Source organism: Triplophysa dalaica, chromosome 3, assembly GCF_015846415.1.
Source record: "Triplophysa dalaica isolate WHDGS20190420 chromosome 3, ASM1584641v1, whole genome shotgun sequence".
Classification (NCBI taxonomy): domain Eukaryota; kingdom Metazoa; phylum Chordata; class Actinopteri; order Cypriniformes; family Nemacheilidae; genus Triplophysa; species Triplophysa dalaica.
The window spans coordinates 27,830,436-28,103,358 of record NC_079544.1 but is presented as its reverse complement, the minus strand read 5'-3'; the positions used below and the strand labels follow the sequence as shown (position 1 = coordinate 28,103,358).

The 272,923-nt window shown below is 40.3% G+C and overlaps 3 protein-coding genes across 3 annotated transcripts; 2 read left to right on the top strand and 1 right to left on the bottom strand.

The window, feature by feature from the left end:
* Window positions 1–14,999: 14,999 nt before the first annotated feature.
* abcf3 (ATP-binding cassette, sub-family F (GCN20), member 3) lies at window positions 15,000–52,252 on the bottom strand. The gene is made up of 21 exons (XM_056743421.1): window positions 52,101–52,252; window positions 50,857–50,998; window positions 47,350–47,426; window positions 42,207–42,262; window positions 35,807–35,904; window positions 34,035–34,157; window positions 31,806–32,072; window positions 29,527–29,607; window positions 29,260–29,319; window positions 23,319–23,375; window positions 23,140–23,162; window positions 22,993–23,048; window positions 22,354–22,554; window positions 22,156–22,232; window positions 22,032–22,076; window positions 18,626–18,758; window positions 16,735–16,823; window positions 16,565–16,656; window positions 15,811–15,943; window positions 15,634–15,721; window positions 15,000–15,428 (listed from the first exon to the last, which is right to left on the bottom strand). Exons 1-21 carry the CDS (start codon window positions 52,198–52,200, stop codon window positions 15,270–15,272), a joined length of 2,157 nt encoding a protein of 718 aa, XP_056599399.1. The 5' UTR covers window positions 52,201–52,252; the 3' UTR covers window positions 15,000–15,269.
* Window positions 52,253–76,120: 23,868 nt separating this feature from the next.
* On the top strand, window positions 76,121–253,984 carry cacna1eb (calcium channel, voltage-dependent, R type, alpha 1E subunit b). Its single transcript, XM_056742725.1, has 46 exons — window positions 76,121–76,741; window positions 94,972–95,077; window positions 95,393–95,532; window positions 117,995–118,098; window positions 118,203–118,361; window positions 122,681–122,871; window positions 131,806–131,909; window positions 132,085–132,200; window positions 137,860–137,913; window positions 138,029–138,097; window positions 152,511–152,720; window positions 155,179–155,291; window positions 160,138–160,250; window positions 160,335–160,466; window positions 165,367–165,436; window positions 175,817–175,934; window positions 176,100–176,167; window positions 176,256–176,323; window positions 178,517–179,239; window positions 179,720–179,955; window positions 182,245–182,356; window positions 182,529–182,658; window positions 182,848–182,907; window positions 189,743–189,849; window positions 194,496–194,507; window positions 194,754–194,850; window positions 196,283–196,443; window positions 197,722–197,859; window positions 202,402–202,603; window positions 202,828–202,992; window positions 203,154–203,264; window positions 203,370–203,450; window positions 205,499–205,618; window positions 219,374–219,439; window positions 221,454–221,545; window positions 222,842–223,016; window positions 230,981–231,108; window positions 235,681–235,777; window positions 236,256–236,361; window positions 242,166–242,273; window positions 244,820–244,920; window positions 245,098–245,144; window positions 245,329–245,434; window positions 251,470–251,551; window positions 252,066–252,205; window positions 252,795–253,984. The coding sequence occupies exons 1-46, from the start codon at window positions 76,503–76,505 to the stop codon at window positions 253,314–253,316; spliced, it is 6,399 nt and encodes a 2,132-aa protein (XP_056598703.1). The 5' UTR covers window positions 76,121–76,502; the 3' UTR covers window positions 253,317–253,984.
* Window positions 253,985–256,470: 2,486 nt separating this feature from the next.
* On the top strand, window positions 256,471–262,011 carry polr2d (RNA polymerase II subunit D). Its single transcript, XM_056743677.1, has 4 exons — window positions 256,471–256,665; window positions 257,641–257,821; window positions 260,645–260,740; window positions 261,745–262,011. The coding sequence occupies exons 1-4, from the start codon at window positions 256,596–256,598 to the stop codon at window positions 261,821–261,823; spliced, it is 426 nt and encodes a 141-aa protein (XP_056599655.1). The 5' UTR covers window positions 256,471–256,595; the 3' UTR covers window positions 261,824–262,011.
* Window positions 262,012–272,923: the final 10,912 nt, after the last annotated feature.

Sequence of the window (272,923 nt, the reverse complement as noted above, 5' to 3'; positions counted from 1 at the left end):
AACACAAAGAATGGCCTTCTCAGCTGCCGTAGTTCAACGCTTGCGTCACCACAGGAGGGTGTTCAACCGCACCACCGTTTCCATTAAAAAAACGGTGCTAAAAAAATTTTCCGGGGCTAAACGCAGCTCTGGTGTTATGGCATAAAATGCTTCTTAAGAGTTAATCATCTTTTTTTTTCTTCAAGACTGGTCATACCTTTTTTAAATCAGTTACATAAAAGGTAGATTGGGCTAATTGAAATATGAAAAGTAAGACTAATAAGTCCTTATTGCTAGTCAACGAGACTAGACTTAGCAGCTACATTCATTCAACTGGGCCCAGAATGTCATCCATCATGTTAACAACTCCTTCCATTCCTTCCAGATGTTGAGACAAACACATTGGAACACTTCTGGAGCCGAAGATAAACCGTAAAACCTCCCTAAAGGTGTTTTAAAGGAACAAAGTTTAGAGCTGTTATCATCCAATCATCAGCCAGGATCCTTGATTGGCATTCACCACTAGGGCCGGCCCAGCCTCTGTTGGTGCCCTAGGCAAGATTTTAGATTGCGCCCCTGCTATGCAAAATAAATAAATTAAAATATCAGAAAACTAACTTTAAAAAAAAGAGCAAAAGTAATTTTTATTTTAATGTAACATGAATTGTGATCAACATAAATAGGAAGTAAATAAATAACAAAAAATATTTGTAATAATGTTTTTCTAATTATCAAATCTCTTTATTGTCGCTCAACCATATACACAGGTGCAACAGTAGGTGAAAAACTTGGGTGCAGTTCCGACCAACATGGCAGTATGACAGACGTTTCTTGTACACATTTACACAGTGAACATTTCTGTACAAGTTTTACACCAGACATGTGTCAGTCTTACCAGTACAATGGTTGTAAATAAGCAAGCGGCTCCGAGCGGGATTCAAAGTTAAAAGAGGCTGCCTTTTATCTCACAAGTCCTCTTAATTATTCCCAGAGCGGTGCATGATTCTTTTCCTAGAATTGCACTTGCATTTTTCTGTCTGAGTGGAAAGTCTAGAGGACTGTATAGCGCTTATCTTTGTGCTGGCATTTAATTCGTTGCTGACCCAGGAGTAACATCTTGTGGCCTGAATAAGTTTTCAGTTTGGAACGTTAATTTGTCCTTTGTGTCGATTTTTAGCTCTTCTAGATCTCTCACTGATATGTCATCACAGTAAGCACCTGTGTCCATATTTACTATCAGTTTGTTCTTGTTCATTTTCAGAGTTTCCGTTCGATTCCTTTTACACTTCTTCTTCCCTCCTCTTCCATTTCAATTGTGCCAAGGAAAAATTCAACTCAATGTATTCGGCGTTGTATCTCTGTTTGTGCACAACTTTCTTTTTCGTGTTTGTATCCACATCTTGTGCATTCAGTCTGGAACGTTTCTTTCTTTGGCTGAACATACTCTTTCGCTTTTTTCCAGTTCTTTTGCTTGTTGATTTTGTGAACAGGGATTTCTGTTTCTTCATGCAGTGATTTTAACTGGTTCTGACTCCCTTCACTAGCCCGGCAGATATCCACTGCTCTCTGTAATGTCAGATCATGTTCCTGCAGCAGCCTGCCTCTTATCTGGTCGTTTGTAATACCACAAACAGAGCAGTGCCTTATCAGTGACTTGTGAGTTTTTTAAATTCACAATCCTTACCTTCATTCTTTAAGTCTGTCACATAAGCATCAATAGACTCTGAATGGCCTTTTGCTCGAGTAAGAAAGAAAAGATGTCTCAGGTACGTCAGGTTTTTTCGTGGTTTGCAGTATCGGGCAAACAGTTCTTTTAACGTCTCCTAGTTGTCGTCAACATCATCATCAAATGTAAACGTGTTGAATACCTTGATTGCATCGTCTCCCACAACATGCAGAAAGCAGTTGCACACTTTATTTTGTGGGATTTCTCCAAGATCGCTAAATCCATCCTCTCCAGCATCCGGCTAGGTTTCCTTCCAAGCTCAGAGCTCCCGGAGGTTTGAACTGTTCCATTTTATACTTTGTTCATCACGTCTGACACCATGTAATGTATTGATGACAGGAGACAGCATGTGGAGGAACTGTCTTGTCTGTTTTACTTCTGTAACAACAACATTGGAGTCACATCACCACCCTGTTGGTACTCCAACACAGTATATACATACATGACAGATATGACAGAAGCAAAACTCTGGTGCTTGGGTAACAGCCACTAGGTGGTGTTTCGGTAGCGTGGCCGCCATTTTGGGGGGGAAATGCCAACTAGACAATGGGCCCATTTCAATGAGGAGGTCTGACCAACACACCGAGTTAAAATGTGAAGTAGATTAACACAGAGATGCGAAACTTGAGTTTTTGGTTTCAGAACAGCTGATTTGAGCTAGTTCTATCAACTCTGGGCAGTGCTTCGGTAGACTTACCACGATGACGCAAAGCCATGATCAATGGAGCTGCGATATTACGATTCACCATGGCAACCAGGGTTGTACAAAATTCAGAATTTATCAGTTCTTGAATTTGAATTGAGAAAAAATTCAAAACAATGTAAGATACGTAATTTAGGTGTTTTAACAATGAAGCTTTACAGTATTGATAGATCTGGATAGAAACATACATTGTTTCTTGTTTAATTCATTTTATTATTCTATTTCATTTATCACATTTATTACAATATTCATCATATGTATTCATTCATTTATTTTATTATTCACTTCTATTCATATTATTTGTTCCTTACTTTCCTGTTGTTTAACCTCATTGGGAGTTGTATAGTGTCTTATGCTGATATGAGTATCCGTTGGTCTCCATCTCAAGGTCCATAATAATGTCATGAGACAATGTTTTGATACTGTAATCTTGAATGTTAAAAACACATATTGAATCTGTTTCTAGTCAGATGAAGTTTGGCAGAGCTTGACTGAGCATCAACACACAACTGAGATTATTCAATAAATCATTTGTCTGTCTATTTAACATCACTTCGTCTCCTGCCTGCTGTTCTTCCCTTCAGCTCTATATCTCCCTGTTGTTTGGGTTAAAGGATTGACTCACAACGGAGTTGATACCTCCATGTGTAATTTGTTCCTGACGGAGAGAGATCTAGTGAACCTGGACTCAAAGTTTAGATCTATAAGATCTACAAGCCATATCTCATAGTTGGATCTATCAGTATACATTGCTTATGATTACATACAGATATTATTTTATGTACGCAATACTTTATTATAGTAAATAGGCCTTTATTACCACAAATTAACATTAAAAACTATAAAACCGATTTTTTAAATTTTAATAACTTTCATATCGTGGATAATGATAGGACAGTACTTCATTTCCCAGAATACCTTGCTGTATCCAAGTCTTCAAAATGGTTGACCAAACATTTAGGACATTTTGTTTGGAATTCACTCTAGTGAAATAAGCTAGTTGAGGGCCAGAGCTGGTTAGTACTTTTGTTTGTGTAATTACAGTAATATGCCAATGATAACACACGTAAAAGGACATCTGTGTTCGTTCATATTGTTGAGCCAATTCCCACAACACGTGGAAACCACAGAGCAATGTGCAATTACTGCAATGCTCCAGTCTGTGGTTCCATAAATGCTTCTTCAAATTTCAAACGGCACCTCCAGGTAAATTTGCAGATTTGTAATCTGTCTTTCATTTTGATGACCATGGCATGTATTTGAATTTGGAACTGTGAATCAATCAGTAATACATTACACTTTACTCACCACTTGAAACATGTAATGTATTAGCTAATATCCTACTCTCTTTGAAATACAATGACTATCTAATCACACTAATATTTAATGTCCAAATCATGAATCTTGGCATATCATGTGAAAGCAATGTAGCCTTGGAGCTAGGGGTCTGGCCACAGCATTATAGGGAGGCAGGGAATCCAATTATCAAACTTGCTGGCACTTTTATCCAAAGCATGAAGAGCATTGGCGGCTGCTGGTCTTTCAAAGAAGGGAAGCTCATTTTCGGCCTTTGAATGAATGAATTAAAAACGATCTAAAAGAAGATATTAAACTCGACGGAGGAAATGTGGGAATAAGGTCAAACTGAAACAAGGAATGTGGTGTATAATTGTGTGAAGTGTATGATGAAAATTGGCTAGCTACTTCGCCAAGTACATTTACATTTACATTTAGGCATTTGGCAGATGCTTTTATCCAAAGCGACTTACATTGCTTTATCCTATACATTTTACATAGGTATTTGCAATCCCCTGGGATCGAACCCACAACCTCTTACCACTGAGCTACAGGAAAGCTAAGTAAATACCAAGAAATAGGTTGCAGGAGTTTGCCTTAAACTGTCTTTAGACTAAACTTGCAAAATCCGTGATTGGACTGAGAACAAATAGCTTCAGCGTCAGCAACTTTTTATAGTACAAAATCGCTGTCAATCAAAAGGAGAAGCAGTCTTTCGACAGACCCTCCAATGGAGTCCAGGCCAGCCCTCTCCTTCATTCACCTCAAGAGATGCTGAGCATCTGTGGGCGGGACATAATCGCAGCATTTATCCAATGACCGTCTAGTTTCCAAGCACTGAAAAAAAAAAGTTCAATCGGCCCCATTGAAGTCAATGGTTGTAGGATTCAACAGGGAAATGCACTGTGACGCTACGGGAATGGCTGAGACGGAAATTGAGTCCGCTGACTGCTTTATGTAGTTGATTCTGAATGAACTCATCTGCAAGATGAACGTGTTCTAACGCATTTTTATTCAGTAAAATGTTAACACAATAGTACATATTTGACCATTAATTTTTTGACATTGTAGGGAAAACCGAGCCTAACTAAATTCCAACTGATGAAGAGTCTTTAGACTGGGAGAATATTGTTTGGCGTTTCTGCTTACGGAAGAAACACCCTGAAATCTTGATGGAGTCTGCATCCAGCAGTGGCATGAGCCAACCAAATCAATTTGAAGACGGCCATCCTCCAACTTCAACTCCTAAGCGGTCATCAACCAATACACATCAAGTGTCTCTGACAGTTCCATTCCATTCCATTTTCTACCGCTTATCCGAACTGTGCGCCTATCTCAGGAGTCATCGGGCATCAAGGGCACACACACTCACTCACTCACTCATTCACTCACGCACTCACACCCTAAGGACAATTTTTCCAGAATGCCAATCAACCTACCATGCATGTCTTTCGACCAGGGGAGGAAACCGGAGTACCCGGAGGAAGCCCCCGAGGCACGGGGAGAACATGCAAACTCCACACACACAAGTCGGAAGCGGGAATCGAACCCCCAACCCTGGAGGTGTGAGGCGAACGTGCTAACCACTAAGCCACCGTGCCCCCCCTCTCTGACAGTTGTTACATAGAATTCAAATGGTCTCCTCCCCCTCTCTACTGTTGAAAATAGCATTTCATTAATGTCTTGCAACTGGTCCAACCCTCATCCACAATGCCTACCCGAAGAGCTCTCAGAGAGATTCCTCAATGCTCGGATTCTGTGAAAGCACATCAAGCTAATCTGATGGCAAAAGATGGCCATATTTGCATGACCATCAATTTATGGTCAAATCGATCAATGAGGTCTCTTTTTGGGATGACAGGCCACTTCCTGGTTAATTGGCAGAGCATAATGATGAGCTGTCAGTGTTTTAAAGGGAGACACACAGCTGAAAATAGTTGCCTGGTCTATGATGATGTTCTGGCCAATTACAATATTCAGAACAAGGTGTCATTCATTGTAACTGAGAATGCATCCAATATGATAAAGGCATTCCCTCTGTTTCCATCAGTTCGCGTTAACATTGAGAGAGAAGATGAGACCTGTGATATAGAAGTGGCTCATGTAGAAGAGGAGATTATGTACTTTCCATCAGAGAGACTATCTTGCTTTGCTCATAATCTCCAACTTGTAGTGCGTGATGCCTTAGATGACGCAAGGTCCAGAAACTTGTTGACACAGCCTCACATGAGCTCCCAGTTTACCTGAGGACACCATGTCTGGCGGAGGATGCGATCCTTTATTGTTCTGGAAAGAAACCCGATACATTTTCCCAAACCTAGCTCTACTTGCATTTAAACATCTAGCCATACTCTTAAAGGGGGAGGAGATGGAAAGAAACTCTGGGTTTGCCAAAGAAACCAGGTTAGGTTCACAGAGTAAGTTACTATGGTTACGGTCTCTAAGTATAAGTGACCTCTCTTTTAGAAATGGGCTTGATAAAGTGTTAATTGTGCTATCCAATTAAACTCCAGAAGTCAGATTTGTAGCATTCGTCTTCACATTATGACAGATTTCATTCTGATCATACATCTTTCCATATAATAAAATATTAAATAAAAAAATCGCTCACTACATCCAAGATCAAATGAACTAGCGCAGCTTCTGTTAGTTTACTGGCATAGAGCTGGCAAAGTTGAATGATGAGCTTGGTCATCAGCAATTTCTGGATTATATTCGGCCTTGAACGCACACGGTACCAATGACATGATCATCTGTCAACAAAGGGGCTTTTCCACTGTGTAGTAATGCACGGTACGGCGTGATACAGCTCACTTTTGGCGGGTTTTGCACTGGGCACAATATCTAGATACTTTATTTAGTACCACCTCGATTGAGATTCCAAACATACCATACTTATACTAATATGTGATGTTTGCAATGCAATGATGCTACGGCAGTAGAGGTGGCGCAACCATGAGGATACGTTTATAATCCTCACCACTTTGAAGTGCTACTAAACTGCTGTGGAAAAGCAAAGTGAGCCGAAGTGAAATGAGCTGTACTAAGCCGAGTCGTACTAAACCTGAAGGTGCCATGATGTGGAAAAGCGCTATATTCTTTGGAAGCTGTTGTTCTGAATATGGTAAGGAGAGTTACATTTCCGCCACATGCTTGAGATATTAATGTATGGGACTTGAAACGTTTTTTTTTTTACACCAAATAAACACAATCCATCCATCCATCCATCCATTTTCTACCGCTTATCCGGGGCCGGGTCGCGGGGGCAGCAGTCTAAGCAGGGATGCCCAGACTTCCCTCTCCCTAGACACTTCCTCCAGCTCTTCCGGGGGGACACCGAGGCGTTCCGAGGCCAGCCGGGAGACATAGTCCCTCCAGCGTGTCCTAGATCTTCCCCGGGGTCTTCTCCCGGTGGGACATACCGGGAAGGCGTCCAGGGGGCATCCGGAAAAGATGCCCGAGCCACCTCAGCTGGCCCCTCTCGATGTGGAGGAGCAGCGGATCTACTCTGAGCTCCTCCCGAGTGACCGAGCTTCTCACTCTATCTCTAAGGGATCGCCCGGCCACCCTGCGGAGAAAGCTCATTTCGGCCGCCTGTATCCGGGATCTTGTCCTTTCGGTCATGACCCACAGCTCATGACCATAGGTGAGAGTAGGAACGTAGATTGACCGGTAAATCGAGAGCTTCGCCTTGCGGCTCAGCTCCTTCTTCACCACGACAGACCGGTACAGCGACTGCATTACTGCAGAAGCTGCGCCGATCCGTCTGTCAATCTCCCGCTCTATCCTTCCCTCACTCGTGAACAAGACCCCCAGATACTTGAACTCCTCCACTTGAGGCAGGAACTCTCCACCTACCTGCAGTGAGCAAGCCACCCTTTTCCGGCTGAGAACCATGGCCTCAGATTTGGAGGTGCTGATTCTCATCCCAGCCGCTTCACACTCGGCTGCAAACCGTCCCAGTGCATGCTGAAGGTCCTGGTCTGATGGGGCCAGCACGATGACATCATCCGCAAAGAGCAGAGATGCAATCGTGTGGTCACCAAACCCGACGCCCTCCGGCCCCTGGCTGCGCCTAGAAATTCTGTCCATAAAAATTATGAACAGAACCGGCGACAAAGGGCAGCCCTGCCGGAGTCCAACATGCACCGGGAACAAGTCTGACTTACTGCCGGCAATGCGAACCAAGCTCCTGCTCCGGTCGTACAGGGACCGGATGGCCCTTAGCAAAGGGTCCCGAATCCCATACTCCCGGAGCACCCTCCACAAGATGTCGCGAGGGACACAGTAGAATGCCTTCTCCAAATCCACAAAACACATGTGGATTGGTTGGGCAAACTCCCATGAACCCTCCAGCACCCTGGAGAGGGTATAGAGCTGGTCCAGTGTTCCACGACCGGGACGGAAACCACACTGTTCCTCCTGAATCCGAGGTTCTACCATCGGCCGGATTCTCCTCTCCAGTACCCTGGCATAGACTTTCCCGGGGAGGCTGAGAAGTGTGATCCCGGTTGTTGGAGCACACCCTCCGGTCCCCCTTCTTAAAAAGAGGGACCACCACCCCGGTCTGCCATGCTGCAGAGGCGTGTCAGCCAAGACAGCCCCACAACATCCAGAGACTTGAGGTACTCAGGACGGATCTCATCCACCCCCGGTGCCCTGCCACCGAGGAGTTTCTTGACTACCTCGGTGACTTCATCCCGGGTGATGGGTGAGTCCGCCTCCGAGCCATCGGCCTCTGCTTCCTCAATGGAAGACGTGACGGCGGGATTGAGGAGATCCTTGAAGTATTCCTTCCACCGCCCGATGATATCCCCGGTCGAGGTCAACAGCTGCCCCCCTCCACTGTAAACAGCGTTGGTGGGGCACTGCTTCCCCCTCCTGAGGCGTCGGACGGTTTGCCAGAATCTCTTCGAGGCCGACCGATAGTCTTTCTCCATGGCCTCGCCGAACTCCTCCCAGGCCCGAGTTTTTGCCTCCCCAACCACCCGGGCTGCAGTCCACTTGGCCTGTCGGTACCTGTCAGCTGCCTCTGGAGTCCCACAAGCCAGCCAGGCCCGATAGGACTCCTTCTTCAGCTTGACGGCATCCCTTACTTCCGGTGTCCACCACCGGGTTCGGGGATTGCCGCCTCGACAGGCACCGGAGACCTTACGGCCACAGCTCCGAGTGGCTGAGTTGACAATGGACGTGGAGAACATGGTCCACTCGGACTCAATATCTCCAGACTCCCTCCGGATCTGGTCGAAGCTCTGCCGGAGGTGGAAGTTGAAGATCTCTGACAGGCGATTCGGCCAAACGTTCCCAACAGACCCTCACAGTACGTTTGGGTCTGCCGAGTCTGTCCAGCTTCCTCCCCCGCCATCGGATCCAACTCACCACCAGGTGGTGATCGGTTGACAGCTCCGCCCCTCTCTTCACCCGAGTGTCCAAGACATACGGCCGTAGGTCAGATGAAACAACAACAAAGTCGATCATTGACCTCCGGCCAAGGGTGTCCTGGTGCCATGTGCACTGATGGACACCCTTATGCTAGAACATGGTGTTCGTTATGGCCAAACTGTAACTATCACAGAAGTCCAATTACAGAACACCACTCGGGTTCAGATCAGTGGGGCCGTTCCTCCCAATCACGCCCCTCCAGGTGTCACTGTCGCCTGCACACGTGGGCGTTGAAGTCACCCAGCAGAACGACGGAATCCCCAGTCGGGGCGCTTTCCAGCACCCCTCCCAGAGACTCCAAGAAGGCCGGGTACTCTACACTGCCATTTGGCCCATAGGCGCAAACGACAGTGAGAGACCTATCCCAGACCCGGAGGCGCAGGGAAGCGACCTTCTCGTTCACCGGGGTAAACTCCAACACATGGCGGCTGAGCTGGGGGGCTATAAGCAAACCCACACCAGCCCGCCGCCTCTCACCCTTGGCAACTCCAGAGTTGTAAAGAGTCCATCCTCCCTCGAGGAGTGTGGTTCCAGAGCCCAAGCTGTGCGTAGAGGTGATCCCGACTATATCTAGTCGGAATCTCTGAACCTCACGCACAAGCTCCGGCTCCTTCCCCGTCAGAGAGGTGACGTTCCATGTCCCTAGAGCTATGTTCCGCGTCCAGGGATCGGGTTGTCGAGGCCCCCGCCTTCGACTACCACCCGATCCACTTTGCACAGGCCCCTTACGGTCCCTCCTGCAGGTGGTGAATCCACGGGAGGGTGGCCCCACGTCGCTCCTTCGGGCTGAGCCCGGCCGGACCCCATGGGGGAAGGTCCGACCACCAGGCGCTCGCATACGAGCCCCAACCCCGGGCCATATATAAACACAATGTGACCCCTTTAATCTTCATTTTAGATGCAACACCTTGCAATCTGACTGGACGGAGTTCAGACTTCTGAAGGGTTTCCACACACAGGCACCAGTTTGCAGGGTGGTAGACTGTAGGTTCTGGCCAGGTTATAGTGGGGCACAGGCTGGTTGATGGTGGCGGTGCCTTCACAGAAATGATGTTTATGGGTACAGGTGACGCGGTGGAGGGACACGCAGTAGGAGGCTGGAGGAGCACTGCAGCACAAGCTGGGCCGCTGATGGAAGCTGTTTGAAGAGAATTTAGTTGTTACTTATGAAATCTACCCAGAATATGTTTGTTCGTCACAAGTGTGTCCTTGGAAACCATTAGTGAAAACTTTACATTTGCTGCCCTCACGTTAATTGCTACGTTGTTCATTTTGTTTTGTGTTGCACTTCATGTTCTTTATATGTCCAAAGGGACCATACCCCACACCTGTGTGACTTGTTATTTCAAATACTTACCAATCAATGTAAATGTGAATGTCAACGCAATTACAACAATTTTCCAATTATTTAATGACTGTCTTTTTTATTTTCTTATTATGTTAGTTTATGTTTAAACAAACATTAAAGATTTTTGTGATAATTTGAAAGGGTGTCAGCACGAAAGAAACAAGTTTTATTAAATTTACTGAGAACATATTGAACACATCTGTAGGATGAATTATTTGTGTTTTTGTTACTTAATAAAACCTAATAAAAGTAAGGTATGAAGCTAATTATTGAGTGTATTGTATTTGTTTTTTATTTGAGATAAAAGGATTAAGATGTTATGTTTTTTTATTACTTAACTACTTCCTCCAGTTAATTAAGCGCATTTTAGTAAGACAAAACACCACAAAGTTTATATACAAACAAGCACAATTTATTTGCCATTCTACACTAAAAAAAGGATTATGTGCCTCAGTAGATTTTATGAAAAGAAATTAGTAAAATATACTTATTTAAATGATACATTTTTAACAAAATATGAGTTAAAATAACGTAAAAATATTGTGAATGAAATCTACTAATTTGTTTGTTAAAAGTTGAATTATTTAGTTTCTGATATTTAAATTGAGCAAATTATAAGGGTAAATCCAACTAAACATATTTATGTTAACCTGTATACGGTCTTCGTTTGGGGTGTCATGGATCCCAGGCAACAAAATTTAATTTTTTAACAAAATAATTGTTTTATTATACAAATGTTTATTAACATTTTTACTCCACATTTGTGCAGTTGTTGGAGGATTTATAATATTTTTGACATTTTTATAAATAAATAAATATTTTTATAAATAGATTTTTATACCAAAACAAATTAAAAAAATCTAAAATTCCCTTTATAGAAAAATGCATTTGTAACTTTCATTCAGGGGGATAACATGGATAATTTGACATGGTGTGGTGTTGAATTTTGTCCATTTTTAAAGCGGGGTCCCGAAGACCATGGGTGTGACTTTTTTCCACACCAACATAAAATTAAGATACAATTCCAAATTTTTTATTTGTAGATCTAGAAAGTGTTGCGCATTTTACAAAGTATTATGCCATTTGGACAAAAATAAAAAAAAATCATTTGCGAGTCAAAAAGACCCCGAAGACCGCATAAGGGTTAAACCCATTTAAATTGGTTAAATGATGATTAATTATTTATTTTGTGTTGAGACTACCTTGTACATTTATTGTATTGTAGATTTAACTACCTTGGCAGTTGATCTCTAGTTCCCAGCATGCTTTGCTTCCGACTGCATTAGGAGATCAATTTTCCAGATTAACTGTCATTTTTAGTGTCATTTAAAAAGAAAAAAGAATCAGGTTTTTTCATTTATCTTTGAGATTTTTAAGTGGTTACTGTTGTGCCTAGGCTAAGGGAGGCACAATGAAGTGAGTTATTTCTAGGGTAGGGGATCGTTTGAATTTGATCAATTCCGATTCTGCTTATCGATTTTGATTCTTATCGATTCCAAGTCTCAATGCCAGTTGAAGTAAAACATTTAGATATCAACGTGTGTTGTCATTCAGCCAGCCTTTTGACTTGTTTGCAAAACAGATATATATTTATGAGAACCGTTTTGTATATATATACAAATAGAACCATGCTCTTTTTCTTTATTACAATTTGTATTACCATAGCTGGATCGGGTACTAGACTAATGAAACTATGGTTAATTTGTGGTTCCTGTGGTTTTTAATACTAACGCTGTAGTTAAACTATGCCTTAAAAATATTATTCATTTTCATAAGGGCTTTTATTGAGATATCAGCAGATCACACAACGCATGTAGTTTTCTGAAATATGCACACAGGAATTGATAAGAGGAATTCAAATTTTAATTTCAAGTATATGATTCCTATTGTTTCCGATCTGATTCAAAGCCTTTCGATTCCGCTTCCAAGTTAGAATTGATTGATTTTACTCCGCTGCGAGGCAGAGGGTTTAAGAAAACTGGAAGGACAGACAGACTGCAATGGACCACCAGTCTCTTCTCACTTGACCATCTATGTTGTAAAACTAGTCTATTTCAATATGAAAGTAAGTGAGCCGTAAAGTTTGAGTTAGACACGTTCTTGTTCAACATCTTTCTTGTTTCCCTTAAGTAATATTTACTTGATATTATAAGAAATACTCAATGTATTTAATAAGTAGAATTTACTTTATTGGGATTAATTATTGCAGCATATTTTACATAAAAATATTGTTTTTACGAGGTAAATTCTACAAGTTCTATTTTCAGTGCATTGTGATTTATAGCAGCTTATGAAAGTGTTCTTAATGTTGTCTTGTTACGTGAAGGATGAACCCAGCAACTAGAGAATTAGGTCCTGTCCACACGAACACGGCTATATTCAAAACTGCATTTCTCTATGTGGTTTGGCCGTCTGTCCACACGCAAACGCTGTACTCGGTCACTGAAACCAGAGTGAAGATTTTTTTGAAGCTCTGGTTTCAGTGTTGTCGTGTAGACGGTAAAACCGGAGATTTTATGATTGACGTTGGAATGTGTGCCCCTATCTCCTTTGTTTGACGTCAGATTCCAGGCTTCAGATTGGTCGACCCGGCGATATGGTTAGGGTTATATCGTCACCTGTTGGTTTAGCATGCTTTTATAAGCGCTGTACAACGTGTTTTGAGTTGTAGTGTGGACACGGTTTCTTTTGTAACGCAGAAGGAAAAACTCTATTTATAAAATGACCCGTGTACATGTGGACTAAGCTTTAGGATCAATCAAAATCTGTAGTCTGACATTTCTATAAATCAGTTATTCCATTGTGATATTTGTCATAAATTGTAGTATCTTTTGAAGTGAATAACATGTCATCACCAAATTTGGTACAGATTATTATTGAATTACTGTCTTAAATGTACATGTCAACTCTGAAGAAAGCGCCACCTAGCGTCAATAAGATACAATGCTTTTTATAAAATTGCTAATAACTCTGTATGAAATTCATTATTTCTCATGGTCTGGCTCTATATAACAGGCAGTACATTAATATACAAAATCTTCATCATGAGTTCATTCTCACTGCAGACATGTTTCTCTCGTATATTGTATTTCTATTATTTTTGCTGTGTGCTCTCATTTCAGCACCTTCAGGGATTGGCACATATCAATAATTGCAGCTTTAAAAGCTCTTTTATGATTATTATGGAGATGAAATGCTCCACCGCTGTTGCTACGCAATGCATATCGGGAAATCTAGAGACATAAAGTCACCTCCCTATGCATCCTCGATAAAAGGGGCGGATTGAGGACACATCCAGGTATTTTAACTGTTCATATCTAGATGTGAACTTTGAATTGGAACAGTACTCGACCTGCTACTGATAACGTTTCACAAGAACACAAGTACTGAACATACAATTCAAATTCTTTGTCATGTTGTGTCGTGTCTTGTTTGACACACTACACTACAAAACTTTTTCTATCCATTCTCAGATTGATTGTTTGCAAGAAGTCCTGGTACCTGTGTGAAGGGTGCAGCAGTGCGGGCTTGGCACCATAGGGGGCACCCGTGACCACACTTCTAAATGCTACGGTAACAAATGGGTGACAAGTATTTAGGACTAATTGAAAATGATGACCAGGTGTGTTGGATTTGTGTTGGCACTAAACTTGCTCAGATCACTGGCCCTCCAGGAATTGACTAGCCTTGCACTAGGCAGACTAGAACAGGTGTGTTGAGGCAAGTTGGAGCCAAACTCTGCAGGACACTGGACCTCCAGGAGCGACTTTAAACACCCCTGCCCTGTTGACTAGAAGACTTGGTAAGCGCAATGTATGGTCGCGAGACCGCAAGTCCACATGAAGAACACCATTTGGGACATGGCCATGGACATTAGGCGAGTTCAACCTCACACAGTGCTGCACAGACTGATCGGCTAGATTTGTCACATTCAAACGGGGAAACATTACACCCCGTTCAGACCCCCAGTGTCTCTAGATACTGGATGGCCACTGTCCTGCAGAGTTTAGCGCCAGACACAAACCTGCCTCGATGTTTCTAGTAATCGTGAAGACATCAAATAGATGGTTCAGGTGTGTTTGATTAGGGTCAGAGATAAATGCTGACGTTCTAAAGGTCTGGTACACATGCTGGGGCATATCAATTCAACTCACAACTTCAAGACGCCAATGTTACGTCATTCACAGGCTCTACAGAGATAAAAAGCACTACTGTAGATGTTTGGTTTGACGATTTGGCTTTTGAAACCGCACCTTCAGGCATCCAATAACTTACAACAGTCACGTGACACATATGCAAGATGCTTTGTGTTGGGGTCATAGCAAAACCCTGAAGGACAGTGAGTGGTCCTCCATCCATGGGCAGAGACCATCATTTGCTGTCATTTAGAACATCATTGGGAAGTGTATTGTTGTGAGCAACTACTTCACTTTAATCAGATTATGCAGTAAAAAAACAGCAACATCATTTGTGTTTGTGAAACAAATACAACGAGAACATTTAAAATGGTTGGAGAGTTAATTTATTTTAGCATTTTGAGTGATCTATTCAAAGTGGTGCCAAGTACAACATTAGTTTGTACATATATCCACTTTCCTTTATGTGATCTTCAATTTGTTGGCTTGCGCAAGAGTATGCGAGGTACGTGAATTGGGAACTTTGAAGTGAAATGGCCTGGAGTAAGAACATCCAAACAGCCTACTGGCCCTTGCGACTGCAGACGCTCTCTGGTAAGATGGCAGTTTTGGTGTTTGTAATGAAATGACAGGCATCAATCACAAGTATCCCTCTCGTCGAAACTGTTCCTGCAAGATGTCCTTGTACTCATCGAAGCCTCCATCCACACGATTGACTCGTCCCGCCTCACATACCCAAAGCTCTTTGCAGACCAGCCTGATCAGTCGCTCATCATGGGACACCAGAACCACACCGCCCTGACAGAGACACACACATTGTCTTATCACAGTGTTCTAGCTGACATCAGTTTTACGTTTATCGATTCCATGACACTGTTGAATATATCAACCGCTAAAATAGCTGTCGAGTAGCTCCACGTTTACTCGTCCTTATGACTTAATCTCAGAATAGCATTTCATGATCTGTGGAAACTCTGCATGAGGAAGCAGATCCCACTCTTACTTTGAACGTGTTGAGGGCTTTTGAAAGGGCCTCAATCGACTCCATGTCCAGATGATTTGTCGGTTCATCCAGAATGTAGAAGTTGGGGCTGTCAATGAGAATTCAGGGTCAGACAGATAAATGGCGTAAATGAAGTACCGGTCATGTGAGACGAGGAGAAACGCATGAACACCTTACCACGGCATGGTCATCTGTGCAAAGGCCACACGGCTTTTCTGTCCTCCTGAAAGACTCGCCACCGGCCGGGTGGCCAGCTCTCCTGTGATGCCATATCGGCCCAGCTGGTGACGGTACTCTTCCTCTATATGACCTGATACACACAAAAGTAAGCGGGTGCATCCAAACTCATCCACTTATGCACTTTTCTACGCCATGTTATAGTATAAACAGTGTTAGTGGTGCGTTCACATTGAAAAGTGTCAAAAAGGAACGGATGATGCACTCAACGAAAGTATGAAGTGTGAAAATTCTCACACTGCAGCTACGCTTGCATAACAGAAGGGAGGCGGGGCTATCAGACACTGCTCACGCGAAGTTTTCCTGTGGAAGGATTATGCTTAAATCTGATGGTGACTGAAGTAATGCCGGGCAAAAATGTACAAATAGATTTTTTTGCCACACATCGTGTTGTGCAACTGACATCATTTGTCCTCGTCTGGGAAACCGCATATACTCCGGTTGGTGTTAAACCCTTTAGTATTCCTTTTGGGACAATACTTCCCTTCTTTCGTTCATAAGCCAGATGGTTGAGTGCATAGCGTGTAGCATGTAATTTGGAACACAACTAATGTTTCAGACAAATGATTGCTCGATTATGACTTCGTATGACATGAATCCGGAAACTCAAAGCAGGGTAAACAGAAGGATTGCGACAGTAAAATGTCATGCGATGATGCTATTGGGTGGGACTGAGTGTTTTTTTGAGGCGTACCAGGAAATCTCTTTAGTAGCAGCTCAATGGAACAGACGTTGAGGTCCAGCTGATCTACGTGATGTTGACTGAAGTAACCGATCTTTAAGTTTCTGTGTAAACAGACATAAGATATCAGACAGAAAGGCAGGCTGGATTTATAATTTCCCATGCATCTCAAGGAATCTTACCTGTGGGCGTATCTGCTACCGTTGATGGGCGTCAGTTCTCCCATTAGCAGCTTCAGTATGGTGGATTTACCAGCTCCGTTCTCACCAACCTACACAACAGATTAAACAAGCCATCGTAACCTTTCATTCAGTCTGACCTATGACTGCACATGATATTCTGTTACGCTGTGCTGAAGCCGTTCACCACCATATACAATATAAAATCCAAGTTTTTAAACTAGTTATTGATCCTTACTAATTCTGATACTAGCACTGCGGAACATTTCATTGTGATTCTTCAGTTCAATTTTGTGATCTAAAAGCTTTGTTGTGGTGTGGAAACCCCCTGCAATATTTTTTGCCTATTTAGTCAAGAATGCATTGAATGTGCATAGAGAAGAAAACATGTATAACAGTGGCACGCTGGCTTACAGATCTCAAGGATGACTCTCACTGGCTCTCAGAAGCCGAATCGCCCTTGAGATACGTGAAGCTGATTACGTAAGCCAGGACATTTTTTAAAAAGACTCAAAAAAGAAAGAATGGTTCACATCCACCTGGGATAGCAAGTTATGGATTAACATTCATTTTTGTGTAGACTATTCTATTAAGAAGCTATCTTGAGAGTAGACATTAATATACACAAATGAAATAAAGCGGAGCACACTGGACTTTTCAGAGCGAGTTTGGGGGGTTAGAGGAGCTACAATATTGCCCAGCCTTTGAAAAATTTCAATCTTAAAACGTATAAACACATTGTATTGCATCAAACACACAATAGAATGTTTTCAATCATGTCAGATCAGCCCTTCAATATGATTCTTTGTTTTTATGCATCGTTGATGTAATTGTTCACATCAGCATCACAATGCATTGCAAAATGACTATATTAATTATCACTAATGCTTGAGTCGTTTATTTATTTAAGACTTAAGCTTCGTTCATATTCCAAGCAACAAAGCGACATGATCCCATTCATTTCAATGGAGAGCCGGCGACACAAGCAGTCGTAATTATTATGAGATAAATCTTTAGAGTTCTTAGTGTTGAAATGGATTTGCTAGATCTAGTTTATTGGTGATCCGTATGGATCATACCCCATGATTCAATATGCATGTGACCCGGGGATGAACTGCCAGTTTTACTATGGTAAAGTGAAAGTGTACGGCCGCACTGTGCAGTACACATGAAAGCACATTCTCCTTTCATTTATTAAACAGTTGCCTATAAGGCAAGTTTTAAGTTAAGTGTACTGTGGAGTTCAGTTGTTAGGCGCTAATCAACACACAAGTGACGCAGACATACTGTATTCATGACAAAGAAACAGCCGCTGCTGGAGCGATGTAGTGACGGGCCGCCGCTCGCTCATCAACGTGTAAGATGAGAAAGAACCATAAACAAACACGTGTGTGATAGAAACTGAAGAATCTTACAGCACCCGTCACATTTATAATCTTATATCTAGAAATCTGACGTCATCTGTTTCACTTCAACTGTATTGAACTGAAACCTTTTGCTGATGTTTATGCATACATTCATATTTACTCGACATCTATTTCTTACTGTAAATCTGTAGAGTTTTGTAATCCAACACAGTAAACTGATCATGTTGTTGAGGTCTTCGAATATCAAAAACACAGTTTTCAATTATTATTCAATGCACAATAAACACATCATATTGTTACTAAATTCTGATGAAAATTAAGCGTCATTAAAAATGGAGCCGCATGCTGATATGCATCATATCTCCGCTGAGGTCACATACGTCTGCCTGTATACTGTGGATGTTATTCATCTCCCCCTTGTGTTATATGTTGATATATGGATAACGACTGCTCATATGTAAAATGAGTTATGAGCTTACGCTACCATGACAAGAACACACGTGAGATGTACTATGAAAGACACGTACGATGCAGATGCGAGACTCTAGATCAGCTGACACGTTGAGCTGCGTGAAGAGCCTCATGTCGGCCGTGTAGCCGAACTCCACCTCATCCAGCTGCAAGATTGGCGGAGATAGCTTCTCAAAGTTATCCGGAAACCTGTCGAGAAAAGCACACGTGTGAGCCTGCTGACGTTTCAACGTAACGCACCGTGTACACCCCGTCAGATTTCTTATTTTAAAGCCGGAAGGATGTTTTTTTCTGTGGCATCCCACAAAATGAAAGATCTGGTTTCAAATGAGCTTGGTCAATACCAAAATGAGATCACTCCCATATGAATGTGTTGACAGGACTTGAGCAGCAGACGAGTCTGATCAATCATCACACAGGTGGTCGATGAGTAACAGGCATACATGACGTGCTCCTGGTAAGATCTCAGCCAGCTCAGCCATGTCCGCTCTCATGGAGATGAGGTCATTTTTCACCAAGTTATAAAGATGCGATAAGTGCGAAAAAAACATTTGAACCGACAACACTAGTGTGTGCCTCTGTGATTACACCTTGAGTACATGCTAAAGATTATTGCGCTTTTATCCTATCTGTGAACATAGCTTGAAAAGGACAACCTGAAGCACTTCTGTTTGGTTGTGGCTGTATGACAGAAATATACGCAGGTATTTTTGGTGCAAAACAACCGAGCGCCTGTGAGAGTGGAACTTGTGGTAGAGGTCGGCCACACATGTAGATCAGTATTAGGGATGCACTGAAATTTCCTAACATTTTCAGGCGAAAATGACATTATCGGTTTCGGGTGAAAGAAAAAAACTTGCCGAAATAAAAGCCGAAATATCCTCATTAGCTGTTATCAAAGGACGATGATTTAAACGCGTCATAAAGTCTAAAACAAATACATGTAACAATAAAAGTTAAGAAACCGGCGAACAGAAAATGACACACAAGCTCTGTGTGATGCGCGACTGCATGATGCGTTGACTCGTGCTCGTTTCAAAGCCCAACTTTACATTTACATATTTGACAGACGCTTTATCCTATACATACAGTTGAAAGAAAAAGTATGTGAACCCTTCGGGCTTACTTGGATTTCTTCATAAATTGGTCATAAAATGTGTTCTGATCTTCATCTAAGTCACAACAATAGAGAAACACAGTCTGCTTAAACTAATACCACACAAACATTATACGTTTTCATGTTTTTATTGAACACAACATGTAAACATTCATAGTGCAGGGTGGAAAAAGTATGTGAACCTTTGGGTTTAATAACTGGTTGACCCTCCTTTGGCAGCAATAACCTCAACCAAACGTTTCCTATAGTTGCAGATCAGACCTGCACAACGGTCAGGAGAAATTTTGGACCGTTCCTCTTTACAAAAGTGTTTCAGTTCAGCAATATTCTTGGGATGTCTGGTGTGAATCGCTCTCTTGAGGTCATGCCACAGCATCTCAATCGGATTGAGGTCAGGACTCTGACTGGGCCACTCCAGAAGGCGTATTTTCTTCTGTTGAAGCCATTCTGTTGTTGATTTACTTCTATGCTTTGGGTCGTTGTCCTGTTGCATCGTCCATCCTCTGTTAAGCTTCAGTTGGCGGACAGATGGTCTTAAGTTTTCCTGCAAAATGTCTTGATAAACTTTGGAATTCATTTTTCCATCGATGACAGTAATCCGTCCAGGGCCTGAGGCAGCAAAGCAGCCCCAAACCATGATGCCCCCTCCACCATATTTCACAGTTGGGATGAGGTTTTGATGTTGGTGTGCTGTGCCTTTTGTTCTCCACACATAGCGTTGTGTGTTCTTTCCAAACAACTCAATTTTGGTTTCATCTGTCCACAGAATGTTTTGCCAGTAGTGCTGTGGAACATCCAGGTGATCTTTGGAAAACTTCAAACGTGCTGCAATGTTTTTTTTGGACAGCAGTGGCTTCCTCCGTGGTGTCCTCCCATGAAGTCCATTCTTGTTTAATGTTTTCCTTATTGTAGATTTGTCAACAAAAATGTTAGCATGTGCCAGAGATTTCTGTAAGTGTTTAGCTGACACTCTAGGATTCTTCTTCACCTCATTGAGCATTCTGCGCTGTGCTCTTGCAGTCATCTTTACAGGACGACCACGCCTAGGGAGTGTAGCAACAGTGTTGAACTTTCTCCATTTGTAGACAATCTGTCTTACCGTGGACACATGGACATCAAGGCTTTTAGATATACTTTTGTAGCCCTTTCCAGCTTTATGTAAGTCAACAATTCTTGATCGTAGGTCTTCTGAGAGCTCTTTTGTGCGAGGCATGGTTCACATCAGACAACGCTTCTTCAGAACAGCAAACTCAAATCTGGTGTGTGTTTTTTATTGGACAGGCCAGCTTTAATCAACACATCCAATCTCATCACATTGATTGGACCCCAGGTTGGCTGACTCCTGGCTCCAATTAGCTCTTGGAGAAGTCATTAGTCTAGGGTTTCACATACTTTTTTCACCATGCACTATGAATGTTTACATGTTGTGTTCAATAAAAACATGAAAACGTATAATGTTTGTGCGGTATTAGTTTAAGCAGACTGTGTTTCTCTATTGTTGTGACTTAGATGAAGATCAGAACTCATTTTATGACCAATTTATGAAGAAATCCAAGTAAGCCCAAAGGGTTCACATACTTTTTCTTTTAACTGTAGATTTGCAATCCCCTGGGATCGAACCCACAACCTTGCGTTGTTAATGCAATGCTCTTACCACTGAGCTACAGGAAAGCTTTAAACACAACAGACTCTTCACAGACGTGAATTGATCAGCGGAACGAACTGTCAGTAACTGATGATGAAGCTCACGTGGACCGTCATCCGGCAGGTGCTGATATCACTGAAGCCCATGTTTACATGAACAGATTCACTGCCCCTCTGTGTTCTGTCAGTTGTTTTCATTAAATGATTGTGAACCGTATATAAACTTCTTATATGAGCTTAAGTTTGACTAGAATTTGACTACTCTTCTGCATATAGGCCTAATAATTCTAGATGTTTAGATGATTGATAAAAATGACAAGGAAAATTATATTTGTTGTGTTGTTTTAAAATATGTTCTCCATCATTTTTGTGGTGTTTGTGTGTGTGTTATTAATAGAATTCAATAAAAAGTATTTCAAAGTTTTTTAATCTAATCTTCGGTATCAGTTTCTGTTGCGCTTGTGGGAAGCTCGCTGAGACGTCCAGGTCATCCACGGAAGTTCACACCTCGTCAAAAGCGTTTTGTGAAAAGAGATGTCAGCTTGCAAAAGTTGGCTAAATAATGTTATTAAAAATAAAATGTAAATAAGAATAGATGTTTAATAAATATCTCATATTCACTTACAGCTGGATAAAATCGTATCTTTCAAGGGGGCGTTCTCATTCATGCTAAACACTTTAGAAGTAAATGAAAAACTGACCGCAATATGACTTCAGTCTCCTTCTCAATGGGCTTCAGTTCAGGGCTGTAACACATACAGACTGTGAGAATCCATCATGAGCATGTCTGACCAATGAGAGATCAGCGTGTGATGCAACACTTACAGTTTCTCCAACAGCTTGAGTTTACTCTGCACCTGAGTGGCTCTGTTGGCGTTATACCGGAAGCGATCGATGAAAACCTGACAGAAATAGTTATGTTACGTACACCGAAATAACATTCATAACACTGAATGTACATTTGATGAATTTTTTTTGATGAAAGCAACTCTCAGTATGTTCTCTGTGCTGTTTCTGCTTTACCTGTATGTGTTCTCTGTACTGTAACTGCGCCTCATATTCTCTTTGCTGGTTCTTCAGCCGGTCCTCCTTTGTTTTGATGAAGTTTTCATAATCGCCACGGTAACTCTCCAACCGCTGGGAGTGCAGGTGTGTGATGTCTGTCACTACGGCATTCAGGAAGTTACGATCATGAGACACCACAAGGATGGTGGAGACCCACGTCTAGGACAAAGGATCGCAACATCATTTAGCCATAAAAGCAAACAATATTTCTATATACTTAAACCCAGGTTTGAACAAATCATTTCTCCACTGAATTCAAGTTTTAAAAGCATTTTTTTTCAACTGCAAACGATAAACTTAAAAATACCGTAAAACAGATTTTGGATCTAAAATACATGCTTGTTATTTCTTATAGTGCATTTTTTGGTTCAGTTTAAGCTAGTTTTTATGCAGAAATGTTCATGAATAACAAAGTAAAGGATAATAACAAATGGTGTCAAATGTGCATTGTATCAATGTTTGGTCTTTCTTCAATGCTCAGCAAACCACCGCAACAAACCTGCAAAAACTACTCATTTAAAATGCGACTTTAATCAGGAAAAAATGCAGTTTGATTTTAGCAACCTTATTTAACACCACCAAGCAGCAGAAACCCACCTGTAAATAGTTTTCCAGCCACAAAATGGCTCGGACATCCAGCATGTTTGTGGGCTCTGATGGAAATAAACAGATATATGAATCTTAATAATTCTTTTTTTTAAAGAACACAAATGTTCAAATTTTGCTTTTGTTTGTGTAACTCACCATCAAGTAGCAATAGATCAGGCCTGTAACAGAAAGAGAGAAAAAAGGTTAAATAAAGCAACACCAAAATATCTAAAAATGTAATATATTATTTTCAAACATTTCAAAACATATTGATTTCTAATGTAGAGGCATTATAGTAATATTAAAAGATCATTATTCATTAGGGTCAAACGCACCGTGCAAAGAGAGCTTGTGCTAGCGCTACCCTCATCCTCCATCCTCCAGAAAACTCCCTATAGCAAAAGACAAGCATTAATAAACAATGCGGCAGAATGTCACATCATATAACTCAACGTATGATTTTTATTTATTACACGGCACTCTGGGATACTTTTGGATTCTGATTGGCCAATTGCGACATTCCAAGGGGCAATATTGCCAGATAACAACTGCTCAAAACTAACACAACATGGTAACCCTGATGTTGCAAAACATGGCAGTTTAATGTTAAACAAAAATGAAACTCAAATATGTGTTTTAATAACAGATGACCAAAATGCCTGTTCCTAGCATTTGAACATCGTGTCTTATCTTAGAAGTAACCGAAGAGTAAACAGGTTTTCCTCGGGGAAGGTCTGCTTCCGTTAAAAATGAGCTAATGTGCATCAAATAAATATTTATTGTTCAATAATTTCCTGCGGAAGGATCACCCCTCCTTGAACTGCCACCTTACCGTGGTGGAGGGGTTTGAGTAACCGAAAGACCCTAGGAGCTATGTTGTCTGGGGCTATATGCCCCTGGTAGGGTCTCCCAAGGCAAACAGGTCCTAGGCGACGGGTCAGACCAAGAGCGGTTAAAAAAAAAACTTATGATGACAAAAAAATCGAGGACCGTGACGTCGCCCGGCATGGCGCAGCCGGGGCCCCACCCTGGAGCCAGGCCCGGGGTTGGGGCTCGTATGCGAGCGCCTGGTGGTCGGGCCTTCCCCCATGGGGTCTGGCCGGGCTCAGCCCGAAGGAGCGACATGGGGCCACCCTCCCGTGGACCCACCACCTACAGGAGGGACTGTAAGGGGCCGGTGCAATGTGGATCGGGTGGTAGTCGAAGGCAGGGGCCTCGACAACCCGATCCCTGGACGCGGAATCTAGCTCTAGGGACATGGAATGTCACCTCTCTGAGGGGGAAGGAGCAGGAGATTGTGTGTGAGGTTCAGAGATTCCGACTAGAGATAGTCGGGATCACCCCTACGCACAGGTTGGGCTCTGGAACCACACTCCTCAAGGGAGGATGGACTCTTCACTACTCTGGAGTTGCCCAGGGTGAGAGGCGGCGGGCTGGTGTGGGTTTGCTTATAGCCTCCCAGCTCAGCCGCCATGTGTTGGAGTTTACCCCGGTGAACGAGAGGGTCGCTTCCCTGCGCCTCCGGGTCGGGGATAGGTCTCTCACTGTCGTGTGTGCCTACGGGCCAAATGGCAGTGTAGAGTACCCGGCCTTCTTGGAGACTCTGGGAGGGGTGCTGGAAAGTGCCCCGAATGGGGACTCCGTCGTTCTGCTGGGGGACTTTAACGCCCATGTGGGCAACGACAGTGACACCTGGAGGGGCATGATTGGGAGGAACGGCCCCCCTGATCTGAACCCGAGTGGTGTTCTGTTATTGGACTTCTGTGCTAGTTACAGTTTGGCCATAACACAATGTTCAAGCATAAGGGTGTCCATCAGTGCATATGGCACCAGGACACCCTTGGCCGGAGGTCGATGATAGACTTTGTGGTTGTTTCATCTGACCTACGGCCGTATGTCTTGGACACTCGGGTGAAGAGAGGGGCGGAGCTGTCAACCGATCACCACCTGGTGGTGAGTTGGATCCGATGGCGGGGGAGGAAGCTGGACAGACTCGGCAGACCCAAACGTACTGTGAGGGTCTGTTGGGAACGTTTGGCCGAATCGCCTGTCAGAGAGATCTTCAACTTCCACCTCCGGCAGAGCTTCGACCAGATCCGAGGGAGTCTGGAGATATTGAGTCCGAGTGGACCATGTTCTCCACCTCCATTGTCAACGCAGCCACTTAGAGCTGTGGCCGTAAGGTCTCCGGTGCCTGTCGAGGCGGCAATCCCCCAACCCGGTGGTGGACACCGGAAGTAAGGGATGCCGTAAAGCTGAAGAAGGAGTCCTATCGGGACTGGCTGGCTTGTGGGACTCCAGAGGCAGCTGACAGGTACCGACAGGCCAAGCGGACTGCAGCCCGGGTGGTTGGGGAGGCAAAAACTAGGGCCTGGGAGGAGTTCGGTGAGGCCATGGAGAAAGACTATCGGTCGGCCTCGAAGAGATTCTGGCAAACCGTCCAGCGCCTCAGGAGGGGGAAGCAGTGCCCTACCAATGCTGTTTAGAGTGGTGGGGGCAGCTGTTGACCTCGACCGGGGATATCATCAGGCGGTGGAAGGAATACTTCGAGGATCTCCTCAATCCCGCAGACACGTCTACCATTGAGGAAGCAGAGGCTGAGGGCTCAGAGGCGGACTCGCCCATCACCCGGGATGAAGTCACCGAGGAAGTCAAGAAACTCCTCGGTGGCAGGGCACCGGGGGTGGATGAGATCCGCCCTGAGTACCTCAAGTCTCTGGATGTTGTGGGGCTGTCTTGGCTGACACGCCTCTGCAGCATTGCGTGGCTGTCGGGGACAGTGCCCTTGGACTGGCAGACCGGGGTGGTGGTCCCTCTTTTTAAGAAGGGGGACCAGAGGGTGTGCTCCAACTATCAGGGATCACACTTCTCAGCCTCCCCGGGAAAGTTTATGCCAGGGTACTGGAGAGGAGAATCCGGCCGATGGTAGAACCTCGGATTCAGGAGGAACAGTGTGGTTTTCTTCCCGGTCGTGGAACACTGGACCAGCTCTATACCCTCTCCAGGGTGCTGGAGGGTTCATGGGAGTTTGCCCAACCAATCCACATGTGTTTTGTGGATTTGGAGAAGGCATTCGACTGTGTCCCTCGCGGCATCTTGTGGAGGGTGCTCCGGGAGTATGGGATTCGGGACCCTTTGCTAAGGGCCATGCAGTCCCTGTACGACCGGAGCAGGAGCTTGGTTCGCATTGCCGGCAGTAAGTCAGACTTGTTCCCGGTGCATGCTGGACTCCGGCAGGGCTGCCCTTTGTCGCCGGTTCTGTTCATAATTTTTATGGACAGAATTTCTAGGCGCAGCCAGGGGCCGGAGGGCGTCGGGTTTGGGGACCACACGATTTCATCTCTGCTCTTTGCGGATGATGTCATCGTGCTGGCCCCATCAGACCAGGACCTCCAGCATGCACTGGGACGGTTTGCAGCGGAGTGTGAAGCGGCTGGGATGAGAATCAGCACCTCCAAATCTGAGGCCATGGTTCTCAGTCGGAAAAGGGCGGCTTGCCCACTTCAGGTAGGTGGAGAGTTCCTGCCTCAAGTGGAGGAGTTCAAGTATCTGGGGGTCTTTTTCACGAGTGAGGGAAGGATGGAACGGGAGATTGACAGACGGATCGGGCAGCTTCTGCAGTAATGCAGTCGCTGTACCGGTCTGTCGTGGTGAAGAAGGAGCTGAGCCGCAAGGCGAAGCTCTCGATTTACCGGTCAATCTACGTTCCTACTCTCACCTATGGTCATGAGCTGTGGGTCATGACCGAAAGGACAAGATCACGGATACAGGCGGCCGAAATGAGCTTTCTCCGCAGGGTGGCCGGGCGATCCCTTAGAGATAGGGTGGGAAGCTCGGTCACTCGGGAGGAGCTCAGAATAGAGCCGCTGCTCCTCCACATCGAGAGGGGCCAGCTGAGGTGGCTCGGCCATCTTTTCCGGATGCCCCCTGGACGCCTTCCCGGGAAGGTGTTCCGGGCATGTCCCACCGGGAGAGACCCCGGGGAAGACCTAGGACACGCTGGAGGGACTATGTCTCCCGGCTGCAATGGGAAGGCCTCGGTGTCCCCCCGGAAGAGCTGGAGGAAGTGTCTAGGGAGAGGGAAGTCTGGGCATCCCTGCTTAGACTGCTGTCCCCGCGACCCGGCCCCGGATAAGCGGAAGAAGATGGATGGATGGATGGAATAATTTACTTCTGAGGCAAGTAGCCATGTAATAAGCAGGATAATGAACAGCACATATACAATGCCGGAAGAGGTGAAAAAGTGGACCAAGGCGGCCCCCCAGCATGGATGAGAAGTTTACATTTAGAAATGATATGAAAAGTCTGTTAAATTTCACAAGGAAAGCCATAAAAGCATCAGAATCCTTTTTTTCTTCACACAAACACATAGGGAATGTGTTGTGGTTACAGTACTAACATGCATACAAGAGCATTTTAAAACGTAGACTGAAATGGATAAAAAGCTACACATAATAATATACAACAGTGTAGTGTTCTTATATAATATGCTTTGTGTAAGATATGTCACTTAAACAGATAGGTAGTGGTGGATCCCTAACTGTCAAAGATGGAGATGTCTAGCGTGCAGAAGACTTTGTGTCTAGGGTGGGAGGGGTCTTTGATGATGTTCTTCAAGTCTTGGCGATTGGGCAGATTCTTTCAGCTCTGTTAACAGTCCCATATGTATTATTTGGTGGCTAAAGCAAACTAGAGCGTAATAGATGTACAGACCCGAAAAACTCCCATGCTGTAACAATGCTATCAAGAATGGTGAGGGTCAATGTTTTTGAACTTAGACTTCTTGCTCAGGTAAAGGGTTTTTAACGTGTGCTGAGTCGGAAAGAGTTATACATGCTTTATTCTTTTCTCAACTAGACTAATTTAATTTAATTTTAATTTAATTAATTTAATTTAGACTACTGCAATTTAAGGCATTGGTATAAGCCAATCACACATGAACCATCCACAAACAATACAAAATGAAGCTGCTCGACTTGCACTCACAAATACGTGGATATTACCCTTGTCCTACTCTCTTTTAATTGGTTTTGTGTCCATTTCAAAATAGTGTTTACATTTGACTTTTTAAAGGTTTTAAATGGAATGGCACCTTTATATATTTCTGACCGTTTAGGTTTTACACACCCCAGCTGGATGTCCTTAGGTCATTGAATCAAATACTCTTATTGGTTGCAGAAAAAGGGGGACTGGGCTTTTGCAAAAGCAGACTGAATCACTTTTTAAAGTAAAGCCTGTTTGAGCCAAAAGGCTTTTCCTCATCATGATTATTTGTTTGCATTGTCCTACTGTTTAAATGATATTGTCCAGCACAATGGTCAAGCACTGTTGTCTTATTAAAAAAACTGAATGTCAGGGAAGGGACTGAAGTCTACTGTCATCCTCAGTTTCGAGATCAAGGTTGTTTTGCTGCACCAGCCAGCTAGCAGTTGAACCTTTTCTTCTGTATGCATATTCATCCCCAACCTGGATAAGGCCAATGACACCTGCGAATTTCAGGAGCTTGACAGAGGGGTCCTTCAAAATGCAGATGTGGTGTATGGGGAGAAGAGAAGGGGGGAGAACACAGCCCTGTGGAGCACCACCGCTGATGGTGCAGATGCTGGATGTGAATTCTCCAGCCTCACTAGCTGTTGTCTGTCTCTCAGGAAGTTGGTAATCCAGAAGCATTTAAGGCATTGATTTAAATTTATATTATTATTATTTAAAATCTCACGGCTGCAATTAAATCTTAAAGATATTTGTTTAACATTCCATCATTTTGTTCAAACGTTTGTATATTGTTAACTCTCAGGGGTCAATCAAACTACTTTTTCTCTTATAACTGAGGAAAGAGACTTAAAATACCCCAGTTATTCTGGTCATAAAAATAAGAGTAAAACATCTTTAAAAACTGGGAAAAGGCCTCTTTGTAGTGTAAAATGAAAATAATAAACAGGGTGCGCTTTCAGCAGACACATAAGATAGATCCTTACGATGTGTCTAGTTGTAAATGATCCAATTCTAACAAATATTCTGTAATTGGCATGAAAATAAAGACAGGCTCATTATCTCTAATGTGTCCACACGCTCATACGCTAATGATCTGCTGGAGCCACGTGAACATGGTCAACCCCTCCAAACAATAACACAACAAAGCATTGAGATTCATCGTCAACATATCTTCTGTTGTGTTGTGCGGAGGAAAGAAAGAAAGTCATGCAGGTTTCGAAATGACAAGAGTCAATGTTTTTTCATTTTTGGGTGAACTATCAATTTAAGCCCTTTCATACTCACTTGGTTGTTTGCTGTTGCATTTTGGGTGAAAAGCCTAAACCAGCTAGAATGACTGATGCCCTGAAAGAGTGAAAAAGATTGCTTATAATTTAGGATGATTTTTTTTGACAATACTTAAATGACCAAACTTCACACACGATATTAACAATGTTACAGATTGGCGATTCTACAACAGCTGATGGAAACTCTACCAATACAAGACGACTTGAGACATGGTCTGAAAAATATGTACAGTAAAAACAATGTTTTCAATAACATGTGACTCACCTGGCTGGTGCTTTATCTGCTTCTATTTCTTCAAGTCGGGCATAAATCTCAGAGAGACGAACACTTTCTAAACCATCAGCGCTAAAATGCAGACCAAATAAGGAAATCAATTCAAAAGATGACATATTTCGGCCTTTTACAAAGTCTTGATTCTGTATTTTGGGTGCATTATAGACTGTTTCAGCAGCAAAAACATAAACAAACATGTGTCCCAAAACTAACTTCCTGTAGACCTCTGCAAAGAATCTATAACATGAGTAATTTTGATGCAGTTTAATAAAATTGATAAAAAATAAAATGAATTTGTATTAATATAAATTAAATATAAAACATATTTTATGTTAAGGGCTGTCAAACGGTTAATCGCATCCAGAATAAAGTTTACATACATAATATATGTCTGTTTACGGTGCATATTCATTTTGTTTTTATAAAATGATACACTTACAAGCACATATTTAAGAATATTAAAATATAACAATTATTAAACATTTATATATAATTAAATGATGGGTAAATATAAATAAATAAATCAATGAAAAAGTTTTCTGTTTAATTCCATTGGATTTTTGTTCTTCATTTAATGAGCATAAAATAAATATCATAAATATTTCCTTGATTTACTGAAGACACCCACTAAAATGTCATTGAGTGTAACAATCTTGTCAGGCATATTTACATCAAAAATCAATTTATGACATATTAAAGAAATTACTTTCACCCCAAATGTAAGTTAGATGTATTTTTTTTATTTGCCACTGTCCTCGGTTTTGCCCATTTGACAATATAATTAGTTACTCATCTAAAGCACAATAAAATGTAATATGCTCCCTTATGCTTTGAAAAATGTAATATGTACAAGTCAGAATTTGTACATGGATATTGTGATACTATGAATGACAATGTAACACTATTTCAACCAGATTTTGACTTTTTATTTTCCAGAAACTTACCATAAAGTATACATTTTACTTACATTTGATGTGCTTTCTATGGGCATAAAATCACTTTTGTCGTTTCCTTTTGATGGGGACATCTTAACTCTGTCAGCGCCATTGACAAGTTATCTCGTCATTTAAAAAAAACGGTTAAAGACGAGTTTTTACGGCAACAGTGTTTGTACTGTTGTACAGCAGGTGGCGCTATTACACACCTTTGGGAAAAAGTACAGAATCCCAGAACCTAGAACGTATATTTTTTATCAGTTTTTAATGATTGTTCTGAGTGCAATCTGGGCGGAATCTTTGACAAAAAACATTAATTATCTCCGCTGTATAATCAACGAGATGCATTTTTTAATCAACGAGATGCATTTGTTCGTTTGATAAAAAACGAACAAATGAAGATAGAAGAATACGGTTTCTTTTGTTTACAAGCTGAGACTCTGTTCTTTCATTTGACATATTGGTTGTCTATATATTCTTTACAGAAAATTTACTGCGAGCCATTAAAGTTGGGTGAAAATATTAAAAACGCTGGCGGGGAATGAGTTAACATGATTATTCGTTTGACATGCCTAGTTATATTGTAACCAAACACAGACCGGAATTTACCTTCGGGCCACGCGCGTATGTCTGTTTCAACCGTTTTCATCCTTGATTGTTGAATTTTTTTTTTTGTACATATTTGACATTATTGCAGCATGTGCCTTCACCCCTTGATTTAGTTCCGAGTCCCCCGTCCTTTCAAAACGTTCTGGGGCCATTTAGAAAAGCCGAGGCCTTTAGATGACTAACAAGAAAAGATGTTGACCTGGGGCTGGTTACATAAATCTGCTTCAGACAAGTCTTCCATATTTTCTGATCGCAAACATCGACTAGTTGAAAAAATGATTGCACTGTTAAAAAAATTAAAGGCTGTTTATCCAGTGACGATGCATGGGCTGTTTATACAACCTAAATTGATTTCTTTAGCATTGCATCGAACATTTTCTCAATATCAGGATGATTTTATCATCCAGCCCTACAAGTATGATGCCTAAAAATGACCAGAGAGGCAAAGGAGACTCGAAATGAAAACGTCTAGATTGGTTAAGGGCATGGCTCTAAAGCTTTTTTGGAGGTGTTGGGGTGATACATGAACCATTTATTTTCTTATTCCAGCGAGGTCCTTGCACAAAAATACATTTTAATTTGAGGCAAAGGTAACATCAATTCACCACAGTCAAATAAGAACAGATGTTTAGATGAAGTTCATGAACAATGAAAAATTCGTAATGTAGCTTGAACTATGCCTGACCACAGATCCTATTCAGATTTATATAAATGTAGGTGACTTACGTTCCATTGGCGATGTTCGCATTGAGCAAGCGCTCTTCCTTGAGCAACTTCTCTCGGACTATGTCACTCTCTAGAACGCTCTGTAGAGCAGTGGTTTCGTCGCCAGCCACTTCCTGCTCCACATGCAGAATAGAAATATGCGAGGGGACGTGCAGACTCCGGCTAGCCAACATCTTCAACAGAGTGGTCTTACCGAGCCCGTTACGGCCCACCAGACCGTAGCGCCTGCCGCTGGCCAATGACAGCTCAGCACCCTGCAGCAAACACCTGCACACAAGAACACACTGCTTTAGGAAAACACAAACAGTAGACTAATCTTCACTTGAGGAATGCCCTTTAAATATTCACCCAAGCAAAGGTGGAGAGTACCATAGTGGGTTTTCTTGAGTACTGTACTTAACAACACATTTTGGTATTTGTACTGATGTATTGTTTGGGTTTTGAAAGCCAGAGGGTGCTCTCACGCAGAAACTCTGGATGTGTGACACAGAAGAAGAAGGATTCACTCATACATGCTTCCAGGAAATGCCAATTGTCATATTCTATCACTGTTCTTCCAATCTTTTCTGGTATTTACATGATAATAAAGAATATTTATAATGATGATGTTTGACGATTTTGACTCTACATATGAAGAGTTTGGTTCCAAAATGAGATAACTCATTTTTTTTTGTGCATTACAATGAATATCATTTAAACTGCAGTTTATTTATTTTACCCATTATAACTCCAAGAACATTACGGAGTCATCTCATTTTGGAAGCAAACTCTTCATATGGTTATAATATTTATTTCACTTGTTCTTGTTTAGAGAAATAAGCATACGTTAACACACACACACACAACAAACTTGATCGTTCAGCACAGTGTTACAAGGAGCTTTGTGTTTCTGTCCACCGATGAATAAAATCATCTCATGAAGTCATTAAAGTCAAGAAAGTTATGAGTAACAGATGCATTAGAGCCGCCGAAACATGATAAAAACAAACGATGAGAGAGGCGAGTGAGGCAGTCGAGGTGCAGTTTGAGGCTGTGAACAGCGCAGCATGTGACTGATGCACATCTACACTATTTATATATATATATTGTTAATCATACAATATGTCATTCTTTCTGTAACTCTATTAAAACTGTAAATTAAAAATCTATCTGTTCATTTCAGAACTGATGCTGTTAAAATGAGTTTTTGTGGACTATATAAGTTTTGATAAACGTATACTGCTCTCCTGAATAATAAAGCCGTTGTGTGCACTATGCAGCAGTCCATCGCTTTCTTAAACTGTGTTAGTCTCATGAAAGATTACAATACAACAATAAAATGACACCTTACAATAATTGTGGATTTTAAATGAATCAGATGTTCATTCACATTGGAAAATATAAAAAATCGTAGTATTTTAAAATAGCAATGTGCAGAAAGCGGATCACAGTTACATATTTGTTAACCCAAACCCTTACACTAAAACTAGTAAAATACGTATTAAAAATAACTTAATAAATAACGTTTGTCTTCAGCAAGTTTTTTCCCATCAAATGAATAACTTGACTTAAGAGTCAATGCAGAAATGGTAGAGAAACATCACGAGTATGATGTGTATTGTTGCTGCAGAAATCTGTCGACCAATCACAACGCAATGGGAGGAGTCTGTATCTGGATCCAGCCGTGCCCCCTGGATGTCACGTTCTGCAGTGAGGAGCTACTGAGCATTTATCCTTATCGTTATAACTACACTTTCTACTCAGGCCTATAATTATTGACCAGAATTTTTAAATACGGTCCATTGTTAATACATTTAACCTGAACCTAGTGAGCCGTGCGATTTCAAGTCAGAAGTACGTCACAAAGCTACGTGCAGGTCGACCCCTCTTACACTGGATAAATGAGTGATATTGTGTGTGATGAGGAAATAGAATAAACTGGTAGTGATGATAATGCTTTAGTTGTTTCTAGAGTCTTTATTTCTTTTGTTCAAAATGTTGAGATTGAGAGGTACCAGTACCCAACCCAATGCACATCTCCTGAAAGGGTTTCCATCTCAAACCAGTCTCACTTTCTTTTATCATATGTGGACAGAAGTGTTACAGACATATTGATGATCAATCACATTGATTTCTAAAGCGCTTTTCACAATACTGCCTGGCTGTCTTTGGAAACGTGTCTAGATGACTACTGTTGTGCCATGTTTGATGAATGTTGATGTTCTTGATGATCGAAAAAAAGTTTCTTACCTCTCCCCAAAAGACACGTCAAAGTTCTCAATGCGAATGTCATAACTACGATTCTTCCCAGAGGAGTCGGCGCGAGTTTCCTTCTTACTACTGGCCTGACTGGCCGATGCCTCCTCCAAAACTCTTAAAAAAAGAAAATATCAAGACATCAAGTCAGTGGCTAATATCAGTCCATCATAGATAGTGTCAAATGAAAAAGGGATTTTATTTGATAAAACAGATGCTAATAGTCTTTAATAACAAACTCTTTACCAACAGGCATGAATGCTGTGCTCGGACTCATATATCTGATCTGAAACACAGTACACGCCAGCTAAGGGCCGTTCACATTATAACTTTAACCTTAACTGTAACTATATTTCTAAAACACTCAGTTCTGGTCCTTGGTTCTGAGTGGCCAAGTTCTAAGCCAATATAAATTTATAACGGCTGACCGCATTACATAACCTAAATATTATTTGATTTACTTTATTTTATGAATATTAGTTTTATAAGAGCAATAATCCGTGTGAAGCAGTGGGTTACAGAGCATTTTATAACAGCTGAGAGGTTTGCCACAACACCCTCTGCTGTTATAAAATGAACTGTACCCACTGCATCACATGCCTTATTGCTTTAACTTGTGTCCACACCAGCGGACGATACCCATTTTAAGCTTGCATTGCATTGTTCCCATTCACGAAAATGAATAGAATTGTAAACTAAACTAGAATTGTACTGTACATGACCAGCTGCTAATGCTATCATTGTCATTCCCGAACATCTCTTCTGTATGACAGGCCAGATGCTCTCTCTGAAGGATGAAGATGCGCTCGTGTCTGGTATGTAAAGAATTTATTTGACTTATTTTGACTTCTATAAGTTTTACATCAGTATATAATATCCAGCTACTGCTACAGTCTTTAATTCAGACATAAAACCAACAATAGACAAACATTAGAGATCCACCAGAGACTGTTTGACAGAATGTTTTATCGTTTCTCAGCTGAAACAAAAATGGTTCTGAAAGTGATCCCGATGGCATCGTTGTGATGTGAATCCCACTTTTCTCCTAAATTAAGAAGGATTTTTGAAACTATTTTTAGGGATGCTCCGAAATTAAAATTCTTGGCCGAAACCAAGTAAAAATGAAACACTTTGCCGAATATCGAATACTAAACATGTTTTATTGCATTTCTTTAGCCAATTTTTTCCACTTTTCCATAAACCGAAGGGTCAGAATGTGCAAAAAAAATGTGTTTTTTTGTCTTGATTTTCAATTGAATACAATGTAACTTAAAATAAAATTAAAGGAAAGAAGTAAATTTAAATCAAAATTGAGCCCTCTCCTTTATTCAATGGCCAAACTTTTTATGAGGCTCCCATCTGAAGTACACCAAAGTTTAACAGACTGGTTCAAATGCTTTCATTTGACAATATACTGTGGCGTAGTGTGTTTCTCTAACACTTTAAATTATTCTTTCTCTATTCTTTTGTTTTCATTTACTTGTTTTGCTGAATTTTATTTTAAGTTATACTGTCTTATATTGAAAATAAAGACAAAATATAAAAATCCCATTTTGACCATTCAGTTTATGCAAAAGTGAAAATAAAGTCTTAAAAAATAGTAGAAATGCAAAAACCATGTTGGGTATTTGATTGTTGGCCAAGTATCTCAGTCTTTATTCCGCTTCGGCCAAGAAATTTCTCTAATCTCTGTGCATCCCTATTTTTGACCTGAAGGCGGCGTTCAATCAGACCAATCACAGCTCAGAGCAGACATCAGTACTCACAGCGGAGAGGAGGTTTTCTGTGAGTCTTTCTCATTTCTGCGCTCATGTTTGGCCTTTAGTTTGGCTTCTGCTTTCTCCAGTTTCTTGGCATCCACAGTCTAGAAGAACATTTTAAAGCAGAAAACAGGGAATATGTATGGTTATGAAACAACAAAACGGGTTTCATTTTTTTCCTGTGGGATATAAAAGTAGAGATGAATTAAATGTCATTATTTATACAGCGCTTTTTACAGCGCAGCAGTCTTTTAGGTTAAGGTTCTTTGATAGTTGGTGAAACACACCGACGCTTCTTTTCTTTGATCAGACACTATTATGGTAGTCAAGGGTGGCCAATAACGCTTTGGTTCCAAGGATTTTTCCAAATATCTTTCTCTGTGTCTATCAGAAAAGAAAAATTCATACAGATTTAGAACAAGTGGATGGTGAGTAAATGATGAAAGAATTTTCTTCTTTGGGCGAACGTTCCTTTAACAATATATTATAAGAGAGAAACTTATTTTATTCCTTTAATATTCTTTTATTATAAATCCATGTTACTTAATATTTTATTTGTGCCTTAATTATGTTGTAATTGGAATAGACTAAATCACAATGAATTTTATGAGCTGAAAGGTAAAACAACATATAAAACATGTTTCCATAATGTTATTATGTTTAAGGGCTGTGCTACAAAAATGGGAAAAGATCATAAACCCATCATCATCCATCCATCCATCCATCCATTTTCTTCCGCTTATCCGGGGCCGGGTCGCAGGGGCAGCAGTCTAAGCAGGGATGCCCAGACTTCTCTCTCCCTAGACACTTCCTCCAGCTCTTCCGGGGGGACACTGAGGCGTTCCCAGGTCAGCCGGGAGACATAGTCCCTCCAGCGTGTCCTAGGTCTTCCCCCGGGGTCTCCTCCCGGTGGGACATGCCCGGAACACCTTCCCTGGAAGGCATCCAGGGGGCATCCGGAAAAGATGCCCGAGCCACCTCAGCTGGCCCCTCTCGATGTGGAGGAGCAGCGGCTCTACTCTGAGCTCCTCCCGCGTGACCGAGCTTCTCACTCTATCTCTAAGGGATCGCCCAGCCACCCTGCAGAGAAAGCTCATTTCCGGCCTGTATCAGGGATTTTGTCCTTTCGGTCAAGACCCACAGCTCATGACCATAGGGGAGAGTAGGAACGTAGATTGACCGGTAAATCGAGTGCTTCGCCTTGCGGCTCAGCTCCTTCTTCACCACGACAGACCGGTACAGCGATCGCATTACTGCAGAAGCTGCACCGATCCGTCTGTAAATCTCCCATTCCATCCTTCCCTCACTCGTGAACAAGACCCCAAGATACTTGAACTCCTCCACTTGAGGCAGGAACTCTCCACCAACCTGAAATGGGCAAGCCACCCTTTTCCGACTGAGAACCATGGCCTCGGATTTGGAGGTGCTGATTCTCGAATCCCATACTCCCGGAGCACCCTCCACAAGACGCCGCGAGGGACACAGTCCAATGCCTTCTCCAAATCCACAAAACACATGTGGATTTGTTGGGCAAACTCCCATGCACACTCTAGCACCCTGGAGAGGGTATAGAGCTGGTCCGGTGTTTCACGACCGGGACGAAAACCACACTGTTCCTCCTGAATCCGAGGTTCTACCATCGGCCGGATTCTCCTCTCCAGTACCCTTGCGTAGACTTTCCCGGGAAGGCTGAGAAGTGTGATCCCCGATAGTTGGAGCACACCCTCAGGTCCCCCTTCTTAAAAAGAGACCGGGGTGGTGGTCCCTCTTTTTTTAAGATCATAAACGGCTTAAGCAAAAACCCATCAGCTCAGGGAGTTTTTCGCCTGTTTCGTGTTGCATGTAAAATCCTTTAGCGCTTTCTCTCAGTTTTGTTCATGTGTGCATGTCTGACAATGTAATGGTAAAAGTCTCAAACGGAAGTAACATTAAATATAAAAAAACTGATATGCATCTAAACAGTTTTATTTTATAATCCAATTTAAATCATCTTATGCTGTGAATGAAAACGCACTCTGTGAAGTATCTCTTGGTTTCCCTAGACGGTTTGTCTTCTTCCACCTGTGCCTTGAAGTTTGGAGTTCTGTAAGACTCCATTTTGGCCCCAGTTTTGTTCACGTTATATATGCTCCCTTTGATGCTGTTCTTACCAAGCATCTCGTGTCCTTTACTTTCTATGCGTGTCTGTCTGACAAAGTCTTGGTTTTCATTGAATTTGTACATCTTAATGAGAACAAACCAGAGGTAGTTTTGGAGCCTTCAGGCACCTTTAATTATAATTTGGCAGATTTGGTGTCTAATTTGGTCAGATCCTAGTTTACTCGTTTGGCTCTCAATGGAGGCGGTCGCATTTTTCACTCCCCATCCTTGCCCATATTTTCCCTGCTTTGTCTCCTGTCTCGTCTCGTCTCATCTATTGAGAGACTCTCTCAGCACTGCTCTCCAAACTTGTAAAATTTTGGATCTGATCAACTGGTCTCTCAACGCAATTCACACCATTTTCTCCACGAGAAGCTTGGGTTTCGGGGAACCTGTCTGCCCTGACGGAAAGTTCGCAGCTGGCTACACGATGGACGCGTGAGAGAGATGGCGGATCGTGTGTCTGGAGGCTCTTTCTGTGGAGGACATCGAAGACTTCTATCTATTCGGAACCATGATAACAGGTCTTGTGCTGATTGGATTAGGCTTTGAAATGGGTTATCGAAAAATTCATAAAACGGGAACAGCTGTCCAAAGCCTCACAAGGCTGCCCGTATCGATTGAAGATGTCAGCATTGAGACTGAGACTATTAACCGCAATATGGTTTCTATCATGGAGAACCTCACGGCTTTGCATAGAAAAAATTATGGTATTGGAGACCAAAATGGACAAAGAGAGTAGCCACGGAATTGGATTGTGGTTATTAGCCCCAAGACTCGCAATCTTATCTTTTTCGGCTCCCCGGAACCAGCACTGGCCTCGGCCAAGGCTGCTGCTGGATATCAACCCTGTGAAGAGCACTGCAGTGTAATGACAATAAATTGAATCTCATCTCATCTAATGTAAAAACTTGTGTGAAAAATCAGGGTGTCAATTTTGACAGATTCTGTTGTCAAATCTAGTTTTTCAAATTACGATTGGTACAGTTGGGGACAAAAATATTAGCCCCTTTGTTACTACAACTGAACGTGAGTTGGGGGAAATCACATGATGAAATAAAAATGAATAGTGATTTTACTCTCTAATGCACACTGGCCACAATTATCCCCCCTTCTATCAGAAAACCAGCTCTGAGTCTTCTCTTATAATGTCTGATGAGGTTGAAGAACATGACCAGTGATCTTGGACTATTCCTCCATACAGAAGTTCTCCAGATCCTTCAAATGTTGGCGCTCTCTCTCACTCATTCTCTTTAGAGTTCAGATCAGGGGACTGGGATGGTTTTGGCAGGATCTTGATTAGATCGATCAATAAGTCATTCTGTATTCTCCAACCGATTTGTGTTTACTTCGATTATGACTTTAGACGGATTAAGGTCACCAAAAAGCTCCATTTACATGGTCCATTCTTAATCAGAGTATAGTCTTAATCGTGTTAATGTTGGAATATTGTTATCCATGTAAATGTGGTCAATGTCTGAACAAGATGTCCAGAACCTCTGGAGTAAAAGTATGTCCACAACGATAAAGATCTGGCGGTATATTAAACTCTGGACATGGGGCATTTTTTATCCCCGTGTCCAGCAAACCTATCTTGTGTTATTGCTGCCGAATATTTCTCTTTTGACATGGCCATAGAACCCAGTCCTGGTTGAAGTTTCAGTATGGCACAGTAATATGGTGGAGTTTGTTTTTGAATGAGAGAAAAATATTTGTTTGTTGAAGTGTCCCAAACAACCTGTCGAGTTCTCCTCAAGTTCTTTCAATCCTTCCTGACCCCAAAATTCAACTGATCTCTGCAATTCCTTATCTGTGATCCTTGAAGAGTCTTTCAATATCAAGGGGAATAGACTTGAGATCTATTTTGCTCTTAAGAATTTCTGCGGGGGGTAATAATTGTGGCCATTGTGTATTAGAGAAAAACATTTATTTACTAGTGTGCTACGATTGGCCAACTGGCCCAATTAGTTGTGATGGGTCTTTCTTCATACACTGCGTATCAGAAACGAAATACCCATTACCACAGTTCTTATCTCAGGAAGGTTTTCGTAAACAAAGACGCTGTAAGTGTAAAAAAATGGCATCAGTATTACCATATCACTAGTACTCCATCTATCTTCATAAACCATACAGACTATTGTTTTCTATTGATCACACTATTAGGTAAGAGTTGGATTATTAAAACTCTAACACTGTTTAACATTCTTTACCTGGAAACCTACAGCTGTACTACATATGCAAAAGGGATTAGCACAATTACTTGTATATATTATAAGCACTCAATTCAACATGTACACATAACGTATTTATCATACTACTTACAGACGCTTGTTGGTCCAAATAAAGTTGCTATTAACTTGTATTTCAGGCTCAAGCTGCTGGCAAATCCCGTGTGAACTCGCCAAAATTTGAGAAGCAATTGTCAGTAAAATGACGAGCACATAACAAAAGGTTAGAATTGTACTGCAGTCTTATCGTGAAAAAAATAAATTGAGCCACTGATCCTTACATATCGTCATCCTTTGGCAGCGAAAAGAAAGTACATTTGTGTTCAAGGCACAAAACACAGTGTCTCCTCGACATGTTGTATTCGCAATACTAACTGAAGGGCTAGTGGGCAGGTCAGAGTGTTCCTGTTTCGCTGGAAGGCGGGGATTGTGCTGATACATTTACATTTACATTTAGACATTTAGCAGACGCTTTTATCCAAAGCGACTTACAAAGAGTTTAGGAGCAATAAGCGATAGTTCATACAGGAGCCATAATACATTAGGTGCCAATACAAAGTAACTGTTTTCAACAAAAGCTAGACCACTACCTGTTGAGAGAAAGAGTTAGTGTTTTTTATTTTCCTCATTTGTCTGTCAAGTATTCACAGAAGAGATGGGTTTTAAGTAGTTTTTTAAATGTTGTGAGAGATGTGGTTGAACAGACAGAGATAGGAAGAATGTTCCACCAGGAAGGAGTTGTGAATGAGAAAGAGCGGGAGAGCGATTTACTGCCCTTATGAAAAAGCAATACAAGACGCCGCTGGTTAGCTGAACGCAGGGATCTTGATGGGGTGTAGAAGTGCTTGAGAGTGTGGAAGTAAGCCGGTGCAGATCCAGTGATAGTCCTGTAGGCAAGCATTAGTGACTTGAATCTGATACGGGCTGCAACCGGTAGCCAGTGGAGAGAGATGAAAAGGGGAGTCACGTGAGCCCTTTTGGGCTGTTGGAAGGCGAGGCGTGCTGCTGCGTTCTGAACCAGCTGAAGTGGTTTGATAGCCTTTGCAGGAAGACCAGCAAGGAGAGCATTGCAGTAGTCCAACCTTGAGATTACCAGGGCCTGGACAAGGAGTTGTTGTGTTACGGACAAGAAGTGATAGGTTACACTGTGACGTGTCGATGTTACACTCGAAGATTTGAAAACCTAACGATTTGTTTGGGCGGTTCAGAGTCGAATCCCTACTTTGGAAGCCGATATCTTAATTTATCATGGACTTTTTGGATTAACAATTTTGCAGATTGTTAAAATTGAAAGAAAGCTACATTACACACTGCGATGATGGTAATTTTATTGGATTCATGAAACCTGGTCTTTAAAATGTCATATCTTGTTTTAAATGAATATTAAAGGCATTCCTTTCAAATCTTAAACCGTAATTAAAAGTACTTTGTTAACTTGTTAGCCATTAAGGTACTAGTAGTTGTGTTTCTTCACATAAAATCTAAGTTAATGTAAACATCTTTGTGTGTTTTTAAACAGTCTTTAAAAACGTTTTGAAGGATGGGAATATCAGTCCTGGACACTTCTTCATTACACTATATCTTCATTTACATGAATATTGTTCAGATTAGTAGAGTTGTAAGACCTTATTGTTGTTTTGATATACTCCTCTTTTCACTGCTTGCCATCTTTTTGATTGTATATGGTTTTATAAATGTGTTCATTTAAATGAACCTTGAAGCATTGTGTGATAACAACATTTATTTGATTGTAAAAAAATATTCAAATGTATACCATAGCTGATCAAAGTACGTTTAAAATGACCAGCAGACAATAGGAGCAATACTAACATTAAAGTCAATCAAAACTTCCTGACATGAAATCGTCTTCTATTGTGTTATGCCGGAGTAAATGTCATAGAGGTTTGGAAGAACATACGGTGCTACTGAAAGCATTTATTCATTGCATTAGAGAAATTTTGGAAATCCATTTGTGTGCATGCTGGATTTCATTTGTTGTCATGTATAGATGTATGTGTCATGTATGTAAATGGCCTTACTGAATTTTGGTTCCTCTTTATCATCCATATACCATGAACGTCCTCAGCAGGTGCGGCTGATGAAGAAAAGAGAGAAATGGATGATTCATTTTGAGTCTTGCACAATTATTCTTAACCCATAGTTGAAACATACTAGCAACTAAAAAGCTAGCAACTAGGCTCACTTTTCACGGTCTTCAAAATTTGATCCAGGGCTGTACAGTGCCTGTATGTCGAACATGCTACCCAAAAATCGGTCTGTGCTACGAATAAATGTAATAGTGTAGCACTCGTGCGATAATGTTTGGCAGAGCGCAGTTGACTATCACACACTACAGCGATCTACTCATCTTTCCACATGAAATAACTACTAGAAGAAATTTCAAATTTGCAGATCACACATGCTTGAGTACTTGTAAAACATGCTCGCGCTGTCTCGAAAACTGGTCGCCCTAATTTATTCACTTGTATGTTAATGTCTTTTTTCAGTTGCCTGTCTATTTATGTCATGACATGCACTTGTGTTTTTTTAAAGATGATAACAGACGAATACTTGTGCTACAATTGTTTGGCCTATGCTACAAAACTTTAAACTTTTGTAGCACCTGTGCTATGTGCAAGAAACGTTAATGCTACATTTGAACTGTAACATGTGTGATGTTACCAGTGAGCATGAACTGTGTTAATGCCAGTTCTGAGATCAGTCTCTTCTTGCTCATTTTGGAATGAGTAAATCAAGGTGTTTGATTTATGCAGATTAAGAAATATGTAAAATAAAAAGTTCTATCTACTTACATTTACGCATTAAGCAGACGCTTTAACCCAAAATGATTTACATTGCATTATCCTATACATTTATACATGGTATTTGCTATCCCCTGAGATCAAACCCACAACCGTGCGTTGAAAACGCAATGCTCTTACCGCTGAGCTACAGGAAAGCTGTACTTAATTATATAATTTATCCATTTTATCAAATTAAGTTGCACTTGCTAAGATTTGGTAAGAACTTTAACTTAAAAGTAATCAAAATGTTAAAATTATGCTTACTTCAACCAAGGACCTCTAAAACTCAAAATGTTTGAGTATTGCCAACTTATCCGGGTTTACAGTGTACAAGACATTAACAGTAAGCATTAATTTGTATCAAGCCATTTAAACATTTATGTACTTAAGAGTATTTTATAGTATATAATATTGGTGTGACAATATGGATATGGCGATGTATCATCGTCCTTCTCTGTGCGATACCAGAGTCCATACACTGCAACAAATATAGATTTTTAATTAATTAATAAAAAAATTATAAATTTTCAAGCGTTATTACACCATGGCTCCACTGGGTGACGCTTAACACACAAGTGAGGGAAACGTGATAAAACTAGTCTGAGCAAGAGTTTAGGACTGCATGTTAACTCTTTCCCCGCCAGCCACTTTAAAAAAAAGTTGCCAGACTACGCCAGCGTTTTTTAACATTTTCACCCAAATTTAATGGCTCACAGTAAATTTTCTGTAAAGAATATATGGACAAACAATATGTCAAATGAAAGAACAGAGTCTCAGCTTTTAAACAAAAGAAACCGTATTCTTCTATCTTCATTTGTTCGTTTTTTATCACTCCGTAGATGTGGGTAGGATTCTTCAAAAATGCATCTCGTTGATTAAACAGCTGAGAAAATTAACATTTTCGTCAAAGATTCCACTCAGAACAATCATTAAAAACCGATAAAACATACGTTCTAGGTTCTGGGATTCTGTACTTTTCCCCAAAGTTGTGTAACAGCGCCACCTGCTGTACAACAGTACAAACACTGTTGCCGTAAAAACTCGTCTTTGGCGGGGAAGCGTTTTTTATAAATGACGAGATAACTCTTCAAGATTTTAATTTAAGCATAAAATGTTAAATTACTTGAAATGTCACACGCACACGATCCAAAGCGCACGGGGCAGACAGCGGCAGGTGAAAAGACTCAAGGAGTTTTACTGTGTTATCGTGGGGCCGGATTCACAAAACATTCTTAAGAATAATTTTTTTCTTAACTTCCATGTTTTCTCTTAGATTCTAATTTAAGAAAAAGTTAGGAATGTTATGTATTCCCGGAAAAACTTCTTAAGACCGTTCTTAAATTTTTTCAAAAGATTGTTCTTTTGAAAAAAATTAAGAAGAATCTGAATTCTCGAAACAAAAGCTGTCATAAATATCATCTTAAAATGAAGACAGCCTCACAGTTATCTTCAAAAGGTAAAATGTTAAATAGGTGTATTTGGTTGTTTCACATGTGACATTTATTGTATTGAGCCAGAATCATCATTTTGACGTTTACTTCCCATTAAGGAATATTTATTTTGATATAATAAGCTCTAGCTCACTTTAGCTTTCATTATTACAGTGCTTTTTACATTATTCTGGGACAAAGTGACTCGAAACGTAGAAGGTTACGATATTGATAAATATTATATATAATTATATTTTTTAACACTTGCTAACATGCTATCGTAAATAACGTTTAATACATCACATGCTAATATATGTAGGCCAAATAAGAATGCGATATGCTTGTTACACACGTTAAGTTTTTTGTATAGATAAACATATACAGTTACCATAGGAGCGAGCCAGTTAAATCATATTTTATTCTTACGACAAAAATTAAAATGTTCTTTATAACATGTTTGAGAATGTTTTAAGAAATGTCTGAGAATTGCACTTACGAACATTCTTACGAACTTCCTATAATTTATTTTACTAAAGTTCTTATATTTTGTCTTAAGAACATTTTTGTTAACCTGGCACCTGATGAAAAAGCCAGTTCAGAATAGTACTCGACTGGTGTCAAATCCGCAAACATCCCACTCCGATATGAAAACAAAGAAGCGCTTGAACAAGACGCTCTACTCTTTAAATATGGTGGGAACGAATACAGCAACACAAGGGATTAAAACAAAAGCCGTATTTGGAGCTCTAGAGAGGTCTTAAACACAGCCATGTTAAATATGACATGTCACATGTATGAATACACCGTAGACGAATTTCATGCACCGTTTTTGTTAGGGATACACCGATACTACGTTTTCCTTGCCGATCAGATTCTGATAACTGAATTCTGCGTATTGGCTAGGGATGAGTCAAGATTTTCGAATATTCTATAAGTTTATTTAATTATAGAATTTCGAATAGTGTGTGCGATCTTAAAAAAAAAAAATCGCCGTGTTTTCATATGTAACGCGTCATGTAACCAAAGGGTGGCGAAATGAGAATAAAGTGCAGTGCAAACTCTGGAATCCAAAGCTGGTTTATCATGGATCAACAACTATGATGCACAATCATCTGAGGGCGAAGAACCAAGCAGGTCCATCCACAGGTCAGCAATCAGTTGCAAGTTTATGGTCAGACCAACCAATCTGGATGCCAGACGGGCGGAGCAAATAACGGCTTTAATTACTAAGATGATCGCTAAGGATATGCTTCTGATCGGCTTTGTCAGAGGAGAGGGTTTTAAAAACCTTATGGTGTTTGTTCAGCCTGAGTTTACTGTTCGTCTAGACCCTAACCCTAACCCTAAAACCATCACTGCCAGACTGGAGAAACTTTTTCATGACAATAGAAACTGAAGCCTTTTGAGCTGATAATTCATGAAATCGCTCCGAACTGTTAATAAATGCAGTCATGCGGTTAAAATGTTTTAAAGCGTTATAAGTCTGGTCTAGAATCTTTATGGCTTTATTATATTTTCTTTGATTAATCACACTGTTTTTTAGTTGGTATAAATGTGCATGCTCATATTTTACAAGGAAATGTTCTAGCATTAAGAGCGGTTGATGCTGATCGACGTACTGTTAATAAGTGCCGTCATTCGGTTGTTAATATATTCATGTTTCAGCACGTTACTTTAGCTTGATGTAAGATTGCCAACTTCATATTACATAAAGCAGTGTGTCGTCATATGTATTTAAAGTGTAAATGTTCTCTCTTCTCTCTGTTTGTGTGTGTGTAATACTGTAAATGCCTCCATGTGGGGGAGGGGTGCGAATTTCGAATAATTTTCAAATAGTTCTCATCGATCTTCTAACATTATTTTTGCCGATCCTGATCCGATCTGATACTAGCACTGTTTTTCTTGATCAAAGTAGAGTTGCAAATTTGATCTGTTATTGCCAGAGGTGGATAGTTCTTAAACATGTTTACTTTCAAGTAGATTTTTAAATATCTGTACTATATCAGAGTGGTTTGGACAAAAAATACTTCCTTACAGTATGAAGCACATAATACTCACTCCACTACAGTCCAGAAATAAATGATGTTATTAAACTTTTAAACCATGAGTACATTAAAATCTACCACTTTCCTTTACTTCAATATTTTTACTTTTAAAAGTAGAAAAGTATGATTTTAAGTGCTGTATTAAACTTAACAAAAATGTGGTCTCATAAAGCACAGATACTTACAAAATGTTTAACAAATAAATCTGTGTTTATTACACAAAACTATCACATTATAAAAGTCTCCAAACTCGCTCATGCACATCCTGGACATAAAATGATGCGCTTAATACATTTGCTTCTACCTTATTTAAAGTCATGCGCATTGAACCCATAATGATGTGCTTAATGCACCCGCTTCACTCATGAGTTTCCCGGATGATCCTGGTGTCGCGGGGATCTAAAATGATGTGTTTATGTTATGTGTTTAAATATGTGTTTATGTGTTTAAATCATATACATATTGCATCCATCCTAAAGTAAAAAAAAAAAGAGTTATTGTGTATGAACGACGCATAACATAGACCGCTTCCAGTGCTTGAATCTAATAACGTTACACTCAGCGAGTATCGTCTCTGGCTATAAAGAGACATTGTTTTTCATTGCTCATTTGGTCAAGTGGATTTTAAACGGCCACATTATGACATACAATAGTGCTGCCCTCTCCAGAGTTAACACATCAAGGACTCTAAAAAACGACTCAAATCATTCAAATAATAGAAGCTATAGCTACAGTCTGTTGCGATCTCCCAGACATTTCCCTCTCTGCTTCTTTCTCCTCCACCACAGAGAAGCACAAATGGGCAATTACTAAATAAAAGCGGCCAGAACGTTTAGTACCATCTATTCCTAGATTAATAGTGTATTTCAAATCTGTCTATCTATGTATTTCAAGTCATCTCACCTGCATCTGCAGACACCTGGGATAGCTGTACTGGAGCCTCCAACAACACCTGCTGCCGACCAGAGTTACATTTCGTCCTATGAAGAAAAAAACATAATGACCAGCCATTAATAATCGACATTAATCCAGATATGGTTTAACCTATAGCCAATTCAGAAAAATGTCACAATCTCACTTGTATTAGTTTCCACGGAATTTGTTAAAAGACACATCGATACTTTTAAAGGATTTTTAAACTACTTTGATAAAGGGCTTCTAGCTGTGCAGCGCGGCTTCCTTTTACAGTGAGCTTCTTCTGCGGTGAGTCTCTGTGTGACAGCACACCAGTATCAAGTTCTCACGTGCTTGAATAAACATCAAAAAATAAAAACTAAGCCATAAAACACATTTGTCGAGTATCTTCATAAGCAAGACTTCTAAGATTTAAAAAAAAGGGGCCGGATTCTGAAATCTGCAGCTGTGACTCCTGTCACGAAAGAAGAACGACAGAAAAGAAGAATCCACTGCATTTTGTAGCTTTATTGAGATTTCTACTGAATTTCACGTAGAAATTAGCGACCTAATAAAACACGGATGGAAATATCTTTCACAGTGATCAGCCCTATTTTAACGACTAAAAAATGCATCAATTCTACATTGTAGTATATTACGTCACGGAATCTCCGTGAGATGTGGGCGAATTCTGGAATTCACAGAACCACAGTTACATGCGTGACTAGCATTCTGTTTCATTCCTCCTGACCGCCGGAGGCAGTGCTTAAGCACTAAAGGATGACTCCTATCAACATGTCATGAGTTCTGTTTTTGCATATAAACTCTTCACATTTACATCAGGGTGCTCTCTTCACACAACAGCTTATAGTCACAGCTCTAGTCAAATGAACTGTCAAACTCGCAACGTTACACTATTTGCACAGCATGCCTGTAACCATAGTGACAGATTTCAATTAGATTTGTACACAAGACGTTGCATTGCAACAACAACGTTAGGTGTGATACTATCAGCAATGTTGTAGTAAAAACCAAATACAAACCCTCGCATGAGTAACATCACAGTATGTTGTACAAGAAATCTGGACTTGCATTACGGTGTATATGAACGCTTGTAGACTATCACATTATACTGTAGCACATCTGTAGATAGATCGGCTGTGCAAAACATTACGAAGCAGTTTGACATCAGCTCCGTGCTTTTATTAGCACATTTAACGTTACGGCGAGTGATGGGTGACGTGACAGACAACTAGTTGTCCAGTACCATTGCTTAAACACATCAGGGCTTCTCTGTAAATGCGCTGATAGCGGTCGTCACAGTGTGTTAACGCACTTAACCCATATTATGTTTTTTGGGTCTGCTCCATTCCTTTCAAGGAAAACAAACCAGAGCGCCTTTACCTGTTGCTTAGTGACTGTTGTGTTGAAGTAAGACAGAAATGTGCAGTCGAGTTGCTGCGACTACATCTAATATTGATTCATGAGTTGAGTGTGTGCGACCAATCTGCGCAGCATTCAAAACATTACCCGCAAACTGGCTAATGATTTAACATCGTTATCACAACACCTGGACATGATCCTCATAATTTCATGCGACCCTGTCCAAAGACTCACAGACCCCCTCACCCCCATTTTCAAAAACACATCAGATCTACACGAATCACAATAATGACCCATTTTGGATCCAAAATAGCAAATTTCGCACAAAAGGTGACGAGACGACATCCCTGACGCACGCACAGATTCCAGAAAATCACTGGCAGTGAGAATAAACAAAACTGATTCCAAGAGAAAATCGTTTTCCGTGTATTTTTCAGGATCTCTGTGTGAAAAGGACTTGATGACATCATTGACATTTACGCATTTGGCAGACTTCCAATACATTATCCTATACATTTATACATAGGTATTAGGGATGCTCCGATCCACCTTTTTTGCTTCCGATACCGATTCCGATACCTGAGATTCAGTATTGGCCGATACCGAGTACCGATCCGATACTAAGGTAACATTTTTAAAGTGCACAATTACTTAATAAACTGTGTGCATTGCTGTGCAAGACATCAAGCTCGACTTAACATTAATTTCCTGACCCCGTAAAACAAAATAACAAACAAATGATTCACAAATTTTGTGAATTATTTATTAAACCAGCAAAATAAAACAAAATGTTCACTATCTTAAACTTGAAATTCAAAATTAAAGTGCAAATTAAGCAGCTGAATAAAACAACAACTTCACTAGCTTGATAGACAAGTATTAATAAATGGAAACAAAATCTCTTAATAACTGTTATGTGCAAATACAATTTAAAAAATCAATGCACAATAAACAATAAAGCAGCTGAAATTGAGCAAAAAAGCAATAGCTTCACTGCTTTAGATATTCAAACAGGAATCAGCTCTTTTTAATGCTTTAGTCATTAAAGCAAAGTCCACTAAACTAAGCTAAAGTTTAGTGGAAATCAAATTTAACATCCAACACCGAAAGATAAACAAAACACTAGCTTCCCTAGCTTGTGCTGCACATGTAAAAATAAACGGAAAAAGATATAATAGTTTAGTCGGTGCAAATAGAAATTCAAAGTCAAATTATCCACAAAACTCAGCGCATTGACATCTTTATTTTTTTCGTATACATGTTTGCAGACTTTTTGGTACAGTTCAGGTCTCAGTTACGCTTCACAATGTCGTACCGCGGCTCCAGGTGGTTTATAAGGAGTCTGAAGACATTGTTCGCAACGACGGACAGCGGTTGCAAATCCATTACCATGAAATTCAAAATGCTTTCAATGATTTTCGCTGCTTTCACACTACTAGATGGAAATTTCTGAATTATTTTCGTTGTCTCCTCCAAAGTTAGCTGCTTCGTACCGTCTCGTTTTAGTTTCTTCAGCTTATTGAACTCGGCGTGCTTAAATTAGTAGTATTATAATGAACAGCTTTATCACAACCCCTCGGAACATTTACTTCTCATGTATTGCAAACAGCGGTGTAACTTGTTGGCGAAGCTGTTCTAAAGTAAATCTAAATGGCAGATATTTTTTGTCGCTCCATGCTGTTCGCTGCTCAATGTAAGCTATGTTCGCTTGTTCACGCACACTACGTAAAGAGCACGTTGCTAGCGTATGATGTCACACGCTTCGCAAAGCACAGCCACGAGAGAGTTTAAGCGCCGGTGTCTCCAGGAACTTTTACATCGCCTAGCAGAAATTTTATGTAAGCTAGATCGGGTATCGGTGCAATTTTTTCACCGATACCCGATCTAGAATTTTATTCAGTATCGACGCCGATTTCCGATACAAATATCGGATCGGAGCATCCCTAATAGGTATCTGCAATCCCCTGGGATCCAACCCACAACCTTGCGTTGTTAACACAATGCTCTTACCACTGAGCTACAGGAAAGGCATGTGGCAACACTGGTCTGGATGCACGTAGCCGATGACAAATATGCAGGACACAGTCTCACAAAACCCTGTGGGAAACACCATGTTGGACCATTGTTACTTACAGATGAAGTGTGCTGAACATCTGGAAGCATATCTCCCGTATGTCATCTTCATTTTTATCACCGACCTCTTGAAGAACGCCACCGATGGCATCAAATACTTCCTCGGCATCCTCAAAATCAGAGCCGCCACAGTCTAACACACCTGCAGAAGAACACACAACATTTGTAGAACAGTTATGTATCTATGAGGACACATTTAGGGCTGCGCAAAAAACATGCGGTAAATTCAATATCGATTCTCAAAAGTTGTGAATAGATTTTTCGGGTTTTGGCAAGCACTAAACATTCATTAAAGTGAGGGTTATTGCTACTACTATCCACTAGATGTCACTTTTCTTTTTACAACACACAGCACGTCATTCATTCATTGCTTAATTAACATGGCGGATTCGGGCGTGTCGTGGAATTCAACGTCACAATGACATAAAAGCAGCCGCTCTTTACAGCGTATTGAGTTTATAATGACCTGTCCTGTTTCAATAAGTGTGTTTAAAGTTTAATATACAGGTTTGTGGCTCTTCATTTCATTATTTAATTCACCATTGTAACGTTAATATATTTACTGATCTTATTTTTAAAGAATCTATAGGATTTGTATTTAATCTATAACCATTGACTCCAATCGAGAGCTTGTCAATCGGAACCGAATCGGAACATCAGAATCGATAGACAGCCTAAAAGACAATTTCATAATCTTAAAGACAACTTGAAATAAAAGTGCATACATTTCTGGGGTTTACTCTATTCATCAAGAATGCAGCTTGTAAAAGCACGTTTACTCCAGTTTTAAAAAGAGGATGTTCATTTATTCTAAGGGAAATATCACATGAATAATCTATAAGTTTACTGTCATATCTCTCACAGATCTCATCAGTCACGCGACCTGCTGTATATTGTAACAGAATGTGTGGTGTTACACATCATCATATGCTTTCACTGAGGTCGCAGTAAATTATCTGCTGGATTGGAAACACGAGACGACAGAATTTATCGTTTTGTATCTTCATGTCACATGTATGAACAAAAGCAATATTTGTACTTGTATGATCTGAAATGGTTGTTCTCGCTGGTGTTAATTAAAAGTAATGTGAGAAACTCATTCAACTGTATTCGTGTTAGCATGCTTCACACATCAGCAGTGTTCATGTGAAATATGTCTGTCACACGCGCACGACTTTACATGAACACTGCACATCATGTCGAGTATTGAGTGTTAGCACATGTGAGGTGTAACTGTACCGTACCGGTGATATAATCGAAGACTTCGCAGTCGATCTGCGGAAACTCGCTCTTCAGTATGTCCACATACGCCGCCATGACACACAATCCGGAAACAAAGCGCATGCGCACTGACGCACCGGCGCCAACACGTGCAAATCATAGACATAAATAACTAGTTGCCGCATTATCCTGTGTTTCCAGAGGCCGTGCTACGTAGGTCGTCCACTGCATAGAACTAAAGAACCTAGACGCGCCATATTGTGCTGGATCGCATGTTAACGCCACCGCCATACTGACCGGGGCAAAAACTGACTATAAAAACATACAGGTGAATGGTGGACCTGCTGTTTTCTGCATATAAACACAATGACGGTTTCATTTATCAGCTAATTCCAAAGTTTTATTATTTATACGTGGAGAACACAAACGTTAGGGCTTCTAAGAAATATTTATTGTCATACGGTACTGTTAAAACACAAGCTGGTCAAGCATTTATTGAGGCTTTATAATTGTGTACACATCGCATGTGTATACATGTGATGTGATTGAAGGTAGATGAAATGCACAGGAATAGAACTCAGCTCGTTCACTTTAAAATCTCGGGAAAACCCGGTTATATATTAATCTAGGGTCTTTTTACCATATTTCATACTATTTATAATGCACGACAAAGTTATTTGTTTTACTGTCTCACATAAATGTTTTACTACTGTAATTGTTTTACCGAATTTTTAAAAGAACATCTTTTATTATTGAAATTGTTTCAAATGTTGACAGTAAAAGCAGTTTCAAGTTGAAATCTTTTGGAAAATATGTAAATGAAATCATTTTGATCGATGAATGAAATAAAACTATTCTCAACCTGATATGTTTTATTCTCGACCAATACTTCGTGTGGTTATTTTATTCTGTTGCGTGACTTGCATATATCCCCAACATATCAAATGTGGTGCCATCTAGTGGATTATCCTGAATAACATGCTTAATTCATGTATATTTCGCAATTCCTTATGACAACAATTTTAAAGTATAACTAGATATTAAGTACCTGGGGACTTGATGCATTTTTTACTCTATATCGTAAACCATTGCAATGTGTTAAGAAATGTAAACGTGATTTACTTTATTGTAAAAAAGCTCCGATCTTTCATTCACCTCTTTGAGTTTACTGAGCTTTTGCCCTTTCTAAAATGGCGGCGCCGTTGACGTATGGCAGCATCAGAGCAGAGAGGCGTTAGGCTCGATCGAGATGGCCAAATTCTGCGCGGGACCGTTCACCGGCGATCAGCGCGAGATGCATGCCGGTAAAAAATGTGTCCGAGCTACGTCCGCCTTGCTCTGATGTCATGCTGACGTGTGTCAAAAAACTCTCGCGACCGCCATGCGGCTGTATCGGATTCTTCAGTCGGCTGATCAAAAGCATGATGAGAAACGACTTGCTGACGACACAGCTTAATACTCATTGGCTAAGAATGGTTTTGAAGTTCACAATTTATAGTAGTTTATTTTTATTTATTTATATGTGATAATGAAAACACCTAATCGTATACTATAAAGGGATGTTTTAAAGAAGTAGCATGTGCTTTATTTGATTTGTTATGTTTAAATTATTACTTGTTTAAATCCTATTTTTTGTCATTTTTACTTTATTATATTTTATGTTGATGTATTTTTTTATTCAACAACATTATTCCATGAAATAAATAAGCCAATCCATCAAAACAAATTCTACATGCAGACATATAGTTACATTATATTACACTGTACAGCAACTTAACATGATGTGTTGCTTCCTTCTAACACCATGTAGGGTACATACCTCCACAAGCCTTTTAGAAAGTCTGAAATGACTTTAAAAGTCAGAAGGACTGTACAAATTGACCACTTATTCAACAAAATTACGAATTCTAGGGATGTTCCTAGCAAAAAGACAAACTTTTGTTATTAGGGCCACTGTGCCTTAAACCCAACTTTTAATGTGGGCTGTGGTCATTTCCCTGAAGAAAAAAATTAACAATAATAAGCAAAACTTACACAAAATGAGTTAACTCAAAGATTTTACTGCCATCTGTGTTTCCACTTCTATGCAGTTGGTGGCGCTGTCACCCATCTTGAGATTCCTTTGGGTGATAAAGAAATAACAAATAAAACTGTTTAAAAGATGCTGGGCGTGACGTTGATGAACAAGCTCTATATTGTGTTTTTTATATTTTAAATAGAAAATACTCTGTGAAAATGTGTGAAATTCCTTAGATGCTGGCGCTGTCTGCAAACCTTAAAACATCACACAGCCTGGGCTCACTTCTACTGCCTGTACCTGAACCAGATTGACTTCACCGTAGTAAAGGGCAGTAGACCTTCACTATAAATTCAGTGACCACCCCATGACATTCTGCTGTTTTCTCAGGAGTCATCTTCCAACGCATCGCTATTGTGAATGGAGTGCTTCTGATGGGTGTCTGAGATTGTGTCTCAGTCTTATTTCTCCTCTCTGACGGTGAAACCCTTTTAGCCTAGCGTTTCCTGTGGGGTTGATCATACTTAGATTTACATTTAAAACAGATGTGGTCCCCAAAGACTCCTATTGCTGAGTAAAGAATGAATGTTACCTTGCTTGAGGCTGAGGAGGAATTGCAGCTAACGTTAGAGCAGGAACCGGGAGACATATTAAATATAGCTCATTGTTTAACGTTGATAGCGTGTCCTATTTGTAAGTGTTTTATAACATTACTGGTGTCGCCTCCTTTTGTTTCCTATTACACTACTGCATATATTACATTTGACACTGGTGTCGCTTAGTTTAGTTATGTGAGTCCAAACTTCCAAACGTTTCAACCTTTCCACCATGAAGATGACCCATCGTCTGTCAGCACACAAACACACACTGCACATGCGAAAAGATACCCAGCGTACATCAATCAAACGTCAGCCACGATGACATCATTTAGGGACAGACAAACAGCAGCTTATAATTCGCATTAATGCAGAAGTGTAAGGAGATAAAAACAAAACAAGTATCAATAACAGTATCATTTGTCCAGAAGCTTATCGATACTCTGGTATCGTTCCAATAACGCACCGGTCCAAAAAAATACCGGTTCTCGGTACCAATGCCTAGATGTGTCACGAATGACTTTATTGATGAATGAGTGAGTTTCACCACTTGCTCTTTAAAAAGGGGAGGAGATGGAAAGGAGCTGCTCCTGACCAGGTTAAGTTCACAGAGTAAGTTACTATGGTTACTGACTCTTTAGAAATGGGCTTGAGTTACCGTGCTTTCTCGGGTTTGACAAAGCTCACATTCTGAAACTGAAAACCCAGAGTTTCCCTCGTTTCAGGGTAGATATAGTTTTCATTAAACCTCCTTTCTGAAACGGCCCCAGATGTTTTGGCTACACCTATGCTCAATAAATGAAGGTGGTAGGACTGCGGTACTTCAACATTGATAAGGTGTTCGCAGTTATGATTCACCATCACACACCTCACAAGCAGGGGCGAACTAGCCATCTGGGGTTCCGCCAATTTTCCCGTTGGGCCGCTAATGTTTGGGGCCAAAACGGACGCTTTGGCCGCTCAGACGGATGTAATGCTTATAAATGCATGCAACATGAATGCAGAAGAGACGTATGCATGTCGACCCCCGGTCGACAGACCCGACCATGGATCCCCCAAGGGGTGCACAAGATGGCTCCATTGAGCTTTTGGCATGGTAGAGTAGGCAAGTTAGGTAAAAATGAAGGTCGGAGCAAGATGCAGATGGGGGGGTCGCAGAACTCTGGTCTGTTAATAGTACCCAGAATATCCAAAATGTTCTAAAGGTATCGATCCTTTTCATACTTGGCTCCTAAACTTTGGAATAGCCTCCCCACCCAGGTTCAGGATCCAGACATACTCAATCAGTTTAAAACTACACTCATCTCTTTAATATAACTCACTGATGACACTGTATCACCGTTAGCAGTCTATGCTGCAATATAGTTAGCTTGTCAGAACCAAACTCACACACATCCATCATAATGTGTCACATACTTACACTGTCTGTGAGCGGCCTCTAAGCTGATATCAGTTTTTGCATTTCATGTCCCGTCTGAGGACACCAGAGGTAGTCAGTCAAAGCTCCGGTATAATCTATTGTGGACTTTTGGTTCCTTGCCACCGTTACTCACTGGGAGACTGCCGATTTAGTTTAATCCATAAATATAAACAATTTGCGTTTCACATCACGCATGGACGTTAACATATTTTAACAAATATATTCTCTCCGCACGTTTTGGTATTATTGCAAATTGTTCACGTATATTAACATTTTAGGCTCCCAGTCCAGATAACAATATTTAAAATGATATAATACCTACATTAAATATACTTCGATTGAATCATTTATAGTCTCTGACTTTCCACTGACATCAGTATACATTGCATAGAGAAACATTGATTAATGCCATGTATCTTAATACCGTATATTCTCTTTCATTTTCCCCCTATTCATTTTCCTACATTTTTATTATGATGTCCTGTATGTAAAGCTGTATTGCAACGTGAAAAAATGTGAAAAGCGCTATATAAATAAAATAAAATTGAATTAATTAAAACGTGCTTTGGTCATGTTTGGTTTTTAATTTTATTGTATATTCATTTGATGCATTTGTGTTAAAACAAATCTTTAAACTACGATGAAAATGTCATTTTTTATTGTTTTTATTACTGTCTCTACCTCCTGCGGAGAGGTTCGGAGAGAATTAAGGAGAGTAAACAGCAGGAAAGCCGCGGGACCTGATGGGATTACCGGTCGTGTTCTGAGATCGTGCGCCGATCAGCTTGCTGGTTTGTTTACTTCCATCTTTAATGAGTCCCTTGCTACCTCTGTGATTCCCACCTCATTTAAGAAATCTGTCATCATCCCTGTGCCTAAGAACAGTAAACCCTCTTGCCTGAATGACTACCGTCCAGTTGCCCTCACATCAACAGTCATGAAGGTTTTTGAGAGACTTTTAAAGAAACACATATGCTCCTCCATCCCTGCTACCTTGGACCCTCTTCAGTTTGCCTATCGCCCAAATAGGTCTACTGATGATGCCATCTCTCAGGTACTGCACTCCTCCCTCACACATATTGACAGCAAAAATGTCAACTATGTCAGACTGCTATTCATTGACTATAGCTCAGCTTTCAACACTATAGTCCCCTCCAAGCTAGCTGTCAAACTCTCAGACCTCGGCCTAAACACTACACTCTGTGACTGGATCCAAGACTTCCTCACCGGCAGACCACAAGTGGTGAAAATGGGCCAGTTCACCTCCAACTCCATCACCCTGAATGTAGGAGCCCCGTAGGGCTGCGTTCTGAGTCCCCTGCTCTATTCTCTGTACACACATGACTGTGTGTCCTCTCACAGCTCCACTTCTATCGTCAAATTTGCTGATGATACTGTGGTTCTGGGCCTCATTTCCAACAACGATGAGACTGCATACTTGGGTGAGGTAGAGAGACTAACATCATGGTGCCAGGACAACTGTCTCTCTCTGAACGTGAGCAAAACTAAAGAGCTGATTGTAGACTTCCGCAAGAGACAGCAGCGGCCCTACACTCCTCTTATGATCAGCGGGACCCCTGTGGAGAGGGTGAGCAGCTTCAAGTACCTCGGTGTAAACATCCCCGAGGACCTGACTTGGACTGCACACATTTCAACACAGGTTAAGAAAGCCAGGCAAAGACTGTATCATTCAGGGTCTCTCCAGCAATCCTGAAAACCTTCTATTCAGGGGCCATAGAAAGTGTATTGACTCAGTACATCTCAGTGTGGTACAGTAATGCCACAAATCAGGACTGCAAAGCTCTGCAGAGAGTCGTGCGCCTAGCTGAGCGCATTTCTGGGTCTGCCCTCCCCTCTCTGCAGGACATCTACCTCAAACGCTGCAGAAGCAGAGCTGTAAAAATAATCAAGGACTCAAACACCCCGGTAACCGTCTCTTCATCAAATTGCCATCGGGCAAGCGCTTTTGAAGCGTGATGGCAAAAACTGAGAGACTGAGGAGGAGCTTCTATCCTCAGGCCATCAGGCTCCTAAACTCAGTCTCATAACATCATCAGGACTCATTTAATTAACTGTAACACCCATCATTATCCATCTTTCGCATTGCTGCTATGTGTACATACCCAGTACAACCTGTTTGCACATTACTCTTGCACATCCCTGTTTATATTGATATTTATTAAATCCACAGTGGACTGTTTTGCACATTCTAGTTTACTGCACATTTTACTCCTTATTTTATTGTTTTTACTTAGTATTATTATTATTATTTTAATCTTATTCCTACCTATATTTAAATATATGCTCGTTATCCTTTATTTGCACTGTCCATTGAGCGGACCTGTCCTGACCTCCATTTCACTGCTGATTATACCCTGTATGATTGTGTATGTGACAAATAATAAACTTGAACTTGAACTTGAACTTGCCATCCTTGATCACCGCATGAAAATCCAGCCCACTTGCTGCCTAAGCTCCTCCCACTTGCAGTTTGTGGCATTACTTCCTCCCACCTGAGGATTTTGGGCCGCAAATATGGATGTTTTTTAAATTTCAAAGTAGAATGTAACATATAAGCTATATGAGATATGACAGATGCTTTTTACATTGCTGAGCACTTTGTATACTCAATAGTGTTCTATGACCGCCCGGAAATTAGTCTGCAGACTCTGGCATCACAAAAGCTCATCGGCACCACCTTGTGTAACTAGCCCAGTCGACAGAATGTGCGTTTGTAACAACTATAGCTATATGCAGGGTCAGCCCAAGCCTTTACAGGGCCCTTATACAATCAGCTATTGTCAATGTTTGATTATGTGCACGCACACATTAAAACTATCACACTCAATTCTATTTGTTGTAGTTGTTTTTGGGATGTAGGAATGTCATTAAAACGAAACACATAAACTTTGGATTACAAGTATATTGTGATTGTCAAAACATTTGATAATTTCATTTAATTGATTTTATGAACACGTTTATGATTATGAAAACTCATATTTACCTTATTACTTGTGTAAACTAAAACATTTTATTGGCGGAAACAGCACATGACAACAACTAAAGGGTTTCCAGTTTTTTGGGAATTTTAATTCCAGTGGTTTTCACAGCCATGGCTGTGCAGTGTTGTGGCATTCTAGCAAACTGAGGGAAGTCAGTGGACCATTCCAAGATGGCGGACACGTTTACGTGTCTGGAGCGCTTAAATGAGGCATCTAGTTATAGAGGATATGCACATGTCGTCACTTTCCCACGTGAGCACGCCCAGATGTGGCCAAAACACAAATACAATATATTAAAAAGTATTTAGTTACAAATTACAAATACTTACTCATAAATTGTATTTAAATAAAGTTCACAATACTGCTGTGTAAAAATAATTAAAATACAAGCAAGAGTAACAATGGAGTTAGATACACAGAAGAAAGAGAGAAAAGTTTGCTAAACAGCAGTCCATCAAACATTGGATTTTAGCAACACCTTACCATACACATGTCTTCACGTCATTTGGATATTATCATCAATATTGATTAATCTCATTCTCCTGTGACCCACCCGTAATAAATCAGAATGTTGTTTTTATTACTTGAACCACCTGCCTGCGAGTATAACTGCAATCCGGCATCAACACAAGTCACTCTTTAGCTAGCAGATAAATTCCAGATATTTGTGCTAATCTTTTGTCCTGTGACTTTCAGTGAATGATATCTGATAGTAGATTTTACTAGATCCTTTACCTTAAAGCACTTTGTGAACAAAATCAGTTTCTTTACTTTCTTTACTTACAGTAAATCAAAGTACCGCAACAGAGTTTGGAAGTTGCTTTTGAAAAACCCTTGCGACACGTAAATGTCATACGTCGATCGGTCTGCGTGTGCAGTCTGTGAATAAGTGAAACACACCCGATAACAGACAGGTTTGACTCGGTTGAAAAAACAATCAATATAATTCAGCTAGTGGGTGGGTTACCCGCGCTTTGACACTCATCCTAATGCGCTATACGTCTTTTCATTATTTCTAGCATTTACAGGAACAATATTGATGTGTTGTCCTTAAATGAAGACACGATGTCTTGCGTATAGCGTTAAAAGCAAACTGCATATTATGTTTTATAGAGAAATGTAGCTGTAAATCTACATCTTCTGTCAGACAAAGAGATGATTAAACTGATTTCCCTGGGCATAGTCAGGGATGCATGTAGAATTACTGTAAATCTAGAAAGTAATGTCTATCTGTTTTTCTACAGCACATCAATAACTTCACATTTTTTGAAAGGTATTAAATACATACTTAAAGATGCCTTAAAATATTATCTTCTGAAATATTTTCAGCAATATAAAAGATATACTTCAACCAATAATGAAAGTTCTGTCATCATTTACTCACCCTCAGATTGTTCCAAACCTGTAAACATTTCTTTGTTCTGCTGAACACACAGGGACATATTTGCAAAAATGTCAGATCTCTTTCCTTCCATAGTATTATTTTTCCAATCTGTTTTTTCAACAAAAGATCACCAGTCTAGAACAGTGTTTCCCAATCCAAAATCCTGAGGGTTCTTCACTGTACAGTACAATTCATTTGATTATATTTTGTATTTGTGTTCCACTTGCATTTGATGTGCCACAAGCTGTTTGTGTTTAGTTCAAATCATTATTGTTAGCTCAAATTTTATTACCTATTTAAGTATCAAAATTTTTAAGTACCCTGCCTGGTGATTAAAGTTATTGTACGCAATAATAAAATGACATATTTGAAAAAGTATTTAAGTATTTTAAAATATAAAATACAGTAAAATACAAATGACAAAATACTCAAAAGTAATAAAATACTGCCCATCTCCGAGCACGCCAGAACACGCCCGCTTGAGTGGTCAAACAATGAATGGTTACAATATCAGGTAAAGCAATTCCGCACAACATCTGATTTCTTTGTAGATCGTAAAGTAGTCGAGTCCAGATGCTTGTAATTTCAGTAAATTGTGTTTTAGTCCCGGTTTCTTTGTTTCTCCTTTTGACATGATTAGGGTCGTTTAGATTTTTCTCAGAAGACATCTTGAGGTGTAAGATTTGATCTGTGAATGCCTCACATTACGTGATTGTCAGGACCGAACATCTGACCCTATCGAGGCTATGGATACGATTTTTTCAAACATTCCCGGGAGTGGAAAATCGGGGAAAAATCTGGCTGAGAATCCTGTAGTCCTGTAGAATTTACAAATTAAGCACTTAGTGAAAGTCTCCCATCCTTTTGTTGTTGTGTGTGACAAACGGGTTGGGGAAGGCAGGGTCGGATCAAAAAGCAGCTTTATTAAAAGGAGTATTCCATGTCAAAACCCATAAAATTGGCTATAGGTCGAGACAGGAGACAACAATCATAAAACAAATGCGCAGGTATACGTGAAACAAGGAAAACGTCTGGTAATGCTGTGGGACAAACAATACTTAGCAGTGTGTAATGGAGTGATTCTGGCTTATATGGTGAAGGTGTAATCGGAGCGGATCTTTGGAAATGGTCCGTTGTGTGTGTGAGTCCGGTGTGAATTTGTGTCTAGGAGATGGTGGTCTAGTGGGTTAAACCACTGAACTGGTAAATCGAAGGTTGCTGGTTCCATCCCAGCAGCCACCACCAGTGTGTCCTTGAGTAAGACACTTTACTCCATGTTGCTCCAGGGGGATTGTCCCTGTAATAAGTGCACTGTAAGTCGCTTTGGATAAAAGCGTCTGCTAAATGTAAATGTGTTTTTCTTGTGCGCACAGCCCTAATTGGTTTGCTGAGCAGCTGTAGGCCTTCTCTTGATTTATTGGTTTATATGACTTTTGTAGTCTGTTTATGAATTTATAGCCTTTACATTAGGCTGTACGTTCAGTTACTATATTCTTTTTTTTAAGCATTTTCATTATCACTGATAGTCAGTGAATTGAAAATTCTGTCAGAAATTACTCGTCCTTAATTTGTTGCAACCTGTATAAAGTATGTGTTCTGTTGAACACAAAGAAAGATATTTGTAAAAAATCTGAAAAAACAGATATTTGATAAAGCCAAAACCTCAAAGCCCTTTACTGATAGAAACCTCAGTTGACACCCTGGTATGGAATTTATTCGTTACATCAATTCTCATTCCATTATCTAAATGGTCACATCTAAACAACGAGAAGCCACGTAAATAGAGGGTATACACATTAAAACATTTTCTGAATTGGGACTTGGTAGATTTGCTTGAAATCAAATATTTTTAATAATAAAGGACGAATCATCGCCATGTAAGTTGTAATGATTAAGGAAATTTGGTAACTGAGAAAAGTCTGATTTCAACACACTGAGTTTTCAACTGTATTCAAGATTGTGTGATGTATCCCCAACACACTGAAGCGTCTGTACTATATCAATATGCAAAGATCATCACAGAAGTTTAGATCCAAAAATAAAAAGAGCAGGACTAGAAGATGTGGCTTTTACCTGCTTTGCTGATGGGCAGTCAGAGGCACTCAGATTCAACCACTTCTAAAGAAATGTTGTCTGGCATCACAATGTAAACCAGGACCTGCGACATCTGCACCAACTTCCGTGTCCCACATTAAAACAAGAATGCTGATTGGAAGTCAATACACAATTGCACTCGGGTTTGGACCACAGCAAACGTGCCCAGTCTGAAAATGTCTGAAAAGTGTCAAATAAGCACTTTCCTTCACAAGACTCAGTTGGCCTGCTGCATCTTCCCTTTGTGTGTGTATGACTGTTGATATGTCACTGGAGGCACTCTAAGTTTGATGTATTTCTATTATGCCTGTTTTTTATGTAAAAGTATTTAATATTCAACAGATTTAGGCAGATTTTCTTCTGTTTGTGTCTTCACTTTGACAAGATGAAAAACAACTCTATAGCCTACATGTTGCCCACACTGAAGTTTCTGAAAAATATAGTGTAGGCGACAAACGTTCAGGGACTCTTTGGTAAAGCAAGGTCAGTCTTCAAGGTCTTTTGAAAGTCTTGAGTGATGATTCAGAGGAAACTTATAAATGACTGGCCCACATATTGGGTGAGCATAATAGAACAAATCATATGAGAAAGAGCTTTCCCAATCCTAATGGTGGGTATAGGTTCTGTCTGTAAAAAGTGACACAATTTCCTACCACCTGATCTAAAATCATTTTCACTAATGTTGCTTCAATACAGTTATTTTAATGCAGACTGATGTTAAAACTCAACCTGGAGGTTGTAAAATCTTACGAAGGTGATGGAAGTAATCCAGGATCAGCCCTGCAAAAATGCGTCATGTGTGAGAGGCCACGGATGATTCCACAGCTCTGGTGGAGTGAGCTCGAACACAGGTGGTACGGAACAACCTCCACAAAAATATCCACAATCCAATGCACCAAGTTCTTTTTGGAAACAGCCTTTTCCTTCTGCTGACCTCCAAAGCAGACAGAACTGCTGTGATCACCTAAAACTCAACATGTCCATTACCTGATCCCTAAAGGCAGTGGTAGGAACTTTGGGCACATAGCCAGGCCAGGGGCTCAGGATCCCAGCCCAAACTCTGCGGCACTCATCGATGACAGATTATGCCCAGAGGTCCCCCTTCCTGAAGTAAGGACAGCAATGACCCAATCACGCCCCTTTGAGGATCTCCCCATGGGAAGCACATCTATCTATAAAGAGACACAACTTCAAAGCGTAGAGCCATCTCGTGAAGGGGGCTCTGTCTTTCTTTAATATAGGTTTTTTTGCAAGTCCCCACAAAGTTAATAAATCCCCCATAAGAATCATTTACAGAGCCCTGTTTACAGTGTCCGCTATTAATACTGACTAAATTGAAAAAACTAAACAAAAGAACATGTTGTTTATTTTGAGTCGGGCTTGTGACCAGAAGGTTACTGGTTTGATTCCCAGGGCCAGCGGGTAACAACTGAGGTAACCTTGAGCAATGAATCTTACCCATACTTGCTCCCTGAGCACTCCAGTGATAGCTGCTCAACTGCTCCGGGTGTATTTGTGTGTTCACCACTTGCTGTGCTTGTGTTCAGTACTCTGGATGGGTTAAAAGCAGAGGTCACATTTCAGGTATGGGTCACCCTATCTGACTAATAGGTCACTTTCATTACATAAGAATTGGAAGATGAGGTGTATAATCACAAAGCAAGTTAAGATTCTCAGCTCTGCTATTCATCTGAGTGTTTATTTATGTGTTTTCTATGGCGGTCATTAGATGGTACTTGTAACAACTCATTTTATTAAAGGAGGTACTTGACCTGAAAAGTTTGAGAACCACTGCCATAGGCAATTGATATGGCTGTGTAAACAAGCCCCTGTCCAGAGCCCTGAGACTGCTTTCCCATTTCACACAGCAACCATTTTACCATGTTTCAATCATCTTAAATATCAACATTTATCAACAATATATATTTACAAACCTTCAACCTACCTTCATATTGACATATAAGTGGCATTTCCTTTGTGTACAATAGCACTGACAATTGAAATGTTGACACCAGTTGCATTCCTTTTTATTTTTATTTTCCAAAAGCACAAAGTTTTGTTTTAAAGAGAAATGCCACCTAACATTCTTAATTCTGTAATGAATTACTCCCCCTCCCCAGAAATGGTTCCAAACCTGTTTTTGTATCTGTATCTGTAACAATCTAAAATTTATTTGTATCTGTATTCTGATGGAACAAGAAGTTAAAAGGGCTTACACTGGAAGTTTTTCAAATTTCACAAATAGGCTTTCCAGTATGGAAGCATATGTGGTGCAAATTCAATTTGCAATGTAATATGCAAAATGGAAATGCAATAAGCAAAATTGCAATGCAGTATGTAAATTGACAATGCAATTGTGTATCTAAATATACATTTGAAACAACATTAAGTGCAAAATGAAAATGAAAATTCAATTATATCAATTACATTTGTCAGTTCCTACAGTAGTTTTAATAAATTAATTAAATGAATATTTTTAACGCTATTTAAATTGCAAAATTAAAATTAAAATGCAATCCCCGGATTGATTATATATGTTTAAGATAGTCAAGCAAAACTGTAGCAAAAAGAAAATTCTAATGTCATTTTCTCTTAATGCATTAACATTAACAGGCTGAACATTTGGGATTGCATTTTCATTTACACACAGCGCGTTGAGTGGTGCAAAATTCAATGTGGACTTGAAAATGCATTTCGAGATGACCACGCCCCCTCCCCGGTACAGCGTCATTGCGTGAAGGCGGAGCCAGCATACAATATCTTAAAACTAATGTAGGAACTGACAAATGTAATTGATATAATTTAATTTTTATTTTCATTTTGCACTTAATGTTGCACATACGTTATTTCAAATGTATATTTAGATACACAATTGCATTGTTAATTTACATACTGCATTGCCATTTTGCATATTACATTGGAAATTGAATTTTGCACCACATATGCTTCCATATTCCTGTAGCTTAGTTTTAAGAGCATTGCGTTAATGTAGTGGAGTTGACGGAGCGAGACTGTGGTTCGAGTCAGGTGAGTAATTGTGAAAGAGCGCCAGCTGTGAGCGCACCGGGCTCGAATCACGTAGGAGATTGGGAGCATATAAGAGAACGAGCGACCGGACCGTCGAAGAGAGAGGACTGGGCCCGAACTTATGTTAAGTTTATATTTATGTTTGTGTTGCCGGCAGTCGTCCGTGAGGGACTGCTGGCTGTTTATTTACACTGTTTTTATTTAATTAAAGTCTGTTTAAATGTTTGCCGGTTCACGCCTGCTTCCTTCCATATCTTGAATCTTGTTACAGTTAACAAGGCAAGTTTGTGGGTTTGATCCCAGGGGACATACCTATGTATAAATGTATAGGATAATGCAATGTAAGTCGCTTTGGATAAAAGTGTCTGCCAAATGTATATTTTCATTTCATTTTCTTATGAAGCACAAATAAACACAACAAAGGAGACCGTTAAAATGAAAGGAGTAAAAGAACAGACAAGCATAGTACAAAATAAAAACATTACAATAATAAATATTAGATACAATTTAGACTTATAGTGTATTAAAAGCACGGCTAAGTAAATGCGACTTTAACTTCGATTTAAAATCATGAACAGAGGAAGCAGATCTAACAGATAGCGGCAGATTGTTCCTTAACCGATGACCAGCCACTGCAAATGCACGGTCACCTCTCTGTTTCAATCTTGATCTTGGATAAGATAGACTGATACTATTTGAGGATCGCAGAGATGTAGCCGGCCTATTCAAAATTACAAGATCCAACAAATATGAGGGAGACAGACCATTCAAAGACTTAAATACAAACAGTAAAATTTTGAATTCAATTTTGTATTCCACTGGCAACCAGTTAAAAGACAGTAAAATCGGGATTATGTGAACTCGTTTTCGAACCCTTGTTAACATTCTGGCGGCGGCATTTTGGACCATTTGAAGTCTTGACAGGGAGGATAAAACAAATGCATGTATGCCTTTTTCCAGGTCTTTAAAAGATAAAAAAAATCTTACTTTGGACAATAGTTTTAGATGGAAAAAGCATTACTTGACTACGGAATTTAATCTGATGATCAAACTTTAGGGAGGAATCAAAGATAACTCAATTTTAGGTTTGATGTAAGAATTTAATAGCCCACAGTTGACATTCTGTGTTCCTTTACCCGCAGAGGGTCCAAAGACAATTGCTTCGTTTTTTTTCTCCATCATTTAAATGCAGAAATTTGACATTAAGATCTACATCTGCTAAGCAAGCAAACAATGTTTCTATACCCTTCTTGTCGTTGTGTTTTAATGGAAATTAGATTTGAGTGTCATTCGCATAAAAATGAAAATATTCTCCATACTCCTAAAAATTGACCCTAATGGTAGCATGTAAAGTGAAAACAGTAAGGGAGCTAAAATGGAGCCCTGAGGAACTCCTGAGGTAAGAGGGGCTACAGATGAGACAGCTTGGCCAATACCCACTGGAAACTTCCAGCAAACAAAAGCTGGTCGCATATGCCTGCATAATAATAACATTTTTGCAAACATTTAATGGTACCATAGAATGTGAAACTGTATTTACCTAGGCATTGATGAATAATAAGTCAGTACAGGGAAACTACATATCGTGAGACTTAAACACTATTGTTCCTGCTTCTTATCTTAATCTGGTGCAAGCCAAAGATTACTGAAAAAGAGGCCAATCCCAACATAACACAAACTGTGACGTTACAGTCGGGATGTACACCCCCAATATTGCATATACCCGCCCATGTTCGAAGCCAGCCGGACGTGCACAGCAGTCTATGCCAGAATATAGTTAGCTTGTGGAACCGACGAACACATCCATCATAATATGACACTTTCTTACACTTTCTGTGAGCGGCCTCCATGCTAAAATGAATTCCCTTTCTGTTGGTCTCTTGTTGTTATGCCGAAACAGAATGGAGTTTGAATTTGAGAAACTATCATCTCTGATTGTACATTTAAAAGGCCAATGATCTTTGGCCATTGCTATGGCCTGCCAGTCTCCGGCCCGTGCATTGGCATATCAATTACCCAGAGTTGTGGCCGCCTGGCTAGATCGGGAGAGGTTTCTTCCCCTCATTCAGGGCAAGCACGTGCTGTTCCGCTCAGACAGCACGGCTGCTGTATGCATTAATCGCCAGATGTTACAACTCACTCGGGGGTTCCTCCTCTGGAGTCAGCAGTTGGTGAAATCCCTGCAGGCCGGGCGACCTCAACCTCTTGCTCTCTTCGCAGGTCATGCTCCGCAGAGAGTGGCGACTCTACCCCTATGCTGTTTTATTAATTTGGGAGCAGTTCACCTCTCTGGACACCGACAATTGCCCGCTTTGATATTCCCTGACCAAACCCTCCCTCGGCATGGACACCTTATCGCTGGCCACAGGCACAAGCGGTAGTGTGAGTACAAACAGGATCAAACCCATGGCCTTGGCTTTGCTAGTGCTGTGCTCTAACCACTGATCTACAGGAAAGGTATATAAGGTTCTGGATGTTGATCATGGCTTCAGCAGCAACAACATAAACAAATACAGTTAATATACACTCATTTTTAACAAAATCTTAAGACCGGGGGAAACATTACAAGTATTCGGATTTCTTGATGGTGCCAAAACAAGAAACAGGAACAAGAGACAACAAACAGAGTATAGGCAATTTTTTGAAAACATAATTTAAACTCAATCAGGCTGTTCATCAGCTGAACAAAAGATTAAGACCATAACCCCAAAAAACCCACATCAGAACTAAGAAGATTTGGTTCAAGTGAAATTCAAAAGCACCTATTCGATAGAGCTGTGAATCTTCACCTGTTCCACGATTCGGTTACGAGTGTTATGTTAACGATTCGATTTCACGATACATCACATTGTGTTGCATCCTTAGTATTTTAAATGACTGCACATTGCTACATTTTCATCAATTAATGCAAGAAGTCAGAGACAGTATATGAACTCCCTTTTTATTTTTTTATGCTCCAAGAAAGTATACTTCCTTGGCAAATAAGAAGTGTACTTCAATTTGCCAAGACAAACCTGTTCTTTAAAGAGCAGACAATAGGAGCATTTTTAAGTAATAAACATTAGGAAAATCAACACTGCTCAGAGTACATTTTGTCCCATTCAACAAGGGTTAAAGTTACACTGATGTATTGTTGAAGTTCATAAGATGATTAAGTGATTAATGAAAAACACCTGCTGTTAACAAACACAATCACAAAAAAAAAACACAAGAGCTACAACTGATTCCAGTCACAGCCTTGAAATCAACTCAAGTGTTAAGGAGACATTAAATCTCTCACAAGAGGAGGATTAAACAACTCCACAATCAGAATTACCAGCTACACTCATTACTAACCAGATTGATTTTATTTCTGTCAGACATCAATATACGTTATTGTTGAGAACTGATGAAGATGTTTCAGGCCCTGTCCATATGAACACATTCAAAACCACAGTGTCATGGTTCTGCCTCCTTATGTCTTGATTTCCTAGTCTAGTGGCAGGATCATGACAGAGCCACGTGTTTCGTGTGGAGAGAAACATTTTATTGTCGGTCTCTCTGGTCTCTCCTTTGGCACCACCCCTCTCGTTTCCTCGTTTAGATTTCCATTAGTGTTTCATTTCCAACACCTTTCCCTTGTTAATTACCCTTTGTTAGATCCCCTGTATTATGCCCTTGTGTCTATTGTCCTGTGCTCATTTGTTTTGAGTTTGCATGTTCGCATAGTTTCAGGCTTCTAATTGGTCGACATGGCTTTACAGTTATAGTTCTAGTGGCACCCGTTGGTTTGACATGCTTGTGACAGTCTGTTAATAAAAATACCCATGTACGAGTGGACTAAGCCCTAATAGTTAAAAATGATGCCACCATTATGGTAATATAATGTGTATACACAATTTAAGGTTGAAAAACCCTGTATTTTCCACATACTGTGCATGTTTGTATCTCCTCTTTGCTCCGCCTCTCTGAAACGCAGAGATATTTTACAAAGCTCACCGCTCTGAAAAGCGAGGTGTGCTCTGATTGGCCAGGTCACTAGTGCGTAGTGATTGGTCGAATACTGCACGGAAATGTAACACCCTTTAATTGATAATGACCCCTTTAATTTAAAGCACATTATTGTGTCTGTGTTATTCACTGTCCCACATAAAACAAGTTATTGTTTTGGAAATAACAGAATACTGGACCTTCATATTATAATTGTTATTATTTATTTTGTATGCAAATTATTTATGTCTTTCACCAGGACAATTTTTAAAGAAATTGTGTTGGATGGAAGGGGGACAGGTGCCCAGGCTTCTTAAATATGGGAACATTGGAAGAAAAAATGTAAGGTAGCATGGTCAATGTGTTCTGTAGTTTTCCATAAAAGAACCCTTATGACTTTTACAAGCCGAGTTGCTGCTTTACAATTTGAAATTACATTGGTATAGTTTTTAAAACACTATTTCTGTGATGCATTCAACTCCAGGGGCAAGGGCCAGCATCACTCCCCCAGTTTAAGTTTCATCTGCTTTGGTCACCCTACCTAATTCATCAAACCAGCCAAATCCGTCTTCTTAGATACCAGATCCACCTACACCTATGGCCGTATAATCCCCAACCCACACACAGCCATCAGCATCAGCCACTGCTCTCTCACCTGCCTCTTTGTTTGCTTCCTCTGACCACAGCCCCAAACACCCACACCAAAAAGAAGAAAGATAGATACTTTGCATAGTTTTATGCTCAGGGAGGAGGACAAAGACGCAGAGAGGTTTCAGCATCTGCAAAGACAGACTGACTGCCTCCTAGACATACTTGAGAAGCTGTCTGACAGTTTTCAGCACTAGCAAAGCAAACTGAAAATGTGACAGGAATTGTGACAGTGACATGTGGTTTTATTAGATTTGTTGCCATAGTATCAAAACAGGACATTTAAAGGTGAACTGTGTAAGTAACAGAGACCACTATTGGCGTAGTTGGAAATTGCAACCTAAAGCTCCGCCACCATCCTCTCCCTTCTATTAGAGTAGCTACGGTTGCCGTCACAGGACAAAAGGGTTCAATAAATGATAGCGGCCACTATCGGTGGTGTTGATAATTGCAATCTACATCTCACAGGCGAACAACACACTGAAGTTACGGACACAGGACAGAGATGTCGTCGTCTGAGACAGCAGAGAGTAACCTTTGCAAATCAAGTGACGAGGTTTATTTACAAAGAAAAACAAATTAATTAAATTGACTTAATTCATTATTTACTCTAATCGTTATATATATAAAATTGTTGTTACTTGTATAACATTGTGTCAGTGATGTATTCGCTTATTTTGCATAGCATTATTTGGCACGGTAACTTGGTTCGTAACATACAGCCTATTTAAACCGCTTGCTAATGCTAAAGTAAGGCATCACCCAAATTGATCAATTGTATCTTCTCAAATCTTCGTTGACACTGTATTACTGATAAACTATGCAACTTGGAAGTTTGGATTTTATCCTATCAATTATTAAATTACACATTTGTATGCACAGAAGCTAAGCAGTATTATAATATAATTTACACCCGATGTATGCAAATTATGATTGTAAAAATGATTTCTAACTTGATTTGCACACGGCCATGCAAAAAGGAATTATAGTACAATAACAAAGTGCTAAAAACAAGAAAAACTCACCTGATGCTCATGGTCATCTATTAGCTAAAGCTATCAAACAAACACTTCACTTATATAGCGGAAATTAGACAAACTTACCGGTCCAGCAGAAAGCTTGCAACTTCGGCGTCGCTTGGCAAACCCTTTTCCTGCTTCAGTGCCCTCCATTTGGGAAAAGCCATGCCGATGTTTATTCGGGTTTTCTGCCGTTTTTTGTCTCGACTTCGCCTTGCTGCGTCGTATTTTCTCTTTTTTGAACGAACAGATTGACGCTCTAACGGCTCTTGTGCGGAGTATGTGTGGTCCGCCATTAGCGCAAATTTTGCTTCTTACTGCAACAAAGAACCGTTTATATTTCTAATAAAAAACACGACAAGTAAATGCTGTTATTGTTCTTCCTCTTCTTCTGCCAATCCTTCTATGTAGTCGCTTTGAAGCTGCCCCAAAAAACAGCCGAAGAAGAAGAACATATTCTCGCGCATCCTTCGTTTTACGAAACGCGCTCAGTTTGTCCGTGTAGTGCTACTATAGAAACATGGCTGTGCACATTAATAAATTACATGTAAGGGTGTGCCCGCGGTGTATATACATAAAATGGCTCATTGTAAGGTAATATAAACATTTCGTTTCATTTTGTAAGGTATTTCTTCACCACTCACAACATAGTTTTGTATTATATATTACATTTAGGTGAATAAATCCTTCAAAATCCTACACATTGTACCTTTAAGAGTTTATTTGTTTATGATTTATTTCTTGCCTAGTTAAAGTACAGTAATAGGTTCTTATTGAGCAATTGAGTACATCTGTTCTGTTTAATATAGCACATAAACATTGTGACTTTCATACTTTGCAAGTGTTTTCTCAAATTAGCAAAAATAAAAATGACAGTGAAATATTTGGAATTTATTTCACTGTTTACAATGCAAAGTTCTTCAATAATAAACAAAAAATTAAATGTTCTTGAGTAGAAATCTATAACTACAGTTTTGAACATTTTACTATTTACACGACTGACATTTTTGTCTTTGAGAATCAAAAACTGGATGAATAAGTTATGAAAGAAAAACATTTTACTGCCTACAAGACATTTTCATGTTGCTGGGTCCTGGGGGCTGAAATCTGTCGAGCGCTTGTGTTCCTCAGAGCTCCACCACTCTGTTTGAGGAGGTGGTGCCACATCATCATCTGCTGCCTCAGGCCCAGGATTCTCCAAGTCACCAACCCCAAGGCATATATTATGCAATACAGCACAACATGTGATGATGTCAGGGACTCAATGTGCATCAACTTCAAGCGCCTTAAAAAAGACACTTTGTCAACTTGTCTTCATCATCCCTAATGCTCTCTCAATAACACACCTGGCATTCCAAACATGGGCATTTAAACGTCCCTCAATGGCATCGCTCATAGGTTCTTTAAGTGGTGTAATGATGCATAAAGGATGTTCAATGCATGGGTAACCACCGTCACCATGAATAAAATATCTTGCTGGTGGATAGAGCTTGTGTGTATACTGGACTGTTTTTCAGAACTCTTGTGTCATGGACTGATCCTGGATACCCAACAAAAGTGTCCAAAAACAATCCATTACAGTCACATATGGCCTGTAATTTGAAAAAAATAAAAGAGCTTGCGATTGAAATAGTCCTCTGCATTTGACCCTACACGGTTCTTTATTATAACACTACACCCATCAATGGCACCCACACACTTTTTGAAGATGTGGCCATGGGCACGTCTAGCAAATCCTTCTCCAATCATGTCAAGGTCCTGAGTTTTAGGAAAATTACTGCACTTTGTTTGTAAAGCTACAAGTTTTGAGGCAATTGAATGGACAATCCGACAGACACTGGTCTCCGGAATGGAGAACACACAAGACACAACAATATAAAAGGCTCCATGACAAAGCCAATAGAGATATACAAGCACCTCAATTACAGGATTCACCCATGCCTCTATTTAATGCCAAGTAGTGTAATCAACATACAGTAGATATGGCATCTCAAAACAGTCTGAAGTCAGTTTTTGTGTCTTCAGTTTCATCAAAGCAAATTTGAAATTCTGGCACACTGGGGTTGACCCTTGACCCTATTTGCATTTGACACTGAAATTTGAAATAATAAATAATTGAATGTTTAAATAACAACAAGAATATACTGAATCTATTAATGAGAAATATTTAATCCAAAACATCAATAATAATTATAATAATAAGTTTTCTTTTAAAGTGCAGAAATTGCCATGTCATTCCACAAAGTGACACCACTCCTAATGAAAGAGCGACCTCAGTCTCTGCGCTGGGCTCCATTTGGAAGAGATCAAGGGCTAAGTGCGTTCCATTTAAACCTTATTCACAAGTTCCACCTGTTTTAAGCCCTCGTGCAACATAAGCAATGACGCAAATCCGAGTCAACGAGACTAAGGGAAGTTTGCGAGGGAAGGGCATACACATTTGGACTGGAACGCACTCTAAGTATGCTGAGTCTGGATATATGCAAATCAAAAGCAAAAACTTCAAGACATTGACAAGTTCATGCAGATGCAGGCAATGTTGCTTCAGTGCTGGTGAAATCACACACCATCTAAGAGATGTAATCAGACTTTTTCTTGATATACTATTACTAATCTGAAATATGAATATCTTAAAAAATAACATTAGTTTACCTTGCCTCAGGGAGCTTTGTCGCAGTCTGAGATCAAGACTGAAAGACGCTTGCAATGCTCATTGACATGCTATTTGGTAAATATACTGCTATTGCTGCTGTCAAAATGGAAAGTTTGATTTTTATGGGTTGGGGTGTTACATCATAAAACATATAAGCTGTTGTGTGTGTCTGAGTTTTCCCTCTTTCTTTCATTCTTTCTTTCTCTCTCTCTCTCTCTCTCTCTCTCTCTCTCCCTCTCTTCGCTACAGGTCCCCCGCTCCTGGTTGGTCCGGCTGACATTTTGGAGACTAACAAAAAGTGGAGCATTGAGCTGCCCCAGGAGTGATGTGCTATTGATTCATTGAGACAAAGTTGTGATAAGAGACATATATTCAGTGTTCTTTTTTGTTTGTTGTGACTTTCTGTGTCGTGGGTGTTGTGTACACTGTACATACTGTATGTAGTGGTTCTTCTGCTCTTTTTCATTCCCCGTTTTCTAATTGTACTGTGTATATCTCACTTTCTCCCCCCATACCTCCCATTTCTCCTGTTTTTGGCTAGTTAGGGAGGTTTACTGTTGTTTATTTGTATGATTACTGTCTCACTAGATTAGTTAGATTGATATTTGGAATTTAGTTAGCTGCTGGTTCTTTTTGATGGTTCTTTTGGCTTTAGCCCATCCCAAAGCCATTTTTGATTCCCCTTTTTTTATATAGTGGTGTTGGTGTGGGTTAAAAAAACTAATTTCATCTATGGTCTACCTCATTAGTAGTTCGATTTGGATAAAGGCTCTGCTAAATGACCAAAATGTAAATGTCAAAATCTACTTTTTCTAACTGTCATGGTTCAACTATCATGTCATGATTTATTCCTGTCTCGAGTGGAGCCATGGCATTGCCTGATGGTTTTATGTGGGAAAGACATAGTTCTTTCTCGTGTCTCGTCTTCAGGCCTCAGGTTTCGAACTGCTACCTTGTGGTATCGAAGCGTCTGCTTTATTAGGTTGAGTCCCTGCCTGCCCAGGACAGCTTTCGGAGCTTCAAGCATCGATATGGGCCAATACCCAAAGGGCCTGAAATGACACAGTAGAGCACAATTAACAGAAATACAGTGTACAGGAGAAACAGATGACAGAAGTGACTAGGAAAGCAAGAATATAATTTTGTGTAGAAATGCTCAAGACGAGATTCAAACCCACAATATCTTGGACCAAAGGCTTATGGTTGATTAGGTGTGCCACTCAGTTCACATGGACCCTGTATCCCAAGGAGAGCTTTCAGAACATTGACATGGGCCAATCCCGGAAGGGGCTGAAACGAGAGCGTAGAGAAAAAATTTCAGAAATACAATGTATTTTCGAGAAAGAGATAGCATAAGTGGGAATGAAGGCAAGAATGTCATTTTTGTGTTGTAATGCACAACAGGTTACATACGGTCAGAATAGTTGAATAAAGAAAGATACAATGTCACAGGTAGAGTCAATTTTGAACAGGCATTAAAAAATAGAAAAATAGTTATGAACCGATCATTAGAAAATGACAAACTAGGCATCAATGGATTAGACACAGACCATGTGTTAACCCAATAAAGCAAGCCCTTGTGACACAGTTGCTCTGAATTAAGAAAAAGACAAATCATTTTCACATTGTTCTATATTTGCATATCTTGTTACTGCCCCTATAATAAATGAACACAATCAGATTTCTTATTTTAGTGTAATAATATTGGCAATGACCTCAAAATCTTTCAAAATAGTCGTGAGTGTCCCCTGATGTTTACAGCTTGAAAGTAGATTTAGTCTGTGGGCTGTCAGTTGTTTTTAGCATTTATTGTGTCAAAAACATTTAGTTTGCACAGTGCTTTCATTCATATTTCCGTGAAAGGAACATTTTCTATTGTCAACTTAGAAACAGGCAGTTTGAATTCATTGTTAAGGTTAGAAATTATTGAAGATACATTTCTCAGCTCTGTGTAATAAATCTGATTCATTTGATCAACTGACAAACAAAATAAGCACTCTCATGGGCCTTTTGCATTCAAAATGTAAAATACATTTCCATGGTAACCAATATTTCTATGTCCTGATTTCCCAAAGCATGTGTATGAGTGTGTGTGGGTGGGGAGCACTGGGGCAGAGAGAGAGAGAGAAATGGGGGCGGGTAAGTGCGAGAGACAAGCCAATATGTGATGCTAAAGGACCACATTCACCGTTATACATCAGAGTAACAGAGTAACAGGTATTGCAATCTGGACCACATTATATTGTTCATCTGAGCAGTGACCATTTGACTGGCATTCAAAGGAATGGACTGGGTGTTGCCTGAATTCTCTGTTTGATAGCTTGAGTGAAATTGCTAAGGATTTCAAATTCGTTTTCATTGTTGGACAATCAAAACAGGATTTCATAATCTTTGCCAAGACAGAAATGTCGACCAGAACAGTGCCAAAGAATGGATAAATTGTTTTAAAAAAGCCGTTTTCTGTTCATCAGGACTTCTCATCGTTTGATTTTGTCACAAAAAAGTTTCTTTGCGGAATATAACAGGCAGACCTATTGCCATATTTTTCAAGGTGATTTTCTATAAGAAGAATGGAATAGGCTGACTCTCTTCTCTTATGAAAGCTGGACTTGTTTCTTCTGGAGACATGGCTCAATCTGAAGACATGCCTACAGATTTGGGCGCTGAGGGTAAGGCAGAGAGCGAGTCCGTAGGGGAAATGAAACGGGCTCGGACCATGGCTATGTACAACCCAGTCCCGGCCAAGCACAACTGCCTCACCGTTAACAGGTCTCTCTTTATATTTGCTGAGAATAACATCTTAAGAAAATATGCAAAGAAGATCATTGAGTGGCCATATCCTTTATTAAGCTTTTTAGTATTTTATGAATGATACAGTTACAAATGGGCATTGTTGTACTTATTTGGTGGTTATTTTCTGATTTTGACTCGTTTGTGATGTTGTAAACAAAGTGTTTTTTCTATTTAAACGATCATTTAAAACAATTATTGCCTGCTGGCAAGGAATCCTTATCAAGTTTGTGCAACTCTGCATAAGATGAACATGTCATTTTATTTTCTCTACAGAAAGATTATCTATCATTTCTGAAAGCAGCTCTATCATTAATGTGTGGTGGTTTGTATACTGTTAACATTAGCAAGACTGTTATTTCAGATTTTTTTCTCGTTCTTTGGCGCAACAGTGTAGTACTACTTATAGTCTGTCCAAGAACTTGTGTTTGTGAGAGTTCACCTAAAATACTTTAGTGTAATTCGCACAAGGTGGTTGTTTCACAATGACCGCAAATTATTTTAGAGGGGTTTTACAATGAACATTTGTGTCTAGACTTGATCTCAGTGATGTTAATTCTGTCAAACCATGGCGCTTCTGTCATGTGATCCAAACACACATGGACAACACCAAAATATTTAATATGTCCAGAAAAAAACAAATCTTTTATTATATCGCTCATCTGAGTTTGTGTGCAAGGTGAAGTAATCGGCGCTGTCATTCCCCTTTAAACCTCTAGTTATAAACATGGAACTCAGGGTGAACGACATGCGCAGGCTTCTTTAAGTCCTGATGAAGTGTGGGTTTGTTTCCTTCACTCATAAATTGCACAATAGTTCTTGACTCAGACCAGCTCCTACAGGTAGTCTCGGGTTTGGCACTGTGGTGCATCCTCTGTTCCAAATGACAGATTTTTTGTGTGAACTGTACTTGGTTTTAAACTAAGCCGCCAGTGTGAAAGGCATTAAATGAAGTAAACAAATCCTCAGTTTGAGGTCAGGGCTCAATCTAACCAATCATGTAAGTTGCAGTGAGAGGCTCAGTAGCTAAAAACCCACCAAAAGACCTGAAGCTAGGCTTGTGTAGTTTTTGTCTCTGCGTGTTAAAGAAAAATGAACTTTTTGACGATTCTACTTAAACACCCATTTCTTTGTAAGTTAACCTATTTTTGACCAAACATATATAAAGTGATTTTGAGTAAAATGCAGAACAAGACATGTTAGAAAACAAAAACTCAAAAGAATGCAGTGCATGATACTATACTGCAGATAATATCATGCTAACTGGTGTTAAAAAGTCCACATCCAAACTTTTTTGACTTTGTTTTTTTATGTAAAACGTGTGTTGTGTGTTATGTTATGTAATATTATGTTATGTGTTATGTGATTTATTATGTTTTGTGATATGTCGTGTCACGTCATGTCATGTTATGTCATGTTATGATGTAAACTAATTCTAATGACAATATGCAACATTTGTATGTCACTCATAAAAAGAGCAATTTAAGTATGCAAATTTCTCTCCAAAACATGGAATAATGACATACAGTAGGTTTGTTCGTGCCAAGCTTCAGCGATTGCTGTGATTAAGGCAAACCAAGAGACAGTTAATACAAATGTTTGTGTTCTGTTTATAGGTTGTAAATTGGTATGATTATAATTTGATTATTTAATTACGGAAAAATATATAATTGTATAATTTTGTATATATCATTTAAATGATATAAAAAAATGATATTATATTACATACTGTATAATATTATACATTATAAATGCCAAAAAAATACTTTTGAATCCCACTGTACAAATCCTCATTGTACTGCATGTATCGGGGTGTAAAAATCCTGATCCTGAGATTGACTGTCCGGCAGAGTTTAGCTCTAAACCTAATGAAAAACCTGTCATTTTTCAAGTTACACAATGGCCGTTTCTCAACCAGAAGGCTGCATTCTCCCGAGGTCACATTTGTGAATAAAAATGTCTAATTGTAGAATATCAACCATTATTCTTTGCAAATGTTATGTTCAGTTAACTGAAATAAACAAGGCTTGATAAAGTATGCAGCCATCAAATGCGACCTTCTCAGGATTCAGCCAATGCACATAGCAGATGTGACACGATGTTCCAACACATTTGAAAATGTATTTCAAGTTTTTTGGTCCACACCTGTAGTGACGGTGATACACAATGAGCAACAATAATTTCAATATCAGTACGGGTTGCTTTTTGTATATGTTTTGTGTCATGTCTGATGTGGACACAGTGTGATCCTGAAGAGCTCAATAAACTGGTTCAGTTGTATTTAATTAGGTTTTAATCTGAGCTTTGCAGGACAATCGATCTCCATGAGCAGGGTTGGGCACACCTGGTAAACATGGATAAAAAGAATGGAAATAGTGAACCGGTTTTACATACACTTTTTACTTTCCAAGAAACAAAATATTTGAACAGCTGCTAATCAATAAACAACAACCATTTACCAGTAAATAAATCAGTCATGCAACTGAAATACAAATTAGATTGCAAATTAATTTGTTTCATTTTTGTAAATTCTATCAAACAAGATGAACGTTATGTTTTCCCCCTAGGTGAGCTAAACTCGCATTCAACCTTCTCTGAAGGAGGTTAAGTGTAGAATGTGAGTTGCCATGGTAATCCATGCTGCTGTGAGAGATGCAAGAATAAGAAAGCTGAACATTCTAGGTTAGTGCGTCAGATCATTTGATCATGGCTGCTTTTCTGTATTATCCAACAAAATATTTATCTGGCTATATAGACATTTTACATCCCAATGTTCAGAAAACAATCTTTGCTCTTTTAAAAAAAATTATACAATATTGTATTAAATATAGTAAAAGCATTTAGGAAAATTTTGATTCGATATGAGTCATTTTTTAAAAGTATTTTCTTTTCTCAAGTAGAACTAGTTGGCTGCCATATTAATAAAGAAATACAATCTTTACAATTCCAGTCAGGAAAATTCCCTCAACAAGAATCTGCCCTTATTTCATACTCGTTTTTGTAAAAATTAAATAAATGATTCTCTTTGTTTTTGGTGAAATACGTCTTTTTTTAACTGAGTTTAAACTGAGCTCTAAAGCTTTGTTCACAACTCCCTGTGTGTCCGAATTTGCCTAATTTCATTCTATAAAGGATGCAAAAATGAATAGATCTGACAACTAAGCATGAAAAAAGAACCGTAAATGACTTGAGATTGGGTAATGCATAAATTAATCATATTTCTTCAAATATCGTTAAGTATGGCTAAGTTTCCTACTGCATCCGTAAGCAGAATCTCACCCTGACTGAAGTACTGTTTGCAAAGAGCACTGGTCCTGCCTCGCTGTCTGGAGGTCACAAATACACAGAATTTGTCTGGCCCCAAAGCTGATGATGACCTGAAATTCTGAACTCAATAGACCTGCCCTAATTCAAGCACTTGAAACTTCTTGGAAAAGCTCCTCATCATCTTCCTACAGGTACTGTGCTCTCCGGGGAAATGAAGTAAGCAGTAAACTTTAAATTAGTGGTGGGCATAGATTCATTTTTTTAATCTAGATTCATCTTGGAATTAATCTAGATTCATCTAGATTAAAATGGCTCATTTGAATTCTGCCGAAGGTAATCTTGGAATTAATCTAGATTAATCTAGATTAAAATGGCTCATTTGAATTCTGCCGAAGGCATTCAGAATATGTGTGCTACCCAAATAATGACTAAAAGTAAGTCTTTGAGAACGGGTTTCTCAAGCCAGGTGGCACATTAGACCAGGGCTCATCTCCTGTTTCCAAAATGCATCACAAACTGCTTGAGAAAGCTGTTCTACTATGATAATTGGTGATGAAAATAAATGATGTTCAATAAGATGTACTTGTGTTTACTTGCGGTGCGAATCGCGCGAATGAAGCCCTGGTCATGAGATGATGAGGCGGCGCGAATGACGAGAATCACGCGAGTTGAAAAATGTCGTTCTCGCCCGGTACAGTGCAATTCAGCTAGATATACATCCGCGCTAAAATATCAAGGTGAAAGTCATCATAGCTTGCGTAGTATAGACCCAGCTCCCAACCCAACTTTGAGAATAGATTAACGCCGACATTTTTTTAACACGCGATAAGAGTCTCGAGTTAACGCCGTTAACGGCCCACCACTACTTTAAATACATTGTGCAAACATTCAAATAATGTTGTCTAAACATACACTGATGCTCTCTTAATCACAGCACCTGTCAGTGACGGTGTTTAGTTGCAGTAGATGCGCTAGAACTACAGTCACCATAATGTTGCCCAGTAATGTTAAATCAAAATCTGGTTTTCAAAAAAGGAAAGAAAGAAAAGAGAGAGAGGAACGACAAAGGAACGGGTGTCAAACTGTAAACCAGTTTTTCACCAAGACAGGTGTGTAGCCTATAGTCCAGTGGTTCTCAACTCTGGCCCGCGAGATCCACTTTCCTGCCGAGTTTAGAACCAACTCTGATAAAACACCTGAAGAGGCTCATCAGTGACTTCAGGAACAGACGCGTTCAACTTTATGTTGGGCTGCGCAGATTGTTTGTTATATCGCATTAAAGTACCGCGAGAGCGATTCAAATGCGTACCGCACAATCTGTACTTGAATCTCTTTGCGGTACTTAAATGTCATAATATGATAGATTTGGCTTGTTCAGGTGTTTAATTTCAGAGTTGGGGATAAACTCTGCAGGAAAATGGATCTCGCGGGCCAGAGTTGAGAACCACTGGCCTATAGTCTGTGAGTGGTATTAACCTGTTGGCTTAATGTCCATAATGAAATAAGCTAACTAACAACAGACCAGTGTTAGCCTACTTTTAATCACCATTTAATCAGTGCAGGGAAACGTTTAGCACTATAATAACCCTGGTGTGGAAATTCCATTTTACATGTCCACTTTATTTACTTGCTGACATATATGTGCAGCTAAGTAAACAAATCTGCCGTTTTCATTGTTTTGAGAGGATGATGTTAATTTTTAAGTTTGTTCGTTTTTCATTTATTAAATCTTTCAATAATTATTATAATAATACTTTTGTTAAGAGAATTTTCAATTTTGTCAAATTTTACGATAAAAATACATTAAGAATTTGAAAGACAGCCTTCAGCACATTTTTTACGGTTGCTTTTAATCTTGCATCAAATAGTAAACTGCATACTAGACTTCCATGCATGTACAAATCACCAACATTAAATATTGTGCTAGTACTAGTATTGAACTACAAGAAGCAAGACAGTTGCAAGATTTTAATTAGTTATTTAAAGCATTTGATGGGAGAGTTAGGTCCTTGAGATGTGGTGACAACAGCTGCACAGAGGGGGCCCAATTTGATTTTTTTGTCATGGGGTCCAAAATTCCTGGCGGCGCCCCTGGTTAGAGGCATGAAAGATGGTAAAGCATGAGGATTAGAGCAAGTTTGAAAAGGACAACTGGGTCAGAGCATCTCCAAATCTGCAGATCTTGTCGGCTGTTCCTGTTCTGCAGTCCTCAGTGTCTATCAAAAGTGGTCCCAGGAAGGAACATTGGTGAACAGGGTCATGGGTCGCCAAGGCTCGGTAATACACATGTTCACTCCTCCTTGACGGTTGCAGCAGCTTCAGTTCACCAGTAAACACTGATAAGTGTCATTTTTAAAGATTGTCAGATACTTCATACATCAAAGGTGTGATTTTATGAAACACATTGGAATAGGTTTAGGACTTTATTACTGTCTTATCACTGAATGCACATGTATCATGTGTGGTTCGGACGCTTACACACACACCAATCTGCAGCGCGGTTTACGTTCATGCCACTGCTTGAGCGGTTCTTGTTCTCCAGTAATTTGTATTACTGCTGACTATCTAAAAAAACATGGAAAAAACTTGTTTAGATTGAAAACAGCTAGTTAATTCATTTGAGTGTTTATTCATATGATTGAAGGTGATACTTGATCTGAAAGGTTTTTGAGCCACTGCTCTGTGGTACCAGTAGTATATAGCATTAGCTCTATAGTCTAGCTAACTTGATCACATTGAGCTAGGCGGGCGTAGTTTCAGAAACCAGGCCTATCAAAAACCAAAAGTCCATGTTTTATACAGTCTATGGTCTGATCACTTACAGTACGTAGAAACATGAAGTCACTCACACTTTAAAAATCTAAAAAGACTTTAAAATCATCCACTTTTATTTACCTAAATCCCTCTAGTCTTAGTCAGAATAATGTAGAGACATAGCTTATATTAAATTGTGAAAGAATTTGTGAAATCTTAAGTAGTATTGCGATGGTAAAGTGTCAAACCTTAATACTATATTTGAGTTTTTTAAAGCTCTTGGCATTCTTAGAATGTCAGGCAAAAGCACAGACAATGATGTAGAGTAGAAGAAGCTAAGTTGCAAGCAAATTTTTGAAATCTCAAATATTCATGACAGAAAAAAAGAAACAGGCATTGTTCTGTACATTAGGTCATTTGGATTAAAACTTAAGCAATTAAACACATGTGCATTGAAGAAGAAAGAGGGTAACACACAGGTTGGAGACTGTAGGTGACAGCCTGTTTAAAGCGACATCCCTGTGCTCACGGCACTGCATATGTACCAGGGATACTGTTTTGAGAGCTCATTGACCACAAATGCACCATTGCGAGGATGTTTTTCACTCATTGAACTCGATGTTCTGCACGCTTGTATTGCACATGCACTTAAAGATATATATTCTGATGCTAAAAAGGCAACTGTATGAATTGTAAGACAACTAATGGTGCGATCCGGTGTGTCACAATCACAGTAATAAAGTCCTAAACGTATTCCAATGTGTTTTGTTATCACACCTCTGATGTCTGAAGTATCTGACTTACAAGCTTTTAATCCACTTTAAGAATTACACACTTAAGAATATGTACATTATCATCCGTTCTGAATCGGCCTTGTCCAAAAGAAACTGCTGCAACCGTCATGAAGGAGTGAACATGTGTATCAACGAACCTTGGCCGCCCATGACCCTGTCGCCATTTCACCAATGTTCCTTGCTGGGACCACTTTTGGATACTGACGACTACAAGCTTCTGGTGATCTGAAGCTGCTGCAACCACTCGTTCTCATTAGTTCTCTCTTCACGCCACTTCAGTTAAGTACCGTTGGAGTAGCTGAATAATTAAATGGTTTACTTCCAGTCAGAGGAACTGTCTGATATGCCAGAAAGTGACCAATTCTTCATTAGCTGAAGTAGTTGTGATTAAGTGCTTGGCGGAGACAGAAATTGTTTAGAAGGATTCAGTCCGATTTGGTGCACCGGATCGACCGGCATAAGGGCACTCCGGCTGGTGACTGTGACAACCTGCCATGAAAGAGGCGTACGCCACTTCCTACGCAAAATAAGAATTTTATAAAAACAAACCTGACAGGAAAATGTGCGCACCTGCACACAAACTCTGACCCATGAGTATGAATATTTAGGAGACAAAGGGGAAATGGCGACACAGATGGCGAGGAGGTGAACTGTAGTCAGATTGGTGCCTCTAAGTATTGATAACTCACACTTTCAATTTACTTTATACGTTAGCTCCACGTTATCATGAAGATTTAATCCAGCAGTGTTATTTGGGTTTGAAATGAGTGAGAATTGTTTCATAAACACCTTTATAACTGAAATCTTAAATCAAAACAAATTCTATTTATTTCGACACATCTGCTTCAAATTTCTCAGGCAAATCGTTTTGCTGCAGATCATGCCATTGATTTTAGAACGTTTGCTCCCAGAGTGGTGTTCACAAAGTCTGAAGAGAACTTTACCTTTTCGGATTATGTGTCCATAGACATTACTATAGATAATCTGTTGAGAAATGCCTAGTAAGATTACTGCCCCACAGTTTCAACATGACCAAACAGAAAGCAAAGTCAAGAACCCATTTAACTAGGCTTTCGCAATCTTACTGAAGAGGAGAGAACTCGCAGAAGACGATTAAATTTTTTCTTGTACCGGGAAGAAACAGGTCCCCACAGTATGGTGTCCACTCACAAGGTTCAGCGAACAATCAAAACTTCCTATCGCTTGAGTGTGACAATTTTCTTTGCCTACTAAATCACTTACTCTCCCTGTGCAGAAAACCTGTTGTTCTATTCTCACTGTATATCATTAACCTAAATATGACACCATCCTTGGCTATCCCTGGCTATCAGTCCATGATCCAAGTATATCCTGGTATCATTGTGAACTACCCCACCGGTCGGAGTTTAGTCACCACCACTGAATGCCCTCCACCATAATCAAACCATGTCTCACGACACATATTAAAAAAACACGACTCTACCAATTTTCCTGTCTGTTACGATAAATTCAACACAGTATTTAGGAAGCCTGAGGCTAAACTACTTCCACCTTAACAAACTTAGGACTGCACCATAGATCTTCTACCAATCGCCATGCCTCCTAAGAGCATTGTCTCTCAAGGAAACTTCAGCCATAGAAAAATATATTAAAGAGGCCCTAAATTCTGGTTTCATTCGCTCCTATACTTTTCCAGCTACAGCAGAATTGTTCTTTGTTAAAAAGAAAGATGGTGATTAGACTCTGTATTGACTACAGAGGATTGAATAATGTCACTGTTAAGTTCCATTACACTCTACCTCTGGTTCTTGCCGCCCTAGAACAGCTTTGAGAAGCCAAAGTCTAAACCAAGCTTGTTCCTTAAAATGCATACAATCTTATCAGCATGTGTGAAGGGGACAAATGGAAAACAGGCTTTCTCACTACTAGGGGCCATTATGAACATCTGGTCATGCCCTTTGGTCTCGCCAATGTCCCTGCAGTGTTTCAGTCTGTTATCAATGAGATATTCCGTGATGTCCTGAACCAGTGTAGCAGTCTCGGACTGGTCAAAACCCACTACTATCGAAGAATTACAGAGATTTCTTGGTTTCGCTAATTTCTGCAAATATTTTTTTTTAAATTACAGCCTGGTCACTTCACAGTTGATTTAACTATTAACAAGGAAACCAACCAAACTCAAGCAGTCCGAAGATGATACCGGGGCTTTCTTCCAACTCAAGGAGAGTTTTATCTTAAAACACCCTTATCCCAACCTTCCCTTTGTAGTAGAGGTCAACACATCTCAGGTAGGAGGCCTACTTTCTCAATTTCATGGACAGCCAGGCAAACTCAACCCATGTGCCTTCTTTTCAAGAAAATGTACTTCTGCTGAAAGCAATTGTGGGACTTTTATCCATAATGGCGGGAATATAGAAATGTAGACATTGGCAAGAGGATGCAGCTCACCCCTTTCAAGTCATCAGAGTAAAAAAGAAATAGAAGTCAGTGCTTATCGGTCAGGCGTTGATGGAAGAGATGTGTTTTCAGACGATTCTTTAAGATGTCTACGGAATCTTCATATATTGTAGCAGCGGGCAGATCATTCCACATGTGGAACAGATCCAGAGAATGAGAGTGAGAGTGATTTTTTCCATTTTGGGATGGCACCACAAGACGTTGTTCGTTTGCAGAGCACAGGGATCATGCAGGTACATTTGTCTGTATTAGCAAGTAAAGATATGGAGGTGCCGAACCAGTGGTTGTCTTGTAGGCCGAGAGCAGAGCTTTGAATTTGATTCGAGGGACTATAGGGAGCCAATGTAACCTAATGGAGAGAGGAGTGATGTGTGCTCTATTCAGTTAATTGAAGACCACCCTTGCCCCTGCATTCTGGATTATCTGTAGAGGTTTGGTTGTGTAAACTGGGAGTCCAGCCAGTTGTGCACTGCAATAGTTCAGTCTGGACAGAGCAAGAGAATTGACTAGGATTTGCATAGCATGCTCAGAGAGGAAAGGTCTAGTTTTCCTAATGTTGTAGAGGATGAATATACAGGACCAGATGGTGCTGGCAACCTGATCAGTAAACCAGTTGAATGGAGAGGTTGTGATGAATCTTTGGGTCGGCCGGGATTACAAGCAGTTCTGTTTTTACAAGGTTCAGCTGCAGGTGGTGGTCCTTTATCCAGAGTGAGATGTCAGCTAGGCGTGCTGAGATGCGCACAAAAATAATCTGAACGCCTGGCTGAAATGACAGTGGAGTTGTGTATCATACGCATAGCAATGATAGAAAAAGGCACGTTTCCAAATGACAGAGCTTAGGGATGTCGTTGTAGTGGAGTAGGCGGGGCGAGACCGTGGTTCGAGAATGGTGAGTAATTGTGAATGAGCGCCAGCTGTGCGCACACCAGGCTCGAATCACGTAGGAGATTGGGAACATATAAGAGAACGATTGACCGGAGCGTCGAAGAGAGAGGACTGGGCCCGAACATGTTTTACGTTTGTATTTGTATTTATGTTTTGTTCGCAGGCGATCGGCTGTGAGGGGCCGCCGGTTGTTATTATTTATATTAAAAGTTTAAATGTTTTCCGGTTCCCGTCTCCTTCCTTCCATATCTTGAATCTTTTTACAGTCGTGTACATGGACAAGAGCAGCGGTCCAAGCACTGAGCCTTGAGGCACCCCTGTATTAAGATGTTGGTACTCAGAGAGCTCCCCTCTCCAGGATACTTCAAATGACCTACCTGAAAGGTAAGACCTGAACCATTGAAACACCATTCCGGAGACACACATAGCCTTGAGGGTCGACAGGAGGATGTGATGGTTAACAGTGTCAAATGCAGTAGATAGATCCAGTAGGATAAGAACAGATGATTAAAAAGCTGCCCTTGCCAGTCTCAGGGTTCAATGACTAAGAGCAGCACTGTCTTGGTGGAATGACCGCTCTTGAAACCAGACTGGTTGCTGTCCAGGAGGTTATTCTGTGTGAGAAAAGAAGGAGCGCTGGTTACATACAAGTTGTCAAAAGTTTTAGCAAAGAAGAGTTGGTTTCTCCAGTTGCAGAGTTATTTTGGGCCTCTTTGAAAACTGTGGGAAACCAGTGGTGAGAAAGGAGTAAATAATAAACACATCAGTAAACTCAGGTCACCCTGGAATATCTCGCACCCTCCTATTGTTTTGTAACTCCTTTTGATGGCCTTCAATATTCAAGAATGTGGCAACATTCTGCCCATGATGAAAGACCCCAAAGGAGGAAACCTCAGGGCTTCTACAACCACTGCCAATTCCCTGTCGTCCCTGGGCACATCTCTCAATACACTTTGTCACTAACCTGCTCCTGTCCTTTGGTTTCACAAGGATTCTAGTTATTACAGAATTTTGTTCTGAAACCTGTCACCTGGTTCCTCCAAAGGGGCTCCCCACAGCGAGGGAAACAGCTCAAGCCCAGTTCAATTATGTGTTTAGGAACTATGGTCTGCCAGAGGACATTGTCATGGATAGGAGAACGTTATTTACTTAACAAGTGTAGAGAGCTTTCTAAAAGCAACTGGATATTGATGTAAGCCTTACATCTGGATACCACCCACAATCTAATAGCCCAGTTGAACATTTGAACAAAGAAATTGACGGGTATCACAGGTATCGCTTCCCCTTCAAGGGCTCTGCTTTTCAAAGTGTGTAGAGTGTGTAGAGCACAAGTAAGCAATCTTTGTATGTGACTCTTCCTTCGTATGAAAGTCACAGAGGTTTGGAATTATATTTAATAATTTTGTCTAAATATTATTAAATCATCCAAATCAGTTTTAAAAAATACTTTCTGAAATTGTATGTAATCTCCTTTATTAATTTATTTCGGTCATGAGGATATGACCCAAACACTTTCAAGCTGGCTGTTATTAGGCCAGGTTATAAAAACCTCACCTTGATCTCAAGTCTACCTTTTATTTTTTTTAAATACTTAAAAAGGTGAATGTTTACAATTACTTTGTTATGTTCTCTCTTCGAAAAAAATTGAATCTTTGAGAAATGTCAGTGCACCGTGACTGCTCCCATCCAAGTAACAAATTATTTTCTCCTGTTGTCTAATCGTGGTTGCATCTCTCTACTATAGTTACTTGACCTTAGAGCTTCCTTTGATACTGTTGACCAAAGTGTCTTTATAAAGAAGCTAATTGATTGTCAATATTGATGATTGATTTTTTTATATTGGAATTTGTAGCTGTAACCAAAGTTTTGTCCTACCGTTCACTAGTTAAGTACGATGTCTCACAGGGCACAGTGCAAGGACCCCTTCTTTTCGTAATATATGCTACCCCTAGGAGCTATAATTGAGAGATATGAAGTTAGTTTTCACCGTAATACTGATGATACTCAGCTCAGAATCTTTTTGAAGCCCCACACAGCACATCAATTACATAAAATGTAATGTGGAATACTAGCAGCTTCCTTTTATTGGGTTCAGACGAGACAGGGTTAGGTTAGGGTTAGGGTTAGGGTTTGACTAAAAAACGTAAGAACCTAGAATAACTCCTACTCTCGATGGACGTTCCATAAAACTAGGGATCCTCATTAGATAGGGATTTAGGTATTCTATTTGATAGTAATCTGTTGTTTTACAGCCAAGTCTCCAACATTTGTAAAAGTTATGCTTCTATCAAAACTATGGCACATGCTGTCAATGGCAGATGCAGAAAAGTTTTTTTTTGCATTCATGACATCAATACTGGATTACTGCAATGCCTTACTGGGTGGTTGCCCTGCAAGCTTGACACTTGCCTTTTAAGGATGGCACCACAAGACGTTGTTCATTAGCAGTGCACAGACATCTGATTTAGTGATTGCAGGTATGAGGGTGCAGAACCAGTTGTTGCCTTGTAGGTTTAAAAACAGAGATTTCAATTTGATGTGAGAGGCTATAAGGGGCCAATGTAACCTGGTGAACGTGTGCTCTTTTCAGATCATTGAAGACCACTCTTGCGGCTGCATTCTAGATCATTTGCAGAGGTTTGGTTGTACAAGCTGGAAGGCCAGCCAGGACAGCATTACAGTAGTCCGTAGATGTAACCTTTCAACAGATTTTGATTCTGTCGACCACAATCTATTATTACAGAAACAAAAATTTATCAATGACTTAGGACTTGGAGTAGCTGGTCCTAATATACATTTGAATGCAGATGATACAATCAGCTCTAATACAATCATCTTCATCTCTACAGCTTCATCTATAAATGGAGCTCTACTAAATTTACAGAATGCATGTAATGTTATACAACATTCATTTTTATGGTTGAAATTGGTTTTAATTTAAAAAAAAAGAGAAAGTATATGTCGTACTAACTGTAAAACAACAGAAAAGGTGATTTCAACATTGGATTGTTCTATTATTGAAAGTGTAGGGTCATTTAAATACTTGGAGGTATGGTTAGATGAAAAACTTGCTTTTTAATGTACACATTGATAATCTGTTGAAGAAGCTTAAACCAAAACTTGGATCCTTTTTTTGTTTTAAAAAAACTGCTTTCCCTTTGAGGCTAGGAGGAAACTAGTGGAGAGTACAATATCTAATAAAACATAGAAAATGCATGCTTAGATAAACTAAACTTGGCTCTGTTTTGTTGTCCTAATGTTTGACCCAATTGCTTCCATTGGTTACCCAACTTGTAAGTCGCTTTGGATAAAAGTGTCTGCTAAATGACTAAATGTAAATGTAGATAAATAAATACAATAATAATGTTGAACAGGACATGTCTACAATACCAGGCTATGATAGTGTGGCGATACGAGGTAAATTAAACAACTTAAGCAATAATAACCGACTACGAAACCCCAGAGATATAACTGGGGAAATCACCAAAAACAAAGCAAGAATCACAGATTCGATTTGGCTGGAGACAGGCATCAGACATAAGTACAAAAAAGAATCACTTTATTAAATACAAAATCAAAGAGAACTCACATTTGGATTTCTCCACGTTATAAACCACAGAAGAAATCAACAAAAATGAAGTCAAAACAAAACTCAGGAGTTGGGGATTTGGCAGCTACACTTCTTTGGGAGGAACCACGATATTCTTCTGTCTGAAAGCACAGAAGACACTGCAACCAACGTGCACTCACACCATAGCAAACACACTGCACCGCAATAGGCAGCACAGCAGACTGTAACGAACTCCACCTCCTGAAAAAAAACAATAAGCGTAGATCCTTCCTGTAAATTGCCACCCCAACTCGAGGAAAACAAAAAGGAAAACAACTCACTTAACACATATGTGCAACTGCACAGACATTCATGATGTACCACTGAACATCAAGAGCATTGCTAATTGAAAGCATCTCTATTAAGAACGAAATAGCATCCACAGCAAGTTCAGCATGCTTCCGAAACCAAAAGCCTAACCCTAAGTGCAGTTGCATGTCAACAAGCAAAAACAAAGAAATACTTCATTGTAAAAAAGACCTCAAGAGAAACAAAACCAAAAAAAACACTAGCACAATGGTGACTACAGAGCGTTGATTCAGCACACGGAGTTAATCTTAAAACCTTCCTGGCAGGTGGAAATAGTTGGGCCACAGCAGTAGGAAAAAGTCACTTGGCTTAGCGACATCAGTTAACAAACGTAGAGGCGGTCTACAGACGATATACTCTACACCGCTCTAGCATCCGGAAGCACAGAGAGGGAAAAATTCAAAGTACAGCAGCCGCCTGTCTGGATTAGCAGCACAGCAAAACAAATGACTGTTTGATAGAAGGGAAGTTTATAGCAGAGTAAAGATAGTTCAGCTACAAGCCTCATACGCAACAGTTACCCACTCTGTCAGCCCACCGCAATGAACTCCAGGTGTATTAAACACCTGTACAGCTGGCAGCAATCACACACACACACACACACACTCCTCATAACCCCACGGTACCCATAGCTACAGGCAGACCGGTTAGTTCCTCTGTCTACTTAAACAAATAAAAGCCCGGTGAGCAGCTCCTACCTCTCGGACGACTATGTAGCAACCCAGAAGTTTTTGACATCCAAATGATGCACACCCAGGCAGCACAGGCAGCACAAACGCGACTTACTTACAGCACACCTGAACCGAGTCTAATGGTTGCCAAACCTAGCTGAATAGAGAGCTTGTGATTAATATTTGGGTCAGCCGTGATCAAAAGCAGTTCTGTCTTTGCAAGGTTCAGCTGCAAGTGATGGTCCTTCATTCAAAGTGAAATATCACTCAGCCATGCTGAGCTGTAGGTAGATACTGATAGATCCTCTGGGGAAAATGAAAAGTGGAGTGCTGTCATTCGCACAGTAGTGATACAAGAAGCCAAATGTGTCACAAACCGGGTGGCAGTAGAATCCAGATGCAGGCAGCAGTGGTGAAGGGGTTAACAGATATTTATTAACACACAAAAACAAGCAAAACAAAACCCACAAAAAGACTAAACTAGACAAAATACTACAAAACAAAACCTAAATCAAAACGGCACGACACAACATCGAGGTCAGGCAAGACACAAATAGACAAGGTAACAAAAACTCACGATACATGTAGCAAAAGCGCAAACTGGGACCAGGCTTGAGGTGGCATAAACATGCAAGGAAGAACGTACGGCACGAACGTACGGCACGAACGTACGGCACGAACGTACGGCACGAACGTACGGCACGAACGTACGGCACGAACGTACGGCACGAACGTACGGCACGAACGTACGGCACACACTGGAAAACATGTACAATGACCGAACACAGGACAAAGAAACATGAGGACTCTTAAAGGGGTCAAAATCAACCGGGACAGGTGCAGGGTATGAACTGATAAACAATCAGTAACGAGACGAAGGGGCGGGAAACACAGACGAGACTCAGAGAGAGAGCAGATGACCAAAAAGTTCCAAACACCTCTCTCTCAACAGGAAACAAGGGATCATGTCCTGGTTTCCAAAATGTTTCCAAATTACAGATCCTTGGAATGACATATATATGAAGAGATTGGTTCCAAAATGAGATAACTGTCTTAACTGTCTGTTGTCTTATTTAGGAACCAAACTCTTCATATATATATATATATATATATATATATATATATATATATATATATATATATATATATACACAGTATATATGAAAAAGAGCAATGGTCCAATCACATAGCCTTGACGTACCCCAGTAGTGAGATGTTGAGGCTCAGAGAGCTCACCCCTCTAGGATATACTAAATGACCTACCTTAGGGGTCAGACTGAAACCCTTGGAGCGCCATTCCAGAGACCCCCATAGCCCTGTTGGTCGACAGTAGGATATGCTGATTTATGGTGTCAAAAGCAGCAGACAGATCCAGTAGGACGACTACAGATGATTTAGAAGCTCATTGAACGACCAATTTTGAAATCCAGATGGTTTCTGTCCAGGAGTTTATTCTGTGTATGGAAGGAGGAGAGTTTCATAATGGGTGCTTAAGGGATGGTTTCCTGGAAAGGGCTAAAATGTCTTGATCTAAAACAGCTTGCACTTGCATATCTTAAAATATAGTAATGCATTTCTTTGGTCTTACAATGCATACAGCTATGTTTTTTTTAAAGGATGTTTTTAAAAATGACTTAAATATATCGTAGTTTAACTAAGGCCTAGTTCTGGTTTAAGCTAATCTTGGCAATGAATGGAAGCAGAGATGCTGGCCTGTAGTTTTCTAAAAGTACAGGATTAAATGTAGGCTTCTTCAGTGTGAGTTTATACAGGCTGTCTTAAAAGCTGTTGGAAATATACCAGCGATGAAAGAAGAGGTAAATGTGTAAAAGGCAGTGTAGAGAAAGTGACAAAAAGTGATGTGAAGTGAAGCCAAGCATGGTGTTCCATACTCGGAAATTGTGCTCTGCAGCATTAAACCCATCCAAGTGCATACACACAGGGAACACACACCCAGAGCAGTGAGCAGCCATTGCTGCGGCACCCGGGGGAACAGTTGGGGCGAATGGTGCCTAGCTCAAGGGTCTCAACTCAGCCGTGGTATTAAAGGTGAAGGAGAGTGCTGATCATTCACTCCCTCCACTTACAATCCCTGCTGGTGCTGAGGCTCAAACCAGCAACGTTTGGGTTACAAGTCTGAGTCTCTAACCATTAGGCCACTACTGCACCCTAATGTTTGAAACGACTGCTGCTTGCTGTAGTTTCATTCACACAAAAAACACACAAAATCAGCAACGGTTAAAGCTGACAAAGGTGGGGGGGGGGCAGGGGGACAAAGAAGAGTGGAGAAGGTTTTTAAAAAAAGTAGAAGAGTCAGGTGAGTTGTTGATTTATGATAAAAAGTATAGAGTTTTTGCAGTGGATACTTTATTGGATTAAGAAGAGAGACTGATACAGACCAAGGTCTGAGGGGTCTTTTTATTTCCTCTCAGCAGCCCTTAGGCAGGTTGGGGAAGTCAGGTTGAGGTCAGATAAGTAGTCCACCCCTTCCTGGTGTGCGAGGGACGTGGGGGAAAATGTAATTATAGGGCAGCCGATGTGGCACTGTCATCTGGTTTGATCCAGGTTTCAGTAAGGGCTAGAAGAATAAGATCAGAATGATTAACAATAGCTAATAAAATCTCCTGGCTTACAACAGATTGGCAATTCCATAGTTAATTTACATTTGGCAGAGACTTTTATCCAAAGAGACTTACATAGCTAGATACTATAATTTTTTTCTGAGTACGTGAAATCCCTTGGATCAAACCCATGACCTTGGCATTGCTAGCACCATGCTCTATCCACTGAGCCACAGGAAAGCTGATGAATGATGAAGTTGTGGACATGAAAAGAGGTTGCAGTTGCCTATGACTTGAGACATGAGATTTAAGAGTTGTAGTGACTGATTGGATTTGCAGACACATAGTCAATAGTGAAGAATAGGAAAGTTAAAATTAAAAATGGAAAAGTTCAAGTGCAATGATCAAGGGCCTTGTAGGGTCGCTGGTCTTTAAACTCCTCGATCTTCACACTCTGATGGCTGCACATGATGTGGCTTCATGCAAGGCTACATGGTTTCTCTGACTATATACCTGCCTGATTCAGGTAATTATATTCAGCAGGACAAGCCTAACAATATTAAAGAACCAAAGAGAGTTGCAGACTTAAACTGCTTTTCCTATTGACTGGACTGAGTGCACTTTTTAATAACTTCACCTGACTTTGGACATGCCTTACAATTTCACACAACAAACGAGTGAAACTAGCACAACACTGAAACATTCCTTATACTGAGAGCATCCAGAAATCAACATTTAAATATATGTAGCAATATCAGTAAGAACATATTGGAAAGTGTAAGTAGGCCATAAGCAGGTGTGTAAGACACGAAGAGCATACAGATTTATATTCTAGTTAAGACTGACAGCCAAAGAAATAAATAAGAATGTTCAAGAATTTCTGGAGGTTAATAAGTAATTGGGGATTTTATGGAAATTGTTGAATTATCTTTTCTCCTCATTTACTCACCTGAAATAATATTTACCTTGACCCTTCTGTTATTACTCCATTTGAGTATATGATCTTGGCCACCATTATAGCCAACTGCATTGTGTTAGCCCTGGAACAGCATCTTCCCGGTGAGGACAAGACACCAATGTCAAAACGGCTGGTAAGCAAAGGCTAAATCATAATAAATACACATAACAGACATTTTGAACATAATTATATGTATAATGTATGAGGAAAAAATGCTATGTATAACTTTACATAATATAGAAATGTGTGTTTGTGCTGCTAAGTGGAATTATTTGATTGTTTGATTGTGTTTAGTTTATAGATATGTAAAAAACAGACAAATCACCTATAAAAATTCAAATTGATTAAAGACAATGGAATGCACATTTAGCCCTTTCTAGCTGCATATGATTTGAAAATCATCCATATTAAAACGTGCTGTTTATTTCTTTATCATTGGCTCCATTAGGAGAAGACGGAGCCCTATTTCATTGGAATCTTCTGTTTTGAGGCTGGTATCAAGCTGGTGGCACTTGGTTTTGTTTTCCATAAGGGCTCCTATCTCAGAAATGGCTGGAATGTAATGGACTTCATTGTTGTGTTAAGTGGGTAAGTGAGTGTGAATGCTTTCCTTGATTTAGTTTAAATCATTTTGAAAAGATTGATCAGCACCTTTTTTATTTTAAAGATGTTTTACTGAAAATTATGTTGGCCGTTAGTTGTCACGGCGCTGCAATGGAAGAAAACACATGCAAATAGAAAAAACACCATCAAATTCTGGGAGCATCTTTCATTAGTTTGGGGACGCCCGTCATTTCAATTTATCCACATTGAACAATTGAACGAAGTGTTACTCTTCTACGGAAGTAGGGAAGCCATCTTCAATAGGACCTTTGCTTCGTTCCATTAGGACCATGAGACATACCCTAATAAACCATTTAAAACATTTGACTATTTCGGTTGTTTAAATTGAGCCGCGTTTTTACTACAGATAATCACATCACACACGCTCTCAGGAAAATTGATGTTATTTATCTTTTTTTTATGTTTGTAATCATGAGAGCATTTTAACTCATATCTAGCCTTCATAGCCTTGTAAGAAAAATTTGCCAGCCTACAGCAGCGTTTTTTAATATTTTCACCCAACTTTAATGGCTCACATTAAATTATATATATATATATATGGTGATACAATATGTCAAATGAAAGAACAGAGTCTCAGCTTTCACACAAAAGAAACCGTATTCTTCTATCTTCATTTGTTCGTTTTTTATCACTCCGTAGATGTGGGTAGGTTTCTTCAAAAATGCATCACTTTGATTAAACAGCTGAGAAAATTAACATTTTTGTCAAAGATTCCACTCAGAACAATCATTAAAAACCGATAAAACATATACGTTCTGGGATTCTGTACTTTTTCCCAAAGGTGTGTAATAGCGCCGGTGAAAGAGTTAATTGTTAAATTACATTTGTTGTTTTCAGCAGCTTTTTTATTTACCAATATAATTATCAGACTTTATAAGTGGATGTCAAAATATTAAACAAACGGCCTGATAAAATAGTATTTATTTTATGTAAATATATCCATGTGGGCTAAATTGATTAAATATTGATTATTTGTTATTTTCAATAAACATGTTGTAAATCGAACTGTCACGTGTAGTGGGTATAAGAGCGCCCGACAACGGATTCGTATCCAAAAATGGTATCTTTATAGAAGCACATGAAACCATAAACAATAGCCGACAAAGATCTGAGGATAACACAAGGTTTAAAAACACGGGGAAACATAATCAAGGGAAACTGAAACAGGTGTGAACTACTTAACTACAAAGGAAATAGACGAGGGAACACAGGCAAAACAAGAACACAGGACTAAAGCAAAACATAACGGAACAGTGACAGCACTGACCCTCCCAGAACAGTGTGTCCTCGCGCTGACAAGGATAGTCTGGCAGAGGAGGGGGGGGGAGCAGAAGAGGGGCATAAAACAAATGAGTCCTGGCATAAGCCTTTGGTGGCGATATTCCTGAGTTTCGCCTTTACAGTCAAATTTATTGGTCAAATGCTCAGAGCTTCAGTGATGAATGTCCCACTTTTCCAGGGGCTTGTCTAGGATTTTATAAATGGAGTGGTAAAGGGGGACAAGAGCACAATGAAGCGTGGCAGTCCCTAAACATAAAAATCTTAACTCTTTCAGCGCCATTGACGAGTTATCTCGTCATTAAAAAAAAACGGTTCCCCGCCAAAGACGAGTAATTACGGCAATCAGTGTTTGTACCGTTGTACAGCAGGTGGCGCTGTTACACACCTTTGGGAAAAAGTACAGAATCCCAGAACCTAGAACGTATATGTTTTAGTGGTTTTTAAAGATTGTTCTGAGTGTAATCTGGGCGGAATCTTTGACAAAAGACGTTAATTATCTCTTAATCAAAGTGATGCATTTTTGAAGAAACCTACCCCCATCTACGGAGTGATAAAAACGAACAAATGAAGATAGAAGAATACGGTTTATTTTGTTTAAAAGCTGAGACTCTGTTCTTTCATTTGATTCATATTTGATTCAATCTCATATTGTTTGTCCATATATTCTTTACAGAAAATTTACTGTGAGCCATTAAAGTTGGGTGAAAATGTTAAAAAACGCTGGCGTAGGCTGGCAACTTTTTTTTTAAAGGCTGGCGGCGAATGAGTTAATTTTTGCAGTTGCATTGTCAGAATTTGGAATATTATGGACTTTGAGTCTGGTTAAGACAATTTTCTGATCTTTTACCTTTAGCATGTTTTTGTCTACATTTAAAATGCAGATGGTTTAGAAGATGATGATGGTGACTTTAAACATGCATTGAAAGAATGCATTGTTTGGGAGAACACGCATTTCTCCCCTCTAATGACTGCATGGGAAAGTGAAAACTTGTGGATTTCTGCATATACAGGACAGTTCGAATCAATGTTTTTGCATAGTGTTTTTCTTGCATACATGTTTAAAAGCAGTTTTACAAAGGCCACAGGGTTTAGGGTTAGGGTACTGGTTAATAGGACAAATTGCTGTTTAATATTGACGTTTAATACTGTTTGTACATTACAATATTAGCCAATTCGTGACTGTAAGGTCAGCACTGGGATGGCAAAGCTCATTTTTTGTTATTATTATTATTTACTTATTTATTTAGGCCATTTAATGCCTTTATTAGTACAGTGATCTGTAGAGAGGACAGGAAACGAAGTGGATGAGAGAGAGGGGGTGGGGTCGGGAAAGGAACACGAGCCAGGATTCAAACTCAGCTCGCCAACACGCACCAGTTCCATATGTCCGAGCACGAACCACTCGACCATCGGCTCCGATAGCTTACTTTTTAAATAAGTGTCTTTCAACTGGGTGTTTCCTGCTTATCTGAAAGTGGCTACGATCACACCTCTTCTGAAGAAGCCGTCACCAGATATATCAGTTTTAAAAAATGACCACCCAATCTCTGTTTTGCCATTTATCTCCAAGGTTTTGGAAAAGATTGTATTGTTCCAACTAAAATCTTTCCTTGCTGTATTAATCTTTTAGAGCATTTCAATCTGGTTTTAAGCCTGCCCAAAGTACAGAATCTGCCCTTAAGAGTGCTAAACAAAATTCTTCTAGCCACCGTCACTGGTGAAAATGATATCTTGGGTTGGTCTCTCTGGCACAGTTTTAAAATGGTTCCAGTCATTTTTATCTGATAGGAAATACTGTATGTGGTTAGACTAGGAGAATTTTTGTCCTCTACTGATTCTCTCCCCTCTGGCCTACAGCAAGGTTCTATTTTGTCCCCCTCCCTTTTTTCATTATGTATGTTACCTCTAGGATCTATTTTTATTAAACACGGGGTGTCATTGCGCTGTTACGCCAATGACACTCAAATCTATTTACCTTTTAGGAAAAATTATCTACTTGCCATGACTGCTCTATTAGCCTGTTTAGATGAGGTTAAATCCTGGTTATCTCAAAATGTTCTAACCTTAAATGAGGAAAAAACTGAAGTAATCGTGTTTGGCCCTTCAGAAAATTCGAAAGCATTTAATTATGATGTCGAATCGCTATCTGACTTTAGGTCCTCGCAGGTACGGAATTCATTAAACTCATTAAACCCTAAAACTCATTAAAAATTAGCAAACAAATCTCTACTGTAATTGGGTCCAGCTTTCTTCAATTACGCATGCTTGCAAAAATTTAACATTTCCTCACTGATAAGACATTGGAGATGGCGGTGCATACTTTCATTATGTCACGGCTCGATTATTGCAACTCGTTATACTGTGGCTTTTCTAAAGCTCAAATTGCCCGTCTTCAATTGGCCCAAAATGCTGCCACTAGATTTATTTTAAAGAGTAAGTAGCATTTGATTTTTAAGTCCATACTTTGGTTTGTGGAGTGTCCAACAACAAGTTTATGTTCATAGAAGGTGTAAAAACACTATTATGTCTTAATAATAAGTAATTATTCTTACCTTACTTCTTGACTGACTCTCAAATGATTCGTTCCAGGATTCATCCGTCTAATCCCCTCCTATCTGCTCGCCTAGTGTCATGTGATTGGTCAGATAATGTAGTCTACTGTGATTGGTCAAACGCGTTTGTAAATAGCCCTGAGTGAATGACGCGAGTGATGATAATGAGTCTCAGCTGTTTTGCACGGGACGAGAGAGAACCAGGCCTAGATTTTATGTTATGGTTTATTATGTTTGTGTGGCCGGCAGTCGACCGTGCGGGAGCTGCCGGCATTTTACTTTCGTTTTGTGGTTTGTTTATTTTTTATTAAAGTGTTCAATCTATTATTGTCTATCTATTATCTACTTATTTAAACTTTATTTTTTATTAAAAGTTGTTGAACGTTCACCAGTTCCCGCCTCGTTCTTCCCATTCCTTGAATATCTTACAGTGTTGTCATCATGTGTCATAAATAGAACGCCTACCATCATTACTGGATTAGGGTTTACAGGTTATATATTATATACAGTGTATAGATGGAGATGGCAGGGATTTCAACTTACGAGTTTGAGCCCGAGTCTGTCGAAGAAAAATCCAAAGAGGATAGTAGATAATAGATAGACGATAATAGATTGAACACTTAAATTAGCCGGGTTCATAGCTAGATAAATAAACTGTAAAACCTCAGAAATAATGGTACATGTTAGCGTTATATGCATTAGCTAAACAGAGACATAAGGTACACAAATATTTCTTGAAGTTCAGACAGAAACATATAGTTTCACTTACAGGTTGTGATTCGGTGGAGCTAACAGGTCCAAATTAGGTTGGTATTTCCCCCTTTTCAATGATAGTCTTTAACATATCCACCAGTGATCGTGACAAGATTATTTAAGCATCTTCTGGTGAAATGACGCACACACAGTAGAACCCTGGGGTTATACTCCTTTGGTGTCATTTGAAAATGAATTGTAACCATTGTTTCCTCAGACGATCTTCCTTTGGTAGTTTAAATTAGATGCACTTAGTTTCACAATGTAGAAAACAGGTTATAGACGGCACACGCATCACGAACAAGCGACAGTGTTTTGGAGGAGGAGAGTGAAGTTTTCGCGGCAGTTCCAGCAAAACGTAGGCGGGGACGCATGTCTAGTGACGTAGATACGTGGCGGTTAGAGACACGTCTCTTTTGCGTGATTCAGAATGGACTCCCTTTTTTACAAGCCAATAACTTTGTTATTTATACACCTTAGGACTTACAACTTGGCAGACTGCTTATTTCAAACACAGCAACATAACACACTGGATGAGATGTAATTTTCATGATCTAATGCTACTTACTCTTTAAAAATGAGAAAAAGGGATAACACTGCTCCGCTTTTAAAGGCCCTTCATTGGTTACCGATACAATTTAGAATACATTTTAAAATCGTATTGTTTGTTTTTAAATCTTTGCACAATCAAGTATCCAGTTACCTATCTGAATTGCTACACCACTATATCCCCTCAAGAAGTCTAAAATCTGGTGACCAGAACCCTTCTTTTAATTCCACATTCCAGACTTAAGCATAGAGGTGACAGTGCCTTCTCGTTAATTGGGCCTCGTCTCTGGGATGACTTGCCAGTCGAGATCCGAATGGCCCCTAGTCTAACCTTTTTTAAGGCTTGATTTAAAACCCATCTGTTTTCATTGGCCTATTAGATTTTAATTCATGTCTATTCGATTTTTTGTGTTTTCTTTCGAGATCATTGTTTTAATCGTTTTTTTATCTTTTTTATGATGCCGTGAATGTTTTGGCCACACACCCCACATGAATGTTGAATATCTCTCCAGCTGTTGTGTGCGAGAGTGAGCGCAGCATGCAAGCAGTACTCGTGCCTTGTTTTGCAGTCAATATTCTCAAATTCTGCGCCAATGCTGCTCTTCATGCCACTGCAGATAATTTTTTTATAAGATCAATTCATTTGTCACCAGAAGCCGGTCACTTAAATCACTTAACCAATCAATTAAATCATAAAACATTTCAACAAGCCCGAGACCACAACTCCATCACCTCCTTGACTGCACAAAACCAGAGAAAGCTGTTACAGTTAGTCGAGATGAGTATAAACATGTGAAACAGGCCTAAATACCTACACATTTCTGGATTTGCTCATCTATAACACCTTGGAAATATTTGAAATAAATCATGTTCCCATCCCCTAATCTCTGTTCATGAGGGAAAATTGTAAAATTTCTAGGCATGAAGTCACGTTAAGTGATTTATTGTGCAATAAGTAATTCACTGGGTAGGCATTTTTAACTGTCAAGATTGTAAGGGGAAAATTACAATTTAATATTTTTTAACATATTTTGTAAGAATTTTATCTTTTATATTCTGTACTCACTGAATCATAACACTAAATATGAATATAAATTGTCAGTGACAAACCTGTACCCATCTGATGAAAGCACATCCTTTAGGCAAATTATTTAATTCTACTTCACATGGCTGTTTTGCTCTCTGAAAACTATGGTGATATTATTCCAATTGGCCAGTCATATCAAATCTGTTATTTGGGCGTACATAATATAAATATTTAAATAAAGAATATAGAAAAAATGTTTACCCCATTAATTTGTAAGGCTACTGGATGATGGATTAGAGGGGGCAGGCCCCAAAATGGTTAAACACCGGGTAACACACACAGTTTCTGCCAATCTCATATTAATCTTGAATTCCTATACAGTAGATTAGCATACATTGTATCTTTGAAGATTATTTATTTTGATCAAATGTACGATGTTTTCCGGAAAAACACAAGCTGCTGGAGGCAGGCAGTGGGACGGAACTACAGCACGAGCACACAATACATCATCACATTAATCCCTTCGTGTTTTCTACATAATGCGCGTTCACGCCAACAAAACACAGACATATGACTCACCGCGTGCAGTTCATATCCGGCATCTTTTAACACTGGGACCGCTCCATCTATCAGTTTCAAACCATCTCCAAATCTAGCGTTATATCCACCGTTTATATTACATTCATCACTGAAATGCTGTGAACAAACAGACACACCTCAACTTCTCTCACTATCTCAGGTGTAACAAGTAACCAATCTTGATGCAGCACAGCCAATCTTGATAAGCGGGTCTTTCAATGCTCGTCGGTTGGGGTGTGGGTGGGCTCTTTCTCTTTCTTGCTGTGCATTTCTGGGAGAATTGCCCAATAAAAGGAATATGATCCATGTTACCAAACAAGTTGGAGTGCTGTAGGAGAGTATCAAGCACAGATATACGACGTCATACATCCAACTCGATTTTTAAAAGGGTGACCATGTAAAGCATTAAAAGCCAGCATGTTTAACAGGGTAAAGAAGTCAGAATACATGACATAGCAGGTTACCCGATCTTTAAGATACACAGGTTTACAGTAATTATTCTCTCTGCGACAGTGCTATTTTAATATGGCAGAGGAGAACTGGTTCCCCCGATTGAGTTTGACCTCTCCCAAGGTTTTTTACTCCAGTCTTACTGTGGCATTCTACCTTTAACAAATAGTTTCTTTCTGCACATTTTGGTAATATTGCATATTGTTCTGGTACATTGTAATTTTAGGTTCCCAGTTCTGATAACAATAAATGGATAATAATATACATTACACACACTATTATTCAGGATCCCTACAAGTCAAGCGTTGATCAAATTGATCCACTGAGGAATAAAGAGCAGCGATTGGTGCTCTTCTGCTCCTTCTTATGTGTTAAACGATGGTTTACATCCAGTGTATTGGTGCATTACTGCCACCTTCTGCAAAATATTTGAAGAATTTAAACATCAAAGCTACCAAACTATCAAAGGTAATACTGCTGCAAATAACAAAACCGGAGGGAAAGATTGGCAAGAAATTCCCAAATGACTCACTGCATAAATGTATTAATATAGCCTATTTTAATTCTTTCACCGCCATTGACAAATTATCTCGTCATTTAAAAAAAAATCGGTTCCCCGCCAAAGACGAGTTATTACGGCAATCAGTGTTTGTACTGTTTTACAGTAGGTTGCGCTATTACACAGCTTGGGGAAAAAGTACAGAATCCCAGAACCTTGAACGTACATGTTTTAGCAGTTTTGAATGATTGTTATGAGTGGAATCTGAGTGGAATCTTTGACAAGAAACGTTAATTTTTCTCTTAATCAAAGTGATGCATTTTTGAAGAAACCTACCCCCATCTACGGAGTGATAAAAAACGAAGAAATGAAGATAGAAGAATACGGTTTATTTTGTTTGAAAGCTGAGACTCTGTTCTTTCATTTGACATAGTGTTTGTCCATATATTCTTTACAGAAAATTTAATGTGAGCCATTAAAGTTGGGTGAAAATGTTAAAAAATAATGGCGTAGGCCGGTAACTTTTTAAAAAAAAGGCTGACGGGGAATGAGTTAATACGAATGTTTGACGAATGTTTGACTGGCTATTTGTTGAAAACTGGCTATTTGTTTTCTATTCAACTTTTCTAGGCTGGCAGACATGTCAGAAAATGGAGATGGTGGTTTAGTGGGTTAAACCATTGAACTGGTAAATCAAAACGTTGCTGGTTCAATCCCAGCAGCCACCACCAGTGTGTCCTTCAGCAAGACACTTTACTCCATGTTGCTCCAGGGGGATTTTCCCTGTAATAAGTGCACTGTAAGTCGCTTTGGATAAAAGCGTCTGCCAAATGACTAAATGTAAAATGTAAATGTAAATGTCCGAATCCTAACTTATTGCAAAAACAGTGACAACTGTCCCCTTTTGAACAAAAGATAAGAAGTAAGAATTTCCTATGATAAATTAAGTCTTAAAGGTCCGGTTGAATATGCAGTTTCGGGCAATCATATATTAATCTTGAGTACCTATACAATATCAGAGTTGAGCCGGATACTCGGCTGAAACGAGTATCCGGTACGGATAAAGCACTTTTGCAGAGTACGAGTATCATACGAGTAATACGAGTCAATATCTGTGCTCGGATTGAATCAAAATCCTCATTGGGTAGCTGACTGTGTCTGCGTTCTGTGATAGGCTAGTCACAGCGCCCCATCTCTACACACATACAGATGTATTGTGTTGCTGACTGTGTCCGCAGCTCTCTCTCTCTCTGTCTCTCCCTCAGTCACTCAGGTTCGCGGGTCTCTTCCGTTAACGTTTAGGTCTCTTCAACTTCAGGTTTGTATTTACTTCGGTTTGTAGTACTTACTTATTAACCAGTAGAGTTTTGATAAACGTGGGGTTTGTTCAGACGTGGTGCATGGTAGAATGCGACTCGTGTTGGTTCTCTGCCTTTTTTTTATCTTTTTTAAACCGTCAGCTGGCTCTAACCAGTTTTTTTTACTTCATGCAAACTCTTGTTCAGTACATTTTACTTCATAATTGCAACCGCATGTGTTGTATTCATTGTTGCAAAACTTGTTCTGTATATAGTTCGTTTGTTATAGTGATCAAAACCATTGATCTGAAGCTCAATGCTGATGCTGTCATGTAAATAGTTTTTTAATCAGTAATAAATATAACAATTTCTGATTAACCCATATCAATTGCATGCTTAAAATAACATACCGGTTAAAGCCCCGCCCATCTCAAGACAACCAGACCCAATTTCCGGGTTAAATCCCGCCCACTTCCGGGTTAGGCCCCGCCCAGTCCAAGTACAGATACAGATAATTCATATGGTTAACAGATACAGATACAGATAATGCTGTACTCGCTCATCCCTATACAATAGTATTTCATACGTCATATCTTCGAAGAGTATTTAGTTTGATCACATTTATAAAAGAGAAATACAGCTGTACCATTATTTCCAGAAACAGATGACCTCCTGGGGGGGTGGATGGGGAGATACTAAATCATGAGCAAACAATACATCATCACATTATCACTGCATAAATGGTGTTTTACTAAACTAAGTTCGGGAGGATCAGGAGCAGATAATTAACTCGGCTGGTCGGCTGTCAGCAATCACAACAATCAACCTATCACTTCAAAGAGAAAGAGAGAGTGTCTCTATAAATAGTCAAGACGTCTTACCTTCACTCTCTCTTCAGTCTCAAGCATTGGTACATCCAAACTGCAAAGATGTCAGAAAACGAATCAACCCCAATCGACAACTCCGTCGGCGATCCGGGTCCTTCGACGTCCACAAGCGGTGGCCAGGATACATCCGAAAAACCCACGGCTGCTCCAATAGGCCGCCGGCATTCCCGCGCCGCTTCTACTACCCCGAGATGCAGGGATACGCAGTCACCACCACCTTCCAGGCAGGCATCGACGTCCCCAGCTTCCTCCTATGCGTCCATCCTTCCCTCTGTCCCGCCTATTGAGATGTTGACGGTTATAGGATTACGGCAAGCGCTAATTAAAGCAGACGTCCACTTTTCGCGGCGGATGAACAAAGCCGAACTGTACGGTTTGTACTCCTCCCTCCAGCCAGATTCCCTGACTGCACTAACTGTCACTCCATCGAGGGCAATAGGATAACCGAGGCAAGCCTGCGATTCCCCATACCTGTGGCCGGATCAGATTCCATCGAGGAAAGGCCTCCGGTCCGAAAACCACCGCAGCGGTCCTTCCGCAAGCTTGGGGACGCGCCCCGGACGCCAGGACGGCACATCCGCAGTCTATCGCCGGCTCAGCAGAGCTCCAGCAGGCAGCATCCCCAGGCGCCATTCAAGCCCGCCATACTTCCAGCCGCCCCAGCAACGCGAGCATGGCTCCGCAAGCGGCCCCAGCTCACCCACACATCCTCGCGTTCTCCTCCTCTAATCCCTTTCCAACCCAATGGCCCGCTGCCCCGCCTTCGAACTCCAGTGTGAGACTGCCTCCACTGGCGTCACAGGCTCAGGCTCACAATTTCCTCGCCTTCCCTCTGGTCTCCAGCACAGGCATCGACAGTAGCTCAAGGCCGGCCCTGCAAACAGCCCCAGCGGCCGTCATCCCCGCTCTCATGGCTCTCCCTCAGGCTCGGCCCTCCTTCACTCTGGCATCAGCAGAAGCGATGCCGGTGCCGCACTATGCTCCGGCCCTGGAGCCGCCACCTGTGACAGCAAACATCAGATCCCAGATACTGGCAGGTGCAGACGTAGACCTCACCTCCTTCAACACATCGCCAAATCACCTACGGCGAGCTCTCACTCACTCTGAAAAACACAACACACAGCAGTTCACGCACCTTAACGTTTCCAGAATTCACAGTAGCCTTTTCACTCTACCTCAAGGTAATCAGCACGGCATTCCCTCATAGGAGGCGCGAGCTCACCGACTACCTCGCCATAGTCGCGGAGCTCGCGCTTTCTTACGGGGGAACCCATTTCTACACGTATCATCATTTATTTTCTGCCAAATGTGCCATCCGCGTAGCTCAGTGGAACCAGTGTCCTTACTGGGGGGCACTGGACACTGAGCTTCACAACCGAGTTTTTCTCGGTTGCAAGAATTTTTCATGCGCGGTCTGCAGATCCGTCGCCCACAGCACCACTTTTTGCCCGTTGGTTCACTCATCCTCCCCCCCTCTCGGAAAGCAGTTTCCCAAGCATTAACAGCCTCATTCCGCTCTAAGAGTTTTCCCTTCTATAACACGACATCGACCAAGCCATTAAACTCATCAAAACCGCCGGACGCGGCGCCTGGCTCGCTAAAGTTGACATCACCAGAAAACCTCAATTCCCCGCTCCAGTAACACCTGGAGTCTCTTCCAGACTCCGCAATATCGGCTTTCATACCAAGCAAGGCCGGGTCACCAGCCTCGTTTTTTGGGGGTTTTTTGCATCTCTCGGGGGGGAGTTTTCCGGGGATCAGGCTAATGTCAGATTCGGAGCCCTCCCCCCCGACAGGGGGGAGTGCTCTGAGCTCGGAAGAATGAACGAGCTCGGAGCCCTCTCCCCGACAGCATGCCAAATACGCATACCCTCAAACTACTCTATTATCTGCGTAGGTGAACTCGTGAATTGTAGATTCACTATAAGTTTGTGTTTTCTACATAATTCACATATGCGCCGATTGCCAACAAAACACAGAAATAAGACTTTAGCATCTTTTAGCACTGGGACCGCTCCATCTTTCAGTTTCAAACGATCTGACCCAGCGCAGCCAATCTTGATGGTAAGTGGGTCTTCCTATCTCTCGTCGGCTGACGAATGGGTGGGCTATTTCTTTCGCCTGCTGTGGGTGTCTTTTCCGGGAGAACTGCCGAATAAGGGACCAGGGGTGGGTAGATTAGCCAAAATGTTAACTCAAGTAAAAGTCACTATTTTAAAATTGCTAGATTAAAAGTAAAAATTTAAGCACTTTTTATCCGATTATATACTATTCTTTAAAGTATTATTATTATTATTATCATAAGCAGATATCTTTGCAATATACACACAGAGGCTTAAGAATAGACACACACAGAAGAGACAGGTATTTCTGTCAATTTCATCTAATCTCAATGTCAATGTAGCCTACACAACTTATTTAGAATAATAGACAATGTCAAACTAAAGTGAACCTGCAGAGTTTTGTGTTCACAATACATTTAATACATTTAACTAAACTCCTAAGATGATTTTCTAAGATGATCTAGAACATCTGCAGTGCTGTCTAATATGAATAAACAAACTGATTTGAGACAAAACTCATGATTTCTCATGTTGTGTCACGTGTGTCGTGAAAAGCTATTACTTGTAAACAAACAGTAAACAGTGAACACCGCGCCTGTCAACAAGTTTTCTTCCTTCTGTCTACCAGGTCACGTGCATGTTGCTGTGTTTGACGAACAGGGCGCGCACACATGATGGGCATTTATCATTGCTGGCAAACAATATAATGCATTTGCAGTTTCGATTCGATAGATATAGATGCACATCCATGTTCTACATGTTCTTAAGTTTCGTGCTACGAGGAGTTCCACTTCAGACGATTCCGATCGTGCTGCGAACTGAACAAAATAATTTAAACTGATTCGTGAGCCTCATCATACGGTTTTGTCCATTATTCAATTAAAGCTTTCAAAAGAATTGACACAAATAAATCAATCACTCAGGAATGTCCCAGTAAAGAGACGACAACCTTAAAATAAACAACGCATTTTAAAATGCATATTTAAAAATGAAGGAACGAATGAACGTCATGCAGTCTAGCAAAGTAAAAGTACAGATTTTTTATTAGAAATATACTCAAGTAAAAGTAACCACTTTTTACATTCAAAAACAACAAAACCAATAAGTATTAGGCTATTTTCTACCTGGGTTTTGAGGCCAATTCGACAAATGCTCGGTTTTGATGGGCGTGCTGCACTGAAGACTTTGAAGTAAACGCCCATTGCTTTGATTGGATAGCAGTTTAAATAGTAAACTTAGTTGGAGCCTTCTGTGAATTTGGTTAGAGACGTAATGTTAGGTTACACATTATCAGGATATATCAAGCGATCTCTAACAAAACAATAGTGACGCATAGTACAAATATGTTTTACTCACATAAGATTGCTGCGCCATTCCTGTCGGATCCAATATTGACGGCACAGCACTGCTTTTAAATTTTAGTCGCTCCACAAATCCACATCGATTTGTGCCTTGTTCACAAAGGAATCTGCGGTGAAATGAAGCGAGCAACAGCTCAATGTTTTATTAACATGAGCTGGAACCTCTGTAAAAATAAAATTCAATCACGCATTACTAATGTGGGAATTTAGAAGGAAGGTTATGGAGCGATCTTTAACGTCATGTATATTGCTTGCTCGCTCTATCTGGTTCCACTCAACTTGTATTACTTCAATACTGTCATGCGCGAACCAGTGGGCGGCGGTAGAGAAGTAGTCTTTGGTATTCTTTAATGGAGGTGGTTTTTAATTGAATTCCAGTACCTTGCGTTCGCTGGGCCTGATATCAATTACATATGTAATCTCAGTAACAAGGGCGTTTTCAGTTCACACTTACATGATGTTCACTTGAAGACCATTCCCTCTTATAAAACAAAAGCTCCGGTAAAAATTGAGATCTTAATTCATGACAACTTTAAGTTCTCAAATATTTTTTCAAGAAATTGATATGAAAAGACAGACTTTGTCATTTATTATATTTATATATTACACGCCTCCAGGTGCTCATCTTTTTTCACAAAAAATCTTACATCGGTCTTTTATAAATGTGATCAAACTAAGTACTATTCAAAGATACGAATTATGAAATATTACTATATAGGTACTCAAGTTTAATATGAGATTGGCAGAAACCCTGTGTGTTAACTTCTCTTTAACAAGAGGAACCGGGGAAACACCTTTCCTCTGAACACAAATTAAATGAAATATGGCAGTACATGGATGTTGACAAAGTTTTACATTTTTCAAGTGTTCTTTTTTAAATATTTATAATAATTCAAATGCCTCCGTTTCTGTAATGGTATTATTTTGAAGCTGTGAAGACAGCTTTCCTGTAGCTCAGTGGTAAGAGCATTGCATTAAAATCGCAAGGTTGTGGGTTTGATCCTAGGAATGGCACATACCTATGTATTGGGTAGTGCAATGTAAATCGCTTTGGATTAAATCGTCTGCCAAATGCGTAAATGTTAAATCCATAATCCCTTTATCTTCTTACAGAAGTGTTATTTATGATAAGAATTATATTATATATATTATAAGAAATAATTTATTTTAAAGAAATGTTTCATTCGTCCGTTCCACATTTTCCAATATTAAATCTATATTTTGTAAATGACATTTAAAACTGGAACAAGTCTGGTTATCTCTGCTACATATCTGACACACTTTTGGCCACCACACTCCTGACCTCTTTTTAAACAACAAAAGTAAGTCAGACTTAAAAGAAACCACATGTTTTATCTCTCTCATCTGGGAACTAAAACGAGGCCAGTAGGCCATTGCTTGTGGCTTTCATTTGATCTGAAATTAATGAATAGCTGCAAGTGAATCTGCTGGGACAGAGACAATTTGATATTTTGTTCTTCACGTGTCTACTGGGAACATGTGGAGAGACTTTGCATTTCATGCGATGAAACAAATATGAGCATTATAAAGTTTGAATGACATCTCCCGCACTAATATTGCCTTACTGCTTTATGTATCTCAAGCCGCCTGAGCTCTGGATCCATTACAAAAACGGAATGTGAGTGATACATTTCAGTGAAATCCAATCAAACCAGTTTGTGCGACACATATTACTAATGCCCTTTGTGTAACAAAAGATTAGTGAATATTTATTATTCATTTCAAACTGTTTAATATTTGATATATTGTCTCCATATATTCCCTTCTAAAGTATTTGCATTTTTTTGCATATGCATAGCTGTTTTATTGTTTTGTAATTTGACTGTCAAGAGGTCAATCATTTTACTGACACAAGTAAGAAGTTGTGAAAGAACATACGGTACGTTGACAGGGTTGCATGTTGATCATTGTATTTAGTTTTAAATGAGTCGTAGCTCTTAAAGATCTTGTTATTCTTGTGGTGGTGTCATTTTCTGTTTTTATTAGCGCATCTAAACCAGTGGTGTTCAGACCGGTCTTGGAAGACCCCTATAAACCCCTGTACTGGATGTTTTGTAAGCCTCATCTGAGTGAAGCAGTGTCACTAAAGCATTCCAAATAAAGCTTTATTTTGTATTTGACTAGGTGAAACTGACAATTCCTTTCCAAAGGCCCAGAGAGCAGGTATTTTACAGTGGGATCTGATGTTCAGGACCAAGTTTCGGCTCAATGTGAAGCTTTTCTTTAATGCTGTAGCATCTGAAATATAAGATATATATTTGCCACAGCTATGATGGTGATTCACCACTAAGTGTTATCCCCTCCTCCCAGAACTGCCTCTTACAGCTCAGTTCTGTGTGTAGGTGTGCATGTGTGGGTGAGGCAATATTCATTTCATGTTTGCATTTCAGTTTTTACTGTGGCTGGTACAAAGAACCTGAATCAACAAATAATTTATCGTTTTTTTATTTCACTGATTCAAATTGATACAATATAAAATAGTAATGTGGAAACGGGGCGGTTTCCTGGACAGGGATTAGCTAAAATCAGGACGAGACCTTAGTCAAAATAAAAATATTTAAGTTTACAATTTTGACTTTACAATATGGTGGAAACTACCTTTACATTTATTTATTGCAAAATAATATTGTCTTATTAAATAAATGAAATGCTGTATCATATCTTGTAGTGGCCGAAACCCTACAATTCCCAAAGCTTTAAATACGGTGAGTTCATTTTCTATGGACTGTTCAAGACAAATCACATTGAATCATTACTCTATGTAATAAAAGCAATGGTTGAAGTGGCCTTTATAAAACAGAAAATAAAACTGGCTCCCCTATGTATACAGCAGATACTGATTGAAGTATAGCACGGACGTGCTGCAATTCTGGAGGCTTCAGATTCACAACCTTGAATTTTCACACCATTTACACCCCCGAGCAATGCTTTCATCACTCACCCACTCACTCACTCGTTCCACTGCTGTGCTCTCTTTACTCTTAGACACTATTTATTATTCTTTACTTTTTTCAATTTAAACAATTGTAGTAGTTCTTACACATATATTTTGTCTTGAGATGTATCGGTGAGAACATTTTACGCCGTGGTTATCGTGAGCAGCAATATCAAGGTTGTTGGTATTATCATACTGGAGATGTCTAAAAAGTACTTATACTAGGATTTACATTGATGTGTCGTGTTAAAGCATCTTTTTTTTCCATGAACATCAAGTAAATAACAATTACATAACATCTCGTTTCACCCAGACGATACCATTGTTGCAGCTGGTGTATACCTAGAGGACATCTCAGCTTGGATGAAAGGGCATCACCTTCAGCTGAACCCAGCCAAGACGGAACTACTCGTGTTTCCCGCACGCCCCACAGTGCAACACAATCTCACCATTAAACTTGCCAATACCACAATCACTCCTTCCAAAACAGCCAGGAACCTCAGAGTCATATTTGACGAAAAGCTGTCCTTCAATGATCACATTGCAAAGACAAAGCACTCATGCCAAAATGCCTTATTCAACATTGGAAGGGGTTAGACCCTATCTCACTAAGCATGCGGCACAACTCCCTGTCCAGGCCCTGGTTGTCAGGGTTTGCAACGAGGACCCAGGTGCATAAAGAAGGTGGCAGTGACAAAGATCTTTATTAAACAAAAATAAAACAGAAAAACCACGATGGGGAAAACCTAATAACAGGAGACTTAACAAAAGGGCAAACAAAAAACTTCCCACAAGGGGGCCAAAACAAGGACTAAACTCATCAGAAAACAAGACTCACTATACAACTGGATCAAGGCAGCAACAAGGTAAAGACAAGGCAAGGGCACGGTGAGATCAAGAGACGTTATGATAGCAAACGAACCAGCACAAGACAATGAACACGAGGGTAGGGAGACAGACAAAGGATAATTAACAAGGGAACAGGTGTAGGGGATGAAACACTGATGGGAAGGTAACGAGGAAACCAGATGGTGGGAACAAAGACGAGGACCGGAGAGAGAGAGTATCGAAGGCCGAAAGGGTCAACATCTCTCTCTCACATAAAACATAAGACTTCGTCATGAATCTGCCCCAAGACCAAGAATAGACATGATATGAAGGCAGACTAATGATACTGGTCATATGAAGGTTGGACTACTGCAATGCTCTCCTTGCTGGTTTTCCTTCAAAGGCTATCAAACCACTCCAGCTGGTCCAGAACACAGCAGCACGCCTCATCTTCCAACAGCCCAAAAGGGCTCAGTGACAGCCCTTTTCATCTCTCTCCACTGGCTGCTGGTTGAAGCCCGTATCAGATTCAAGTGACTAATGTTTTCCTACAGGATTATCACTGGATCTGCATCGGCATAATATAAAAATATATATAAAACGTTATAGAACATCATGGTCATGCTTCAAAACAGATACATAAACCATGACATTATTTTTAACGTGAATAACCTTCAACATCTATAATCCTACACAACCCAAAATTCCTTTTTTTTCTTATCTCTATCTTGTGATATGTCTGTGTACAGGGCAGTTATTATAACAACCTGTTTGAATGGCAGTTTCAGTCTCTGTAACTCCACGACGTTCGCAGAGATCTGCTCAACTTCCTTGGTGGTCAAGGTACTGCGAGTCACACAAACAACTATAAGCCCCACATATTCCCCTGCCTTATACTCGTGCATGTAATCTTTGGCTAATGGGCCCAGTTGGCGTGACAGGGGATTGCTATGCTGTGTTTCAGGTATATGAATCACCTGCTTTACAGTTTGTGACCAGATCATACAAATATGGATGCAAGCGTTCACATGCCCACACCAGTGCAAGTGCTTCCCGCTTTGTTTGTGAAAACACTCTGTCAAGCTCCTTTTTACACAGTAGACAGATACCATTCTTCCTCTTTTGTCCTGCACTAGTTATGCTCCAATGCCCTCTGGTCCAGCATCAGCAATGACTTTTGTTGGTGCGTCCTTGTCAAAAATTGTAGTGTTGTGGCTTCTTATGCTCAGTCCCAAAATGAAATGTGGCATACTTTCCGTAAGTTTGTGCAGAGGTTGCGAGATACTCGCAAACTGAAGTATGAAACGTGTATTATAGCCAGCTAGACCAAGAAAACATTGCACGTGCGTGGTATTTTCGGGCTCTCTTGGCTCATCAACTGCTCTCACTCTCTCTGCCGTCAGGTATATGCCCTTCTCTGACAGCAGCATGCCCATAAATACCAATTTGTCCATGTTAAACTGGCAATTCACTGCATTTGGAGTCAAGCCACAGCTCTCCAGTCTCTTTAGTACTGTGTGCATTCTCTTCTGGTGAGTCTGTTTGACAGGTGCATGGATGATGATGTCATCTGATATGTTCTCTACTCCTTTGATGCCAGCTAGAACAGGGGATGTCTCATGCTGGTTCTGCTCACTGGCTGACGAAACTCCAAACACCAGTCTTTTGAACCTGAATATACCATTATGGACACCAAAGGTTGTGGAATCTCTTGATTCTGGGGTCAACTCAAGCTGGTGAAATCCCTATTTTAGGTCAAGTTTGCAGAATACAGATTGACTCATTCATTCCTTGCAACAGTTCATCCTCTGTGGGAATGGGAAAATAATCGCAGTGTTTACTTGTCTCTTCTCCAAACACATCCTTATTTCCCAATTTGCTTTGGGCACAATGACAACTTGGTTTACACAAGTGGTTCCTACATTGACTTTCTCCATGATGTCGATGTGAAACAGCTCATATTTTTTTTTCTCAACAGCCTATTTTAGTTGGAACGTAACACGTTTAAGGGGCTGTGCAACTGGTGTCACTTTGCTGTCCACAGTATATGCAGGCTGATTTATTTCATGTTCAGTTTGCCTTCTCCACAGAACAACTTGGGGAACAACTTCACATCACTGACCACTGCAACATTAGCGCAAATCCTAAGCACTCCTAGTTTAACTTCTGTGTCTTTTCCGAGCAGTGACTCACCTTGTCCGCAAATAACTGTGTACTTAGCTTTTGTACTGCTTTTTCCGATTCCTACGACACTCTAGAAAATTCCTTAAACTGGCAAGGATTCACTTGATGTGGACTGTTTTGACAGAGCTGCACTTGATTTTCCTTTCTTTCATCCACTATTTTGCTTGTTGCAACAGAGTCAATTATCATTCATTCATCAACTGAGAATGTTATTTTGTCCATAATGATCTTTTCACTTTAACCAAATTCAAACTCCTGATTTTTCTCTTCAGACTCTTTGTACTGTTCGTCTTGAGCGTTCCTTTGTTTTACACATCTTTGCAAAATGATCTCTTCCATTGCACTTTTTGCTTAACTTTCCAGACATATGTAGTCTGTTGGCCCTCTTGTGTCAGGGAGTGTGGAGAAAATAACCATGCACATTGTGTTGAATCAAGCATTGAACCATCTTGTCCACCTAACGTGGCTGGATTGCTGTAACAGTCAAACTTTGGAACGGTGCTGTCCATCTTTAATGCACGCTGCCTATCTCAGCTAAACTGGCTGGTTATTTCGGATTAAACCACACAGACCCCCGATTGAATGTCTCATCTCTCTTCACTGCTCTCTTTGTGTGCGTGATGACATCCGCAACATTATCTCAATACATAACAAAATGAACAAAACCAACATTTCATAATGTGCCTCTGTTTTCCTATTGCTTACGTTAGCTGACGCTGGACCGTATTTACCGTTAGTTTTAAAAGCGATAAGTGGGTAAGATTTAATGAATATTAAAATATGACATGATGATACTAACCGTTTTTTTTATTGTGGTTATTCGTTAAACTTGTAAACATCACATCCCTATTTTTTCACTGTTATATATATGTCACTGCTGTGTTTCTTTTGCTGTGCTGGAAACAACTGAAGTCAGTTACATCACTTGATGCGGGACAATTTATTGTCACTTTCATTGTGGCTCATCTTTACTGACAGTCAAAAAGTTTGGTGTCTGGAAAGAGGTTTGGTTGTGATATACAGTATTTGATCCACATGTTTGCCTAATGAATCCTGTTATGGATCTCGAGGACGAACCCAATTGCAAGGCAGAGACAGGCAGATGAAGGGATTAACAATATTTATTATAACACAAGACAACAAAACAGGCAAAACAAAACCCACAAGGGGGAAAACAAGACAGGATAAATAATAAACTTTAACAAGGACACTGACTAACTAAAACTAAGAAAACAAACACTTGAACAACACTAACATTAACTAAACTACACTTACAAGACAAGGAAACTGGAACTCGGGAGACAAGGAACTTGAAACAGTAAGACTTTCACAGGAACAGCATACAGCTACAGGTACAATTTACAATGAACGCGCACAGGACAATGAAACATGAGGTTTCTTTATAGGGAACAAACTTAAGAGGGAACAGGTGAAGGGGATAAACACTCAAGGAGAGGAAATTAACACAAACTAGGAAACAGGAGGGTAGGAACGATGACGCAGACCAGAGAGAGAAGAAATCGTCTCTCTCCCACATGAAACAGAGGATCCTGTATGATTCCACCTCTAGGACAAGAAATACCTGACAAGGTGAGGTGGAATCATGACAGAATCCAGTATTTCCCGCTGGCTAGGTAGTGTTTGAGTGGGAAAGGTTAAATATTAAAAGAGTAAATAACTGGGGGTTTTTAAGGTCCTACTTTGGTTTATGTACATAGACTTATACATTTACATACACTATTATTTTGTAATAATAGGCAGTTATTCTTACCTTACCTCTTGACGGACTATCAAATGATTTGGTCGGCAATTCATATGTCTAATCCCCTCCCTTGCTAGCCGAATCTGATTGGTCAGAAGGTCTAGTCTGCTGTGATTGGTCTGCCGTGAATGAGGCTCACGAGCTACAGTGTTTGGGGGAGAAGAGTGAAGTTTGCGGGCAGTCCTAGCCAAACCTAGGTGGGGACTATATGTAGTGTGTCTTACATCTGCGATCTGTTTTTGTATCTTGTATCATAGGATCAAGAACTCTGAATGTGGTTGCAAGGCCTTGTGTTGAAGCGTTGCTCATTTAACATTTTCAATTTTTATCTTGGCCCAATGAATGGTTGTGACCTAGAATACTGTAATATTGTATCCCTTTCAGATGGAAATATTGCAATTTGATGCTATTCATTTCCAATGCTGTGATTGTCTGAAGTAAGAGGAGGCAAACTATCAAAAATGATCTCAATTATATGATGATATGACAACCTCTGCATTTCTTTGAGTGGAATAAACTTCAAATATTTCACAACACTTACTGTATCTGAGAATCAGTCACTGTTGCATCATAAGGTAATGCCAAAAAATATCTAATGATTAAAGATGAACAGACAGGTTGTAATTTGCTTTTTCCTCACCAAAGCAGTTTGTTTAGTGCACCTCCTCTATTGACATTATTTACAACAACTTTGTCTCCTCGCCAGCCATGGGCGTACTAACATAGGCTTCCCCCTGGAGGGATGTCCCACCTTGCATTGTCTGAAGTTACCAATTATAATGGTTTAATTAATCCTATACCAAAACACTACTAACATAGCCCGGGCAATGTGCAGAACACCAAACATGATGTTGAATAGTCGATTCTGGGGCAGCTGAAGTTTTTATGAACTATATAACGTTTTCTGAATGGACATGATTGGTCATTCTGGCCTCTTTACTGCTTAGGATATAATGATCATTCACACGTAAGGAAAACCACAGTTGATGGAAGGGTCAACTGTGGTTAATATAGGACCCTCTTAATCGCTTTATTGCTTATTTGCAATTAAATTTGGTAAATGCACTCGGAGCGACGACGTCCTTCCGCTAAAATCTCAGCCAGGCTGTTACATCCAACAACACCGTGAACAATGCCGTTTTCGCTTCAGGATGCACATAGTATTACAATCAACAATGTGAATCTTATCATTCAAACACCTCGCCATACGTCGACATTCAAAAAGGAGAAGCACTTCAGGCTATAAAAAATCTCTGTGAAAAATCTCTTTAGTTCTATGAGAGAGGATGTGACCTAGCTGGATGAGATTTTAATTGAAGTATGTCATCGTCCTTTCTGCATCTTCCCAATTGAGTGATTTTCTTGTTCTGTGAGTGTTTGCTTGTTTCTGTCTGCAGGATTCTGGCAACAGCTGGATCTCATATGAATATTCCAGTGGATTTGAGAACGCTAAGGGCTGTGCGTGTGCTGAGACCGCTTAAACTAGTTTCGGGTATTCCCAGTAAGTAACCAATCGCATTCCCTGAACAATGCATTAAAGGTTCAATGTGCAGCCACCATGCAAATGCAGTTTTTACAGTATTAATCCATTTGATATCTCTTCAGGTTTACAGATAGTTCTCAAGTCTATTATGAAAGCCATGGTACCGCTGCTACAGATTGGTCTTCTTCTCTTCTTCGCCATTCTGATGTTTGCTATCATCGGCCTGGAGTTTTATAGTGGGAAACTACATCACACTTGTGTCTCCTTACCAGATATCCTTGGTAGGGAACAGTCACGTGTTCTTTTAATCAGATTTAACAAGCACAGTACATAGGAAGGCAGTAAAACCAATCCAGTTATAAAATAAGTGAATGCGGAACATATCTGTTAATATCTGTTAATTTTGCTGATAATAGGTTATGGGGACACTCCGGTACAGAAGGAATATTATGTCATGAAATTGTTCCACAACCGTAAGACCTCCATTCATTTTAGGAGAAGAAATAAAGATGCCAGAGCTTTCTGACTTCCCCACAGACAGGAACATTTTATAATTAGGATTAATCTACAATTTCTATTATGCTGCTGATGCTTTTTAGATGGTTTAATAATTTTAACTCACATCTACAATTTATCTTGTTTGTGTTTGTAATTGGACTTTCGGCTAAAAGTATTTCCTCATTTGAACTAGGGTTGTCAAGATAGCAATGATACATTTTTTGTGAGCGCCGTCTTCACCTTCATGAAGGCCTACTCTGCTTCAAGCGTAGTAGGGGTCTGTCAGGTCTGTCAAGGTGGCGGCTAGAGAGAAGTTGGGTATGAAGCAGCAATAATACCCCGCCAACCCCCAAGAACACATGTACCTGGGTCTTTGAGCTGGGTCTGGAAACCCAGATACTTCTCCTCCGAGAGGCCAAGTTGACACTTCAGGGGGTTGGCGGTTAGGCCAGCCCTGCGGAGTTAGGTCAACCCCCTCCGGAGACGGTACAGATGGTCATCCCAATGCTCGGAGTGGATCACCACGTAGTCCAGGTAGGCTGCGGTGTGGGGTTGATGCGGCCGCAGCACGATGTCCATCATAGTCTGGAACGTGGCTCCGTGCACCCCGAAGGGTAAGGTCCAGTATTGCCAGTGGCCGATGGAAGTGGTCAAGGCCACCTACTTGCCAGTACCCCTTTGTGAAGTCCAGGGTGGAGATAAACTGAGCCCTTCCCAGGCGATCCAGCAGCTCATCCACCCGAGGCATTGGAAATCGTAACAGAACCGGAGGGTGCCATCCGGTTTCGGAACCATCACGATGGGGCTGCACCATGGGCTGCGGGAGGGCTCAATCACTCCCAACTTCAGCATGTTTTGGATTTACGACTCAATAGCCTGCTGACGAGCCTCAGGGACACGGCAGGGCATTGCCGGACAGTGTCCCCCGGTGCTGTCCAGATCTCGCGTTGACCACGTGCGTCCAGGGAGAACACATCCTGGAATTGACCGACCAGGTGCTGCAGCTCCGTCTTCTGTGTTGCGGACTACAGGGGGTCCATGTCCACGACGACTGGATCCACTGTTGCCAGGTTGGCCAGCTGGTCTCTAGTCCCATCCACTTTTTCAGAAGGTTGATGTGATATATCTGCAACTCCTTCTGCTTTCCTGGCTGGCGGATCCGGTAGGTGACAGGGCCGAGTTTTTCCGTGACTCTGTAGTGCCCCTGCCAGCTAGCCAGGAATTTGCAGGCGGAGATGGGGAAGAGGACCTTCCCCCTGTCATCGGAACAGAACTCACGAGGCTGAGTGGACCGGTTATAGAGTCGTTGCTGGGCATGTGGGGCGGAGACGAAATGTTCGTGGACTAATGGCATCACCCTGTTGATCCTTTCACTCATCTGTCGGACATGCTCTATCACTGAGCGGGGGGTGTGGGTTATTGTTCCCAAGCCTTCTTCGCCACGTCCAGCAGTCCTTGGGGTTGCTGCCCGAAGAGGAGTTTGAACGGGGTGAAACCAGTTGACGCTTGGGGGACCTCCCGTATACCAAAGAGGACGTGGGGGAGCATGAGGTCCCAGTCCCGCTTTTCCACGGCCGCGACCCGCCGCAACATCTGCTTCAGCGTTTTTTTGAAGCGTTCAACGAGTCTGTCCATCTGGGGATGGTATACGGAGGTCCTCAACTGTTTCACCCTCAGGAGCTTGCACAGGTCTGCCATTAGCCGGGACATGAACGGGGTCCCCTGGTCGGTCAGAATCTCCGAGGGTATGCTGACCCGGCTGGAGAGCGTGAAGGCCTTGGTCGCGGCATTGCGCAGCGGCACGGTCTCCGGATACTGGGTGGCATTGTTTGGATTACCAGGATGTGTTCGTGGCCATGAGCAGATTTTGGTTATGGCCCCATCAGGTCCATCTCGATGCGCTCAAAGGGCACCTCGATGATGGGCAGCAGAATCAGTATACTGGGGGAGGAGTCCTCTGAGACCTCTTTTGGCAGGTCGGGCAGACTTGACAGAAGAGCCGGATTGGAATGTGCCAGCTCCAACACAGTCTCTGTCTTTGACCGGGGTACCACCTATAACGGTTTTACCTCAACCCTCCACTGGGCAACACAGTACAGCAGGCCATTTCTGACCTCGAAGTGCGGGAGAGGATGAGGACCAGGGTGCGTCTTCTTCCCATCAACCGCCCTTACTTGCGACCAGCAGTCATCCTCACACTGTTCCCTGGCAAACAAGCCCACACCCGTTACCTGTTGAAACATTTCAAAGAAAGGGTTAGGGTTCAACGGGGGGGTCTAACCTTCTCTACCGCTGTCGGAGGCCATCAGGGAGGGGTGATGTCCTTTTACCTGACCGGTTCCTTCCCAACAGAACCGGCACTGGGAGGTCCTCGACCTGGCCAGGAACCGATGCCCGCCAATATCGTCAACCACCTGGTCGGACATGTGTCTGATATCCCTGTGCACGCAAGTGATCTGGAGGTAAACCCGAGACTCACCCCGGGGTAGGACGATGCGGTTCTGGACCAGGCTGACCGCGCTGCCGGAGTCCAGGAGGGCGGTGAATGCACGTCCATTAACCATCACGTCCACCCTATGGGCTCCAGTTGACAGGTCCTGATGCACGATGCAGCCTGCTAGCCAGGAACGAACGGTGGGTGTGAACTACTCCGTCGGCATGAATATGTCCGGTGGGGTTGCTCCTGGATGACCCTCCGGGAAACAGCGGTGCTTGCTCCCCGCCCTGCTGGTGAGCAACATCCGCCAGTTCCATGGCCTCGATCAGCTCCACGATGGTGGTGGGGTTCCTCATCCAGACGGCCTGCCAGGTGGAGCGTGGGAGGCCACGTAGCAGCCGGTCAACCGAGAGGGGTTCCGTTACGGTGGCCGCTTCGCGTCGAGCAGCCATTGTTGAGCGAGGCGGGGCCAGCTGGCAGCCTGGGTCCGGGTTGGGAGACCGGACTGGTATTCGCAGGAGTAGAAGAGATGTGCCGCACATATCAGGGAGAGGACCAAACTGGACAGGATCTCCCTTTTCAAGTCATTGTAGGAGTTGGCAACCGCCGTCGGAAGGGAGAAATATACCTTCTGCCTTGCCCGTGAGGAGTGGCGCTAACAATCGCGCCCATTCGTCCACCTCCCATTTCTCCCCGGCTGCCGTGGTTTCAAACATATGCAGGGAAGCCTCGACATCGTCATGGGCCGTTATCTTTGGCAGAAGTTGCGTTCGTTACCTGCACAGGGATCGGGCAGCGGAACGGGTCAAGCTGCGGCAGTCGGTAGGGCCTCGAGATCAGGCTCGGTCTGGCCCTGGCGGGAGGCGAGATATTTGGTAATGTGCTGCTGGAGGATGCTGACCTCTGTCAGTCGTTGGAAGAGCTCTTCCATAGGTGAGCGAGCGTCCGCCTGGAAAAGACCAACCAGTGGAAAAATGTATATATATCCACGCCTGTAAAATCGTGGTATCCGGTGCGTTTGTCGGTATAGTTCCTCAACGTCGCCTGCATTCTCCACCAGTGTAGGGAGGTGGAAGATTACATGACAAGGATCTGGGTGATAACAAGTCCCCGGAGGGTGGGTCTTATTAAAGATATGTTGTGAGTTTGTGGGTGCTGTGGTTCCTTCTCCCAGTGGTGCGTGGTGTGGTGTCCGTGTCCGCTCCTGAGTCTCTTGGGTGCTTGTCGTCGGGGTTTCCGGTCACACACTGCTGTCTGTAAAAGGTAGAACACGTTAGGATTTGTCCCGTCGAGAGCCTTCCCCTCTTCCTCTGGTGATCTGGCAGCTTATGAGCCCGCCTGTTAATCGGCGGCAGCTGTGACCGATCAACCTGTGAGTGTCGACAGCTGTTCCGCATCCATTTCCAGGGCAACGCAGGTAGGAGCTCGGGACGCACGTAACAATTGGTTAATTTTGGGTTTTCAGTTCCTTTGGCAAATAAATTCCACTTACAATATGAGTGTAGGGAACCAGAATATCCAGCATATATTGTGCATTGGTACGCCCCTTATGAAATAGTACTAAAGCATAGCACTGTACACAATCTGTATTTAGTTTTGTAACATATATTCCCATTGTATTATTTTACACATTGATTAATATGTCTTGCACCCTGTTTTTTTTAGATAATGAGACCGTGGACTCATCCGAGGTTGAGTTTGCGTGTGGAGTGAGGCGGTGTCCGGATAAATACAACTGTAGTGGCACATGGATTGGGCCCAATGATGGCATCACTCAGTTTGATAACATCCTGTTTGCTGTTCTCACAGTATTTCAGTGTATCACCATGGAGGGATGGACTGCTGTCCTGTACAATGTAAGTCATTGTTATTTACTTTAATCAATCCGTTCCAGTCCATAGCTGCCCAGGCCCTGTCCTAATTGGCACCCTAAATCTAACATAAGCTTTTAGGGTTTATACACAAATGTGTGTCTTGCCCTTGAATGATTGTATTATAATGTGACTGAAGCGATATACTGTAAGTATAATATGTGTAATTGATACATCATAACCCGAAACTCCCTTCTGCTTGATGTAGGCCCCAAATGGGATCACTGTTGGGTTGTTTGCAAAGTAGAGGTTAAACTAGTAAAATTTGGTCTATCAGTCTATGGTGTCTTCAGGAAAATAAGATGTAGACATTGGAACAAAACAAACTTATATTAGCATGCAAGCCATTGAAATACAGTTGGGGACAAAAATATTAGCCACCTTGGTAAATATGACATTCACATTTACATTTATTCATTTAGCAGACGCTTTTATCCAAAGCGACTTACAGATGGGGTGAACAATGGAAGCAATTGGGACAGCATAAGTACAACAAAAAGCATAAGTGCAATCAAAAAAGACCGGTCTTAACAGCATACAGAGCTAAGTTAGAAGATGTTTTTCTTTTCATAGGAGCGCAGAGTCCTGTGAAAACAAATCTGCTTTGTTTCTCCTTTTGATCTTTTCCAATCTTTTTATTGACGGAAAACAACTGAGCGTGTGTTGGGGGATAGAAGATCCTTCAAACGTTGTTGCTCTCTCTTGTTCGGTTCATCCCATTTATTCTCAATAAGGTTCAGATCAGGGGACTGGGATGGCTATGGCAGGATCTTGATTTTGTACTCAATGAGTCATTCTGTGTTGATTTTGACGTTTGTTTTAATCAATATGCTGATGGAAGATCTACCACCCATCATGGGATTTCTAGCAGAGCAAGTCAGGTTTAGATTGTTATCTTTTCGTATTTAAAATCATCCATGATACCAAGTATCTGAACAAGACGTCCAGAGCCTCTGGTATAAAAGTAGATCCACAACAATGAATACATGGCGGTATATTTTACTGTGGACATGGATCAGTCTTTTACCCCTGTGTGTACCAAACAATTTTTTGTTCCAAAAACAGAAGTTTTGTTACGGGACACACACAGGAGGAGGACAACAGGTAGGTTTGCACACACACACAAGGTTTATTCCAGGGAGAAAATCACAAGCAAGCTTCCATGGGAATCAGGCACACGGGGAGTAATCACACAGCTATACATCCACAGTATAACATCTCGTTTGTTTTAAAGCTGTTCATTTGAGGGGTTCAACAGATTTTTTACATGTACTGATTGAAAGACTCTTCACAGAACAGATACGTTTTTAATCCTCTTCAATCCGTGTATCAGTGGTTCATTAGTTTATTATGATTTAAAATTGAAATCGAAAAATGAGAAAACCACTCCAATTACATTTTTTCCAAAAACACCCAAAATTTGTTAAAAAATTAATAAAAAGATTACATTTACATTAGGACAACAAAAAGCATAAGAGCAATAAAAACATGTTTCAGGAAGCCTACTACAGTGTATAGAGCCAAATTTAGTTTATCTAAGCTTAAATAAGCATGCTTTTTTTTAGCTTGAATATTCTTTCTCTACTGTACTGTTTCGCATGTTGACAAAATGTCTAATGCTCTCATACTTGTAAGTCGGTACAGATATGCCAAATTAATAAAAGTAAATGTGAATTAACAAACCATTGCCAACATAGGTATAACCTCTGGCCTGGATACACAAATCCACCTTTGGCAGGGCCGCTTTATAACAGAAATAACTAAATGTGTTTATTTCAGAAATAGGAATGTACTCCCGTACTCTTCTCCTTGTAGCTTGTTAACTGTCACCCGTTCCGTATACGGGACACCTAAGTTGTGCATGTAATTATTAATCGAATCATGACAAACTATATGTCATTGGAAAGGTCTGAGACTCTAGAAAACAGATTACTTCTTTTTTAATAATTTATATGGATAATTTGTGATTGATTATTTTTTATAAAGATTGTGCTTAGATTTTTTGTTATCTTTTGCGACCCGTATTTTTTAATCAAAGAAAAACATAGGTTAGGGTTAGCCCCATGACTATGCACAATTTCTTTGACTTGAGAAGTTTAGCTGACTTAGAATATAAAACATACTCAATATTAATAAAATAAACTTGGCAAAAACAACATATTGACAGCTGCACATTTACACTTTAATACTGGGCTGGACTTCAGTGGGCACGTTCATCTGCTTACTTTATTTAACCCATCACAAGTATGCAGGCTTTTAATTCTGCACTCTTTTATTCTGAAAAATCTGAAACATTCGATGGAATAGATTTAAACAAGAGCCAGAGCCTACAGAGATGCTTACTAATTGATGCTAAGTATTTATAGAATACACTAAGCGATTTCGTACTCTGAATTAATCTAAATCAACAGAAAATGTGCCAAATATATATGTTTATTGTATTATAATAATAATGTATATAATATATATTTATAATTATATTAATTTATATGCAAAAATAGACATTTTATTACATCATGTTCAAATCACCAAAACAGACACACCCCTACACCCATCTGTCACTTTCGTCAGCGCTCGGATCGACTAATGTCCATCCTGTGCACTGTGCACCTTACTGCTGATTGACTACAAGGTTGTTTTTGTACTCGGCCCGACTCTGTCTAAACAAGCGTTATTCAGAAATCGGACACCTCACCTTTAAAGCAAAATGAAAGGGCTTGTGTAAATATCTTCCAATGATTTAAGTGTGTATTAATGACACTTTTCCTCATGTTCACAACACAATGTAAATATAACTTCAGATGAAACTTAACAAAAGCATTTGCATGTTGTTCGGTTTTGCTGTGAACAGATTTTAATGATCCAGCGCTGTCTCAAATAATCAACGGTTAAATTATGTTTTCTGAACTCTTAAGTTTCATTTAAAACATCTCAAATATTAAGTTGTTTGTGTTTAATAGCGAAACGTAGGATATGTGAATCGAAATTTACTGGCTTCTAATGTGCTGCAAATCAGTCAAGAAAGAAACCTATGCGACTTGTGCCACAGATATTTCAAGCAAACAATATATACGAACCAAAATAGCAAAGCTTGGTACTACATTTGCGTATCACTCCTTTTTGCGACCGCGTAAAAGGCAGCTGTCACGGACATAAGGAAATAGAACCCAAGATTAGGCGGCAGGTACAAAACTCAAAACTTTTTTTACAAAACAAAAGACCTCCGATGGGGTAAAACAAGAACTGAACAAAGATGAGCTTGAAAACAAATTCTTCCCATGAGGGGGCAAAAATCTGTAGAAAAAAGGATAAAGTAAACTAGACACTTTTCAGGAACTTGGTCAAGAGTAGGAGTACATGAATCTGGACACGAGGTAAGTATGGTGAAACTAAGCAGGGCAAAGTAACCAAACAAAGCTAAACAGCACAGGACAACAAACACAAGGGCATTAAATAGGGCAACAAACAAGGGGTATTTAACAATAGGCAGGTGTGGGGATTCAAACACTGGTGGGAAGCTAAACAAGGAAACAAGAAAACACAACAGGAGAGCACATGGCCATCATAACAAACCACGAATATGTGCTTCCAACCAAAACACATGGGATGTCAAGATCTTCTTGACCCAATCCCCTCCCATCTCCTTCAGGCCATATCCAGCACACTCACACCTGCACAGACACACATCATCAACACCTCCCTGCTTACTGGCACTTTTCCATCCACATTCAAACAGGCCTGTGTACACAGTAGCGAGCCCTGTCTAGGCAGCCTAAAGACTGCGCCTCGATACGGCTTGTTTCAAACCATTCGTTAGTCTGGCTGTTTGTTGGGAAATAAATAAAATTTAGTTTTTAGTATTATTTTTCGCACCGAACTGAGGAAGAGCTAAAGAAGGCGCATTTTGATTTTCATCTTACCAATCATGTCTCTCGTTGAATGCAGTCTTCCGAACCAGAGTATACTTAAAAAGGGAGGTCTGGGCTGTGGTTCATGTGAACTTCAGTATGCTTCGCTGTTGATATGAACACAATTGTACCAAATCGCGGAAGTGAACCACTATAAATGATGTATTCTTTGGTAAAAATGTGTGCGTGTTACACTCACTTTTTCGCTCCAAGCAGAGCACTGTAGCCTATAGGTTAAATATTTCTGTTCACCTTCAGGGTTCTTCAGCGTTCAGGATTGGCAAAACATTCACAGACAAAGGTTCCGCCACCGTAATCAATCCGGGGAATGCATTTTAATTTTAATTTTGCAATTTAAAATGTTAAAACTAGTGTAGAAACTGACACATGTAAATTACATTATTTTCATTTCTATTTTGCACCTAATGTTGCACATGTGGTATTTTGATTGTCTATTTAAGTACATAATGCATTAGCATTTAACATACTACATTTTTAATTCTAAAATTGCTACCAATATGATTCAACACACACAAGTATATTGAAAGGTTTTTTTGCCATTAATAAGGATTTAAACAACAAATAAAAATTAGGTTTATGTTAAATTCAATCTTGTGTTCGTTTTCATGTTCTTGAATACGTTGCTAAAGTTTGCTAACGACAGAACCACAACAAAAGACAAATGCAAAAATGTAATAATAATCAGGCCCGTCTCCAAGATGCAATTGCGGACAGTTCGTGATTGCGTTCAGGGGGTCATCTCCTTTGTCCAGGGAATTTGAACACGATAGCGGTTGTACACTTTTTAGGTTATAATTCATGAAACTGATATGACTACATCAGACTGCGGCATTTTGGAAGTTTGTGATAAATATTGCCACAACTTTGTTGAAGGATCTAGCAGTGATGTATGATGAATGACTGTGTAGTAGTGGTGTCCCATTTCTTAGGGGATTGTTTTCAACCCCTTTGTCTCAAGAGGCAAGTTGCAGGCATAGGGCTATAAAATATAATTGGGACAGGGCCATAATCCTATGGACTTCAGACGATCCCAAAAACAAACAAGAAGACAAGGCAGTCTAGGGAAATCCAGTGGTGATGGAGACCCGGGCAAAGCCAATGGCCAGGGAGGATCTGGTGTTAGTTGATGCGGGTGGAGTTCGAGATCAGTCACCCTTCTTGGTAATGGCAGTGAAAGAATGTAAACTTCTTATGTCCCCTTGTCTAACAATATTCTACGGTTGAAGAGTCTAGTCGACGGAACACACAGAGTTTCAGGCCTGGAGACAAAGTTTGACACAGACACAAGTGCTTGTTCAATCAGAGTCCAAAGTTTATTATTTTAGGACTAATACTTATAAGTTTTATAAAACCACCAAAACAGTGGAAAATCACCAGACTTTCTGTTTAGTCTTTCCTCCTAAACAATCAGATATGATTACATATTTAATATTACAATAACAAAACAATCGTCCATAGGCATCATTAGGAACCTTGATATGGAGAACAACAGATGCTTATATCAACATAAGACAGCATAAGACATAATACAACTTTCAACGAGGTTAAAGAACAAGAAAGTAAGGAGCAAATATTCTGAATAGAAGTGAATAATAAGAATACATATGATGAATATTGGAATAAACACAGATGCAGTATTTGTGGAGGACAGGACGAAATCCAGATTCTCACAATGGCCACTTTCAGACCAACGGTCTTACAAGCCGTCCTGTGTCCCTTTAAAGAACAAATATATATAGAGTAGTACAAAAGGTTAATACAAAATCTTTAATAAAAGGATAGTTGCATTTGCGTATTTTTATGTGGTTTTCTGGTTTGCAAGCTGTTCTTTGAGGTAAAAGATCAATCGGACTGATTTGTAATAAAAACATAACAACACCAATCACCCTCAATAAAAACGAAAACATAAACATAATTATATCTATTCTTCATCATCTACCGTGCCAATCTCAATTACCGAATCGTCAAGCCCATTATCTCCTTCCATTACATTGTCACGTTCATCAACATTTCTTGGTTCTTCTATCACCGGTATTGGTTCTGGTTCTAACTCCTGTGTTTGAACACAATCATTATCATCCTCGTCCGTATCGCTGTTATGATCAAATATGGATCCCCAAGTTTGATTCTGTTCTTTCGGACGATAACCTTTAGATGTCCGTCTAACCAGCATAGCCTGGTTGACGTCAGTCATTCTTTTTGCTAACATCATTCGATCGGTTCCTTTGGTTGTAAAGGAAGTAACAGATCTTTTAACACATCCGACCACACACTGCAACATGCATGGCAAAAATAATAACAAGGCTAAGATGGTCATCACAACTGGAATTACTGTACCGGTTATCCAATATCCCCATCCCCCGGATAGGCTGTCCAACCATTGAAACCATGTTGCATCTACCGGTGTGGGTTCACGAACTGATTCTCTCATGTGCTTCACAACGTCGGTGACATTGTCTGCATAATCTGGAATTGAAAAAGAACAAGATACTCCTAGCATTTTGCACACTCCTCCTTTCTCTGCTGTTAATATATCCAAAGCAAGTCTATGTTGCACGACGGCAACTCTCATTTTCTTTAATTCGTTAGAGATTAAGTTTAAAGCTTGTGCTGTGTCATTTTCCAAAGAAAGAACTTGCCATGCCAGACCATTACTTTTGTTCAGAGCAACAGTAGTACCGGTTCCTGTAAACAAACCTGCTAGGGACCATCCCACGTTTTCCCAAGGAGTAGTCCATGGATCACTAATCTTATGGCCTGCATAATACTTTGGCAGTTTTACTTCCCTTTTATGTCTATTCAAAGATGTGGCCAGATTTGTCTTTTCCATTATGCTAGTTCCTGTGGACAAAATAGCAGCATAACAACAACCTTTCCATTCCCCTGCATCTAAATGGTAATATGCAGTTTCACCACAAACCCACACCATTCCTGGTGAACTAGCTAAGTGTGAGAATAGACATTCAAATCCCTCAGTAGTTTTATTGAGATATTGTATGGTGCAATTATGATGTCCGTTATTTGATTGAGACAAAGTCATTTCATTTCTACAATCGGACATTCCTACTATATGTCTGCCTGATTTGGAACACACACATAATTCTGCGGGACGAGCATTTACATAAAATGCAGGACCTTGAAAAGGTTCTCCTGTACACGAACAGTTATAGTCTCGCATTACGGATGTTGGTGGTCTTCCTTCTCGAATATTCAGAGTCATTTGTACAATTAAAGACATTTGTTTTGGCATATTGCAATCACCCTTATCATTTACTAGCATGTCTGCTGTAAGCTCCTGCGTTCTCCACATTGAGTGGAGCTGTATACATACCCATCATTAGGATAATTTCAATGATTCAATTTGGCCCTCAATGCACCTCAGGGGAAGCTACGGAGTCAGCACTGTTGGCTTAATGGGCCTCCTACCTTCTTGCTTTGGGTGGCCCCTACCTCACAAAAGGTAGTACTGTCCTCAGCTTAGTCAGTGCTTTCTCTACCCTGAGATGTATTAAGGTGAATCCCCTGTTGAGATTCTATGTTAAATTGGAGCTTGCCTGCGCTCCTGAAGAACACAACTTCAGTCTGGAAGCGTGTATCCACTGGGGCTGGTAGTCCGTCAGAACTCCTGTCCGTGTGACGGCAATCACAGTCGCTGGTCCGTGGTACTTTGGTTCTCCAACCTTTGTTGGCTTCAGATTCCTCACAAAAACGTTTTGTCCTGGAACAAAGTTATGAGTAGGGTTTTCTGAGGGAAGAGCAAGGCACAAAGAAACATCAGCACATATAGAATTTAACTTTTCGACTAGGGAAGTCACATAGTCCTCCTGGCTCACCTGAAGATCACCTAAACAAGAAATACCAGACCGGCCTTTGACCCACGGGGTCGGGAAAGGTCTACCCATTAGTACCTAGAACGGTGACAATTTTGTCGTGGAAGATGGGGTCATTCGTATTTCTGCCAAGACTGCAGGCAATAAATCAACCCACTTTCTTCCTGTATCGAGTACAGCTTTTGTTAGTCGTGTTTTCAGTGTTCGATTCAGGACTGCACCTTACGGATGGTACGGGATATTAAAATGCCAATCAATAAGACAACGCTTTTGATAAGAGCTGTGTTACTTTTGAAGTGAATCCCGTCGCTTCAGGCTACTTTGAGAATCGATCAATAATTACCAAAAGATATTTTAGATTTCCTAACGGCGGCATGTGCGTAAAATCAATTTGTAAATGTTGAAAAGGAGCTTCCGGATGTGTCAATGCATCGTGCTTAGCTGATTTGTGCGGATTTACCTGAGCACATGTTAAGCATGCATCCAAAACAAGCTTTGCTGATTTACGAACATCGGCTATACAGTACAATTGATTAATTGCTTGAACTACTTTTGCACAACTGGTGTGAGATAACCCATGGTAATGTCTAATTAGGATAATTAACCCTAATTTCGGTAGTGCTATTCTACCCTGTCCATCTCTTATAATCCCTTCCTTATCAGGAGTGCAAACATTTTTTCTCCAATGCTCTAAGTCTCCCTGTGTTGTTTGACTTTGAAGGAATTTGATAACAATGTCAGATACATTCGTTATGTGCACCGTCATTGCTACCTTTGATTCATTTTTTGGATGAAATGGTGACTTAATCTGAGCTTGGTGTCATGATTCCACCTCTTCTGGTTGGGTAATTCTTGGTCTTGAGGTGGAATCATACAGGATCCTTTGTTTCTCGAGTACAGGGAACACAAGGCAGCAATCCTACCCATTATCTCACACCTGTTTCTAGTTTTAGTTTTATCACCAGGTGCATCTATACTAACAATGAAGCTACTAAATAATAAATTGAAAATGTGTATAACATGTTGAAGCATTACGTTTGATGTTTTGTTATTAGAATTTACAGTTTATCAAGGGTAGTAAAATGATATGTATAAACTTTGTCGAGCAGACCATTTAACTGTATTTGTCCTTTGTGTTGATTCTAACATTCTCTCCCCAGACCAATGATGCTCTGGGACCCACATGGAATTGGATTTACTTTATCCCTCTCATCATTATTGGCTCATTCTTTGTGCTCAACCTTGTTTTAGGTGTCCTCTCTGGGTATGAAATTTACAGAAGTTAATTTTTAATATGTGATTATCAATGTAACTATTAATTATGTTCCGGTTGGCAAACATTTACTCTCAGTAATTACATTTTTTGATCTATTATTGAATTTTTATGTAAATGTCCTCACCAGTAATGACATAATAAGATATTTAAAATATGTCAACAGGGAATTTGCAAAAGAAAGAGAGCGTGTGGAGAACAGACGTGCATTCATGAAGCTTAGACGGCAGCAACAGGTGGAGAGAGAACTCAATGGCTACCGTGCGTGGATAGACAGAGCAGGTAAATTGATTAAGTTAAGCAGAAGGGGTAAGATGAGCCAGTAGGTAAGTTCAACCAACCACTGCATCTCAGCTACTTAGGTTGCCATTTGATCATACATTTTACAATAGCCTGTTATTTTTCCAAGAATGTTAAAAGTTGCAAAACACATGGTAGAATTGGACAGCATCAAAGCCTTTAATGCTGGTTTTGGCTTGTCAATCTCAAATATTAGCATATTAGATGTAATGGCTGATACATCAAAGCAAATTTAACAGGGTCTGAAAATAATTGTGATGCATGTTGGTGAACTAACATATATAACCATGAAGATCATTTGGCTAAATATTAGCCAGAATTTGTAATCTCTTTTTTTTAACACTGTGGATAAAATTGAACCAGCATCAACGCTGACGTTAACTTCAATTCCAAAATTTGAACCTGTATCATTTCAATGTGATATTACATTATGTTTATCATGTTTACTTTAGTTTACCAAGATTATGCACATTATACGCCAAAGTACACTTATAACTTTCCCAGCGACTGCTACAATCAATTAGCAAAATCTGGGACTTGTGACTTGCCAGTAAATGGGTTGATTGTTAATTGATATTGTTGTACTTGAAGTCCATTAAAATGCATCAACAACCAGATAGTTTCTTTGTCATCATATATTCCAAAATATCCATAGCACATCATCACCCAACATAGAAAATGACCCATATTACAACAGTGTCCAAATGTAGCAGTTAGACAAGCCACAAGAAAAGGAAATCAAAAAGTCCTACAAGTTGTGTGTGGAGATGAAAGTAGCCACAGCCGTTACAATGAGAGTACAATATATTTCCAGTAGGTTGCCAATGGAGTAAACCTCCAAAGTAAACCTGTAATCCTACTTCCAGCTACTGTAGTTCAAGGTGCAGATTTTGACAATATACCACAGGGTGGTGTCCCACTCTTTTCTCTGACTCGAAAAGGGAATTTTGGTTGGAAATGCCCAACACAGTCTCACAGGAATTTGTGACAGTCACAACATTAAATCTATTGATTCGTGTTCGTGGACACAGATTTCCCCTTTTTCATGTCACTCAGCACAACTTTCAATCTAAGGGGTTAAGGGCAATAATGGCTTATTGCCCTTTCATAAAATATGTATGACTTTCCCTTATATCAGATTATAAATGTATGTGCTGTATATACACATGAGGTTTGTAGATTGAAAGTTGTGCTAAATGAACCAAAAAAGTAGGGAAGTCGTGTCTATGAACAGGATTTGATAGATTCTACACTGCCGTGAGATTTGGTTGAAATGTCACAGTTGTCAGTGGAACTGTCTATAAGGAAATCTTATTCCCTTCTTTCTAAGGCCAGATAGAAGAATTCTGGCTTTGTTTGATTACAACCTTTTAAACTGGACATTTTTTAAAACTGAAAAACTTTACTTTAGTTGTTGTGTAATTTTCATTTCTATTCTATGCTCTTAGTAAGCCCTGTGTTATGAGTGCATAATTTAAACCTTGACATGGCTGGATACAGCGATAATACTGTAACACGAGACGGAAAATCAGTTCTGATGAGTTTAAAAAACAATTAACATACACTCAATATAATGTTGTCTACAAATCTTCTTTAAACTTTAAAAGTCTTAAAGTCCTCAACATGAAAACCAAAACCCCATACGTGACAAAGAAATGCATCAGGTCTCGGCCTGGGTCAGATTCTGATTGATATCCTTACGCTCCTCTCCATTAAAATTCTTATGAAAGGACAGCCCTGATGTTTTTAAGAGAAACCACCACTCATGTTAACATTTGACCAAATTGTGTGAAGATTATTCAAATTGTAGGTCAAAGTTGTTATTTTAACTCCAAAGCCCTACCTTCAGTGAGGCACAAAGTACGAGGTTTTCTGGCCAAACTTTGTTTTAAGGTCCAGTTCTCACTATTAAAAAAACAATTAACTATGACTCAAAAAACCCAAATAGGACATAATGCTAGCATCAGTAATGTTTGATTCAGGTTACGTATACAGGAATTTATCATTAGGCACTATTAGTTTGACCTTGCTGAATAATTTCATCTAGGCAGGCGAAGTTTTGTTGTCTTTGCCTAGGTTCAGTGAAGGACCGAGATTTCACTGTGTACAACACCTACACTACTCTTTTCACATTTCACCCTCCACCCACACAACACTCAGGTAAACACGAGTATATGAAGCTTTTCAGGCTCCCACGCAGTGAAGGGTCAGAAAAAGGTGACACTGACTCACTTACAGGAGTGTTGGCAAATGTGCCTGTCTGTGTTCAGAACATATGATGTGTTCCAAAGTACAACAGCTCACTTTCAAGGCGTAGAGACTGCATTTTCCTTACTGATGTGGCCTGTTTTCAATGGCTTTGTTTTCTGTTTAATACATTTTATTGAGAATTGACTTATTCAATGAAACAATTAATGTGAGCCTGTCTGTGAAAACAAGTCAACATTCAAAATCGAATTATGAGATAACGAGGGATCGGCCAACAGGTCATATATGTGTCTGAAGCTTGTGCACTGACCACTGTGCCACAGCTCCCACCAATGGTTATATTTTAGTGTTTTTTATTACATGATCTACGTTTATTTTATGTAGAATAGAAAAACAACACTGTACCACTTTACATTAATGTTCCCTTCATAAAGCATTTATAAATGTGTTCAATTAATAAGTCATTTACAAATGCATTAGAAAGCAGAAGTTATAACTTCATGAATAAAAAGGGGGATTCTAATGAAATACCTGCCAAATAGTGAGCCGTTTTAACTCAAATTTTATAAATGCTTAGTAATTGAATGTATTTATAATTTATTTGACTCTCAAGTAGATTCATTATCATCTTGATGTTATTTGGCTGTTACAAATTACAAGAACATAGCAAGGGTCGATATGAAACAAAGTGTGTAAAACAAGAAACTGAAGTCATTTTCTGTTATCAACCACATGTACATTCTTTTATCAATTACACATATATTATAGTGCTGTATATGCACTTTTTTAAATCAAGAAAAATCTTACACCTTAATTCTTTGCAACACTACATATAACTGAATTATATAAATCAAATGACATCATTGCATTTCTACAAAATTTCAGTACACAGACAGTACACTGTCTCGAAGTGGTTAGCAGCTTTTCAGCTATAGCGCTCAGACTGTTTGCGTCAGTGTGTCAGCGTATGACATCATATTAATGCGTGAGTAATGTTCTCGCATTACTTTCAGTGTATATGTTAAATGATCTGTGCAGCACTCCGTATACTCCGACACGTCTTAAAACTGCTTTGCACAACAGAGGTGGCCAGATAGGTGGCCATCCATCATTCAGGGGTAGATGTGGCCACCCATGGCCACCATGTAGCTACGCCCCTGGATTCAATTACTTCTAATAGTAAACCAAAACAAGAAAACATTTTTTATTATTTATTGTAGAAACAGAATGCTGGCTCACAAAGCAACATCTCTGATGTGAATCATGTATTTAAAGTTATTGACAGCCCTATTGAAGGGCTGTATTGAAGTGCCCTTTAAAGAAAAGTGGATGCCTGTGAAGTATGCACGTTATTAAGCATTTATAACATGCGAGTTAAAAGGGCTCACTATTTGGCATATATTTCGTTAGAATCCCTTTTTTAATTTACGCAGTTATAACTGCTTTATAATGCATTTGTAAATGACTTATTAATCATTAATGAACACATTTACAAATGCTTTATAAAGGGGACCTTAATCTAAAGTGTTACCAACAACACTTTAGCTGGATCAAAAAAGACTGGGTCACATATTTTCTTCTGTGCTGTTTAATGACAAACAGGCAGGTTGGCAGAATGAAAATAACTATAACTATATTAATGTCTGCAATAATGGTTGGTTTACGTTTTTAAAGCCAAGCGTCTTTACTCCAAATAATCTAACTACAAAGGCCCGATGCCCTCTCTTATGGACGAAGGTGCGCTTTTGGTCGGGATGCTGTAAAGCATGCATCTTGCCAACTTACTCCAAGTTGTAATATACAGTATGTATTATATCAATAAGTATTATATTCAAACACAACACTTCCCAGCTTCTTCCGCCTTTAATTTGAAAATCCTGAATCGCAATCAGCAATAACCATACAACTTTCCGATGTCGGCCAGAAACAATCCCATTGATATCTAAATTTATATTCGGTCGTTTAGCAGATGCTTTTCTTCAAAGCTACCTACATAGGAGGCAGAACAATAGAAGCAGTAAGTTAAACAAAAGGGCAACGATACATAAGTGTTATAAAACTGGTCTTAATTAGCCCCACACAGAACATAATGCTATATAAACACAAACACTTTTTTGAGGGTGGAAAAAGAGTAAAAGAAAAAGAAAGGTTTTTAGGTGATCCTTAAAATTGATTAAATATTCAGCTGCTCTTATAGAAACGGGCAAATCGTTCCTTCCTCCTGAAACAGTTTTAGAAAAGGTGCGTGGACGTGATTCTGTCACTTTTTTGGATGGCACCACAAGACGCTCTGGAGGGCACATACATGTGAATTAGTGAGTGTAGGCCAGCCAGGAGAGCATTACAGTAGTACAGTCTTGAGCGGACTAGAGGAGAGGAAAGAAATTGGTCTGAGGGTTCTTTTGATTTGCTCAACTTTCTCTCAGCAGCCCCTAGCCTGGAGCGATGCTCATAGATAATCAGGGAGCGAAGGGGGTTGCACAGGCTGGACTAGATGTGAGTGGGCATAAGCCGTCTATGCAGGATGTTAGTGTGGAGCATAGAGTGTCAGTAGCACTGTTAGCCTCCAGTAATGAGAGCTGTTAGAGGTAGCGAGTGTGAATGAAACCACAGAGGGTGTGCGTGAGGGAAGAGTCATGGTTGTGTCTAAAGGTGACCTGTAGAGAAGTGTGTGTTCTGCCTGGGGGAGTCAGTTGAGGTCGAAAGTGATTAGAAAATGGTGTGATGTGTGCAGCGGGATGACTTGGGTATGGTGAGTGAAGCAGTGGATAGTTTATATCAGATCTAGTTGGTTACATGTGTCTAGTGACAGATGGGATTTGCAGACTTATAGTCAAGGTTGAAGAATAGGACAGTTAAATCATGCAGATTTCTGGTCTTCACATACTGAGTGCTGACAATGAGGTTACATGCTTTCTCCGACTATATACCCATTTGATTTAGGTAATTTAATTCAGCAGGACACACCTAAAAAGAATCGTATACACTCACCTTTTCCTACTGACTGGACTGAGTGCAGTGTTGAAATGCTTTAGCTGGCTTTGGACATGACTTAGAAAATCACACAACAATCGAGTGAAACTCGCACAACACTGAACGACAACAAACGCAACTTCAACACCTGACAGGACAGTAGTAAGTAAACAAAACCGCGTTTCCTAGCAACAGCACTGTGCCAAATTTAAAAAGACAAGAATCAAATACACTTATGGGCTTCTGCTTACTTCCACTGCGAAAAGGCTTTTCCAATATTATCATCTTTATAGTTATGGTGTGAACTCAACTATTCGCTTAAATTTAGAAGGATTTCTAAAAATTATAGTCTGTAGTCTAAACAGCCCTTAAAAGTTAATTATTCTTCCAAACTTTTAACATGTTTATTAGTAGCATGCCTTGATATATTAAGTTAATAATTTTCTCTTTCTTTTTTAAGAGGAAGTAATGCTTGCAGAGGAGAACAAGAATTCTGGCAGATCGGCATTAGATGGTATATCTTATTTAATTTTAAGGAAGTTGCAAATAAATAAATGTTATACTATGTGTTTTTTTAGTGTCTAACATTTAGGTATGTAAGGCAAACAAGTGTTGTTTTTTATTTTTAGTGTTAAAACGGGCCACCAGCAAGAAAAATGCCAGGCGTCGAGGTCCAGGAGAGGAAATATCAACAGTTGGTGAGTGAAATACAAATGTATTTTTGACCTTTTTTTTTTTTAGTATTTGACAAATTTTTCATCTTGTAACCATCAATGATCTAAACAGAAACTGGGATTTAGATACACAAAGAGCAAAACAAGACACAGATCGGATGTCTGTGGGGAGGATGTGGAGCTGGGGAAGGACAGTGAATGGGTGATGTCAACAGAAGGAAATACCTAGGTGGACCAAAGCGAGTGATAAACTATAGGGAGCCCCTGGTGGGACTTTTGGGTAGAGACGGTGGAATTATGTTGCTTCTTTGCCCGATGTAGAAAGCCATTTGAACTTGTAGCCATTTGAACTTGTCTACTGTTCTTGTAGAGGTGAAGGGGATACTTCATTCTAAACCACTTGGTTGTGTGTCTTCATATATCTCAGACACAGGCACCAGCATTTGGCAAGAGACAGTGACAACATAGCCGACGTATTGCAGACCAATTGCGGAAAAAGTTCATTCAGAACTATTTTCCAACTCTACAAACTCCTCCTAAATGGAGCCAATCTACACCCGACCTATCATTGGGACAAGTAGTTGAGGTTATGGACTTTCAATTACCAAAGAGCCGTTTGCCTGTAGGCAAAGTGACTTGAGTTGTTCCAAGCAGTTATGGAACTGTTAGAGTAGCAGAAGTAACTATTGGGGCCTCATCTATAATCGCCCTGTTTCTAGACTCAATTTACCACCACATATACCAAATGATTAGTGGTATATAACGTTATACTCCAGTGTATTTATTTGTTGCACAAATTAGAGAGCGGCTGCATAAAACCCCCTGCTGGTTTACGGGTTACGTCTTATGGGGGCGGAGTAACGAAACACACAAACAGGTTCAGTATAGTTCTAGAATGTGCTGTCACAGCAGACGAGGCAGCTCATGCTGTTTGTTCTAAAGTGTGCGTGATTGAGACTGTTTACATCCAATAATGTAAAATTGTAACGTGAGTGTTGTATCACTGTTTAAGTGCTTTGATATTAACTAACACAATGTTTATTTGTGTATATACTGATGCACACACATGATGCTAAACATGATCAAATACATACCTACTTAATTTGTTCCGCTGTTGTAATCTATATTTGGTGGAATATTATTGATTCCTGTTGTATATATTTGTTGTTAGATGAATTTATTAGATGTCTAAAAAAGTTGTCTAATTTGATCTAACCTGATAACCTGTTATAGACTTCTTTGAGCCATTACTGGAGTGTCGGCTCCGCCTTATGGAAGCACATTGTGAGCAAACTTCACTTTGAAATGCAATACGGAAAATGGCAATGCAGTATATAAAATGAGAATGCATTTATCTATCTAAATATATATTTAAAACTTAGTTGTGAGGTGTTGGAACAACATACGCCTGCAGAGCTGATAAAAGTGCTAAATCGCATGCACGTACACGTTTTCATCCTAAACACATTCAGTAAGTGCATTAAAGGCATATTTCAGCATATGTAATCCTGTATATTAAGTGAACTTATTATTTATTGTCATTATTTGATGCATTGCAGAAGCCATACTCACCAAAACAAACCCTAAGAATGTATTGATAGAAGATCATTATTAAATGACTAGAACCAAGTTTTAAGTTGCTTTACCAGAATAAATCACAGACTTTGAGCTATAGCTGTCTTGGAATTCCTATTCTTGCATCATACTATAACCTTCTGATCGAGGTTGGGGACATGTGTTTACACACCAGTATTCTGAGCAAACACATCTAGACCATTAGTCATCCCATTCCACTTTAATTCATTGGAAGGACTACTGATGTCGTTTATAAGTCAGAGTGTAAAATTCACATTTTGCTATAAATAAAGATTAAGAATCCACTGAGCAGCGTCAGTCCCAATTCATGCAGAGCGTCATGGGGTGTAGTAAATAGGTGGATATCATTGTTTATGATGTCATTTTAACCAGATGTTATCCAGTTATATATCACGTTCAGTATTTGTGTCAAATTTATGTTAAATGTACAATTAACAACAATAGTATCTGTATTAGTAAATGTCTGTAAATGTTAAGACATAAAATGAACAATAAATTGATGCAAATTCAACAATTTAAATGATTGAAATGGGTTAACAGACTAACAAAAGAGGTTACACTGAGGCACGGTAGTTACTGTAATATGAAGTCTTTTTTAAACAATTGAAAAATTACAACGGCCGCAAAAAAAAACTCTCCAGTGGACACGGAGCATTAAGCTCAGTGACTGGCAGCGACATAATCTCATTTATTTCAACTTTAAATTTGCGAAAGGAGCAACGATTGCCGTTGTCGACAGAGTGAAAAATGTGAAAATTGATGAGCGACTTTCGGGAGCATCTACCAATAGGAGTAAAGGAGCGGAGGTCACGTCATCTGTCTCCCGTCAGTTACTGAAGTGTTTTTTTATAATCATTACTAGAGCAACCAAAGCTAGCAACGCCTTCTAACAACCTTGTAGCAAGAGACTGGCAACACAGAGTCGCTGTTTACGCTGTTTACGCAGCATTAGGTGTCTATGAGATTTTAGTCAGACTATTATAAAAAAAATATATTATTAAAGTCTATTACTATATATACAGACTATATTAAAAGCGATATTAATGAATTGTGAAGCCCTAACCTGATCTATCTATCAGTCTGCTACGAGTTCTATTTCCAAATGAGACGCCTGTTTTCATACCTTCAATCGGTTTGCAGTGAAAAACTGTGAAATTCACTTCTAATGTGATTTCATGATTCATGATTTCCTCACGGAGGGGCCCAGCCAGCACTCCCCAAAACACAGAGAGGCAGCCTTTTCTACCCAGAGGATCAAAGCAATTTAACTAAATGGGTGACAATTGAAATTCATATACATAAACAGTAAAACTAAACCAGAATTAACAAACAAGTTAAATAAATGATTTTACATCAAAGTAAATTTTCCTCCCAATAAGTGAAACTAAAACCCAAAGCAACAACAAGAATAAACCATTTACCCAACACACAACATAAACCCCCCTACAAATAAATGAACCAAGCCTACATTACCCATAATTACTGAGGATCAAATAAAAAGGGAAACAGAAAAGCCGCACACCCTCTTAGACCCCGCCCCCCAGAACCATGCTGCAGCCATGAACCCAGAGTCAAAGGTGTGAGAATTAACACAACTTCTAAATAAAGTAAAGAGATGAAAATAACTGACTGGAATCTAATGTGCACCTTAGACTAGAAAAAGAACAGAAAACATTTCCAATACATTAACCCCACAAACATGTAAACAAAATGACATAAACTTAACCCACAAATCTTCACAATCAGAATTGTCCCGATTGAAGAAATTCGTTTTGGACACTTGTCCTATTTATCCTCCACTCTCCTGTATTTAACCGTGTCTCCTCCATTGTGTCTGAAAAGCTTGTATTGCGGCGAGAAACTTTTTATTTGATGGTCACCGCTGTTGAGATTAGCGTCTAGGTTACGAATGTAACCTCAGTTCCCTGATGGAGGGAACGGGATGTTGTGTCGAGAATGACAGATGGGGTTCGCCCTTGAACCAATCAACTCTGACTACTACAGAAAAGGCCAATGAAATTTGGCGAATGAAATTTGCATGCCGGTCTCCGCCCCCGGATGTCCGGTATAAAAGGAAGCCAGCGTGCAGCATTCATTTACTTCTTGTTCTGAAGAGCCTGAGAGCCTCTCACGACTACAGAAGAATACGATACGTGTTTAATTTTAAATTAAATTTAATTCAATTCAATTCAATTCAATTCAATTCAATTTAATTTAATTTAATTTAGTCATTTGGAAGACGCTTTTATCCAAAGCGACTTACAGTGCACTTATTACAGGGACAATCCCCCTGGAGCAACATGGAGTAAAGTGTCTTGCTCAAGTACACACTGGTGGTGGCTGCTGGGATCGAACCAGCAACCTTTTGATTTACCAGTTCAGTGGTTTAACCCACTAGACCACCATCTCAGGTGTTTGTGGCATAAGGGACACAACGTCTCGTTCCCTCCATCAGGGAACTGAGGTTACATACTGTGGCAATGGGGGCGTGGTTTGACGCGGTCTGCGGCGAGAGGGCGTGTCGGGAGAATGACGGTAAGTAAGCAGATCAACGGCTTAGTGAAAACACCTGATTCTCGTTCTAGTAATTGGCGAGGAGACGCATTTAAGGCGCGACGGAAGGAGCAAGAGAGAGAGAGAAACCAGGCTGGGAAACCGGACGCAAGGAAACTTACCGTCGAGGAGTATCCGGAGGAAAGAAAGAGTCACAACCAAAGAGTGTGTGTGTATCTGTCAGTGAATAAGTGAGCGGGTCTGCAACCCGGAAGTATTGCAGCAATGAAAGTATACTAACGTTTTCCAAGCCACGTCGACCCCGACTCCTTCCTTCCTCAGACATTGAACCTTTCTACACATACGTAACCAAGACGTTCCCTTTCTGTCGGTCTCTCGACGTTGTGTAGAGAACGACAGATGGGGTTGCCTATGGAAAACACCACAACGCTGTATCGCGTCACAATCTCTAGCGAAGCGACGGTAACAGGCCTGGGCGTGTCAGCTCGATGCGAAACTGTAACCTTCCAGTGTGGTGGCCGAGGGGTTCCAGAGCTTTCTTGGAGAAAGATGGGTACAGCCCTGACCAGTAACCTTTCACGGACGGAGGCCTTAGCTCTCTACTGGCGAGAGGACGTCTCTTAGGACTGCTTGCTTAGTGATGGATGGATGGCCTGTTCTTAACCAGTATTTAGGTAAGAAGGGAGGTTTGTGAGATACCTGTTCTTAGCCATATGTTTGGTTAAGAAGAGAGGTAGATAGCACACTGACCCAACCTACTGAAGGGTGGAAAGGTGCTTTCGCAGGCCTACGCCCCCCCCGGATGGCAGTCGTACATGTCACATGTAGTACAGTACCGCTCCAGAAATTATAACGAAATCAAGCAGTTTAAGTGACGTTGATATGTGATAAAGAAACACAGCAACAATTCGAGCGTGCAGATAAATGCAGGTTTATTGAACACACTAAAGGGAAAACAAACCGACTAACTAAGAAATAACAAACAAACATGAAACCTAAAAGCAGTAAAGAAAATGGAAGAAAATAGACAAAGCAAAGAGTGGCAGTATTACAAACAACTATTCACATCTGCATGAACCATCGAGGACAACCATTTGTGCCCGTGGAAAAGTGTTCTCAGAGTCCTGATGGTTTCAAAGCAAGCGGGTGAGTCCGTCTACTTCTTTCTTAGAGCCGGGATTGGCAGACGAAGTTAGCCGAAGTAATTTTGCAGAAAGGAAAAACTGTCTCCGAAGAGAGAGACAGGTCTCAGGAGGTGTTCTTGAACTGGAACGCGCGAACACACGGAAGAGCCTCGATTGCTCCGTTTAAGCCTGGGGGTTTCACGCCCCTCCAAAGTGGGCGATCCAATGCGATCAGATGATTTTAGGCTAAAAATAAAGTTTCTTTGTTTCGCTTATTAGCTCATTTGCATTTAGGATCACTTAGAAGTTTGGCACTGTAAAACTCTTAGAATGACATAAAATGATGGTATAAAACACATTACTTTGCTATATATCATCTTTCAAGGAATGAAGAGAGAAACATTTAGATATAAAACATTAGATTAGATTAGATTAGATTAGATTAGATTCAACTTTATTGTCATTACACATATACAAGTTCAGTGTAACGAAATGTAGTTTAGGTCTAACCAGAAGTGCAATTAGCAAGTGCAGATATACAGTGTGAATAAATACAGAATACGATATTAGGAAAATAATTTACGATGGGCATGTACTATAAAAATATGACAATCGGTATGTTCTATGAACATTATATACAGAAGGCTATATACTGTGAACATTAATGTACAGGAGGTTATGAACAGATAACAATATAGACTATACAATAGTGCAAGTGACTTGAGTGTGCATTAGTTACAGACATTAGCTATTAAAGTTACAGTGCAGTAGATGAGTTAATGTGGTTATTAAAGGTACGGTGCAATACATGAGTAGATGCAGATATACAGTTACAGTGCAGTAGATGAGTTAGTGCAGATATTGAAGCTATAGTGCAATAGATGAGTAGATGCAGTTAGTTATGCGATAGATGCAATGCAATAGATGAGTTAGAGTGCAGTAGGTGAGTTAGTGCAGTTATTAAGGTTACAGTGAAGTAGATGAGTTAATGCAGTTATGAAAGTTACAGTGCAGTAGATGAGTTAATGCAGTTATGAGAGTAGTCCATTAGTGCAAATGAGCATTCAGTGTAATATTCCTGGTGTGCAAGTGAGCAGAATAGAGTGCAAATGATGCTGAGTGTGTGTAAACAGTCCGGTAGAGCAGATACATGAAGTACTGGTGTGTACAGTTCAGTCATGCATGGCAGCCCTGTAGTGCAATGTAAACATTGTAATAGCAGCATTAAGTTAAAGTTATGAGAGGTAGTGAAATCAGTGGGGAGCAGAGTTCAATAATGAAACAGCTCTGGGAAAAAAGCTTTTTCCTAGTCTGCTGGTTCTTGCCCGGAGGCACCTGAAGCGCCTACCGGAAGGCAGGAGAGTAAACAGTCTATGAGCGGGATGAGAGGAGTCCTTGAGAATGCTGCGAGCTCGACGCAGACACTGTTTCTTCTGGACGTCCTCTATGGAAGAGAGTGAAGTCCCTGTGATGCGCTGGGCTGTTTTCACCACCCGCAGCAGTGCCTTGCGCTCAGCAACAGAACAGTTCCCGTACCAGACTGTGACGCAGTTGGTCAGGATGCTCTCTATCGTGCAGCGATAGAAGTTCACCAGGATAGTTGAAGACAGTTGGTTCTTCTTCAGTGTCCTCAGAAAGAAGAGACGCTGGTGAGCCTTCTTGACCAGGCATGAGGTGTTGGTGGTCCAGGACAGGTCCTCCGAAATGTGGGTCCCCAGGAACTTAAAACTGGAAACACGTTCAACAGCCGTCCCGTTAATGTGGATGGGGTCGTGTGTGCCTCCTTTCGCCTTCCTGAAGTCCACGATGATCTCCTTTGTCTTGGAGGTGTTAAGGAGCAGGTTGTTGTTTGAGCACCATGTGGCCAGGTGCCGTACCTCCTCCCTGTAAGCAGTCTAATCGTTGTTGCTGATGAGACCAATCACTGTTGTATCGTCTGCAAACTTGATTAAGGAGTTAGATCCATTCACAGGCCTGCAGTCGAGTGTGAAAAGGGAGTAGAGAAAGGGGCTCAGTACGCAGCCCTGTGGTACACCAGTGTTGAGGGTGGTTGTGGTGGAGCAGATGTTGCCTAACCTAACAAGCTGAGGCCTGTTCGTCAGGAAGTCCATAATCCAGTTGCAGGTTGAATTGTTAATGCCTAGGTTTCCAAGTTTGATGATTAGCTTGGAAGGGATTACGGTATTGAATGCAGAGCTGAAGTCTACAAACAGCATGCGTGCATAAGTGTCCTTATTGTCCAGATGTGTGAGCACGGAGTGCAGCGCCATGGACACTGCATCATCTGTGCTCCTATTGCTACGGTAGGCAAATTGGTATGGGTCCAGTGTGGATGGTAAAGAGTCTTTTAGTTGTGACAGGACCAGCCGCTCAAAGCACTTCATAACAATGGGTGTGAGTGCTACAGGGCGGTAGTCGTTCAGGCATGTCGGGCTGGAATGTTTTGGAATGGGCACAATGGAGGTGGATTTGAAACATGCTGGAACCACTGCTTGGGCGAGGGACAGGTTGAAGATGTCCGTGAAGACCTCAGCGAGCTGCTCCGCACATGCCCGGAGTACGCGACCAGGGACCAGCCAAAACATGCCAGGATTAAAAGTACATTGACCTGAAGTTTGTGAAAATATGAATAAGAATGAAAATATAAACAGAATACAACTAAACACACATGCTTTTGAGGTTATAGGCGAGGACGAATAACATGGGGACAAACATACAACGTGGAGATATAGAGGTATATCCAATTAGACCATTCTTTTTGTGATTAAGGAAAAAGATAGACTATATCAAGAGGAGATGAAAACATAGGCCACATTCCTTTTAGGCCAAATGGTCCATCGTTGGAGACGCACCCCATCCTCCCCGTTGGGACTTCTTTGAAGTCCCAAGGGAGGTGTTAGAAACTATCCTGACCAAATGATGGACGCTTAGGAGAGTGCAGTTGGATCAGACTTGCTGGCGCCGGTTAGACCCCTACTGAGAGGTCATGGTGTTTTATGATGCCCCAAATGGTAACCTTTGATCAGCCAGATCCTACACTGGACACAACACGGATGGGGTTGGGTCTTCCTCCCCGATAGGGAGCGCCTTCAAGTTCACCACTTTGCCCCGGAGGGGAGTAGACTGGAGTAACTTTCAGGGGTTAAGACTGGAGTCCCAATCGATCTAGGTGCCAAGATAGGCCAGTCGTTGAGATAGTTTAGTACCCGCACACCTTCCTCCCCTCCGAGAGAAAGGGCGGTTTCCACGATCTTCGTGAAGACCCGTGTAGACAGGGACAGACCGAAAGGGAGGACTCCTTCAGGTCGATTGCCACGAACCAATCCTGACACCTGATAGATGTCAGGACGCGCCTCTGCGTGAGCATCCTGAAAGGCAGCTTGTGAAGGTGCTTTGTTCAGGGTACGCAGACCTATGGGGCGCAATAGGTCCCCCCCGTCTTTCTTGGGAACGATGAAGTGCGGGTTGTAACCCACTGAACATCTTGGTTTTGAAGGACAAACTCGATGCCTGTTTTGCCAGAAGGGTGTGACCTCTACCCGAAGTATGTAGGCGTCCCTGCCTCTGACAGAGGGAGAGATGAGGCCCCAAAACATGGGAGAGTCTCTGGCAAACTGGATCGAGTAACCAAGACGGACCGTCCTCATTAGCCACCGAGACAGTGTGGGCAGCTCTCGAGCTCCCAGGGACTGTGACAGGGGGACCAAGGGGACAGTCTGCTTCACCATTCCCACGGAGGGTGGTTCGATGGCTGGCGGAGCTAACCATGTCGCGGGGTTCCCCGGAGGGAAGGTTTGCTCCGCCTTATTGCGTGCCTGGCGGGACAGCTGCATGCACTGTCGGTTTGAGAGTGGTAGCAGCTGTCACTCCTCGCCAGGGTGTGAGGTCGGGTTTGCCGGGCACAGTCCAGTGGAGTGTGCGATCGGCGAGAAGGAACACCCAGGGGAAACAGAAAACTCTCTTTGTGAGTAAGTGGGTGCCAGGCCTTGAAAAGCGTCCGGCTTTGTTGACAAGGCAGGAGCCGTCCCGTACCGACCGATCAGAGCCGTAGCTGTGAAGGTCGGGCCCGATGTTGTTCTCCCTGGGGTCTTCCCTGGGGCCCCAGGTTTCCCCCTCGACCTCCGCTTCCGGGGTGCCGCCTGTGGGGGCACAGGAACAGGAGCCGATGTCGAAGGGGTCCTGGGCTGCCGGGAAGCAGAGATGCCGTCAGTGGTAGCACGGAAATCCTGCATTATACCCAGGTCGGCCTTACCCTCGTTGAGCTCTCTCAACGCCTTGGCCTGGCATACCTGCAGGATGGCCATGGCGTAGAGAGAGGAGGCAGCCTGGCCTACGGCAGCGCAAGGCTTCGACACCAGTGATGCCGAAGTCCTTCACGCCTTGGACGGTTGGAGTGGCCGATTCCCCAAGGTGGCAGCCGTCTGCGGGCACAGATGCACTGCAGCCGCATGTTCCACCCGGGGGATCTCGACGTAGCCTTTGGCTGCACCACCATCGAGGGAAGTGAGGGAGCCGGAGCTGGTTTTACTGGAGCAGGCCGTGAGTGGAGCGCTCCAAGTGTTACACAGCTCCTCATGCACCTCCAGGAAAAAAATGGCACCCGGGGTGGGCGCGGTTTGCACCACGCTCCGACCCCAGGAACCATGTATCCCCGGGTTAGCATGGCTGACATCACTTCTGCATCCTCCTGAGCTCGACCCCCTGGGGGGGGAGCTCGGATTCGTCAGAGTCGGATGCCAGTCTCCCTCCGATGCTGCAAGCGACATCTCAACTACGTCACGCATCTTTTCCAAGTGCGTGCCTGAGGATCTGGACGGTATACCACCGCCCAGTTGGGGAACGTTCAGAAGAGCGAATCGGGGTGCGATCAGACCTTGAACACCTGCCTGGCGGGTTTACATTCGCAGAGGTCCCCACATCACTGACGCTGCTAATACAGGCGGACATCGGGGCCGTAGCCACAGATGTCACAGCCCGGGTAGCAGACGAATTGGTGTCTGGTTCCCGTAGGAAGACAGCCACCCATGACCGCAACTTCTGAATGACAATCTGAATGACACAACGTTGAGAGACCGGCAGAAAGGGAACAGGCTGATTCATTCATTTTTTATTTGGCATAATTGGATTAAAAATCTTTTAGAGTTTCTTTCTGAGGAATATAGTCATGACCAACCATAATGGTGACTCAACAAATATGGAGCGATTTTAGTCTCATTAATTATTCTCGCTCAAGACACGGTGCACATATGAGTTGCCAATTGCATATTCATAAAACCAAATTCACATCCACAAAGGGTATATATTCATTCACAAAAAACTATTTGCATGTGTAAAATAAAATAATATTCTCGTTAAATACATTTAACGCTAAATACAGCACAATTGACAGACGTAGAACTGTGCACAAATATTTTGAAAGTTTATCATGGAATGTGCATTCTTCACGAGGTGAAGAGGCTTCAAGACCACATTACATTTACATTTACATTTAGCAGACGCTTCTATCCAAAGCGACTTACAAAGAGTTTAGGAGCAATAAGCGATAGTTCATACAGGAGCCATAATACATTAGGTGCCAATACAAAGTTACTGGTTTCAACAAAAGCTATACCACTACCTGTTGAGAGAAAGGGTTAGTGTTTTTTTTTTCTCATTTGTCTGTCAAGTATTCACAGAAGAGATGCGTTTTAAGTGGGTTTTAAGTAGTTTTTTAAATGTTGTGAGAGATGTGGTTGAACGGACAGAGTTAGGAAGAATGTTCCACCAGGAAGGAGTTGTGAATGAGAACGAGCGGGAGAGCGATTTATGGGAAGGCAATACAAGCCGCCGCTGGTTTGCTGAACGCAGGGATCTCGATGGGGTGTAGGAGTGCAGGAGAGTGTGGAAGTAAGCCGGTGCAGATCCAGTGATAGTCCTTTAGGCAAGCATTAGTGACTTGAATCTGATACGGGCTGCAACCGGTAGCCAGTGAAGAGAGATGAAAAGGGGAGTCACGTGAGCCCTTTTGGGCTGTTGGAAGACGAGGCGTGCTGCTGCGTTCTGAACCAGCTGAAGTGGTTTGATAGCCTTTGCAGGAAGACCAGCAAGGAGAGCATTGCAGTAGTCCAACCTTGAGATTACCAGGGCCTGGACAAGGAGATGTGCCGCATGCTCCGTGAGATATGGTCTGATCTTTCTAATGTCGAATAAGGCATATCGCATATATGTGATCATTTAAGGACAGCTGTTCATCAAATATGACTCCGAGGTTCCTGGCTGTTTTGGAATGGGTGATTGTGGTTTTGCCAAGATGGATGTTGAAATCGTGTTGGACCGTAGGGTGTGCCGGAAACACGAGTAGTACGGTCTTGGCAGGGTTCAGCTGGAGGTGATGTTCTTTCATCCAAGCTGAGATGTCCTTGAGGCAGGCTGTAATTCGAGCTGCTACAGTGGTATCGTCTGGGTGAAACGAGATGTAGATCTGGGTGTCGTCGGCATAACAGTGATATGAGAAGCCATGTGCCTGTATGATGGGTCCCAGTGATGTCTTGTAGATGGGAAAAAGCAGTGGTCCAAGCACCGACCCCTGAGGGACCCCAGTGATCATGTGGTGAGCCGTGGACCGCGAGCCCCTCCATGACACCCTGAAGGATATGTCGGAGTGGTAGGATTTGAACCAGCGGAGGGTAGAGCCTGTGATTCCTAGTGATGACAGGGTTGCTAGCAGTATCTGGTGATTGACAGTGTCAAACGCTGCAGATAGGTCTAGCAGAATCAGGACAGAGGATTTAGATTCCACCTTGGCTAGCCGCAGTGCTTCTGTGACCGATAGCAATGCCGTCTCAGTGGAGTGGTTTGTTTTGAAGCCAGACTGCTTGTCATCCAGTAGTTTATTCTGGAACAGGTAGGAAGACACCTGGTTGAAAGCTGCCCTTTCAAGTGTTTTTGCTATACATGGGAGGAGAGAGACAGGTCTGTAACTGTCGGGAGTAGAAGGGTCCAATGTTGGTTTCTTCAGTAGGGGCGTGACCTGGGCCTGTTTGAGACCACTCAGAATAGGAAGTCATTTCCTTTTTATTTGTTGAGTACAATTGTGTTGTTTTCTCAATTACGGTTACAATCTTTGTAAAACTGAAAAGGAAATAGAAAATGCTTACATAGATTCAAATAATACGAGATCCAATACTCGTTACACAAGGTGTACATTAACATAAAAAATAACAATCTAAAATGATGAACTTGCAAGCAATGCTTCTTATGGGCATAACACAGCGTAAACATTTACATTTAGTCATTTAGCAGACGCTTTTATCCAAAGCAACTTACAGGTGGGGTGAGCAATGGAAGCAATTAGGACAGCATAAGGACAACAAAAGCATAAGTGCAATCAAAAAAGAAGAAGACTGGTCTCATATAACCTAACACAGTATACAGAACCATTCATTCATTCATTCATTCATTCATTCTTTTTTTTTTTTTTTTTTAAAGAGTAGAGAAGAAAATAGAGTTGGAACAGATCAGTCAGATGTTGACAGAAGAGATGTTTTTTCAGACGTTTCTTAAAGATGGACACAGAATCTGCAGATCTTGTAGCAAGAGGCAGATCATTCCACATAGGTGGAACCGTTCCAGAGAAGGTACGCGAGAGAGATTTTTTACCTTTTTGGGATGGGACCACAAGACGCTGTTCGTTTGCAGAGCGTAGGGATCTGCCGGGTACATATGTCTGCAGGAAACAGATGCAAGGACCACCCAATATCTCTGCTGAATAGCTGCAGTGTTAGCGTGACAGTGCCACCCAGTGGAGAGGAAAGAGCTACATTTAACATGACAGAATATTATAAATGTGCAAACATCACTCATGTCAAAAAGGCCTCAAATTTTAGTGTGTGTGTGTATTTTTGAGACTCTTCTGGCAGCACTTTCACGTGGGTTGTTAGTCTCTTTAGCCAATCAGATTCAAGCTTACCATCTAACCAATTATAACCACGGAGAGTACACAACTCAATGAAAACGGCTCTGCGTACCTTTTTTTAATTAGACTAAAATCGCTCCATTAAAAAAAAACATCAACATCTTGTTCTGTGTTTCTGTTTCCCTCTTCTTTTTCTGTTGTTCTCTCCTGTAAAAATGATATTTATTGTTAAAAACAGCAACAACTTTTACTTGGTTAACTCTAAAAACAGTGCACAAATATATTGAATATTTAAATATTACATTCAATTTTATTGTGAAATAATTTAAAACCATTTTTTTAAGGTAAGGATTAAATTATCAATATATCTTAAAATAATTTTTCAATTACAATTTTTACAGTTGAACTTTTTAGTGGAGTCAAATGAAATAAGTTCACACACAACTAAGAGTTGATGAAAATACAACACTTTTGAGTGTAACCTAAATTCAAGCATTGTAAAACATACAAAAAATTACTGCAATTTTCACCGTTTTAAATTGTTAACATGGAATTTTTCCACAGCTGCGAGTGTTTTTTGTAAAAACAACGGAATTTCACTTTTAATTTTGCAGTCATGTTTTGCATAGCCCTGGATATGATGCACTGTAAAATAAGTAACAAAAAAAACAAAAACGCATATAAACAATATGTTGTGATGTTTTTGAGAGGTTCAGACTGTAGCCGGAGCAATGACAGAACAATCTTTAAATGGCTTTAAATGTTTTTTCTGAGCTTTCTGTGGCGGTTGTGACAGCATTTGAAACAGCAAACATTCTTTCAGAACCTTCAGTATTAAGCATTATCAGTAACAATCTTTAACTAAACAACAGTGCGGAGCATCCGTCAGGAAGTCACTCACGGTTATAGTGCCTTCATTTTAAAAAAAGTGTGTAAGTGCACAAAAAAAACTTTGAATAAACCAGACTCAGCCAGGGGGACTAATTCTATCCTGGCATGTTTAGGCTTGGGAGAAAAAAGTTATGGTACGGTTGATGTCAGGTTGAATTGTTGGTTAGGCAATATGCTAGATATTTCAGAGAAACTGATCATTAAATATCTATTAAAAATATATTAAATATATGTCTCTCAATGTTGTAATACCTTGTTTTAAATAATACATTTACAAAATAATACTCAGCAAAAGTATTAGTTATTATTATAGATTTTGTTTTCAGTTTGGTTCTGTTCATTTCATATTCCAGTTGTAATGTGTGCTTTTGTCAAACCATCTTATGAAACTATTGATAATGTGTTTCGTATGTGTCAGGTGGTCCCAGACCAAGGGTCGGTATACGAACTGCAAGACGAGGGCCTGCTGCTTACCTGCGGCGGAAGGAACGCATGCTGCGGATCTCTATTCGCCGTATGGTGAAAACAGACACCTTCTATTGGATAGTCCTTAGCCTGGTTGCACTCAACACCATCTGTGTGTCTATTGTTCATCACAATCAACCAGAATGGCTCACTATTATTCAGTGTAAGTGTACGAAATATTTATCATTAGTAATGGTTGTTATAGGACAAACTACTTCTGCAAAAAATTAGGATCAGGAAATTTAGCCCAGGTCTAATGCTTATTGAGGTTTTCCTTAAGGTCTGGGTTTTTTTTTTAAAACCATATCCATGGTATTTTATATATTGCATCAATTTTGCACAGATACAGTTATGGAAATGGTACATTTGACTTTTAAGACTCCATGTTTAATTGACTCTCCACAAATGTCCTCAAACAAAACTAACACAATGTTTTATTTATGTTTGTGTATATATATAGTTTGTTTGAAATGTATATTTACCCTAAAGGCTATGTTTTAAAGGAGAAAAGACATGTAGGCTACTTTATTGTTCCTCACTGACTTTTCTGTGTTGTGCGTTTAACAAGAAATAAAGTTTTTAAAAAGTCTTAATTGTCATTTAAAAATACACGCTATAATAACAGCACTATAAACACAGAGAATATGTCTTACTTCAATTGATTACTTGGATATGGACTGTAACTGGAGCTGATTTTAATTTAATTCTTCAACAAACACCATTTCCATTTGTGTCCAAGAAAACAAAAATTATATACTTTTTAAACATAAATGAATGGCCAGGGGCGTTCCTGATGGAGGGACAGAATAGGGTTTGAACTTGAAAAGCTATCATCTCCGATTGTACTGGCATGCCAGTCTCCGCTCCATGCATATGGATATAAAAGGAAGATAGCATGCCCATACATTCACCTTTTTGGCTGAGGAACCTGAGAGGCATTCTTGATCACTGCAGCTGATGGCAAAGCATTGTGGCATGAAGTCATCCACAACCGAGACGTTCCCTTTCTGTCTGTCTCTCGACGTTTTGTCGACAGAATGGGTTCTCTATCACGAAACGCCATGCCGCTGAGCTGCGTCACAATTTCCAGAGGTGTGACACTGACTGGCCTGGGTGAGTCACAAGTGAGTGTTACTGCGAATTGTAACCTTGCAGTGGTGTAGTAAGGCATCAGTTCGAGTGAGTCAACGACGCGATGCTCTTACCAACGGCCGTACATGCACGCCAACATGGCGAAAGAGTCTAGTTCCATACAGAGATGCTCTGCGCCGGTGAGAACGTGCTCTTGTCCCAGTTGACCCTCAGGCCCAGTCGGTCGAGGTGCCGGAGCTTGAGGTCCCTTAGCATACACAACAGATGCGTCAAGGTGAACCAGTCGTTGAGATAGTTGAGAATACGCACACCCTGCTCCCTGAGGGGAGTGAAAGCAGGCTTTTGGGACTTCAGTAAAGACAAGAGGAGACAGGGCCAGACCAAAGGGAAGGTGTGCTCGACCCTCGAAGTCAAACCAAAGAAATGGTTTGTGACAAGGGAGAATCGAGATATGAAAGTATGCATTCTTCAGGTGGTTAGACAAGAACCAATCCTGCTTTCGGACTGACATCAGGAAACACCTCTGCGTCAACATTCTGAACGGAAGCCTGTGAAGGGCCTTGTTCAGAGATATAGTTGTTCAACATAGCCCTTAGCTTTCCCGGTGTAGAGGGAAGTCAAGGCGACAGAGCTCATTTGCCATGAATGCATCGAGAAGGGGGCTTTCCATTACTTAGTGAGCCCCTCATGCACCTCAGGGAATAAAGGTACCAGACGGATCACGGCTTGGTACTATGCTCCGTTTCCAGGTACCAAGAATCTAGCCTGGGCAAGCATGGCCTACATTCAAGTTTATTTATATAGCGCTTTTCACAATGTGCTTTGTTCCAAAGCTGCTTTAAAGGGGCAAACAGGACAAACAGAAAAGGTAAAACACAGCACAGTGCATTGTGTTTATAGAACAAGCAAAATCATTCTAATAAATAATATCTAATTAATAAATAAATAAATGCAGTCTCCCTGTGAGAGCGTAGCTGCTGTTCATTAACTATGCATTAAGTGAAAGCTTGGCTGAAAAGATGTGTCTTTAATCTAGATTTAAATTGGGAGAGTGTGTCTGACCCTCAAATATTATCAGGAAGGCTATTCCAGAGTTTAGGTGCTACGTATGAGAAAGCTCGTCCCCCTTTGGTGGATTTAGTTATTCTAGGTGTTGTCAAAAGTCCTAAGTTTTGAGATCTTAGAGAGCGTGATGGGTTGTAACGTGATAAAAGCTCAGTTAAGTAAGTAGGTGCTAAACTGTTCAGGGCTTTGTAAGTAATTAAAAGAATTTTAAAATCAATATGATACTTAATGGGTAGCCAGTGAAGCGATGATAAAACTGGGGTTATGTGATCGTATTTTCTTGACCTAGTAAGAACTCTGGCAGCTGCATTCTGTTTATCGATGATACAGGACAACCACTATGTAGAGTATTACAATAGTCAAGTCTTGAGGTCACATCGCCTCTGTATTGCCTCTACGGTTTTTATATTTCAAAGAAAATACATTCAGTTGACAGTCTTTATTATTTCTATTATGAATTTCAGACTATGCAGAATTTGTGTTTCTTGGACTATTTCTTGCTGAGATGTTTCTGAAAATGTATGGCCTTGGTTTTCGTCTCTACTTCCATTCATCCTTCAACTGCTTTGATTGTGGGGTAAGTATATCCTCAAACCTGTTCACTCATTTAGTATGAAAACAAATTCAGTTTTTAACAGAATTAAAGACAAGCCAATGGTTCCTTCGATCCCAGTTAGCACATGCACATCTGCAAGAAGTCTGCTAAAGATCTGGAAAACATCTGCTGTGTAAAAACATCCGCTAAACATCATAGAAAAAACTGTTGTACATCCATTCTAAATCCTACACATCGTACAGACATCTTCTAGAGGTCAATATTACATCTCACAGCAGACGTCTGGGAGATGAACAAACAGCATCTGCCAGATGTACGTGTGCTATCAGGGATTTAATTTTTCATTTGAATAATTTCTATGCTGCAACAGTATGCAGACATATGATAATAATATATGTTAGGGGTGTTATTCATTCATTGGTTTCATTTTTAATGTCATTCCGGCATCTAAGGCTTTCTTCATGATGAGAACTAGTCAATCTATGCACAAGTCTGTTTACACTGTGTATTAGGGATGAAACGTAACACAAAATTCACATTGGGCCTCATTCATGAAACATATGAATAAATTCTAAGTGATTTTCGCGTAAAGGGGAGCTTAGTGTGTATGTATCAAGCATTCGTAAAAAGGGCGAGCAGGCATGCTTATTCACAATTAGCATAATTCCCGCCTATGAATTACAGCTACATAAATTACGAATCTAGGAATGCTGTGGAAACTCCAGACTCCATTCTCAGGTTTGGCACGTGTAACACCCACAAGGGGGGCCACAAAAAATTAAAATAAACAAAAGTATAAATAAAATCATTGCAACTACAAACAGATCGTAGAAAAGTACATATTTCTTTATTGGTCACACATAAATAAATAACAGATCATGTAATCTAGTAAACCTGAGCACCATCAACCAAAGGGGGGCAGCAACGCCAAGGTGGAACCGCCAGGACACAGATAGAACAGAGTTACCTAACAGGGTGGTAGCTTCACTGCACTGCCACCAATCACGGCAAACTCAATACTATCAGCAACCAGTAACCGCACTGTTAGATAAGATCAACCCCCTGCGCTCCGGTAAACGGTATAAGAAAGGGGAAACCAAGATGTTAATATGGTTAACCCAAAACATAACAGACAATAGACAAAGAAGAAAAATGAAACTCTTGCCAGTATTCCAACACAGACACCACTACACAGGTAACTGGCTAGGGAAAATATACATTCCACCGGGAGAATAAGAGCATTAAAAAAAACATAAGAGAACAGCAACTAGCATGTCTAACCACCCTTGTCCATCCTACAAGAATAAATGTTTGTATAAGTAACAGTCTCATTCACATACATAACCAAAACAAAACCAAAACATACCTTTTACTTGGCACTGCCAGTGAAATACCCGGTTGTCCAAAGCGTCAGTATCACACTTCTAAACACATCAAATATAAATCCTTTTAAACAAATTAAACAAAACCCATCAAAACGAAAACAAAACCCCAAAACATACCTTGACAAACAGAAAACTGAAAATGACCAGCTGGTGGCGCATGAGAGCCTTTTCGTCCAGAGACTCGTTGGTTGCTTTGATTCACGGAGTATTCACGGCAGCAACATGTAACGGATATCTTCTTTTGAAGAATGTTACTGAACATATTAATGCAGTAACCAGAAATAATAATGAATCCATTGTTATGTTGTAGAAGTGTAATGGTTGGTCAATGTAGTGATTGTCCCTCCTCTCCTCCACTGTGATTGGACAGCTGTGTAAGAAGGGACAGTGAGGAGGTCTGCGTTTACCCAAGATTAAAAAAAAATGACATGACAAAGGAACTTGTAAAATATCATTATGATACATGGTGCAGTGTCATTCATTTGTCTAAAATAGTAAGTTTGAATGTTTTTACGCATCATTTACCATGGGGAGCAGGTACATTTATTTCGTACCAACTTACATTTTGTAAGGTTAGATGTATTTAGTAATATTAATGTTTTATTAGTACTAATGATTTAGTAGCATTACAAAATTACAAGTATTCATTAACATTAAAAGCGCACAGTTCCAAAAAATAAAATCCGGTTTGAGGTGGGAAATATCCTAAATTGAAAACGGCATTGTTCAGTTAAATTTCGGTACAGTTAGAAAATACATAATTATTTTATTTATTGGAAAACAATATTTTATTCTATATTATTTTTATGTGCACCGAACTGCAAGTGAAATGGTTTGGTATAAACGAGTACCAGGGCCAGATTAACACTTCGCTGTACCTTGGGCAACAATATTCAAGTACCTCATCATCACGACCCCAGGATCACCATAATCTGGCAAAATACTGAATAATTACAGTAATACAGTAAATATACTCAATATTACAATAACTAACTGTCTCCAAGAGCATTTTGATGTACAGATGTGCAAATGCTCATATATATGTGATACAGATACAGTATATACAGATGTGGCAAATGCACCACTATGTTCTCTTGTCAAGGCCACTCCTTTATGATGTTATGAAAACAAAACGCATCAGCATCAATATAATCTGGCAAAATTGACCCACTAGATAGAGAGTGAAGGAAGTGTCCTCCATTTTCATAAATACATAAGCAACCACTTTCAAAGAATCCAGTATTTATTTAACACCTACTCTCAGCACAAATGTATTGAATTGATAGTCATCACAAAGGACGTCCACAGACAAGACACAAACAAAAATCCATAATCTGTAAATTATTAGTGTAAAATTATTTTAAAGATTCTAAGCATTTTTATTCAAGTTACCCATAGTTTAGTTAATATTTACTATAGGATATTTTGTTCAATCTTTTATCCATGACTTGGTTTTATGTTTGTGTGTATAACTTAATAAACATTTAATATACAATTTACAATTTCAGTTGTTGGAAACATTTCTGCTCCTTTTTATACTTCGTACTACACCATTAAACAAGATTATATACACATTTTTTATATAAGTGAACAGATGCGATGTTTGTGCGAGGAACTCTGTAAAGTTGAAATATTTCCATCTTGATGTGGTGCCGACGTGCCTAGAAAAATGTGCCCTGCCGTGTGTCTACATTTAAATTAACGAAGTTGCCCATACAAACGATGTCAAATGTGAATCGCCCCTTAGATGTCTTATGAAGACTTACAGTCAGGCCCAGGTCGCACATGTTTTTGTTATTTTAGCTGTTCCCAAAATATTTTCAAGTTATAGTTCTATAATGGATATTGGCTCAAAGTGCACACATACAGATTGGCTGAAGGGTTTAGGAATTACGGCTCTTTCATATGTAGCTCCCCACTTTTTCTATGGACCACAAAGTAATGGGACAGTTGAATCAAAAGCTGTTTCATTCAATGGTGTGATCTTTTCCTTGCAGGTTAAAAGTCAGAGATCACCATGTGACATCTTTGCTTCTCAGTCTCTATGTGCACTGAAGTGATGTTTTCACTAAACATGCCCCCTGCATTCGGACCGCATTCGAGTGGGAAAACATTCTAGAAATTCATAACAAGGAAAAACAATGACACTAGGATTAAAACACAACATTTCCTGCAGGAATAAAAGCAGTCGGACTCGCCAGTGATCCTTACGATTTACTTAAGATCCAGGGGTCCTTGCACATAAAATATTGCACGACTATCACATTTATTTTACAAGCTTACACTTATAAGTGTTAAGTCAAACTATTTTCATCCTAGCATGTGAAGTGTCATGAAACATTTACACTGTAATAATTATTTTTCTATTGTCTATTCTGCAACATGTCTTGACCATCCCCCTCACCTAAGTGTTTCTGTCAAAACACAGCAAGCGGTTCGCCATAGTCACACTATAGAACGTTGCTGACAAAATGAAAAGAACAAGGGAAAAAAAGACGACACTAAGATGCTTAAGATATTATTTTAGATCAATAAGTAAAAAACACCCTCTTAATCCGCTATTACACATCAAACGTAAAGGAAGTGGTAAAAACATACTGACAGCCTCAAGGTTTTCTTTCTTAAGATGCTCATGTGCTGCTTCTTTACCATCTTAAACCAGCTCAGGACCAGCACACGACCAGCTTAAACCAGCATAAAAACATAACACATCCAGTTTTTGGTGGTTATCCAACAGGGTTGGTTGTGCGAGTGAGAGTTTGATAGTGTGTGTGTAGTGAATGAGTTTGTTAGTGTGTGTGTGTGTGTGTGTAGTGAATGAGTTTGTTAGTGAGTGTGTGAGGGTGTGTGTGTGTGTGTGTGTAGTGAATGAGTTTGTTAGTGAGTGTGTGTGTGTGTGTGTGTGTGTGTAGTGAATGAGTTTGTTAGTGAGTGTGTGAGGGTGTGTGTGTGTGTGTGTGAGTGTGTAGTGAATGAGTTTGTTAGTGAGTGTGTGAGGGTGTGTGTGTGTGTGTGTGTGTGTAGTGAATGAGTTTGTTAGTGTGTGTGTGTGTGTGTGTGTAGTGAATGAGTTTGTTAGTGAGTGTGTGAGGGTGTGTGTGTGTGTGTGTGTGTGTGTGTGTGTAGTGAATGAGTTTGTTAGTGAGTGTGTGAGTGTGAGTGTGTGAGTGTGCGTGGGTGCATGCGTGCATTTCTAAAGAGCCCCCCCGAGGAAGCTTCATAGGATGTCGTTGCTCTATTTGAGTATGCATTGCACCTGTACCCAAACCTTTTAATTATTCAGTTTTAAATATGGTTCTCTAAACTCAATAAAGTATCAAATTTGCTTTTATTTAGCAATACCGGAATTCCAAAGTTCAAATAAATTCATTAATTCATAAGTTGTGTGACTCAAATATTTACTGCAAAGAAACCATGATCGAATAATATATTACATGTCTGTTTTAATCATTATGTCATGATATGTTATGTGCTTTCTGCAGGTGATTGTGGGTAGTATTTTTGAAGTGATCTGGGGATTCTTCAGGCCTGGAGTGTCTTTTGGCATCAGTGTCCTTAGAGCTTTACGGCTACTGCGAATCTTTAAGATAACCAAGTAAGTAAGGGTAAAAGGTAAAGGTGAGGGTAAAAAAACTGCAAAAATGTACAAACAAATTCATCATTTTTTCTTCTTTATTAGATATTGGTCATCCTTGCGAAACTTGGTGGTGTCCCTAATGAGCTCCATGAAATCTATCATCAGTTTGCTCTTCCTCCTCTTCCTGTTTATTGTAGTCTTTGCCTTGCTTGGCATGCAGCTGTTTGGTGGCAGGTGAGACAGTGATACTTCATTAATCTTGAACTTTCCATATTCACAAATAAATGAATCGTCTTCAACCCATTAATAAATATTTTTATAGATTATTACATTACAATTTATGGGCCTACATTGTTTTCAGTGTCTTATAAATTGTTAAAGGGGTCATATGGCGGAAACATGTGTTTTTCTGTGTCTGTGGTGTATTATAAGTACATGTATGTATTAGACACTTAAAATTACAAAAATGTAAGTGTCGGAACAAAAGATGCATTCTATCTAAAAGCAAATGCTCACCCAGACCTGCCTCAAACGTCTCGTGTAACCACACCCCCACGCATGTACGTCACTTTGTGGTATGATTGTAATGTATACGCAAGTAATGTGGGCGGTCTTGTAAATCTCATTGTACCGTCGCCGGCGCAGCCTGATGTTCCAAATATGGTAAGAGGCGTTACATTTCCATGCAATCTTCGTCCAATCACAATGCACTAGTGACCTGGCCAATCACAACACACCTCGCTTTTCAGAGCGATGAGCTTTGAAAAATATCAGTGCGTTTCAGAGAGGCGGAGCAAAGAGGAGTATTGGTACAAACATGCACCGTATGAGTTTTTTAACCTTAAATTGTGTATAAACATTATATTACATCTAAAGCAAACAATAATATTTGTTTTAGCCGAGTGAAATGACCCCTTTAAAAGAGTAGCTCACCTTCAAAATGAAAATTCTGTCATCATTTACACACCCTTTTGTCATTTCAAAACCTGTGTGACTTTCTTTCTTCTTCAGAGCACAAAAGAAGATATTTTGAAATTGTTGTTAACTGCAGTTTTAAGAATGCTGCCCCTTTAAAGCTACAGTCCGGCTGTTTGGCCTCTTTGTTGCCATCTCAGTTTGAAACATAAAATTGCGTCTTTAAGACATCTGCTAATGAGCTGGAAAACATCTGCTGTGTAAAGAGATGTATTGGAGATGAGCAAATAGACGACTACCAGATGTAGGGAGTATATCTAAAACATGTCATCTGAACACATACAATATCTGCCGGTTTTTTTTTTTGACTAAAAGAAACAAAGAAATTACAAAATAGATCACAATAGTAAAGTCTTACCTGTTAATGCAATCTTTTCAGATGAAGGACCCAACTCTCAAGATTCCTGTCAGTATCCCCTCTTGCTTTAGAACGAAGCTGTCACTTTAGCCTTCCGGATCGGGATGTACACAAGTGATTCCCCAGATGTAATCTGCGTCATAACTTAATAAACTTACGGATTGCAGCTTTAAAACTGCCATTAGATGCGGATCTGACACGTTTCCCATTTTCATAACTCTTTACATTCATTTAAGACTTTCTTTAAAGGTATGAAATGTAGTGCCATCTAACGGTGAGTTCGTGAATTGCAACCAAGAGCTCACTCCACTGTTACCTCTCCCTTTCGAAGCACTACAGCAGCTGTAACAGTACTAAGATGTCACGTTTTTCCTTCTTGGACAAAGGAGAAAACGTATTTAAAAAAAACGTGTTCTGTAGAGCAGTTTGTCCATTTCTGTCAGTAGATCCTTTAAAAAGTTATACATTGGACCTTTAACTTGTAAAAGTCAGTGCTTACAAAGACACTGAACAAAATGGGCTTTATGGCATAATACTGTTTTTTTTCATTCAATAACTGAAGAATGCATGTGCACTGGCTGTGGAAGTTTCCTTTCGTCCTTTGGAACCCAATAGCCTCTGTTCTTTGTTTAAAAGGCCTATGAAAATTGCCTAATTAATTTTGCATACCTTGCTGGATATCCAGGTATGAAATTAAGTTGGTTTGCTTCATTTATTCAGGCTTGTTCTTTGGAGCCGACACCTTTCACAAGTGCTCACAGAGCAATTTCCATTCTGAGCTATGTGTGTGTTCGCCCTGCGACCCCTTTACCTAAAGGGGTTTTAAAGGATTTGAAGACCGCAATAAAATATGACCACTGGCATTTCCTGCAATAAATTGTTCTTCCGTTTTCCATATTTGGAATTTCTGTGCAAGAGCGCCCTATGGCTTTAGGATGTGGCAGCATTTTACTGTAAGTCATTGAGAAACTGAGAGAGTAGGAATTGCATGATATATTGCCCAGCCCTACTCCATCTGCTTCTCTTTCCGGTAAAGTGGGCACGACAAGCACTGGGTGCGATGCTGGGGCAGCTACGGGAGATAATCCACCAGCCCATCACCATGCCCTGAAAGAACAAGGTTTCTCCACAAAAGTTATCCATGTCTCTGATGGCGCACAGTGCTGCTGGACAGGACTTTTCTACCCTACATGCTATGGCGATCCTTCAACTACATCAAGCTATTGCTTTGAAGGAAATGTGAAAGGGTGGTTCTGATCCATGGTGAAGGAAAGAACTCCCGCTACTGATTCAAAGTCAGGGCGACAAAGGAAATTATGCATGCCCTGGGGAGGACGATGTCCATATTGGTGGTCCAGGAGCAGCACCAGTGGCTCAAACTTGTGGAGATGAAGGACTCAGAGAAAATGTGTTTTCTCAATGCTCCCATCTCCCAAGGTGAGTTGTTATGTGACCCTGTTATGGACTTTGCACAGCAGTTCTCAACAATGAAGAAGCAGACTGAGCCCATCAGATACATCTTGCCTGAACGAGATAACATCTATAGACCACAGAGGGCACGTTCTCAGCCTGCAACAACAACATCAGCCAAAAGGAGCATGGCAGACAAGACCTGTGCCCAGGAGGTCAGACCCACCTGCTCATCAGAGCACCCTGCTGAATCCTCTGAAGGCTTTGAGCTGCTCATGGGGAGAGATGCACTGTCGGACATCAGGGATCAAGGTGACTGTTTTTAATCCTGCTCACCTCGCCAAGCTCCCCTACAGGGTCCTGGTACCCACATTGTCAATGAAAGAGCAGATATCCTTCCCCCTGAGGCAACCAATGCACATTTTTTTGGACCGCACACAGATGCCCTCAGATGCTCAGAACAGCCATTTGTCTGCTGTGGGGCACACCAGAAGAGAAAGACTCGAAGGTCTCGCATTGGATTATGGATGTCATTGTTCTGGCATTTTCTGTGAAATAAAGAATGAATCGCATGTGTTAACACATGATTGTTGATAGCCCATACTCCGTTATTCGTGAAATGGGTCATTATTCAATGCAATTTGCCAAGCTGGGAAGAGCAAGGACATCTTTCAAAATTACTCAAATTGTGTTAGGCTAATGAAAAAACGTTACACACACAACTCGGATGGCATGAGGGTAAATATACCATGAATTGAAAAAAAATTTTTTATAATGTTTTCACAGGGAACATGTGTTTGGCTGTAGGAATGTAAAACTTTTGGCTATGTGTCTAATGCGTTTCCATAAAATGGAAGAGATGCCAAGAGTACCTTTACTTTATATGCTGGAAAGTAGTGATCAACGTCATTAGGAGCCGACATAACTGGGGAAACTTGTCACCAAGGCAGTCACACAAAGGCAGGTGACTTGTCTCCTCACTACATAATCAGGAAATAGGGTTGTTCGACTACATGCAGCGCTGCTCAGATTGATCATGCGGTACCGGTAGTGCTACATGAAGTTGAACGAGCCCATGACTTTGAAAGCTATCAGGATTGGCCTCGAACCCGGGTCGTTGATTTGTCGTTTTAGGCGTTGTGCCCCTGAGCCACGGGAGATGAGAGAATCCAATGAACGGACACATTTTAGGAAATAAGTATAGTATGCCTTTTATTTCCAAAAGATAAAAAATGACTTGAAAAATTATTATCCTGAGGCAACAGTTAGTCCACAGAAAGGTAATCCATGTGGCAAGGTCATAACCACAATACAAAGGCAGCAGACAAAATATTCAGATGAAAACAGAATCTACAAAAGGTAATCCACTTGAAAGGTAATATCCATAACGTACAGGCATCGAGAAAACCTCTCAAGATAGTTAACTAGAGCGAACGTAAAAAGACAATACTCAGCAAAGAATCGGAGTATCAAGGCCTCTTAAGTAGGGAAGACTAAATAGGGTGCAGGTGCTGATAATTGTTCTGATTACATTCTCAGTGGCAGATCAAGAAAGGACCCGGTAGTGCCCTCTAAAAAACGCATAGTTTATAGTGAAGGCAGCTCCACGAGACTAATTCAGACAGGCTTAATAGGCAGTGTAACGTAATTTTTATTTAAATTATAAAGAGAGAGACCCTTGGCAATAGCTATCAACATACTGAAAAACGACTTTACTATTTTGCAAGAAATGCAATCAAATGTTATTGAAAGTGTTATTGATTTTTCCAGCGCTGTCATGCTCAACCAGTCACCTTCCTCGTGCAAACACACACAAGTCCAGTCCTTTTGGTACCAGACTTCTGTGCTAGGTACCACAACAAAAGGGTCCTAAAAAAGTAGTATGTTACTGTTTGGTTTTTTGGTACCATTTACAAATCTCTCTCACTTACCTTCTCCGGATCGGTTCCACCTATGTGGAATGATCTGCCCGCTGCTACAAGATCTGCAGATTCTGTAGCCATCTGAAAACACATCTCTACCTGACTGATCAGTTCTGACTTCTATTTCTTCTCTACTCTTTATATAAAAAAATCTAACTTAGCTCTGTATACTGTGTTAGGTTATATGAGACCAGTCTTCTTTTTTTTGATTGCACTTATGTTTTTGTTGTCCTTATGCTGTCCCAGTTGCTTCCATTGCTCACCCCACCTGTAAGTCGCTTTGGATAAAAGCATCTGCTAAATGACTAAATGTAAACTTCTGACAATGTAAATGCAAACAATTGCATACTGTACTGGTGGAAACGAGACATATAATGTATGTTCTGTAAAATCCTTTTTTTACAGTGCAGTGAAATTTAAATAGATCTGTAGGAAAAGCAATTGCCACTGTTTTTTTTCTTCTCCACAGGTTCATCTTTGAAGACTTTACTCCTGCAAATTTTGACACCTTTCCAGCCTCCATCATGACTGTCTTTCAGGTTTGGAACTCTAGATCTTTTGAATCCCTAAAACGTCTGCATTACTTTAATAGTCTTTTATGCTGTTAACATTTGGATAAGCCTTTAAAACAACCAATTATTAAAAATAAGTTTTGTCCACTGATTCTGGAGAACTGCACCCCCCCCCCCACCTGAGAAAGGGGAAGGGTGAGAAAGGAATTTTTCATGATGTCAGCTGGGCAGGGAGCTTCAGTTACTCTAGGTCACAAAAAAAGCATCATTATACAAATGAAAAAGCCTTCATCCAACCAAAATTGCTTTTAAAATCTTTAATGTACTTCAATTCAACTAAACTCTCACAATTTACTTATATCTCGTCTCTCTGATGTGAGTATTTCTGGGTCTGCTCTTTCCTGTTTCTCTTCTTATCTCCATGACAGACAATTTTTCATCTCAGTGCAGAATAGATCTCCCACTGCCCCCCTGAAGCAAGGAGTCCCCAGGGATCTGTGATTAGTGCCACTGGTATTATCATATAGATATTACCACTGGGTCAGATGTTAGAACGCAATGGCCTTAGCTATCATTTTTATGCTGATAACATTCAGATCTATACAATTTGTAAGCCATCTTTTGACCACCAAATTGACAAGATTTCTGACTGCGTGGATGAAAAAAAAAGTATGGCTCAACTCAAATTTTCTTAAAGTCAATATGGATAATACAGAGAAAATAACTGTTGGTTCCTAGGCAATTACTTCCAAAATTCCTTCCGAATGTGTCTGTAACACCAGTGGTACTCTTTCTCACTCCATCTGTTACTGTTAAAAATCTTGGTGTCATTTTCGATCCCTCCCTCTCCTTCCAGTCTCATATCAACGACATTACTAAATGAGCATTTTATCATCTACGTCGTATTGCCCAGTTTCGACCATTCATAGGTGTAATCTCGCCTTGATTATTGTACTGCTCTTTTCATTGGTTTACCTGCCACCTCTAGTGCCAAATTGCACTACATTCAAAACTCTGCAGCACAGATACTCCCCAGCACCAATCGTTCTGCCCAAATCAGCCCAATTTTAGTCGACCGGCACTGTCTACCAGTGGCATATCGTATTAAATAAAAAAGTTCTCCTGCTCACTTATAAATGTCTTCATCATGGCTCCTCAGTATCTCATTGATTTGCTCCTCCCACATACTCCGTCTCGGTCACTTCGGTCTTCTGACTCAAGACTCGCTGTCCCTTGGTATCATATTTATTCCATGGGGGGGCAGATCTTTTAGTAATTGTTGCTGCCAAAATATGGAATTCCCTTCCAAGATCACTCTACTGGGCAAATAACTCGCATGAATTCAAAACATTAGTCTAAACTCAACTATTTTCAGATTGTTATTTCTCATAAACTGTTCTTGTTTTTTCTGTTGTCTGTATTTTTTGTTCTCTTTTTACTACTGTTTCCCTATATTTTATAGCATCCTTGAGCTCCCGAAAGGCACTATATAAATACATTTTAAAAAGGATCAAATGCTGAGTAATTGCTTTCCACTTGTTCCCTTTCTAACAAATTTTAAAGGTGCAAAGAAGTGGTGTTGTTTATTGATTTATACTGTTGTTTTAGATGTATTTATGACATTTGCGTGGTTTTACATCCAAAACATCAAAATCAAGAAGCAATAGGCTATCTTCTTCTACACTGATTTTGAGGCCAGCTCTACAAACGCTCGATTTTAATGGGCGTGCCTTATTGAAAACTTCATAAGTAAACGCCCACTGCTTTGATTGGATGGCAGTTTGCGTAGTTTCAATTTGGTTCGAGACGTAATTTTAGGTTACACATAACCATCATTCACAGTTTTCGCAGGGCATCAGTATTATCTGGAGACCTCCTTTGATTTATAAATTACTCCCCACATCAGTATTCCATGTGACACATTCGCCAGATTATCTCAAATTTACTGCCTTATTTCCCAGATGTGATCCTTATTTTCCTGTTGCTCAGTGGTAAGAGCATTGCGTTAACAACGTAAGGTTGTGGGTTTGATCCCAGGAGATTGCACATACCTAAGTATAAATGTATAGGATAATGCAATGTAAGTCTCTTTGGATAAAAGTGTCTGCCAAATGCATCAATGTAAATGTAAATGTAAGTCTTTGTGTATAGTTTGTATAGCCTATACTTGTATTGCGTTTAATGATATATGACCGTACCTGTCTGCGTTTGTGACCCATGATCGCAAATCAGAAAAAAGATTATGGGTCTCAAATGTTACGAGAGTTTTGATGATAAATACAAAAACGGGAGACTCCAGGTTACTTATAGATATCACCCAGCCACTTCGAAACAACCTCCATTATTCGCAAACGGTGTATAAACCTTGAACAATAATATATGAAGCCACCAAATCACAGAGATGGCGATTTGCACAGATTTAAGATCACAGACAACCTCTGCAATTTATACAAATGACTAGAGGTCCGAGTAGTGCTAAGGGCACATCAAGCGACATCTAACAAAGCATAGTGACGCATACTGCAAAAATGTTTTGCTTACAGAAGATTGCTGCGCCATTCCTATTGGATCCAATATCAAAAGCACAGCATCCATCCATCCATCCATTTTCTTCCGCTTTATCCGGGGCAGGGTCGCAGGGGCAGCAGTCTAAGCAGGGATGCCCAGACTTCCCTCTCCCTAGACACTTCCTCCAGATCTTCCGGGGGGACACCGAGGCGTTCCCAGGCTAGCCGGGAGACATAGTCCCTCCAGCGTGTCCTAGGTCTTCCCCGGGGTCTCCTCCCGGTGGGACATGCCCGGAACACCTTCCCGGGAAGGCGTCAAGGGGGCATCCGGAAAAGATGCCCGAGCCACCTCAGCTGTCCCCTCTCGATGTGGAGGAGCAGCGGCTCTACTCTGAGCTCCTCCCGCGTGACCGAGCTTCTCACCCTATCTCTAAGGGATCGCCCAGCCACCCTGCGGAGAATTCTAATTTCGGCCGGGATTTTTTTCCTTTCGGTCATGACCCACAGCTCATGACCATAGGTGAGAGTGGGAACGTAGATTGACCGGAAAATCGAGAGCTTTGCCTTGCGGCTCAGCTCCTTCTTCACCACAACAGACCGGTACAACGACCGCATTACTGTAGAAGCTGCACCAATCCATCTGTCAATCTCCCGTTCCATCCTTCCCTCACTCGTGAACAAGACCCCCAGATTATTACATAAATCTCTCTCCACTGGTTACCAGTTGAAGCCCATATTAGATTCAAGTCACTAATGCTTGCCTACAGGAATATCACTGGATCTGCGCCGGCATACTTTCACACCCTCCTACACTCCTACACCCCATCAAGATCCCTGCGTTCAGCAAACCAGCAGTGCCTTGTATTGCTTTTTCATAAGGGCAGTCAATTCCTTTCCCCCTCATTCTGCTTCACAACTCCTTCCTGGTGGAACATTCTTCCTAACTCAGTCCGGTCAACCACATCTCTCACAACATTCAAAAAACTACTTAAACCCATCTCTTCTGTGAATACTTAAAAAAAAAGAACCCTCTCTCTTTCTCTCAACAGGTAGTGGTCTAGCTTAAAATGATAGTGTGTCTGCATCCCAGACAGTGCGGGGAAGACTATTTCAAAGTTAAGGCGCTAGATAGGAAAAGGATCTACCACCTGCACTTGACTTTGAAATTCTAGATATTACCAACTGACTGGACGCCTGAGGGCACGTGAAGGACTGTAATACAAGAGAAGATCGCTCATATACTGAGAAGCTAAACCATGTAGGGCTTTGTAGGTAATCAGTAAGATTTTAAAGTTAATGCGTTTTTAAATATGTAACTAGTGCAATGTAGATGGAACCAGGATAATGTGCTCATACTTTTTAGTTTGTGTAAGAACTTGAACTGCTGCGTTTTGAAATAGCTAGAGTTTTTGTAATAAAACTACAGGACAACCACCTTATAGTGTGTTGCAATAATCTAGTCTTGGCGTCATGAATGCACAAATTAGATTCTCTGCATCTGATAGTGACAGCATATGACGTAGTTTAGATATATTCTTAAAAATGGAAAAACTCTGTTTTAAAGGTGTTGGCGACATGAATCTCAAATGACAGATTACTATCGAATAAAACGCCAATATATTTTGCTGACGACAAGGGTTTCATGGAAGATCCGTCATTAGAAAGGCAGTATTCTTGGTTATTGCGTATGGTGGTTTTCTGTCCGATAATTATCACTTCTGTTTTGTCTGAGTTAAGTAATAGAAAAATGTGTTAAATATATGTATTATATGGGAGAACAGTCTCTTTTCGACCGGTTGTGAAAAACGTGTGTCAAACAAGGCAAACATTTTTTTGGCTTTAAATAACCTCGGCAGGTGACTTGGCTAATTACACCAGCACCTTCAGGCTATAAATACTTGTGAACTCGGACGTGCATCAGATTCCAACTTTGTATAAAGTTGTGGCAGCCACCCCTTTGATGTGGCTACAATAGCCTATGAAATGCTGCTCCAATTTACGCCACTGGCTAGTGCGTTGGACGCAAATCTGAAGAGCCATACTTGACACGGTAAGTGTAATCGTTCCTGCTCCAACGTCATGAACGGCGGAGGGCAGAAGGCCTCAAGAACAACCGGATGCACGGTGAAGAACGGAACTTTTAACAGATAACTCTGGTGAGGATGCAGAATAGCTTTGACCATCCCAAGGGCAAAAATTAAACAGACCGGCGAGGTTGAGCGGCGGCAAATCACAGATTCTCTTAAGAGAGGTGATTGCCATTAGAAAAAACATTTTAAAGTCAGAAGCCTGACAGGCAATGACTCCATAGGTTGGAAAGGGGCGCTAACCAAACCCTCGAGCACTGTCGGTAAGTCCCATGGAGGGACTGTCTGTCTAGGAGGCATCAGCCGCCTCGCTCAACGAATAATGCGGGCGACTAAATGGGTGTTTTCCCACAGAAACCCCATAAATCTGGGCGTGGCAGGCCGAAATGGTGGCCACATAAACCCTGAGAGTACCTGGGTTTCTTTTGCAGAAACTCCAACACTGAAACAATCTGGCAGTGAATTGGGTCTGCATGGTGTGCCATGCACCATCGGTCAAATAAGCTCAATCTAAGGGCATAGCTCCTTCTAGTGCAGGGAGCCCTAGGACTTAGAATAGTCTCTACTATGTCAGGCGGCCAGGCATTGAGGCTCCAGAGCTCGGGACGGGGATGGAGCACTGTCCCCTGTGCATGAGACAAAAGATCTCTCCTGACTGGAATCGCCCATGGTGAGTCATCGAGGAGGGATACTAGGTCCGAGAACCAGATTCTGGTTGGCCAACAGGGAGCTATCAATAAGAGGAGAGACTCCTGTTGATGGACCTTTGCCAGGACTCCAGGGAACAGAGTTTTCGGAGGAAATGCGTAAAGACGCTGTCAGTGCCACGTGTGCGCCATCAGTTCCAGACCCAGGGGAGCCTGGATGAGTCCGAGAGTGGTAGAGGGGACATTATGCTGTCTCCTGCGTAGCAAAGAGGTCCACCTCCTGTTTCGTTAAATCTTTCCCAGATTTGTTTGTCTACTTCGGGGTGGAGTTTCCTTTCCTAGTTTGTCACAGCTTGTCTGGACAGCAAGTCTGCTGCCACATTCATATGCCCCGGGTTGAGATTGCTCTTAGGGACAGGAATTTGCCCTCTGCCCAGGGCAGGTTCTGCTGGTGTTCAGGTGGCGCGACCGCAGCCTGCCGTCATGATCTCTGTACGAGACTACTGAAGTGTTGTACACCCGCACACTAGGACATCGTAGCCTCGTAACTGCCATAGGAAGTATTTCAGGGCCCGAAAAACAGCCATCATTTCGAGGCATTGATGTGCCAATCGAGAAGATGACCTCTCCAGATCCCTTGGGCTGGACGGCCATCTAAGACCGCACCCAAACCCATGAGGGATACGTCTGTCATTAGCATCTTGCTGACGACAACACGGTCCTAAAGTCAAAAACCGAGGTTTGAACCACATATAAAGGGTGTGAAGCCCCTGGGTTGCACCCTTATGTGCCTCTAGGGGTTGGCCCTTGGATGCAAGCCGCCACCATGAGACCTAGAACTCTTTGAAAGTGATGATTTATCACTTTCTGGTCTAGACTTATTCTCCTCAGGGTGTATTGGACGGATTCGACTCTTGCAGGAGACAGTTGTGCCTGCATTTCGATCGAGTTCGACAAGACCCCGAGATATGCTGTATTCTGCATAGGGGAAAGAACCCTCTTTTTAAAGTTGCTGCTCAACCATAGAGCTTTTAGATGAGCTAGGCTGACATTCCGATGTCGAAGCGCTAGCTTTCAAAACTAAGCTGAAATCAGCCAGTGGTCTTTGTATTTCAAAAAGCGGATGCCGCGGAGTCGCAGAGGAGCCAGAGCTGCATCCATGCATTTTGTGTACGTGTGGGGTGACAAGGCAAGGCAGAATGGAAGAACCCGATACTGGTAACCTTCGCCCCCGAAAGTGAACGTCGGGAATCTTCTGTGTTGTGGCAAGATCTCTGTGAAAGTATGCTCCTTTGAGATCGATCGTCACAAACCAGTCCTGACACTGAATTTGAGATACAATCATCTTGATTGTAAACATTTTGAACTTGAGCGTCTTCAGGTAAGCGGTTCAATCTGCAAAGATCTAGAATTGGACGCAACCCCCCATCCTTCTTGGGAACTAGAAAATACTGGCTGTAATAGCCTGACAATCTGTCTGATTGGGGAACACATTCAATGCCCCCTTTGTCCAGCAGAGCTTGTAATTCTTGTCATAATTTCTCTTGGAATTTTAAGCACTCCTCCTGGGTGGGGGGGTGTCTCAGGATCTCTTCTTTTTGGAAGAAAGGTCGAGGTTATTTAAAGGCAAAACATTTTTTGGCGTGTTTGACACACATGCTTCAAAACCTGTCGAACAAAGACTGTTCTCCCTTAGCATTTGAAACGCAGCATAGAGTGTAGCTTTTGTTAGGGAACTGTATCATTACCGTTATCTACATGGAAGTCACCAACTACAAGGGCTCTATCTGCGGCCAGTACAAGTTCTAATAAGAACCCACCAACTTCCTTAATGAAATCTTTGTGGTGCCCTGGTGGCCATTATACAATAGCTAGAATAAATAAATAAAATGTTTTAGCCCAAGTATTAGGTATTGATACAGGAAGTACCATGACTTCAAAAGAATTGTTTTTAAAATTAGACTCCTGGAAAATGCTAAAAGTGTTATTTTAAATTGCAGTGACACCTCCCCCTCTGCCATTTTTAAGAGACTAATGTTGATAATAATAATCTTAGGGGACAGTCATTAAAAGTAATATAATCATCTGGTTTAAGACACGTTTTTGTCAAAATTCTGTCTATTTTGTGATTTGTTATCATTTTTTTACAAAAATGTAAAAAAAATAATCTTAATTAGATAGAGATATAACATTTAACAAATCGAGCCGCAACAGTTGATTATCTGTATTTTGTTTATGTTCAATTTATTTACATTTATTAAATTACTTTTGAGAGGTTTTTCACAATATTTTATGTTTGCTAGTCCTGGGGACAGACACAGTATTTATTTTATGATGTTTTGGAGACGGGAGTATCACATGTTGTGGATTTTGTGTATTCTGCGATGTGAGATGGCAAGCAGAAAATTGTTTATGCCATTCTGTCTACTCCGTGACCTGGGCCCCAGTATGTAAAGTTTAGCATTAAGAATATATCTAGACAGGATAACTGGAAAAGCTCTTCCAGTTGTTTACAAAAAGTATATTATTCTGCAGGCACCACCTAGACAACCATTCATTTAGTGATGATAATCTGCTATATATCTCATCACCACGATAAGCCCGAAGGGGGGCAGAGAATAAAACAGCAAGCACACACACCTCTTTAATATATTCTTTTGTGATCTCTGAGTCTAAAATCGTTTGTTTCGTCGTGGAAAATAATTTTATTTAATTTACGATTACTTTTATCCTCCATATTTAAATTTGATTTGGTGTCAGGCGCTCTGGCTCCCGGTTAACATTTGACTATGTGGGCTGTTGCCTCTATGTTAATGTTCTGTACAATAGAATCAACAATAACTACGGCACTTTTAGCAGGTTTCTCAGTCGGTGCGTCACTGAGTGAAGCAAACCTGTTCGAGACAGTACGGGATGTTTTTACCTGGAACTACATTGTCTCACAGTCACAAAGTTTCCCTACTGCAGGGAAATTCAACCGGAACCGAACTGTGCAAGCTAAAGTTAATTGCATCCAAAGTGTTTTCTATGGCCCTTACACTCTTACTATCCTCAGATAAAGATTGGATGCGAAACTCTTATTCTCTGTCAACCTAGCAATTTCTCTGTTTATATCCCATGTAAAACCCTCACTGCTGACAGAGAAGCTAAACATATGAAATGAGATGCAAGTAATAATAATAGGTGTAACGTTGACTAACCATGCTCCAAACACTTTTGGCCTTTCGCAGCACACCAGCGACCTCTACTGAATTGTTCTGAGCCAGACAAGCAAGTTTGTGTCCATTGGACAGTTTAAACTTTGATTAATGTCTTTTTGACCAATAGTTTTTAAGAAAAGTGGTGAAAAGTACCTCCTTCGCACATGTACCTAAGATAATAAGGGTTTGCGTATTACGTTACATTAGTATTCCGTACAGCAGGGCTGTCCAATGTCGGCCCTGGAGGGCCACAGTCCTGAAGAGTTTAGCTCCAACTTGGCTCAACACACCTGTTTGGAAGTTTCTAATCTGCTTTGTGAGACATTGATTAGCTGTCCAGGTGTGTTTGATTAGGGTTGAAGCTAAACTTTGCAGGATCACAGACCCTCCAGGACTGACTTTGGACACCCTTACTGTACAGGCTTACAATAATGTTCTGTACAAAGTGCATAACTTGATTTCAACTGCGAAAATTGACATTTAAGTGATCAAATGTAAGCTATTTAGTTGTTAACTTCAAATGGTTGTTCATAAAATTCCCTATATTCACATAGTTTTGTAATTAACTGTTAACTTGACGTAACTTGATACACTTTTATGAAAAGTTGGCAATAAGAACATCACAATCAATTGGGTTAAAGTTAATGTTTAATTTGGTAAAACATGACAATTTATGAATATAACGTAAACATAAACACTGGATGCAGAATGATGGCCTATTGGCTGCCTGTCTCAAGCATTGGCCAAAACTTACGTTTAATTATTTACATTTTTAATGATTTGTGACAGTAGCACTGCTAAAAGCATTAATTAAATAGAAAAGCAAATTTTCGCTTCTCTATTTGTCTCCCTACACAAGCTGCAGTTTCAAGTGTAAGCTCGCCCACCCTCCATTTTCAAGCGCAGTCGACACACTGAGCAGGGAGAGTCTCGGTCTTGGTCGGGGTGAAAGAGGGAGAAATAAGGATGACACAGATATATAATACATATCTATATATATATGTATGACACTGAAGTATTTTTTTAGCTATCAGCTATCAGGTTGCTCAATGAATCATAGTATAAACACTTAAAAAGAGAAACAGTTAGCACACAAGACAAAGTAGAAGGCCAGTTAGAGTTCCAAAGTATAAAAGGAATAGCTAGCATGCTAATGTTATGCTAACGACGTTGAGTTAACTATCAAGTTTGGTTTGGATGTTCAAGTAAATAACAAGGACCGGTTTATTGAGGTATCAGATAAGTTAGCAATGACAGTGATAAGTAACAAATATAAAATACTATAATAATAATAATATTAAAACCAAGTGCAAGGATACAAATATTGTATCATATTTGAAAAAAAAATTATTGACATATTTTTTAAATAATCTTTAGTGACCGCTGACTAGCAAAGCTGGGCATTATAAGTGCAGAGATGAATAATAATTGTAGAATTCCTGCTCTATCTCCCCATTCCTTAACTGGTTCTAGAGACTCTGGAATGCCTGTTCGTACTGGAAACTTTGATTAAATTGTGCACACACAATGTTGTAAACAATCTAAAAAAAAGTAGTTTTTAATCTCGTTACATTTTCTATTCATATATTCTTACAGTGGCCATTCAGGATTGATAAATCCTTTAGGGATTATCAACATAGTCGGGAAATATACTATATATCACTGTAGATGACTTTTGAAATACATTTTTTCTACGACAAAAAGTACTTGACCTTTTGTATAATTTTAAACATAATTTTGTTGAAATTAAAACAGGTAAAAAGCAGCATATGAGGTTGGTGACATGCTATTTCTTGGTTTTCTCTTATATATTGTATATTAAATAGCTTCCAATAGAGTTATATTTAAGAATCAGTAGTTTTGGTTACGTTACTATTGTGTTTACTATTTTTAATGATTGTTTGCTCCTTAACAAGTCATGTTTATAAACATATATCTAATGGATTTGTTTTAATTTCTTAATTAGATTCTTACCGGAGAAGACTGGAATGAGGTGATGTACAATGGGATACGCTCCCAAGGTGGAGTGCAGTATGGAATGTGGTCCTCGATCTACTTTATTGTTCTGACCTTGTTTGGGAACTGTATCCTTTTTTACTGCCCTATGTTCTAGATGATTTTACAGGTTTATGTGCTATACCATGTGTTTGGTTTTCATTTTTTTTTTTTTAGTTAATTTAGCTCATGTTCATATTCAATTGTGAAAATTATCTATTCAAACAGTACATTCTTAACCCTGCTGTGAACAGACACATTGCTCAATGTATTTTTGGCTATTGCTGTGGATAATCTAGCCAATGCACAGGAACTAACTAAAGTAAGACATATTTCATAAATACATGGTGAATTTTATGCTAGATCATTGGTAATGCTATAAGATGTTTAACAGTTTGTTTTTGTGTTAGGAGGAGGAAGAAGAGGAGGAAGAGTTCTTTAACCAGCATTACAAAAGCAGAGAGTTTGGCCTCTCTGAGTAAGTTGTTTGTCTTATATGGCTTTTTTTAAGCACATGTGTGCCTCATTTGAAATGAATAAGCAGTTCAGGAAGCTTTGAAAAACTCTTATTACAATATCCTTTTTTAAATTATCAACCATTGAGAACACTTGAGACGTGCTTTTAAAACATAAGGCCAGTATGCTAGTTTATAAACCATCAAAACACATTGACGGAAGTTTCATATATGATTGTGCCATTTGTCTGTCGTGTCTTTTTATAAGTTGGTTCAGGTCAAATTTTGAAGGAAAGAACACAACGAATTAACTGAAATTAATAAGAGGTATATTTAAAATTCATTGATAGATTTTGGCTGTAGGGGAATGTTTTTATTAGAAAATTATATTTGTGCAATGTGCAATGTTTGGTACAAAATTAACATTCACATTTAATAATATTAGTGACATTTACCATTTCCTACATTAGTTGAAGTGCTGAACAAAGTGCTGTGTGCGCTTGGAGATGGAAAAAGTTCAGATGAGTTTAGAAAGCTTTACAAAGTTCTGCCAGGGTGAGTTCACCGGGCCAACGGTGGTACTTCCGTATGTTCAGGTGTCTGAGATCGTAGAAGAGCGAGACAGGCGTTTATGGTCAAATTTTAGGGGCATGCCCTCTGAAGTTTGAATCGACCAATTGAAGCTGAATTGAATTGAAGTTAAACTGGGGAATGTTTCGTGGTCACACTTTACCGCCCAAGTTGCATGTTTATGTAAAATGGCATATAGTAGTCCAGGTTATTGTGTAAAGAGTATAACACCTGCTATGTTTACACAACATACATCAACAAAGAAGAAATTAAAAGAGGATCAATTTGATACTAAATATGACAGGATTAAGTTGTGATTCAATCAAATGTTTGAACACAAACAGAACCTAAATCAATCGATCGCATATTTACTGGTTACAAGTCAATTAGACTGGCAAGGGAGTCAACATACAGCAGGGATATTTACATACATCTACTGAAATGGATAGTTCTGGACATTAAGAGAATACTGCATTCTTTCTGCATGATTAGATGTTTCTCTCATGTTCTCTGGTTTCTTCTGGTGCCACCTGGGTTATCTCAATATGGGGAATGGCTTCAGTCTGCCAGTCCCCTTTTGAAGATGGCTTTGATAATCGTAAACTTTCCTGTTAACGTCCAAGGAGAGATAACTCTTAAAACACTGGTTTAATCTGCCAAAACTTTGGAGCTGAGGATCTGGTGGCCTGTGCTGGCTCTGGATTCTGTCTCTTAGAATGGTGTTATTTTGACTTGAGAATGATCAAACATTTTGGCTGGGCCAAAGCCATACATGTATGTAGACATAAAATTATGTTTACATTGTAATGGATGTCCAAGCTTAAGCTGTTTAGGTTGATGAGAACTATTAATGCACCAAGTTTCGAACATGGACGTACATCTACAGTATGTGTGATTGATGTACCAACATAGCGTTGAGGGATATGTTTACAGTTCATGTGAAGTTTAAGCTTACAGACAGGGTAAGGGGCTTTGTACACCATTGTTACTGACCTATCATTTCCCTCTGATTTTGGGCTGGGTATGGACTTTTTCTACAAAGTGTGTCGCCCCAAATACATCTCTCACTTGGAGCTCACATCTTAATTTTGATTCTCAGAAAATAACCCACAATTTATCATTCAATATTTAAAAAATCTGTATGTTTCTTAAAACTTTTAAGCTCTCTCTGTGAAATATGAGTCAGTTTGAGTGCAGTCTTGAAATATCAATTGTTTCATTCGCCAAATCTACACTAATGGTTTATTTTTAATGAATTATTTATTTGACTTCAAGGACATCAAAAGAATAAACATTGTAAGTAAAATGTGTTCATATATCTTTTTATTAGTTTTATCTCGTCCACGCATCGCCCATCTCATCAACATGTGCAAATGATCAATTTTCCTCTGTACTTTTTGTACACTTTTAACCTTGTCTTGTTTCATATGTACATTTACAGCACCACATACTGTATGTATACATAGATATACATATAAATAGATCTTATTTATATAACTTTTTTTGATGTTCTCTTGAATGCTATTATTTAGCATGATTTGATGACCATTGTTTTTTATTTGAGTCATTTTTCTCAAACCTTGTAAACCATGATTGTGCATGCTGGAGGTGGTATGCCTCCACTGAGATGTGTCCTGTTTATGCAGGAGGAGACGGAGGCCATACTTGTACAGGAAACGTGCTATCCACCGAGGCCGACCCTCACCTGCAGAGCCAGAGGAGGAATCTTCTGAAAAGCCAAGCGAAGAAGTGCCTATTAATGCTTTTGCTGGGCGCCGTGAGAGACGCAAAAAGATAAGCACATCTGTTTGGGAGCAACGGACAAACCAGCTGCGGAAACGACGGCAGATAGCAAGCCGTGAGGTCCTGTTTGTCAGTCCCACAGAGGACCAGCTGGACACTCCAGTGAGCGATCAGCACCATTGCTTGTCCCCTGAAACCAGTCCGTTGCACTTGCCAGAATCACCAATGTCAGTGGTAATGCCTCTACCAGAACCGCCCATGTCCATCACCATCCCTCTGCCTGAACCTCCAGAGTCTGAGCCGGTGCCCTTGATGGGATCTGGACATGAGGACAAGCCAAGTATAAATAATCATTCCAATACAGAAAGAAGGCATCGCGTAGCAAGGAAGTTTCGAGCTGCTGCTGCTGTTGGCGTGGTGGAGGGTAAAAGACCTAAACGCCACAGACATAGAGAGGCCAAAATAGAAGCTAAAAACACAGATAATCACCAGCAGTTTGGCTACAGTGAGAAACAGGGCGACGAGTATAAAAATGAGGAAACACGGTCCAAAAACATTCTCCACATTGACGAAACTGAAACAAGCATGTGTGCCAAGCCAACTGAGGATCATGAAGAACGGCGACAGTAAGACAGCCATCACATCTAATTTAACCTTCTAAATGGCAGTGAATGCAGTTTCTTTGACTCAAGTAGAACAGAATTTATTTTAAAAATCACCTGAATTCATATTTTAGATATCTAGATTAGAAGCATACTGTATATACACTATTTTGTGAATGTTATAAGCATTTTTGCGGTTGGCCAAAAAACATATATACTTCACGTGCCAACAATGGGTTAATACATAGATGCCATATGTCTAGTAAAACAAATACAAAAAGATGGCTAAAAGATAAGATACGCTTAGCTCTCATATAAAAAGCCATCCATTTATTATTTCAATTCTTCCATATGAAAATTCCCATCCCTAAAGCATATATTAAGGCTATAGTACACAAAATAAATTAATCATGAAGTGATTTTAGACTGTAAATAATTTAGGTTAAATGCTTTTCATCTTATTTAGTCAGATCAAACACTCACACATTTTTATTTGTGTTTTAGTGTGTTTGTTGGTGATGGGTCTGAGGTTTCCCAAGCATCTTGTCTTCAGAAGCTACAGTGTATAAATACTGAAATGGAGGATCAAGCAGAACAACATGAATTTAAATACGTTTCAGGGGAAGTCTCGGACTTTGACAAAAATGTTGGCTATTTAAATCAAGAGGAGTGTAAAACCAGGGCCAGCATAAAACGAGAGACATCATCCCAGCCTTTACTGGAAATGGCACCAATCACAGGTATGTCATTTTGTTTATCTGTTTATTCAAAGTGTTCTCAATGCCATATAAATAATAAACAAACAGTGATATTTTGTCAGATAGGCTAGTTGCACGAAGCCGCCATATTAGGTTTCTGATCAGCAGGTGTGGGCGGCCTTTCTTCCGGTCGTGTAACGTTGTACGGGAAAATAAGGATTTTTGAAAATGAACGTAGTAAAAAAAGTAAAAATGTATATATCCGTGATATGACAATAAACCCGTACATTTCTGAGTACCTCGTTCAGCCAACACAACTTGATATCACAGCAAAAAGGCTGATGATGTTTTATACCAGTATATGCAACTCCCCGCGTTTCTCCCACATCAGCACCATATTCTTTAAGCAACACAACAATAAACTCGTATGCATTACTCACACTGCTATCATAAGATTTGTGTCATAAGTTTTAGTTTCAACTCATCGTTACAAGCTCTATATGATGAAAGTCAGACGGATGGAATATTCTGCGTTGTGGGCAAGAGCAAAAAACTCATTGTCAGACAGATGAGGGATCAATCGTGTCGTGTTCTTTGTGACGAGATTGCGTCATTAGCGTATTTATGATGTGTACTTACTGTGAAAGAGTATTAATACAGTCACGATCAGGTTCCGTCTGTATTGCATTCATCGCGCAGTCATAGCTCCCGAGGTAGCGGTTTCACATCGTTAGTGGAAATACATGTTTGTAATGCTTTTCTTAGTCCCCCAACTGTAAAAACAAAAGCATCTCTGTGGAAATCTACTATAGACATGTGCCGTGTTATGATATGGATTTTGGTTAACCACATGAGCAAGGAGAATGAAAGTCTTTTTTCAGGTATATCGTGTTGTGTTTGGCCTGTCGAGGATCTCAGCAATGTAAAGATGTTTTTCTGGATATCACGTATATATTAGTTTTTACTTTTTTATTTAAAAAGCTCTCATATTTTCCGGCCAAAAATCATTATTTTCCCGTACAGTGTTATACGACCGGAAGAAGGCCCGCCCACACGACATACTCCTAACTTCAGCCTATAGCGCGGCGACGTCATGCATGTTGACGTCATGCATGCTTTTGCGCGCATGCGCCTTAACGATATGTGGTCAAGCATTTACCTCACGAGGTGATGTTTTCTCGTATTTTTATGTCATGAATGTGTTAACTCAGATCAATGCATTCCTGTCAATCACGCGGCGTCGGGCCATATTAAAGATAGCCAACACAATTTGACTTTAATGTATTAAAAAAGTTTACAAAAATAATTTATTCATGTCATTTCGTGCTTTAAAACGTTTACTTCTGGGTTTGAGGTCGGTAATTCCCGAAATCCGAGTTGTCTTGAACAATTCGTTAATAGAGTAAGTGCGTCTTGGGCATGTCAAGGCAAACATTTTTATATAGCACATTTCATACACAAGGGCAATTCTAAGTGCTTTACATAAAATGATTGACAAAGAGAAATAAGACGAATCTTTAAAATGCAAATTATTTAAGATCGCAAGTTTAAAGAAAGAATAAAACAGCAATAAAATTGATAAAAAATGTGAGAAAAAGAGGAGAACAATAGAAAAATAAATTAGAAATAGAAGTGCAGCTGATGTAAACCAGCAGTTCCTCAGGTTGTAAATGCACAGCTAAACAATACTTATTATAAAAACGTTTAAAAAAATTAAAAGCTCTGATAAAGCCTTAATTTTTTTAAGGACTCTTTTTTAAACATTTAAAAGAAACCATGCCATTTTGGAATGTGAACACGTATCACAAAATGTTATAACGTTTTGTAATGACATCTTTTGTGACTATGACAAGGACAGCACTGTTATAAAAATCCGTAAATGAAAAGACCAAATTGTAAAGACACCATAAATATGCTCAATCACTTGGTGACATTGAAATCGAATCCATTCCCCGTGTTGTTCGCGTACACAGAAGTAAACACACTACTTGGGGACTACTTGGCCCACACTTGCTGATCAGAAATCTAATATGGCGGCTTCGTGCAACTTGCCTATTAATGGTAAATTTACTTAGGTTCCAGTTCCATATGTTTAGTTCACTGTAACGTTACCAGTTTAATATTAACATGTTTTACTCCAATAGTATTATTTATTTTCCCTACTATGGCTTTAAATGGGGGATGAGATCTGTGTTGGTTACTGACATTCATCCAAATATCTTTCTCTATCTATCACTTCAAATGGATTGACATGGTGGAGAATGCAAAGTCAGGAGACAGGAAAAACGCACTTTGAAATCTAACAAATTTTGCTTAATTTTTTTTATTTAGTTAGTTTCAAGGATGTGGAGGCTGCTGATGATAATGGGGATGTGGGTGAACAATCGACTTCCTCCATATCTGACACACCAGACAGCATGTTCATTTTTAAAAGCGAAAATCCGTAAGTTTCAATATTAGATTTACACCTACCTAAGTATACAAGTATAAAGTATACATTTCGAAACAGATAATTTTAGGTATTGTTATTGCAACACTTTCTCATTTTTGGAGCATGTTTTGTAAAACAGAATAAACCTAACATCTAACCCCTATTTTTTTTACTTGAACTGAAGTATTAGAAAGATCTGCCACTATGCGGTGACCCTGCGATACTTTGAGATGACTATTCTTCTGGTGATTGTGGCCAGTAGCATTGCACTGGCTGCTGAAGACCCTGTGAGCACCAATTCAGAGAGAAATAAAGTAAACTATTTGACACTTTAACATCAGTTTATATCGTTAAAAGGTATACATGTGACAATAGAAATGTGGCACCATTATCTGTTTAAATAAACGTAACTATATTCACTATGAGCAGCTGAACAGGTTAATCAGTTCTTTTTTGTGAAACAAAAATGCAAAGTAATAGGTTTGTTTGCTGTTTGTTTGCAGGTTCTACGCTACTTTGATTATGTATTCACTGGGGTCTTTACCTTCGAAATGATTATAAAGGTATGCTTTGTTACTTCATTTCTAATTACTTATATCTCAATAATCAGTAGAATTGTTTTGTGCAATATTAACAGTTTTGCTAATCCTTCTGAAAATTAAAAAAAAAGTAATATTCTTCTTTAAATCAAACATCAGGATGCAGACTTTATATTTTAAATGTGCACATGCTATTAGCCTTTCTATGATGATTATTAGTTTTGGGGGGGAAATATAGGGGTTGGACATACTATTGTTATTATCACGAGCTACAGTATGTTTCCATCCAAAGTTATGAATTTAACTTATTGGAATATCACATAAAACATTGGCTAATAAATCACGGTCTGCCTACAGTGGGCCAAAGAGAACAGAATCGGTATAGAGAGTATGCATTCTCGTCACTTTCTGCGGGATGGGACAAGCCCCCTTGGTGGGGAAATCATTCTGTAAAATGTCTCCTTTCAATTATTTGCTGAAATTAAAAGCAGTTGGATTCGACTGTCATCTTACAAGTTATATAGGAACCGAGTGTCATTGGACACTGCAATGTTGCTCGGAATTTATATTTATCCTGATATTTATTTTGTACTTGATTTCAAAGGCGGGGGAACTACACAATGCAAAGTCGTTAGTAAACAATAGCCTGGTTTCCATACAAAGTTGCGAATTTATTGTATGCTCAAATTTTTATCATCGCATCAACGATTTGCGAACAAGCCCTGTTTCCATCCAACTAGTCAACCGTTAATTCCTAGTAAACTGCCACTAAATATCAGAAAGAAAAGTAAGAGAAGCCACTGAATAATGATTTCATACATAATAATACTTGCGCAAGGAGATGATTATGAAACACAATAAATGCAGTGCTTTTGTGGTTGGCTGCTATTTGGGAAGCACAGTCGCGACAGTAACGCCTGGGCCACACATACTCCGTGTGCAGTGCGTCTGCGGTCCGTATTTTTTACGTGCACATGTTAACGGAAGATCATTCACACAGCGTGTGAACGTCCGTTGCAGATGCGTTGCATAGTGTAAGTGCTGCGATTGTTTACGCATCAAGTCTATTTTTGCTGTGCGGCGCGGACGTGATAGCACACGAATCATGCCCAAAATGAACAGGAAAAATTACTTCACCAAAATGCAAATAAATGAAGTATACCTTTTTTACTTTACCTTTTTAAGCAATAAAAACAAGACAAGAGTTGTAAAAACAATAAATCGGATTAAAATGTTGTGTCGTACAAATATCCTACAGTGTTTATATTTTATGGGGAATGTGCACGCAGATAGTGACAATAATGTGACAAGCATGTGGTAATATGATCAATGTTGACTTCTGCACTAGTTCATAGAGTGAAGTGAACCTAAAGTCTGCACCTCGTTCTTCTCCGCAACCTTCTTAGCAACAGATAAACGCGATGGCTTTTCTTTTATCAACAACTCGCACTAAACAAAAGAAAGAATCACAATGACGAAAATAGCGTTTCATGAACCTTTTATTTTTTGAATAATCTTCTAAACATTGGAAAGTTACTTAACCATTGTTGACTGAATCACTCCAAAGACGCAGACCGCTTGCACGCAAATGTAACGTAGTATGTGTGTATTAACACAATGGTGCATGACGGATCTGTACTGCATACGTGTTGTATACGCACCGCATATGTACTGCACACAGATTATGTGTGGCCCAGGCGTAAGAGGCAATTACAGAAATACTTGACGACTTTGCTCAGGCATTTAAGACTGACCCTCAAAACATTTCTGATGCTGTGTAACAAGACCAGTACTCCGGTTAGTCAGGCTACGCCGTCTCATAGTGCAATTACGTGACTTGTTGGAGGAATATTATTTAGTCTTCTCAAAGAAAACACAATGAAGTGAATGCAATTAGCCTGTCTTGTAAACAGAGGTTATATTCAGTGTAAAAAGACACTCTGCAAAAGATATTGGGAAATCCTTGCTGGGGCTAAGCAGTTTTCTGATGGGGCTATTTTCCTATAAGTCTCCCCCCAGCGCCGCCACTGATTCAGTCTTTCTGCCATTCAGTGGGCGTGTCTCACTTGACTTCCATTTGTGGGGACGTCACATGCATACCTTCTATAGAACTTCCTGATGAGCTGACGGCAAACATCACTATCACAAATATTACAAGCAAATTGGAACTTTCTCCAATCGGGGAACCCTTTGTTGTTTTTAATAAATAATAGCCTATAGTAAATGACTTCTGCCTCACAGTGCAGACTAAACACAATTAACTTGGGTTTTACAAGCAGATGCCTGCTCTTTATGAATGCAGCTAATTCACACTCTAACAAGAGAGGCCAACAAACTACTGCCTTCTATATTCACATTGCTCCAACAAAAGCCAAAAGGACATTCACATTCATCAAACAAATTCGAACAAACGCATTTTTACTTAGCATTAAAGGGGTCAAATGATTTGGCTAAAACAAATATTATGGTTAGTTTTAGACGTTATGCAATGTGTATACACAATTTAATGTTCAAAAATAGTTTATTTTCCACACACTGTGCATGTTTGTATCTCCTCTTTGCTCCGCCTCTCTGAAACATGCAGTTTTTAAAAAAAGCTTGTGGTTCTGAATAGCGAGGTGTGCTCTGATTGGCCAGTTAACCAGTATGTAGTTATTGGTGGAATACTGCAAGCGTGTGAGGGAAATGTAACACCTCTGACCATATTTCGAACATCAGGTTCCAAAGCAATAGCTGGGTTACAGTCACGTGATTATGATGCGTGAAGGCGGGGCGATTTCAGATGGAGGGCAGGAAGTAAACGTAACCGGAACGCTCCGCACGGCTCTAAGCAGGCCTCAAACCGGGTCGGTCCAGCATGGGAGTCGGGCGCTCTAGCAAGGAGGCTAAAGACCGCAGTCTCTAGTGTCTGTCGCTAGAGCGTCCTTGAGGCCGGGGAGTGAGGATTACATACTGCACAGCACTTCACTAGCTTGCCTCCGTTACATTCACCCCCCTAATCCTCACTCCCAATCCGGGTCTAAGACTGCGGTCTTTAGCCTCCTCGCTACTCCCATGCCGGACCGACCCGGTTTGAGGCCCGCTGAGAGCGGTGCAGAGCGTTTCTGGTTACATAAACATGGAGAATACGACTATGGAGGAAACCGTTGCGGAGAGTCCGTATTGTATGAATTTAGAACCAGTTTCAAGAAATAGATACAAGGAGTTAGTAAACAGATATGTTGGACGTGACCCATTCCTCATGAAGGTGAGTGAGTTTTCGGTCGAACTTGAAGATTTGCCGACAGTTGAGGCTGTTGACATCACCAACTATCTGATCCTTCAGACATCGTACTACACCAGACAGAAAATGAAGGCATATAAAAGTCTGGAGGCGTACAACTTTCTTGTCTCATACAACAGTATTGATATAACAGCAAGTTACAAACTCACATGTGTAATGAAAGGATCCAGGCACTCTTGAAAGTTGGCTGTGTGATATTGCTGTTTGTCAATACTGTTGTATGAGACAAGATTACATTTTGTCTGTTGTAATTAGTGTGGTCTTTGTAAGTTCTGGCTGTTGTGTAATAGAAATGAAAACATTAAATGCCATTGAGAAGACAGAATTATAAATGGTGGTTTATTTACAAGATTAGATTTTTCAACAATTGTTATAATAAGAACATGGTGTGCAATAACAGATAAGAATCCATTTCATAACATATAATACATATAGCCAGTACAATTGGACTAGTCACTAGCCCTAGTCACTAGTATTACACAAGTGTAATACTTTTATTCACTAGTCACTAGTGGATAAAAGTATTACACTAGTTGAAAACATATTAACAGACGGATACATGTCTTTCTCTTAGTCTACCTTCATTTTTTCTTGCGCACTTCTCACGTTGTTGCCTGTACTTTGCTGCTCCGAATCAAAGATTTGTTTTATGGGTAATTATAAGTAATGATATCACACTACAGGGAGGGAGCACTTAACCTGAATTCCAGACAACTGGGATCTCAGATATTCTCACTTTAGAACCCAGAAATAACTGGAATGGTACTCGAAGTCTGTCACAGGACCTTTAAACTCTCAGATCGATCAACCCGACCTAAAGGAGGGTCCTGGTGAAATTTAAAATAACAATTCATATTTTTTAATAGAATATTGCAATGTTTGTTAAAAAATAGGATCATTGTTTGTCATTCACTTTTAAAAATGAATGCGCCCTTATAATCTTTAATCACAATCTGAAAATGCACTTCCGCCCTCTAGTGGCGATCCCTCTCAGATGACATCACATAGATGGCTTGGGCAGGGCGGAGCAAAGCTGTTAAGTCCTCCACTTTAACTGTCAGTCTGCTGCTAGTTTTATTTTAAAATGCAACGCCTATTTTTATACGTTAAATCGAATCACAATGGAAAACACAAGGAACGCCCAAGTGTTTTCTATTCTGTTGCACTTGGAAATGCGGTGGAATACAGAAATAAAAAACGATCGCAACTTCCAGTTCACTTTAAGTCACGCACAAGATGCTTTCAGTGAGAATAGCTTGGAGCTTCCCGGTGTCAAAACAGGGTTTACGGAATGACAGCCAATCATATAATAGAGGTTAAGCAGAATTTCAGCCAATTAAATTGAAGAAGACAAAACCTTACTGCCTATGGAAGACCATGAGAGTCACGGGAAAAGCATTTAATTGTTTAATAACTAATACTACAATAAAATAGGCATTAACAGATTTGTTCACAACTTCATTTATTTATCCAAAAATAAATAGGCGAAATGACAAAGTAATTCATTATTTAATATTTTGACCATAAAAATAGTAATTAAATTAAATATTAATTCATCAATAAATATTTCAAATAAAAGTAGGGAATTAAAAAAACACCACACAACACACTCAATAAGTACATAATTTTAAACTGCATTGATAAATTCCTAAATAAAAAGTGGAATTTCAAAATGTATTTGAAAAGCAATTTAAAAAGAGGAATAAATAATTGGATTTACAATTAAACTATGAATACGGGTCTTTTCAATGATTTCTGTTAGGGAAACATATGCGCTGCTCACACGTGTATCGAACAGGTCTTTCCTCTTCTCCATTGCTCATCTAACATACAGTACCTCTGAACCTGACATACAAGGAACTAGCCAATATCTCTCGCCATAGCTAATTTGGAATGTTTAACCTCGTTCTACCAATGCAAAGACCCAAAAGTTTCAGGGAAATGCTAAATAGAGAGGCTAAATGGAAAAGCCAAATGACTAAGCTAATCGAATAACATATTGGAAAAAGAAAGGCAGCGGGGAAACGGAAAAGCAAATGGTAAAAGGAATTGTCTTGTCTTAAACTAAAACTAATTATTGCCGGTGTGTATATGGTGGATTTAAATAACAGAATTCAATAGACTGCAGAAGATTTTTTTATCAAATTTGTATTTAACATTATTAAATCAGTTGTTTGGCAAATGGTTCCTAAAGCAAACAAATATGTTGTGCAGCAATATGCCCAAATACTGTTTTTCATTGTAGAAATTTCAAAAGTGGTAATAATTTGCAGATGTCAGCATGCAGAAGAGAACCAGGACCTTCTTTCCCACTTCAAGCACTGCATGTAGGCTACTGTAGTTGTAACTACATATTGCCAGGTTGCATACCAAAAAAAGGGTATAAACAAGTTGTGTTCAGCAGTGGTAAGCACAAGAAATATTTAAAAATAGTGACTTGTACTTTACACTGGAGACTGTATATGTGCCATTTTACCAAATTGTTTCCCCAGAATTATTTTATGTATGCAAATACATTTCAATAAGAGGAATTATATCTACATATTAAATCTACTTTACAATATATATTTTGTATAAATATAAAATGTTTTCCACATGTAAATACACATGTAATAACAGTTACAATTTAACAATATTTCTAGTGTAATTTATGAGACTTGTTGTATTTTTAATCCACTCTTTGGATGTAAAAATTTATCATACAGATTTTAAAGTTAAGGTTTCATTAGTTTGTATATACATTGAACCAAACACTGTCATAACATTTATTTTTGAGAAAACATCAAATTTTTCGGTTGTGAAACACGTCTTCAGTAGTGATGGTTATTTCATTTGCACAGTTGAATCAGACTATCAAAATTTCATTTTAACACAAATAACTACCTATGTTGCAAATACGCAGCCAGCACATATTGCAGACACACATCTGACAGTAAATATCTAATAGAAAACCTAGAGCTCACTTGATATATCACTGCTAAAACATACTTAAATACTAATGATTTGCTTTGCTCTACTGACTTTTGTTTATTTTCCCAAATAAAGGATTAATTGTACCCTTTTGTCACTACCGTAAAATAAATTGTCACTACCGAAACAATGATACCCAGTGATATGTTTCGGTCGTAGCTGTTTTGGTAGTGACAATTTTTGAATACTTTTGACCCTAGCCCAAAGATGCTAAGCAGCACATGGTAAGATAGCACAGTTCTGAACACAGTTCAGTTGAATTTCACTTTTTTTTAAAAACATCAACAATATATATTAAAGAAAAACAATGGAAATTATAATTCTCATAAGTTGAAATTTAGGGGTTGGGTTTGGGACACCCATCTCCCAATTAAACGTAGCAAATAAATGATAATTTTATATATATTAAGCTTACTGAAATTATAAATATTATTGTGGGTTTCAAAAGATGATAGAAGGATCTAAGTAAACAACTAAGATTTGAATACTTAAATGGCTTTTTAAATGTGTTTTTTTATGTGGGACAGCAGTTTTGCACAAATTCTGTAGAATTGCCCATAAATGATAACAGGTGATACAAAGTTTTTGTTTTTTGTAATTTTACAGATGATTGACCAGGGCCTTATTCTTCATGATGGATCTTATTTCCGGGACATGTGGAACATTCTAGACTTCATTGTTGTTGTTGGGGCTCTAATTGCTTTCGCACTGACGTAAGTAGCTCAAATTAGATCCATTTGACATCCGTTTGTTGTTTGTGGACTATTATCAATATTGAAGGGGTAAAGACATGAGAAATTGGTGTTCTGTACGGTGGAACCACAGCTGCTAGAGCCCTTACCATCACACACGCATTCGCATGGCTTCCAAACAGTGATGTATACTGCAAATCTGTGAGGCCCCCCTCAAAGCACGAAATTTGGCCCCTCCCTCCAGCAGTAGTGTTATGTCAAGCACCTGCTGCAACAGCATAGCCTAAGCCTACATATCTGTTTTTTCATACAGTTACTTATCATTGTAATCATTGCATTTAATGTTAATATTATTAACGTTATATAGGTTTCTTAAATTATGTGTCACCATTTTGAGAAGGCTCCATATAATGCCTTTTATTTGAAGGTGCAGGCAAACTTGGGCGTGGCTTGAACGGCGACTGCGTTCAATCTCCAGTGTTTGAGAACAGAGAGTATTGCACATTTTTATGCTTTTGATAATGTATTTTATTAATTGTTTACATTTTTTATGGTGTGACATACTCAGAACACATCATTTAATATTTGTAGTGTTGGCGCCAGGAGCGGCCTTGGGGAGCATAGCCCGGCCATTTCGGTGTGCCCCTTTTTTGTAATGATGATAAATGAAATCATATTACTTGTTTTGACTTGATCATCAATGGCCCCTGTAGATCAGGGCCGGATTATTCATTCGTCATTATGGGCACATCCCCAGGGGCTCATACTCTCACAGTCACGAACTGAAGTTCCCTCTAAAATCCACTAGAGTGCACTCCCCTCATCACCCGGATCATTGCACACTACATTTCCCATAACCCATTGCCCAGACTCATCGAACACTGATCATTCTCACCTGTTTGTAATAACCTATGTCAACTTAAGCCTGGTCTGTTCTTTCAATCATGGTGAAGTCTTGTTTAGTTTCTACTGCATTTCGAAGCATTCTCGTTTGTATTGGATTACCCTGTGTTTTGGACCTTGGATTGTACTGCTGTCTTTGGTGAATCTTTTCTGCCTGCCTCGACCATTGCCTGTGACCCCCGTTTCTGATAGTTTGCTGTCTGCCCTGAACTTGCTGCCTGTTTTTACCAGATCTGCTTTAAATATAGCATTTAGATCCGCACCTGTCAAGACTCAGAGCAGTCTGTGACAGAAGACTTCGCCGCATTAAGGATCTATCAGCCGGACCCGAGTACTGTGTTCGATATATCAAGCAGGTCGCAGCATTGAGGATTTTATGAACGAGTTTCTTTGGCAGTGCAAATTTGTGACTTTTGATGATGTGGATTTAAAGGAATGTTTTTGGTCTGGACTAGATCAGCACGTCAGCTTTAATTTACCTGATGAAGACCCTAACTGGACCCTGGCACAATTTCTTAACTTTATCTTACAGTTTTGTGGCTCACCACTTACAGTAGGGGAGAGTAAGGACACTGACACTCCTCAATACTTTTTTGAGAGAGGCAACCCACAGCCAACGTCTCCAGCCGTCATGGATGCAAAGACAACGTCTCCAGCCGTCATGTCCACCAAGCCAGAGTCTCCAGCCGTCATGGCCTCAAATCCAGAGCCCCCTCGCAAAATGGCAAGATTACCTCCTGGCTGGTACATAAGTCTGCATTAGCGAGTGAAGATAAGGTGATGCCAAACCAGTGGTGGTCTTGTAGGCCAGGAGCAGAGTCTTGAATTTGATGCAAATAAGGAGCCAATGTAACTTAATAAAGAGATGAGTGATGTGTGCTCTCTTCGGTTCATTGAAGACCACTCTTGCTGCTGCATTGTGGATCATCTCTAGAGATTTAGTCGTGCAAGTCCAGCTAGAAACGCGTTTCAATAGTCCAGTCTGGACAGAGCAAGAGCCTGGACTAGGACCTGCGTAGCATGCTCTGATAAAAAAGGTCTATTTTTCCTAATATTTTAGAGGATGAATCTACAGGAACAAGTGGTGCTGTTAACCTGTTCTGTGAATTTGATCATCGATCACCACTCCCAGGTTTCTGGCCGTTCTGGAAGATGTGATGGTTGATGAGCCCAGTTGAATGGAGAAGTTGTGATGGAGTTTAGGGTCGGACCGGATTACAAGCAGTTCCGCAGTTTTTGCAAGGTTCCACTGCAGGTGATGGTCCTTCATCCAGAGCGAAATGTCACTCAGGCATGCTGAAATGCGTGCAGAAACAGTCAGATCGTCAGGCTGAAATGACAGGTGAAGCTGTGTATCATCCACATAGCAGTGATGGGAAAAGGCATGTTTCCAATGACAGATCCAAGGCATGTCATGTACACAGAAAAGAGCAATGGCCCAAGCACTGAGCCCTGAGGCACCCCTGTATCAAGATATTGGGACTCTGAGACCCAACCTCTCTAGAATACTCTAAATGACCTACATGAAGTTAAGACCTGAACCCTTGAAGCAACATTCCATAGACACACATAGCCTTGAGGGTCGAAAGGAGGATGTGGTGGTTAACGGTGTCAAAGGCAGCAGGTAGATCCAGTAGGATGAGTACAGATGAGTTTGAAGCAGCTCTTGCCAGTCTCAGGGCTTCAATGACAGAGAGCAGCGCAGTCTCAGTGGAATGACTGCTCTTGAAACCTGACTGGTTGCTGTCCAGCATGTTGTTCTGCGTGAGAAAGTAGGAGAGCTGTTTACATACAACACGCTCAAGAGATTTAGCAATGAAGGGGAGGAGCGATACCGGTCTGTAGTTCTCTAACAGTGCAGGATTAAGATTGGGTTTCTTCAGTAGAGGGGTGATACGGGTGTAGTAGAATAGGCGGGGCGAGACCGTGAGTCGAGGCCTGTGAGTGAGTTTTAATGAGCGTCAGCTGTGCGTGCACCGGTCTCGTATCACAAGAGATCGGGCGACCGGACCATTGAGGAGGGAGGACCATGCCTGGTACCTAAAATTTTGCCTTCATTATTAGATAATCCTCAATGCTTTTACATACATTGCAAAATGTTTACATAGGCACAAATATGATGACTTCGTGATATAAAGAAGTATTCTTCTAATACTCATTTATGTCGTTTACTGTAACACATTACACGCTTACATAAGAAAGTGAGTCCTGAGGTGCATGTTACACAAATAAAGTTTAACAAATGGACAACTTACTCTTGTAGTATAATAATTTACAAATACTGCGTGTTGTTCTTAGAAACAATGAAGATGAAAATATTTAAGAATTGCACTTAAGAATATTCTGAAGAACTTTCTGTAATTTATCTGTGGAATGTTTGTATACTTTCACTTAAGAACAGTTTTGTGAATCTGCTGTGTTTGTGCGTGAATTATGGAATTATGGACTGCTGAAGATGGACATCAGAATTTGTTTGAAAGGAGAGTTTGAGGGACACGTTAGACAAAAATGTCTCATGAAAACCTTTGTCAAGTCATCGTTGCTTAGAAAAACATCTGTGTTCTCTGCTTTCAGAAATGAAATTAATATTTGATTTACTAGCTCTAGTTTAGGACATTACATAAGAAGTTGCCAGTACCTATGGCTGAGATAACCATGTGCTATTATAAGCCGTACAGTTTAATGCAGTAGAGTTGGTAAAAAACTTTGTTTGGACTTGGCTGTGAGACAAGAAAATATAGTTTTTTTTTATTTCAAATCTGCTTTGATAAAATATTTCCACAGTGCATACAACCATGTTAATAAAGTATATGTTTGTTAAGTGTGTTGAAGATACTTATGGTTTTACCTTCCCCAGTAATGTTGCACTGTATGAATAATGGTTTAAGCGAGGCAAGTTTGTGTAGTGCATTGTGTTCACTACAGTAATCATTTACACTGATATTTGAGTAGACGGGGCGAGACTGTGGTTCGAGACCGGTGAGTAATTGTTAAAGTGCGCCAGCTGTGCGCACACCGGGCTCGAATCACGTAGGAGATCAGGAGCATATAAGAGAACGAGCGACCGGACCGTCGAAGAGAGAGGACCGGGCCTGAACATGTTTTACGTTTGTATTTATGTTTGTGTTGCCGACAGTTGTCCGTGAGGGGCTGCTGGCTGTTTATTATTTATATTAAATCTTTATTTTAACTGTCTTCCGGTTCCCACCTCCTTCCTTCCATATCTTGAATCTTGTTACAATTACTAATAACAAAGTAAATTGTTAAAAGTTAAACTTAAGACCAATAGTTGGGCACGACGAAGAGCAGCTTCTTAACACAAGAAGAGCCGCACACTGACACAAAGCAGCCTCGGATGGAACCCAGCAATTTTAAACTATTCTAAATATTAATTTACCCGGACTTATAAAAAGAAAGACAAAAAAGCTGCCCGTATATATAGGTAAATTTGCAAAGGGGCACATCAAAGAGGCGGGGCACCCCACTCACTTTATTGGGAAACTCCAATAAAAACAAATTCTGTAAGGTCAGTTGCAAAAACCAGAGTGTCTGCGCATTTTTTTACAGCTTGTCTTAAGTAAATCGCAAAAGTAACATTTTACAACCAAAAAGAGGCATTTGTGCAAAATCTGGAGTCTTGAACTGGTTGCTTCAGGGCACAAGTTGTGTAAATGCTTTACTCATTCTTATGATGCCCATGTGTTTTTTCTCTTTAATGCTTATTTCTCTGTTCTTGTTTTGTACTTTGTTTTTGTGGCTCCCAGGAATTTAATGGGGTAAGAGCAGATGCTTCTCACTTCCATTTTATTGCCACTTATTTTTGTGTGTATGTGTGTACTAATACACTAATGTCAATGCTAGGTTTGCATTATCTAACCAACATCTTACTCATTCAGTCACTGTTTTTTGCCATTAATAGATATTCTGTAATTGATGTTGAGGAGATTTTTTTTAAGAGCGAGTATAAGTGATTTATTTCTGTCACTTTCACATCAGACTTATATGAGTTTTGTCAATCGCAGAAACAACAAAGGCAGAGACATCAAGACCATCAAGTCTTTACGAGTCCTCAGAGTTCTTCGTCCCCTCAAGACCATCAAAAGACTTCCAAAGCTCAAGGTACATGCTCTTGCTATAGAATTTTTAGATGCTCTGAAAATTCGAATGTAACTTTTTTAGCACTAAGTTTACATAAGCAGATGCTTTTATCCAAAGCGAATTAGAAAAGTGAGGGAACAAAGGCAAAATCATAAGGCAGAATTATGTTTATGAGATGTGCTGAAATACAACGTTTTAGTAATAGAACCTGTTTTGACATATACCCGTAAATTGTTTATGTGAGGTGACACATGAAGTTGTACACACATAACAAGACACAAACTTAATATTACAACATTACTCTCCCTAAAGAGATAAACTGCTCTACACAGGGTGTTTCATAAATACATGATCTCCTTCGGCAAAGAAATGAAAACGCGGCAACATCTTAGTTCTGTGCAGCCACCATAGTGTTTCAAAAGGGAGGGGGGTGGAGTGAGCCGTTAATTTAACCTCATCACTAGATGACATTGCTTCTTTAATAAAACCTTTGTAAATGTAACGTGAGACCCAGGCAGGTCAGCGAATCCACATGCAGTTTAATAATTAAATCAAAGTAACAAAACAGTAACCACGAAACCAAAAACCACCAATGAAACAGACCTGAGAACAAGAAGCATCAAATCCAAAAAGAACTGACCTTTTGAATTCGTCCCCTATCTCCTATGTAGTGCACTATATCGGGTGTCCGCCAATTTGTAGTGTTGTCCAAATTCATTCCCTATGACTTATTCCACAATACACTCTGATTTTGATAATTATTATTATTTTGTGGGACTTCTTGAGTCTATGGTATTTGCAAAAGCTTTATAGTGGGTGGGGGATTCTGTGCGTACCCTGATATAAAATCCTTAAGGCGCCCCTGTTGTTGAATAAAAACAATGCAGTAAGCAGAATTTGAAAAATCCTCATTACACGTAATGCATCAAAACAAAGTGTCATCTTGACTTAAAGAAAAAAACTTTTCAATGTTTTTCTCAACCTTTACTCATGGTAGAGAGCAGGTGTACATTTCTTTTTCACTGACTTTTAAAATATATGAATATTTTCATGAATCCGAAGATTTATGTCATGACGACTTTACGAACGATTTACACAAAAATGTGTTCTGCTCTAATGTCTAATTAAAATGGACTGCTCATTTTTGTGCCTTGTTTACTGACCACTACAAACCAATATTTGAGAGACTTTGTGTGTTCTTTGGGTATATTGATGCATAGAAATGGGAATTTCCTGTCTGTTTCCACGCATGATCAGTTCAGTGGTAAGCTACTCAGAATGACAAACATTTTTAAGAATTGTTTCTGTATGCTGGAACTAAACTGATTTAACACAAGTGCCATTTGAAACTTACCGATGATGCAACATGTAAACAGCACAGACCTCTACTGTTGTCATAGTTGACTGCACTGTTGTGTAGTAGGCCTACTTCTTTTTTTCTTTTTGATTGCAGGCTGTGTTCGATTGTGTGGTCACATCCCTAAAGAACGTCCTTAACATTCTCATTGTCTACAAACTCTTCATGTTTATCTTCGCTGTCATTGCGGTGCAGCTTTTTAAAGGAAAGTTTTTTTACTGTAATGATGGCTCCATGGGCACTCAGAAGGAATGTCAGTAAGTGCAAGTAAAAGTCATATAAACATATTTTATTGAACCAACATTTGAAATGTTAAACCGAAAATCTGTCCTGTTCTCTGTCACTTTGGGAATTGTATACCAGTGCACAGCACAGTGATATATATATATATTAGTGGTGGGCATAGATTAATTTTTTAATCTAGATTAATCTAGATTAATTCCTAGATTAATCTAGATTAATTCCAAGATTAATCTAGATTAATCTAGATTAAAATGGCTCATTTGAATTCTGCCGAAGGCATTCAGAATATGTGTGCTACCCAAATAATGACTAAAAGTAAGTCTTTGAGAACGGGTTTCTCAAGCCAGGTGGCGCATTAGACCAGGGGCTCATGTCCTGTTTCCAAAATGCATCACAAACTGCTTGAGAAAGCTGTTCTACTATGATAATTGGTGATGAAAATTAAATTATGTTCAATAAGATGAACTTGTGTTTACTTCCGCATTAGCTAAGGGATGATTTGCGTTTAGGTGGTACTTGAGACTGGAAGAGCTCCTACAGTACATTTACATTTAGTCATTTAGCAGACGCTTTTATCCAAAGCGACTTACAAAGAGTGAGGGAGCAACAAGCGATATGTCATACAGGAGCCATAATACATTAGATCTCAATACAAAGTTACTGGTTTCAACTAAAGCTAGACCACTTCCCCTTTGAGAGAAAGTGTTTTTTTTAAACCAATTCCGCATTGCACAATGTGCAAACAACCTTAGTCTTGTCGATGTTTCTATTGGGAAGCTTCTTAAAAATGAATATTCCCTGAAGCAAACCCGGCGGCTTCATAGCATGTTAGCACGTCACGTTTGATGCGGTAATTTCACAGTAACGTTATGTTGTGTTCAGACCAAACGCGAATGGCGCCTCAAGCGCGAGAGATTTATATGTTAATGAAAAGAGCCAATAGACCTACTTGCTGCGCGAATGAAGCCCTGATTATGAGATGATGAGGCTGCGCTAAGGACGCGAATGACGCGAATCACGCGAGTTGAAAAATCTCGTTCTCACCTCGTACAGTGCAGTTAAGCTGGTATACATCCGCGCTAAAATATCAAGGTGAAAGTCATCATAATTTGCGTAGTATAGACCCAGCTCCCAACCCAACTTTGAGAATAGATTAACGGCGACATTTTTTTTATCGCGCGATAATAGTCTCACTGCGTTAACGGCGTTAACGCCGTTAACGGCCCACCACTAATATATATATATATATATGTACATATTTTTTTAAATAATATTTATTATGTGTTTTTTAGGGGCTACTACATTGACTATGGGAGAGACAGAAAGGAGGTGAAGAGGAGGGAGTGGAGGAGACATGAGTTCCACTATGATAATGTTCTTTGGGCTCTTTTAACACTCTTCACCGTGTCAACAGGCGAGGGCTGGCCACAGTATGTTTATTTATGTTTATTTTACAGTGCATTCTATTAAGAATTCTTGAGTTTGATTTCCCCTACATAAAGTACTTTTTATCATGTTTTGCATGTAAGCTGTTAATAATTTTATCTGACACAGTGTTTTACCTGCTTTGGCCTGACTCTGAGGGTGCTTTTCTGTTCGTTTAAGGGTGCCCCCGAGGAATGAGCCTCTCCTGGACAGCCAATGACATAAAAAATTGTGCTATGAATAGCCTCAATATTTACTTATATTTTAATATGTAATCTGCATGTCTCTGAGTGAGTGAGTGGTTTTGTGTATTTCACATATTATGCTTGTGGAGTTTTCAGCATTTGCATCTCACTCTATAGGGACACAATAACACATAAACTGCATCTCCAGCGCTGCTCTGAGAGTTAACTTCACCAGCCTTTCACCAATTCTTTTGAGAAAAGCTCCTGGGGTTAGTATATGGACTGTTAGCTCTCCGCCTTTATAGGGCCCGGGAACGAGCCGCAGGTGCTGACGACCGGCAGCTGTGAATGGGTGATTGCATGTGTTATGGGCGCCTCGCCACAATCTCTACTGCAGGGTAGCGGTGATTCCAGGAGCTGGTTTCAGATGAAGATGCACCAGAGCACAGGCTGGACAGAAACAGGAACACACAAGGTAGGTGCAGGTATTCAGGTAAGTAATTCCACATAAGAGTGAGTCCTTATTCCACATGGGAGACCAGGAGTGGGACTTGCTTAAACGCTTCTTGGAGAATCTTCATGGCGGCTGAGGCTGCTGGCAACCAGGACAGAGACTTGGGCTTGTTCTTCAGGAGGTTGGTGAGTGGGGTGGTGATGGAACTGTAATTCTTGATCAAGCATCTATAGAAGTTTGGGGAACTGTTGCAGAAAAGCCCAGAAAACCTCATTCATGTAGCATTGGAATATGGAGGGGACATTGACCAGTCCATAGGGCATCACAAGGTATTCATAATGGCTGGTGAGAGTAATGAAAGAAGTTTTCCACTCGTCACTCTCATGTACTCAAATGAGGATATTGGCACTTCTGATTTTAAACATGGCGAAGATACCTGCTCCGCAAGGATGTTAGAACGCAGCTGAGACGAGAGGAAGGGGGAATCGGTACCTGACAGTAATTTTATTAAGGGACCTATAGTCGATGCAGGGCCTCAAGCCTACATCCTACTTTCCCACAAAAAAAAAACAGGAAGCAGAAGGGATGGACAGATGTAGCCTTGTCAAAGAGCCTCTTCAATCTACTATACTTCTCCATGGCCGTCTGTTCGGGAATGGAAAGCAAGTATATTTTCCTTCGGGGCACTGGTTCATTTCATAGGAGAACAATGGCACAGTCCCATGGTCTATGAGGTGGTAGTTTAGAGACCTTCTTAGGGCAGGAAACGTCACTGAAGTTGATGTACTCCTGGGATATTCCAACTTAAAGATTCTCCAGGGGGCTCTCAATGGAAGTGGAATGAACTGGAAGCACAGAGACAGGAGAGACTGGTTTTGGGAGATTGCTAAAACATTCCTTACCCCACTTCAGGACTTCTCAGGTGTTCTATGAGATCAATGGACTACGGGTGATGAACCACGATTGCCCTAACACAATCCCAGCTGTAGATTCCTCCAGTACCAACAGGCAGATGTCCTCTGTGTGCAGCTGATTGACATGAATCTTGGTGGGACCCACGTAGTAACGATTTTCCAGTTATGGATTGGACTTTGTGCCCACTGTCAATAAGTGTTTGATGAAGTTGCCGGCAGACCCAGAGTCGAGGAGACCGTTGACTGAAACACATTAGGATGCAGTAGTGAGTATTACAAAAGTAGTGAGCGGTTGTAAAGTAACAGGAGAAGTCGAAATCACACTCACAGCAGGAAGTGGAGGACGGATGGGACATGTCAATAGAATACTTTACAAAATAAGCAATAAAGTTGAGTGGCTGGACCATTCTGCCCACTGAAATGCTCGACTTGTCAACAGGGACAGAACAAGCGCTCTCTGTTGAAAACTGATGCAGCTGCATCTCTAGGGTGAGTACTGAGCACTGGCGGGACAGACATAGGAATACACGAGGGAGACGAAGGAAATTGTGGAGGTAAGTGCTGGCATTCAGGTAAGTAATTGCGCAAAAGAATGAGTCCTTGTTCCACAAGGGAGACCTGACAATGTGACTGTGGTGGCTGCATGCTCTTATAGTTCTTCATTGATGAAGGTGGAAGAGCCTGATGTTTCTCCAAGTTAGTTTCTCCGAATCTATGACTTACATGAGCATTCCCTGCTCCCAGTGTGTGGTTACAGACACACAAGTCCTCTTGATGAAGTTAAATGAACAGAAAAGTTTGTAGGTCATTGTAGTAGAGTAGGCGGGGCGAGACCGTGGTTTGAGTCCGGTGAGTTATTGTGAATGAGCGCCAGCTGTGCGCGCACCGGGCTCGAATCACGTAGGAGATAGGGAGCATATAAAAGGAACGAGCGACCGGACCGTCGAAGAGAGAGGACCGGGCCCGGACACATGTTAAGTTTATATTATGTTTGTGTTGCCAGCAGTCGTCCGTGAGGGGCTGCCGGCTGTCTTTTATACTTTGTTATTATTTGATTAAATTCTGTTTAAATGTTTTCCGGTTCCCGACTCCTTCCTTCCCTTTTATGGAGATTTCTACAGTCATACCGCTATCATGTAGACTAAACGGATGAAGACAGCTTTGCTACAAGGCAGTGCGGCAGTGAATGAAGTCCGCTATGCTTGAGAAGATGAAGATACTAACTGCGTCTCAATTCGAATGCTGCATCCTCAAGTGGTCGGATTTATCCGGCACATACAGGAGGTTTATTATTTCAGGTTTTATTTTAGAAAGGCAAAAAATACATTTCAAAGTAAAAATGTCTACAATGATTATGTCGTAAGAGAAATAAATGTTAATGATGTTTTTGATGTTTCATGATGTTTTTTTACTGAAATGAGACAAACATTATCACGTTAGCGGTCGACAAATGTATCTTGCGGAGGATGCAGCCTTTGAAGTGACATTAATGTCTAAACCACTGCCAACGAAAGTGAGTACACACCTATGTGAAAATGTCCAGATTGGGCCAAAAAGTGTCAAAATTTTGTGTGGCCATCATTATTTTCTTGCACTGCCTTAACCCTCTTGGGCATGGAGTTCACCAGAGCATCACAGGTTGCCACTGGAGTCCTCTTCCACTCCTCCATGATGACATCACAGAGCTGGTGGATGTTAGTTACCTCACGCTCCTCCACAATCCGTTTGAGGATGCCCCACAGATGTTCAATAGGGTTCAGGTCTTCACCTTTATCCTCAACTCCTTTGGTCGACCATGGTGGAATGAGTGGAATCTGTCCTGTTAAACCGCTGTATGGTCTTGGCCACCGTGCTGCAGCTCAGTTTCAGGGTGTTGGCAAGCTTCTTATAGTCTAGACCAGGGTTACTCAAATCTTACCCTGGAGGTCCGGAGCACTGCAGAGTTTAGCTCCAGCCCTGATCAAACACACCTGAGCAAGCTAATCAAGTTGTTCAGTATCACTAGAAAATCACAGGTATGCAAGTTTGATCAGGGTTGGAGCTAAACTCTGCAGTGCTCCGGACCTCCAGGGTAAGATTTGAGTAACCCTGGTCTAGACCATCTTTATGTAGAGCAACAGTTTTTTTTTTCAGATCCTCATAGAGTTCTTTGCCATTAGGTGCCATGTTGAACTTACAGTGACCAGTATAAGAGATAGAGAGTGATAACATAAATTTAACACACCTGCTCCCCATTCACACCTGAGACCTAGTAACAATAAAGAATCACATGACACCGGGGAGAAAGAATGGCTAAAAGGGCCCAATTTAGACATTTTCACCAGGGTGAACTCACTGTTGTTGCCAGCTAGCTAAAACAAGTGATTTTACTCTAATCAAGTTGATTGGTAACGTTACATAACAACACAGGATAATATTTGTGTTAATATAATCCATTCCTTTTTTGGGGATTAAAATACAGCGGCAGGTACTGCATATGAATTGCAAGTGCCCAGAACTTGTAGTTTGTGTTCATATTCAAGTTTTCTTCTGTTGAGAGGTGGTTTTAATATTTGTTTCTTGAAACTGAAGAAAAATTGACTGGCTTGTGCTGTATCTTTATGGAGAGCTCAATGTAAGCAGCCAATTACTTGCTCGCCAGCCCCCCTAGAAGGTCACGCAACTGAAAACTGTAGTGTGGTAGTGTTAAAGCAAGGTGAGAACAATATAAATGAGGATAGGATTTTATTTCTATTATATTTCTACGGAAGTGTAAATTTCATAGAAGTCATAGAACTCTTGAAGTCTTTTTACCACATTTCTTTTTTATAGAGAAGTAGGTATGCATGAAAAAGAAGAAAAAAAACGGCATACACGCCTGTGTATCAGTCTGGATGAACTGGCTGGCATAATAAACTGTTTTGTTGTATTATTTGGCCAAGAATTTACATGCAACACATACAGTTTATTCAAAAATGATTCATTATATGTTGGTCCTTTGCCTGTTTTCTACAGAGTTCTTCAACACTCAGTGGATGTAACTGAAGAAGACCATGGCCCAAGTAGAGGAAACCGCATGGAGATGTCAATTTTCTATGTTGTTTACTTCGTTGTTTTTCCCTTTTTCTTTGTCAACATCTTTGTTGCTCTCATCATCATCACATTCCAGGAGCAGGGCGACAAGATGATGGAGGAATGCAATCTGGAGAAAAATGAGGTCAGTATTCCTGACGTATAGAAATTATTCAATGGACTACATTCAACATCTTGGCTTTTCCTTCTCTTTTCTTTTTACTGCATATATATATCTTTGATTTGCTGCCCTTTAACATTTTCATTTTACTTTTATGCCCCATGATGAAATAAATATGCTGATTTGTGGACTAATCTGCCACAGTAACCTGCTCAGTCTTTTGAATCTTTCTTTTTTCACTCTTACAGCGGGCTTGCATAGACTTTGTTATTAGTGCAAAGCCTCTAACAAGATACATGCCTCAGAACAGACAGACACTCCAGTACCGATTATGGCACTTTGTGGTGTCACCATCATTCGAGTACACAGTTTTGGTCATGATTGCACTTAACACAGTTGTGCTTATGATGAAGGTAAAACTCCTTAATAGACAATGAGCAATTTTAAAATGTAAAGCTCCTTAATTGGAAGAACGTTCTGTTGATTTTTTATAATTAAAGCAATGCAGAGCATTTTTGTGAATAATTGATGTTTCTGGGTGAATGCCTCTATGATTTGATCTTTCTGTTTTCAGTACCACTCGGCCCCAGCTACTTATGACACAGTGTTAAAGCACCTGAACACAGCATTCACTGTGCTATTCTCTCTTGAATGCATCTTGAAAATAATGGCTTTTGGCGTTATGGTAAGTATAGCAAGATTACAAACATGCTAATGAGTGTCCTGCTGAGGAGAAGGCAGCTACATTGAATAACTTGTTTTCTTTTTTGTCACTCCTGTTGTCCCATAGAATTACTTTCGTGACACATGGAACATATTTGATTTTATCACCGTACTTGGCAGCATCACTGAAATTGTGGTAGATTTACAGGTGGGAATATTTCATATCAATTGCTGTTGGGCAGAAATGTCTCAATTACGACTGTGATCTCGGTTTCCTGATGGAGGAAGCGAGAGGTCGTATCAATCTGAAAGTATTTAAAGTTTTTAATTTGGGAATCTATTATCTCTGATCATAATATAAAAGTTTAGTTAATTTGGTGAATAGAATCTCCATGCCATTCTCCACATGCCATAAAAGGAAGACGGCATGCCCATTTGTTTAGCTTTTGTTCTGAGGAACCTGGGAAGTACTGTATGTCACAGACACAGCAGGGGATTTAGCCGAGTTGTGGAATGAGGGACACAACATTTGTTCGCTTCATCAGGGAATGTTCCCATTCTGTCAGTCGCTAAGACAGAAGGTCCTCCATCAGAGGACTCGGCAGGTTGGGAGGGGACCGAGTCTGTTTGGGCCAATAAGGCGCAACTTGCAGGACTTGATGCTCCTCCTCCCTGACCTTGCATCGCACCTTGTGCAGCGAGGCTCATTGGGGGAAGGTCTACTTCCACTTGTCCTGCGGCCAGCTGTGCGCGAGAGTATGCGGTTTCCGTGGAGACTTGTGCCTGCTTGTACCGCTGTCAAATTAGCTGGACTGCACAGAGTGTAGCCTGTCGTACAGCATCGGCTGTATGTTTCAGGTCTTCCGGCATGTGTGTGACTAACAGCAAATTCCCTACATGCTGACTTCGTAGGAGGAGACGTTGGGTGAGCTGTGACATTCGCCATGAGCATATGTCACCTTGATGGTTTATGTATGCAACAGCATCCATACTGTCTGTAGAGACCATCACATGCCTCGAAACCTCGGAACCTGCTTGCAGGAAGGCTATGTCTGACCAAGGCAAATGTGCAGGGGTCTCCGTCCATAGTCTTGGTCGACCACTCCATGTGGGGGTGGTCTGTGGGCATAATTAATATTTTTGCCTCCACGCTCGAGGGAAGTCAGGGGAGAAGCCGTACTGATGAGAATGTCCCAAAAACAGGGCACCTCATAACTTTGAGAGCTCCTCGTGCACTTTGGGGAAAAACTTCACTTGGGTGGTGCTCGGCTTAGCGTTGTGCTCCATACCCAGTTACCATGCATCCAGCCACGAACATTGGGAAGACAGCGGTGCCATGCATTACAATCGAACAATTGCGGCGTCCTGGGAAAGCATGGCTTCGCATCGGCCTCATCCTGAGCTCAACCACCCGATGGCAGGAGCTCTGTAGATTTGTCCACATTTAAAAGTAGCAAGTAGCTCTCCGATGGAACAACAGAGAATTCATGCTCATCACGCTCTGAGAGCCTGGGTCGGAAGCACTTGTGGTGGCAAGTGTTTTCTGGAGGAAAAAGACAGCCATGGCCGCAACACTTTGATCTCCATATTCCGGCAATGAGAACATCCGGGATCAATAAAAGCTGATTCAGCATACTAGAGCCCTAATGTGAACCATGTCTGAAAGACAAATGCAGGGTGTGGAGACAGAATTAAACTTGCTCTCTTAGACACTTGGCTTGCTGCCGAAATGCCCAGGGGAATGTGACTTGCTGAAAAAGTGTCATGTCATAAATCCAGTAGGTGAACTTCGCTGAGATGGAGAAAATTGCTTAGCTTTCCAGTGACTGGGTGCCCCGCTGGGAAGCAAAAAGATGAACTAAGGCTGAATGAATTCGCTTGTCATCTTCCTTTTATACTTGTGCCATGCCATACTCACTTTTATGTTTTGCTAAATTCAACCATTGAAAAGTATTTAAAAGATTGTCAACTTCGACAACACAATGTTCAATTATTTAAATGAATAGGCCTGGTTTCTCAGTTAAGACTTAAGCCTAGTCTCAGATTAAAATGAATGTTTGAGCTGTCTCAACTGAAAACAATTTGCACTGCCTGAAAAGAAGTGGTTTTGCCCAACAGCGGAATTATGTGTTTTTCTGTACTGAATATAAAACAAATATGAGTATATATATTAGAAGGAATATTGTTTAAATCCTCCGTTTGATCACTAATTTTACCCTAATCTCACTTAACAATAAAGTTTATTTTTCTGTACAGTCTTTGAACACCATCAATATGAGTTTCCTGAAACTGTTCAGAGCAGCTAGACTCATTAAGCTGTTGCGGCAAGGCTACACAATACGAATTTTGCTGTGGACATTTGTTCAGTCTTTCAAGGTAAATTTGTTTCCGCACTAAATGCATAACTACTCATGCAATATCATTTTATTTTACTGTCATATTTGATTTATTATATGGCTGTTAAAACAAAAAATATTCATAAACAATATATAGTATCTCACAGAAGTAAGTACACGTACACCCCTAACATTTTAGTAAATATTTCATTATATATATGACAACACTGAAGAAATGACACTTGGCTACAATGTAAAGTAGTGAGTGTACAGATTGTATAACAGTTTACATTTGCTGTCCCCTCAAAATGACTCAACACACAGCCATTAATGTCTAAACCGCTAGCAAAAAAAGTGAGTACACCCCTATAGGGAAAATGTCCAGATTGGGCCAAAAAGGTCAATATTTTGTGTGGCCATCATTACTTACCAGCACTGCCTTAACCCTCTTGGGCATGGAGTTCACCAGAGCATCACATGTTGCCACTGGAGTCCTCTTCCACTCCTCCATGAGGACATCACAGAGCTGGTGGATGTTAGTTACCTCACGCTCTTCCATCCGTTTGAGGATGCCCCAAAGATGCTCAAAAGGGTTCAGGTCTTCACCTTTACCCTCAACTTCTTTAGCAACGTAGTGGTCAGCAATTCAGGGCTGGGCAGTATTCATGATGCATGAATTTAAAATACGTATTTTAAATACAAAATAGTATTTTGTAATATGTGTTTGATTGGGTTGATACTTTAGTGTTTGTATTATTTTAGTTTCAAAATACTGGATAATACTTTGTAAGAAGTCTTCGTGATGATCATAAAAATGCGGCCTCTGATTGGTGCCTACTGGGAAGTTTCCCCGGACCTGGGTTGAAACCAGCAAGATTTCCATCTAACTATTGCAAATATTGCTTCAATTGATATAGTTTATGTTAAGTTTTGGTCCTTGTGTTAGTAGCCAATGCTTAATATATTACACTGAGCAGCAGCTCCTTCTTAGCTTGCTACTTACAGCATATGTTATGTTCGTTGGTTGTGCATGGAGAAAGATAATAATAACGCATCTCAGTGTCAACATTACATTCTAATGCCACTATATTAGTGTAATGGTGTAAACTTGCGTGGAGCAGCAGCATTTATTGTGATCCGCTCTGCGATACAGATGCATACGACCCTACGTGAAAGAACGTAGCAGAGCTGCTCACGGCAGCGTGTGTCAGGGTTCTGCCTCATCATGTCTTATATTTCCTGGTCTCGTGGCAGAACCAGGACAGGATCCCTTGTTTCTTGTAGAGAGAGAGGTTTTTGGGCCTCTTTGAACGCCATACTCTCTCTCTGAGTCTCGTCTGTGTTTCCCGCCCATTCGTCTCGTTATTGTCTGTTAATTAGTTATGCCCCACACTTTTTATGCTTAATTGCAATGAATTTGCATTGTTATGGTGTTTTGTTCTCAATGGTATGTGTGATTTCACATGCAAGGGAAGATTTACAACAAAAATAACATTGCATTTAAAGCAAAACTACTCGACAAAGGCAAATAAAAACTAATTTCCGCTCCGGTTTAAAATGGGTAACTAAGTAATCGTTAATCTTTCCATTGACTATATTATAATGTATTCTCTTGAAAAAGTCTTTATTGTCATATGTGTGACAACGATTGATTCAATGCAAAAAAACAAATACAGGTGCCATCAGTTGTCTTCTTATGAATGATGTTTGTCATTGAGTCAGTATTGCTGATACACAGAAGGCCTTTTGTTACCAAACATCAAGTCACTTAATTAGGACACAACTACAATTAATTTGCAAACTGTAAATCATTAAACTTTATGTAACTTTAAAACTAACCTTCATCTGGGAGATCTCAGCCAGGCATATGTGAATATTTGATCTGCTAGTTGCATATGTCAGAGAAAGGTTTTGCTATCAAACATTGTTTACTTAATCCACAGAATCAGTGTAGCTGTGAAGAGATAGATCAAATAGGCCAATTGAGGGAGGTTTTGTAAAGAAATTTCATGCTCCCTCCCTTGTAAAAGTATTTTGTAGCATTTTTAAAATACAAAAATGCAGTGGTTTATACATGGTGTGGCCGCTGTATTTTTTAGTTTATTTTGATGCACTTAAAAGTAAGTGTAGCACCCGTACACTTACTTTGATTGTTACTTAAGTGAGAATGATGGGTGCTTGGGTTCGGGGTAGTTCAGGTGGATACCAGGAAGGTGCACCTTTAAAGTTTCTTATCAATTGTGAAATCTTAGGAAAATAAATTATGTAAAAATAATGAGACCCAGAGATAGCTGTTTGTTTAGCAACAATATAGGGTAATACCCCGGTTTATTTAAACCACCGAATTTGCAAAAAAGAATATAAAAGCTTTCCCCAAATCAAAATATCAAACAATATACAAAATAAATAACAAAAAAGTTCCCCTCCCTTATCTATTTACTATCAATTGAGAATACACAGAGAACTTTACATTAAACAAAAACGTTGCCACGTGTACTGAAACAAACCCTAGCAAATGCAGTGGTGGGCCCACTCACACATACGCATTCACACACGTTTCAGTTCACTCACGGTACTGCTTTCAACGGAGAAAAAAAACACGGTGCAGGCCTGTGTTGGTCTTGCAAAACATTGAGTTCGCTGAACAAAAACTTGCAACACATTGAGAGCGTGGAAATACTTGGTCCGGATGATCACGGGCAGTGTGATTCATCGACAGGTCCGCCAGCGTAACCTCACTGCGGCTAGCTATCGCGGCTACCTTCGATCACGCGTCCGGTCCTTTTCTCCCGCTCCGTCAGACGGGTCTCCGGCTTCGTTTCTCACTCAGTCGCTCAATAACACAGAGTCTGCGATCCTCTTTTCTGAACACCCCGCTCAGTTTCCTCCGCTTTACGATAGATAACGCTTTTCTAGCGTTATCTATCTCTCAAACGCACCAGCACCATTGCTTCACACCTGTCCCCGCCAGAAGAAAAAGAAAAAAAAACACACGCCCTCCCCGCAGTCACTTCCGGTCACGTGTATCCGTTGTCCTACAGACATCCACACACTATTATCTATACAGTATTATTACCCAAATGAACAATTAAATAGTAACATGAAATAAAATCACAAATATTGATCTCCTTTTAATTACGTAAAATGAATTGAATATTTCCCTCTCTAGAAATCAATGTCTCCAATTATTTATTTAAATTAAATAAACGTTAAGTTTTTTTAATAGTCAGGTGACTCATTTTTTAGTTAGAGAATAATCATAATCTACCGCGTTTTCATTACACTATAAAACCCAAGTTTACCACTGGGCTACATCCTCCCCCTTCTAGACAGTTTTGATGTCCTCATCAAAATAAACCTTAGAGGACTCTAATAGTTTTAATGTCAAGGGTAGAGACCAGATTTGAACAAGTGAAACACAACGCCATGGGGTGGCACCAGAAAATTTGACATAGACTGCTTCTGGAGTCTCCGTAGAGTCCACTTCCTACCAATACTCCATGGCTTAGGACTGTCACAGGGTAGTCACATGGCTTGCCAAGTTCATCGTAGCTCAGCTTGACCAATGGAGGGGTGACTCTTTTTGGACGCTCAACTTGTTCACTCTCAGCTTGAGTGTCCGAATAGGAATTGACGTCTGTCCCCTCTTCTTGAACGTCGACTTCTGGATCAGCGTGAAGAGGCAGGTTTGGAAGATTAATTACCACAGGCTCTATCTCTGCAGGGCCTTGAGCTTGTCTTTCAGGTTCTGTGACGAGTGGCACGGATTGCTTTGTGGGCAGTTCTGGACCTGTCAGCAACTTATCCCAGTCTAACTCAACGGGTCTTGGCAAATATACTTCGGCGTACTCTAATTCTGAGGACACATCTTCATCGTGGTTGTTTGTCTGTACCGGTTCTCTTGTATTTTGCTGAAATGCTCTGGTCACAGGTCTTTGTTGTGACCCCACTTCCCTTTCATCAACAGGGAGTCTCACCAGATGGGTAACAGGTGGTTACGATGAATAGTCTTTTCAGCTCCCAGGCCTCTCTCTGGCTTGATCTTATAGACAGGTAAGTTGGGTAGTTTCTCCATAACAACATATGGTGAGGATCGCCACTTACATTTCAATTTGTGCTTGCCTGTGACCCCAAAGTTTCTCAGTAGCACCCTGTCGCCTTTGTCAAGGACTTGTTCTTTGACGTGCTTGTCGTGTGCTTTTTTGTTTCTTTGGTGGTTCTTGTCTGACGATTCTGTTGCAAGACTATAGGCTCTTTGGAGATCTTGCTTGAGCTTAGCTACATACTGAAGGTAGGACTTCATCTTTTGGTTTTCCTCGGTCACTCCAAAACAGATATCTACCGGTAAGCGAGCTTCTCTGCCGAACATTAGCAGGTAGGGCGAATAACCAGTTGCATCGTTTTGAGAACAGTTGTAGGCGTGGACCAACTGACTGATCTTTTGACTCCATTTTTGTTTTTGCATAGGGTCAAGTGTGCCAAGCATTGACAATAGTGTACGGTTAAATCTTTCTGGTTGCGGATCTCCCTGCGGGTGGTAAGGTGATGTTCTTGACTTACTTATACCCAGCATCATCAGAAGGCCTTGGATCAGTTTGCTTTCAAAATCACGCCCTTGATCCGAATGTATGCGGGCTGGGAGTCCATAGTGTACAAAGTATCGAGTAAAGTGGTCTGTGACTACAAGGATGTTGGCGAAACCTTGGGAGTCTGGCTCAAGTGACAGAAAATCGATACAAACTAGGTCTAGAGGGCCTTGGCTGGTGATCTGTTTTAAGGGAGCAGCTCTCTGAGGAAGGGCTTTGCGAGTGATGCATCTGCCACAGTTTTTGATGTACTGCTCAACCTCAACTCCCATTTTCGGCCAATAGAACCGTTGTCTGATAAGTTCAATAGTCTTGTCCATGCCTAAGTGACCCGACTCATCATGCAGAGATCTCAGGACCATCGGAACAAACTCTCGGGGCAGTACCAGCTGCTTTACCGTATTTCCATGTTTCTCAACCTTTCGGTAGAGCAGATTGTTTTGAATGAACAGCTTGCTTGCTTCTTTGTTCAACAGGACAGAAGATGGATTGTCGGGACGGGTGCATGAGAGACCACCACGAAGTGACTGTTGGACTGGAGCGATAGTAGAGTCAACATCCTGAGCTGTGACCTGGGGCCTCATTTATAAAACTGTGCGTAGGATCCTTACTAAAACTGTACGTACGCACAAAAGCCAAAAATAGCGTACGCAAAAAAAGATTCAGATTTATAAAACCATGCGTACGCAAACCTGAAAGCAATTTTCACTTTATAAATCACAGCCTACCTGATAATTTGCGCACGCAATTTACCGCCCTTTATCCGCCCACATTCAACCATATATAGACAATGCAAATTACCTCATTGGCCATGCATATTAAAAGGAGCAAGGAAATTTGTGTTTTTTAAAAACAAAATCATGGCAGCAATGGAGAGCAAGGGCAAGAAGCGAAATTTCTCTGAGGCAGAAATAGAGGTTCTTGTGAGTGAGGTGGATGAAAGGAAGGCTATGTTGTTTGGTGGCCACAGCAGTGGAATTACCAATAAAAAAAAATATTAAGAGTGGCAACACATCACTGCTGCGGTAAACGCAGTTACTTCGGCAAACAGGACGGTTCCAAATATAAAAAAGAAGTGGTCCGATCTTAAGGTGGGAGCAAAGAAACGGCTTGCCTCTCACCGACAGAGTGTGTGTGCGACTGGTGGGGGCAAAGGCGCCCCCGATTTGTCCCCAATGGAGACCCGAATGGCCTCGATTCTTGGCCAAACCAGTGTGTGTGGCATTGTGTCTGAGAGGGAGGGAGACACGGATGTGCTGGATACAGGGGAACCAGGTAAATAATTGTATTGCTTGTGTGCTCAATTAAACAAAATAAGTTACACAATTGGTTTAGTCCTTATTCTTGCAGAGTCTGCGGGAGACCAGTGTGACGAAACTCCCATCGCAGAGTCTGCAGGGGCTATGGAGTTTCCCGAGGTCCGCAGCACAAGTGCGTTCCGACCGTATGGCACGGCTGGAAGTGGCCGGGTGCTGACTGAGGCTGTTCTGCAGACACACAGAGACACCATTAACGCAATTACTGTAATCGCAGATGAGCTTAAGCAAATAAGGGTTGTGCTGGGTGACATTGCATCTACATTAAAAGATCTTGTTAAAAAATGAACCTTGGCACTGTTGTTCTTCACAAATGGCGCATTACTTCCTGACGGAGGCTTGCTCCCTGATGATGTCCTTCTTGTTGGGGAGGGGGATGTGGGTCAGGCTCTTCATGCTGGTGTTGTGGTATGTCGGGAGGAACAGGGATACCATTCATCAGTGCAATGTTGTGTAAAATAGCGCACACCATGATGATCTGGCAAACTTTTTTTGGTTGATATAAAAGTCTACCACCCGAAGCATCAAGGCAACGCCATCTACACTTGAGGAGGCCAATGGCTCTCTCAAGTACTGAGCGCGCACGAGCGTGGGTATCATTAAAGCGCACTTCTTCTGCGCTCTGAGGGTTTGAGAATGGGGTGAGTAGCCAGCGCCTGAGCGGGTAACCGCTGTTAAAGTCAAATTGGCGTCACATATAATTTGCACATTTATTGAATGCACATGTTTGCGATTCACATAAATGAATTCATCTAAATATGGAGCCCTTATAGCAATATGAGTGCAGTCGATTGCGCCGATTACATTTGGGAAACCGGACATAGCTGCAAATTGCCTTTTGATATTGGCCTGTTCTCCAACAGTGTCAGGAAACTTTATGTATCGATTGGTCATTTGAATAATCCCTTTCAAAACTGCAGGCACTTATGAGCTTAGGGTTGGCTGTGAAATCCCAGACCTATGACAAATTAATGGAATGTTAAAATCAATAAGGTTTTGCTTAAAAAAAAAAGTACAGTTAGTTACCTGTCGCCTATTTCCCGCTGATATGTCCCGGTTGCCAAAAATCCTAAAACTGAAAGTACTTGGGTTGGTACCGGGATGGCGCGGTTCCGTGTTGTTGGTCTTTGTAATGCTGGGCCAAGTTCAGCACACAGATCCAAGAGCATGGCTCTAGGAAATCTAAAGTGGCTTATTAGCCACTCATCATCATGGGCTAGGAAATCCTCACGGTCCCTGAATACTCTTTCCCTCCGAAGTCTGCCATTGGCATAGTCCTCCAGCAGTGCCAGCGCATCCATCATACAATATAAGTGTTGCTGCAGTAGGCTATTAATGTTTTCAGCGATCAGATGTAATCATTTACACCTTATCACATTAATCACATAATGAGTGATAGGCCTACATCCATTTAAGAATGGAAGTGAAAGAAATTAAATTTACGTACTTTCAGCATATAGTTCCTTTTATGTCTTTAAACTAAACATGCATGTATGTATCTTTAGGACCCATAATGGTGTTTAATGTTATTTGTATTTTTTGTTGTAACCGGGACCTATGAGAAACTTGTAAATATTGTAAGTATTGAAATATGTCAAAGTAAATTTTGCCATTTTGCAAAGGGTTAATTCCCTTTATCCGCAGTCAGTTCCTCAACTCACCATCAGTGTCGCCAAACTGCTTTGTCTTCAAAATGTGCGTACGCATGGGTCAGAGTTTGCGTGTAGGTGCGCATATTTTCACGTCAAGTTTTTCTTTATAAATCCCACCTTTTGCGCAGGAACTGGCGTACGCATGTTTTCAGCCCCGTTTTGTGCGTACGCAAGCTTTATAAATGAGGCCCCAGGTCTTTATGACTGAGCTGACTCAAAGAACTGAGATCCAACCTAACTGGGAAGGCAAAACACTCTGGTATGCCATCATGCGACTCTCCGAGTGACTCAGCAATAGTTGTAGACTCTGTTAGCGTTTCACGGCACTTGATCTGTTTACACAGAGCTTGGACACTTTCAGTCGGTACGCTTTGCCAGCCTTCCTCTGTGGTTGGAAGAGGGTTGCGGGACAGGGCATCGGCGTCGATGTTGCTGCTACCAGGCCTGTACTGAAGTGTGAAATGGTATGTGGCGAGTGCTGAGAGCCAGCGGTGACAAGTCGCATTGAGTTTGGCAGTCGTGAGAATATAAGTTAGGGGGTTGTTATCAGTTCTCACTGTAAACTGTGCTCCATATAATTAGTCGTGGAACTTGTCTACCACTGCCCACTTAAGTGCCAAAAACTCAAGCTGGTACACTGGATAGTTCTTTCGGATGCACTCAGCTTGCGGCTGGCGAAAGCAACAGGTCTCAAGCCCTCGGGGTACTCTTGGTTGAGGACAGCGCCGAGCCCATGAAAACTGGCGTCAATGTGAAGTATGTAAGGCTTGGTGGGGTCGGAAAATGCCAGCACAGGTGCGTTTGTGAGGCAGTGAATGATCTTTTGGAATGCCTACGAACATGACTGGTCCCATCGGTCACCAAAAGGCTAATTAAATTTATAGTATTTCTTGTCTGATGAAGAGGCTGACTTTCGATTCTTTTGGGTTGGAGGATATCCTTTGCGCAGCTCTGTAAGGGGTCGGACAATGATGGAAAAGTTCTTTATAAACCTGCGGTAGTAACCGCAGAACCCCAGGAATGACTGCAGAGAAGGAAGGTCGGTTGGCTGCTTCCACCGCTTCACTGCTTCAACTTTGTCTGGGTCTGTGGCGATGCCGTTCTCCGAGACGATGTGCCCGACATAGGTGACTTGTGAGCGAACGAACTGGCACTTGTCGAGGGACAACTTGAGTCCAGCTTCTTCCAGGCGAGCAATTACTTTGAGGAGTCTTTGCTCATGCTCTCCCAGAGTCTTATCGAAAACAATGAGGTCACCTAGATAGACGATGACTTCAAGCATGTGCATGTCGCCGACGGCCTTTTCCATAAGCCGTTGAAATGTCGCAGGGGCCCCTGTGATCCCCTGCGGCATCCGCTCAAATTGGAAAAACCCCAAAGGACAGATGAAAGCGTTTTTTTCTTTGTCCTCCTGGGCCATTGGTATTTGATAATAGCCGCAAATCCAGCACTGAAAACCACTTACTGCCGGACAAGCAATCGAGAGCATCGTCGATACGTGGTACAGTGTACTGATCTGGGGTAGTTCTCCGGTTCAGGGTGTGGTAGTCAATGCACATACGAAGTTGACCATTTTTTTTTACGTGCAAGGACAATCGGTGAAGCATATGGACTTCTTGATTAGTTTATAATCCCAGCCGCCAACAAACCTTGCAGGTGTCGCCGAAGGTCATCCAAATCAGCAGGGGCAATACGTCGAGATCTCTCTCTGAAGGGATTGTTGTCATTCAGACGTATGTTATGTTCTACCCCTTTAGCCAAACCGACATACCATTCTTCAATAGAGAACACCTTAGAGTGTTTGGCAAGCTTTTGACTCAGCCTCTCTTTCCACTCTTTCCCAATGGGTGATTCACTGAAATCAAACAAAGAAGGATCCATAGCTGGAACATATTCGACTTTAGGGTTTGATGCATCTGTCACCATGTCAACGGCGTGAAGGTGAGCGATCACGGTGCCCATTGGAATGGCAGTTTGCTTTAGAGACTAATTACGCAGGAGCACCAGGAAGTTGTTTGGATCTAGCATCTTGGAGAACAACACAGTTGGCTGGACAAGTACACTTGGAGGAAGAGCAGGTGAGTGGGCTCGTTCAATAATGAGTATACTGTCTCCAATGTCTTGTTTTTCTTTAACTTTGCAGATAGCAACGTATTCAGTGCCAGGAGGAATGCTGAGAGGACCGGGCCCAGACCACTTAACTTCAGCCACAGGCAAGTCTTTGTTGCCTTTTATGGTCATCCCTGCATGAACGGGTGAGTGTTCTTTCTCTTGAACTTGTATTTTGACTGAGTTGATATTCTCCAGGTCTCCTTTCTTTGCTCTGGACTTGAAAGGTTGAACCCCCCTGACGTTTGTGCCGATCAGAACAGGTATAGTCTCAGAGTACCGTGGATCAGGGCACACCAGGGCCAGGATAGGAACAGGCTTGACTTTGTTGGACTTAGATTTTTGTGGCAGCTCCAACTCAACCTGGATGTAACCTTTGTACAGGTAACTGCTCTCGGACTCACTTAGGCCCCAAATGGCGAGACCGGTGACAGAGTTTAACTGGATGTGTGACAGATGTTTGGTATACCAGCTGTCAAAGATGATGGTAACTTGAGATCCACTGTCCATCAACGCGGTGCAGGGGTTGCCATTGATCCTGACCTGAGCAGTGGAGGGTGGTCCCACAAGTCCCTCGGGCAAACTGTTGGTCTGTACATTTACCGCGCTTCTCTTGACACTTGCATTTGTGGTCTTGGTTCTTGTTTCGTTATCCGATCTGTGGTTCTGCTTGGACTTTCTTTGAGCTTGCAGCAATTTCTGAATAACCTTGGGATAGTTCTCGGGAGAGGCACACTTGTTGGCAAAATGCCCGTCTTCACCGCTGCGATAGCAGAAAAAATCACTTGGGTCTCTGGCTGTAGAAGGTCTTTGCTGCCAGGGTCTTGACTGGGTCTCTTGTGCCCAGGGCTCAGTAGCAGTACTACACTTTGGCTTGACTGACATGACAGAGACTTGGTTTCGGAGCTTGACAATCTCTTTCATTAAAGCCTGCACGTTCTTGTCTTCTGCGTTCTCTGCCGCAGGAGTGACTGAAAGCAGTGTGCTCGTAGAAAGGTGCCTTGACATGGCAGCAGGAGTAGAAAGTTCACTTACTTGTGCTCGGAGTTGATGTATTTCGGCTTTCAAAACGTTTAACTCTGTGTCAGAGGTAACAGTAGCACTTTTGGCTTAGATGGCTTTTGGTGGATGGAGTCTGCGACGTGAAGCTTCATGCTTCTCCTCCAGGCGTATCTCATTCATCAGCTCGAGAAAAGTGGGGGGACTGTCTCTGCGGTCTCTCAATCCGAGATTTAATATCATAATGTCAGATCTGATGGCTCCTTTAATGATCTGGGCAAGACGTGCCTTGTCTACCGCCGATGACTGGAGTCCACCATTTTGAACAACTTTATTTATGACTCTCTCAAGGCGTCTCAGGAACTCAGAGAGTTTCTCGTTAGGGTGTTGACACAAAATTCTGAAGGCAAAGTAAAGTTTTTCCCTGCTCTCAGGGTTGCCAAATGTGGTCTTGAGAATATCAATGTAGTCCATTGAGGTTGCAGATGGGTTGTTGAAACGTACAGCTTGGAGGATTTCGAGTGCAGGACCCTTTACACTTTCCATTATTCTCATTTTCTTTTCTTTTTCAGGGCGATCGTATTCTTCATTCATAAGTCTGGCTTGTTCAACCCAATTTTCCAACTGATCTTCTCCCTGTGGTGTGGGCATGATCCCTGAGAAAGTGCGCAATCTTCTGTAAAGATTGTTGTCACCGTGTGTGGGCTTGCTTGTCATTTGTAGGACATCACCAACTGCTCGAATGATAGCTTCAGGAGTGGACGCTCGAAATGAGGAGAAATGACTGGAATCTGGCAGCGGCACATGTTGACCATCACAGGCAGCCTGAGCTTGGGGTTCCTCCTCCTGCTGAGAAGGTCCAAAGATTCTCCAAGTCATAGCAAACCCCTCAGGAACGATATCAAGAGGAATAGCATCTGCATTCACTTTCTCCCTGCACTCACATAGCACAGTTAAACTTTGAGACTGTGATTCATACATTCTTCCTCTCACATTGACTCTCCCGAGTGCTTTGATAGTCTGCAGCGTCTCTTCAATGAAACCAACTTCAGTGTCCGGAGGTACATCTTTAACCAGCAGGGCTTTCACCGGGTCTATGCCTTCTCCAATACACCAGTTCTTCAACAATACACCAGTTCCATCCCCACAGGTTATGCGCTTACTGTGATCACTTTCAGAACTAAATTTGGTAGGAATTGAGTTGTATTTTAACACAAATAAAGCTTAATTTGCTTTTCTTGACTTAAAATGCTTAGTAGCACTCTACATTTGTAGTTTTAATTTTTCACAATAGATACTCTTTAATATGGTTTTATATGTAGGTTAACAGCTAGGCAGCTTTTGGTTCTAAACTATTTTTTAAACAAACTTATATAAATCTCTGGGTCAAACTAAAGTTAGATCTGATTTAAAACTACTTTTGAACTAAATTTATCCCAGCGGAGCCTCCATTTTATTTATGTAGCACCCGTACACTTACTTTGATTGTTACTTAAGTGAGAATGATGGGTGCTTGGGTTTGGGGTAGTTCAGGTGGATACCAGGAAGGTGCACCTTTAAAGTCTCTTATCAATTGTGAAATCTTAGGAAAATAAAGTATGTAAAAATAATGAGACCCAGAGATAGCTGTTTGTTTAGCAACAATATAGGGTAATACCCCGGTTTATTTAAACCACCGAATTTGCAAAAAAGAATATAAAAGCTTTCCCCAAATCAAAATATCAAACAATATACAAAATAAATAACAAAAAAGTTCCCCTCCCTTATCTATTTACTATCAATTGAGAATACACAGAGAACTTTACATTAAACAAAAACGTCGCCACGTGTACTGAAACAAACCCTAGCAAATGCAGTGGTGGGCCCACTCACACATACGCATTCACACACGTTTCAGTTCACTCACGGTACTGCTTTCAACGGAGAAAAAAAACACGGTGCAGGCCTGTGTTGGTCTTGCAAAACATTGAGTTCGCTGAACAAAAACTTGCAACACATTGAGAGCGTGGAAATACTTGGTCCGGATGATCACGGGCAGTGTGATTCATCGACAGGTCCGCCAGCGTAACCTCACTGCGGCTAGCTATCGCGGCTACCTTCGATCACGCGTCCGGTCCTTTTCTCCCGCTCCGTCAGACGGGTCTCCGGCTTCGTTTCTCACTCAGTCGCTCAATAACACAGAGTCCGCGATCCTCTTTTCTGAACACCCCGCTCAGTTTCCTCCGCTTTACTCCTCTTTCTAGCGTTATCTATCGCTCAAACGCACCAGCACCATTGCTTCACACCTGTCCCCGCCAGAAGAAAAAGAAAAATAAAAAACACGCCCTCCCCACACTCACTTCCTGTCACGTGTATCCGTTGTCCTACAGACATCCACACACTATTATCTATACAGTATTAATACCCAAATGAACAATTAAATAGTAACATGAAATAAAATCACAAATATTGATCTCCTTTTAATTACGTAAAATGAATTGAATATTTCCCTCTCTAGAAATCAATGTCTCCAATTATTTATTTAAATTAAATAAACGTTAAGTTTTTTTAATAGTCAGGTGACTCATTTTTTAGTTAGAGAATAATCATAATCTTCCGCGTTTTCATTACACTATAAAACCCAAGTTTACCACTGGGTTACATAAGCTATTTGGTATTTTATTTTAAAATACATTTTGATCTATTTTTGCCCAGCCCGTCTTGGGGTTGTTATCATGTTGGAATACTGCCCTGCGGCCCAGTCTCCGATGGAAGGGGATCATGCTCTGCCTCAGTATGTCACGGTACATGTTAGTATTAATGGTTCCCTCAATGAACTGTAGCTCCCCAGTGCCAACAGCACTAATGCAGCCCCAGACCATGACAACCCACAGTCATGCTTGACTGTAAACAAGACACACTTGTCTTTGTAGTCCTAACCTGTTTATCTTGGTCTCATCAGACCACAGGACATGGTTCCAGTAATCCAAGGGCTTTCTTGTTCATCATCTTTAGAAGAGGCTTCCTTCTGGGACGACAGCCATGCAGACCAATTTGATGCAGTGTGTGCAGCATTTTCACTCTGGGTGTACTCATTTTTCTGTGAGATACTAAAGATTCATAAAACTTGCTGTTTAATATTTTCTTCTTTCAGGCCCTTCCGTATGTTTGTCTTCTTATCGCCATGCTGTTCTTTATATATGCCATTATTGGCATGCAGGTAAGACTTGAATTATTACAATAATTATGATCTAACATCAAAAAAGTATAATGCAGTAATCCTGAAGCACATTTATGCATATGCATGAAAACGTATTTACACAAGATTAAGGTGATGTATTGTGTTCGCATGTGTTGTTTTTTGCAAATTTTGCAATTAACTGCAACGTAAAACTATGTTTATATTTTAAGTTAATGTGACTATTAAATAAATAGATTGTTTTTTATTAACTTTTTGTTCAAATATTATAAAGAAATATTGTTCTGTACAATTTATAAGCTTTTTTGCCCATGGGGATCTCAATTTTGGTCCCCACAGTGACACGAGTCACTATTGGTTGTCCCCACTGGGTAATAAAAACAAGGACACACACACACACGTGCACACACATAGCGTGTGGATTCATTTGCAGCTTTAATGTGTAACCTAAACATAAACAGTACAGAGTATACGGGCAGGTAGCATACAATTTTTAATGATAAAAACACAATGGCAATTTTTAGCAATGGTCAGGGTCGGCAAAGAACAATCAATAATGACAAAACAGACAATGGTCAGGGTAGGCAGCAAAGGTAAACGAATCTGCTTGTGAAGTTCACTCCACTCTGTGTTGTTGTGTGAACTGAAGAATGTGGTAAACATCGCAGCCTGCCGTGATTTTCATAATAAGAGTTTTAAAGGAGAATATAAAGCGATCTTGAATTCTTGTACAGATTACATAATTACTTTAGGAGTCCCCTAAAAAGGGCCTACTGATACCAGCTCTAATTATCTTAATTATAGTAGAAGAAAACACTTCTTAAGTGGGATCCGGGTAACTTTTTGGTAGCAGAATAATACAGAATTTATTGTAAAAAAAATTATATCATGAAAATTAAGTAAAAAAGGATTACACATAGCTGCCTTAATGGCCTGTTACAGTCCTTAAAATCTCATAAGACAGCCTCTCGGCTGTCCTAAATGTTTTTTTGGCGATAGTTTCAATTTGACCCGACAGCCTCCGGTGCCGTGAATGGATCCACATGGTCAATGGACCAAGGGGGACATCAAAGCATCAGCTAAATGAGGCCAAGTGTTAAGAGCAGAATAGTTTTGATTGTCACCAAATCTCAAAGAACTGCGATTCATTTAAAGACAAGAAGTAGCGAATAGAAAGTTAAAGAGGTGAGGTGACCTGTGACCAAAACTCTTCTAGTGCCCAGTGAGCGACGTATTGCACAATAGGTGCCTGTGTGAAGCTCCTTCAAGGTCACCTTTTCTGATTATCTTCACTGTATTTCTATTTAAAATATCTATAAAAAAAATTGAAAAGTGCTATATGAATAAAATGATATTTATTAAATAAAATGAAATCTGAAATTAAACACAACCTTGGGTGTCGGCCAACATCATTTACGTATATGCGGAACAGGCAGCTTACACGACCAATTGTAAAAGCCATTCAGCACACCTCATACTTTTCAGCATGCTTCCACTTTTCGGCATGTCTATTATTCCTACTTGCAGGTGAAGTGCACACCCATTATACTCTAATATTAGGCAGTTAATAGTAATGAGGATTTTGGTTACTTTGGTAATAACTCTCATTTCCTACATTTATTTTTCATTTTTAACCTTAATCTATCACTGCCCGGCGGGCTATCTCAAAGAATGAAATACAATTCCTTCATTGAATTGCACTGTTTACTCTCATTGACTTGTTATCTGAAGGAAAAATACGATCATAAAAGTTTGAAATCAAACTGATTTGTCTCCAGCCAGATGCTATTCCTCTGCTTGCCGTGTGTTTTCCACTATGTGCAATACGAGTACTGTACGATACTACATATATATAGTGTAGTATTCTATCCCTTTAGGAAATTAATATTATACTTTATTATTTACTATAGAAAGGATTAAAAACACTACCATATCTAGTAATCGTATTGTATTTTTTCATATGGACGAATACATACATAAAAAAATACTGTGTGCGGACTACAGAGTATATCTAACTCCATGTCTTATTCTTTAGGTATTTGGAAATATTAAATTAAATGCTGAAAGCCACATCAATCAGCACAACAATTTCAAGACTTTCTTTGGTGCCTTGATGCTGCTTTTTAGGTAAGATGTCTGAAATCATCAAGACAACATAATCCCATGATGATTAAGACTGTTATGATACCTGGATGAATGACTTTGTTTTGTTATTGTTGTTTAACAAACTTATTTGTCCTGTGATTGACAGCCCCCTTCATGTCTTAAACCTTTTTTGCTTTTCCAGCATAATTTCCATATTTTCATATATTCAACATCTTTTGGCCACATTGTCTCATTGCCCTAATAACTGCTAAAAAATGTTTTACTTCTGAATATAATAAATCAAAGTAAAAGCTGGATGATATTGAGAACCAAATCCAGAATAGGAACAAAACACGAACAATATCCATGACACACAGCAACATTACCAGACTATAAACAAAATACACACATGGTTTTGAATAGACAGATGTGGGATTAATCAGGGATAACATGACAAAATTAGGGAGGGGCCACAGCACTATAACTAGACAAAAAGCAAAGACAAGTAGACAATTCCAGTGTTATGGATGTGACATTTAAACTCATAATGAAGGCTACAATGTCTCAGTAAAAATAAACTTCTTTGAATATTCTCAGAGCACAACCATTTCTTGGGCCGATTATTTTTACATACTGGAACTCAGTAATTGTTAAATTGGCGATAAGACACTCACTATTCTCTGTGCACTCTTAAAAACCAATGACTCAAAGATTTAAGTGATGTAGATTCTTGTCATGATTCCATGTCAGGTATTACTTGGTCTTGAGGTGGAATCAGACAGGATCTCTTGTTTTATGTTGAAAAGAGACTATTTTGGCACGTATTTGTTGCCATAATACATGTGTAATACATTTAATGGGTATTTATGTTGAGCTGTCGATAATTAAGTAACACTGATGTAAACTACAGTAATTTTTTTAATTGCACTGATTAAAATCAGTCATATATCAGTCATAAAAACCCATTGACATTGCAACAAACTTTGATGGCTCGGAGCAAGGATTTCGTAGAAATGTGTGGGTTACCACGTTCGAAGAGACTGGCAGGCTTCTGACACCTCAAAATTAGGTGAAAATTAGAAATTGCCCCGTAGAGATACTATGATGGGGAGAATGCTCATGAAACAGGGATTGTTTTTCCTTCTCTAGGAGAATGTTTGAGAAGTTAAGTGTTTAGTTGATTTATTCCTTAGAACAGCGTTTCTCAACAGATCAGCAAGTTACTATACAGTGCTATGAGAAATTTGAAAGCAAGAATATCCAGTTTTATGTAGAGACCTGAAACCTTATGGAAAGGGTGACACGAATTTAGGATACATCTTTCTTTGTGTCTTGTAGAAGTGCCACAGGAGAGTCGTGGCAGGAGATCATGCTCTCATGTCTCAGTAGGAAGGAGTGTGAGCCGGACCCTTCTATAGCGCCACCTTTCACCTCGCCAGATCATCAAGGTGGTTGTGGGACGGATTTTGCCTATTTCTACTTTGTTTCCTTCATCTTTTTCAGCTCATTTTTGGTAAACCCCTAATTTTTTTTTTCATTTTAACATTTGTGTATTATACTGTATAATATTTAATATGATAGTATATTTGTAACAGACTGGGCATGGACTCAAGTTTAGAATCTTTCTGCAAAAAATCTATAAAGCCAATAATCCAAAACAATAGGCACTGAGTTGTAACAATGAACAGGCAATAATCCAGTAGCGTAAAATCTGTCCATGGTAATCCAACAGTAATCCAGTCAGTGTTGCCAACTATTTTTAATGAGAAGCTAAAGCCTGCTTGGAGATTTGTTAAATGTTGCTAGATGACGCCATGCACTCATTTAAAACAACTGTATTTAAAATGTTCAATTAAGGCCTCTGAAGTTTCTAATTTGTGGTAAGAAAGTCACAACACTAAATTGGAAAAACTTAATCCAATAGAACCGGGAATGATCATGACATGGGTTAACAATGGTAGGATATGGTAACCTGTCAATAAAGCAGATGAATTAGGCAACATTTTGCCCAGTATGCATGAATGATCATGGGCTGCGTTTAAGCCCTTCCTTCGCTAACTTTCCTCCGTCACTGAGATGTACAGTGAGGAAAATAAGTATTTGAACACCCTGCTATTTTGCATGTTCTCCCACTTAGAAATCATGGAGGGGTTTGAAATTGTCATCGTAGGTGCATGTCTACTGTGAGAGTCAAAATCTGAAAAAAAATCCAGAAATCACAATGTATGATTTTTTAAACTATTTATTTGTATGATACAGCTGCAAATAAGTATTTGAACACCTGTCTATCAGATAGAATTCTGACCCTCAAAGACCTGTTAGTCTGCCTTTAAAATGTCCACCTCCACTCCATTTATTATCCTATATAAGATGCATCTGTTTGAGGTTGTTAGCTGCATAAAGACACCTGTCCACCCCATACAATCAGTAAGAATCCAACTACTAACATGGCCAAGACCAAAGAGCTGTCCAAAGACATTAGAGACAAAATTGTGCACCTCCACAAGGCTGGAAAGGGCTACGTGGAAATTGTCAAGCAGCTTGGTGAAAAAAGGTCCACTGTTGGAGCAATCATTAGAAAATGAAAGAAGCTAAATATGACTGTCTATCTCCCTCGGACTGGGGCTCCATGCAAGATCTCAACTCGTGGGGTCTCAATGATCCTAAGAAAGGTGAGTAATCAGCCCAGAACTACACGGGAGGAGCTGGTCAATGACCTGAAAAGAGCTGGGACCACCGTTTCCAAGGTTACTGTTGGTAATACACTAAGACGTCATTGTTTGAAATCATGCATGGCACGGAAGGTTCCCTGCTTAAACCAGCACATGTCCAGGCCGCTCTTAAGTTTGCCAATGACCATTTGGATGATCCAGAGGAGTCATCGGAGAAAGTCATGTGGTCAGATGAGACCAAAATAGAACTTTTTGGTCATAATTCCACTAAACGTGTTTGGAGGAAGAAGAATGATGAGTACCATCCCAAGAACACCATCCCTACTGTGAAGCATGGGGGTGGTACCATCATCACTGGCTCCTCCCTGGCTTCCATCCTGCTGGATCCACCCTGGTGTTTTGCTTCTCTGCCGCAAACTCCAAACTTGTGCTCTGGTGCTCTGCCGCCGGCTCTGTTCTGGTGCTCTTGCTGCCCCATCTCCTTCTTATCTTTATCTCTCACCATTCCTGCCTGCGTGATCGTATATAGAGTCATCACCTTTGACTCTACTATATAGGCTTACCGTTCACTCTTTTTATGACTAATTTCAGTTCCACAAAATAAAAACGCACCAACAATGCACTTGAAAAAAACTCTTTTTTTTAGACCAGCATATCCATGGGCTCACAAATGAGCGCAAATGCATTTGTTATTTCAACAACTTCGGGCAGGACGGGTAAATGAGTCGGCTTAAACTAGCAAAAACCCTTGCGCCGCATTGCACCAGGTGTAAGATAGGGCCCGAAGTGTTCATTTCTAGCAGAAACATGTACTGTATGTTCCTTTTGTAAAATGATGAAAAAAATAATCAAGTTTAAATGATTCAACCAAAAAGCATTCGTTTGTGCTGTCTCCTTATTTTCCATTTTTGCTCATATCTCGGCAACCACACCGTGTCACAATTAAAAAATATATATGATCTTTTCCGGATGCCCCCTGGACGCCTTCCCGGGAAGGTGTTCCGGGCATGTCCCACTGGGAGAAGACCCCGGGGAAGACCTAGAAACACGCTGGAGGGACTATGTCTCCCGGCTGGCCTGGGAACGCCTCGGTGTCCCCCGGAAGAGCTGGAGGAAGTGTCTAGGGAGAGGGACGTCTGGGCATCCCTGCTTAGACTGCTGCCCCCGCGACCCGGCCCTGGATGAAGCGGAAGAATATGGGTGGATGGATGGATGCATTAAATCACTCAATGCATGCTGTAGATATCAGACACTTACTGCCTCCCTTTTTTGCCATAGCTGCATCACCTTAACAACAATTGGTGTCAAAGTTCAATTCAGAAAATCTTGTAATGTAAATCACATGACATTATGTAGAATTTTTCATATAAGTATTTTCATAAATTCTGTTACATCTCTTAACCAGTAGTTGGCACTGGCATAACACTTTACAGGCCCTCTCAAATCGTGGCCTTGATGAAGCTTACAAAGGGTCGGTGCAGTACCATGTTGCGTTTATTAAACATTGTATTTAACGCATTTAAAATGGGCGATGCTCACAATAGTCGACCCTGGAACATTTGGTATGGTTTGATTCAGGATGCCTCAGAGAATTTAAGTAGACCAAGCTTGTAATTTTAGTGGAAGGATTTTTGAAGTTGTGCTGTGCTGAAACTGTGTACATAACCTCAGGTCCAGACTGTGATGCCATATACCAGGTCTCAACTCCCCTAGGTGGCTTTACCACTAAATATAGCCGCAAACGTGAACAGTATGACCAATCAACGCGAATTCTATAACCTTTTTTCAGGAGTATCTCTAGATGCTACAAACCATTTTTTTGGCAAATCGGACAAGCGATTTAGGAGGAGTTAGAAAAAATAGGTTTTCAATATAATTCAAAATGGCAGACAAGAGTCCATCCATCCATTTTCTTCCGCTTATCCAGGGCAGCAGTCTAAGCAGGGATGCCCAGACTTCCCTCTCCCTATACACTTCCTCCAGCTCTTCAGGGGGAACACCGAGGCATTCCCAGGCCAGCCGGGAGACATAGTCCCTCCAGCGTGTACTAGGTCTTCCCCGGGGTCTTCTCCCAGTGGGACATGCCCGGAACACCTTCCCGGGAAGGCGTCCAGGGGGCATCCGGAAAAGATGCCCGAGCCACCTCAGCTGGCCCCTCTCGATGTGGAGAAGCAGCGGATCTACTCTGAGCTCCCCCTGAGTGACCGAGCTTCTCACCCAATCTCTAAGGGATCGCCCGGCCACCCTGTGGAGAATGCTCATTTCGGCCGCCTGTATCCGGGATCTTGTCCTTTCGGTCATGACCCACAGCTCATGACCATAGGTGAGAGTAGGAACGTAGATTGACCGGTAAATCGAGAGCTTCGCCTTGCGGCATAGCTCCTTCTTCACCACGACAGACCGGTACAGCCTCAGATTTGGATGTGCTGATTCTCATCCCACCCGCTTCACACTCGGCTGCAAACCGTCCCAGTGCATGCTGCAGGTCCTGGTCTGATGGGGCCAGCACGATGACATCATCCGCAAAGAGTAGAGATGAAATCGTGTGGTCCCCAAACCCGACGCCCCTGGCTGCGCCTAGAAATAAAAATTGTGAACAGAACCGGCGAGAAAGGGCAGCCCTGCCGGAGTCCGGGAACAAGTCTGACTTACTGCCGGCAATGCGAACCAAGCTCCTGCTCCGGTCGTACAGGGACCGGATAGCCCTTAGCAAAGGGTCCCGAATCCCATACTCCCGGAGCACCCTCCACAAGATGCCGCGAGGGACACAGTCGAATGCCTTCTCCAAATCCACAAAACACATGTGGATTGGTTGGGCAAACTCCCATGAACCCTCCAGCACCCTGGAGAGGTTATAGAGCTGGTCCAGTGTTCCACGACCGGGACGGAAACCACACTGTTCCTCCTGAATAGAGGTTCTACCATCGGCCGGATTCTCCTCTCCAGTACCCTGGCATAGACTTTCCTTGGGGAGGCTGAGAAGTGTGATCCCGATAGTTGGAGCAGACCCTCCGGTCCCCCTTCTTAAAAAGAGGGACCACCACCCCGGTCTGCCAGTCTAAGGGCACTGTCCCCAACCGCCACGCGATGCTGCAGAGGCGTGTCAGCCAAGACAGCCCCACAAGATCCAGAGACTTGAGGTACTTAGGGCGGATCTCATCCACCCCCGGAGTCCGCCTCCGAGCCCTCGGCCTCTGCTTCCTCAATAGAAGACGTGACGGCGGGATTGAGGAGATCCTCGAAGTATTCCTTCCACCGCCCGATGACATCCCCAGTCGAGGTCAACAGCTGCCCCCCTCCACTGTAAACAGCGTTGGTAGGGCACTGCTTCCCCCTCCTGAGGCGCCGGACGGTTTGCCAGAATCTCTTCGAGGCTGACCGATAGTCTTTCTCCATGGCCTCACCGAACTCCTCCCAGGCCCTAGTTTTTGCCTCCCCAACCACCCGGGCTGCAGTCCGCTTGGCCTGTCGGTACCTGTCAGCTGCCTCGGGAGTCCCACAAGCCAGCCAGGCCCAATGGGACACCTTCTTCAGCTTGACGGCATCCCTTACTTCCGGTGTCCACCACCGGGTTGGGGGATTGCCGCCTCGACAGGCACCGGAGACCTTACGGCCACAGCTCCGAGTGGCTGCGTTGACAATGGAGGTGGAGAACATGGTCCACTCGGACTCAATATCTCCAGACTCCCTCGGGATCTGGTCGAAGCTCTGCCGGAGGTTGAAGTTGAAGATCTCTCTGACGGGCGATTCGGCCAAACGTTCCCAACAGACCCTCACAGTACGTTTGGGTCTGCCGAGTCTGTCCAGCTTCCTCCCCCGCCATCGGATCCAACTCACCACCAGGTGGTGATCGGTTGACAGCTCCGCCCCTCTCTTCACCCGAGTGTCCAAGACATACGGCCGTAGGTCAGATGAAAAACCACAAAGTCTATCATCGACCTCCGGCCAAGGGTGTCCTGGTGCCATGTGCACTGATGGACACCCTTATGCTTGAACATGGTGTTCGTTATGGCCAAACTGTAACTAGCACAGAAGTCCAATAACAGAACACCACTCGGGTTCAGATCAGGGGGGCCGTTCCTCCCAATCAAGCCCCTCCAGGTGTCACTGTCGTTGCCGACGTGGGCGTTGAAGTCCCCCAGCAGAACGACTGAGTCCCCAGACGGGGTGCTTTCCAGGACCACTCCAAGAGTCTCCAAGAAGGCCGGGTACTCTACACTGCCATTTGGCCGATAGGCGCAAACAACAGTGAGAGACCTATCCCCGACCCGAAGGCGCAGGGAAGCGACCCTCTCGTTCACCGGGGTAAACTCCAACACATGGCGGCTGAGCTGGGGGGCTATAAGCAAACCCACACCAGCCCGCCGCCTCTCACCCTGGGCAACTCCAGAGTGGTGAAGAGTCCATCCTCCCTCGAGGAGTGTGGTTCCAGAGCCCAAGCTGTGCGTAGAGGTGATCCCGAATATCTCTAGTCGGAATCTCTGAACCTCACGCACAATCTCCGGCTCCTTCCCCGTCAGAGAGGTGAAGTTCCATGTCCCTAGAGCTAGATTCTGCGTCCAGGGATCGGGTTGTCGAGGCCCCCGCCTTCGACTACCACCCAATCCACTTTGCACCGGCCCCTTACGGTCCCTCCAATAGGTGGTGGGTCCACGGGAGGGTGTCAACCTTACAAATTAATTGTCAAATTACTCGTCATGAGCCAGTAAATATAAATCTATGAGTAAACCATTTGCATGTTACAAGCTAGTGGTTCTCAAACTTTAAAGATCAAGTACCGCCCTTTATAAAATTTGTTGTCCCAAGTACCCCATAATGTCCGCCATAGAAATTCTAATGAATAAACACTTAAATTAATAATAGAGGTGTGAATCTTTACTTGCCTCCTGATTAAATACACAACGTCCTCCAAGTCGAATGAATTATTAATTTTAATACAAAACACTATTTATTTACCAGTGATTAAACTGAGGATCATGTTTTTCAGGTTAGTCAGCAGTAATAGGGCAAACAAAACACATTTCTGTAGTGCACTGTAAACAAGGCTCTGTAAATTAATCGTATGGAAGATTTATTAACTTTGTACGTACTTACAGAAAGACGACAAACCTATGTTAAACACAGAACCTAAGTATAAACATCGAGAGAAATTCGGTACACTGCACTATGAGCAGTGTGAGCACCAAACCGAATCTCCAGGTGCTCTCTTATGTGCACCCTTTCCAATGACCCATATCAAGTTTTATAGCGATATGCAAATGGATTCATAAACCGGCCGATGCCCACAATGCGGGTGACATGGGAAAACTGGATATCGTTTGACTTTGCATGCCACCCTGTTTATGATTTTTGAGAAAACCGTTCAGAAGTTATGAGCAAACATAGACTTTTTTTGTAACTGCAGACCACTAGAAACACTGCATGTTGCCTCAAGTTTGTTTCGTGATGACCAGTGTTGGGTAAATACTCTAAAAAAGTAATTAATTACTAGTTGCTCATTACATATTCAATAGTGTAATTAGTACTGTAATTAGTGTAATTACTAATTACTTTCTATATCCTACATCAACCTTGATTAGTTAAGTGATTCCAGGATAGACATGAAACGGCTTATTTAATTCATTCAAATAAATAATATTATTAACTGACCAAATTATAACAAATGTGAGAATTATACATTAAAGCACAGATTTTAAAGTAAGACTTTGAATTTTGATGTCAATTACACTATTGCACACGCATATATTTCACAAAGTATTTTGTTTAATTACATCAAAAGTAACTGTAATTAAATTACAGAAAACATATGAGTAATCCCTTACTTTACTTTTTCAAGGGAAAAGTTATTAAATTACAGTAACTAATTACTTAGTAACTAGTTACATCCAACACTGGTGATGACACATACCAGATTTGAGTCAATGGGCTAGACACGCCCACTTCCTGTCGCAGATGGTGATTGTCCCTTGTGTCGCCAGAAGTCACCAGCTCTTCATTGAAATTAATTACATCATGTCGCTTTGTTGCTAGGTGTCGCTGGCGGTGTGAACACACAGTAAGGCTAGTCCAAGTGTAAAACTTACATTAGAGCAGTCTAAACTGAAAGCAACTTGAACTGACATGTTAAAAACTTTTGTGACTTTCTAAAGTATGTTTGTAAAAACTGCTTAAATGTCCTATTTTAACTAAGGTCTAGTCCTGGCTTTATCTAATCCCTGTCCGGGAGATCGCCCCAAAGAGTGCTATGTACTTATTGTCGCACAGCCTCCATCTAGATAAACTATGTTCATACTTACAAATATTTAGATGTTCATGCTCATATGCAAGTAGGGGTTCCACCACAGATAAAAACTGATGTTCACATGTGGTATTTCTATTTAATGAAAAAGTCCAGAATCTGCCAGTTTGTAGCAACTGCATTATTATGTTATTTACATTTACATTTAGTCATTTAGCATTTATCCAAAGCGACTAAAAAGTTGGGTAAACAATGGAAGCAATTGGGTCAAACATAAGGACAAAAAAAAGCATAAGAGCAATCAAAACATGTCTCATAAAATGCTCAATTTGTATGCTCAAATGTGGCTTGACCACACACACCCTTTGTTATTTTGCTTTCTATATTTTTTATTATAATGTATGTCTCTTTGGACCATAGAGACCACATGGACTATTTGTGATGTTACAATATTTTGTTATGCGCAGAACATGCAGAATAAACAAGTCCTCCCCCTTTTTGGTATTCACATTTTATCCATCGTTACCATTCATTTATCTTGGCACATTCTTATATTTTTATCATAAGATGCTGAACCTGTTCGTGGCTGTAATTATGGACAACTTTGAGTACTTGACTCGGGACTCCTCCATTCTTGGCCCTCATCATCTGGACGAGTTTGTACGCATCTGGGGGGAATATGACCGAGCAGCATGGTAGGCACATACAGATCACGCTACCATTGAAATGCAAGTTAAAATGTTGTTTACAGTGATAAGTTTCCTTGCTGGGAACCAAATCTCATTAAAGACCACAATCAGGTTTTCATGAAATTTCTCCTGATTTATCAATTCATGCAGACGTCAGATTTTCGTACAAATCTTTGCTTTGCACTAACAGCCAACAATAATCATGATCAAAACACTTTTTCAATTTTGAGTTTTTTCACAAAAAAGATGGCAACTATCAGTAAGAACTCTAATATCTACTGACCAGCAACTGTGTAAACTCCTTATTGTTTCTGCTTTAATGTATGACCTGATATTGATATTACATAACATATTCTTCTGAACTAGCTCTCTCACTTCTACCATTTTCTGAAACCATGAACAGTACAGTTGGCCCAATCATGCCTGAAAGGTTGACTTTTCACAGAGATTTCATGTGACGACAGTAACACAAAGACTGAAAAGAATCTCTTAAAAATCATTTATCCTTTTCCTCTTTGACCTTTGAAGACTCTATTGCCTTTAAGAACTGAGCATCACTCTTCTGAAACACTTTCGAATACTGTTTCATACTGAATAGTTTGTTCTGCAGGAACTAATAACTGAAGTCATTATTAGCCATTATTAACTACTAAATGTGGACGCCTCTAATCTCTAATACAGAATATTCCAGCATCAATTCCTCAAAATAAATGTCTTAAAATAATTTAAAACGGTTCGGGGGGCAACATGAGAATATCATTTTTTTATTATTGTATCTCTCTAGTTCTTATAAAGTTAAGAATACATAAAGTCATTTTATATGAGAATGATTTAATTTCATATTGCTGTTGTGACGTGTTCCTCGTCCTGTGGACTGTTAGTTTGTATTTGATTTCCTGTTTCCTGTGCGTTTTGAGTAATGTTTCGTCTTTCTTTTGTTCATTGGTTCCTTGCATATTGTTTGTTGTGTAAGCTTGTGATGTTGCGTTCAAGACACCTCGAAACTGGGATATTTCCCAATACAAATGCGAAACTAACATCTGTATTTACTTGCATTAAAAGTATTTAGAAACATTAGCACATTATAAGTATCTGTTAACATTAAAAGATCACCGTTCCATAAATTATTTTCTGGGTAAAAGTGGGAATTATCTCATTCTCGAGAGGATGTGAATGCAGCGTTAACCCTCACTATTACACAGCAGTCTGGAATACTTGATTCTGATTGGCCAGTTACTACATTCCAAGGTGTGATTACTCCCAGAAAACAACCGCTCACAACTAATAACACATGGTAACCTGGATGCTGCAAACATTTTGACAGGCACAGTTTAATATAACACAAAAAATAAATATGTCTTTAACCACACCTTTGACAATATACACTGACCAAAATAATAAACGCAAAAGTTTTGTTTTTGGCCCCATTTTTCATGAGGTGAACTCAAAGATCAAATACATTTTCTACACAATAAAATGAAAGGCCACTCTAAAATGTGCAGTTTTATCACACAGCACAATGCCATAGATGTCACATGTTTTCAGTCAGAGAATTTGGCAGTACATCCAACCGGCCTCACAACCGTAGAGCACATGTAACCACACCTGGGGCTTGTTTCAATAAGAAAGTTCAACCAACACCGAGTTAAAATCTGAACTCTGAGTTGATTTACTCAGAAAATCGCTACTCTGAGTTTTCAGTTTCAGAACAGCTGATTTGAGTTCAATCCACTCTGAGTAAATTCACTCTAGGTTACGCGCGTGCAGCATGGCGATGAAAAGCCATCATCAATTGAGTGAAGATAGCACGATTCACCATGGCAACGGCACGTGACAAAAAGCGCTCTGTTAATTTCTCGCCAATCAAATTGAAGGAACTGTTACAAGCGTACAGTGAATATGACACATATTCATATTAAAGAGCAACACAGCCGCAGCAGCAAAAGAAAGAGAGTTGGCGTGGGAGAAAAGTGCTTCACGTGTTAATGCGCATGTTTATATGTCAATCACTTTTATATTTATTTTGTTGAAACTTTGAAAAAACTCTCTCACTCTCATGTAGGTGCTATCCTTCTGCAATAAAAAGATATTAGCACCAGCTGAATATGAAATATACGACAGCGTTTTAGTGCCACGTTAAAAATAAAATTAAAACAAGATTTCGAGAATTAAGTCGAAATGTTACGAGAATTAAGTCGAAATGTTACGAGAATTAAGTCAAAATGTTACGAGAATTAAGTCGAAATGTTACGAGAATTAAGTCGAAATGTTACGAGAATTAAGTCAAAATGTTACGAGAATTAAGTCGAAATGTTACGAGAATTAAGTCGAAATGTTACGAGAATAAAGTCGAAATGTTACGAGAATTAAGTCGAAATGTCACAAGAATAAAGTCGAGATGTCACAAGAATAAAGTCGAAATGTCACGAGAATAAAGTCGAAATGTTACGAGAATTAAGTCGAAATGTTACGAGAATAAAGTCGAAATGTTACGAGAATAAAGTCGAAATGTTACGAGAATAAAGTCGAAATGTTACGAGAATTAAGTCGAAATGTCACAAGAATAAAGTCGAAATGTTACGACAATAAAGTCGAAATGTTACGAGAATAAAGTCGAAATGTTACGAGAATTAAGTCGAAATGTTACGAGAATAAAGTCAAAATGTTACGAGAATTAAGTCGAAATGTTACGAGAATTAAGTCGAAATGTTACGAGAATAAAGTCAAAATGTTACGAGAATTAAGTCGAAATGTCACAAGAATAAACTCAACTCTCAACTCAACTTTATTTATATAGCGCTTTTTACAATTTTCATTGTTACAAAGCAGCTGTACATGAGACACATTTAATACAAGTATGAATTCTAAAGCAGCCCCCCCGGCCAGGAAGATAGTGCAAAACAATATGCAAACGGTGGTGAGGAACCCAAAACTCCCATCGAGAAAAAAAACCTCAGGGGAACCCAGGCCCAACCAGGGGATTCCAGTTCCCCTCTGGCAAAAGCTGCTGCCTCTGCACAAGCTCATCAGTGCTTGCACAACAAGGCTTAATAAAAATATAAAAATTAAAGATTATCATTAACAATCTAATAGCATTTGAAATGTTGTAGAAAAAAACAAAGTTGTCGCGTCCTTTATCCAGCTCTATCCTCTTAGCACTTGTCAGGTCACCGCTTCCCATTCTCAGCTCTGCCATCAGGTCTGGGCATGAACTGCATCCTGCGGTAACCTTGGAACAAATAGACAAGACTGGCTGAGAGTAGAGTACTGTTCTGCACTCTTTGATGCAACAAGTACATCATTTGTTGTTGGATGTGTTCCTGGTTCCGGTTGATCTAAATAATGCAGCCTAAATCCTCTGAGGATTAATATTATGGAGGTGTAGTGTATGCAAGATTAAAAAGATGAGTCTTTAGTCTAGATTTAAACTGACAGAGTGTGTCTGCCTCCCGGACCGTGCAGGGAAGAATATTCCAAAGTTTAGGCGCTAGATAAGAAAAGGATCTACCACCTGCACTTGATTTTGAAATTCTAGGTATTACCAACTGACAGGACCCCTTAGAACGTAATGTACGTGGTGGTCTGTAATACAATAGAAGTTCATTCAAATACTGCGGCGCTAGACCATGTAGGGCTTTATAGGTAATAAGCAAGATCTTAAAGTTAATGCGATGCTTTATAGGTAACCAGTGCAAGGTTGACAGAACCGGGGTTATATGCTCATACTTTTTTGTACGTGTAAGAACTCGAGCTGCCGCGTTTTGAACCAGTTGCAGTTTTTGTAATAGGCCCGCAGGGCAACCACCTAGAAGTGCATTACAGTAATCTAGTCTTGATGTCATGAATGCATGAATTAATTTCTCTGCATCTGACAGTGACAGCATATGACGTAATTTAGATATATTCTTAAGATGGAAAAATGCAATTTTACAGGTGTTTGCGACATGGCTTTCAAATGAGAGAGTACTGTCAAATACAACGCCAAGATTCTTAGCTAAAGTCGAAATGTTACGACAATAAAGTCGAAATGTTACGAGAATAAAGTCGAAATGTTACGAGAATTAAGTCGAAATGTTACGAGAATAAAGTCAAAATGTTACGAGAATTAAGTCGAAATGTTACGAGAATTAAGTCGAAATGTTACGAGAATTAAGTCGAAATGTCAGTGTATTTACAAATGATTAAACCAAATTGCCTGTTCCTGGAATCTGAATGTCATGTAACTTTAAAATCTAAGTAAACAGGTTTTTCTCGCAGAAGGTCTGCATTATTGCATTCCTATGTTCTACACTTCATATTTTAATTTGAATGAGTGCATCATCCGGGTACTCAAATTACACATTTTTGTGGGGAATTTTCAATGTGAACGCACAACTCACACAATTTATACTACAAAATTGTGTAAAATGATGCATACATACACAATTTGGGATGCACCAGTGTTTGTTTGTCCTTTTGATTGTGTTTCTTGTTTTTGTTTTTTTCACATTACTGCCCATGTTCTTTTGCTTTTTGGATTTTAATAATAAACCAAGTTGCCTGGTGACCTCAATCGTGACCGATGTTTTTATCCTTCAGTGGCCGTATACACTACACTGCTATGTACGAGATGCTAACTCACATGTCTCCACCTCTTGGACTGGGAAAGAAATGTCCTGCCAAAATTGCTTACAAGGTAGGAAAAGGTTTATCTGTTTTGTAAACAATTTAATGGATTGTAATTCTATCGTTATTAACATATTTATATTTGATTATCATCTTTCCTGTAGCTCATTGGTAAGACCACTGTGTTAACAACGCAAGGTTGTGGGTTCAATCCCAGGGGATTGCACAAACCTATAAATAAATGTATAGGATAATGCAATGTAAGTCGCTTTGGATAAACACGTCTGCCAAATGCGTAAATGTATATGTATTACAAGTCCGGTTTGTTTCTGTAGAGCTTTTTAACCGTTTACTTTGCATTGTTTCAAAGCAGCTGTAAAATACATGCTGTTAAGCAAACCAGCAATAAATGTACAATAAATAAGTTATACAACCTCTGTAAATAATTGAATTGGACTGTCAGTTTTGTGAATTTTCCATCATTATTGTGTCATTGAGAAGCCTGGCCACTTTGATAATGAATAGTTGCTTTCGTGTTGTTGTTGCAGAGACTGGTGTTGATGAATATGCCAGTGGATGAGGACATGACAGTTCACTTTACATCAACACTCATGTCTTTAATCCGAACAGCACTGGAGGTCAAAATTGCCAGAGGTTAGATCTGTTCTTCTGCTCCTAAAAGCTCAACTTCACTCATTTACTTATCATCATGTCCTCTTAATATTGTATGAGTTTGTATTTCATTCTTAAAGATGTTTCGAAAGCATGCGTTGGCAGATCTTTTACCTATTAAAATCTTTTACCTATGGGGCAGTCTTTCTACTGCTTTACAGCAGGTTGCGCAATTACACACCTTTGTGAAAAAGTACAGAATCCCAGAACCTAGAACGTATATGTTTTAGTGGTTTTTAATGATTGTTCTGAGTGTAATCTGGGCGGAATCTTAGACAAAAGATGTTAATTATCTCTTAATCAAAGTGATGCATTTTTGAAAAAACCTACCCTCATATACGGAGTGATAAAAAACGAACAAATGATTTTGTTTGTCCATATATTATTTACAGCAAATTTACTGTGAGCCATTAAAAATGGGTGAAAATGTTAAAAAACGCTGGCGTAGACTGGCAACATTTTTTTAAAAAGGCTGGCGGGGAATGAGTTAAGAGGCTTAACCAAACACTTTACATATTAAAACATAAACATTTGTTGTTATATAGGAGTTATGTAAAACATTTAATTTATTCAACCATGCTGAAATGTTTTAAATCAAATTAGGGGTGTCCTTGACTAAAGATTTACTTAATTGAATCAGAATTGTCACGACTTGGCTATAGTTGACTAATAGTCGAACCGCACATGTATTTGTGCACATGTGGTTACGACACCAGGTGGTTAAACAAGGGTACAACGCAAAGTGTTGTACAGAAATGTTTACTGTGTAAATGTGTACAAGAAACGTCTGTCATACTGGCATGTTGGTTAGAACTTGTAAGAATGTAAACTTCTTCCGTCCCCTTGTCTAAACAATATTCTACGGTTGAATAGTCTAATCGACGGAACACACACAGAGTTTCTGGATCCTGGAGACAAAGTTTGACACAGACACCAGGTGCATGTTCAATCAGAGTCCAAAGTTTATTGTTAAGGACTAATACTTATAAGCTTGCATCAGGAGGCGTCATATAAAACCACCAAAACAGTGGAAAATCACCAGACTTTCTGTTGAATATTGGAATAAACACAGATGCAGTATTTATGGAGGACAGGACGAAATCCAGATTCTCACAGAACTGCACCCAAGTTTTTCACCTACTGTTGCACCTGTGTATATGGTTGAGTGATAATAAAGGGATTTGATTTGAAGTGCAGCGAAACATTGATCCCAATTGCATAACGCCCCTGCCAATATTCCACTTTGAGATTGATAGTCAAATCAGGCTCCTCCTATCGAAGCATCGAATCTTTGACTATTCGGGGCCACCCCTAAGTCATATAAAGCTTTTTTCCTTTTCAATCCTGGCTTCAGGATTTGTGCACTTGCAGTTGCCAATTGAGCTAGTTTCGCCACCCAGCAGACAGACCTTGCCTTCTTGATGAGTTTGTTCAGTCTGTTGACATCCTCCTCTTTTACACCAGTGCCCCAGCATATCACAGTGTTGAAAAAGGAACTAGCTACCACATACTGGTAGAACGTATAGTATTTACTGTATTTCACACATTGAAGGACTTCAGTCTCCGCAAAAAGTAGAGTCGACTATGACTCTTTCTGTTAATTGCCTCTCATGTTTATTAACTAGTTTAGTTTATTGTCAATGTGGACCTCCATGTATTAGGTAGAGTCCATGATCTCCCCATTGCAATCGCTAATACAGACGGGGATGGGATGTGTTGTTTTTCTCCTGAAGTCATGTACCCTCTCTTTAGTTTTTGATACATTTAGGCGGCATTTATACGTCTGTGTTTTCCTCTAAAAATGCATAATTCTTGCTACAGCATTTACACTACTCCGGAGTTTTTGACCCCCTGAAAACTGAGACTTTTGGAACCTACAGACCCCATTTTAGTTTAAAACTCTGGGGCTGCGTTTCTGTGTAAATAGTAGTGGTTGGCGTAGATAATTTTTTTTAATCTAGATTAAAATGGCTCATTTGAATTCTGCCGAAGGCATTCAGAATATGTGTGCTACCCAAATAATGACTTAAAGTATGTCTTTGAGAACGGGTTTCTCAAGCCAGGTGGCGCATTAGACCAGGGGCTCATCTCCTGTTTCCAAAATGCATCTCAAACTGCTTGAGAAAGCTGTTCTACTATGATAATTGGTGATGAAAATTAAATTATGTTCAATAAGATGAACTTGTGTTTACTTCCGCATTAGCTAAGTGATGATTTGCGTTTAGGTGGTACTTGAGACTGGAAGAGCTCCTACAGTACATTTACATTTAGTCATTTAGCAGACGCTTTTATCCAAAGCAACTTACAAAGAGTGAGGGAGCAACAAGCGATATGTCATACAGGAGCCATAATACATTAGATCTCAATACAAAGTTACTGGTTTCAACTAAAGGTAGACCAGAACCTGTTGAGAGAAAGTTTTTTTTTTAAAACCAATTCCGCATTGCACAAGGTGCAAACAACCTTAGTCTTGTCGATGTTTCCATTGGGAAGCTTCTTAAAAATACATTTTCCCTGAAGCAACCCTTCGGCTTCATAGCTGCATCCATGTTAGCACGTCACGTTTGATGTGGTAATTTCACAGTAACGTTATGTTGTGTTCAGACCAAACGTGAATGGCGTGTCAATCGCGAGTGATTTATATGTTAATGAAAAGAGCCAATAGACCTACTTGCTGAGCGAATCGCGCGAATGAAGCCCTGGTCATGAGATGATGAGGCGGTGCGAATCACGCGAATTGCAGGAATCACGTGAGTTGAAAAATCTCGTTCTCGCCCCGTACAGTGCAATTCAGCTAGGTATACATCCGCGCTAAAATATCAAGGTGAAAGTCATCATAGCTTGCGTAGTATAGACCCAGCTCCCAACCCAACTTTGAGAATAGATTAACGCCGACATTTTTTTTATCGCGCGATTAGAGTTTCGAGTTAACGCAGCACGTTAACGCCGTTAAAGGCCCACCACTAGTTAATAGACTAAAACTGAGACTTTAGAATACGCAGCCGTTGCTTACTGGTTTGGTCGTCTGTATTATTGCGTTTGATTCCCTGATTCATTAAGCCTCTTTGACTAGTAACCAACAGTCATCAACATGCAACTTATATGTATGTGCTCATGCCCAGTGTGTCTGATTGGTCATTTGACATGTGTTTTTGGTAGTGTATGGGTAAATGCAGATTTTCTAAAATGCATGTGTAAAAAGCAGTATAAACGAGGATTGTTTTCATTTTAAAACGCTGTTTTTTTACGACAAAAGGGTAATGTAAACACTACCTTTGTTGTAGCTGTTAATCAGTGCCCTGTCTTGTTTTTCACTATATTGTTATCATGTGTGTCTTGTTTCTCTCTTTTCTGTTATCCTGTGTATATAAGCCCTAGTTGTTCCTTAATCAGGTGTCAGACATCGTTCCTTTTTTAATGTGTTGATGTTGTTTTCTGGTTTCCTTCTTCCTTTGTATTGTTTCTTCACTCTCCTACGTTCCCTGACTCAGCCAAGATGGCCGCCCAAAGCATCTTGAACTCTCTGATTTCGCCAAGATGGCTATTCTGGAGTACTCTGTGTTCCTTGACTCAGTCAAGATACCCGTTCCAAAGTCCCCTGTATTCTCTGACCAAGATGGTCGCCAACCTGGCCCATAGCACCACAGGCTCGTCCATGGTTTCCAGTGCCACCAGCTCGAGTCTGGTTTGTAGCTCCACCTTGGTCCCAGATGCTCTCATCTCCACCCTGTTGCTCTTGTTTCCTCGTTATAGCTCTTCAGCTCCGCCACCGGCCCTCCCATTGTGCCCTGCGGCTCCTCTGGTGGCTCCGCCCTGGTGCTCTCCTTCTCCAGTTTGGTGCTTTCCTGCTCTGGTCTCCAGGCCCTCTGCCCCTCCAGCCCCTCCCCCTACTACGCTTCCGGTCCACCACCTTCCTGGACTTTTAGCGTCTGGAAGAGCTCTTAAGGGGCAGGGCCACGTTTACATGACAGTGATGCAGTTAAAAACCGAAAACCTTTTGACTTGCATTTTTAATTTATTTTACATATACACAACAACGTTTTCAAGAGGCACCATTTGCATATTCATTCCTCTGGAAAGGGAGTAACAGGTAAGAAAATTGGTGTAGGCTCCTCGTCATCCAAAATTGTCTTCTACAGTGCAGGAATTTTTAAAAACGTATTTAACTTAGAATAGGCAAAGACGCACGCGTAAAAAACACTACCAGGCCATTAATGACAACATCCATGAATCTTAATTTGTAGTCACACACAGCTTGCACATTGAGAGAATATTTACCCTTGCTGTTCAGGTAATCCATCGAGTTGACAGTCGGATGTTTAATTTCGATATGGGTCCCGTCAACGGCTCCTAAACATTGAGGCATACAGTACCATGAGCTAATCCGGACAATAGCTTGTGGGTCTTAGGCACAGTGAATGGCAGTTTTATGTATGTCGGTCTTTGGTGGACAGAGATGTCTCACTATGTTTGCCTGACAAGAACAGACACAGTTGATCGTGACAATCTGAAACCATCTGCGTTTTTTTGATCACTTAAGTAGTACAATGTGCACGCCACATTTTAAAGGACTCGGACTAGGGATCTCCTGTTTTTCTGTTCGCGCTCTAAGTAAGGATGGAGTTCTTCACTCAGGGCAATGACAAAGTCTTTAGACATACAAAAGTTTTTTCTCCATTGGAGATCTTCAACAATGCCAATGGCAAAGTTTTCCCTTCATATGCTTGTTCTCCCAGGTCTGATCCAAAAATACCTTTTAAAGACATTTCATCTGCGCTGATGTTTATTTAGAATTTGCCGTGGGTATATGATGCGTCTTTGCTGTTGGTTGGATATTGGTGAAGTAAATTCATACTTTGCTGAAGAAGCATTAGCAAACTCTTTGATGTAAGAAATCAAAATGTCACTTGTTAAAATATTAACACATAGCTTTTAACGTCACTGGTTTAAGCCACATACATCAAGCATTTAAATAAAGGGGGATCCAATCATGTGATAGTTGAGTGAAGTGTATTCAACAATAAACAGTGGCTAGCCCTACCAAACACCAATTAACTTTACACCATCAACACTGAGCATTTCAGTCCAGACATAAGTTTGTATCACTTCAAGAGTTCATGAGTCCAACAATAAACACAGTTGAGACCACGATTAGCAGTTCACCAATCTGTAGTGTAGAAATCCAGCATTGTAATAATCCAAACGAGAATGTATAATCCAGCAAAGAATCCGTAAAATCGGTGGTCAATGAACCATAGTCCATAGAAAATGTTGATCTCAATTTCAATGAGGTTGTCAATGAAAAACCCCTCGGAGCTGTAGAACCTAAGAGGTTCCTCACAATGGGGTTATTGGTAGCATGAGGCCGAGCCTTACAAACACACATAAAAGCAAACTTAAAGCACTCCTACTTGCAATCGTGTTGAGTGCATTTTGGGAAACTCACATGAAAGCCTAAGAAACATTCACAAAATCGCTGGTAGAAAATGCTCTTTAGTGCTAATATCCTTGATTATCGGGAAACGCAGCACTGGTCAAATAGGTTGAGAGCTATGTTTGCAGGCAAATCATTCCTTCAAATATGTTTTTTCAGCATCCAACAGTAGCAGTGGTACAGGAATATGCCCATCTAAAAACTGAAGTCAGTGCTAGCATTTACAGTGCTACACAATTAGAAATGTGTCTTTTTTATTGTATATTTTCTCACTTTGTTTTTGCCTACATGTCCGTACTTGAAAGTGTCTATTAATCTATCAAAACTACATTTTAAAAATGTCTCTTTTTAGGTGGCGAGGACCGGATTCAGTTAGACACTGAACTGCAAAAGGAAATAAGTGTTACATGGCCACACCTACCCCAAAAAACTTTGGATCTTCTGGTACCGATCAATAAAGGTAATGTTCAGGTCCCACAGATCATCAGTTTGATTGTTTTACATTCTGTGTAACCTTTTATTTGGTGTCTTTTCCATGCTCTGTTGTGCTCTCTGCTCGTTTCTCTCCTGCTTTACTTTCAATTACTTAGATAACTTGATTAGCTTCTTGTGCTGTCAATCTCAGTTATAATTGACACATTTTAAACTGGGCGAGAAAATTGTAAATAGATCTCATTAATCTCCTTGTGTTGCTTTGCTTTTGGATGCCATTCTGTGGCGTTTGCCTCTGTTAGTTTTGGAGTCACTTGTTATCTCAGGTAGAAATCTTCTGTCCTGTTGGATTTCCTATCGAAGGCGAAATGAAGTTTTCCCCTCAAGTTTTCGTAACGGCTTAAACTATCGCCATCTTGTGGTCAAAGGGTGGAGAAGCTGTCTTTGTGTCAATTTATATTATTATGTTACATATAATACACTTCACAGTAATACATATATATATATATATATGTGTGTGTGTTAGTGTTAATGAAGCACTTAGGCCTAGTCCATGACTAAATTTAAAAAGAATCAATAAATGAAAGAAAACAAAATTTTTATGAACGTTAAGTCCAGTAAGTTCATAAGCGAGGCTCATGTAGACATACATGACAAAATAAAATACAATGATTGTATATCTGTGACTTGACTGTGAACTGGGAACTTGACATTTTATTTTGTGTGTGATAGAAAAATCTAAAAATTGATATTAAAAGGAACAGGACATGTTCAACAGTGCGAGGCTATTTCCTACTTTTTTCCTGCTTTTGGGATATTCTATCAGACGTGACAGTTGTAGTCCCAATTCTCTACTGAAGTGAAATCGAAACCTACTCGAGCCAAGTTTTTTGCAAAATTTTTGAAACAGAATACGAAGCAGTCACGTGTTTATATCGAAGAACAAAGATTTGGACGTCACTGATCACGTGGTTATGCCAAAACGATCAAGCTCTGGTACTGGGTTTCACTGTGAGATGATTTGTCATTTTGGATTTGAGCTTCGAAGCCTTTGTGTTAAACATCACATCACTAGGATTATTGGATTGTATTTTGTTGTGTCAACCTCTGCTGCCTGCCCTGACCATTGCCCGTACTGTTTTGGATAATAAAGCTGCACTTAGACATTCAAGCTTTAACCCTTGGAGCAGTACGTCACATCAGTTTTCCCTGTATCACCTGAATCTGTATAAGTTGTTATTACACAGTATTATGAGTTCATAACCAGGGAAATAAAAAGCCATCAGCCTTAGGAATGTCCTCCCCCTCGATCATGACCCCTGAGGTGATTACATCACATTGACCACATTAAGTGACTGCATTAGGTTAGGTGCAGCAAGTCCATTAACAAGCAACGTTTGTATACTTTAACCACCTCCGAGGATGGTGGGGGTCTCGAGTCATTGGTACTGTTATTTTGGGTGCCGCGGGCTGAGTTTGGGAATCCCTGATCTAAATAACTGAAAGTATTCCCCTCTAAAAATAGTAAATGGTTTAGTCTCAAAATTCCGACCCTAGTTTGTGAACGATCAGAGTTGTGGTTGCAGATGAACTTTGCAATAAAGTTATAGAGCGGAAAACTGAATTTTCAGTGTGTTGGTCTCACTACAGAGATATGAAGACGTAAACACATGAAAACACAAGGCATTTTTGTCCCCATTGACGATCCATATGCTCTTTCCGGTCTTGTCTTTGATGCCGCCCTCTTGTATTCCAAGTTAACCTGTCCCCTCTTGATTTGTTCCCCTTAAATAGCCCTCTTGTCTATTGTCCTGTGCTCGTTGATTGTATTAATTGTGTAAATCGTGTGCATTATTGTACTTACCTGTGTGATATTGGATTTCCATCAAGTCTTAGTAAGTGTTTAGTTTAGTTCTTGTCTAGTGTCGGTTAGTTCAGTGTTTAGTTAGTATTCGTTTCTGTTTGCCTGTCTTATTTTCCCAGTTATTATTGCTTTACCCCCTCGTGGGTTTTTGTTTTGTGTTCTTTGTGTAATAATAAATCCCATTTGTTAACCCCTCACCACTGCTGCCCACAAATCCCAACACAAGACAAAGACAGTTACTGGTTAGGCAAATATATGCGGAACAGGTGTGTTTTGAGCTGTTTTTTTGAAAGTTGTGAAGGATGCTGCAGTTCGGGTGGAGGCTGGCAGTTCATTCCGACAAAGGGGAACCGATTGAGTAAAGGTTTTTGCAAGCGATTTGGTGCCTCCCTGTGATGGAACAAACATCCTTTTCATACAGAAGATGATGGAGGGGATGTACACCTGGGGCAGTGAGTTAAGTTAAAGGGAAGAATTTGCCTTTATCCTTCTGAAGGCAAGTGTCAGAGATTTAAACTTCATGCAGGCGGCAACTGGCAGCGAGTGATGTGAAATCAGGACGGATGTTAATTGTCCAATTAATTCAACAGAATTTTGGGCCAAACATTGATGGCAGCATGGTGGTTTTAATTATATGATGTCATGAGTTAAATGCAGTTCTGAAAGAACAATAATTCAGAGATGTGTTTTTGTCGTGTGTGTATCTTCAGACACGGACATGACTGTTGGAAAGATCTATGCGTCGATGATGATCATGGATTACTTTAAGCAAAGCAAAGCCAAGAAATTGAGACTACAGATTGAGGCACAGGTATGCTAATATGACTCTATTATAACACCAGACGCGGCCGGCGTGACACGTTTTATATCATATCAGGATGAAAATGAAATGTGAAAATGTTTTTGTGTGTGTGTGTATATTTGTGTTACATCACTGCTTTGGCTTTCTTATATGAGATTTTACAATCACTTCTTATCTTTGATACAGAGAAGTCCCAACCTGCCTCTGATATCTCATAGTGCTGGATCAGCCCTGTGAGTCTCATGTGCTGCTGTACACTCTCATAACAGCACTCCACACACTGTATTCTAGACTAAATGATTGTACAATAGTATTTGCTCTATATTGGACTGTACACATTACTCTACACATATGTGCTGCATACTTTCACATTGTCTTTCACTTTTTTGGCCATAATGTTGTGATTGTATGTTTTAGGACCAGTGGAGGGTTTGTGGCTTTGAGTCCACTATCACCACAGGAGCTCTTACTGCAGCCCATGAGCCATCGCACTGACAGCAGCGAAGACAACGATGTCTCACAGGTATACACAGATCTCTAGCGGAGTGATAACAGAATGCTTTCAGCAGGGATGTGAGTCCATTCCACTTCACTCTTACTCTGTTGGATGCGTGCTGTGCTCGTGTGAGGCATAACAGAAGTTGCTGAAGCTTCTCAAAATTAGGAGAGAACAGAGAAGCTGCACAGATGCACAGTGTAGGTGCACACCTGTAAAAGAATGATAAATATAATTTCAGGAACTTCAAGGTCCCTCACATGCCAGAACAAAAGGGAGTGTAGCTCATTTCAGACAATTTCAATACTAAATATGGACTACAAACTATAGGCATCAATATTAGCCAAAAGGCTAGAAGATATGATATTAAATCTAGTGGACTCTGGTCAGACAGCATTTGTGCGTGACAGACAGACACGATCAATAATGTGCAGCACCCGTCTAATATTATCTTATGTTACAAAAGAAAAGATCCAAGCAGTGGCGATAAGCTTAGATGCCGAAAAGCATTTAATTCATTCATGAAATCTCTATTTTTTTACCAAATGCTAGAAATGGGCATCTTACCACAAATTTTATTGTGGAAAGAGGCTGCCGTCAAGGCGGTCCGCTCGACTCTTTTTGCGTTATTCATTATTGAGCCAATAGCACCGTCTGTAAGGGATGAACAGGGGATTCAAGAAATTTGTTTTAAAGGGTTAGAATTTTTTTTTGCTTTTTCGCAGATGAAGTGCTGTGCTTTGTTACAATGCCAGAAGTTAGCATAGCATAGTTGATGTCCATCTAAAAAAAGGTTAGATTTAAATTCTGTTGGAACTCATCTAGCATTAAATATCTGGGGACTGTATTACCAAAGGATCCTTCTAAACTACAGTATCTGAAAGTAATAATGGCTCTTTAAGTATAAGTATTAGAAAGGTGGTCGTAACTGCCTTTAGGTATGCACAATTGAACTGATACAGTAAAAATGAATATACTCTCCTGACTCCTATACTTTTTCATTCATTACTGGTATATAAAAAAAGTTTTGCATTACCAATAATACATTAGAATTGGAGGACGAGGTGTAAAGATAAAGATTCACAGCTCTGACATTCATTTTAGTGTTTATTCTTAGGATTTTCTATGGTGGTCATTAGGTGGTATTTGGAACATCTCATTTTATTAAGGTGGTACTTGATCTGAAAAGCTTGAGAACTATTGATCCAGAATATCAAGATGGGTTGCCTTTGATCCAGATTTTAAACCAAAAAAGACTAATGAGAGGTTCCACTTCTGGTATAGAAGTGGCATCACATCCCTTAGTTTAAGTTCATCAAAAGGAAAGCTAGATAGTTTCCAGGGGATTTCAAATAAGTATGTTTAATGTATATTTCTTAGATATTTACAGACTAGGACCTATGAGCTACAGCTTTCCTGTAGCTCAGTGGTAAGAGCATTGCGCTAATAACGCAAGGCCATGGGTTAGATCCCAGGAGATTGCACATACTTGGAAACAAATGTATAGGATAATGCAATGTTAGTCGCTTTGGATGAAAGGCAAGGCAAGTTTATTTATAAAGCACATTTCATACACAAGGGCACTTCAAAGTGCTTTACATAAAATGATTGACAGAAAGAAATAAAACATATCTTTAAAATGCAAATGATTTAAGATGGAATAAAATTGATTAAAAATGTGAGTGTATATATAAAAAGAAAAAGAGCAAAATAAAAATAATTTAGAAATAGAAGTGCAGTTGATGTAAAGCAGCACAGTGCTCAGGTTGTGAATGCACAGCTAAACAAGTGTGTTTTTAATCTGGATTTAAAAGTAGCTACTGTTGATGAACATCTGATGTCTTCTGGAAGTAGATTCCAGCTGCGGGTGGCGTAATGACTAAACGCTGACTCGCCCTGTTTTGAGTGAACCCTTGTTATCTCTAACTGACTTGATCCTGATGATCTGAGAAGTCTGTTTGGTTTATATTCAATGAGCATATCTGAGATGTATTTAGGTCCTAGACCATTAAGTGATTTATAGACAATTAATACTACTTTGGTTACCAGTTACTTTTAGAATCAACTTCAGTGTAAGGACCTGAGTATTGGAGTGATATGCTCAGATTTTTTGGTTCTGGTCAGAATCCTGGCAGCAGCGTTCTGTATGAGCTGCAGCTGTCTGATGGTCTTTTTGGGAAGACCTGTAAGGAGGCCATTACAGTAATCCACCCTGCTGGTGATGAAAGCATGAACTAGTTTCTCTAAATCTTGGTTTGAGACAAAACATCTGATTCTGCCTATGTTTCTGAGATGGTAGTACGCTGATTTGCTTATTGCTTTGACATGACTGATGAAACTAAGGTCAGACTCCAAAGTCACCCCAAGATTTTTTACCTTACTTTGTGTCTTTAGACCTCTTAAGTCAAGGTATGTCTTTACCTTGTTAGTTTCATCCTTATTACCAAAAACAATGACTTCAGTTTTGTTTTTATTTAACTGAAGGAAGTTTTGACACATCCAGCTGTTAATTTCATCAATGCATTGGCAAAGAAATTCAATAGGCCTGTAGTCATTGGGTGAGAGGGCTAGATAGTTTTGAGTGTCGTCTGCATAGCTGTGGTAGGCAATTTGGTACTTTTTCATTATTTGGCCAAGTGGGAGCATATACAAATTGAGCGGAGCAAGAATTGAGCCCTGTGGAACACCACAAGTCATGGGTGTCCAGTCAGATTTATGGTTGCCTATGTTCACATAGTAACCTCTCCCTTTAAGGTATGACCCAAACCATTTAAGTATCAACCCAGAAAGCCCTACCCAGTTTTCCAGCCTATGTAGGAGTATGGTGTGATCTACCGTGTCAAATGCAGCACTGAGATCTAGTAAAACCAGAACTGATATTTTGCCTGAATCAGAATTCAATGGAATATCATTAATTATCTTTATGAGCACTGTCTCTGTGCTCTGATGCTGACGGAAGCCAGACTGATAATTGTCCAGGTAGCCATTTGAGTTCAAGAATTTGGTCAGCTGATTGAAGACAACCTTTTCAATGATCTTGCCTATAAAAGGAAGATTTCATATTGGTCTGTAGTTAGACAGTAAGGTTTTGTCTAGATTGCCCTTTTTTAGGAGAGGTTTGACAACTGCATTTTTTAGGGACTCTTGGAAAGTTCCTGATAGCAGTGAGGTATTAACTATTTTTAGGAGATCTGCTTCCAAACAGTTAAACACTCTTTTGAAAAAGGATGTGGGAAGTGTGTCAAGGCTGCAAGTTGACTCCTTAAGATGCTGTACCGTTTCCTCCAGGGTTTTGAGATCAATTGTCTGAAATTCAGACAAAGTAACTAATTTCTGATGTACTGAAGTCAGACTGACCTGACTGCCGCATGGAGCTTTGGCGATTTCCATTCTGATATTACTGATCTTTTGAAGGAAAAAAGTTGCAAACTCATTGCATTTGTCATCAGACAGCATTTCCCTTGGAACTTGACTAGGGGGATTTGTTAGTCTCTCTACAGTTGCAAAAAGGGTGCGAGTGTTATTTATTTAGCAGTTTATAATGTTAGAGAAAAAAGTTTGTCTAGCTTTGCCTAAGTCAACATTGAAGGCATTCAGACTGTCTTTATAGATGTTATACTGAACTTCAAGTTTGTTTTTTTGCCACATACTTTTTGATTTTCTGCATGTTCTTTTCATGCTTTGTACTTCTGGTGTGTTTCTCAGGGTGCTTTACACCTGCCAGTTATCGCCTTGACCTTTACTGGAGCAATGGTATCGATAGCATTTTTAACTCTTGCATTAAAGCTATCGAGGAGAACATCCATAGAGTCTGCAGATATACTTGCTCACTGGTGTTCTCATTTATGAATCTCTTTTTTATAGAGACGGGTCTGTCTTCAAAGGCAGGAATGATTGATTTATCAAAGAAAATACAGAAATGATCAGACAGTGCCACATCTCTAATAATAGTGGATGAAATGTTTAGACCTTTGCTGATGAGCAGATCCAGAGTGTGTCCACGATTGTGTGTGGGACCGTGCACATGCTGGATCAGATCAAAAGTGTTATAAAACATTTAAAAGTTCATTTGCAGTATTCTTTTCTGTCTTGTCTACATGAATATTAAAATCTCCGGCAATAACAAAGCAGTCAAATTCTGAGGAAATAGCTGATATCAGTTCTGAAAAATCATCAATAAAGACTGAGGAGTATTTGGGAGGTCTGTAAATAATTGTAAACAGAATGAGTGGTGCACATTTTGAAGCAACACTCAAGTATTCAAAGGACAGGTAGTCACCAAGTAAAACTTGCTTGCAGTCAAAGAGATCTTTAAATAGAGCAGCTATTCCTCCACCTCTCCTAACAGCTCTGCAAACATTTATAAAAGTAAAGTTTGGGGGGGCAGATTCATTGAGGATTGTAGCACTACAACTATCATCTAACCAAGTTTCATTTAGAAACATGAAGTCCAGTTTGTTACTGGTGATGAGGTCATTGACCAAAAAGGATTTGTTTTTTAGAGAACGGATGTTTAAAAGTGCTAATTGATTAGTAACTGTTTTTAGTTTTTTACCCCTTGTCAAAAAGTTATAAGTTTAGATAGCTTTGTCATACGACTGGAAAGGGCGTTAGATTTGCGTTCACTTATCAGGACAGATACAGGGAAAACTAAAGGAACACTGGGTTCCCACTTGTTCTGTAAATATTTGAGATTGTTGCTGTTTTCATAGCAGGGACCCAATTCATATCAGTTACCAGTGCTCTCTGCAGTCTGGTTTAGTCCATCTCCAGCAGATGGGGAAATGTATCTGCCAAATGCATAAAATGCGTCTGCCAAATGCATAAAACAAACAAAACAAAACATTTGAATAGAGAAATAAGATACACTGAGAAACTTGACACCAATTGAATTGATATATTTCTTGATCAGTACAAGAATAATGACACCGGACATCTTGTATCAAAACTATATTTGGCTACCCAATCTCCTAAAAAGCAATCAACAGACAAGGTTAGATTAAAATGAGATAAAGAATCTGGTCTAACTATATCACAAGAAGACTGGCTGAATATGTGTAAGGTACAGGCTAGTTCTACAAGCTCGGGCAACTGGGGAGATTTTTGCTGGTGCAAACTTATTAGACACTTTGTAACCCCCAAGTTAAAATCTTTCCAATCGGGTGAAAAGGGAAAAGTTGGAAGATCACTTTCATGTTTTCTGGAGCTGCCAAGCCATTCAGATATATTGGCAGGATTTAATACAAATAATACAAAATGTTTTTTTGTGATGGAATTGAATGCTCATTTATGACAATTTTTTGGGGGTAATTTAGCAAAGTATTTAATGAAGGAGGACAAATACCTTTTTTGAAACATGAAAGTGGTTACAGCCTGAACCCCAACAAAGAAGGAATGGCTGGATATTGTATTCTATCTTCAAAATATGGAGTGTATTTCCTTTTCACTTAATCTACGATTGGACAAATATTTGCAATATTGGGAGAAATGTCATCAAGGACATGTCTGATGACCATTGTGTAACCTGACATGTAAAAATGTATAGGTGACCAAATGACAGTTCTGTATTTGTTTGTTTTTCTTGTTATTCTATAAAAAAAAATTCTGTATCATCATTGGCACAGCTTGTTAGTCTCACAGACGTTTGGTGAGAGCCTTATCTAATGGTCAAAAGTTTTAAGCACTTGTTTTGTATTGCATTGCATGGGCTTGACCTCGGAATTGCTGCTTGCAGCTATATTGTTGCTATTGTTATTATAATTATAAATAGCATTTTACGTTTGCTTTTTTAATGCCTAAACATAAGTTTTAAGAGATACAATTATCAAATGCAGTGGGAATTAGAAAAAATCTCTGGAAGGAGAATGTCTATCCTTAAACACCACTAGCATTAGCTTCATTAAGCAGTGATGTAAATTAAAGGCTTTTTTTAATAAATACATTTTGATATGGCTTATCCTAGTTTTCTGCTCCAATAAGAAAATATGTTATAAGATAAAACATCAGAAAGATGATTGAATGGTTTTCTCTTACTGATATTTTTTGTTTCTGCTAATGCGTAGGTTGATGAATCAGAGTTAAATGGCCATTGGGGAGAAGATGAACATGCATTCAGAACAAGACACAAGAGCTACAAAGCTGCAGGTCTGTAATTGTCTGTCCATTTAGAGAAGACTGTTGAATGTTTTAATGCTATGAGTCCATAAAACATTCATAGTGTAACAAATATTAATACAATATATATAAACATCCATCAGATCAGAATCCACCAGACAAGATTACATACAGAACTTTATGTTATGGGTATATTGACAGTAATCACAACTGGATACAAAAAAATAAGATTGAATGCTTCTGACTTCAGTCCTGTTACATTTCTTGGAGATTCTTAACTTCACCCTAACCAAACGTAAGAGACAAGATCGCAGCAAAAATGTGTTTGTCCATGGTAAATGTGAGAATGGGACCTAACAAAATAAGTCCGAAAAGTTGTTGGATGCCTAGTGCTTGACCTACACCACATTGCAGAGGATCAGTGACTGACCTGAGTTTGAGTTCTCTCTCAAAGCTTTCTAATCCCATACATATCTCTTTCCTCTTACTTCTTATGTTTTGGATACTGATCAATAAATGATGTCATCTACTTCACATTTGACAGTTTCCCGCTCAGGCCAGTCACAGTACTTGGAAAAGGTGCGGGGACGACCAAAAGAACAGCGGCTTCTACGGTCCCCAGAGAACTCTAAATCTGGCTCGCGCTCTCCCAGTGAGGAGAGGATGCATGGTGTCACCAGACAGGTAAACAAACAGCTCAAACAATGTTTTTTATGAAGTTTCTGTCACACGACTCACATCAGTGGAGCAGGGCTTAAAAGCAAACATCAAGCTTCTCAATGACCTCCACATGAAAAGTGCTGCAGACATTGTCGGAGCTACAAACGGGGCCTAGCCGCTTGAGTCGCTGTGTCCCTTACTTTTTGATATGATAAGGAACAAAATCATTTTTAAAAGCTATTGGGAAAAATAATTTGGTGAATTCTAATTAAAGTGCAGAAGTTAAAGAAAACATTATGTGGGGCCCTATACAATCTGTTTTATTTTGGTCTGTTTTCTGCTTTGTAACAAAAAAAAATTGTGGATTCGTTAAGTAATGCAATTTTAATAAGCAATTTGAGTAATCTAGTAAAAGCAAACAATTGAAACACTATCACAGGCTTACATTTATAATATTAAAAATGAATTCTTCATAATTCACGCGGAACATGAGTCTGCATGTAGATAGAAACATATGAATTGCTCAGATGAAAGTGGCTTCTTTTCAGTCATGTGAAAGGACCTCAAACATTTGATTACTTGGATGATCGTGATCAATGTGGTCTCTTTTCAGGGCAACAGCTCAGAAAGCCCAGTTCCCTCCACCTCGGAATCCAGCACCCCAAGTGGTAAGCGGCGTCTTTCCCAAACCTCCACCTGCTCACGTCCTCATATTTCTTACTCGCCCTTAGTGTGCAAGACGCAGTCTTCATCACAAGCTCATGAGGATGATGATGACCCAACCATGCAGCAGATGTTAGTCTGCTGTGGTACTTCCGTGTGGGATAACAGTGCTGAAGACCAGGACATAAGGGCAAGACATCAGGAGGGCCATCATTTCGAAATGGATGAGTCCTTTCTTGCCCTACAAGAGGAAGAGCACAGTCCCGATACTTCAACGCCTATGGAAACTCTCACGTTTGAGGCTGCGGTGGCCACCAGCCTAGGCCGTGCTAACACCATCAGTGCGTCGATGCGCACGAGGTCACGGAGGGGCTGGCAGGTGCCTAACGGACACTTCCGGAAAAGATTGGCTCAGAGTGTATCCATCGCGGGTGGTGAAGCCCTCAGTGATACAGAAGATGACAAATACTAGATTTATCAGTATACAGATATCTAGGACACTGAGGTGGACACTGATCTCCATAGACAGAGGAGCAATATTAAACAGGGGTTTTATAGACATATGGGCATATTCTGTGTATGTAATGAAATGAGTCAGGAAAAGGTATCAAAACTCTTCAATTTACTTGTTTTTTTTGATTACTCAACTGGAAAGCACACATATGGGGCCCTGCTTTATTACCTGTTGAGGAAATGATGTTAATGGTTATCATGATTTTACCTTAATTCCATTGTGTGGTTAATTTCTGCACTGAAAGGTGCTAATAATGCAAATTCTACTGCTGGGAAATGTTCCTTAATTTAATTGAATAGGCCACTGTTAGTAGATAGGCAGTACAATCTATTAATAAATGACATTTAATATTTTAGAAAAACCTGAAATGTTGTTACCTTTACATTTTCACAAACTTGAAGTGGCGACCTGTTGACAATTAAACTTGACATTCATAGGTTAGTTCATGCAAACTTACATGATGGCTTAAACAGAAAAGAAGGGAAAAGACGTTACGATTGAGGCTTCAATTGTTCTACAGTAAACGTCTGCTTTGAAATGTGTTTACCTGAATTTCTATTGTGAACTCTTATAAAGACTCAACCTTATTCAGGAAATGTCCAATCAATTCAGGAAATGTTAAAAAATAAAATATTCCTTCTTTGAAAACATGCAAAGGCTGGTATTTATTTTAAATAAAACCAATATAATGTTGTTAAAACCAATATAAGATTGTATTTCACCCTGTGTCTTCAATCCAAGAGAATTCTCTTAACTTCATCACTTGGAGTATAACATCAGTATGGTGGCCCTCAGGGGAGTAAAGTAAAGAATGACAAAAACTCACGTTACTGTAACTGAGTACCTTGTCTCAGGATTTGTACTTTAATGAGCATTTTAAAAATGGGCTAATATGCTATGTCATGCATTCTGATTTCTTTACACACGCTTTTCGTGCTTTAAAACATGGTCAACTTGTTAAAAAATGAGCCGGACATGTGACAGTATTTCTGTTCTTGATACACTCCTACAACACTCCCAACTTGTTTCGGAAAGTCCTTTATAAGTCTGGATTTCTGTTTCGCAACAGGGCTCCTATTCCTTTTGTTGGGCCATTTTTGCTTAAGCAGTTCAAATGTCATTGGTTTGATTTCTATTGAACACACACCAGTGGCGTAGCTAGAATTTAGTTTTTGAGGGAGCCTGTCTGTAGATGGGGGGGGGGGCATTATGTATACGTAGGTTTCTATACATGTAGATATTTATAGCTGTTAAAATGATACACCTGGATTATACAGCTCATTTCACCATTATAGCAAACATAAACATAACAACTTTTTATCTGGTCCTTGCGTCCCCCAATATTTTGTTTAAAGGTACAGTTTGTAGAAATGGCCGCTTGAGGGCACACGATCAAAACAACAACAATGGCGTAGCTTGATGATGTGGTGTAGAAGTGTGGAATGATGGGATATGTAGTCTTCAATTCCACCGCTGATGGTGCCATTGATACATCAATCAGACAGGAACAAGAAATCATGTTAGAGGAAGAGGTAAAGTAATAAAGTTTAATCAATTTTGCATTTGATGAAATCATTTTATTTCATTTTAATGAATTAGACCCGAATATAAGGTTTAAAACTAAATTGTTAGTCATAGACGTTACAGTAATTGTCCAATTCGATGGTGTGATAACACTGCACAGTTTTAAGTGTTTATATCAATCATAGTAAAAGTTATTTTGAACGTACCCACATCATTTGCAATAATGCTAGAAAAATGTATGCTTCATAATGGTATTTTAATGGTTAGTATACATGTATAGATTTTGAACCCAATATAAATTGTAAATTTTAATGACGTCCTATGCAAACAATCTATCATGCATTGAGAAGGACCTGTCTTATTAACATACAGACACAGAAACAGAGAGATGTAGAAATGCAAAAATAAATGTAGAAATTCATAAATAAATGTAGAAATACAGAAATAAATGTAGAAATACAGAAATAAATGTAGAAATACAGAAATAAATGTAGAAATACAGAAATAAATGTAGTATTACAAAAATGTCACAAAGTTGATATTTTTGACACATTTAATTATTTATGGATTCGTTTATTTAATAATTTATGCGTTTCTGCATGTATTAATATATTTGATTATACTTAAGTAATTTTTCGTCATCCATACGTCCGGTGCCATAACAGTCATAACATTTGCGACCAAATTTTAATTTGCGAGTGATATTTTTGCGAGTGATGGCATGTAATCCAAATTTAGTCATTTTAAAACCGGAATCAGCGGGACTTTGTCTCGAACGCTCAGCGACAGCGACTTGCTCTCCGTTGTCTTTACAAAAACACTGCGTGCACTTCATGGACTGACATTTGGCGCTGCAGTTGCCGCGTTACGCCACAACGTGGCGCTGTTTCGTTATAAGTAGAGTGAGGCGCCGTTCCGCTGTGTTGACTTTAGGATATTTATCGGCTCTTCAGGTGAATATTTTGCATCAAAGAACTTTTAATTTCTTCATAAGTTTCCCTAAATGAACGTGGCGTACTTCACTGTAATGTTTTAAGATGTGCAGTTGAATCTGCGTTTTACTGTCCACAGTTACTTTTAGTAAGAATGCTTAATTCAGTTGGTTATTTTGTGCTGAAAGGTTAGTTGAAAATAATAAAACGCTTAGCTATATTTAATTTTAAACAACTTTTCTGTTTGGTTGAGTAAATGCAATATATATATTTTTTAATTATTATATTTTCATTTTTAACGTTGTTTGTAAAGTGTCACTTAAAGGTACGTTAGCACTACACAAAATCTAACAAAAAACAAGTTGGAGCCAAAGGGTTTAAGTGATTGTTTGGTCTGGAGTCCTGCAGTGATGAACAAAACCAGCACGTTTCCTCAGCTGTCAAAAGTCTTTCAGAATGTTAATAATGACATGTGTGTGTACAGTGTGTGTGTGTACAGTGTGTGTGTGTACAGTGTGTGTGTACAGTGTGTGTATCAGTAAGTGTGCTGCTGCTCACGGGGTGTCGATCTACATGTTCTTCACTGAAGCTCCGCTGGAAGTCGAGAACTGAAAATACTTTACACTCTAACCTCTAGGTGGCGGAAAAGCATCAACAGCTTTGCCCGACCGCCACAATACCAGTGAAGAAGACGGGCTTGCTTTTGTGTGAGGTGTAGTTAAACGGGTCATTTATAGTGACTTAAAGTAGTTTATTTAGATTTATTTGACTTACGTGTGTCATGGCTTCTGGAGGAGCAACGCAAGTAGGTGATGTGGAGGAAGACGCGTCACAGCTCATGTTTCCTAAAGGTGACAATATTAAGCATCACATGCGCTTTATCTTCTTAAATTGTATCGCTTTCCCTTCACATCATTGCGTCACGATACAAACGCTATTATACATAAAACACGCCAATGCTGTTTATTAATGACAGTTCATATACAATATTCTGGGACATTCTGCATGTTCGGCAGAAGATAGATATTCTGATTACACTTTAAGATCTCAGAGACTTTGTTTGTTTCAGTGTTCTAGTGATATGTTTATTATTATTATTATTGTTGTTGTTTACATTTGTTTGATTTATAAACTGTGAGCTATACTACTTACTACTCTTGTACCTAACGACAGGTGTTTTCAAACTTTATGATGCCAAGGACCCCCAAAAATGATGAACCTTTTGTGAGGGACCCCTTTTCTAAAATACATATCAATCTATATGTTTTCTGTGTAAAGAAACGTTTAGATTGTTTTAGATAAATAGGAAATATGATAATATAAAGACAACACATTGTTTCTAAACCTAAATAGTCTCCAACAATTTCACTTTTTTGTCCCAAAAAGGAAACTATATTAAGAAAAACTCACTAAAAAGATTCAAATATAAACAATTCTGGAGACTATCAATAGGATAAAAAGCAGAGAAACATTTACATCATTTTTCTGGAGGATCTCTTGCAACCGTCTTAAGGCCCTTGGGGATCCCCGGACCCCAGTTTGATAACCCCTGCCGATATTATTACGATATTCTTACAAAAACATAAATGTCAGTTTCCTGTCAGATTAAAGTCTAATCGGGTTTTACCTCGGGTAATAACACATAAGTGAAGACAGAGATATAGCTATTTTGATAGCAATAATATATTGTAATGTAACAACAGAAATATATATTTATAACCGTTGGTTAACCTGCATGTATTGCAGTGATACATTATTGTAAATGAAACTAATAGCAAGAGTAGAGTATTGGTAGATTTTCATCATAAAGGTTTTCTTTATTACAGAGTTTGAAAATTCAGAGACTTTGCTGAACTCAGAAGTTCACATGTTGCTGGAACATCGAAAGCAGCAGAACGAAAGTGCAGAGGACGAGCAGGAGCTGTCGGAGGTCTTCATGAAGACCCTAAACTATACCGCCCGATTCAGTCGTTTCAAAAATAGAGAGACCATCGCTAGTGTTCGCAGGTAAACACCTTTCAAGTTTGACATGTGTCCTAAACTCATTCTGAAAGTTTCCAAAGCCATTTACAGTTGGTACCTTCTTGAGACCCCTGCTGAAAATCTATATCTTCACCATTTTGGTGCCTCTTTCTCTAAAAATAAATACAAATCATCTTTTTGTCCTCTGGTTCAGTTGACATGGAATGACCCAAAAGTGTACCTAGATGGTTCACAATTTCACACAAAGTTTTTAGATTAATTTAGCTAAAAATGGTTTATCAACGGAAATGAAACCTGAGACATATATTTTATAGATATTTATAGGTATTATAAATATGTATATATATAGGTTTACAACTTTGGGTGGGGGTTAGGTGCGGTACCTATATTTTCTTTGCGGCGGAGGTCTGGACAAAACTTATTAAAATAATTAATATTTAATCAGTTGAGCCCAATCGAATTTGTTTATAAAACATATATTAACATCATATGTATTATTTGGCCATTTATTTTATATTCTGATAGCCACAGTATGTTTGAAACGAAGAAAGACCTGGTAACTAAGAAAATGTGTTGTAGGCTCAGGTGCTAAAGCGATGTCCTAGTGGTCTATTTTAATATTTAGTAAAACTACTGACAACAAAATGTAACAACTGAAATAAATGTATCACGAGCAGAGGTGTTTACAAAGTTACTAACAAGTAGCCTTTCCATGCTGTTCATACTAGAACTGATTCTAAATATTCTTTCCAATTAATACATGATTTATTATGAAAAAATGAGACGAGACACAACACAGGCGTCACGAGAACGAGGCAAGACTTTTAAGGAAATCCTAATCTTTGAAACTCATTTTTGAACACTCTTGTTTTCTTTGCCATCTATAAAAACTGGAGAGATGTGAAGCCTATTTAGTTGATGTCATAAAGGACTGTAGGAAGGTAAACATGCTTAAAATTATAAGAACTACCAATTAGCAACAGGCTAATATCCCAAATAAATTTGATATGTTATAATTGTTATTTCTTCATTGCATAAGACACTTTATACTAACTGAATTTACAGATTGTGTTTGTGCACTACTGCCATGCTGCTGCTATCTGTCTGCACCTAACAAGTGACTTAAAACGCAGAACTTTACAATGTTTACATATACATAATTTGCACTTAAAAATTGTTTATATATTCAAATTGTTTTACTCTAATGAAATGTTGGAAAATTGTAGATTTTTTAAATAAAAGATAGAAAAGAGAAACACTGCAGGTTTATTTTTACAGCCTTCTTTGCTCACATTTACCTAGGGTGCCAATAATAGTGGAGGGCACTGTATTTGCCCCTATAAAAAGAAAACAGTATCGGATACGAAGCAATGTCTTGGTAAGGGTAAAAAAAAGATCAATATGAGAGCAGGCGTAAACCAAAAAAAAAATGCGAAATGCAATAATCGTTTGAAAATATGATACCCTTCCTTCTTACATGTATACCTCTCTAAAATGCTCAATGAGAGTTTCCACTTCAACACGATCAAAGTACCCCTTGATTTACTATCAAATGTAAATGAACCGGCAACGTTAAAAAACAAACTGGAACATTAATGGACGTGTGATTCTTGGAAAAATGCAACATCCACCTGATGCCTATGCAAATAATCTAAGCAGCCAGTATGTTTAATAGGACTATTTTGCCCATGAACGTTACACGTAGCTATATGGAGAATATCTATTGTCAAAATGTGCTTTTTATCTTTTGAATTTAATATAATATAGTGTAACTCAAAATAAAATTGAGCAAAACAAATAGGCTAAATTAAAACAAAAAATTGAGCCCTCTGTCTTCTTGAACAGCCTATATGAGGCCTATAACTGACTGCTGAAAGAATGTACTGTACTCTGTACCCCTACAACAAAACACTTCATTAAAAGTGTCATTTAACATAACAAGCTAAAATATGAATACGTCTTAGTGCAAACTCTTTCTCCGCTTCACGTCCGCCCTCCGCTATACCCGTTTTCGCTTCACATATGACCTGTGAATGGGTCTCACAAAGAAATACGTCATCGACTAGAATTGATCGTTTATATCGCGGAAGACTAATTCCTATCGTGTGGGGAATTTCTACCGGTATATCGCAAGCGATATAATATCGCCCATCCCTAGTGCTGATCACACGTCATATTTGCTAAAATTTATTTGGCCATTTTACTTATTCGACCGAACATCACATGATGCAGTTTTTGCCAGAAGGGGAACTGGAATTTCCTGGTTGGGTCGGGGTTCATGACCTCGGTGTTGCTAGTGCCATGCTCTAGCCCAGTGGTTCTCAACTCTGGCCCGCGATCATTTTCCTGCAGTTTATCCCCAACTCTGATATAAACACCCGAACAAGCTAATCAGCGTCTTTACAATAGATGCGTTCAACTTAATGCGGCGCTGCGCAAATCTATCATCTTATGACATTGTGATATGTGAAATGCCAAACAATCTGTGCAGCCCTACATTAAGTTAAACGCGTCTGTTCCTGAAGTCACTGATTCCCCTCTTCAGGTGTTTTATCAGAGTTAGTGCTAAACTCGGCAGGAAAATGGATCTCGCGGGCCAGAGTTGAGAACCACTGCTCTAGCCACTGAGCAGCAGGAAAAAGTCTTCAACTTTAACTGTGGTTATGAACATGTAGTTTTATAAAAGTTTCTATTCAGGTAATGTTAAAGATTTGAAGGTTATATTTTGATAGAATGTTCTTTATTATTCACTGACCCTAGTGTCATTCAGACAAAGGTTGTGTATTTATTTATTTAACAACGTAAGGTTTTCTCTTGTAATATCTGACAAATATGCTTGTTTTGCAGCTTACTTCTGCAGAAGAAACTTCACAAGTTTGAGTTGGCAAGTTTAGCCAATCTTTGTCCAGAAGCTGCAGAGGAGGCCAAAGCCCTCACCCCAAGGTCAGTTTCAGCATCAAACCATCAAAACATCCATTCATTAACAGTAAGAATTAGCTTAGTGGTAGTGCAGTAAGTTTTTCTTTTTTGGGATCATACAAATCAGGAAATCTTGTGCTCATATAATCACATAATCACGTCATAGATTTTCTCAATAAAATATGTGCTGAAATCCCACTCGAATGCAATTCTGTGAGTGAAGGCAACACACATTGGCAGCGGACGATCAATATTGAGTTCATCGGGGCATGACATTAAACATTGTCATGTGGTTGTCCTTCAGACAAGTACTTTGTCATCACCTGTCCAACTACAAAAATACATTTTCAGAAGATAAGAAATGATATTTCATTAGAAAATATACAAGTTTGCTTGATGTACCTGGTGTCCGCTGTGGACGCCTGAATTTAGTTATACTTTCCGTGATTGCTTTAGAACAAAGTAAAGCAGTAATTATTATTAGTGTCAGGGCAGTAAGTACACTTTTTCTGAACATAGCACTGGTGCTACAGAGGCCAAACAGTTATTGCACAAGTTTAAATCGTCTGTTGTCATCATTAAAAAACTATGCACGTGCAGTTACTCATGAATGGGCAGGTAACTGATAAATGATATTCATGTTACAAACAGATGGATAAATTAGGGCCACATGATTTTTAGTGTATCTAAGTTTGTTGTTTCTAAGTGCTGTTTTTTAGTTCTGATTACTTTTTTTAGACAGCTTAAAAACAACTGAATCAAGCCCATTTTGTGTGTTTGTATAGATAGATAATGTGTGAAGGTCAAACAAATGTATTCCACTGAGATGAAGGGAACCATATTTTTGAAAAGTCTTTTGGGGTCACCCTGCCCCCATCAGTACATACGGGTTGAGCTACGAACCCAATCACAATGGTGACATTTTCAAAAGTGATTTGGAGGTTGCATATACAATACTTTGCTCATAAATCTGAAGGAGCGCGTGCTTCTGAATGTTACCTACATTAAATGAACACTCTCTTCTGTAGTTTGGAGGGTCGATTTGAGGATGAGGAGTTGCAGCAGATCCTGGATGACATTCAGACCAAACGCAGCTTCCAGTACTAAGACATCGTCTCATAATTATTTTTTTAATTGCCTGCGGTTCTCTTTGTTTTATAATAATGGCAGCATTGTTCTATTCTGCAATTGTGCTTTTTGTTTATAAAGCATTGGTGTTTTAGAATGAAGTGTTTTTCTTGATTATGATGTATTGTTTTTTACAAATATAGTTGCAATAAAGTATAAAACATTTATTTAAAGGTCTAGTGTGTGCATTTTTCAGTATCTATTAGAATACAGAAATGCAATATAATATACATGACAATGTGTTCAGAGGCGTATAAAGACCTTACTCAATGAAGCGTTGTTTTTCTCACCTTAGAATGAGCTATTTCTATCATTTCTATACATAACAGCACAGGTCTGCTTGCATGGCTAGCAAATTAAAGTAATGTAAAACAAACAGGAATGAACATGTTTCTGAAACGTCTCAAAAAACGTAATGGTATAAGATATTTGAAAAAAATCTTGTCTTCTCATCAGTTACAGTGACACTTAAATAAACAAAATAGTTATTTGTAGTGAACAAATACTTTGATTATGACAGATTCAGCACCATTATTATGTCACAGCATGAGTCTCCAATCAAGCTGTGCATCTATTAAAACAGAAGCCCTACAAAATGTTTTTTTTTTACTAATTTATATTAAATAATATCTAATCAATTTAATATTTTAAAATGTTACCAGAAAAGAATATAACAACTTATTTTTTGGGGCACAAGAGGTTAACTTAATAGATAAAATAATTCTGTAAAAATAATGTTTAAATAAATTGTACTATTATTGTTATTGTAATGTTATTAAACTGATCTTTGATGTTTTTTTTGGGATGTGACGTGATGAAGTTTGAGCGTGTAGAGACGCTTTCAAAGCAATAACCTAAACAACCTAAACAAATAAATAAGTATGCAACTTAGTTATAACCTTTCACATTTCTACTTCTTTTTTAATTCCTATTCTCCACGATGTGCTTTCATCAGTTGCATCGCTTAAAATTTGCTCACTCTTTCAATAACAAAGCTATCTAATCTAATACCTTTTAGACGTCATTCTGAGAATGACAGAGGTATAAAACTAAAAACAGTTACTATTCAATTAGCACTTTTAAACATCCGTTCTCTAAAAAACAAATCCTTTTTGGTCAATGACCTCATCACCAGTAACAAACTGGACTTCATGTTTCTAAATGAATATGACTCTTATTTTGAAACGTGACATACTAATCTTTCTGTTTTAGTTGAACTGCTGACAATTTGAGGTCAATAAATAAATTCAAATCACTAATTATGCCATACATATATTTATATTCTATCCTGTGTTGTATGGTGTATAACTTACATATGTTTACGTTTTTATATACAACTTAAAGGTCACTACACACACATATTACAGCCTATAACATCACTTATGTCTTGTATAAGTTTTAATACAGAATTTTAAAGAAGATATTTATCAAATAAAATGTATTTGTTGAAAAGGGTTTAAACTATGTTTTTCATGCTTCAATGTAACCATTATGTCCAAAATGCACATATAAGGGAGCAATTAAAGGCATGGTTAGAATACCAAAGGACATTAAAGAGACCTTTGTACTGACTCAAGCAGAGATGAACAGCCCTAAAAGGACAACCTTTCCAGGCATTAACTTAAAAACTTCCAGCTTCTTCAATCATGAACAGCACTGTGGCAGCAGTGGAGTCATTCAGGTTCCTGGGCACCACCATCTCTCAGGATCTGAAGTAGGACAATCACATTGGCTCCATTGCTAAAAAAGCCCAGCAGGGGATGTACTTCTTACATCAGCTGAAGAAGTTCAACCTACCACAAACTCTGTTAAAACAGTTTTACTCAGCAGTCATAGAGTCTGTCCTCTGCACATCCATCACTGTCTGGTTTGGCTCAGCCACAAAGTAAGACATCAGAAGACTACAGAGGACCGTTCTGACTGGTGAGAAGATCATTGGTGCTCCCCTGCCCACCCTCCAAGAACTGTATACATCCAGAGTGAGGAAAAGGGCTCAGAAAATCACCATGGAACTCTCACATCCCAGCCATCATCTCTTCACAATGCTGCCGTCTGGTCGGCGCTACAGAGCACTGAGCACCAAAACAACCAGACACTAAAACTGCTTCTTCCCTCAGGCCATCTACCTCTTGAGCAGTTCAATGTTTTACACCCACCGTGCAATTAATAACTCTGTGCAATAATACTTAAGTGCAATATTAATTATATCCTCCAGATTATACACTATCTATTTTGATACAACTTTTTCTGTAAATTATATTTAATTCTGCTGTACATAGCACATACCTTGTATTACAATAGTTGATTCTTAGTTTTTACTTGTATATTTACATACACACATAGCTTTACTCTCTACGTCTAAATCTTATGTTTATTATATTGTATTTCTTATTTTTATACCCATAGGACCTTATATAAATCATATGTGTACTGTATTCTATTGTGTTATGGTCTCTGTGTACTGTTGTTGCTGTTTCTGTGTACTGGATGCTCCTGTCACCAAAACAAATTCCTTTATGTGCAAACATACATACTCGGCAATAAAACTCTTTCTGATTCTGATATTAAGAAATAGGAATAAATAAAAGAGTGTGTGGTTTTCATTGTCATCATTTCTTTTATGATATCATATGGAATATACACAGTGGTTGAAAGTTTACATGCACCTTGAACATTCCTAAAAACTTTTTAAATTTAATTTATTCAAATAAGTGTAATTTTAAAGATTTGTTTTTATTTTAGTGCTGCCCTGAACAAATTATATCACATATATTACACAAAACGGGGGGGCACGGTGGCTTAGTGGTTAGCACGTTCGCCTCACACCTCCAGGGTTGGGGGTTCGATTCCCGCTTCCGACTTGTGTGTGTGGAGTTTGCATGTTCTCCCCGTGCCTCGGGGGTTTCCTCCGGGTACTCCGGTTTCCTCCCCTGGTCCAAAGACATGCAGGGCAGGTTGATCTCTGGAAAAATTGTCCGTAGGGTGTGAGTGCGTGAGTGAATGAGTGAGTGAGTGTGTGTGCCCTGTGATGGGTTGGCACTCCATCCAAGGTAGTTCGGATAAGCGGTAGAAAATGGATGGATGGATATTACACAAAACAGAATAATAACTAAATATATAAAAAATCACCCCGTTCAAAAGATTACATATTCTTATAATACTGTTTGATGTACCTGGATTATCATTTATAGTTTGTGTGTTGTCTGACTGTATTCTAAGAGTTTTTTGTTTATGAGCCATTTAACTTACACTGATCTTCAGAGAAATCCTCCAGGTCCTGCACATGTTCTTTGATGTTCAGTATCTTCTGCATGTCTGACCTCTGTCCAGCAGTAACTCTGATGTTGAGTTGATCTTTACACACTGACATATAATAGTTGTGTATGAGTGCTTGTTGTCAGTCTGTAAAGATGAATCTAACATTGTATAGTCACACCTGGACAAACATGCAGAAAGTGCTGAAAAATCCAAGACCAGGGAACAGTTTAATGGAACAGGACAACTTTAAACCCTTAAACAACTATCACAAAACCACACACACTGTCATCATTTTTCCAGGTCTCACTGTACTGTATTATTAGGGTTGTATGACTTTTGACCACCATACTGTATATCTCTTCATAGGCCTGTCTGTATGTGATGTGCAGGGCAAGTTTGAAAGTAAACGTAAGGCAATATGATGCTGTATAATGCTTTGTAATATTAAAATCACCCTGTGTGATAAGAGGAAGCCAATCCAATGCAGTCCGTAAAGGTTCTTTGACAGTTTAAAAGTTAAAACAGAGATTCTGGGACGAAAGATGAGATGACAACCCATGACATAGGACTGACATCACAACCAACGTATCACTCAGAACTTCTACGTTTGCTTACGAACATGCCAACGTACAATTACGATCTCATACGCGAACAAATGTTACGTGTGACGTTTGTATAGGTATTTGATTACCTAACAGCACATCATCTCTCACGCAAAAAATGGTCGTCTGATGTTTATATACGTATATAGCAACGTGCCATCGCATCACAAATGCAAATTTAATCTTAAACAGAGCAACGCTATTGGCTGGTGTACGGTCTGACGCAAACACACGAACTCAACATTCGTATTTACGCATACAAATTGGTCGTTGTAGTAGAGTAGGCGGGGCGAGACCGTGGTTCGAGTCCGGTGAGTTATTGTGAATTACCGCCAGCTGTGCGCACACCGGGCTCGAATCACGTAGGAGATTGGGAGCATATAAATGGAACGAGTGACCGGACCGTCGAAGAGAGAGGACCGGGCCCAAACTTATGTTAAGTTTGTATTTATGTTTTTGTGTTTTGTATTTATGTTTTGTTCGCCGGCGGTCGTCCGTGAGGGGCCGCCGGCTGTTATTATTTATATTAAACGTTTAAATGTCTGCCGGTTCCTGACTCCTTCCTTCCCTTTTATGGAGATGTATTGCATTGGTGCCGAAACCCGGGAGGAAGGAGAGACATGCTGTCGGAGAGCCCTCGCTGCTGAGGGGCATCGCGGTGCTGAGGAGTTCGGGCAGCGCGGACGAAGGGCGTCCGCCAGTGGCTGCCCGAGGTGGTGGTTCTGGAGCGAGGATTCGGCTGGGACGGAGAGCTCGCTGCCGTGCTCCTGGGCCGAGGTGGGGTGGCGGCCGTCCAAGAGGGATCGGAGGAGTCAGCGCCGTTGGCCGTGAGCCGGAATCCTGCTGCCAACAGCCATGACGGTGAGGAGCAGGAAACGGCGGACTGACTCGCTGCCGATGCCCTCACACGGAGGAGCCATCGCCAACCGCCAGGAGGCGGAGGAGGATCGGGCCGTCATCCAGACGTCCAGCATCACCGCATAGCACCGCGAGGAAGAGCCTCTTGGCTGGTTGAGGATCGAGCGGCAGCATGTCGGGGCACCGGACTATTTTTTTTTTTTCTCTCTCCCCTCTCTCTTTCCGGTCGCTCCGAGGGCTACGAGTTGTCTCGTCTCGACCTAAAAGAGAGAGGACCGGACCGTCGAAGAGAGAGGACCGGGCCCGAACTTATGTTAAGTTTGTATTTATGTTGTTGTGTTTTGTATTTATGTTTTGTTCGCCGGCGGTCGGCTGTGAGGGGCCGCCGGCTGTTATTATTTATATTAAGCGTTTAAATGTCTGCTGGTTCCTGACTCCTTCCTTCCCTTTTATGGAGATGTATTGCAGTCGTGTTGACGCGTCCAAATTTCACGTGTTTGATGTTAAGAGTATTGTCCCCGTTCGCGTTCCATACATCCGAACGCACAGCCTTGCAGTGTAAACTGCTTTCGACGCGTACACGGGTATTGATGCATGCACATTGTGACATATATATCTCTCTGGGCCTACAAGTGTCAGGTTTTCTTGTACTACCTAGAAATCGATGCTCTCAGGACACTGTAGCCATCTGGTGGTTAAACTAATTACTGCAAGAAATGGAATTCGCCACCTGCTTCCAGTGGTGCGCGTACTACTACAGCCTTTAGCGGTAAATATAAGCTCAAAATGTGGAACATAACCACTCTAACGGAAAACAACGTAACAATCAGGTTCAATACTTGGGATTTATATTTCTTTACTGCTGCGGCAAAAATATGAGAGTAACTTTGCGTACACACATAGAACGATCGTTAAGTGAATTCACTCCCTCATTTAAATGCGTTTGTCACACCTGAAAGTTTGCAGCGTATTCATGGCCTCTGATGGGCCTTTAAAGACGTCATTACTAACTAGATGTTGAGTTCGTTTCCCAACACAGTTTAGCTAAATGCCTTTGTTACTTCTCGCATTTTTTGGGAGTTTATTAGGTAGCAGAATGCAGTTGTCACTCCCATAATCTTGTTCTGTACACACACAGTTCAGTAATTTAAGCACTAAGAGGTGGAGTGACAACCGCATTTATTTGCAGTGTGTACATGGCCACAGTGTGAACAAATCAATTAGGTGTACTCATAGAGTTTTTCTACCATCACGTCAAACTATTCTAATCACAACTTTGAACAGTTACTGTTATGTTAGAAAATCTGGATCTATTATGAATGTCTTTACTAGAAGATGTATAATATATGAATTTAACCTTGTATCTCATGTTATGCTGCAGTCAGAGATTCATCCGCTGCTAGAATGATCCTTCCAGACTCTTCCTTCTCTTTCCAGCATTTACTCAGCACCTCCTCACTCTGTGGAGAAATATATGAAATAGCAAAAACAACTTCTAATATTATTAATAGTTTAATGGTTTTGTTCATGGTGTAGAGATTTGATTGTGAATAGAATATATATACAAAGTAGAAGTTTTTGCTATGGCAAACGGCCTGATAGAAATACGTTTTAAACAGCAAGAGCAAACATGAAATAGCTATCTGCATTAATAAAGGAGAAAAAATGTGTTTTGTACCATTATTTGCATCTGTGTCTGTGATCTGTAAGTTGTGGCCAGCTCTGTCAGTGTGTCTCGGAACTGTCGGTATCCGCCAGGTTTCATGTAGTAACCACTACGCAAGTCATCTTCCAGCGGCTTAAACACACTATGCAGAACTGCCAGACAGACATTCCTAGATGCTTCCTTATTCTGTTCACACAAATCCTCATAATGTTTTTGAATATTCATCTGCATAAAGACAGGAAGAGCATTCCTAGCCATTTCCGTCCGGCTTCCAGAGGCCTCCCAGCCGGTCCGATATCGGCACAATGTCGCGCCTTTTTGAGGGGGGGCGTACTGTAACAGTTCTATGTCTGCACATCCTCCTCACTGGACTACACTTCCCATAATTCCTAGCACCTGTCTAACCTGATGCTCATCACTGGACATTAGTTGTTTATCACCGTCACCTATGTATCCCTCATTATCTGTTGTATTTAAATTCTCCCCTTCCAAGTGTTCTTTGTCCAGTATTGTTTGTTCATGTTGACATGTATTTCTGTTCCAGAGGATCTAATAAAAGATACCTTCGGATTATAATCCATTGTCATGCACTACTCTACATACGCTACACGTGACAAAAGGAAGCGGTCACCAGCGAACGTTCAACAACTTTTAATAAAAAATAAACAAATCACAAACGAGAGTAAAATGCCAGCAGCTCCCACACGGTCGACTGCCGGCCGCACAAACATATAACATAAAATCCAGGCCTGGTTCTTCCTCCGGTCGCTTGTCCTTTGATTGTGCCCGATCTCCTCCGAAGAGATGCGATACCCGTGCAACGAGCTGCTGACACTCATTATCATCACTTGCTCTCGTCCCACCTTGCTAGTTATAAACGCGTTTGACCAATCACAGCAGACTACACCATCTGACCACTCACATGACACTAGGCTAGCGGATAGGAGGTGTAACAAGGTCAATTAAAAGGAAGGAAGGAGACGGGAACCGGCAAACATTTAAACAAAGTTTTACTATATATAATAACAGCCCCTGTAACAAAACAAATCACAAAACAAAAACACGGAAGTAAAACATATATACAACCATAAAACATGTTCGGACCCGGTCCTCGTTCTCTTATGCTCCCGATCTCCAACGTAGTTCGAGACCGGTGCGCGCACAGCTGGCACTCATTAATAATTACTCACCGGTCTCGAACCCACGGTCTCGCCCCGCCTACTTTTTTTTTAGATTAGATTCAACTTTATTGTCATTACACATATACAAGTTCAGTGTAACGAAATGTAGTTTAGGTCTAACCAGAAGTGCAATTAGCAAGTGCAGATATACAGTGTGAATGAATACAGAATACAATATTAGGAAAATACTATACAATGGGCATGAACTATGAAAATATGACAGTCGGTATGTACTATGAACAATATAAACAGAAGGATATATACTGTGAACAATAATGTACAGGTGGTTATGAACAGGTAACAATATAGACTATACAATAGTGCAAGTGACTTGAGTGTGCATTAGTTACAGACATTAGTTATTAAAGTTACAGTGCAGTAGATGAGTTGATGCGGTCATTAAAGGTAAGGTGCAGTACATGAGTTAATGCAGTTATTGAAGTTATAGTGCAATACATGAGTAGATGCAGTTATACAGTTGCAGTGCAGTAGATGAGTTAATGCAGTTATTGAAGTTACAGTGCAATACATGAGTAGATGCAGTTATACAGTTGCAGTGCAGTAGATGAGTTAATGCAGTTATTGAAGTTATAGTGCAATACATGAGTAGATGCAGTTATACAGTTACAGTGCAGTAGATGAGTTAATGCAGTTATTGAAGTTATAGTGCAATACATGAGTAGATGCAGTTATACATTTACAGTGCAGTAGATGAGTTAGTGCAGTTATTGAAGTTACAGTGCAGTAGATGAGTTAGTGCAGTTATTGAAGTTAGAGTGCAGAAGATGAGTTAGTGCAGTTATTAAGGTCACAGTGCTGTAGATGAGTTAGTGCAGTTATTGAAGTTACAGTGCAGAAGATGAGTTAGTGCAGTTATTAAGGTCACAGTGCAGTAGATGAGTTGGTGCAGTTATTGAAGTTACAGTGCAGTAGATGAGTTAATGCGGTTATTAAGGTCACAGTGCAGTAGATGAGTTAATGCGGTTATTAAGGTCACAGTGCAGTAGATGAGTTAATGCAGTTATTGAAGTTACAGTGCAATACATGAGTAGATGCAGTTATACATTTACAGTGCAGTAGATGAGTTAGTGCAGTTATTGAAGTTACAGTGCAGAAGATGAGTTAGTGCAGTTATTAAGGTCACAGTGCAGTAGATGAGTTGGTGCAGTTATTGAAGTTACAGTGCAGTAGATGAGTTAATGCGGTTATTAAGGTCACAGTGCAGTAGATGGGTTAATGCGGTTATTAAGGTCACAGTGCAGTAGATGAGTTAGTGCAGTTATTGAAGTTATAGTGCAATACATGAGTAGATGCAGTTATACATTTACAGTGCAGTAGATGAGTTAGTGCAGTTATTGAAGTTACAGTGCAATACATGAGTAGATGCAGTTATACATTTACAGTGCAGTAGATGAGTTAGTGCAGTTATTGAAGTTACAGTGCAGTAGATGAGTTAATGCGGTTATTAAGGTCACAGTGCAGTAGATGAGTTAATGCAGTTATTGAAGTTATAGTGCAATACATGAGTAGATGCAGTTATTGAAGTTATAGTGCAATACATGAGTAGATGCAGTTATTGAAGTTATAGTGCAATACATGAGTAGATGCAGTTATTGAAGTTATAGTGCAATACATGAGTAGATGCAGTTATACATTTACAGTGCAGTAGATGAGTTAATGCAGTTATTGAAGTTATAGTGCAGTAGATGAGTAGATGCAGTTATTGAAGTTATAGTGCAGTAGATGAGTTGATGCGGTTATTAAAGGTACAGTGCAGTAGATGAGTAGATGCAGTTATTGAAGTTATAGTGCAATAGATGAGTAGATGCAGTTAGTTATGCAATAGATGCAGTAATGCAATAGATGAGTTACAGTGCAGTTATTGAAGTTACAGTGCAGTAGATGAGGTAATGCAGTTATGAAAGTTACAGTGCAGTAGTTGAGGTAATGCAGTTATAAGAGTAGTCCATTAGTGCAAATGAGCATTCAGTGTAATATTCCTGGTGTGCAAGTAAGCAGTATAGAGTGCAAATGATGCTATGTGTGTGTAAACAGTCCGATAGAGCAGATACATGAAGTACTGGTGTGTACAGTTCAGTCATGCATGGCAGCCCTGTAGTGCAATGTAAGCAATGTAATACGTAATGCCTTGCGCTCAGCAACAGAACAGTTCCCGTACCAGACTGTGACACAGTTGGTCAGGATGCTCTCTGTCGTGCAGCGATAGAAGTTCACCAGGATAGTTGAAGACAGTTGGTTCTTCTTCAGTGCCCTCAGAAAGAAGAGACGCTGGTGAGCCTTCTTGACCAGGCATGAGGTGTTGGTGGTCCAGGACAGGTCCTCCGAAATAAGGGTCCCCAGGAACTTAAAACTGGAAACACGTTCAACAGCCGTCCCGTTAATGTGGATGGGGTCGTGTGTGCCTCCTTTCACCTTCCTGAAGTCCACAATGATCTCCTTTGTCTTGAAGGTGTTAAGGAGCAGGTTGTTGTTTGAGCACCATGTGGCCGGGTGCCGTACTTCCTCCCTGTAAGCAGTCGAATCGTTGTTGCTGATGAGACCAATCACTGTTGTATCGTCTGCAAACTTGATGAAGGATTTAGTTCCATTCACAGGTCTGCAGTGGAGTGTGAAAAGGGAGTAGAGAAAGGGGCTCAGTACGCAGCCCTGTGGTACACCAGTGTTGAGGGTGATGGTGGTGGAGCAGATGTGGCCTAACCTAACAAGCTGAGGCCTGTTCGTCAGGAAGTCCATAATCCAGTTGCAGGTTGAATTGTTAATGCCTAGGTTTCCAAGTTTGATGATTAGCTTGGAAGGGATGACGGTATTGAATGCAGAGCTGAAGTCTACAAACAGCATGCGTGCATAAGTGTCCTTATTATCCAGATGTGTGAGCACCGAGTGCAGCGCCATGGACACTGCATCATCTGTGCTCCTGTTGCTACGGTAGGCAAATTGGTATGGGTCCAGTGTGGATGGTAAAGAGTCTTTTAGTTGTGACAGGACCAGCCGCTCAAAGCACTTCATAACAATGGGTGTGAGTGCTACAGGGCGGTAGTCATTCAGGTATGTCGGGCTGGAATGTTTTGGAAGTCTTTGGAAGAATGTTTTTGGAAGAATGTTTTGTACTTCACTACAGGAGGGGATTAGACAGATGAATCGCGGAACGAATCATTTGAGAGACAGTCAAGAAGTAAGGTAAGAATAATTAGCTATTATTACAACATAATAGTGTTTTTACACCTTCTATGAACATAAACTTATTGTTGGACAATCCAAACCAAAAGTAGGACCTTAAAAATCATATGCTACTTACTCTTTAAGTGTTATGAAGTAAAACGTGAGCTTTTTTGATGATCATTTCTGTTCAGTCCGCTTGTTTCATTGTGTTTAACTACAGCTGTCGTCAGTGTTTTTGTTTGACAATGGCAGCAGGTATGTGTTAAAATATCAAATTGGAGACTGTATTCTGTCGATTGTGGCACTAAACAACACAACAACATGATATTTTAAA

Bases quoted from the DNA above. Each gene is read 5' to 3' on its own strand.
- abcf3 (XM_056743421.1), bottom strand. From the start codon at position 52,200: ATGCGCTTTGTTTCCGGATTGTGTGTCATGGCGGCGTATGTGGACATA. The intron at 50,999-52,100 runs GTACGGTACAGT...GTTCTTCTGCAG, and splicing joins AGTCTTCGATTATATCACCG to GTGTGTTAGACTGTGGCGGC. The intron at 18,759-22,031 runs GTCAGTTTTTCA...TTTTCTCGACAG, and splicing joins GAGACTGAAGTCATATTGCG to GTTTCCGGATAACTTTGAGA.
- cacna1eb (XM_056742725.1), top strand. From the start codon at position 76,503: ATGAAAGCTGGACTTGTTTCTTCTGGAGACATGGCTCAATCTGAAGAC. The intron at 118,362-122,680 runs GTAGGGAACAGT...TGTTTTTTTTAG, and splicing joins CTCCTTACCAGATATCCTTG to ATAATGAGACCGTGGACTCA. The intron at 236,362-242,165 runs GTTAGATCTGTT...GTCTCTTTTTAG, and splicing joins GGAGGTCAAAATTGCCAGAG to GTGGCGAGGACCGGATTCAG.
- polr2d (XM_056743677.1), top strand. From the start codon at position 256,596: ATGGCTTCTGGAGGAGCAACGCAAGTAGGTGATGTGGAGGAAGACGCG. The intron at 256,666-257,640 runs GTGACAATATTA...TCTTTATTACAG, and splicing joins ACAGCTCATGTTTCCTAAAG to AGTTTGAAAATTCAGAGACT. The intron at 257,822-260,644 runs GTAAACACCTTT...CTTGTTTTGCAG, and splicing joins ACCATCGCTAGTGTTCGCAG to CTTACTTCTGCAGAAGAAAC.